Raw genomic sequence first — 220,871 nt, 5'->3', positions numbered from 1 at the left:
GTTTTCGCTCAGAAACGTTTTTCTTATGCAATGATATTATATCATTGAATTCAAATTTAACACCATCCATTACAGTGACCCACTTGTAACCTAATGTACAGCAGAGCGACATCCACTTACTCACCTTTTTCGTTTTTATTTCATTGAGTTATTATCTGTGAAAATGTTGGTTTTCTTTAAGCGTTAATTTAAATACAATACAAGGTTAACGTGGTTTTTTGTTTGTAATTATTTTGTTCTATTAAATTATTTAATTTATTATTTAATTATTATTTTTTTATTATTACACTTATAAGTAATAATGGTTATTTAATACTAAACGTATTATGTATTTACTTCATGTGTATGCACTTCTATGTAGATTTTAGGTATCTTATTGTAATCTTTTATAATATTATTAGTTTATTTAATATTACTCATTAATAACATCGTACATAAAATAAATTATGATTTTATTACCTAAACTCTTTATATTGTACATTATCTAAAAGTTTAATACAATTTTATAATTACCCATTGAAATTATTTATCCTATTTCTTAGTATTTTACGAGAACTATTGTTGGTTTTTCGTATTGTGTTTTTTTCTCTAGTTCGAGACAAAAACTTTCTTTTAGAAATCAAAAACCTTACAAACCTATTATTGTGTAAAAACATTTATAACAACTCTTAACATATTTTTTTATTTTTAATCCTTATAATACTATCTCAACAATTGCTAGATATATTGAGTTTTTCGTATTAAAACATTATTATATATATATTAAAGAACATTAAGTAACAAGCTAATACAATATATAGGTATTTGTTTTTATATGTTATTTCTTTCTAATAATTAATTGACTAGCCGCCAGGCTTTTCTGGGATAAATAATATTATCAAAATATATTATGTGGAACATCTGAACAATCATTAACAAAATATATTATTTTTCTTAAGAAACATTTTAAGATCCAATAAAAAAAAAAAAAAAAAATAGAACATCAATAAAATAATAAAACTAGATTGTTTAACATTAATAATAATAAGTACATGATATGTTATATTATATTTTCAATAATTCATTGAATAGCTAAATAATTTTTGCAAACACTACGGATGAATTTTAATTATAATTTTATTCAATTTTGAATGTTTTACACTTCATTCCGAAACGGACGTGATATTATTAATCAACTAAAACGTTTCAAACGAATTCGATTTTACGAACTGAACAAACCAAGTCAATATTATTCAAATTATATAGTATGGCAAATAATATTTCAATATTTGTGTTATCATTTTGAAACATACGAAATAATTATAAATGCGTCTATGATTAGAAAATGTACTTATCCTCACCATATTATATGGGTTGTGTAATAATTATTTAAAATTTAATGCCCATGATTTTCAAAAGTGTTTAACCTTTTACCCTATTATGACTTACCATAAGTATTCATCAGTCAGGGGACACTGACTGTTATTAAAACAATATATATTTTGAACAAATTATAATAAAATTGTTCTTGAATTTTTTTTTTGCGAGGTTTTTCCAATATTTTTAGAACATAATTACATTACTTTGAACGATCAAAAATGACATATTTATCAAACTGAATCTCACTCGTAACATATGGCACAAATCACTGCAAAGATGTTAAAGTATTTATATATTTTAAGAACCCTGCAGTGAATTTCGACTCTTTGAAGTGCGTTATTGAATCAGTGATTAAAACTACAAATTATGTTAAAACAAAATTTAAGTATTGTGCGGAACAGTGCCCCCAAATCTCTACAACACATCAGTCATTGGTCTTGACGACGTTTGAACGAGTATAGAAACCATCGTTGTAACAATGCATAGTTTTTGTAAACAACGTACAGCGTTTGACAAATAACAATAATACATTCACCAAATAAGACGCAGAATAAGCAAGATTATACCACCTCAGAACATATTGTACTATTAAACGTAATACAAACACAAACTGTAGTGTTTCATTATGATAAAAACGATGATAGTTTACTAATAATTAAGTGTATGTTTTAGATTGAAACTACTTTTGTAACATAAAATTATTACAATTGATATTGAGATTTATTTGACCATACTGAAATTGTAACGGATAGTGTAGATATGTATGATAATAGTTATAAAATATATTCGAATGCGACGAAATTTTCATATATATTATAATATAATAATATATTGGTCAACATTAAAATATGATGGTAGCTTATACAAATATGTGCGTATATTAATAATTATTATATTAGCATTATTAGTTAGACGTATCATAAATTAAATTGACATAACGTCTTCGAAATCAATTTCAACCACACTTTGTTATAATATTCTCTCCGTCCCCTATTCTGTTTCTCTTTCTGTCTATCTCCTTCTCTCTCTCTCTTTCAAATTTTCTCTCTCACTATCTCACTCTGTCTCTTTGTCTGTTTCTGTCTCTTTTTCCCTCTGTCTCCATTTAGGTAAAATTAATGTTCACACTATTTCTGTATAATATATTATAGACAGAAGGTGAGTATATATTGTAGTGTCCAACCTTTAAACCCATGTAATCACCATTCAGCTTAACCCGAATTCCTGAAAATTTGTGAAATGTTTGTTTATAATCTCGGATACTGACACAGAGAATATAATATTTAGTATATTAGAGATACCTACATCCAATGTTTTAGTTACTCATCTTATATTATATTAGTACTTATTTTTCTTAATTTTAAAACTATACTTTGTATACAATTTGATTTCTTATAATATAATATCATACGTCTTACAAGTTATTATAATAATCGGGAAATTATAAAACAACTCTGGGTTTAATAATTACAATGATTCTGGTGTAACTCCTATACATTTTTTTCATCGCTCATACACATAATTAATAATAATTATAATATCACGTGATTTAAATAAGACAGAGTATATATATTTAAGTTGTTGCGTGGGTCAAAAACCCTGATAAATAAACGACTCGTTAAATTTTGTAAAATAGTTTTGTCGATTGTGAAACTATTTCAACGAACTATTGGTATACAGCAACAATGTCCAGTAACGAATAAACGTATTTACATTTTTTTATAGTATAGAACTAAAAGTTATGCAGCAAATTTTATCAAAGTAATATTAGTATAATGTTTTTGGCGAAAAATATGAAAGGTCTTCGGGTAAAATGCTTCATAGATTTTATTAATTTATATTTTATTGATTATAGTGGAAGTAAATAAACGAGATTTTTTAATCTGCTTAAAACTAGCATCAAAGTTATTATTGCGTTTAAAAGTTTTTTGATCGATAAAAATGTTATGTCGGCATACTTCGTTGTATTTAATGAATACAATTATATCATACACGGAAAACATCGTGTACTTACCACTTTACCAGTATAATAGATCGTGTTACTTTGGAATGATTAACGTTGATATATTTTACATTAACAAAGAATATGACGTGTTTCTGCGTTAACCTATGTTATATTAATTTAGGTTCAATGCGTTTTAATTTTGATAACGCGTGTTTTTCTGCGTCCATACGGTAGTGTTACACAGTTTAATGAAAAATCACATTTGCAAATTATTGTTATGATTATTGTTTGTTTATTAACGCCTAAACATACAATGTTTACATATTAAGAATGTGTATTTACAAAAAATTTACAGATAACTTAAACGTAATAATAATATATAATACATATAAAATATAAAATACAATAAATATACAAAACGACAGTAAATTAGCTAATCAACAAATAGGAAAACAAATTATTATGTCATATTATATTGCATGGGTATCCCCTGAGACCTAAACAATTGTGAAATAAGGAGCATTTTTAGAATTTCTGTGCCTCCGCTCGTTAGATGAAAATTATTTTGAAGAATCGACAAATTATATTAATTTTGAACTCCTCATCTGGCATCTACAGGTTCAAAACTTATTGAATTTAATTTACTTTTTCAATTAATTGTAATCAAATAACGCGTGAATTTGAACACATTAATTACGAAGACGTACACGTACACCACATTGGCCATATACTGGGGAATTGTTGTTCGCAACTTATGTAAGTGGGACACGAATTTACTCGCTCATCTACGAGTAAATCAAATTCTTTCAAATTGAGTACGTGTGCACATGTCCACCAACTTTTTTATTTCTGTTGCAACGTTTCTTCAAACGTAATCGATAAAAGATAATCGATGATGTGGTGTCTTACGATAAATAAACATCGAATGTATTGGATTTAGTGATTATTTGCAGCTATTTTTTAGTAAAACTAATAGAATTTTCATAATTTTACCATATTGAAATATTCGTTTTAAATGTATTATTATTTAAACCAATCATATTTTCATAGATTTTGAAACGATGTATTAAAAAAATAATGATAATAAAACACAATAACCGTAACATCTTATATTTAACAAACTTTTATTTTTTTTTTGTTAAACAATTTATCATTTATCGAGAATTACACTTTTTTAAGAAGCATTTAACACAATATAATTTTAAAATGTTTCACCTATTTAATAAATATTTTGACGTCACATGTACTATCATTTTTCATTTACGTAATATCCATTTTGTACTTAGGATCATATTATACTATCGCTTTTAAATTATTTTAATACAATTTAAATTGCCTTTTAGAATATCATGGTAGGTGTAGATTACAAGTTAACCTCATTATGTAATTGATATCAATTTTAAGTTTAAAATGTATGAAATGCATAATAAATGTACAATGCATTGGATAATTTGTAAAATTTGTATGTTGTGTACACATTATACTCTTATAGGTATACCTCATAATAATATATTGTCATGTGAAAAATTAAAATGTATAAAACAATATTATTTGTATTATTATAATATTCATTATTAAAGAATAATGCACAAACAATAAATTCTATTCGTTATATGTTTTTGTTAGTTTTGTTTAAGACATTTTTTTGAAAATGGATTTATATAGCACGCATTGTATGATATTATGTTTTACGTACATTTTTTTTCATGTTTTTTGTTTTGAAAACGTAACCAAAGACCGTAATTTGCCTGCTGAGAATCACATTTGAAGTTAAACAGAAAAACTTAGCAACGATGGTCTTTTGAAATGTCATTTAATGGGACTTGAGAATCAAAAAAAGAACTCACAGCAGCTGACACGAAATCAGACTTCTGCTGCCATCGTATCTGATGCGTATAAAGTTTTGCCAGATGTATGCGACGTTATTGACATCTCTGTCATCAGTATTTGTTAGTAATACACAACTTTCACGTTATACTCTGGTTCATAATATTTAGTAAATATTTTAATAATATTATAACTATTGTAAACATTTGCATAATATTATTACCTTGATTTTCACCTTAATCTTTTATACACCTAACATTTTTATTTAATATGCATATGTGTTGTAGAATATGTATTTTTTTGTCTAATTTATAATCTAAAACGGTCTAATTTTTACTCTTGTGGAGGTATATTTATTTATTTATTTACTATAGCATTGATTTTTAATTTTTTTCACTAAGTAAAATGTATCATAATTGTAACCATAGAAAAGTTTTAAGTCCTCCCGTGATACTACCTAGTATGTATGCTAAAACGAAGCCACCTCAAGTGGTAATACAATTTGTTTATTGGACGAAATAATAATATTAATATGGTCTATGATTACGAAACTCGTCCATACAGTAGACAAAAAATCGTACAAAGTTATTATTTTCGTACATATTAAATACTATTTCAACAATATAGGTGTTGTCTCCTGTTTTTTCACTGATTACACATAACAAAACAAAATACACTGTATTATACTATCAGGAAAATTGCAATATAAAAAAAATCGTAGAAGTCGGTTTGTTGTATAGTACATTTTTTATCTATATTTTGACTTAATTTGATTCAATCATTGAGTAGGTCACTATAATAGTTTATGTGCTATATTTCAATTCAGTAATAAATCATCGCATATGAAAAACGGTTCTTATCGGAAAAAGTGTGTCAGCCAGTATTTCTAAGGATATTTTATAATTTATATATATATATTTACTAATAGTAATAACTTTAAAATAATTTAATATTATATCTTGATATGTAATTTTCATTTTTCCTTCTATTATTTAAATTTTTTAATCATTCACTTCCAATTAAAATCATTAAGTTCCAATAAGCTATACTTTTTAATTCATATAATATGGAGGGCACTTGGAGAAATAATGGCAAGCATTTTAGAATATAAATAATTTTGACTGTGTTTAGCTCAGGTTGGAAATATAATGGCCTAAATTTTTTATCACGACATTTGTCTTATTGTGTAATGCCATTGATTAAAATAACTCGTTTAATCTAGAAATTAGTGCTCGAGAATTATAATGTTGCAGTAGATATGCAGATAGCCCTCAGTATAATGTATTAATGTAATTAATTATCTGATGTCACTGTAAATGCGTACTATTACCGATTCACCTGATAAGAATATTCAATACATCATCATAAATATCATATTCATATATAGTGCATTTATAATCAGTGTATTTTACAAATTATAAGCTATCGAAAAAAAAAAACAATCATTTTTGAATATTTAATAATTATTAGACATCAGCAGGTGAAACGATTTATGATTAAATTTAGTAAAATTTCAAATTAAATGACAATTTAGACATAAAAAATATAAATGTTTATTATCGCCTTTGTGTTTGTTTTTCAAAAATTACATTCACTCATTAAATAACCCATATTAATGTACTATTATTAGGCACTTGGTAGTCTATATCTTATTCTGCGATTCAACAAAAATATATATTATTTATATGATATTATGGAAAACCAAATGAAGAATGAAGTGTAACCTATCCAAAACTCATTGTTATCAAAATCTAACAATTTTATAAAATGTATTGTATTATAATATTTTTGTGTAGTACTTATAAAGACTGTTGTAATGAGATACTGAATAAAATAATATTATACTCACGAAATTGGTGTAGCTAAATTGCCTACTCAAGACGCCGTGTTACTCAATACTGTGAAGTGTATAATATTATTAGTATAAAAAATACCTAATACTACGTCTCATGGGTCTCACTGAAGTGATTTTCCTATATTATAATATTATTCTCAACGTTAACACGAACGGGCGTGATGTTTGTATAATCGAATTAAATGAATTGAAACCGAACGGTATAGTGACCATAATATTATAATTTATTATTAACAGCACATTAATACTTAATATTAGTATTACATCGATTGTTTAGTAATTATATTGATACAATGCGTCGTATATAATTATACAAAAGATTTGTCCATTTTTTTTCCAATTAGAAGATATTCCTGTATTTTGCTTACAATATTATTATATTTATTTAGTGTTTTGTCGAGATTTGTGGTATTGTGATCGTGGTTTTTGTAAATTGTGATATACGATGACAGTTTCAGACCAATCGAGCACACGTCGTCGATACATTCATTAGTTATAACTATTATATTAAACAGATATTATATAGATTATAGACACACACACGTAACATTCATCGTGTTAAAACAATGATCTCACTGCAAGAATGTGTAGTGTGTGATGATATAAAAATTCGTAAGCAAAGATAAATAACTGTAATATTCGTTGTAGTACATGTTTTTGAGCTGAGAGCAATCAAACCCACGATTGCTGATGTTCCTTCGAAGATCAAATTGTACGCATTCCTTTAGATGTATTGGACACAACTGTCAGTAATTTTTAATATAAAGCAAGTAATTTATACATTTATTTCTAAATGCTTTATTCCGAATTTAATTTTAGTTCGAGGAAAACATCATAATATAATTATTAGGTTTCAATCCACAGGTATTTCTAAAAAATTGTTAATATGAAATATTATGGTTTTATAAATTATTATATTAATGCAAACTATATTCCTATAATATCATCAAAAATATACCTACATAATATAATATTAAATATACCCGAGTGCTCTGTATCATAATATACATATAATATAATATATTATTATTGTAACAATATACATTTAAAATATTTATAAGATTGTTCTCAAATCTCAATAAAACTATATACGACCAGAATGTGATCAGATCATAATAACATAAAGTATTATTTAATAAATATTTGGGCCGATCATATCAATTCTGTACGCGAAGTTAAAATGTTCACAAATACATTTATCAAACCCGTGTGTATGCCATTCGTAACAAGTACACAACCTACTAATGTTTACTTATTATTGAATATTATCATTATAGGTGATAGGCAATCATGAGCTTAAGACGTGTTTAATGGACGAATCGGGATTCCCTTACCACAGACCGAATTCGCGTCCCGCTATGAGACTAAACGTTTTTATGTAATATGTATAATAATATGCTAAAACCCATCTTAGGCTCTGCGCGTTCTGTATACGCGTATGTTTCACCTTTGAACTTTTAAAAAAATTGGCAGTTCCGGTGGTTGACTATGGCGTAACAGATAAGTAAGATCCATTTATCTTGTCTGTTTCAGTTTTTTTTCCATATTTTTGTTTGCCCCCTCGCCACCGCGAATACGTTTGTCTTTCATTTTACTTTTAACCGAATAATTTCGATTCCACGCAAAAACCAGCGGATTAAAGTGTAGTATCGGTGTAGTACAACTTACTGTGGCGTAGATATCTGTTATTTATCGTAACATATGCTCAACTGTCAGATTTCCCGGGCCTGTTGTCGCAAACATTTTAAATATCGAATTTCATAATATGGTAAATTCGATTTTATAACATAGTATAATATAAAGACGTATGATATTAAATTATATCACATAATCAATATTTCAATGAGCGGCGGTAACGTTCGATCCACGTTACGATATAAGTGACGTGATGATTTGTAATACATTTCCATCTACTATAGAAATAAAATTATATTATTATAGAAATTAAAAATATTCGTGAAAATTGAAATTTAATAATTTGAAAAAAAATCATCTCTCTATTGTCTTGATTTATATCTTGTTACGATACAACTTTGGTTATAGTTTCCCGAAATGTCGCAGTGAGCGTGCTAAATTCAAGTGAACCCAAACGGTCTGTGGCGATGGTGGTCGTATTATGGCTGCGCGGTGGTCGGACAACAACTTTCTTAATTAATGGCAATTTTGACGAAATCGGCAGTAGTGACATGCTAATCGAGCTTTGAATTTTGTTAGAAATACCATAACGTAAACTTTACAATATTTGTATAGGTTGCATTTCTATCATTTTCGGATTTCATCGGTCTATCACACATATGTACGTCGTTTTAAATGACTGTTTCATATTATTATATTATATCCAAACTTTTCGTGTCTTCTGTTTTGCCTTATTGCGTGTTCGATGTCAGCTCGTCTACAGGCTAGTTTTAATTATCTTATATCCCACATTGCTGCGAGAATGATTTTGAAAAAAAAACCAACTTTCCATATTCTCTGATATGACAACAATATGCACAGATATAGTGTATACGTATAATAGCTGTCAGGTTAGACTAATTAATAAATAATATGACATAACTATATCTGTACGGCCAGAATTCAACTGGGAGAAAAAATAACAAATATAAATTACGGCGCTAAATAGGTTGGTGTACCTATTTACGTGTTAATATATAGCTCAGTTCACGGGCAAATCGGCGAATCCCGATGTATCCCGCTTTGTGAACTATAATTAGACCAAGATGGGCAATCCGCCTGTGGCAGATTGGATATGTACTCGGTACAAATCTGAACGCGATTCAAATTACTCTTGAAACTTTCTTGATATCTTTAAAAACAATCTTGAAAACTTTTGTCAAAATTGGTTGAGTAGTTTTTGATTATACGAGCTACAGACATACTCATTGCTACACTCATTTATAAAATAATATGACGTGTGTAAATAGATTATATAAAAGCCTCTTTTATTCCTGTAACTAATAACAACCATATTATAATATATTATAAACAAAATATTATTTGAACCAAAATTAAATTTCTTTGTGTGCCAGCCTATACAGCAACCTACATGAGTGGAAAAATGAAGCCCTGAGTCTCAATTTGTCTTCAAAGTTTGGTGCTAATTGGTTCGATAGTTTCTAAGTCTATAAGCCTCTTCAAAACGTACATTCATTTTTATATTTATATGGATTAAGTTGCAATCAAACCATGGTCAGTCCATAGTTGGTTAGCTCGAGTTATAATAATACAACTATAAATTAACAAAAAAAATGAGTGCACTCGTTTCGTACAAAATTATATGAAATTTTATTCGATTTCCAATCACGAAGAATATTTTTGTGTTTTGTTGGCGGCTGACGAATAGTACATATATGTGTGTGTGTGCGTTTATTATCTGTAATGTTTCATGTGCACAATAAACACAACTAATTAGTCTGCGCTCGGGTTTACACCCAATAATATATGTACATTACACAATATGTGAGCTTGTAGATATTTGTGTATGCAATAAAATCCTTTACACACATGGACGTTTGACAATACAGTTTTGCCGAGTAAATATTTAATTTTAATTATTATACATGCAGTTCGATTGGCAATTATAAACAAAAATCATAGACAGTATTCATAATGTGAATTGTGAAGTCCAGATAAAGCTCTACGATAAAAAAAAAACAAACCAAATCGGTTCTCCATCTTTGGTATCACAAAAAAAAATTTTAAAGTTTCATCGCATAAATCTCGTATATAATACTTTCCATACCTATTCCTAGAGATTCACCGCCAGCAATTTACAAGATGAACCTCTAATTACTTTTTGTTGAATAGAAGTGACGAAATACTTCTATAAGTGTGTATAATATGAAGTACCTAACATAATTTCAGTTATATAACTGTTAAAAGTTAACTTTTCAGTTTGTCGTGTATATAAAAGTATTAAAATAATATAAATAAATATAATTATTTACTTTTTATTTTACTAAGATAGTAGTTTGTTTTATGTTCACAATGGTAGATCTATTGATATACATAGTTTTAAATTAATTATATTTATGAATAATCAGTATAGTCAATATAAATAAGTCTGACAGTTAACAAAAAAATATTTGACTATAAAAAACATGTTTGGCAGCGAGTGGTATTTGCAAATCCATTGAATGTCTTATTTTAAATATGTAATAAGATATTATTATACAACATTTCATAAAATGTTTAGATTTTTAGAAGGGATAACTTACTAATAAATGAATATACTTTATATTACAGAGAATCATCGTGTTATACTTTTGTGGAAACCATTAGCATTTACAACCTATACCCTGCCTATCTCAAATGTTCCATCGTGTTGAGTGAAATAAAAATAATAGTTAATCTGTACGTACATTCATGCACGCATGTATAATGCTATAAAAATGTTATTTAATATATTCAGTTCATTGCACGAAGTGAGAAAAATGCCAGCGATAAAACAACGAACATTTATGATTTATTGTATTTACCTGCATTAAAACAGAAAACTGTTGGCTTTCCACCCTCCAACCAGTTTTTTTTTTACCTTTGTACTTGGTTTAATACCTTTGTATTGTGTTAAAAACGGGATGATTGCTTGTAATTTTTTTTTGTATTGCTACGCTTTGCAAATGGAAAATAAAATCATTCCAAAGTGTATCAAATATGTGTTAAATGTCAAAACGATGTGTTTGTGTATTGTGTGAAGTACTACATGAACAATAATTTAGGGGACTAGTTTTATGAATAATAATAGGTCTCTGGCGTCTCTTACACCCACAAAATAATATAAGCACACGGCGTTATGAAACCAATTTATTTAACCCACATCGTGCACAAAATCCAAAACGTTCTTTTATTTGTTCAGACATATTTTTCTATAGAATATAGTATAATGTGCACAGGATCAAATTTAAAATATTATACAATATAATATGCGAACGTATACGCGTGTGATATTGATAACAATTTATATTTAAAAACATAAATAAATCTTTTTATATAGGTTTTTGAAAATTCACTTGGAACACATCATTTGAGATTACTGCTGCGAACCTAAATAATAGCTCGTTATTCACAAAAGAATAACAATATATTTAAATTCGACCATTTGAATATCAAAGAGCGTCGATGTGCATATACATTATTATTATCAATTTGAAAAAACGCAGTTTGGGAGTCACACAACAAATTGTATCAGTGTAATACAAATGACCTATATTTTCATGAATAGCATTCCCGATAGATATTATCATTATATTATCATTCTCTAATATCCAAAGAATAAAAAGTTACTGTTTTTATTGTATTATTGAGATTGCACCTGATGTGTATTATATTATTATAAGCTTTGTAAAGCCTACGTAAAACACATTAACTATCATATTATAGTACTATGGTCGTTGTGACTATTGTGATTCGTGGCTCTTGTGATAGTTTATGGATAAAAAAAAAACAGGGGGTGGGACGGGGTGGCCGAGTGGATTAAGGCGTCAGTTGCGACGCACACCTGCGCGGGTTCGATGCCGGCCGCGGGCGGCATTTTTCTTCGGGCAAGTCCGAAGAGAAGTGCTGCCATAAAAAAATCTACTAAAACCAAAACACACGTGTTTTAACTTACAGTACACTCCCCCACAGTAAAAACCACCCAATGGCCTAAGCTGCCGCGGGTTAATTAATAATGAAATAAATAAATAAACATGATATTAAACCATAATTTATTGTATTCTAGAATGCTTGTCGCTTGAGGCGCCAGTCCACCGTATATGGGTTTTTATATTTATGATAATTATACAAAAAAAGAAAAGTATACCTAGACGAAATTGTATAATAATATTATCATGTAAGTATTTTATTTTCATGGTTTACGATGACAATTTACATTTCAAAATAATGTCAACATTAACGTGTCTAAATCAAAACAAATCAATAAATATTCCCAATGTAGTGAAAATCACTTCTACAATAATTTATTATTAATGTTGTTCGTTACACGTGTGTTATGTGTACTGTGCGAGCCCGATTTTAATCTTCTAGCCTGATTAAATTAAATACTTCTTATTGTTGTCTAAATTAGATGTGTGATAATGTGAATATGTATCAATGTGATTTTATTTTTGAATTAATTCATATTATGATGTTTTTTTTTTATATAGGTATAATAATTTGTATAGGTACATCACACATTTTCATTCGCCTTACTTGATATAGTGAAAGCAATTCTAAGAATACTAGTGGTTGCTATAAAAAAGTAAAAGTAGAAAACAAAAAAGGGATCAAAATAAAGGAAACCAAAGTGTCGTTATACATCAGTAGGTATGTGTAAAAACGTTCTTTAAATTATAGATACGTATTGACATTTTTTTTTATTAAAATATAGATAAGCCAGATGAAAAAAAATAGGTCCTTGCGTTGACAAGCCGCGTACTTTATCACTAAGTGTTTATATATAGTAGCGTTACCGACGTAGGACTAGTGTTGTTCACGAATACAAAATCAATTGAAAAATAGAAGGGCTTATTAAGAACGGGACAAAAGTTATTATAGCACTTAACTAAACTGCCAGATGGCAGATGGCAAAATCGATTTTACAGTCGGGATGTGAATTAACTCTTTATCAGAGCAGTGAGCACATGCTACCGCCATGCTGTCATACACATCGATAGAGAAATTTGACGTCCAAAATTGGACCGTTATTGTATCTTAGCGCATATCATATTTTAACATATAATATCAGTGGTTTTTAACTATTTCTGGATCTTGAACAGCTTCAAGATTAAAGCATATCCCTGGATTTGAATCCCTCTTCACCACACTATTTTTATTTTGGTTAGGATTAATATTGTAATTGAATTTAGTTCTAATGCGACAAATTAACATTGCACTTTAGACACGCAGATATTCGACTTAGTGTCGAATGGAATCACAAATAAAAGAGCCTAGTGATAGAACAGCCATTATGATTGTCAACGTACACCACAGTCGATTAAACTTTTTGACCTAAACACTCGGTATGTCATATTATCATTATTATTTGATTTAAAATAAATTATCTATATCACCTTAAATGAGGTATAAATAAAAAGTTATGGTCGACAGAAGGATCACATGAGTAATGCGTATCCATTTTTCTGCTCTCATAAATGTATTAAATTAGTTAAATTTTAATTACAACAATTACAATAGGTAACCAGTCATTTAATCATTTAATAGCAATTGAATTGTTTCAAAAAATTATATTTGGGGGAGTTGAAACAAAAAGAGAGAAGTGTACGTTTATGTACATTTTTGAATCACAACATTAAGATAAGTTAGCATGATTAGATTTATTTTAATATCGATATAATATCATACTGTATGACAATTTATGTTTCTACAATTTACTGTACATGTTGAACCAAGTAGTTTTTTGTTTTGGAAAACTAATTAGTAAATTATAATACATTTGGTGTGATTTACTAATTTAATGGTTATTTATTATACGATTTTGTTTTTTGGGTTGTTTGTTGTTCATGAAAATCGATGAAACGAAATGAATAATATACAATAAAGAAGCTGAAAAAATTAGTAATACAAATATATTATATATTATTTATATAATATATATAAATAATTTTCGAGTGTGTGTGTGTGTGTAGTGTGTGCAATGTGCATAAACAATATTTAAGAAAAGTTTTTCTCTCAAAAGAAAATATGAAAAACTGTCTTTTTGATGACAAAAAGTTGTTAAAACATTTCTTTTTATATCTTGTGGAATATTCTTTCAGAGATTTACAAAAAAAAAAAAAATACTATGTGACACAAGTGCACAAGACTACAGGGAAAAAAAAATCAATAAGTTCAATACGTAGTTATTTAATCATTATATTATATTATACAATAGTTCAAAATTTCAAGCAAGACTTAACACATAACAAATCTGTTAGAATCACTCTAGTTCATTTTTGTCATAAGTGGGCTATAATTAATAATAAATATAGTAGTTAAAGTATACACATAATACATTATAATAAATTATACTTATTATATATATATTTTTTTTTTTAAGATATAATATATAGATTTTTGATATAATTTTGTACATGTATGTAACTATATATTTATTGTATATATAGGTAGTAAAAATGTATGTATAAATAAAGGATTAATAATCAATGCTACTTTTACAATTTTGTTTAGGACTTTCAGGTACAAAATGTGTCTGCATCTAATATTAAATATATTATATATAATAATTATTACTATATCGTAGTTCGTAAACAATATACATAATATATATTATATTATATCATATAGTATAATAATAGTATTACATGATCGTTTCGCTAGTAATTATTATTAATATAATGGTAATAACAAAACAATACATATATTTTTAAAATAAACATTAACATTGTGTACATTTAAATATTAGTATTATAACGTATTGCATACCTATTTGTATGTTATAATATTATGTTATTATTATTATGTTACAAGAAGGAACAGTAATTTCACTAGGTGTATAAACGATCATCGAAAACGATTAATATATTAATGTAAAATCCGTTTAAAAGCGTCGTCCATGCATAATAATTAATTTTGCCGAATGAAATACATCAGAATATATTTTATTTCGTAATTTCGATAAATACTTAAGCTTTTGGTTTTTTTATTTGTAGGTGAAGCATAGGGGGCGTTAACCCAAGGTCGGCTGCGGCGTATATAGATTAAATTATAATACACAATTTATCGTGTACATAATATAATATTTTGGTCCAAGTTCGCGTAGAGCGTAGTATAGAAACGATAATAATGATCGCTATAATTTACCAGCAACATTGCTGTAGTGTTGGAAACACAACGGGTAAAAAAAAGTAAAAATGTTTGACTGTTTTGGATTCGTGAGTTCGGGTAAAGCGTTGAAAGTTTATATATATTACAATAACGCCATAATAATAGGTACCAGCTATATTGCCATAATGGTGTTAACGTGTACCTTGCATATTATACGGTTTCTATATTGTAAATTGTGTTATATTTCTCCGTGCAGAAAAACGAATTGATTTCATTGAAGTGGTTACAAAATATCGTATAAAGTTTTTTTATTTTTTGTTGTTTTTCTTTTAGCTTTACAGCGAGTGTCTCGAAGAAAAGACAGGTCAAATATAAACGAATCAGTGCCTTACAGTATCTATACTTTTACTCGGAAAAACGCGCTCAGCTCAAAATATTTCATATTTACCATTGTTTTTCTCATCCGCGGATCACGACATTATTATTGATGTACCTGCAGTAAAGATTTCTTCGTAATTCGTGTCCGCTAAGTGATTTATTTTTTCCGTCTGAATGTTATGTTATACTTTTTATTTAGTAAATTGTAACATCTCAATATTGCTACTTGTAATGTTACCTAGGTATTTATACACAATTGTTATATTATATAAAAAAAAAAATTGATTATCAAAAACAAACGCAATTATTTACAATAGTTTATAGAACGAATCCAATAGTAAAAAAAAAAAAAAATAAAACAATGATAATTATAATAATAATTATTACAATATATATTTTCGACCAACGGTCCTTTCGCGTATTTACATTATGATAATAAATAATATTACATCATTATTTTTTCCTCCTTTTCGGAAGTAGTATTTATCATCTACATATTGTAAATTATTAATTTTAAATTTATCTCCTTTTTCGTGGAAATTTCAACTTACATTTTCTCTTATAATACGCTCGAAAGAAATTGTTGATCAAATTTTGCTATAAAATTCCTGCTACTGTATACTTATTTTAAACCCTAAAAAAAAAATCAACAAAAACAAATTAATCAATTAATTATCTTATAAAATTGTTCCGCCGAGACCCCGCATTCTAACCATACTCTTTGTTGTAATTTTATTATTATTATTATTATTATTATTGCTATAATTTTTGTGCACATTAATTTACCAAAAGGAAACTGTAAATTAACCCCCAAAACAATATACACCGTGGAAACGATACTAAATTAAAGTTAATTAAACTAGGCCCTTGGTGTGCAGTGGACAACACGAGTGAAACAATATATTACTAATCGTCGAGTTAACTGTTAACATATAATATCGTATAATACACGTCTACAGTTAACACAATAATAATTGGTATGTTGTACGCATATTACAATAGGAACACTGTGTATAGTTACGGTGTAGTCATATAAAGTGTAGACAGTGTAGTTCATCAGCTAGGTTATCGTGACGTTTTGTGAAAACGTATCACAGCGATTTTATTGATACACGACATTTCAAATCGTTATTACAAAATGTATAGGTATAACAATTACGGTCTAACCATAACTCTAGTCTCCACGAGATCTTATCAGACAAATGTTGCTGGATTAACACGTCATCCTATACAATATGTAGGTATTTAACTGAGAAGGTTTATCATATTTTCATTAACTTTTCGTGGTCCGTACCATATACATTGTTCATAAACGTGTCGATATATTAACGAGATTTATTTACTATTATTTTATTTTTTTTTTTTTTTTAATTTTCATTTGACGAGACTCGAAAAACGTTGAGAAAATACAATAATTCTTACCATACCACTCACTCATAGGCAACCACGGTTGCAAAAGACGTAACATCATAAGTTATGATTCATAACGTCTACGTATGCGTCAGGTGTAAATTGGGTGTACTTGCACCCAAAGTATTGGTGAAACTATATTTTAATAATAGCTACCAATCTCAAAAGAAAAAAAAAGCAGTAAAAAGTTAGCGATCATTTACATTATTACTAATTTGTTTTAAATATTGTACACCTTACAGTTATATTATTTTACAATGATTATAATAATATTTTTTTTATCACTAAGGCTATTTGGTAATTAAGACGAAAAAGAAATTATACAGTCTTGTTGGTTATTGTTCTTAACCGGGTTCGATAGAATATTATGGATTCAATGTTAACATACTATTAATTTTAAATTGACAAAATTCCAAGAGGAAGGTAAAATTAATTTTAAAAACACATCGCTTTAGTACATTATTCGTTATTTTCTACGGTTTGCCACACTATGGAATTTATTTTGATTAGAAATTAGAATTGTCATCAAATTTTTTCGTTGAAAACTCTGTGTCCCGCGGTATCCGTTTGATGATATTGGTTATACGATAGGTCCGTACGATTGATAATATGAGTGTAAACCCTCGCAATCACTGTTGTTTTCGTCGTATAGAAAATCATATTGCTATATTATATTATATTGTTATCTTTGAGATAAAAGCGAATATCAATAATAATAATTCATAACACTTAACTCTGCAGGTCGTATTGACATCGACGAGTACGCTATTTTTCAAATTATTATTATTTTCTAATTCAATTAAAAGTTAGAAAAACTTATAAAATCAGAATATGCGATTAATTAAATATGTTGTACTTTATATTAATAGTATTATTAGGTAGTTAATGCGCACGATCGACACGTGACTTGCAGTCATTGTCGCAAATGCGCGTCTATTATTTGTTTATAATATTATATTATCATAGCCAACTTGGCAGCTGCAAGGCGCTTGCCGGCGACTATATTAATATTATATAATATTATAATCGCAATAAAATGCAAAACGACTAGTCTGAAAACGATCACGATAGTTATAAGTTTAGTCTGGGTCAAAAGAGCGATCGCATCGTCTCACGAATAATATCATTGTTATGAAGTAACGCGTTATAATAATAATACGATATTGTTCATCCGTTCGAGTGGTTGTGGCAAGCCCACGCGGCGGTCGACGATGGGCGCAGTAATGACAGTTCGTCACCAAACCACCTGCCGGTTCGACGGAACACGAGCACACGGCACTGTGATAATGATATCACGACGACCCGCTACCGTTGGGTGAGCGTTGATCGACAACTACAGTTTACGGTCGGATTGTAGTAATTATTATTATTATAGTACTCTGTCGTGAGGTAATTGCAGTGGCGGAGGATGAGGAGGATGAAGAGCAGCTTGTCTGTATAATCGTACTAGAATCATGACGTCTGCACCTATATTATCATCGTCGTTCAAGTGCCGATGACGCGCGAATTTTGGACCGCGCGTGACCCACTCGAGTTATATTATTGTACCATATTATACACGCGAAGATTATTAATTTATCGCACGCAAACCGGGCGTAATATTACGTCTCGGAATATGCAAGGAATTTAATTTTAAGAACGAATACTGCTGATAGTCATAGAAAAATGTAAAATACTTAATATGTTTTTAGATATTAGATAAAACAAAAATAAATTCATCGTATTTTCTGAAAAGTTGCCAAGTCGACGACAGATAAAATCACACGGAATAATGTTATTATTATTATTACTGTCGTTGTTACTATCGCCAAGTCAAATAGGTAAATATACCATCTATCATATAAATATTACAACAATAATATTAGGTATCATCATACGATAACGCCGCGGTGGGTGAGATAAGACTAATAATAATCGTGGCGGCTGATTTTCGATTTCTTCTTTTTCGTTTCCCTCGGGGATGGCGGGTTTCTCTCCAGTGGCGATGGGGGCGGGGGGCGTCGGTGCAGGTTGCGGCGGTGGCGGCGAGGGATGTGCGGAAAAAGCTCTAGACTCGGGGCCGGGGTCTTGGCGGCGGGGTGGATCATAAGCTGCTGCCGAATTGGCTGGACCGGCGCCTGTCGCAGTGGTTCAGGTACGTTTCGGAGTAGACGCTGCGCGTGCGGTCATCGTACCGTAGGGACGGCCTCCGTGCGTCTAGCGCCTCCAAGTCTGACGGTGGGCTCCGGCACAGGTTGCAGAACGCGCACTGCAGCGTGTTCTTGAAGGCTTCCCGGAAGTCCCGGTTGAAGTACGCGTAGATAAGCGGGTTTAGCGTCGAGTTGAAGTAACCGATCCAGAAAAGCACGGCCACCACTGACGACGAAATGTTGCATGCCTCACCGCATAGCGTCGTGATGACGTACCTGTGAACACATAAATTGAAAAAATAAATTTTAAAAATATAACGTATGCAAATCCTATGCATATCCCGAAATACGCATTCAATATGACAACTATATTAGGTAGGTATTATTGTTTATTCGTTTTGAGACGAAATTTTTCTTTTTTTTTGGTTTGCCGGTCAAATACCAATAATATAATTATTATTGTTTAGACAGCACAGCTACCTATTTGGGTGTATTGCGAGATTATTTCGAGTCGATGATATCTACTTGTCGTGCACGCTTAACTTTTTTGTATTGGTTTACAATATATTATTTATCACCACTTATGTAACTCAATCCGACACAAATAAGACAAATATTTTCCTATTGAAACTTGTTAATTGTTTTCTACAGTAATCACTCGCTCTATATAGTCAATGTTTTCATATGTATAATATGAAGCTGTCAAAAAAAAAAATTTGATTATACAATCTATGCTTTATAATTTCAATTGAAAAATGTGGTAAAACTAATATCTTAATATTAGTTATATACAGAAAGTCTGTAAAATTTTCGTGATAGAAACCATTAATATTAACACACTAATTTAATCAAATCGTAAGTGATCGGGGTGTACTATAACAATAAGACACATTTCATCTCTTATAGACGTTTGGTACTTTGGTATATAACAGGGCAATAAGAAAAAAATAGAGTTATCACCAGAAAAAGATTTCAGTCTTACCGGGATCTGTTAAATCGACCGTTTACATTTTCCATTCGCACAAAATAAACTTTTATAGGTAGGTACTCCAAAATCACATTATCCCTCGCCGACACTTGAAATTTCAAGAGCGTCGTTAGGTGCCTAAATAAAGAAGCAGAACGCAACGGTAAATATTTATTATTATTGTTGTGCTCAACACAATGTACATAGATGTGTACGAGCAGGTAACATTTACGATCGTACAGCGCATAGATGCGATTCGTTTTAAAAAATAAATTAGAATAGGCGCCTTCAACGTGGCCATTCTACACAACTTATACGAAACCGGCCAACAATGTGTTGAGTTTTTTTTTTCTTTTTTATTTGAAATAAACAATCTGTACAATTTGCACAATAAGCTTATATGATATAAGTACATGATACGTGACAGGCGTGATTTAAGCAGCCACCCATTAGTGACTCTTGACTAATTGATTAATTATCTTAATTAATTTTTACTATAATTACATAATTTATATTATTTTTTTTTTTTTGAGAGTCGTTAGACATTAAAGTTTTGTAATAGGTTTAAGAAGCGCTTTGTAGATTGTAAGTTTGGTATTTAGAGTAAAGTACTTATTTTTAGTTAAAAGAGGTCTAAGCATACGCAAACGATTATTTAAGGTTATTCTTTTGGTTTGAAGGTGTTTCTTCCATGTCGATCTTTTATCAAGGATTAATCCTAAGTATTTGGCTGTGTCAGAAGTGGGAATTGGTACGTTGTTAAGGGTAATGTTTGGGCATGTTCCTTGTTTGAGTGTGAATGTTGTGTGCTGAGATTTATTTTGGTTAATTTTAACTCGCCATTTTGCATACCACTCAGATAAGAGATTGGTTCAGGGGGAGAAAACATTTTATATTTGTTTATATTAACCAGGTTGTAGAGTAGGTTGCCGCGAGGATTGGTTACACGGCATCCCCAGCTCTGGTGTTTGGAGTTGTAGTCACCGCCTATTATAAAATTTGTGGGCATAGTGTTAAAGTAGTTGGTTAGATCTGCATTGGATAAATTGTGTCTAGGAGGACTGTAGATAGCAGCGATAGCAAAAGGTATATTATTTAATGTAATTGAGATGGCACAAGATTGAATATAATCTTGAGAGAAATTAGTAAGTGGGTGGAATTTTAGTTTAGACTTTATAAGTATAGCTACACCACCATGAGCTGTACCATCTGGGTGGTTAGATTTAAGTAATATATAACCCGGAATAGAGATGTGTTGAGTTTAACCTATTTTTTTTAAAGAAACCCAATTATATAAACATAATGTATTGTTCTGAGTTTCTGACCGATTCATTTTGTCTAATATGACCTACAGTACTATAGGTATTATTGTAGCTTAGTTTAGTTTTAATAATATTTAAGTTAATTAATTGACGAGTTATTGCATAAATTCTTAAACGATTTTATTTAAGCAAATAATTATCTATAAATTGTTTCAATTATAATTCCACATCAATAATAGTTTAAAAAAACATTCATTAAAAAATCCATTTCAATTCATATAAATATTGATTTATTATACTATATTAGTATAATATATTATTGACTACTATTTTATACGACACGAGAGTCGAAGTATAATTTAAAAAAAACAAAACAAGCGTATTACGATGATATGTCCGAGTACGAAATACGAATATAAAACAGTACTGTAAAGTAAATGAATCCAATAATCGCCGAGTCACAGAGATTCGCAGACATATAAAAAAAAATAAATAATATCACAACGTTTTAAGTATATCATATAGTTTGTTATTGACAGAGCATAATATTTTAAGAGGGTGACATTTTAATCGGCAGATTTTAGTTTATAAGTTATGATATAATTGTACATGACTATCTATGAGCACAATGTGCAGGCGGTGCAACCTGCTTAAAAAAAAAAAACATTGCGTAACTAATTACGATGAAGTAGTGTTAAAAATTCCTCGGGAATCTTTGGAACGTCCAATAATTAGTCTTAAACGTATATATATATAAACAATACTTATCTTTATGATCTCCGGTGTCTAATATGATAAGAAAAATTTAAGACAGCTGCAGCTAGTCTATAATAATAATAATAATATAGTTTAACCTTATAGTCGTCGTTTTAGTTTTGAAATTATTTCGAGCAAGTGCCTGGCGCAAAATGTTACACAGAACAACAACATTATATTCATTCATCCACCCCTGCAAAATAATATTAAAATGTACCTACTTAATTCGTACTAGATGGACGGCAGCGTGCTACAATAATGTTGTTAATTTTCATTGTTACGGTTATGCACACACACAAGTCTGCGCGTGCGCAGAAAGCTGACGAGCGAATACGTTTGAGTTAATTTCCACTAAATCAACGACCCCACCGCCAGAGTGGCTATAATTTTATATACTTATATATAGGTACAAGTTGAATCACGTAAATGACTTTCTAACACGAGTGTCTACACTGAGCACACGATCAAACGCCCTAAGTTGTATAATATAATTATATAATACAATAATATATGAAGAGTGCACCTGCAGTGGTAGCGATATAAATGGAAATCGACATTGCCTGGGTGTTTGGTTTTTATATGATACCTTACAACACAACGAATACAAGACATCATCACTATTGCAAAAGTAATATATTATTTTTATTATTATTGATAGCAACGAGGTGGAAAATCAAAAAATCAAAATGGCCACTGGCCAACGCTAAACGTCCGTCTAGCGAACAAAAAACAACCCTTTTATTAAAGTCACCGTATTTTCTTATATTAATTGTGTTTAACGTCGCACTGTCGTAGTGGTTTTAAGCTGTTAAATCGAAACGCATCCACGGGTATCAACAAACTGGTTTTTTCGAAAGTCTTACAATCAGACGGATCCACATCACACGCGCGGCGGTAGGTACGCGATCATAGTTATTTGTTATTATTTATGGATTATTAGCTTACATCAATCGTTGACGGTCTGTATCAATATTATACTTATCACGAATACGTCGATAACGTTTTCAACAATTTGTTTTTACTTCCTGTAAATTATAGGTAATTATAGCTATCGTATTTTATGACTAAATGCGTTTGATATTAGTATGATACGATATTAATGAATGCGAAGCGCAGCGACCAATGTCAGAGAAATCATCCACACGTTTCCTATTGATGCTGGCCAACGATTTATCATCGAATTACTTTAATCGCGTCCCGCCAACCATGCAATATATATTTATTATAATCGCAATTAAATACCACATGTGCACGCATTTGCACGCTGGAACGGACCCGATTCCAAAACGTCAAAATCATAATATTATCTCTTTTCGGAACAGAATACTATACTGTTTGAACTCAAATCCGGCACACCAGCTATAGAGATGATCGCGATTAAATGTAATACACGTCCATCACGTTTAGGTATACGATTTAAATATCTGTGCTGTGTATAATGTGTAAAATCCTTACAAGTTGAACGCAGTCAGATACGTAGTGATAAGTGATAAGCGATACAATACTGTAAATAATAAATTATGAAATGATAATAACACAATAATAATATTATTATAATATTATCTATATCATATCGGGGCAACGGCACACTTTATAATAATACAATCATCATCATCAGATTATAACGATGACGTTATAGCTTAGAATACGATTAGACGACGACGACCGCATGCCTAATGATGATAATATTTTAAGGCAAATGGTCGCATATTAATAATATGATAAGTCGCGCAAATGGGTGCGTACGATCGCAAGCGTACTGCACAAGGGGCGTGTGGGTCGCCGCCAACAATTAAACCGGGAAAGCCGATTATTTCTTAGCGTGCGTGTCGGAGTATTTATTTATTTTTTGTTTTTTTTTTCTTGTTCCGTACCTATATCGATCTCTCGATCCCGCCTACGTAATTGAAATGGACGCGGGCCAACGAGCGCGCATGTTATAATATTACATAGCCGCACCCACCCTCCACCGAACGCTCACGGTCGGTCGCGGTCCACGCGCATTAAGAACATCAACCGCTCGGATAAAATAATAATAATAATAATTTCACGATGTTATTAATACCGCGATGGTATTATGATATGTTCACAATATGATTGTGTTTATATACGCATTTGCGGACGCGTACAACACGCGTGGTAGTCGCATACGAAGCCGTTCGACCGGGTATGCGGTTGGACAACGATGGCTGTATAATAATATTATAATAGCTGTCATTAAAAGTGTTCGATGGTACCGCAGACGAGGAGATCGTGATATAAAAGAATAACCCTTGTACCTACATTACAATATTATTACAATAATCGTCGGGTTTAACACGACTACAGTAAATTATCGATTGTATGAACGACCGCCGAAACGCGCGAAATGGACGCACGAGGTTCGCCAATAGAAATTCGTTCAGAAATGTCATATCGTTTGTGTCCGTCGGGCGCGCGTATTAGATATAGTAAACCGCGGCACAATACGGTAATAATTAATATATTTTAGTATTTTATTTGTTGGAAGGACGCTGCTAAACAATGAAGTATCTTTCTCAGTTTATGGCAGTATGGCGTCAACATAAATAATACGGATAAAAGAAAATGGCCGCTATTTGCAGCAGTGGTTTCTATATTATATAGGCTAAGATAAGAGAAAAATCCCGGGTCAGCTATTATCGAATTGAAAGCAGCGAGAACTCTCGACCCTCGTAAGTTTTTCATTTTGATTCAATGTTCAACTTTTGACGCGATTTTCGAGAATTCATAAAATATGACTTCTTTTTACGAATGTGGAGTAGGTGTTATACGCCTTATTGTGATTAAAAATGTACGTGGGACTTAAAATATTGAATACGAAATACCATTGTTCGAATTTTTCTCATTAGACAATTATTTAATTAAAACTCTAGCTTAAGACGTCTATGATATGGAGAATCATCCAACTATAAATATGTCGGTAATTTCTTTAATACACTATACACACCTTAGAGACAGAAATCTATAAGTTAACATCAGAGTAAAGTACTTCTAATGTCTAATTTTACTACAAAATCATCAAACGGCAACGTTTTATAGTAAATTATGACGACTTTTTTTTTAATTTTTTCTATGTGAATATAATTGCGTTTTATCTTAAAATTTATGATTTTATATCTAGTAGTAAAAGTTTATAAAGTAAAATTCATTCAGTAGAATCTTATTTGACAGTTCTATAAACAAAAATATAGTTAAATATCACCTCACGATATTAATTACGTTTTCTAAAAAAAAACCAAATGTCAAATAAATTTAAAACCTACGATTTTATTCATATTGCTCTTCTTTAAAATGTTCTTTTTTTTGTAATTGGCACCTATTTTTCACTTTTTAATTTAAAGTTTGAATTATACACTGGCTATATTTTTTGGGCCCCGTTCTAAAATATTTCTATTTCAGGATTATTATAGAATTAACTTTTTTTATCTTATTAGATTGTATTGCATGTAATTAACTTAAACGATTTTGTTAAGACTAAGCTAAATAGTAGGTAAATACAGTACAATTTACATTAATTATATTAATGATATTCAATATATCCTGTTAAAAGTCTCTTATGTACCTAGGTAGTTTTAAATCATATAAGGTGTACGGTATAATTTTTAACAAAACAATAATTTAAATATTTATAAAATTAAAATTAAACGTTAATAAAAAAATAATTGACACTGTATTTTCGATAATTTTTAACATTACATTTTGAAGGTTTTTTATGCACAAACAAAAATGTTATCTTACATGAATTCAAAATAAACTATAGAAGTTGAAAGTTTCAAATATCGAAAAATAGTACAAAAAGAACCACTATATTTTTAAAATTATTTTACATTTAGTTAATGTGGATATTAATATTTGGTGAATATTTCAAATCTCTACAGTTATTAATTTTGAAATTATGACAAAAACAAAATACATTTTGTCGAAACTGGTTTTGCGTAAATAGTTGTTTTCCTTTTGTCCAGAACCACCCTCAAAGATAAATATTAAACTATTAAAGCAATTATTCTACTATAAAACGCATAAACAGACAAAAAAAAAAATCATCGTAAAACCTGTACTCCGATCAGAATTAAAAAAATATTAAAATAAAATATAAGTAATAAGATAAATGAAATTTAAATATCATGGAAACAATAATTATATTATTTATATATTTTGTCTTAGCTTAAAAATTGGCAACGGTTCACTTCTAAGTTCTAATGCGTTGGTGGGCCATATGTGTCCGCGTGACACGGATCAGACGTCACTGCAGTAGTAACCGATGCGCAAACTTATACTTAAACTTATCATACAATCTGACGGACATTTGAAATTGACGTTCAATATCGAATCAAATGTTGAGTAACTATTCTTATTGTTTTTTATACTTACATAATATTTTTATTATTTATATTGTTGCGTAAAACTAATAATTAGTAAAAATATTGTACTAAATTAAATGCTATATTTAGTAAATAAAATAATTAGAATAATAAATAATAATTTATATAGATGGTGCACAATAATATGAGTGATAGTTATGACTTATTACAGTTTAGCAAAGTGGAAAAAAAGATAAATATCTAAAAAAAAACTAAAGAGAGTTAAAAAAAAATGTTTATAAAACTTATGATATTTATTATTTTGTAAAATCGTATTTTTTATGTATTTAAAAACGAAACAATTTTTATTTAATCTAAAGTAACATCATGCGGAGTTCTATATTTAAATTCCACAAAAAATAAATAAAAAAATAAAACGTGGAAGTATAATATTATTCAAAGCTTGGTTTTATTTGTATAGGATTACAGTTCCAAAAACCAAATGTTTTCACAAAATACTTGCTTACTTATTATGATTAATAATATATACTGCATTAATAAGAATTTACGCATAGATATATCAATCAGTGTTTTCCCAGCGACCATTTATATATCATGTTTATAATGCATTTTGTAATAAAAAAAAAAAGATGTTTACTGATTAGTTAAATATTATCAATATTAAATGGCTGACATAATAAATATTTCATATTAATTATTTCTTACGGTTCTAAGAGGATTACTAATTAATTCAATATTGTGTTAATGATAGTTAAATTAATAGTACATCAAATTGTTCTCGATTATTAAAAATTTACGATTTTATTTCCATTGTTTGTGATAAGTACAATAATTCTATGTTAGGATAATTCTTTAATTTTATAGCTGTATTGCATATCAACTATTTAAATTTACTAATAAAATACTATAATAAAATAAATTAAACATTTTTATGAAAACATAATTAAAAAAAAAGTGTTAAAAATAATCTATTTATTTAACTAACATTTGAACAATTAGGAAAACAAATTTAAATCATATTAATTAATGAAGGCAACTAAGATTAAGAATTAAATATAACGAAAAGACTGATGGAAAAACAACTAAATTTTGGTTTCCTATTGCTAACCATTGGGAGCTTTAAATAATTATGTTTACCTGTTGATTGAGTCTTGGGACCCATGGATAAATTTAAATATTTTAAAAATAACGTTTGAGAATTTCCCAAACTGTTGTATAATAATGAGAGGAAAAGGTCTCGCTTTTGTTATATTTGACAGACCAATTCAAGCGAAACCCTTGACATTTCTTTTGTACAACAACTGTTTTAGATGTTCCAATAACAATAATAATAAAAAAAACACCAATAATAATAAGGAGAAGAATAATTAAAATCATTTAGACGCTTAGAGGACATGTCGTAAATGTTTCTGGCGCAATGTCATGTATTCACATTAAAACAAACAATTAATACTTCCTTATTATTGTTAGTTTTACTTTTGTTTTTATAAACTACAACCATGGCGATTTTTAAAAACACATGTTCAGGAAAAAATGTATTTTCTTCTCATTTTGGTATGATATCATTGCAAAATGTCAACATAAATAAATTAATAAAAAAAAAAATTGAATATAAAATATGTAAATATTATACTAGTCTATAGATAATAAATAATATAATACTCATGTATGTGATAGGTAATCTGTAAATAATTTAACGTTAAAGTCAATGGAAATATAATATATTGATAAACTTAGTTTTGTCGCTCAGCCATAATAACATAATACCGTAATTATGACGTGTTTCCCCTGACTTTTGTAAATTTATAATGCATTTGTTGGATGATTATAATAGAGGTTATTTTAGTTTTATTGAAAATGGAATTTTAGAAAAGCCCCCAATGCCCTATGTCCAAATTGGTTTAAACATGTATTTATTTTTTGGAGTGTTAGTATAGATTTTGAGAGGAGAATTTCCTTGAGTAAGTGAAATTGATATTTTAGTTTAATTTATCTTTTGTTTTTTTGTATATACAACTATAATAATATGGTGTGTCCAAGATAGTTTTTCGTCAAAAGTTACTCTAAGATATTTTGTTGTGTCTGAAACGGGTATAATTAAAATGTTATTAAATGTTTTTTATTTCTTTTATTCAAGGTGCGGGGGTTTATTTTTGAGTTTGAACTTGATTTATTTTAATTAGGATTTGCTTTCCACTTTCGGTAATACGGTTCTAGATCGTTTTATTGTATTTTAAGATAAAATGAGCCATTCAGTGAATTTCGTGGATGGAGAGATTGGTTTTTGTCGTTGGCATAGTTAGAAACTGTAGCGTTGGGACCACGAATTAAGATATACATGATAAGAAACGATGTGCCTAATCAGTAATATTTTTTAAGCAAGCATCTTCTCACATTGCGGCAAGATAACTAGCGCTTAAATAGGATTACTCTGTGGGACCGGGATAATAAGGAACTATACGGATCTGTAGGACGTTGGGGTGATTTGTTCGGTTTGGGATTACTATTTGGACTAAATATTTTAATCGAAGTGAAAGATAAATAATTAATACATAATATGACTCATATGAGACACTTTGTATGGTATCACATAATAATACTTTATTTTAATTAAAGTTTTTCTCATTAGATGCTATGTGACCAAGCTTTTAGGTATTGCATTATAATATAATATTATTATCGAAGACAAGTGGTTTTTTTGGAGGAAATGTTGTGATGTTTAATTTCTGATGAGAAAAATTTTTACTTTTATTTGCTATGTAACTTTTAAATGGAGACATCGGGAAGTTATCTACATCATCAGATAGTCCTAAATATTGTCAATATGTTATTAAAGGGTTTTAAAATGTCAGTTAAATTATTTTAGATAAGTTTACCTTTTTTTGTTGTGTCTACTGTCTAAGAGCTTATGGGATTTTAGGGGGGAGCAAAAGCTTATCTTTAAGCATTTTTTTGTAGTTTCCAACCTAATCCATCACATGTGGCGAGAGATGAAATTTAGTTAGGGTATGATTTGCTTCTATATTTTGATAGAAGTCTTTTAAGGTAGTCAGAAAGTGTGTTCAGACTTTTTTTCAGACGGTTACCTAGTAATTTTCCTTAACTATCTAGTAAGACGTTTTTTGTTAATTAAATTGCGTATAAGAATAGGAAGATTATGGAATAAGGTACACTAGTGTATGGTTAGCCGAGGAAGATGGTAAACCATGCAGCAATTAATTAAATGTAAATCTAGTTTAAAATGATTCAAAAACAAAATGAGTAACATAGAATTTCTATAAAAATATGAAAGTGCATATTGAAATATTATATAAACACATTATTCATTTTTAGTGAACATGTAATCCACTTGTACATAAAAAATAAATACAACAAACTCATGTGCTTTAATTAATAGTTTCAAACGTAAATTCTGGATTATTGAATGGGCATAATAAAATAAACGATTGGAAAATAAGTATTGTACAAACACTAAATATAGGTTACTTCCTTACTATAAAATAGTCGATTTGATAGATTATTTAATTAACTACACAAATTATACAAATATAGATACGAAATAAAACTATTAATTCTATACCTAATGTTAACTTTTATTATCTGGACTCTTCAATTTATAAGTTACTACATAAACTCGAATTAATACATTATATCAATAAAGCATAGGAGTAAATTATTATTTTTATACGTTATACGCTTATATACAAATTATAGAACAATATACAAAATATGTAGAGCATCGTACAATCATTGACAATATATTAAAATAAGTACTTATAGCTAATGTGTTTTATGTCCCCCATATTATATGTATTTTGGTAAAAGTTTCTTATTTCTGTGCTATAACAGTATTAATTGCATTTTAGGTAAACACCTATACCTTAAATTTAATATAAAACATAATATTTACGACCATTATTTGATTTTTAAATCATTAATGTAAAATATATTTTTACTAGAACCTTAGTATTTGCAATAAATTACATTATACCTACTATAATATTATAATAATCCATTAAAATTACAATATTTTAAACTAATAGTAAAAACGAAAATGTAAATAACTACTACCCGTTAGATCTATGTTGAACAAAAAGTAATAAACATTAGAAAATATATATTTTATCATAAAAGAATAAGGTAACAAATTTAATATGAGACGGTGTTATACTAGACAGGTGTGGAATATGAGATAATATTATGATATTCGTTTATATTTAGTTCACTATTTTTTCTTAAATATTTAGCTATTTATTATCAGAACAAATGAATAAAAAAAAAAAAACAAAGAAAACAAATGTATATTTTAAAGTGTGTATTTTATAGATAATAAAAATTTTTCACGAAGGTTGCATCTTCGAAAAAATACCGGATAAATGAAAAAAAAATTCGTTCAGAATATTCATAATTTAATTTTTGTTATAAATAAACAAAAATGTACACTCAAGAAATGGACTAACCTTTGAACAAAAAATTTATTTGCATATAAACAGAAATAATTACGTTTAATCAAAATATTAATTAATGAATAAAAAAAAAATCAAGTAGGTACCTATCTAGTTTTCGTTTTTGTTGTTATATTCAATAAAAGAAAACCATTCCATCTGAGTTCACAGCATAGTTAATTTTTAATTGAGTTTCATTTATATATTTCGTCTTTTCATTCGGACGAAATTCTTTCAAGTAAATGAAGACAAATGAAGAAATACTTTTTCTCGTCAATTAAAAATCGTCATTTAATCGAGAAGTATGATGGAATGAGAGGAAAATGTATATTCTCGGAAAGTAATTATGCACTAAATCATTAATATAAATATTCACATTTTATAGAAAATGACAATGTCTGTGAAAAATGTCTACGCTCATTTGAAATACGAAATTACCAGTATGACCCACAGTTGAATACAAATTCTTTATAGCTGACTACCAATGCTTGATGTTAAAAATCGAGTTCTTCCGATAAAATGACTGATATAAATGCCATTTTTGTATAGTATTTTAATCTCATTGGTATAATAATATCATAATATTATATTGTTGCCATTATTTCCATTAATTGCTTTTATAGTATTTATAATTGCTTTGAAACATACTTGGAAAAAAAAAGGTCAACATAGTAGACGTTTCGAACGAAGAGATATAATATTGTAGTTTTCGTAGTTGAATATTGTTATCGAGACGACTTAGTGAGTAACGACAGACTGTTATATTGAGCATTTGAGCTGACATTATAATTTTGATACATGAATACCATAATCAGCGGTGTAAACAATACTAATTTTATTGTTAAAAGATTAAAAGTTTCAGAAATGTGATTTTTAGTGATAATAAAGCATGTAAATCTTTCAAGGAGATTATATTTCCAGAGGATACGTTTTAGCGTGACTTAAAATGAATAAATCAGTGTCATAAAACCCCATGAATGAACACTGTACGATAACGAAATCGGAAAACTAATCAGTATAGTAGCAATAGTAGCTACACGATGTATTCTAATCCAAAGTCGTAAGGCTGGCTTAAATGATACAATCATAACGAAAAATATACTTTCAGAATGAATAGTTAAATTCTAAGTTTTATCTATACTCTTAGCTCATAATATAATTTTATCATATCTTTAAGAACGGTCGTAGTCAGGATATTTTGTACCATTGTCAACATTATTACATATTAAAACATTGAATTTATCAAAAGCAAACAAAAGCATAAATATTACGCTGGTAGCCGATTACCATAAATACATATTGACAAATTCTTAAAAAAAAAAGCTGAGTGGTGGCTATCAGAATGTCTTATCAGAATTTGTCTGGAAAAAATGTAATATATTGTAAGTGGTGATATCAACAAAGATAAGTTGAGTATATAAAAATAATGTGATTAAATCGTTTAAAAACAGTTATTCTAAAATTTAGTGTGATGACTTAAAGTGTTGATTTGGTAAGATAATTAGAATTGCCGAGAGGCGCGTCTCTAAAATTGGACCCTCATCGCGACAAAAACGACATCCGTAGTCGGACAACAATATTATGCTATACTTAAATATAATAAGTACCTAACGTACGCAAAATGGCGTCGGAACACTCACCACAGGAAGAAGGGCAGCCAGCAGACGATAAAAGTGCCCATGATGATGCCCAGCGTCCTGGCCGCCTTGTGCTCCCGCTTCATCTTGATGATGTTCCTGTTGTCCCGGGAAGGGGTCGAGTGGTGATCGTTGGGCGCCAGTGTGGTCCTGGACGACGACCCGTTGGCGGCGCCGTTCGACGACCGCAGCTGGTTCTCGGCCAGCTCCCGGTTGTAGTTGATCTGCTGGCCACAACTGATCCTCGCGTGTATCTGCTTCTCCTGCCGGTTCGCCTCTTTGAATATCGCGTGGTACGTGAACAGCATGATCGTGCAGGGTATCCAAAACGATATCGACGACGACACGATCACGTACACTTTGTTCACCTGAAAAAATCAAACACCAACGACGTTTTTTATTGCGGACGTTCTTCGGTAAAAATCGATTATTGTGGACGCGACGTTATGGAGGAAGCGGGCCAAACGACGGCCGTGCTTGCTGCTGCAGTGCGTGCGGGGCGCGTCTTCGATAAACGAAAATTTGTTCAGAGACGTCGTCTCGAATAGTGCGTAAAAAAGTTAATGCCTGCGAGTCGTTCGTTTTAAAATTCCAAACGATCTGTAGGATCAGACTAGAAAATATTTCAAATGCATTTCGCGAGTCTGTGACGATATTGTTTTTGCTATATTTCTTTACTGTTTTTTTTTACCGCTCTTTTTTTAAATAATAAAGAAAATTACCCTAGTCACGAAATATCATTGATCAGTATACAGCTAAAATGGGCTACTCAATAATAATGAGTTCTTCGTACGAAAACATCAGTAAGTAACAAGTTGGTATTGCTGGAACTACTACTGGAATTCAAATATTTTCTAGTATTGTATGAATCAGAAATAGTCGTTTTTCTTATATCATATACCCTTTAGCACAGTTCAATTATTTTACATTTTGTGTAAGATATAAATAATACGATATGTCTTAGAAACGGTACAGCAATAGCAGATGAAATATAAACATTTCGTAATATTATTGTTGTGTGACACGAGTACAATAAGTCTGGGTTATAACAAAAGAACCAATCGCTGATCCAATGTGGGTAAACGTGATGTGATCGATCGATCAGAGACATGGACAGGTAACAGTGGTTTTTTTTAACATTTTAATTCATAATCAAACTTACTGAAATGATTTTTGCATTGCAGTGTTTGTCTGTAATAAAAACAATATTCGTAAAAATGTAAAAGATACTTATTCAATGATGAAACAAATTCCGTATTCTGAATAAACTAAAAAGTAATGAGGTATGTAGTTATTTTACAATACTTATCTCTATATTTTATTTTATATTTTTCGAATAATAATAGTGTTCATAAAAGTTCATGGTTTTTCTATTTACCGATTGGAAATCTAGTGTGTGTGGTACCTTGAATAATGTATATATCGATATTCTCAGTTATTTTCCAAATAGTAAATCGATTATATCGTATGAAGTAATAATTGTAGTTATAAGTTTGTAAAAGTCTACAATTGTAAGTAAATTATTAATGAATAAATATATGGTTAACTATAAGAATTAAGAACTAATCATTATTATTATTTACTAGTGACGAACAATTAAATTATTATAATATTTTAAATACAATGTGAAATATGACACGATACATTGTGTTATTGTATTAATTTCAATATTAATAAAATATCACCACCTTTTATTTCTTTAATAATGCAGTTATACAAAGTTCGATATTTTAATTATTAAATATACTTAACATTTTTTTTTCAAAATCTAGAGATTATTATTTATTTGTACTACTAAAAGATTACCCTGTTGAGATACACACTTGTGTTTCAATTGAAAACCTCTTCACTCTACTGTAAATTGTTTAGTGGATAATTTTTCAGCAAAAGTTTAAACTAGTAGTTTTTGAGTTATTTAACTTTATAAAGTATGTGTAGGTACTAAGAATATTAAGTTTGGAAGATATGAAGGCTATGGTGATTTGAAAACAATTTTAATTACCTATTATAAATCTATTAGCGTTTTTAAATAGTTGTAAGAATAATGCAAATAAAATAAATGCTCGATTCTTTCATTAGGTATAATATGTACGTATTTTATATTTTTGTAAAATCTTTTTTGAATACTATTTATATACTTTTAATAACCGAGAAACTACACGTTCTCATTTTTAACTAGCTATTATTTAGGTACTTAATACATTTAAGTAAAAAATCAGTTTTCATTTGAAAAACAGAAGTTCGTTATACAGAACATGCCTTAGTAGTTCAAAAAAATCTGAAGAATTATAAAATATAGTATTGAAATATTTTTTAAAATTCCAAAAATTATAATTTAAACAAATACAGTATTAAAAATAAAACATTGTGGTGAGCATACTTGGTGAATCGCCCTGAATATTTATTATATTATAGAAACTTAAAAATGAATAGAAATAAATATTGTAATGAAATGTAAAATATAAATTAATTTGTACCTCAAGTTGTGTTAAAATATAATATTATTCAAACTCTCTTGACAAAATTTGGCATCAGCTACAATCCAATTAAATCACATTATTTAAAACAAATGAATTGTTTCTGAGACACTTAAATTAAAATAAATTCGTTTTTCTTCTGAAATGGTATAAAGCGAAACAAATTAAATATTAATAAGTTAAAAGAAATATTATTTTTATACTACTCGACCAATCGCCAAAAGAGTGTACAGCTATATCATAATATTATAATTTATTACTTAATTATAATGGCAAATATTATATGAAATAAAATGCGAACGTACGAGTATCTGATGATGCATATAGTTGTAGGATTTTTAATTTTTCAGTTTCACTTAAGCAATTAATATATATTTTTTTTCATTTTTTACGTAAAACCACGTAATTAAAATACACAATAGAACAAAACAAACTGAAATTGCATGGAATTCAAAATGTCACAAAGCTATTTCACGAGACATTGTTTCCTATGCATTTATTTTAGCACTGTTCTATAGTGACACGAGTCTTTTGTCTGTTTTGTTTTCAGTTTTACTAATAACACTGTCTACGCGTAGATATCAGTTTTGAACAGTGTGGTGTGTTTATTTTGTTCTCCGCAATATACGGAACTTTGAATTTATCAAATATATTATTATATAAGCACTATCTCCGCGTTATCCATTGACATCGAAGGGGTTGACATGCGTGCCATTAATTTATTTAAGCTCCCTCTAATTTCGAAGAGTTTCGAAGAATGTCATCTATTGTTTGTGTATTGATTATCGAATCAGATTGTTCTAATCTCAAAACCGTGTTTCAAGTATTAAGAAGTATTAACAATAATTAATTGCAATAAACAATGACGCATGAAGTATTTATAATTAATTTAGTTTGTTTTTATTTGTTATAATCATTGAAACTATTAAAGTGACATAAATAAGGATTAGTTATTACTTATTCGTATGGTATTACTTAATACAAGAGATCATCGTTTTCTAAAAGCACTTTTTATACAAAAAAAAATAAACATATTTATTTAATTTTTGGTAAATTTAGTTGCCTAAAAAATATTATTATTTACGTAGATGGTATTAATATCGAACTAGAAGATGTACATTGAGTGTGAATTTATTGCGAGTTTGTGAAAACAATGTCGTACAATAATTGTCTCTCTGAGATATTGAGAGCAGAATTATGTATTTTAGGTTCTAACGGACTGATGGCTTTGAATAGGACTCTGCGGAGACATAACCAAAACATATTATATTGATTGTTCAATAAATTGTCCTCTTAAAATATAATAACCGACAAACAACTGATATATTATAAAAGTTATTCAGTCAATTCACAAGAAACTAAAATACATTAGAGTTTTGGTATTTTAAATGTTTAGTGTTATTTTATACTAATGAAAAACTAAAAAAAAATGGACAGCTATCTCGTTTTCTAGGTAAACCAAAAAAATAAAGAAAACTTTTCTGCTTTATTTTTACGTCATATTTAAATATTTTTATAATATTATCAGTATGGGTAGTTAGTTGGATTTTGTGCCATTTTCATAACAATTTTGTGTCTTGGGAATTTTGTAGAAGTTTTGAAAAACTTATGACAGTTATACATATTATATGGTTATACATTATTTTGTCTAAAAATATATCGTTTTATATGTGAAATTAAGAATGGTAGAGTAGATACAATACCTACGGTGTTGAATACGCAATCATCATTGTATTACTATATTATACTTTAGTGTACCTGACAAGGTAATTTGTTCTAAATTAAGAAATTTTGTTTTTCAGATAAATTCAACTTACATCAGTTGTTGTGTGTTAAACATTTTATTTTTTGCAAATGCAAGTTGTGTCCAAGTGAAAAAAATATATTTATTTGACAATAAGAAGTACTTAATAAAACGTTTAGAATAGTAATCGAAAAATGTATAAAAGTATGTATATAAAAATAACACACTTTGGATCTTTAAATGCATTGTAATTAAAATGTAGGCCATTTGCTATAATCAATTCACATTTTTAGATAATAACCAAATTATGGACCAACAATTATGTTTTATCGTAATAATATTATACTATAACAACAATAAAGTTACAGTGTATTAATGTGAAGTGTAAAATTGTCAGTTAAAATCATGAAATATATTTATTATACAAACGACCCCCACAAAAAAAAAAATTGCAGAACGCGTAGTTTAATATTATTTAGCGTATCAATTTATTATAATATTATAATGTAAAACGTCATATGCAGTGGAAAACACTTATAATGGAAACAATTTGTGTATAATTATTTTGAACTGCTATAGGTCTCAGAAAAATAAATAATTATCTTGTAAATATTTTTCTACAGTTAGGTATAGTTGAAACTGTCATAGTGGACAAAATATTATATTATGGTTATAATTATTAATCAATAATCACGTTTGAAACATTGTCTATAAAACATATAATAGCATACAACTATAAATATTAATTTGTACCATATGTTCATTTTATATGACCCATTGACTAGTATACGCGGTTAGGTATACTAATATAATAATATAATACACGAAGTATGGAGCAATAAGTTAATAAAAATAATTAACTTTTGTTAAATTAAGATTATTAAACGCAAAATCTTCAAGTTGGAAATAATCAGTTAACAGGGAATAAATTTTACTCACAAAGTTTTAAATTTATATAGGAATAAAATATTAGCTAAACTCAGATTGGAGAAATTAACATACTTTTTAAATTAGTTTGTGGATCACAATGATCACATAATATGTAGTTTGTGCTTATTTATTCATATAATATTATTTTATCAAGAAACATAACAGACATATTATTATTACTATTATCAAAGTGTTAGATTAATTTTATTTAAAACCGTGCATACGGAAATTGGTACTTAGTTAGAATAGTGTATATTATATAGGTACCTACTATGATTATCTTTTAAAAACATTTTCGTTATTAATTTGAAGGATTATTTTTTAATCAGCTGACTAAGTCGACCAAGCATATTAAGGCTCCGGTCAATTAAACTAGTCAAGTTGGTAAGTAGATTTAAAAAGTAAAAAAAAAAATTAACCTTTTAACTGTTTGATGCCCCCTCCTCCCTCCACCAATTACCATCTTTGATCACAAATAGATAAAAATATACATAATACTCACAACCCAATCGCAGTCGTCCGGGTGTGCCATCCGGTAGGCCAGATACTCGTCGGTGGTGTACCAGCCGTAGAAGATGGGCACGAACGCGATGATGCCCGGCGCCACCCACGTGACGAGTAGCAGGAACGCCACTAGCCGCTTGGTGACCAGCACCGGGTACTTGAGCGGCTTGACGATTGCGTAATACCGGTCCACGCTGATGCAGCACAGGTGCAGTATGGACGCGGTGGAGAAGTACACGTCGCTCGAGTTCCACACGTCGCACATGAAGTACCCGAATATCCACTTGCCGCTGATCAGCTTGCTGGCGTTGAACGTCATCGCCACGATGGCCACCAGCATGTCGGCGAACGCCAGCGACACGACGAAGTAGTTGGTGATCACCCGGAGCCGGGGGTGTCGAGCGACGGACACGATCACCAACAGGTTGCCGCCAATTGACGTCAGTATAATGATGGCCATGATCGACGTTTTCAGCGCCACCGACACGTAATCGGACCAGTCCATCATGTCGCCGGTCACCTGCACACGATCACGTGGTTATCATTATAATAATCATTATAAACTAAAATTGTTGCGGGTACACTGACAGCGGTAACGTGGCGGGGACGTATTACCGCGGTTAAGTAGTTCCGCAGACCCAAATTTACACCTATTTTGAACCGAAAATAACTCAAAAAATTGGTAAAATACAATCGAGACTACGACTTTGAACATTTTTATCACACATTTTGTTTATATGTATAATATGTACATTTATTATATATCTCTCTTTAACAATAATAAATATTATTATTGTTATTATTAATTGATACTCTTAAATTTTCAGTTTAAAAATATTTAACGTGCTGATTCGTTGCATAGTCAATTAAATGATATGGAAACTTTGCACGTAATTTCGTTCTCAATCATATTAATTGTATGGGTAAGTGATGTGTTCTTTGAGAATACATACTTAGAACTTTCAAATACATAACATGTAAACATATTATGGTTTGCGTGTTAAATACTAAAAATGAATATAATTCTAATTATAAATATAAGGGAAATATCGTATTTTATTGCAATTTAATTTATCTTTTTCATTACATTCATTATTGTCAAATATCCGCTACCGAGCACGACCGACGATCACTATACCACTGATTTGTATCTGTATGAAAATAATCATCTCATCCTACACTGTACTTATTTCATATTATTAGTATAACGAATGACGTAGATAAGAATATAACAATAGGAAAATCCAATATCAACTAGCTGTTTTATCGGACTCAATTAGGCGTATTATCGGACGGAATTCATCCATAAACATAATTTTAAATCTGGTATTGAACTGTATGTAACTCCCCGCGGAGGTATGACGGGTGGAGGTATTCAGCAAGTACACAGCGCACAGCAAAAATACCGAGAACTTTGGCGGTATTAATATGTTTAATCAAAATTGTTTTCCATCGTAATTTCTAGTCGATACGTTTTTAATTAGTTCCGTTAACCCAAGCGTTTAAAGCCGGTTAACCACTCTACTACTGTAGTGGATTAATGTTTTGAAAAAAAACTCGATCAAAAAATGTAAAAGTACAAACAATTCACAATGATATTATTATGGGTATGATTTGTATACCTTATAGTACACACGGCATTACGACAACAATTTTTATTTTGTCGAATGCAAATCACAATAAAATATATTCTATTTTATTTATTTAAATTTTTTTTAAGGCATCAACTGCCTGGTTATTAGCCTATTTTTACTGTGGGAGAAACGGTTGGTTCTGAACACGTGTATGTGTGGCGAGGATTTGTCACTAAAACCCGGGTGGTCACCCATCCGGGAACTAGTGTCACCGGCTGATGCTTGACCTCAGAACACGTGTAGTAATTGAAGCAACCACCGCGCCACATTAGGTCACATAAAAATAATATACTGTATTATCATATTATTGTTTTTAAATATGCCATAATAACATATCTAAAAATACATTTTCGGAACCGATTCTATAATATTATATCTTCTATCTACTTGTGATTTACGAGATGATAGTACTAAAAAATCTCATAATCGTTTCATAGAAATTCAGTGCCGAAAGACTTACCAGGGGGATCATAAGGTGTGGGTGGATCAAACGCTTAGGGTATAACGCAAACGACACTAGCTCGCGCTCATGTTATTCACTTTGTCAAGCTTTATGAAAATATACTACACAGAAATAGTATTATATTATTACATGTGTAATTTTTGTAAGCCTTAAAAAAACAATTGCATGCAAACGAGATAACCTATGCATAATATTGTATAGTAATATAATTTTATAATTATTTAGTAATTATTATTATAATATTCTCGTTAAATTGAACATCAAAATCCTTTCACATTCTCCCGTTTGGTATTTATCTACCACTTATATACCACTCCGGAGTTATATAGTTAAGAATACGTAACATAAAATTTAAAACTAACCATGGTTAAACCATAGATACACACGCCCACGTAGATAACCTAAAATTTCAATAATTATAAAAGTACACTTCAACAATGTACATTCCTTGACACCGCATTCATAATACGTAAACTTTGATAAACTGTCCTCCTACTCAAGTAGAATAGGTTTGGTGCAGTCAGACGTCATATTATATGTTAATCTTTCAGTCAGAAAGTTCGAATTTGTTTCGTTTGTAAACACCATGTTATATTGGAATAAATGAAATAATATTGTAATTCTAAACATTATACAGTAATGTATACCGTATAGTTACTTAGATATATTGTTTACGTAGTATTTAATTGATCGTTTAATGTATTAAAATATTAAATCCGCTGTACGAAATACTACAAGACGTCATTGCACAGTTTTCGTGAGAGGCTGTTGGAAAAACTTTAAAAACGTTTAGAAGCTTATTATTCATAATATATTTTAATGTAAATGGTTGTGTGCTATTTTATTATTGGTTTTTAGTATTCAAACGCTTCGCTTTCTCCGATGAAGGATCAAAGAGAGACTATAAATATCGAAATGTATTTATTGCATCGTAAATTAAAATTACATTTTAAAAGTTGAAATATATTTAGGTACAATAATAGAAATAAGTAAAATGAGGATATTATATTATGTACATATCATTATTTTAGGCAGTTTGGATAAAAATATTCACTATAATTTTTCATTTTAAATGGAAGAAATCGGAACGTTTTTATTTTTAATTTTCATGTCAATAAAAATACGGGAATTTTAGTTATGTACAAATTGAAAATTCGTGTACGCGCAAATAATATTATTCTCTCTCTTAAAGCGATATTACGTTTTTGGATAAACTCAAAATGTCATTATATTCAGATGGAACGTTCAAAACGTACTCAGCAGCTATATAGCGCAGGATTTTCTCTGTGTAAGTTAATCGAAAATCTTTCGTACACCTCTCAAACGCCACTCGAACCAATTAAGTCTTCGCGTTTGATCCATTTGAAAAGTCACAATAAAATACAATATAAATATACCTATTATATGTATAATAATATTGTACATAATATTAGAACAATAATAGATAATAATAATAACAACAAATAATATTATGCTATAACTATGTATTATATTATATTGTACTATACGACGCATACCTACCAGGATCGTGAATAATATTCTATACCTAACTGTTAAAATATTTTGTACCTACGCGTTGTCGGACCTGATTGTAGGTACGAGACATTACCCGGTTTAGTGTCGAACCGGAAATCGGTGTGCCAAAGGCTGACGTTTATAATGCCACGCCTTATCACTCAACTTCCGGGCGAATGAGCGCACGCGTAGCTTTCGGTCGAGAAGATTATCGCGACCGCTGTAAAATTATAATAATATGCGGCACAGTACCTAATGGGTTTTATTCATTTATTTTATTTAGACGCTTCGGGAACTCTGTAGCTTTTGATTTTTTTTTCTACCAATATCAGCGATTTTTCTCTCGATTATTCGGAGCGGTCGTTTAAGATAGATAAATCCGTGGAAACGATAATTATTATATCGTAACAGTATACCTATATAATTATATACGAGAGGGTTTTATGTTTAAATCGCTGCGCGACCGGCGGCGCTAAGTTATTATGTAATACCCGTGGGAGGTTTATTACGGTCGGGCTGGGTAACCACCGCCGTGGAAAGGATAAAATGACCGGGAAATATGGTTATTACACGGACGATGACGACGACGCGATATTAAATTATAAGCCCTTCAAACCACCCGGCGTTACCATTACTACAGCAGTTTTACCCGATCCAAGTATTTTTTTTATTTCGGAAAAAGGTTAAGTAGTCGTAGTGAATGGGGTCCAGAAATATTTTTAGTGGTTCCACCTAAATGGTATGTTATTATCTTAAAATTGTTCGAGTAAAGTCAACGTGTGTATTCTCAGTACTCAATGGATTCGTACCTTGCAATATTATTATTACTAATATTATTATTAGCGTTTATTTCAAATAATAATGGACCTCACTGAGCACGCTCGTGTAATATAATAAAATAATGTAAGATTATCAATAATATCTACATCCAAATATAAAGTAACATAAGATAAAGTACTTAGACCACTATAAACATATACACCAACTACCTACAGTATCTTGCATATTATATGCTATAGATATTAGATATACATTATGATTATAATAAATTACTGGTGAATGCCATATAACAATATACTATAAGCTGTATATTTTATTACACAATATATATTCTACTGTATAGGTTCATCAATTTTTACTGTGCCAAACAGATTTTCATACTCCATATGCATCGAACACAATAAAAACGCAGGGATGGTCTACCAAAGTGGTCAATCAAGCACTTAAAAAGGACCCGAAGAGCACAAAAATAGTCAGTCAGTTTTCTTGACATTCTCTGAAATAATTAAAAAATAAATCACAATCAACACTCTGCTACCACTTTTTCTATTCGCAGTTATACGATATTAGAAATTAAAACTCTACACATATTCATAAATCCCATCGCGATCTATGTAAGTGCAATTTACAAATCATCCATTCCACAACTGCCTTGCTAGTGACTTAAGGTATTATAAAAATAATAATTTTTATTATGAAAAAAAAATTTAATTTACATACTTCCATTTAATAACATAAACCTACAATACAATATGATGTATGTGTGTATTCATTCAATATTGTTGTTTGATTTATTAAAAAAAATATATACTGCCTTCTTACCTATATTCCAACAAACTATAATTATAATACTGAGCCCAAGGTATACTCTATCTACTGTCATTTGAGATTAGGTTGAACTATATAGGGGTTAGGCTCTGAGTTTATTCATTAGACCAAAATTTGTATTAAATTCAATCTCATATCCTTCGCGAAACAACCTACTGTATGGCAGTAGGTGAACATAAATGATAAGCCAGGATTTCTTTCAACAATAACTTATAAGTGTACACTAACTACCAATAAGTTATGACGTTCTGATTCAGTTGAACGATATCTTAGTACAAACGTATACAACTCGCGATGTCTTTTTTACTGTGGGTATCACTTAATTTATTGTATGCATCTCACAAGTCCGTGTAAATATTAATAATATTAAGCACCAACATAAATTTGATTTTCCAAAAAAAAACTATTACTGCAACTCAACTCGTCATATAGAAAAGTTGTTCTTTCGGACGTCCACTCAATATTCAGTATAGACTATAGAGTATAGACATCACTTAAATTGGGAACATTTATTTAATTATTTTTACGAATGAATTAATAATAGAAAATTATTTTAGATACATTATATTCTTCAATACGCGTATAATTACACCTTCAAATGCTTGTTCTCTTCTACTCATATAATAAAATACAGCACAAACATAATTGAAGACTGTCAGACTCCAAGTCGAATAAAAACGTCGTGTCAGATATAATCAGATGCCCGCATTTACACATAATAATCTTAAAGTCAAAAGAAATATTGTATAATATATTTAAGATACTATTACTATTTTTAATTTTTATGTTTTTCTTCTTTTATTTTTATTTTTATTCCATTACAATATAATATATTTCACAAAACAAAATATTTGAATTCTGATGTCATATTAAATAGCGATACAATTTCAAACGCTATTTTTCCATCAACCCTCTGCAGTCCTCGAATCTCGGGCACTAAGACCAATTATAGACTATAATTATAATTGTTTAATGCAGAATATTATGAATTCGAAAGGTACACAGTTCACACTATAATGCTATATTATCTGATATAAATACCTGTTGGACCGTGGGGTCGGTGCCGTTATCCATGACACTCAACCGGTAGAGTGAGTCCCGTGGATCGAGTGACGTGACGACGGACGTGGGGGTATGGTTGAACACGTCGTCACCATGTTCCATGACCGCTGTTGCGGTATACTAGGCGTCTGCGAAGTAACCGGAGTATTGTACTCGGTCACCGGCCGTTTCACCATACCGGCGAACAGTCACGGCGATCACGTACGGTTGAGGACGTCACCGTGGCCGTCCGCTGGCATACCGGACGCCACCGTTAAGTTACACAGCAGTGTAAGTTGTACCGTGATTATGGGCGTTGAATTTTTTACACTAGCCGTACGTTTTTGTGAAAATTTTTTCGGAAAGTTGTTACCACTGATTTCAGCGTCACAATTAAATCGGCCTAAGTACAACGCCAAATTCTGTAACAAAAGAAAAAAATATGTTTGATTATTATACGGTATATTTATTCATATTTATATATATTTTATTTATTGTGTTTTGGAAGATTAGTTAATAATATAGGTAGGTAGTACAAATTATACGATTCATCATTGACTAAAAATGTTTACCAATACTTCTGTTTCAGATTAGTATCTTCATCGACATTTTTTTTTAAAAAACCATTTCAAGAAAAATATAATTATATTATATATATATATAACACTGCCATTTTTAATATAACATAATATTGTGTATGTTGTATACTGATTTTCTGGAATTATTTAAAACTTTAAAAATATAGAATATCAGCTACTGTATTTTTATTGCAAAGTGATGTTGATACTGTTATCAGTTCATAATAAGTATGAAACAAACAAAAAATATACATACACGTATTATTTATTATACGAGTTTCGAACGGGCTTAAATAAGATAAATGTGAGTTCAACGTGGGTTTAGATTAGATAATATATGTGAAGTCTTACGTGGGTTTAGATGAGAAGTATATTTAGGTTTCATGTTGAGTATAAAAGTGAGATACATAAGTTTCTACATGTAATGTATATGGATAATACGTCCCGTCACTAACTCCGCGCGATTCTTCATAACAAGTCTAGAGATCTTACTGGTTTATAAAGCCCTCAGTCCATATTATGTATAATACTAAAAAGTTGAATAATTCTCTCCTGTTTTATACGGGCGTAATAGGAATATTACATCGCACTGACGTAGATGCACGTCGTACGTGCCTCATTTTTACTCAAAATCATTTCCTTTATTTTTTGTATTATTTAATTTAACAGAGCTGTTGACTGTTGTCGTTCAATCCCTTACTACACAATAACATGTTGTTAAAAATAAAAACGTATACACGCCCCGTAATAACTGTATATACGGAGACAATCGCAGTAGGTGACAATTTTTATTCTGTGTCATACATATTATAGGAATTTTTTTTTTGTACCAGCATAATATTATATTATGTACATAAATCAAAAGAAAGAAATTTTAAGTGTCACTAACAAACACGCAGTGTCTCGATAGTTGATGTTTTGCAGGGAATTGCAAGGTGTGTTTGAAATGATTAAACTTGTGTAATAGTAGTATTACTTAAGATAATGATTTAACACTTAAGTTATAAAATATATGGACCGCATCTAAATTATTTTGATATTTTATATTAGCCCATGTCAATAAGATATTTGCCCTATCGAGAGAATCGTTAAAAACCTCATCAATCCACTCAATATGTACATCTACTAAACAGTTTAATTAAACGAGAATCGTACACTTTTTTAAAAAATTACCCTCTAACTTTATATACCCGCGTGGAATTCCGACACTCGTCGTGGTCGTTTTTTTTTCTATCGACATTGGAAATAACGATAAAAAATCGTTGTTTATTTTTAGAATTTTATCAACAACGACGACAGAGTTATTGGTTTTTGCTATAGCCTGTGTTATTGTTTTGTTCTTGTTTTCCGCTGAAAACGCTTTTGACACACGTAAACCGATTGAAAATTTCTTGTACATACTTAAGTATAAATGTACAAATATTTTTCCAACAGAGTTCCACAAAATTCAGAAATGTCCAATATTTTTCAACAAAGACGTGAGCGGAAAATAACATTTTAAATAGTAAGTAAAATGTGAGATTATCAAACTATTTAAAGACATTTGGAGATTCGAATTTTCCCGTTGTATATGTATATTTTTATGTACAATATCTGTATGTAAATTTAAGTTGTATAAAAGATATGAAGCACAAATATGAAAATTGTTGTCTTATAAATTTAAATATATTTTTATACATATGACAAAATTTACTGATTTGTACTATAATATTTTATTACGCGAGGTGCAGCAAAGAATTAAGAAATCAAATACCAACTTAATACAAATTCTACTATTAATATCATTAGGAATGATTACGAAATTGACAATTTACATATCAAATCATTTCCTAAACTAGGACTTAAAAAATCCAGCAATCTCAGAAGTATAATATCCGCCTACAAACTCTTAATTCCACCCTGCGAACCACTAAACCTAACCCTAGACTCTAGCAACATCCCAGAAAATCTGCCAAAAAAGCTAAATGGGGAGTGATTTACTGGTATAGAAAAAAAAAAAATATTAATAATATTAATAATAACATTTATAGATTAACAAAATATAGAATAAATAAATATATTTAAGTATTATATTACATCGAAAGTATTACTGCTGATTGTTTGATACCTAATTGTTTTAATCATAAGTCATATTGTTTTAGTCATTATTCATGACTAACTACCCACATCAAATATCATATGGATATTGTAAATAAACATTTTTATGGATTGTATATTTCAAATAAACGATAAAAATTGTATATATTATTTTATTTTGTCGTTTATTCGCCACTGTGCTAAATTTTCAGTTAACTCTAAACAGGTAAATTCATTTTACACATTCGCACAGTCATACATTCTAACAAAAAACGAACAAAATAATATTATAAGACTTTGTTATGATATTTAATGGTTCAATAATCTGTCTGAAGAACGCGTAAATGACACTCCATCGCTGTATCACGTCGGATACGGTATATGATAATTAATTCGATGGATTTCCACAATAAATTGCAATGACAAGTGGTCAAATTGTCATGCTATCAAACATGCGTGTCGGTCTCACCGGAAAAACGCGACTTCCTCCACACCTCTCATCGCTTTGCCATCCTTTCACCCTCGACAGCGATGTGCAATGACTCGGAGAGATCAATTTCGACAATTCCGGACAGTGACAGTACAAAACGCGATGTTGTTATAAAAATATATATAAATCAAACTTTTTGCAAACACTCTTTTTTTCTCTCTGATTTACACATGACAGTGTCATATCAGTGCATAGCGAACTATACTCAAACGGCGATTAATTGCGTATTTGTGCGATGCGATTGAAACGTTAAATAGTCATATATTCAATAATAATCGAATTACCAGTATGGTGGGGTTTACCTTAAGACATCAGTTTGACATTTATTTTTTTCCTTTTTTTCTAACTATTAAAATATATTGATTATTTTCAACGCTGGAACATACTCAGCTGAAACATTTCCGGGTGAAAAGCTTTTATTTGTTGTAGTTTGTAAGGTTTCACAAAATATATAGGAAGAATATTTTTGCTATGTTATACGTCTTAAACAGTTATGTGAACTTTTGATCGTATGATAGTAAACGCAATAATAATATTTTATATTATTCCATCCAACCATAACGCAACAAATAATGAATAAAAATATGTATGCCTTTTTCCATTTTCATTAGTAGGTACATGCAATGGTGTAAATACATTTTATTAAAGCACACTAACCATCACAGTAGCAAAAAAAAATTTCAAATTAAAAGTTATGGAAATAATATCCACATCAGATTAGAGAAAGACATTTTAAAAAAAGTTTTATTTTCAGTCTTAAAATTATGATGTCAAATAAATATCACAAATATTATTTTTAATTTTAAAATAAAATAACCGCCTTTAAAAAAAAAACAGTTTTGGTATAATACGTACTTACTAAAGATCCGATTCATGCAGTATCGTTGATTTTAAATGTTTTAATTTATACAAACAATTTCTATACTACTTTTCTCGTAAATTGACTATTCTATGAAACTGAATTCATGGAAGAAATACCTTTCAATTGGTATACCTACCAACCATACAAATAGAATTATTATATTTAGAGTTATCATATATTCAGTAAATTATTTTCTGTAGTGATAAATAGGATAACGAGTTTTGAATGGTCGCCCTCTGAATGCTCTGAATACTTCAGTTGTGCAATACTAAAAACCATTGCCGTCGTATATTCTAACAGCTACTAATTTAAAGAGGGAAACGGTCGATCATATAGTACCAGTCAAAGTTAGATCAATAGTAAATACATGGATAAAAATCTGAACACATACATGAGTTAAATTAGCCTATTTGTAAAATTGAGGTCACGAAAATTTGTACAAAACACATTAATATAATGAAAAAATAATATTATAAATGTAAGACGGCGCGTCGGGTAGGCAATTTAGGGGCATATTTGTAGCCATTAGCCCATAAAATATCACAAATATAAAATAATATATTTATAGTATTTTGCGCTCATTTGTAGAACAAAAAAATAAATAAAAATAATGTAACATGATTTGTTGACGTATATTTTGATAGGTTTATTTTGAAGTACAATCTATTTCGTATTTTTTTTTTCAAAGGAAATCTAGGTTGGAATATATTATTCCATTTGTCTACATAATATACCTAGCATACGGGACATCACGTCTGATCAATACGCAACGCCACGCCGTTTCCCGTATGCATGACTATTAAATGTTGCACGACGTTTCATCTCAACGAAGATCAAACACACCCAATTAACTTTGTTTCATAAAACATGAAAAACTCGGTCTGCTCAAAACAGAAATTCGTTTGCGGAATGAATAATACAATCGATTCAACGGGGATCGCATGAGTCATGACAAGTAGGCAATGTCGTTTAGTCAAACTGCATTAGAATGCGTTAGAAAAATTATGTTCCCGTGTCGCGCCCTACATTACTTTTTTAATACAAATTTAGTGCACCTCGACGTTCTTTCAATAAAATTAACGGTTCGTCTAGTGATCGCATTTGCTACGATTTTCCACGGATCCGTGTACACTCGATTTTGCAGTCAATCACCTGCAGCAGACACGAATGCACACATTCCTGTAGTCTGGTGTGTGGCGCCGAAGTTGGCCCCAGTCACTGCAGATGGGTGACCACCCGGATTTTCGGCGACGAATCTTATTGTCCCACGTAAACACGTGTTCAGTTCCTCAACCACTCGTTGCCAAAGTTCAGAGATCAATCGAAAAAAATAAAATATCTGATTGTCACACGTGTACAATACTATATTCATGTTGACACAACAACATTTCGTTAGGACGATTTCTATACATAATAATATACATAGTTCCGTGTGTCATAATTTGAATTCGCGTGCACATGATATTGCATGATTTGCGTGTACGCCTATATCGTTTTAACCGTCACATAACGTTTAAACATAACTATTCAACACGGTCCATCATATCGATAACATACATAAATCATTTCACAACGAATCGTAATTTAACGTACTCCGTAGCCAAAGATAATATTATAAAACCGTCGGTGACGGTGTAGACGGACGCAGATACGACGATATTAATTCGTTTCACTGTATAATAATGACGGAGATAATAATAATAGTATTATGGCATAATATTCGGCGTGTTTGACCCCGACCAAGGAGGAATGAATTAGATCCCGCTGTGGTGACTAAAATACTATACCCCGCGTTGCACAGTTACATGTTATTATTATATTATAATATGTGTACGGTTGGCGTATATATGACGTTATTTAGGTATAATGTATATATTATGTGAAGGTTCCTGTTATAGCCGGATTACGTGACGTGATAATATTCACAAGCGTGTCGTGCGGGTGCGATAATCATGTAACAGAGAACGGATATCATTTTTTTCCATTTTTTTTTTCATTTTTATATGATATATAAAAAGGAGTTATGTAAAATAAAAAATGTGTGATACATATATTATTATTTTTTTGCACGCGGTATTGAACCGCGTCACTAGTGGAGTGCATTTCTCGCGTATTCGTAAAACGATCGTTATAGCTGCTAAGCCGTATACGTTACATAGTTTTTAATTATATTATATGTATACGCGTAGTTTCACCCGAAATCGGTCGAGGTTGCAGTTCCAGTGTTTACATCAGGCGAGCGTTTGCAAATAATTAACATTTTTTTGTTGAAATTTGTTAAAAAATAATAAACAGATTAATATCTGGGCTATTATACAATCTGTTTTCGATTGATGCAATTTTTCAACGTCATTACCGGAGAAAAAAATCACGTCACTATAAAAAGTCATTGCAGTATAATTGAATTCACTCAGAGTCTTAAATCATAATATTTTTTATAATTTAATTAATTTAAGTAGAATATTATGATCATAATTTATACTTGCCGTGTATTACTATATACAACACAAAACGAGCTATCGATTGTCAAACTCGTATAGAAATTTAGATAAATTATAAACAACTTTTATAACGAATGCAGATCGCGACATTCTATAAGGCGTTTTATAGGTTTAATAACCCACACATATTAAACAAATCTGGTAGTCCTGGGCGCGTTCCTCAACTGGAAGTTGTCCATCGTGTGCCTCAGTTGGTTTGTTTTAAATTATATTTTTTGTACCTCAAGAGTTACATACGCCAATAACATTAAATATAAACAAAATAGTAAAATACTGACAAGTTTTTACGATTTTAATATCAGTTGAATATTTGAAAATACATTATATATTGTACTGTTCATAAAATGGTCAGTTATTACAATAATAATAAATTAGGGGGACGGAGTGGCCGAGTGGACTAAGGCGTCGGTTGTGACGCACATCGGCGCCGGTTCAAACCTCGGTTCATAGGTGGCATTTTTCTTCGGGCAAGTCACGGTGTCCGGAGAGAAGTGCCACCATCCCCCACCCGGGCATGGCAGATACCCACGGGTGCTCACTATAAAATCTGCCAAAACTATACACATGTGTTTACACCCACAGTTGAAAAAACCACCCAATGGCCAAGTTTCCGTGGGTTAACTAATAATAAATTATAATAAAACAAAGAAAAATATAAAATAGGTATGTAAAAACTGATTCAGCATAGATCTTTGAGTGTATTTTTAATATTTATTATTAATAACGTTGAATCGTTTCATTTTCAACAATATTTTTATGAAATACTTCAGATTAACCAAAACCCTCGCCAAAACCCTTTTATGATTTCCAAAGGTTCTTCCATTACGTGGGGCTAAAACTTCTAAAAATGCCTTTTTTTGGTTTATTATGTGATCAATTATCAAACAATATACTTATACCTATAATACCATGGATAACTCTTAATGATTTAGTTTCAACCATAAACAAATTTGAATACAAATCACGAAAATACAAGTTTTTATCTATAAAAAAATATTATATTATTATTTTATGATACATACTTACAGTCAATGTTTGTATTATAAATAGTTGTTACAATTATAGTTAAATAAAAAAAAATAAATTCTTCAATATATACTACTAGCTATACGTCAATGTTTTTATTATTTTTTATCAACTACAGCTTATGACTCAAATCCGCAATAACGACGAGAAACCATAACTTACAGTATGATGGTTCTATTGAAAGTATATTTATTTTGCATTTTTCACACATTGCCACATAATATCATAAAAGTTTATCGTGAAGTTTTTAATTTTATTGCTACAGAACATATATATTACATAATATATATATATATATAATAGGAATAATACTAATAAAATAAACTTTTATGTTTTTAACGCCATTTGACACTTCGTTGCGTTTAGGAATCATAATAACAATGAAAACATTTAAAATATCAAGAATACACGCAGGCACAAGTTAAACGTTTCGTGAAAGGTTTCCTTCCCTTTAGTTTTTTATTTATGTCTTTTTACAGAAAATTTGAGTTAAAAAAAACTTGCTACTAATGCATCAAACTATTTTGCTTCGAGATCATAATAATATAATATTATTGTATCTAGCTAACGTTGCATCGGCAGAGTTACACGAGGAATGCAAAACAGTTGACCAATAGCTAATCACAATCAGAGTCACTCACTGAACATATACTCTGTTCAGCGAGAGAACTCAACGAGGCCTGACAAAAATCTGTTCTTCAACGGAACCCTCCCTTAGTTGAACCGGTCTCGATGGCAGGGTATCATGTGGGCATGTGCAGAATTACCGTTTTATCTCGCTGGACAGATACTATGAGATTTCAAAAAATCCTTCTTATTAAACATTAAAACATTTTAATAATTGATAGTTTTTTTTTTCTTTGGTACCGATGGAAACGAATTGGTACATGCATAATGCAAAAAGCTAATTAATATTTTTTGAATTAATAATGATTAATTAAAAGGAAATTCAGAAGATAAGTCGAGCTATTTAATATTAAAGTACTTATAATGTTCAATAAATATACTGTCTAAATAAGGATAATTTAAAATAAAAAAATTATTATTTTTATCATTAAAAGTTTAAATTTATTAAAATTGTATTATTTTCGTTGAAAATACCGTCTTCAATATTTCAATAACAAATCAGCAAAGTATAAAGAACATGTATGCGATTCAAATACGCATACCCTTGCGCTCCTAAAATGCCATTCGTACTTTACATTACTATTATAATTTGTTTTCATTTATACTGATCAAAATGTTATGGTTACTCACATAAATAAAAAAATATATGTAACTAATAAGTAATAGAACATTTTTAAATTAAAAAAAATCTAATTTTGATATTGTAGAATTGTTCTGTTTACAAAAACTACGTATTGGTAAATGATAATATTATTATTCACATTTCGAAGAAAGTTTTTTTTAATTTGAGAAAATACTAAGTTTACATTAAAGTATATAACAAATATTATAGAAGCAATGTATCTTTATTTTAGAGGTGCAGAATATTTTATGTCTTATAATAATTTATATAATATACCAAAATAATAATAACTCTTTATTCACGGGAAAAAAAATAAAATAAATACCTATTGTTAAAATGAATAATTGTTAAAATACGATTCCTTAGACAATATCGTATTGGTCTGTTGGGTACGGTGACTAAGTTGAATTTTATCGGTCTGTAATATTAATTGTTTCTTTTATTTTCAAATATTCTTTTTCGCCATTTCCATTTATTATTTTTCTTTTGGTTGAGCTCCAAAACTTCGAACGAGTATCGTGTTATGTATCTCCTTTTAGTTTCTGTCAGTTACGAAAATTGTGTAGCAAAAAACTTATATTGGATCACGAACATTTTGAGCCATAATTTCTATACAACTTTTCTGAAACGTCACCAATAAAAATTGTATATACGATACAAAAAATCCTATTAAATATATAAATTATATATTATATTGTTATACGAAAACTTCTGTGACAAATTGAAATGAATGCGTACCAAAATAATACATATATATAATAATATTATATTTTTAGGTCAGGCGTTAGAATTTATATGGAGTAAACTGTTAGTTTTTTGGTTTCCATCAGCCGCAGTGTTAAGCAACGGTGACAATGACTCATGGACCAGTATAATACTATAAATATAAGATATATATATATATTGTATTAATTGAGATGACCTCAACTTTTAGACTTTAAAATTACTAGCAAGATGAGAAATGTAATGAATATGTGTGGGTGTGTGCGTGGTACAATATACACCCATAACAAATTAGTTGTCACTTGGGTGGAAAAAAAACCGTCTTGGAATATTCTCGGTTGTTCGCTCGTTAGCTTAACTTTGGCGTTTGTCTAGTTAAAAGGAGCCAGTAGTTATTTAATTTGATAAAATTAGACGTCAGAAGAGAACACCGGGAGATTAACGATACGACACATCTTTTAATGTATACGGACCGATGGATGTCCGCATGTTCGAAAGTTGATGTTAAATTTGTGGTTGACTAAACATTATTACATATTATAAGTATAAAGTTTGATACGAAATTTAATGACTCTCGCGTTCCCAGTATTTAAACGGGAAAATTTCTCATCGACCACTTCGTGTATTGTAATTAATTGCAATAACTTACTAATAAAATTTCGATATTTTAAACCAAAACCGTTCAACACATTATGGCACAAAATTATTTCATCAATCGTTACTTTTTATTTTTACTACTACCGTACCACTCGTTGTATTCAAATCCCAGAGTAATGTATTTCAATGCTAAGTCTTATTTCATAAATAAAATAGGTATCGTAAACGGTAGTTATGTATAATACATATTTCATTTTGCAATAAACGTGCGAAACGCAACTGTTACAATTTTCTAAAATAAAAAAAAACAGAATATAAATACAAATTGTAAGATAAATGAGACATGAGTATTTTTTTTTTACTTTATAATAAAAATAACGATAGAACTGATGAAAAATAAAAAACAATCGAGAGAATTAAAACATAATAAAATGACAGTCTCATTGAAATGTATGACGCTATTTAAATTATTTTCGTACTTTTAAATTGGTTTAGGATTTAATTTACGACTCGAGCAGTCGCGCTATTAAATATATTTCATCCAACAATGCGGGTTTCTTTTTCTGTTTTCTAAGACGTGTAAAGAAGTATTCGCATGCTACTTTTACGATGCAACAAATGTCCGGAAAATGAATACGATAATATGACGCATTTTGTGAATAATATATACCAACACAATGTAGGTACACCATTATTATGGATTTATGTTGATTATTATTATTCGTTGTCGTAAAATCGTCGGCGTAAAATCCATGTTAATATACTATAAAACATACACCGTGGTACTGTTATCAAATAATATTACGATTTGTAATTTGAACCACGCGAAATCGTGAGTACAATTATCCGCAATGTTTAAATACAAATTCAATTATTTGAATATTACATGATGGTTTCCCGATTAAAACAATCCATTTTCAACGCATTTTTGTCACCTGTTATGTTGTTATGCTGTCGTCGATCATTGCAGTGTGCGTTATCAGCCTTTCGGCGTGGCGTGATCAGTGGCGTAGCCAGTGAGATGTTTTGGGTGTTTAAATCACCCCCTATCGACCGTATTTGTTCAAAAAAATTATGATATGTTTTTGCAGAGTATGTTGTTGTATGGTTCTAATTTATAATAATTCATATGATTAACATGAACGTGGATGATGAATGCTGCACTGGAGAGTGTGTGACGCATGATATACATTCATTTCAAATTCTTTTTTTAAATTTAAAGTTTGAACACCACAAAGGGGTAAAGAGTACAGTTATTTTTTTTTATATAGATTTAGAAAAGTTTATACATTGAACATATTGAATATTTAAACAAAGAATAGAAAAAAATTGCAACAGATATAATATAATATACAATAAATACAATATGTATGTTTAGGTTTAACTAACGTTCATGTTCGTTATCAAATGTATTAAATGTGAATCAAAGTTAGGTACATTGTTACAAGAATTTAAAATTCGATACTCTGGACTATGTTTAATTATATATGTCAATCATTGAGGTACTAAAAGAAGGCGATTATTTATAAAATTGAAAGTTGGAATTTTAAAGTGCATCTTCCCTTAGGAATTCTCCTTATTGTTTAAATATAAAATTAAGACACCCCCTAAAAATTTTTTTGGCCACACACCTTGGACTGATCAACGTTATCCTTATCACTTATCAGTGACAGTTACTTAATTTTTAATATCAAGATAAACGCAGGACTGCCTATACAGTAATGTTATGACGTGTGAATATCTTAATTTTTTCCTTCAACATTTTAAATGCGTTTTTCAGTTTTGTGAAATGATGTGTGGCCTGTTAAATCTAACAATGTAACGTAGTGGAAAGCGTAATTTCAATGGACCAATAGCGTAGTGCACTATATTATATATTCTTACACACATATACACATATACGATATTATATACTCGCACCGCCCAGAAGCCATTTTACGGGGGGTTAGGTTTTTGTTAAAATGTTATACTGTACAATACAATGCAGTATAGTTGCAAAAGTACTAGCCAATAAGGGCCACAGCACATGACCATAAGGTATCAAATTTCGGTACGATTATAAATCTTGCAAACATTTTTGTAATTTGTTTATTTTATTTTTTTTTGTAGTGACGTATTGAAAACAAGAGCCAAAAACCGTATCATATTTTATAATAATATTATGACCGTTTATACATTGTTTAAATCAATTTACGTATAAAATGGGTAGACGTTTACCATAACACAAATGTGTTAAAGGGATGCATGTGCTCATGCGTGTAAGAGAGAGAGAGTGATATAGAGTAAGAGAGCTAACCAGGGGAGTGGATTGTTAAAACTATAAGAATCATATAAATATTTTTTATTTATATATACAAATAAAGTCCACGCCTGTTTCAGAGTGTGGCTTATATATAATATTATAATGTTTAACAGCCGAATCGCGGATAATTTTGCCAATAATACATAACATTTATTTGCGTTTTGGTATATTATGTGATCGGCGATCATAATTCATATTTTCATAATGCGTACTGCACGCTAGCACGCCGCAATAGTGAAGCGCGCACATCCATTGAACAAAATATCGAAGAAAATATACAACCAGTAAACCTATAAAATAACTCTAATTTATCAAACGTCAATGGACCATAAATCATTGAACTATAATATATTATACGCGAGTAACTTTAACCTTCGCCAATTTTAGATATTATGTATAAGAGCTACCGTACATATTAGTATACACTATATCCATACAATATCTTCTTGGCAAACCCCCGCGAGTTATCCAACTCAGTTTCATCGTGCGAAATATCGTCAATGTGCAGCGTATTCGAAATATTATTATAATTATTATTATTGTGCTATTATGTGGCATACCAATAATAACTATAATCAATGGAGGTCAAGTGTAGCTTATACAGTTGTATAACGTAGGAAAAACAATTAAAATGTCTTTATGAAAATTACTAAAAAAAAAACACACACAGAATTAGCGATTCAAATATTCGGTTTAAACTTTAGACGATTAATAAAAGTGATATAATTTAAGATTTAAATATATTATTATATACGTATTATTTATATTATTGTTCGGCACTGCAAATTAGACGAGTGGTTATTCTATACACACAACGAAATAATAATACCTTATTATAGTTAATATTATATGTGTTGAAATTGATCGGAAAACGATTTCCATAAAATATTATTATTACTATTATAATCTTACCCACTCAAAAACATCGAATAAAGGGACGATGTTATTATTATCTCTGTAAACGGTAAAACGCTGCGCATAATTCGCAGGGATAAATACAATAAAATATCGTACGCCACTCACACGTATATTGAACGTGTTAAATTTAAGTGGGTACAAGTACATTTTTTTCGTACCATGCGTTTATAGTTTTTACAAACGTAGGTACATTCGCATACCTAAGGTGTCTCTCGAGGATTTACTAATTCACACACATGGATACTGCGCGCGTCTATATAATTAGTAAATCCTCCGGGGACATCTGTACATATACCATTCGTTTGTACATTTAAATATACATGAACTGCAGCGGTGTTCTCGCACACATATATTATACTATATAATACGGGAAAAAAACCGGTCAGCCCACTCGGTACTGAGTGTAATACTTGCAAATTAAGTGTTCCTAGAACACTATGTTGTATTTTCTCACTAGTTTATCGATACAAATATAGGTTTAATTCTCCGTTGATAACCGTGGAGTTTTTTTACGATAATTTCAGATCATAAAAATAGGTAGATACTATATTAGCAAACAGCTGTTTACAAAAATTATTATATCGAACAATATAGATATTATTATTACGGTCTGTAGGTGGCGCCTGTAAATTTACAGAACCACGATATTAACTGACGATGGCCAGATCTATTTATTTCATTTTAATGTTCTATTGAAACTTTTCGTTGTAATTTTTTGTTTTATTGGTATAGAACCCGGTTACTATGGTTTGTAACACGTGTATATTGTGTGGTAAGGTTTTTGCCACTATGGACCCGGCTGGTCACCCATCCGGGAACTAGTAGCAGTGGCCGTTGCTTACTCTTAATCACGTCGCGTGATTAATTTTAACCACTGCACCGAACCGAGCCACTGTTATAATATTATATAATTAGATTTTATTTGTAAATTATATTTTATAATTTTCTTAGTTCAGCACTATACTATTATATTATTATAATTAAGTATTTCAATATACTGTTGGAATTCACACCTTGTTTGGTTAGGTTATACTTGACACTTTTATGTATATTTTTTTATTTAATTAAAACTTTATTTGCGATCTATACAAAACATAGATAGGTACAATAAATAAATGTGATAACAGTGTATTTTTGTATAATTGGCTTGATGAGCGTGAGTCGGGAAACCATGGGGGCAGTGATAAATTATTTGCGATATATTTATATTTAAAATTATTATTGGGCATTGACCCGTTTAATTATATACAATACAACAAAATATTACGTTAACGTAGAAGTCATATTACTAGAATATTTTATTGTGTAATATAATGTTTCTTCAACTATTCAACTATGATTATTATTCGAACAGAACAAAAACGATGACAAACTCTCATAAAAAAATTGTACTCACAGTTATTATTTTACGTTTAGTGTTTTTAAAATTGTTAAAACTACCACGAAAATATTTAACGCTGATGACTACATTATTATTATCGATTAGTATAATAGACTATTATTAGAAGTAATGAAATTGGGTTTGTACATATTGTAATGAATCGTTTCTGTACAAGTTTACGCTACTTTAAAATGCATGTTTAAGAACAACGGGATTAATAAAAGGTTTATAGTTTTATTGAGTTGTTGCAATGTATTTATTAATTCGATAAAAACGACGAACAAGACGCACAAAACGGGTGGGAAAGTAAATAAAAAAGAAAAGAAGAAGCTCTTTAACTATATAGACGACATTCTACTATAATATAATAGTAGGTACGATTTCACTGACATTATAATACATTGCGAGTAAAATGAAAGTAAAAACTACACAATTATTATAGTTTAACGTTATTAGAACAATTTTGACGAGATTGCTTTGTTTTTGAAAACATTTAATTCACCGTATTTTTATTGTGCTCTACGATAAAATATCATTAAAACACGATGCTTGTATGATAAAATAATACTATATTAATATACTATATTTGTGATATGTAATACAAATTAAAGTTTATTTTTGTTATCAATATTAATAATCATCAATAGACATAAACATATTATATTATAATGTCAAAACAAATTCATTTCAATTATTGAATAAAGTTAAATGTAGGTATATGTATATTTCAATGTAATTAAAAATATACTGTGTAAAAATATAGTGAATACATTTACATAAACGTGTTATAATGGACCAACACTGTTCAAACGTATTCAATGTCCATGTCTTACCAAACACTATAAGCATAGCGACATTTCCATTTATATTAAATGTTCAATCGACCATTAACACTTAATATTATAACATATGATTATATTAAGCAGTACATAATAATTACAATTATATTAATATTCTTACGAGTCTCTTCTATTTTATTTCGTTTTTAAAATGTCTTTATTAGATTCTGCAAAGAAGAGCAATAAATGTTGTATTTTTAAAATGGTGTTTTTTTTTTTGCCTGACACTAACAATTATTCCATAAAAATTCTCTAATCATCAATTATAGTGTAGGTGGTTACTGGTTACTGGTGGAAAATTTGGTTATAGTCTGTATTATGGTGGTAAAAATAAAAATGACAAGTAAAATAATCGAAAATGACAGAAATATATTATGCAATGAATAAATAGAATCTTATTTTTGACAAAAACTATTTTTGGTATAATAAATCCTAATAATTAAAATACGAATAATCGGAGATATTTAAATTTTATAAAAATAACCTTATTTAAAAATCTCAAAAATAATACAAAGTACCTCATTTCAGAGTTGTACCTATGAAATTAAAAATATCATAAAATTTATATTTCTACGATTTTTTATTATAACCGTTTGAAGTAAGACAAGTTGTACACACTATTCGTCGAGTAATCGTGACTTCGTAAATTATTTTATAGTTCAAATTCATAACATTTTTAATTTGAATAACTAAGAATTGAAAATTCCATATACAAGATTCATAAGTTTATCTTACTGGTATCGAAACAATGTTTAGAGCGTTAAGCAATTTAATAAACGTTTGAAGTTCGAATTTTAACTAAATTGGATATTCAAGTGTATTATGCTGATTTTTCTAACACTATCAAATTTGTTGTAAATCAAAAAATACTACAAATATCGTAGCAGTTTGAACCATTCCACCATACATTTATAAAAAATATTTTAAAAAATAAATACTGTATTCTGACTGTTTTTAAACTATTTACAGACAGTAAAGATTTGCAATTTTTTTGGTTTTTTTTTTCTATAAATGTTAATAAAAATGTTTTTTAGTCAAAAAGTATGAAAACAAGTTCCTCATAAATTTTTCTAACAGCAAATTAAAAAACTAAAAATACACAAACACAGTTTTTAATTTTATGGACATTTGAATTTAATATTATATTCACAAAATTAAATATTCAAACAAAATTACTATGATTTTAAAAACATTATGTTGTAACTGAAACTTATATTATATTTAGACTAATTTTAAGCAATTTGTAATACTACCTATATTACTCACGCTATTCCAGGATCTGACTTGGTATTGACTTAATATATATCAATTTAATACATAGCTATAATAACATAATATGATATCAAAATATTTTAATATATACGATGTTTTTGTCAAAAATCAGTTTAACATATCGCATAACTAGCAGACAAATACATTGATATAATATATCTTTAGAACTATAGGCTGCGTGTTGACAAACATTTTCCACTCGGAATCGTTTTTGGAATGCAATTATTTATTGTTAAATTGAAATTAAACACAGGCATTACAGACATCAGTCTCTCAATGATCATATAGGTACACTCGAAACCTACTATAGAGCAAATTTACTTTCATTTTTTTTATTTGTTATTGAAAATTATCCCTGAAATTAATTCAACACTTGGTGAACACGGTAACACGAAATATACCTATGGAAAATGATTAGTTTTATTTTAAACACTCAATATGTATAGTTTAGGGTTAGGTATATTTTTATAAACGTAAATTCGAAAAATCATGAAACAATGAAGTTATAACCATTCAACTATAATATTACTGGACCGGGTTTATTTGCCGGGATCTTTCAATTTACAAGAACTATTGTTGTTGGGAGTGCACACTTCACTAAGTTTTGACCCAGTGGATAATTTGTTGGTCAAAAATACCTACCAACGTGTCAATATAATATAGGTAACATTTATTTATATTATACTGATCAATGATCGTATCATAATCTATTGGGTAGTATAATATTAATGACATAAATGATGGATATGTTTTTGTCTATTTAGATGGTCCATGTGATACTTGACCTACAAACAGTTTTTTTGTAAAAATCCTATCTAATAGATTAGAGAGTATTTTCTGAAAGCGTGCAATAATTTTCAAAGTTAAATTGAAAAAATTGATTGCATCTTTGTGCTCTGGGTTATGTAACCTATGTGTACGAATTAATGAAACAAAATAATAATTACTCTAGGGAAATCCATACTCAAGCTTAAAACATATTACTTTTGAATATTAAAGCGTGAATTCTCATATTATACGAATTTGCACAGGACTTATGACCGTTTTATAAGACAAAAATTAAGTAATCACATGTAAATAAATGATATAAGGTTAAATTATAATTTTAATTATTTTGTATTTATAATAATATTCGTTTATGATAACACTTTAATTTGTTTTATCAGTTGATGGTATTTCATAATATGTAAAATAACTATAAAATGTATAATTTACATAAGACCTCTTTAATTAAACTGTTAGTTGTTACCTCACGCACCTCTAAATTTAAAATGTAGAAAATAAAATGTATTATTCTTCAATTATATTTGCGAAATTCTGTTTGGACTTCATCAATCGGTAAACTATTTCTACTTCTGTTTATGGACTATATTTTCAAACTATTAGTTCTATTCTAAAATTGGTTTAAAATATTTGTATAGCATCTATTAATAAATAAAACATTTAGTTTATTTTGTGGATGATATTCATCATTGTGATACATATAATAGTCGACAATATAAAACTGTTTTCACAATCTCCCGAAGCAAGAACGACGAAATACAATTCAGTTTAATTTTTCCTATCATATTAAGATCTTTTTGTTTTATTTGTTATATTAATATTATGAAAATTCAAAAATCCACGAATTCACTGGTATGCTGCAATTTCCTTGGTTAATTTTGTCTCTAAATTAATTCCGCGAAATTGTTTTACAGGTCTGAACATTTTTGTTTCAGCTTTGAACTTTCTAGCACATGAAAAGTTTCTGTTGCTATAAAGATATTTGATAGTGGTATCGAAAAAGTTTCAATTTATTAACAATGTCTTTAATATTATTGGAATATATTATTAACAATATATCAACATACTTAATAAGCAAAATTAAATACCTACCTATATGTATTTTATATCAGGGAATAGAGTATATCCTATACCAAACTAAGCTGTATAAAATACTAGTATTATTTGAAATTAATTAAATTATAAAATATTTATTGATATAACCACAATTTGTATTATACTCGGAGTAAACAATTTCATATTAATGAAAAAAATTATTATTCTCAAAAGTTATTAACCCACCTAGGTTGCATAGGTGCTTATTAAACTGGACTTATTTTTCTAACTCTTGTTTATTTCTTTATTTAGTGCCGTTAATGAGAGTTGAAACGCAAAACAGAACTTTTCAAAAGGCAATTTCAATAAATAATAAACTATTCATTTTTTTTTTACCTAGTCATTTGATAATTAATATTTTTAACGAACTTGGTAAATATCGAAAATTTCTGCGTCTTCGTATAAAATTAATTAGTTTTTAATAATAATGATTAATTATAATTAAAACTTAGAATGCCCTTGCTGAACTGTATTTTGAAAAAATATTATGCAAAACTTTTTATTTTTATCACTTGAAACGTTCATCCGCATTATCTCTGCTCGCTACATTATTACTAAATTTATTCACATGTATATTATATAAATATATATTATAATAATTTAATATATTAATATGCATAGGTAGGTTTATTAATGAAAGCACGTTGTGACGGAAAAATGTGTATCTACTCGAGTGTGACCAAGTAGTCTGAATATTTAACATATAAAATATATGAATAGTATAGTAGGTAGGTATGCAAAAAATAATTAAACTCGAGTAAAATATCATCAACTACAGCAGTAGGTTAATGGCATTTTTTTTTATTTGCGTAGTAGTTGTTTTAAATATAATATATTATATCGTCTGACTAATTAGTCACATTTGATGTTGATGTACATAATATGAAAGTTCTGGATATATATTATATTATTATTATACTTTACAACTATCGTTTTGTATGTTATTTGAACGGTACAACAGAAATGTAAGAAATTTATATTGGATATTATTCACTGTTAAAATATCAAATAAATTATTTACAAAACAGGGAAACTACATATTATTGTCCCTTATTTACCTCTATCTGTTAGTAATTTATATGTTGATTTATTATTACGACCATATAATCGGGCAGCAGTTTACAACTGTTACTATTATGTAACACATACTATAAAGCAAAAAAAAAAAATAATAACAACAGCAACAAAATAGCAACTCTGTAAAATTCTAAACACACAAATGAACAAAAACTATTTAGTTTATGGTAATAGGGGTGAACACTATATTTTAAAATGTATGGTGCAACTATTTTAAACATGCACTTTTTTTTAACGTTTGTGTTTCCACAAAGTTAGACACATTATTACGGAGCAGTTACCACAACTACTACAATATACAACGACTCATGTGATTGGAAGACGTGTGAAGATGGATGGGCAAGAATGAACGACATGTATAGTATGCGGAACAATAAATCCCACGCACGCGTGTTATTCTTCGTCAGTACACCGTAGCCAATCACAGCTGAGACCAGGAATAATATGCCGCATACGAACAAACAACTTTGACTAAAACTTGTAAATAGAAGACCGGATCAAGCACTCCGGGTCAATCGTTTCCAACAAGAGGCCGTTTCGATGACGAAGATTCTTCAACTATATATAGGTACCGTCGAAGTGATTTGGCAGGTACTTTGGTGAAGTCACTCCCATCTGCAACAACAGCCAACTCTGTCTGTACCGAACCTTTAACTAGATACTAACAAGTATACCTACGTATTTTCTTTTGTATTAGTAGCAGCGAGGACAAAGTACAATATAACGCACTGATTGGTCTATCATAATTATTATTATTACTTATTGCAATATATTACACACAGAACTCACGTCGAATGTTATCTGTGAAATATAAGATTAACAAGTAAGTATAGGTAGTTTAATAGCTACTGCACTACATGGTCGCTATTGCGATCGTTTCTCGAGAAATATTGTGTTTTTCGGTGCATTATTATTTGGATACGTTTGATTAATTTTTAGTATAACTTTTTTAATCTAATATGAGAAATCAAAAAAAAAATGTCAACTATTGATTACAATACTCGTGGCGTATGCATTCGAGTTTTGTGGTAGATCACTTACATCGTTACATTTGTAGATATTAACCACCTACGTAGTAGTAGTAGTAGTAGTAGATCACCTGCTACACGGATATGCCAAAACGCTTTGGATTTATCTCGCCAGCAAACATAAAAATAATGCACTGCCGCAGCAGTGTTATCACATACTGTATACAGAGGTAAGTGTAGTATAAGTATTTCTTGGCTGCCGGTAGTGGTAGTAGTAGCTGTGCGCCTTACGGTATACTCAGTGGTAGCGGTGGCGGAGGAGGCGGTCATATATGTAGTCCATATTAATGGCGTGTCGTTTATCCAGTCGGTGCGACGAGCAAAAGCCTCCATTTTTCCCGGTCGGCATAAATTATCCCTCTATACGTCGCCCCGCGTACATCTGTTACATCAGTGTGTGTGTGTGTGTGTGAATATATATCACGAGACGAGGGATCTATACATAAAGCACGCCGTGGAAAATTTCCCTAGAAGCTTTTCTGCATTAACAATTCTAATCCACGGCGATGATTTCTCATTTTGAGCGCGCGGGCCGCGTACACGGCGTAATGAGGAGCGTGATGGCGAGGTGAGAGGGGGGGGGGGTTAGCTGCAGAAACGAATCGCGATCTTGACGGTGTGGAATTTATTTATTTTTTAGTAATTCGTTTATTTCCGGTCACCGCGCGTGGGTGGTCTGTAACTATACAGAGAATGGAAGTTATCTATAATATATATATATATATATGACGTATAATTATTATAATATACGTCATAAATGTCATATATTATTATATTGTTTCAACTGTTATCGTAAACAAAGGTCTACGCCAGAAATTTGAACTTAACTACGAGTTACGGCTGTATACTAGTTTATTATTAGTTCTATATAATATCTACATGTATTATACGCATTGTAGAATGTGAGTTTGATTTGCTAAAGTAAAATAAAATATTAAAAAAAAACAAATAATTACAAATATCTATAGTTATAATCAGTAGGCAACATATTATTATTATTATACGTTAATTGATATTGATAATTTAATTACTACTCTTTCGGTTTCTCATAACTCATAAATTGTCTCATCAACTTGAGAAGCGGACAGCGAGACAGTAAGTGTAAATCGAGTTCGTCTTTTAATTTATAATTCGTTTATCGTCACTATGCTGTACGCGTAGTATACGTTGTTGGAATATTATACCAATGTCATATTATCTTATAAAATACACAAAACGCTGATACGATTCCGTTTGAAGTTAATTGGGTTATAGTATAGCGCGTGTATTGCGCATATTACAATGCGTATTGAATTGTGATAAAACGATGTTAAAAAACTTAAAACCAGTGGAACGTCGTCGTAGTAACCGACACCTATCGATACGTCTCTCGTAATATTTTCTCGGTCCCCTCCCATACCCCCCCCCCCCACCGGGTGTGACTGTCGATACTTTCAAAGACATGTTTTGCCCGTCGAAAAGTGTATATTCTCATGATTTATGATGCAAACCATCAATATACCGTCTAAGATATTTCCTTTCACGTTCACTTTGCCCACCCTTTGAAAATTGTTCGCTAACTTTAATATATTATTATATTCTGGCTTGAATATAACCGAGTATTATCAATTAAAGCGACATTCAAAAATGTGGTAGAAATATCAAAAGTCTCAGTATTATATAATATAAGAGCACAAATACATCCAGCATTATATATTAGTTTTATTACTATTCTATATTTATACCTACTGTACTGCAGTGGTTAATGTGCAATACTTGTTGGGGACCTACTTATATACAATTTTGTTTCTATTTTTCATATCTTAATATTATATCGGTGCAAATGTTTAAATATTATACAATATACTATACATATTTATATAATATGTCGGCTGCTTATAAATAAACAACAATAAGTACAGTGTTTATAGCTATTTTTTTTTTAAATCAAAAATAATTCAGGTGCACGTTTGATTTGGAATAAAAACCGTAGTAAAAAAAAAATAGGTACTACTATTTTTATTCGCTCTCGAGTATTGTGTGTATAGCTTTCAAAACACTAATAACAACATTCAATTGAAATTAGATTATATTGAATAATTTAAAATACGCGGTAAAAAAAAAAAATTCAAAATGCATTTAAATATTTAATACCTATACCTACACGTCATGTGAACTACACAAAATCCAAATTCACTACATTCACATAGGACTACCGAGAAAAACGTATTATATTGCGCCTGCTGTGTCGGTAGGTCTGTCTAGATTTTTGTGATAACTTTTCATCGTCGATAAAATAGAATTGAAATACCAACGAACCCCAACACCAACGGACCTATATAATATATATATTATACGCCTAGGTGTATAAATGTACAGTCGTTCCATTTCGTTGCGTTCTAACGCGCAGTAAAATACACCATACGCATATGTGAATCGGGAAATAACACGTAGTCAGTTTCATGTTATAGGTAGCTGGTAATATATATACCGTTAAATTGCAGGTATATAAACTGGAATTTATCGCGTTACAATAGTCGTGATGGAGAAGATGGAAGTTATATATTATTTAGGTACATACACACACGTGTGACATATCGTACTGCAGATGTATCAATGAATCTTTGTTAACTAAAATAAAAAACTAGGCATGGGTATACGCGAGTGAAAACTATTAGAATAATTGGATAGGTACCAAACTTGATTTACGATTTTACAATAACGATAGCTGATTATTGTTTTTCCGCTAATGAAACGCTAAGAAATTGTTTTCTTCTTTCATACGCTATGCGAAAGAATCGATTTTAATATGCTTTAGAGTATTATAATTATACGCAATAAGTTTATCATCGTTGGGCGAGAACCACATCGGAACTTACTATACATTAGTGCCTTCATCACTTCCTACACAATTTGTCATCGTTTAATAATTATTTAGGTATACCGCGATAAGATGGAAAAATTAATTAAATTATAAATGATTTATATCTATCCCGAAAAGTAGATAGTTTTTTTACTCAAAGTAATAAATAAGACATTATTATTCAAAGTGGTTTTATGAGTTATGAGTACTGCTTATTAAGTGACATCTTTTATACGAACATATTATATTGTTATAATATATAATATTTAATATAATATTCGTCTATAATAATAGTTAATAAATTATTGTTATTATGGAAGTATAGTTAACAACAATTATATTGTGATCCGAGTTAGTATTTTAATAATGATTTGGAAAATTTATTTTTTATACAAGCTTTCATTGACTATTTAATTATTCTTAAGCTTTCTAAATTTCATATTATTGATTCTTACTGCTCATTGAAATGTATTGAATAACAGTTAAATTTATTTCATTGAATTTATTTTTCCTATTTAGTTACATAGCGTGTATACAATCTGTATAACAGATACTACTGTGGTTACTACGGGCATATGTGTTTTTTTTTTGTTAAGTACTCAATTTGTAGGTAAGTTGTATTACTGTTTCGTAAGGACCTTATCGAGCGTACGGTATCATACCCATTTTTAGGTGAACGATTGCGTTCGTATTTTTAACCTAAGATTTTCGTACAATAATATTACCGGATTTTCATAACATTACAACTTAAAATGTTTGACTTGTTATAGTATTTTTTGAATTTATAGGACTTTGCACTGTACAAAATGTAATCAATTATCTGTCAGCAATAATACAACTTAAATTATACGTTTGTTGGCCATGACGCATTATTTCAATAATAGTGGTAGCTCGTATAAGGGGCACTATTTTGAAAAGAGAGTCACTTGAATCAGAGTAATGCAGTTATGTCGGATCAGACAAGATGCAGATGGAAAATATAATATCGATTTTTTCAGGACAGCTAAACGCGTCGCCAGTTACTCTAGGGTTACGAGTCAAGGGCGGTGCGTCAAAACGAGACCCATTGGAATCCTATATTAAATATTATTCACAAATTTCTCATACTGGGATGCCTCTATTTGGACGATCTCTGTTTATAATCGATCGTAGTCACACGTTTTCTTTACAATTTACGAATAATTTGAAAGTATTAGTGATATAGGTATTACGCGATCACTTAGATATTAATTTGATTTAAATTTAAATAAATTCAAAACGATTGTGGGTCTACATATGGAACACATATGCGCTCAGTGCTCGTGTCACACATAAACTTAATGAATAGTGACTATACCTATACGTGTTATAAATTAAAACGTTTAATTACAATGGTTTTGGTATTATAAATAATATGTTTTGTATATATAGGTTATAGGTACACACACAAACTCACATTTTACAATCAGAAACTGCATGTAGAGACCAACGTATGTAAGAGTGTTTGCGTTACAACGAGCCTCAACGCAATTATTAATTTATTCTGTCGTCCGGACACGGGTTGGAACAGTATGTATAGGCAGTGTAAATACATTATAATATTATGCGTTTAACGAACACTTAAAATATTGTTATTCTTTGTAAGGTTGCATAATATCGGTATTAGCTCATAATAATATTATATCGTTATGCTTTAATGACATTGCATTCTTGAAAAAAGAAATATATACCATTTTTTTTTCATTATTACATCTGTTGATATATATTTTTATTTGTTCTATGTTTGTCGAGTTTATAATGTATTTAAGTAGTAGAAAATGTTAACATCAAAAATAAAATAAACCCTTGGGCAAAAGCGGGTAGTGGCTGAGAAAACATCATAAATGCAGGATAAAACCAAACAAAAAACAAACGAAGTAAATCGATTAAAAAATATCACTGTGTAGAAACATAATTCTATACGCGCGCGCATGTGTGTGTGTGTGTGTGTGGGAGCTAAGAGATTATAATATAACAGACGTATATTTACAGAGACGGTAATTTATAGTAAATATTTAAATGATAAAAAATAAAAAATAAAACTATACTAACAAAAAAAATACGTATAATAATATTATATGACCCGCGTTATTCGGTTACATTCATATATACACACAAATTTACGAGTTAATTTCTTTTCCCCGAAGACCGTAAAATCCCTTCGGTTGGTTTTTTACGGTTCGCGCGCACTGAGCACGGCCACAACCTATGCGCAACTGTAATTCAATGTTTGACGTGCGCGTGCAACGTGCACATATTATAGGTATACCTATATGTATACATATACCGACTCCACGCCTCCTCTGGTACAATACGTACGCAGTGGGTGGTACACGTACCGTGCTATAGGTACAGTCGAGCCTTAATTGAGTTTGTACGAAAAACACGTCTGCGGCGCAGCCCACCCGCTTGACCGCCACCGCGGTGATGTGGTGAGGGGAGGGCGCAGGGGTTGGAAAATGGTCGGACGAAACGGGATTGAAACTCGCGCGACTTGCGAGGAAAACCATTTTTCTATTTTATAAGTCACCGCGCACGCTGCAGGTCAGCCGGAGAAAATAGCACTCGGGGGCTTTCCACGGACGGCGAAAAGGTCATACTCGTTCGCGGCCGCACGAGAACAGTTGTGATTATAATGTAGATACAACTGGACGACCGTTTTCGTACTTTTGCGCACGAGAGTAATAGATTCTATTATTGGTGCGGCGTGCAGATCGCGATCTGTGTACTCGTAACTCAGCGTAAGACTAATAGGCCGCCAACCTAAGTAAATCGCACAGACTCCTGACATTAATTTCGTCGATTTGGGCTATCCACCGCATGCAGCAAGTGTTTGCGGGAGACATATTGTGCAGTGAACCGAGCGGGGTTGTTACGGTTGACGCAGAAGATTACAGTTTCGAATCAATTTATCACATAATATTATTTCATCGGGTCACGGCGGTAGAGTGATCAGCGGTGGTACGTCACCTCATCGAATAGTTTATATTAATATATTAAAACTCAATAAAAAATAACGATTATGGATGAATAAAAAATTATAAATCTCGAAACCTAACCAGCACTTTGATGAGTAGCTGTTGGTGAACACGTATTACTGTCCGCGGGCCCGTGAAATTGTGCCGACTCTCGATGACGTCGATAAGTTAAAGAAATAGGTACGAAAACGTGACGATGTCTTCGTGGCTCCATTTCCGATTATGGGAACTTTGATGTGAGACTGTAAATAGGAAATTTGTCGTATCACCCTCTAGGAACCACCATCAAATCGGGTACTTATACTTTTACTGCCCAGTAATATACTATTTTAAAGCACAGACTTTCCATGTTATTGACCTAATGCACTTGACGCTAGTGTCGCGTCGTAAATAATAGAATATATTGCACCGTCGATATAAAAAATTAAATTTTTTAAATTTTTTTTTTTTATGTAATAAGTACTTGTAATAATTAACAGGTATATTATGCAGTATAAAATTAGATTTAAATAATTTACAAATCGACTACAGTTAAAATGTAAAAAAATTAAAATGGCCAAGACGTATAAGCGGGTTGTATAAATACAATTTTTATACACACTCTAAAACTCAAAAATATTAAAAGCGTAGGTATCTTCTAGTCTATGTCTAGACGACGCATAAAGATGAATTAAATTACAACTTTTATTTTAATTAAAAATAAAAATAATATAGTGTGTACCCATTTCGTATAAATCGTAATTACAGTACATCGAAAGGTTTCTCGGGAATCGTAGTTAATATTTATTTTTATTTTCGATTGACGGCGGTATAATAATTGATACGTAACGTTAATTATTGTTTACAGTCTTGGAGCGTTTTTACCTCCCTCGAGATTAATTATAACTAACCACGGTTTACGAAACGATAACGATATTATGGCAGATTTGCTGATGACGGCAAAAAACTAAAATAATATACTTATATATTATAGTATGTAGTGATTCACTAAGCATACTCAGATCTTGCCCATATTTTTCCCATTAATAATCAATTAATTGAAAGTCTGATTTGTTGGTACTTATGCTTAAGGACCATAATATCTTCAAATTCTTAGACTGTTATTCCATTTAATGAGTATCCTATATAGCTATACTAGGGCGGATCCAATTTATTATTTAACGAAAATCACCCTTTTTCTTGTAAATTATTTATCAAATAACTCTTTTAAAATGTTGATGTATCTAAATCAAAATTCGAACGAGTATTTTTTGTCATTTAACTTTGTGTTCTTATATGTATCCAGGAACCCAATTCCTGACGAAGAGACTCGCGGACTTCGTGGACGGTCATGGAAAAAGAAACCAGACTCTGGAATTCAATGTCAAACAAACAAAAATCTACCAACATTCGAAAATAACCCTTTTCAGTGCTACGAAACGTTACCACTCCTAACGTGGATGCTCAAGCTTCACCCCCAGGCCGACGTCAAACGCCACTTGTTTAAGCGGACCTGTGAAAGACTCTCCCGCCCTAATGTAAATAGGATATTACTTATTTCTAATATAATGTTAATGTAGTATCATATCTTCATGGCATCGGCTAACCTGGAAAGCCACCCGATCTGTGAGTGCAACACCTGATGGATCAAGTCCATCTCAAAGTTAATTATTTATAAAAGATATAAAGTATAGATATAAAAGGTACGGGATAACAAGATAAAAAAAACCTAGAACACAAGTCATTTGAGGAGTAGGTACGCATCGTTTCAAAATTGATTCATCAAAATTTTATAATCTTGTGAAAATTGACCGAGTCTAATAATCACTCAATCATCCAAGATCACATAATATATTTTATGTATTTGTAAAACAATTTTTAAGGAGTAGTCCTTAGTACATTCATTATAATAACTCAGAAATTACTCACCCAAATTTTGATTTAGATGCATCGACCTCTTCAAAAAAATCACCCACTTAACAAATCATATTATTACAAAATGTTGGTTCTCATTTAAAAACAGAGAAGTTTAATATCGCTACGGGATACTATTTAAACAGTATAACAATTTAAATAATTGAATATTATGTCCTTAGAAGTATCTTTAAAAATGACAATTTTAATCAGAAATTGAATAAATTCGTTATTATATAAAAAAAAAATCGGGGTGAGCATGCTCGGCGAATCACCTTGTATAGTATCTAATAATATAATATATTATAATAGTTTTATGTGAAGGTAAATTCGATCAGGTTATTCAAATAAGGGAAGTCGAAGGAATAAGTACACGACGGCGCGGAAACCAATGACTCAGGCGATTCTGTAACAAACGATCGGTCCTTAAAGCGCATAAATACCTACGATTAGTTTTTATATCATACCTTCATTCGATATTTGTCACGATAATTATATTATACACGTGATGCTATGTATAATAAATACAGATAGGTATTAATTATACTAATACCTGATGTAACTTAGGTAATTCATAGTTGTAAAGAAATCTAATATGTCTGGCAATTGTCTGCAATAATATATTTCCAGAGTCTATATTATTTTGCTCTGTAATTCCGTAGGAAGTTGAATAAATTTTAATTTCCTCCTGCTGAAGTCGTACATTATTTCACGCTACAAACAAACCCACGAGTTTTCGAATACCCTCGACGTTCCGGATGTAACTACACCACAATAATTGCCGTGGGTTTTATTGTGGCTGTTGTTATTATTGTTATTTTTTGTTTTGTTTTTTTTTTTTATTCTTATACTTTTCTTTTGTGAAGACAAATATTGTAAATAGACCGGGAAGTTGTGGGTGGGGGTGAGGGTGCCAGATTACGTTTCGATTTGAAAGGTGTATTTTATGTGTTGCACATTATAATTAATATTAAAGTAAAAACGGAAATAAAACCGTTGTTGTATTGAATAATAAATTCGTGTTTTATTTAAAATGTATATTTTATCGTTTATTATTTTATTTATCTTTACGATACGCATTATTAATACACGAGCGAGACGTTTGCCTATACACAGGATTAACGGTTTCTATGACTATAGAGTAGATTTTTTCTCTTCATACACACACTTGTGTTCGTAAACTAAAACAAAAATACGAATATACAAACACTTGAAAATAGAGTAGACGCAAATTATTACATTGTTGAAAACGTTTGAAGTAACACTATTTATTCTAAAATAAAACATAATGTTAGTATTTTTTGGTTCGATCTCACACCATGCCTACCTTATTCTTATATTAGAAATAGTTATCAAACATTTGTAAAGTAATCCAAATTAGTATGATACATCTTTTGTGGTAATTAATTAATTTACGATGGAATTATTTTCATAAATATGACCCAAAATTCGAATACTATAAATTATAATTAGTTAACATAAATTAAAATGTTATGCAATTTAAAAACAATAAAAAATACTTACCTTCACGATTTCAAGACGTTTAGACGTTCAGACGTATATATTGGTACATTTTACTTAATATAATATCTAATTTGAGTAATTTCCAATAGTTTTTGATTGTAGGTACAAGCATTTCGCTGTTCTACCTACACGTTAATATAAAACGCCCTAAATTCAATACGTAATAAACTGTAATTTGTCATGGTTTTAATCAAACGACGATAGTTAGCTACACGAAAAAAAGGTTAGCAATCAAAATAATATAATATATATTAATCTACAGACATGTCTTACAAACATAAAAATTCGAAGAATACCAACTAGTTTTTTAATATTTACTGACAAATATCCAAATATCAATAGAAATTGTAATAATGTATTTCTATTGCATTGAACTGATTTTTGATCAATTATTTGGTTGTAACACGGCAGGTGATGACATGATGTTTCAAAAATTATAACTGTCTAACTCAACGCTAAAAACTTTTAATCTCGTATTCTTCGAGTGTATGTGCCAAAAAAAAAAAATGGACGATCGATACACTGCGATTATAGATATAATGGCGTATAGCAATTTTCGGCGTACTGCAGGTGCCTCAAGACGACCTGACACGATTTTAGACTTTGAGGCGTCGCATATAATATACCATCTATTTGCGATTCTCGTAAATGTTTACGGTCGACGGATGGACAGTGGTTTCGACTTTCGACCGTTGACGTGTCACGCATGACGACCAACAACAAACAAACGATTTGATCTTGTTTTACGTTGAAAACACGCCGACCGCACGAAAGTGATAATGTCATTATCTTCTCGGTTCTGACGACGGATATAATTAGATTTCATATTTTTAACGGATCCACTTCGTCATGTAATATGCGTGTAACATTCGTGGGTGAATTTGACAAATTTGCATTGCTTTGGGAGAAAATAATATGATAGGTACTCAATTTTTTTTTTTTATATGTGTCAACCTTTACGTATTTCACTAATCTTAACAAGAAAAAATTCTCCGACGCGATGACGTCTGCCATTCATGCAGTACCTATTTCCTACCCCACAACATTTGCTGGGTCATTCGATTGCCATAGAAAATACCAATTGTATTGAAATCGAGTTTCGACGAAAAATCGTCTGCGTGTGAACTTTATATTATTACATTATATTCATACCTCGTTATAATAGTAAAAATATGTACCTCACATTTTGGCTATATCATAATGAATGATTTCATTTACGTTTTATACATTTTAACACGCCACTCTGTTCTGCGAATTACAATATTACTTTAGATTTTATGAGATGTGTTTCGACCATAATATCAGTAAATACCTATGCAATAACAGTAATAATAATTTATTTAAATACCACGTGTCCCATTCTTATTATGTTGGCACATAGTTTTAAAATTTAAATTTTACTAAACTGTTGGAAAATCATTAATCCGATACAAAATATTAACTTTAAGGATAATATTACTATGATTTATAATATATTATTTCTGTAAAATAATTAAATAAATTAAAAAATGTGGAAATTATTATTTAAATCTACTTTTTTTAAATGTGTGAAATGCATTATTAATGTATTACGTAGGTGTACATGCAAAAAAAAAACATAATATAATTTTAAACAATTTTAAAAAATCCAATTAAAATGAACGACATATAAGTTAATAACTTTTTTCTTTCCACGAATAAACTAATATTAGACAGGTACAAGTGGTGGACAGTACTAAATACATGCAAAATGTGAGATATAAAAATATTAACACGAATTATAAACTGGAACAACGAATCATAATTTATCAGAGAAATAAATATGTATTCAGTAGGTACCGAATACTTTAAAGTTTTCAGTAAATGCCAATTACTAAATTTTATAATTTTGAATAATCATTAACTTACATATTATTAAACATTGTGATTAGCTAATACAACTATTAGGAAACGAGTACCAAATCTATACAAAGATCCCTTTTTACTAAGAAATTCTATGTGACGTAAATCAACGATGTTAATTAAATATATACCATTTGTAAATATCCTCATTTTTAATAAACATTTATATATTTTACACACGGACATTTCTCCAGCCCCCCCCCCCCCCCCAATTTCGAAAATTATATTACACACATATTATACACACTGCAGTACACGAGTTGTATTGATCCACGTAAATACTTTCTCAGGTATTAGAAAATAATATTATATTTATTCAAAAAAAAAAAAAAAGATTGCAAAACCTATACAATAATAATAATAAGAAATAAAAAAAATACTTACGGTAACTTAAGTGTAGGAATAAATTGTTTTCTATCTAATTCCATTATAATTTATTTATTCTAGAGTAAAATAATATTTCATTTTATGCCCCAAAGAATAATAAAGTTAACCATATTATTTATTTTAGAACTTTTTTTTTTAAATCAAAAGTTGTAGGTACACACAGGTTATAATTTATTTCTAATTTGTTTAATATACACGTTCTGTTTGAAGCTAATGAGAATTTTGCATGTTTTATTTTTAACTACCCACGGAATTTTGGTTGACAAAAGCGACGCAATGTTTGTTTGGTATATATATATCCGAAATTCTCGAATAATATGATTATAATATTAAATGAGTATGTATTTATGTAGCCTTGTAGAGACTGTACAATAAAATCTATAATACAGTGCCAAACTGACTAGCTGCTTGTCCATAATAATTTATTATTATAATATCATATTAACAACAAGTTACGTATATATATATATATATATTTGTTTATACATTTCTACTTTATTATGGTTTTTAGTTTTTTAAATATGAGGCTCGTTGAGATGGATTTTTTTTTTCACTGTAGTTCGGGAAATCTCTACTTTTCATTTAATTTTTTGCTTGTTTTTTAGAGGTTTTCTGCCAGACGTCCATTATTCCACGCTGTATTGTTAAGTATTTGCTGCCCAACAGTGCAACTGTGGCTAATGATCGACGAACATATTATCGATGAAACTACAGCAAAAATACCGTAATTGAGTCTATATAATATTATTCCCAAAGGGAGAGGAAATGAATTAAAATTTCATAAAACGCTTTATACGATTATTTAAACATTCAATAGCTTTCTTAAACCCGCAAAAATGTTGTCCATTTTTTTTTTCATACAATTACTTATCAATGAATTAAGATGTAACACATCTATTAAATGACTGACATAACGACAAAGTACACTCAAAACCTAATATACAGCAAAGATACTTCCACGGTTAATTTTCATTCTATGTAAACACGTATAATGAGATTAATTCATGGATTGAGATCAAAAATAAATTAAATGATTTAATTTTAACATGTAATTATTTAATTTAAAAATGTTGCTTATGACCTAGATATTTTACCTCCTGCTAAATTTATCCTAGGTCCATTTTACCTTCCAGAAAAATGTGTGGATAATCGAGAAGGGTCATAAAAACTAAATTAATTTGACCACCTCGGGGGTAAAAACATTTGAGAGGAATAGATGTTCGTGTCATCTGCATGCAGTCCACCGCTTGCACGAATGCTACAATATACATGTATTACGCTTATACGTTTTATTCAATAAGGTATTAGGTACTGATCCTTTTCAGCTCTGAATAGTTCTCTGGCAGTGGATATGTATACATTACATAATAATACCGAAAACGTCGACAACTCTAATACGAAATATAAAATTATTACGGCGTTGTCAAGCAGACTAGAAAAATGGGTACCAGCTCTATCATAATATAATATTATGTACTAGGATTTTGAGTATGCTTAACACTCGGGTTAATTTAGAAATTTGAATACATTTATTCGTCACTAGGACAGGTCAGGGTGAATTTAATTTTTTTTCGGATGAAAAACAAATTCGAAATCCGGTTACGCGTCGTACCCAACAAAGTCAAATTATTTAGCGATAAGGGTGATGACATATTTTACAACATTTTTTTTTTGTCGGCACTTCTTCTTCGTCTTCGGTTTGTTTTTGCATACAAGTTTGTTGCTGACGGTTCTCGTGTTATGACGGTTTTAGCCATAAATTGCATACTCGTACACACCTATATAATAATACGTAAATACGCGTCAACTAAAGGTACACATATTCTAAGTTATATTTAAACATATATTATTATAATTACTGCTTCTTAACGTTATGCGTATTTCCATAAAACGTACAATTATTTAAACTTTCGTTTCAAAGTTAACAATTTTTTCTCTCATGAATAATATTCACGAGCTCGCGTTGACTTTTTCAACTACATCATGAAAATTGTTTGATGGAAAAATTTTCACCCGTGGTTAATAATACGATATTCCCGTACGTTGGCATTAGAACAAATTGTATACAAATTCACGAGAGAAATTCGTGTAGGGTTTATCAGAACAATTCATCAAGTCGTTTAAGAGTCTCCAGCAAGTTTCACCTACCTACATTGTTACCATCCATCCATCTATCTGTCATCCCGTGGTAAATATTTTCTGTGAAATATTATTATAATACATAATTTTAAGTTTGAAACGGTTTTTTTTATGAAATGGAAATTATGTATACAAACGATTTAGGTGTTGATAATATAATACTTTGCATGTAGATTAAGGCCACTGTTTTAAGTAGGCCAATGCTTAAAGTGGGCGGATAAGCGTGTTATTATATTTAACTTAATAGCGATATTATAACAAAGCTTGGTGTACCATAATAAAATTGAATAATGTGTTTTAACATTTTAAATTTCAGAAAAGATAGCGAGAAAATGATTGAAATGTGTATGACAAATTTTGCATTTAAACAACTGCAACAGTGTATGTAATACATATTATGAAAAAAAAAAAAAAATATGTTGAATTAAATTGAAATGAAATAGTTGAAAAAAAATCGTAAACCAAATAGTCTATAAATAAAAACAAAATCTGTTAGGTAATATTGACGAACGTGAGCTCCGTGTTTGATATGGGAATGTTCAAAATATAAAGACTTTGACCGAAAATCAAGTTGTCGAGACTTTGCCATAATATATGCGCCAATCCAAAATATTACGTAGGTACTAGGTATACACTATTATGCTGCTGTACGGCGAACAACGATTTCTATTGGAAACGGAGTTTTCAAAATAAAATAAAAGTTTTTTTACAAGCCAGAACTTTTTCCAGAGCTGCAAAATTAAAACCACTACATATCTCATCGAATTATTATAATTTGTCTGCAATTATTGGGAAAACTTTATCCGTGCACTGACGTTTTAGGAAAATTGCACCATGATCGATGCTCATTATATTATAGCTGTTGAAATATTGTCCAAGTATATAACGCTCCGTCGCATTTTAATAATGATAGTACTGTATAGCGTTTATATAGTACCATACAATACGAAAGAGCAGAGACCTCCGGGTATTGTTGAGCCTTCGGCAGTTTCTCGAGATCGTATGGATTTTTATATCTGCAATATTCGGTTACAACTGTACGGACCATCGTAGATAACAAGGACTTGGTGTATTGTGACGAACGAGTTATATGCGCACATAGATCACAGAACAATGCGTGAAGGGTAATTTACCGAGAAATCGGATATCGTTAAGTTTCCGTTGAAATATTATAACAGTATATCAAAACATTAAAAGTTAATATTTTATGGTGAAGCTAATATTTCTCGCGTTCAAATACAAAAAAAAAATAAAAATAAAAATACGAGACTAGAAGAACGATAGCACTAAGAACAACAGATACACGTATTCATTTGAATATAACATAAAATTCGTTGGGTCGGTTGGATGGAACAGTGTTGGGAGTATCAACACTAAAATGTACCAATATCCTATAATACCAATGTAACGAGCTACTTTTGTTTTAAAAAAAAAAAATGAATATACTAGCAAACTGACAATTGCTGGACACAATATTGTATGAATTACAATGATACTGAGCGATTCACAAAGCGTGCTCACCTCAATTTTGTCTCTAATAACGCTGACATTTAGAGCCCGTTTTTTGGAATTTTAAATTTTTAAATATACTTATAGACCGTATTTTATAATAGTTAAGATTTTTTTTTACTGTTTAAGAAGTGTCCTGTGGCGATTCAAACTTCTGATTTTCAAATGAACCACCCTTGAAAAATTGTAATGTATATAAATCCACAATTTAAAGATTCGTTACTGAACGTTAAGTAGGTGCTAAGGATAATATATATAATATACACACAACCTACAATATATTATTATGACGCTTATGTAGGTATCTATTTGTTTAAATTTATGAAAAATATTTAGATAAGAGATTCGGAAAAACAAGAAACATAATATAAGAAGTATTGTTTGCTATTTTATTTATTGAAAAATTATAATAGGTTACCTATAATAATCTTGTTGAAATTATAAAATGTTTCAATGATTGTTTGAATAATAAAGAGCATGACAAAACAAAAATGTAATTTGCATATATTTTAATTCTTTGTTCAACCATCATTGCCTGGGTTAGAGATAAACGTCTTAGACTATTATTCTTATTGCGTATAAAGTCCGAAACACCTCGTTCGGTTTTAATTCAGATACATCAATAAAAATAATTAATATTAATATAATATCTTCTGAATAATTTAAAGAAAAAAGGTTGGCAAAAGTTTGCACATGTCTCCTTGAATGGTACAAAAAAATCTCAAGTATTCGAAATAATAATAATATGGTCTTTGAGTGGGAGGTAGGTACCTATATTATTTAAAAGTTTAAAAAATTCAATCTTATTTGAATAACCTGCATTATTAACTAAAAACAAAAAAAGGGTGAACAAGATTGGTGAATCACCCTGTATACTAAAATGAATATGAATGTACATTTGCATGGAAGCTGGTAGCCGGGTAAAGTGTCTCTGACTGAGAGACAGACATAGAGCGATGTTTAAAACGATAACTTTATCACTAAATACAATACACATTACACCTGGCTTCCATAAGGCTGTTTGGCAAGAAACTTTCTCGTAAATCACTTGTGTTGTATAACAGTGTCCATGCGATAAGAGATAGTATTTGAGATATACACGAGAAAGTTTCGTCCACTCGGCACGCGCTTGCGATACATATCGTCCGACAGGAGAGATGATCTGGTCGAAGAATATGAATAATGCGATGTCCTCGTCCAGGATTTGTTTGTGTTGAAACGACGACGACGTGGCGCAAAATAATACAGTTATTGTAATTGTTATTATTTTTTATTAATCTAAAATTCATCAGCTATATAACCATTATAGTTTTAAATTATTATCATTGTTATTACTACATTATGAGCGGGGTAAAACGGCATGATATCACTATGATATTTCATAATAAATTAATATACCTAATGTATTCGAATCCGGGATCGAATCGTATCGAACCGAATGATGGTATCTATAATATAATAATATTGGTTTACCATAAAATTGTCATACTGCCACATGTACTCAACCTATTGAGCGGAATATTTTTTTTCCACAATGAAGGTATGTAACGAGAAATGTCATTGCTTTTAAATACAATTTTACTGTAGCATATGATTATTGAATATTTGTCAAGCAACAGAAGTAGCTACTGTATAGGCACATCTCGGAAGTCATACAACATTACAGAAATCTGTGCATTTTACTACTGTTTTTAAACCATTACCGTTTAGGATAATATTTGCTTATTGTCGTCCGTTCTAGAAAGGAACGATCTGATATTCTAATGTAATTTTATGTTTTCTCGAAACCAATGTGGTCGCATCGTGTGTTCAATATACTAGCCGACTATAATCCCGTAAATAAAATTTATTTAAATACAATACATAATAGTTGGTATACCAATATACCATGATATTATTATTTTACGACCTCCGTAATAATTATGCGCTTTAGACATTGTGACTGTCCAATCATATCTGCCTCCTCAAATGGTTGGTACTCAAACAATACATTTATATTAATTCTGAAACGTTTGTCTCAAAGGTTCTGATGCCAATTATTAATTTGCTGATCGGCAGTAGCCGGTGGTATGCATCATCACGATATAATATTAAATTACGATATGATATTCTACTTAGTAGGTATTTGGTGTATATAACATTGGTTATAATTTTATTATTTTTTTTCTTCGATATTTTAATGGTATGCACTTATTTTTTGTTCAACATACCTATAGTTGATTTTTCATAGTTAAATAAATAGGTAATCACAATATTTTAATTTTTAATATTAAAAGCGAAACATAATATTCAAAAAAAACTTTGATAATATGTCATCAATTATTGTTACACATAAAAAACCTATTTTAGGTACTTCAAAAAGCCTAAGGCTTTAAACTTTCAACTAGAATATTAAGTATAAACGTGGCTTGATTTTAACAATAAATTATTTTTTATTGCTCCAAACTGCAATAAGTACCCCAAAAATAATTTTTTTCATCAACTTTTTCAAGTGTACCTATGGATAAACTCTCTAAATCAATATGATTTTTTCACTCTGCGTTAAAGAAATTTTGTTAATAACAAATATTTTATGTAATCATTCATTTAAACATTGTATGTACAACATAATATTCCATCGCATTTAACAAAAAATAAATGCAATAATCAGTGCATTTTTAAACTTATTTTAGGCGACAGGTTGAAGCATTTTTAATCATTGACGAAATTTATTTTGGCATATTTTTCGGTTGTCTGGAACTGTAAAACTTCAAAGATTGTGCATGTTGACAAAAGACAGCAGCTACATTTTTTTAAACTGTTAATCGAATCTTCGAAATTTGAATAACTTTAAATAATTATAAAAAAATCTAAAAAAATATACAATTTAAAATACCAAAAATAATTCCGTACTTTTTTAGTGTCATACTATATTAGCTGCCATTAGAAAAACATGATTATAAATTCCCTGTAAAGTACCAGCTTGTCGATACTGTTAAAAATTAAAATTTTCTATATTTCATACCGTGAAATATAACGAATTTGTCAAAGAGTATCTCTATAGTATTAGTAGCCGAAATGAACTTATAGTTTTGTATAACTAATATAATAAAATTGTTTTTATATTATAATTGTTTAAAACAAATATATTTTACTACCTTTTTATGTCGTCTGCACCTTATTAACGTTTTAAAAATTCGTTTCCTTTTTTTAACCTTGGAAGTCATTTAGCGTTTTCAAAAATATCTACTAAAATAGAATACGTTTTTGTTTAGTTTAAACAATTAGAAATTTCACAAATGTTAAATTCAACTTCGATAAAATAATTAGCAATTTAATATCGTTAACAAAGTAATAGTATGTTTTAGGTGAAAACGAAAATAGTTACGAGGTGTCTGCTTGAAAACTCTAAAGTATTCGACTGCACGCAGACATTATTTTATTATTGTTAACGACCAACACGGCATCGTCAACACAAAACGTTAATATATTATATTTTAGTATGTATAATAGGAAAATACCTATAATAATGATACACGACGATACGTGACGTTGATAATTTTATTTTGACATGATATTTAGATCCCACCGTCGTAATATGATTATTTTTCATTATATATTTATATTATATTAATAATATTATTATTGACGCCTACCAATAATAAAAAAAAAACTTCCTATTCCTTGTCATTGTCTGGTCGATCCAATTCGTATATTCTAATAACCATACACGATAACGACCATGTTTCGTCCACAACGTATTATAACGGTTTATTACGCGTGTATTATAGTGTGCCATTATTATCATCATTATTATTATGATTATATATTTTATAGCAGACGACGTGTCATTCGCATATTTTGTAAATAATATCGTAGTCCGTCTCGGGACGTTTTGCGCCGATAATGAGGGGGGAGGGCGTCGCTGCTCCAAATATCAGACCAATATAATGCCGTTGTTATCCGTTTGGCGCCCGCGTATTGTACCGATTAATAGTACTATAATAATTGTACATTTTAATAGCTATGAAACTCACTGCCGTTCTATGCCAGAATCGCATATAGTATGGTGTGTCGGGCGAGCGGATTTGAGTTAATATTATGGTAATTATTGTACAGGAAGTATCGATGTGTCTGTGTGTTCGTGTGTCACATTTTTAAACATAAATACTGACATAAATATAACATGGTATACTGATATATTTTAATATTTATATACCCATTTGTTTTTAAATGGCTAAATTTTAAAACAAACATCTATTTTAATTTATTGTAAATGGAAATTAATATTAATTGTTAGACATTTAAGACATTTTTAAAAATTGGATATCTTAGTTTAAGTAAACAATGCAATACTTGGTTGTAAAAAAATTATTTTTTTTTTTTTTAGCACAGTTAACATTTTTATATATTTTAATATCATACTTGGTAATATTATTTTGGTTTCCCAATTGAGAAACAATTTAAAAGTATTTCGTTTAAATCCAGACACTGGGGCGTAATTTCGAATACAGTTAAATGCACAAGTGCAAAAACTAACTCATTTAATATAATTTATAATTAAATCGAATATATGATATAAACATAATTTTTTATATTATTATTATTATTATTATTATTATAGACGATCAAAGTGGCAATAATTCGTCGGGTGCCTTTTGGACAGTAGGATTACGTTTGCACAAAATCTTGCGCGATCAGTGGATTGGACTCAGACAACGCGAAAAAAATAGCAGAAAAACTCCCCAACAGTGAATATGCCTATGTTATTTCACTGAAATTCTTTTCACTTCGTGCTCAGTAGAATATCATTCTTTATCTCCTCCTCCCTCCATCTCACTATTGCAATTTTTTTCTCTCTTCCCGTCACCAACTCTAGACGATATTCGTCCCCACGAGACTACCTTAATATAATTTAATATATTTACATAAATATATAATAAAATATACCTAAACCATTCTGGACAGTTACGCATTTCCAATTTACTTGTTCACTCCTTATACATGTATATTATATAAAATACTCTCTGATTACCGCCTATTTGGGGCGTCACAATTTGTGAGCCAAGCTTCCTCGCTTTCGCTGATAATATTCCGTTTTGTCCGGACCGTATTTAATATCGCAGCCACCGAATGGTATTTCCTCATGGCATGCCGGAATTCCCATTACTATTGCATCGTATGCGTGCATCCCTCCACTATCCATCATCCAGGCCAGGCCACAAGTCGCACCACCTCTCTCCACACCTTGCTAGGACTAGAAGAATACACACACACACACACACACACACACACACACATATTTATTGGATATCACGTAGACATAATATATAATATATTATTATGCACGCGTCGCCCAAACGATAACTGTGGGCTTATATTATTTGCGTTTTATTCATAGATGTTTGAGATAATAGTAATATTATTATAATTTATAACAAACAAAATATAATAATAATTAATAGGTATCATGTTGTATCGGATTCTGAAAAAAATAGTCACGCGCAGTACAGGTGTAGCTAGATTGCCTATTTAAGACGCCGTGTGATATTGTATAATATTATTATTATTATGTTTCTGAAGTAACTTGATAATACTATTATTATAAAAACATGTCCGACAAGATTCCAGAATATGGCGTACACTGGGTATACCAGCTATGACAGAAATAATATTAATAATATTATGATCATTATGAAATGAATATTTTTAATGTAGGTATATTATTATTAAACGATCTAAAACATAGTAAGTATTAAATTTCAATCAAATATAATGTTATAAACGCGTTATTATTTTTATTATATTCAACTCAATTTAAAAAGCAAATTAAATTAAATTTCTTGTCCTATATTATGTATAATAATATGTGTGTATGCAAAAGAATGTGTTATTCAGTTCGTGTACACCACGTAATGAATTTAATATAATTTATATAAGGGACTGTCTTGGATACAAGTATTGTTTATTATTCTATTATTCTTCTTCTAATTTTAAATTTAGAATATAAAGGATTAGGTATTCAAAATATTCTTTTGAATTTTTTTTCATAGTTTTTAATCATGTGGATATAAAACTTATTTCCCAACATTAATAGCTGTTAAAATCAAAATCAAAAACTATTCAAAACATTATAAGAAATAAATATTAGTCTTTACGAAATAGACAAAAGGTGTGTCAGAATTTGAACGGTGCAACGGTCACTAGTTCCATTCCAGCTCATTTTTTAACCACCCTCCACCCACTATAAGACAGATATTGCTTTTAGTAGATTATCAGCATGAAAATAAAAAAATAGATTATATTACTAAGTACGTTCACATAACTGTTTTGTTCAAAACTTGTTGTCCAAACGGGGTACTCTATTTGAACTAAAGTTTCCCCATGACACCCTTCCCAAAATCAAAGCATCCACTATATTCATAAAATAGTCATTGCCATCTTTTGAGGTTTGAATATTTTTTTTAATATTTGCCTTTATGAACAACTGGTCTAGTATTTGAATAATTTGACATATACAATCATTTAGAATGAAACAAACAATTTGTTTGTGTGATGATATTAGGTATGTGGTTAAAAAAAAACTATTTGATTTCCCCTTTGCGTGAACGAATTTACCAGTAGGATACATTCAAAAGGAAATTTTATTCTACAATTTCACGACCGTCTTAGTGTTCTATTTAAACAATATAATTGGACAAAAGTCATGTTAAAATACAAATAAAAAAAAAATGAAAGAAAAAGATTTTGATGTAGATATCATAAATTTAAAAAAGTACCTGCTGCTTCTCATGTTTGTTTATAGTAAAGAACAGTCGTAAAATATATAAGTCCTAAAATATAAGACAAGCTTTATATTTTATACTTACAAATTTTTTTTTATCACGATAAAATAGCGAATAATATAATATTATGTAAAATGTAAATGTTACAAAGGTTTAATATTTGTTATGGTTATGAAGTAATATAATTTTTATTATTTCACCGCAGAAGTTGTCCATGCGTACACCTCCTAATATATTATATATTTAATAAAACAAGCACATGTGTGTTTTATACGTTTTATTATAATATAGAATAAAATAAATATACGGCCAGCACTATATTATATAGACTGTAGAGTCTCGGTAATCCGGTCTCGAGATTTAAATCCTACATTTCCGGTAAACCGTCAATATTTGGTAAAAAAAAAATAAAAAAAAATAATAAAAATAAAAACATATTGATTAAGTCAACTGACATTTCTATAATACCAAAACAGATCATAATGTTCTGATTGGTACGCGGGTGTTAGCTACAGAAATAAGATTAGTAGCTTATTTATTATAATATAACAATAATAGAGATGATAAAAATAACTGACAAATTACTAGACTCAAGCAATACAAATGGGGAATTTCAACATATGTTCAAACTTTGATTTAAAGAGGTGTTACATGTAACTTTTTTTTGTCTCAGCAAAATGATTCTTCGAGAAAAGAAAACATTATAGACAATCATTGTATTTTGGTTACAGTACATATTGTATTATGATAAATTATGAAATGCAATTTACTTTTAACCATTATACGATCAACTAGCTATGTAGAAATAGAGAACGAGAGTTTAAATGGTTTTACAAATGTTTTAAAAATGTGTATACAAACATATAATTGAAAAGTTAATATTGACTTTATAAAAATATTATGATGTTACATATTGGTGTAACTTAGTAGGTCGATTTAAATTTCAAAACACAACCTTACTATACGATGAAACATACAAAGCCGATATTAAGGCTAAAACTATAAAGTTTCTATTTAAATTAGTCCAATCAACTAATGTTTGATCAAACGTAAATTTCACATACTTACTTAAAAATATATACATAGTCAATTCTTTTTTTACATACATTTTGTAATAATAATATTATAGTATTATTGTAATAATGTTATACTAATATTATTATCACGAATAATATTAGTATTATGTTATAATAATATTTTTAAACAAAAAATTGGTACCTGAGACTATTCAGAGACATTTTTATATCAACTGCTTATAATTTGTATACTGTGTTTATAGTTACAATACAAAATAATAATACTTTTGTTAGTTTGATCAATCAATTTAAATAATATTATGAAACCTACTTCTACATTATAATAATACAGTCAAACAAATGAATGTTCAGTGAAAATTATTTCCGTATTACAACATGATAACTGGGTTTCAATGAACGTATTATATAATATAATATAACTAAGAATAAAATATTAAAATTAGTTAAGGTCAGCTAGACACATTCATAATCTATATAACCCTTAATAAAATCAAAGTACTTGTTATTCAGTTGGAACGATTTTGAATGATAATTTGAACCATACAAATATTACTAGCTTTAACTCGTATTATTTAAAGTTATAGTTACTCTTATAGTTTCAACTATTGGCACTTATAAAGTTGTACAAACTATGAATGTCATTAGGTTTTTAGAATAGAATAAAACTTCGTCAAAATTAGTGTGTTTTTAATTAAGATAGAAATATGAGTAGAAAAACTTTGGAATAACTCAAAACTTCACTATCGTTTAATAACTATACACATAAAAAAATATATGTTGTATCAATGCAGTAAAATATAAGTTCATGCTATGAAAATAATTTGATTTAAGGAAGTTTATTACAAAATTGTATAAATTGATAGCGACAACATTTGGATTTAATTGCGAAACTATTGATATTATGTCAGAAATAGTTCAAACACAAAGCAATATAGTTATTAACTTATTAAACGTAACGCAATTTTGAGACTTCGAAAATATAAAAGATAAAAATAATATTTCGGATTTGTAATAAGTGAATTTGTTGTAGGTTATATTCCAGATTTGACCTTATATTTCTACACTTGTTGGGAAAACTTAATTTTGAACAACTTTAGTACGCGAATTAAAATGGATCGAACAATTCGATCAGATCGAATAATTGATGCGAAATTGTATTTCGGTTAACACAATGAACATTTAAAGAAAAAACAACTTCAAATCTTCATTTAAAAATGAAAAAAAATTATTCAGTTGCGTGTACCTATCATAATAAAATCATGTCTTACACTATAAATAGCCAACAATAACAAAAACATTACTAGTAATTGTTTCTAATAACGTTGGTAAGCTGTTTTCAACACGATGATTACTTAACAGCGAAAAGACAATATTATACCTATATATTATATATTATTATTAAATTGTTATATATGTATTATGCATGCGTCGTACGCGGCTGTGACGTCACGGCTTGTGTATAAATTCGTGAATGAATTCGTTGTGCTATACCGGCAGCCTTGATTGTTATACGTGAAGTTACTTTCGATCACGAAATGAGTGTGATCGAAATATTTCGTTATAATATTGTTAGGATAATTTATTGTTGTAAAAAAATATACGCTTTTAGATGCCGGGGAGTCGTTTTTTTTTTGAATGAATATTCATGTGCGACAGACAAGTAGACAACGAACACCTGTTCGTTTTCGATAAACATAATAATTAATATGGTAATAATATATTAATAATATAAAATGGTTTGTATCGTTTTTTAAACGTTATATTATTATTAATTCGCCGATCACCGTATATAACTACAATAATGATATCGAACAAGCAATATTATTTTTTATAAAAAAAAGGAGAAGATTTATGAAATTAAGCACTTCAAATCCCGTTTAAGTTCAAGGACTTTATCGTAAATTATATTATAGGTAGGTACCGGTTATTCAGACATCCTTCACTACAATACAATAACTTTTCACAGATACTAACTATAAAAAGAATAAAAATATTTTTAATTTATAATCGTTAAATTCAGAACGATGATAATGATTTGCCATAGAAATCAAACCATAAACTACGTATTCCTAAGTTGAGTATATATTACGAAATATGCAATGTACATAATATTATGTTCTTCGACGTGCGCGCGTGTATGGAATTTTACAGTTCCATCAATTCTATATTAATATGTTATAAAAATAATATATTATGTTTACGAGTTAAAAAATAACTCTGCCATTCAACGATTATACTTGCGTCTTTATAAAATACTGAAATGTTAAGAATTTGACATTTTTCGTGGAAATATTTGTCGGTTATATATACATAAAGTGCATAATATGAAAATACTATTTTTAAATTTTAAAGAGTCGCGTATAACTTAAAATACGACATGGCTGATATCGGATCAATATTTCAAGCAGTATGTACCTACTTATCCAATTTGAATTCATACTTTTGTTATCGAATCGGTGACCAGAAACCATTCTTTTGAAAATTATTTTCACAATGTATGCTTCACCTACCAAAAATATCATTATTGAGTATGACGTATTGTTCCTTCTATCGGGTTCCTATATTAACCGATATGTATATTTTGAATAATATTATGAGTGCCCAAACTACGCTGTACGTCATATAATGATGTAACGTAAATAACATAGTAATTTAATAATACAAAAATAAACCAATATAGTTCCAAGTTATAACGTGTTTTTGAATACCTAGTAATTATATATTATAAAATCATTATTTCATGGAATTATAAAATTGGCGTTTGGCGATTTATTTTTCGATTTAAATCAGAAATAGCGCACGCTTCATAAATATTTAATTTATTTGTTTGATTTTTGTACAAAAAAGTGTGTAAGTGTTTTTAAAGAATCATATATTTGTAACAATAGTCAATTTTAATTAGTTTTGCGCGTAGGAATATTCAGTACTACAGAGATATATTAATATATTGTCTAATAATGTGCGTAACCAAGGTATTTATTTGGAATTTGAACTGAAGGCTGGGCATTAACGAGTTATTTTAAAAATGAATTTAGTTTTAAATGTTTAACCTGCAGTTACTTTTGGATTTTCATTTACTTAACTACAACTTACCAAAATTATTTTTTAATGAACGTGAAATTAACAAATTTCTTTTTCATTTAAGGAAATAAGTTAAGTTAATTTATTTTGTTTTAATTCCATTACATTTCACTATTTCAGTCTATTTCGTTTTCATGTCAAAAACAATGTATTGTAAATTGTTTAAAGTTAAAATTTTTATATTTTTCAAATCTAACTTATATGAAAATACTGTATAAATTATAAACACTGGAGTCTATAATTCAGTTTCGGGTTGAAAAAAAAAATAATAACTTAATAAAAAGTCAGTAAAAAGTGTGTATTAACTTATAACTTCACTAAGTTCACCTATAATGAAATGCAACTTTTAACTTTTTATTATTGGTGCGTATTAACCTAACTTAACTGAGTTAGAAAAAATCATTAGCTTGCCCAGCCTTGTGGTAAACTAAGTCGTATTTTAAGATTGATTCTTTAAAATAACACGTCGGTTTAAGGTACTTGTGCTAATTATTTATTCTACCATTTCGGTACCTGACACTAATAAAGTCTTTTATTTCAGGAAAAGCATTTGACACGTCCTAACGGGGGACGATTGTTAATGTATTTTGTCACTGCCACGATTCTACTACCTACGTCATCTGCACGTACGATTTATCAATACACCCGACTAGGACATTGTCGTCTCCCGGGTTTATCCAATACGTTCAAAATGTTATCCGATAATAGCTTATGACATGTATTTTTAAATTCAAATGGAAACTACAGCGTCATATGTATCTATTTCGTGTAATTCGAAGATTTGTTTTCTTAAAACTTTAAGGCACTCTAATCGACTTGAATTTGAGTAAGTCAAATCGCGTTCCTTTGTTGTGATTTATTACCTCAAACAAGGCAAAACTTGCTGATGACTTATCCCGGAAAATACATTTAAAGTTTGTATATTGAACAATTTATTCGGTTATCAAGTCGGGTTCACGTTCACTCGGTGGTTCATTGACGGTAAATTAATCTTTTCCTCACTGATTGTTGTATAATTATACAAACTTGTCTCATCGAAAAAAAAAAAATACTAAAACACAAATAAAGAACTGAAAATTCTGTAACACATAAAATCTATTAATTTGTAAGTTAATAAAATTAACATTAATTGTTAATTTTTTATGTGGCGTAAATTTTAAATATTATTTATTTAGAATCTTAGTAATTATCGATTTAGAAGTAAACCTTTCAATAGTCATGATTATATTGAAAAACTGTAACATGGCATCCAATTATATTTGCAGTACAAAATAAAATCACGAATCGGACACTGAACAAAAACGGAAACCTGTCTATTACGGAAATACCTTATACAGCCTTGCTGAATGGATAAAAAAAATAGATATATGTTTGATTATAAAAAAAGACGGAAATCAGAATATGAAACGGATTCTTTTTTGTCCCCTGACATTCCGTTTTTGACAGATATTTTTGAATAACTTCCAAAATCTGTTTTCTAAGCAATTGAGTTCGTTTTTATATAATTGCCTATTAGTTGTATAATAGGTACACAGAAGTTCCAGCGATATTTCCACCTCGATATAACCAAAATGTCTAAACATTTACTTCAGACATACTCTGTCGCTAAAGTATGTACCTATATCTACACTTTGTATTATACGTAATGTACGTAGGTATATATAGTTTCTGAAATTCTGACGTACATGATTACATGCATTTTATCATTCGAATGTTCCGTATTCATTATTTACACTCTAAAACATTGCTCTATTACGCGCACAATTTAAGCCCATATATCATGTGACCTTTTAAGAAGCTACGAAAATCTCAAGTCTTACAAAGTAACCTACTGATAAGTCACCAACAATGAATACTCGTTATTGCACCAGTATAGCTCATAGATAGTTAATTTGACACCCAAAACTACCTTAAGTTGACACACATACAGTCAGATCGATAATTCATAATTTAAAAATATTATTATTAGATTGCATAAATAGTTTTAATGGTTGTGTTTTTATCTTTAATTTCCGATATACAATTTTATCAATGAATTATAATATTTGCAATGTTTTTAAGACAACAAATCAAATTGACACTTATTATACAACGTCGAAATGTTATAATTTAAACATCGTGAGTGGCCGTATAATAATTAATCAAATTTATATATATCTTTACATTTTTATTGTTGTACTGTATAATGTCTACATCACTGGTAACTTCATTGAATATTATATGAGAGAAAAATGGAAAGCTAAACCAGAATTTACACGGTACAGTAACACGAAACGGTGCTTATTGACGATGAAGAAATACTACAGCAGGTTTTTCCCGTTAACGTCAAGTTAAAACATCCTGGATGATACCGACAACAAAGTAATAGTGATTGCAGTTTAATTATTGGTATGGTTGCCATAAAGAGCCGAGTGCCGCTAGGCTTCAAATGGGTATTATTTATCTAGAGGTGGGATTTTGAAATCCTAATGAATATTCATTCCATCCACAACCTTCAACTAATGATTATCAACATAATTTTGGAGGAGTAGGAAAACTGAAAGCCCCCAGTATCACAGAATGACCGTGACCAGGCGACGCTCTGAATGAAGCATCAACTTGCTAACTGATAACGCGTGTCGATATTTTATAAAAATAGGTAACCATTTTTACGGCCATCACAGTACTTACTCAGATCTTGGTTGCACCGTTAATGCTGATACAACCGCCACGAACCGATCCCGAGGATCAGAAGCTGCTGCCATCCCATTTAAGAGAACCGTCAACTTCCGACTACTTCCCCTTGGGAATTATACATTAACTCGCTTCGCCTAAGGCCAGCGAGATCCACCGATTTGGTGGTGTCCACTGACTCTGCCACATAGTAATGCACGAATTTCACTTGGGAAACCCATTTAGTTGTTCACGATCTCTATCTCGGATTCATACTCGCTCGATTATTTGTAAATAATTATCCATAAATATAACCTATCATGTAACACATAAAATAAATACTTTGATATTATGATAAAATAAACAATTTTTTTTGTCCAAGGACTATTATTTCACGAGGTGGTGTGTGGAAACTCCCCGCTTCGTTGAGCACAAACATATTCAACAGACTGACCAGACACCAGAATATCAGTTTCTATGGGAAATTTAACAAGAATAAATTATCGATATGCTTGTTAATACAGTTTACGCCTAATGGATATACTTAAGTTGATGTTTTCCATATCAAAAAGTGAATAAAATAATTGATTAATAATAAATAATAATCGATCAATAGTAATAATGAATTGTATTCACAAGAAACAATATACCTCAACTTTGTGTTCTATAGACAATAAACATTTAAAGTTTTCAGCTAAAATAAGAGATGTATAGGTACCTAAATAATTGAACATCGAATAATATTTTTTCCGCCTGTATATTTATATAGCATGCTGATATTTAATCGCACACTGCACATAATATTGTGAAATATTTTCAATTTGAAGAGAACACTTTCATATTATAGTCTCGATTTATTATTATATTCGTATATTATATACCCGCTATATAGTATAGCCTTGAACTTCATTAATCATCATTGTGGCGGGTGAATGGAAACAACTTGGTATTTTTACTAAAATAATCCAATAGAAAAAATGTTACGCCTTGTACATTTTACTATATTATACATTATATGCATTACCGTTACAGTAAAACGAACTAAATCAAACCAAAAACCATTACGACCATGCAAACCTGGACACTAAAATAGCCCATCAACAGGTAGACATAATATATAGTATGTACACAGGCCAGAAGACTATAATATATATTCCCATTTCAGTAGGGCAGATTTAGCAGTAGCTTGGAATTTACGTCAAATCTAAATCATCTTACGTAGATATTCACCGTTTTCGACCAAAAACTTAAGCTGACAATTTATTTAAAAAAAAACCATAGATACCATGATTATTATTTTTAAATTTCACAAAATATTAAGAAAAAGTTATGCATTTAGATAATATTGTTTTTATTTATTTAGTTCTTCAAACCTATTCAGAAAACATTAAAACTGACAGAGCAAATTCGTGGAAAATCGGAAAATTGGTGAGGAGGTTTTAAACAACTACCAATGATTCTATAAATTAATAGAAGTCAGACTTAATCGCGCTGTTTATATTTCTCAACTATTGATTTAAGCTAGAATGTTCCGTCTAGTAAAAATGCATACACATATTATTGCAGTTATCAAGCATTTGTGTAGGCAACGATGACAGGTCAGGTTTGTCTCACACGGATATGACTCGTGACAAATTCTCCCAACACACACACACACAAATATATATATTGTACAACCGATCGATAAATAAGCAAGCAACGACTATTTCTGGCGAGTTTTGAATCGGAAAGACGTGCCGTTGAATTTAATTGTAATATTTACAGTTATGTTTTATTGAGTTAGGTGTAATAATAATAATTATTATTATTGATAACTTCAACTGTGCAAAACATTTTCTGGTTCGGTCGAAGAAAAATAAATATTGACTGTTTATTATCTTTTGAAGAAGGTCCTGAAAAGTTGAGTAAATCATAAAAATATGTACAAAAATACTAAATCTTTTTTTTTTTACAGATATTCAATTTATTACTTACAAATGTTTTGGCACAATTTTCCCGTCTTGAAAAGTGTTTTCCGAAACATAAAAACACGAAGTATTGAAAACCGATTGATTTATAATATCGCTGGCATCGCTGGCACACGGAAACTAAGATAATATTGTGTTTATTATGTGTATTTTATGATTCCGCGGATAATAAAAAGATTTTGATTATTATTTTATACGCACTTTTATTGTTTTTATGTTTTTTTTTATATACATACTTTAAACAGTGATTTAACAACAATTACCTGCGCTAAACGAATCACGTTTTTTATACACTCGTAAAACAACTAGCAATATTTTTCACGAAATAGGTACCTTATTGTCGGTAAGTTTATGTGAGATGTTTGAGAATTACCGACCCTTGATAAATAGACCTGATTAACGAGTTTAGGACAGAAACAAGAAAAAATGAAAACGTAGCAAATTTTATTTTTTATTTTTTTTTCATGCATCCCCATACATATTGACGAGCAAAAAAAAAACACTCTCTACACGTCAAGAAAAAGGGGTTAAGGGGTAAAAACAGAGTGAAAAAATTCTTTAGAACAAAAGCTGGGGCTATGGCGATGAAACAGCTACTACGAGACCTCAACTGCGGTTGAAAGGGTTTTATGTTATGTATAATTTTTTTTTACATCTCTCTCCACCTCTCTCTCTCTCACTACCATTTTTCGAGTGTGTCTAAGCTCTTCAACGTGTTCTGGATCGATATATTGTAAGACAAAGTGGTTTTTGTAATCCTGAATTTTCAAAATGCAGTTCCTTAAATATTATAATGATTGAGCCAGAGTAAAATAATTAAAAAAAAGAGAATAATAAAAATAATTATAATAATTAAAACATAACAATTATAATCATAATTATTATTACAATTACGCAATGAAATTAGTACAAACTTAAATTGCCCTTGCTTGTTTGAAATAAAAAGTAGTTCAGACTTATAATACAATGTGATACAAACATTATTTATATTTTTAAATTAAAAATTATCATCAGCAGCAGTGGCGATTGGTAGTGATTTATAGATATTTGTTTAGATGTGGATTATATGATACACCGTCAACAAATACACATAACACATCACATAAATGACATAATGATCAGAGATAGGTACTAAAGTTTGTTGTGTAGTAAATCGGCAGTGACAACGAATTTGATGGTGTCGTAGATAGAGTCGGGGTCCTGATTGAGCGATTTGAGACTACAAAATGGTTATGATATATTGTACATAGGTAGTTAGAGATAATATTATATTGATTATATGTTGGTACATTATTCATTTTATAACCAACACATTTGATGTGAAATCTCATAGATGCAATATAAGCAGCGAACAAAGTCCTACAATTTTGGTTTCAAATAACTATAGTTTATCATAATATACACATAGCCCATAGGATATTGTTGAAATTACCTGAGATAAACAAATAATAGGTAATATAACATCGTATCCACTGAAATATTTACTATCCATTTACCAAACATGAAACAGTTAAATTTTAAAAAACAACTTAAGGCACCTTTTTATTTTCAGGGTAGGTTAGTAGTTTTTGACATGACGTGAATGTTATCTTTTATAGATTTTCCATTTAAGAATATTACGGTTAAAAGTCGTCCAGCGGGACCGATTAATGGGTTATGGGATTCATCCACATAATATACTTTTCTGATTTTATCGATAACTCACAGATTCACTACTATTTTTTCTTACCCAGGCTGTTCATTGTGCACCTTACATATTATTTGTTTTTAAATAAGTTAAAATGACAAAGATTTTAATCGGCAGCAAAGTTAATTTTGATTATTATTAAAACTATATCAGCATTTGACAAGACAACCCACATATAGTACTATTATTGAACAAATAACTTTTCATATTAACTATAAACAACTGATTATTTCTTAAAATATTTTGTGAATGTATCCCTTTTTTGTTTTCTCTCAAGTTTAGTAATTACTCAAAGGTACATTTCTATATTTGATTCAAAATAATTGTTAATAAATAAATTGTATTGATATTTCGAGCACATTGCCATCACTAAAAATAATTTTCAAGCATCCTCTTGCAGAATATGTTTCAAATACTGTTTTGAATTATAACTACAATTAAAACTTTAAAAACGACTGCGTCTTATATTAATAATTAGGTCAAGTTCGATCGTATATATTAGTGCATTTAATTGGATTCAAAAACGTCATCAACGCATGGACGATTATTTATGCAAAATAAATCTGGTTTTTTGTTAACTCCGAATCGTCATACTGGAAATATAATAAAATAAACATTGTCTATAATGGGCAACTGCCACAGTTTTGAATCAATATTTACCATTTAAAACAAATTACCACTAGTCACCGGGGGACGAGAGGAGCAGATATCCGAATTGGAGTTTAGTTGTGTTGCCTCTACAGTTTATTCGGTTACATAATTTATTGGTATAAAATGAAATAGAACTGGTGTACCTATACTGTACGCAGTTGGTATATAGACACTAAAATACAAACCTACTCAAAATGGCCGATAAATTATTATTATGATATACATCCACGGTGGTAAGGGTGAAATATTGAAAAAAAAAAATAAGTTTGGTTTAATATATTGCGTATTATTGGACGGTATAGTTACAACACGAATGGCGTTACACGCATGGATAGATTTTCATTTCATTGTATTTTGTTTCGTCTGTTTTCGAGTATTTCGAAAATTAAGTATGTAGGTACCCTCGAAAAAAAAGTTATGATATTATAATCGCGTAGGAGTTTCTGTGACGTGTGCGTTAACAGCTCTTGACATCAGCTAGGATCTAAATATTTAAAATCGTTCACTGTGTTCAAAATAACTAAAATGTTTTTTTTTTTTATTTAAATCATCCGTCGGCAATTGTTATTATGATATGATATTTAAAAAAAACACAAACATTTTGATCTACTGGTCTTATATTATGAAGTATTGTTAACAATACATAGAAAGGTACGTTTTAATTGAGAATTTTTCAATTCGAACAAAAACGATGATCATTTAGTTTATTTTATTTAAGTATACTATAGTAGGTAACCCTTTCGTTGATAAACCAATTAATAATTTTATGTCGGTTGCAAAGATTACTTTAGTAGCTTCAATGCCCATTATTCAATATCGCATACATGTGTCTATATAGAATATAGCATTCATATAGTCAACAACAATAATTTAATGAACATAATATCTATTATATTATGACGTATTGTTCAGCGTGTATACTGTATATTATTATACACACAAAGTGTAGGTAATTTTTTGTAATTTTAACTGACAATAGTCGTCATTAATACACTCTTTAAGTGTTATATATCGAATAGTATATATTTAGAGAAAAATAATTACGATTTGATTACAATTTACAACAACGGTCTGACGTATTGTCTTACTCAGATTCACAATACGCGATAGTCAAGAAAATTGCATAATACGATCGTATATTTTATTACTTTATTTATACATATACAACATCTTATACAGTGACAACAACGGTATTATACAATATTATAATACGGTTATCCGATTGGATTTTCACGCTGAGAAAACTGACTCCGGAGGCAGGAATCTGTTATTTCTATACTTTTACAAAACAATACTCAATTTATTCGTTTATTGATCCGCGAGATGGTAATTTGTTTTATACTAGGATTTCTAGTACAATTTCGTATTAAAAATGTGTGTCGTTGAATTAATTATTTAAACATTTGCATAAGTATTATTATATTACATATTTTTTTAACGTTTTTTTGAGGAGTTTTAATGTTATTGTGAAGTTTTCCGAATTATTTTAATAACGTTTTAAAACTGCTATTTAGCCAAATTCAGATTATTCGGGGAAATGAGTGAGGCTATAATATAGTGATATACTATGTTTACTATCATAGAATTTCTTCTGTTGAAATTTTTGTAGCTAAGTAGTAAGGAAGATCTGACAATTGCGTGTAGCACTGATCTAAACTATAATCTTAGCGTAGTAATTTTACGAGGTTATATATAATTTGATGTTCTCTGTTGTAATATAGTATCCTTAAACGAGTAATGTTTTAACTAAATTTCTTACTCGTAAACCGTTTTTAAAATACCATTTAGTTTTAATTTGAAATAATTAAAATGACAATAATAATCAAGGCAACATCACTATCCCTTACCGCGAGGTGAGAGAAATGCAACGGATGCCTCCAATTATCGCCGCAGTATAATATTCTGTCGTGCGGCTGTTTTTGTTTTCGAAAAATAAAAATAATATTTCTTGAAATATTTTGTTTATTTACAATCAAATGTAAATAATATAATATCAAGAGGGTGTTAGCAGGTTACGCTATATTTTTTGAGAAGCTTGAAACTAGCTGGCAATATTTTAGCGAAACATATACCCATATCAAATTTTCTTTTTGTTTCGCGTGCGATAAAATCCCACGGTCGATTCCACCACACACACTACCCATCTGTAATAATAATTATTATATATTTAGTATGTTATGCGTATTTTTACGTGTAGGTAGTGTCAATGGTACACGGTCGGCCGATGACATTCACCGTGTTCGCGATATAATATGAGAGCTTTGCTCGGCCAGATTTAAAGGTCAAAACGGCGACGAATGTGGGAAAAATCAATAATTGAGACTCCTTCAAAATAACCCGTGAGAATTACTATAATACCGCGGTGATGTTGGAGTGAACTTAATATTATCACGACCAATCTCCGCATATATGTCGGTACCTATATATATCGATTGTATTTTATAATAAAACGATCATATATTTGTTAGAATAAGGGTACTAGGGTTAGGTACTAGGTAGGTAGGTATAGGTAGGTAAAGTCTGGCTGAGCGGCCGAGGATGTTATTTATCGTTACGAATATTATTCTTTATAATTATTACGTATTATATACTACACAATAATATTAATATATCGAGGATTGGTCGTTCATTAACGCGATTCGTTATCAGAGGTGATCAGACACAGTGCCCGATATAATAATAATAATAGCCGACACTACTGCAGCCTCCACCTGGGGGTTCACGAATGTCACGTCCACGCGTACGATGATGATGATAATAATAATAATCGCGAATCGCCCTCAGAGTCCAAAAACGCGCGTGATATTCGGTGTGGCCCGAGGCAGATGTCGTCGCAGGATATAATTATTATTATAATATTCGTACAGTGTTTCCCACCCCGTGGAAACCGGTCGCGAATAATAGATAGATTCACGTATAATATAATAATGACGTTCACGAGACAATAATACTGCACGTTAGGTACTATTATAGCTACCCACGCTACTGCTATGACTATATACAATACGTATTATAACATTGTTGTTGTTATTACTATTGTTATTACGTTTTCAAATTTTCCATTTTCTCTCCGAGATCACATATTTCAACGACGTTCTCGTATGTGCGTGCGTAACAGAATTACACTATATAATATATAATACATACATAATATTATATTATATGATGCATATAATATATAGGTACCTACGTGATGTCGGTAACTGGTATAAATACCTACGCGTTGTACGACGGTATCAAGAAAAACCAGGTCAAATATTGTGTGTTTTGATATTATACGGTTCCTTAGTTACACACCCGTGATGTGCGCATCGAGGTGTTCGAGCATAAAATGCGGTTTGTTCCAATGCAACTATCACATATTGTGTTACATAATGATATTAATAATATTAAAAGAAATATTATAGGTTAGGTGCAGGTGGGTGCAATGGGTACACCGCGATGAGGCAGAGATATAAGGTACCCACCATAGAGTACCCGCGTGGATTGATATTATTATTGTTATCACGATACAACTTCCGTACAATGCGAACTTTTATTGAACGACATTATTTCTGTTTAACGAAATATTTTCGAGAAGCGAATTAATCAAAGTAGAACAAACTTTATGTAATTTTGTTTAACGAATTTCTCTATCTTATATACGATTTTATTTGTCGGTAGCCGTTGATAGATAATTTAAAATACAATATGGACAATCTGTATTAATATTATTGTTATTGTTGTTGTTGTATCGTTGTGTGTGTAGAGTGATAAGCTGAAATAGTTGTTGTTTTTCCCTTTTGGACATTAGTCGTGCCGTTAATAGAAATTACAATCATTATTAATTAGACAGTTATTAATAATATTGTAGTCGAAATGTTTGAAAATTAATATTTAACGATCGCGCGTAGAAACAGACCACCTGTACAATGATAAAGTATTGTATGACTATCGAGTGTACATCACAAAAAAATAAAAATAAATAAATTTTCATTAAAATACGTCACATTGTATTGTTTGTTAAATTGTATCCGAAAACGTACGTAAATAATCATAAAAGTTGATTTATTGTTGAAAATGTCTATCCATATGGATAAATGTTTTTTTAATAACATGTTTTTACTTAATTTGCATTTTTGTATTGAATGAAAATATATCATAATATTTACGTATATTAAACATCAAATGTTCAAAAATAAAAAATAAATCACGACGCAAGCTAAGTTTCATTATAATATACTGTATAGAGTTTAATGCGTTTCATTGCGAATAGTATTCCACATTGTATCATTTTCACTGTCGATATTTTTCCCCTGAATATTTCTCATTTGAAATATAGTACAATAATACGACGCTAACCCCTCCACCCATGATATTTTCCATCTATATTTCATATTTATCACATATTATTTATAGAAATACCATTTTTTAATACTTCATCATTATTTTGTTTATTTACTTTTCAAAGAGCTATAATATAGTGGATTCAATTGTATTATAAAAAAATATTATTTATTCACTATAAAGAAATAAAAACTTATCCTCTATGTCTAAGTGTATTAATAAAATACGAGTTGTCATAAAATAAAATATTATATTTCACTACTAAAATATAGTAAATTAATGGAGCGGGAATGTTTTTAGATTTATAAATGATGCTTATTTATAAAGAAATTATTCTATGTAAATAAAGTAGGTAAATTAGAATATTATACAAATATTTCCACCTTGGCAAATTCTATGGATAAAAATAATTTAAGTGTAACTTGATGTTATTTGAACTATTTAGATTAAAAAAAAAACTCTTCAGTAATTTCAATTTACTTTGAAATTCAGATTTAAATTGCAATCAAATAAATTAATCTAAATAACAATTTAATAATATTACCAAGAACGCATTTAAAAAAATATTTAAAGAATTAACATGATAAAATCATTTTTAAGATCATCCGTAAGAAATATTTCACATTTAATCAAAAATATGAAATATAATCCAAAACTGTCGTATGAACGCACCTCGGTATCGCACGTTCTATAATATTTAATATACGAAGTTTATCTGAATCAGTCACCAATCAATACTACTCAATTGTAGTATCTAATGACCCGTTTAACTTTTATAAGGTTGCATGGTGTTGTAGACAATATAAAATCCATTAAAAGTACAATAAAGTATTACGTGCATTTTCGTATTTATTATACAAATAATGAGCGTTTAAAAATATGTTGCCAAAAGTTACAAAGAAAGCTCAATGATAAATGGTTTTCGAACAATTAAACGTATAATACTTTAGTAATTTATCAAATTTATGTATTTTGATTTAAGAATAGGTTGGCCAATATTGTATACAAAATTAATACGCATATCATATATGTAATGATATACCTCTGCTGAAGTATAATATAATCCATATATTATAACGACCTCAAGAGCGTATAGTGTTCACGTTAATAATTGTGAAATTTATATTGAAGAAAAGAAAATAGTATGACATACGAACTAATATGTGAAAAACCACAATTTTTTGACGAATACCTAGAAATGTTTAGCATATAATATGTGCATTGAATACAGATAATATTGTGGTCGACGACGTAAACATATTTGATCATTATTGATCAAATATTGTTTTGGTTCAGATGTTGTGAAAGAAGAAGCGTACAATAATACGGTTTAGGTAGTTGTATAGTAATAATACAAAATCGACGACAGAGTTCCGACGAGGGTCGTAAACGTCTATATCCTAATAAATCACATACAATAATAATAATAATATACCTACAATATGAGTGTGTGTGTGTGTGTGTGTGTGTATAAGTTTATGTAGAATCCATCTGGTAGACGGATGGACAAGTTTGACACCGGATGACCGAGTCGGTGGGAGGGGTGTGGTAAATATATATTTTAAGCTCCACGACCACAGGCCACAGCTCAGTGCACTTGTCTGTTCGCCCGCACCATCATCAACGCCTCCTCCGGCATCGTCACTACCACATAAGTACGCAATCCGATGGCGACAACGTTACAAAACTGTGTTTCGGAACGTAATAGGTTTGTGGTGTGTGTGTGTCTGTGTTTATATGTAAAAGATAGATGAGAAAACGCCAGTGGGCCACAAAGGTTTGGAATCAGGCGGTGGTGGGGAACGAGGGAAATAGTACCGGGCAATAAAAACATTTTAAGGGCGGCGATGGAAGTGGGGCTGTATATAATACGTTTGAGGCGTATTTAGGTATTGCAGTGGAGGTAAGACGAAGGGAACGATGCACACCACATACACACACACACACGTAATAAGTGTGCGACAAAAGTACTATAACGCACGTCAGCGACAGCAGCTTGAGGGATATACGTGTATATATTTATATGCATGTGTGTGTGACGGTGGTAGATTCCCCTTTAGGGCACCTGTGTAAGAAATTACACATTTTTTCCACGTTTCCCTGCGCACCGTACTCGAATATACCCAGCCACACTGCTAAATAAGAACGTTTCTCACCGATGACGAGCGAGCATGGTGTGCGGGAAGCAGGTAGACATTTTCTCGGGGTGGCCACGTCGAGTAGTTGCCGAAAACGTACACGTAGTATAGTAGTTTTACCGAAGAAAAAATAGCCTCACATAAGAAACAAAACGTGTAAACGATTGTTGACTGCAGCTGAGTACGAGTTCTCATATATACCTGCAATTGAATGGCTATAGTTGTAGTACTACGGTGATAGAGAAATGTGGAATTGGTGCTCGAGGCGAGAGAGGGCTGTGATACATTGAGATTGAGAGGGAGAGAGAGAGACCGGACGAGTGAGAGAGAAGGAAGATCGATAAATATAGATAGATAGTTGGGTAAAAGGATCCAGGGATAAATACATGTAGAGAAAAAAACCGTGAACAGTGATGGGTAGAGAAGTGTAATAGACGCGAGGACTGCTGCTGAGAGAAAATGGGCAATAGCATGACGTGGGGAAAGGGAAATGAAAGAAACAAAACAAAAACAAAAAAAAGAGTTACTGGATTTTAGACGTGTCTGCGTGTAGGTGGAACACATTTCAAACGTCTTTTTCGAGATTACATCTTTAAGTATTAATTAACCGAATACGACATGAAAAATACTGAAACGACGGCAAAATCGAAACAATAAAATATCGAATTAGAATATAAGCTATTGAACTCGAAAACGATTTGATACATTAACTGCGTCAAACTGAAAGTAATAATATATTAAATTCTTTTCCGTCTTATTATTTTCGGCGTAACATTTATAGCAATAAAATGGTTTACGTAAGTGCACTTCGAGAACTTACTGTAATGGGATCGATAACAGACAGAGTAATCGTTGAGAGACTTCAAATCACTCATTCTTATATTATACGAGTATTTCCATTTTATTAAACTCAATACTGATCCGATTTACAGCTTTTGAAAACATATTTCACAACGTAAGCGGGAATCAACTATATATTCATAATATGCGATTTTATTTAAATTATAAGTACTTAATATCGTTGCCTTTCGTTTCAATTTATTTCAATCATTCCTTGACAGAATTCCTTAATTAGTGTCAATTTTAATTATTTACATAATATTTTATATTTTATTGTTAGGTATTCGAATTTGAATACAAATTGTTTCTTTATTTTATTAAATATATCATAAATAAAAGTTATACTTGAACAATGTATGCAACAATTGTAATTTCGTATGGGTATCCAATCCATCTAGGAACATTAATTGAACTACCATTATCAGAACAATTATAAGGTACCTATACAAATTTAAAGAGTTACCTTACTGTCATATTATAGTAACTCTCATGTTGTAATCCAATATTTAAAGTAAAACTATTTAACTATCGAGTATTCACGGCGGAACAATGTATTTAACGAAATTCACTTGAAATACTGTAGGTATATGGAGTAGTAAGCCTATTAAGTGTAAACCTAATTTGAGATTATTTTAAAATACATGAAGTCTGCAGTTTCAAAAGAAATTATTTCACAATTATAACAAATAATTTTTATATTACAACATTTTCATTTTATCTACCTTATAAAGATATAACTATGAGAAAACAAATAAATAGGCCGAATAATTTTTTTGTTATCTAATTATTACTGTTTATACTATATAATTTAAGACAGATTTGACATTTGCATCATATTTATAATATGATGTATAATATGATAATATGTGTCTTAATAATGATTATAAGACGAGAAGATGTATGAGTTCCTAAGTATTTTAACAGTTAGTATTACAATTTTAGATGTATGTTACGGAAACAAAATCGCATGTAAGTGAAGTATTAAGTAATGATGGATAATACGGAACGATAGTTATACCTACAGTTCATACACTATCAGCTAAAGTATAATCAAACAAATATACTAGAGTGGATAAAAAAAAAAATATATATAATTTATTGTACCTACCTATATTATGAAATTCTTAAATAAAGGGAATATGAAATTATTTCGATCAAAACCTGAACGTCATAAACATTTTAATAAAAACGTATAAAATGTTACTGCACTTACATTAATTAAAAACCTTTTTTAATTAAATAACAATATTATGCTCCCAATCATTATATTTTATACAAGAATTTGATTTAAAATAATTTATAAATGTAGGTAGTACTGCTATAAACATCTGCTATTCATGAATAAAAGTGAAATTGTTTATTTATTGTCAATACTGAAAGCCGTAATACATTTTAATGAATTATTAAAACGGATTTTTTTATTTTACAATATAGGTACCTATAATAATCAAGTGCCTCTACAGCATTCGTATTACATTTACTTTTTTGTAAGTTACACACATTCACTGGCCCAATTAAAGGTAAAATATAATGGGTAAATCAAAAAATATCGTCCACAGTTTACAAAGAAAACACGATTTTCGTCTCTTCCTACAATATTGTAATAATAATCATATTGTAATTTGTAAGTATATTTTTATTATGTTTGAATTAATAAAGTTTTAATGCATGAAAAATATTCCAAATTTAGGTGTAATATGTTTAACAATAAAAGATACTTACACTTGTATAGTTGTATTCATATGTCGCTAAGTTATTCGTAGAATTAATTTTTATTAAAGTATTATAAATGTATTTTGAAAACTTTTTGTGCAAATTCAAGTTTGAGTATTTTAATACTTTTTTAAAAGAATTTTTTTCAAGACTGCTTTTGAAGCTCTTTTGTATATACACAAATTAAAATCAAGCCTTGAATTATTTTAATTGCCGAAGTTTTATTACTTTGCATTTCCTTATCGAGTTAATCAACACAAGAGAAAAAAAAAACAAAAGATTTATTTTTAATTATTAGCGCTTCACGCTTTACTCGAAAGTTAACACACAAGTAAAGGTATAGATGATAAAATATATATAAATATTAAATACATATGTAACTATGAAAAGTGCATATACATAACATTATTATATTAAAAAGTCGTAACTTTGTGAATAATGCAAGCTGAATGTTGACATCGCGTAGGCTACATTTGTATATTCAAAAACATTCATTAATCGCGTACTGTTTAATAAACCGACAACCAACCGAACAATTAACTTAACATTTTTTGTCATTGTTTTCGTATTGAATTCGTACACATCGATGTGTATACCATTGTCAACAAAATCTATGGTTAATTCATAAAACGGTTTTTACTGAAATAAAACATTATTTAGTTTATTTTATCATAGTCTATAATTGATTTTAATTTTGATGAATTTTCATCATTTTATAGAAGTCAATCCTTATTCAATTTTAAATCCACTTTAAATCACGAATTAGAATTTATTCTATATGAATCGATCTTCTTTCTATTGATAATTGTGTTATGGCTTCTACAAATAATACATTTTTATAATAAACGGAGTTTGTCGGAGTATTGAATCCAATGAATAAAATAATAATTAACTATAGCTGTTCTATTAACAATACTAGGCAATGATTTTATTTTTATGCATTTCAAATCAATGAAATTTAGACGAAAACAAAACAATTATAGAATATTAATTTTTATCCACATAAATTACATTATTGCAACATTTTAATTTCAAAATGTTTGAGTTTATTTTATTTTGTAGTTCATCCATATTATAAGTCTAAATCATAGCTTTTGGGTATTTTCGATTTAAATAGTTTTAAAGATATTTGCGTCTAGTGGTGTATTAACAATATATAGTCTACTACAATAAGTTATGTTGTAGACAAAAATGTATAAAACACCATCATTATTATCATTGATATCATTATTTACAATTACCTCGAAATAACAAAACCCATTTTTTTTTTTGCCTGAAATAAATATAACACAACCATCTAACCTTTTAACGAAAGACTTTTTCTCTCCAATCTATCTGCGATAAATTAAAAAGGGTTCCCTTTATACCTATCTGTATTTAATTGATTTTAAAATAATTGAAATTACAATTACACATTACAGTTTATCATAAATTGGTACTAATTATTCACGTAACTGCTAAATAGAAAACTGTGTGTATCTAGAGGTATGTAAATTATGAGGCCAATTGTCAATTCGACTAGGTAATTTATTTTATAATAATTTGCTAGCAATAAATATAAGAGATAAAAAAAAAACTAGCACTTTCAGTATAAAGATGATTTTCACACATAAACAATGATGCAGTTAAGGAATGTATAAGCCCTAAGAAATAAAAGAAAATAATTTTTAAATTACGACTACAAACAGTTTATTATAATTTTTGGTAAATGGTAAGTACTAATTATTCGTGTGTAATTACGTAAAAATAAGATAAAATCATAATTATACGACTATTGTCGATAAATTATATCAAAATCGGATCTTAAAATTAAGAACCTGTATGATTATTGGGGATGTCCAATTTCTACATGTGACAGTGTGGCCGTTCTTTATTAGTCTATTACATTTTAGTTTATTTGGTATAATGATATGTGTTCATAAACATTACACTGCTAAAGAAGATACTGTTTGTATCTAGAGGTTTGTAAATCATGAAGTCTTAAATAAATGTTTAACTCTATTACCTAGTTAATATTAAAATAGTTCGCAAATTAAATATTTAATAATAGCAGCTCACGTGTTTTTCATACGTTTTAGACCAATAAGCGGTGGTAAATTACACATACTTAAGAATTTATGATTTCAATGTTATATACATTTATGAACTCCAAAGACTTGACAAGATTCTCAATTTTAATCGACCTTAAAATTAAGTTTTTTTTCAAAAATCTCATAAGATAATTGCATTGTATTTATTTTTGGTACACGTAATTTTAAATCAAAATAGTGATTCCTAAAGAGCATAATCTAGAACTTTATAAATTCAACCGTTTTTTCGATATTACAATCAAACTTCAGGGTGTATGTTTAATTTACTACCGCTTTTAATAGTTTTTATAGTTATGCAAACCAGAGAGAATTTCATTTTCTACAAAGTATTGACATGTGCATGCGCAGCGTTACAGAAACTCTCGGAAACTCACACTAATGTTCATGTATTACTTACAAATAGACATAGCCCAAATGTTCATGTCATGTGAATTTCCTAAATATTACTCTATATAACATGATATTCTGGAGACCTGTGCCATTTACAACTTCATCTTTTTTAGTCGGACCAATATCTCGAAACGTGTTGGGTTAAAATTGTTTTAAATATATTAAAAAACAAGTTAAATGTAATATGTTGTATGCAATTATGTTATTATTACCTGACTCGCATTGTAAGTGTACCGATAACGTATTTCTCTATGGACTTTATGACACCCGTACTATTAATCTGAAAAAAAATGAAACAAAATATTATATTATTATGTCGATTATAATAATTATAGTACTTATCACCATAATTCATAGGATAATATAATACAACACAAATTGATTGTGTTATTGCACGACCCTACAATATTGTTATGCATAAATTATCTATTGATTTGCCATTACCCTTAACGTATCAATGTACTCTGATATTTATTAACTTAATTCGTTGAAAGTAAATGAGAAAAATTAGCGCAAAATAACATTTTTTAAACGTATCGATATCGAGTATACAATATTATACATATTGACATTTAATTATCATCTCTCTACTTTGACTTCAATACCTTAACATATAATAATAATCGAATAAAAAAAATAATTGTTTGTTGCGTGTTGGTTTTCTTTTTCTTTATTCTCTGTATCCATATTAACATTTAAGCACAATTTTATGGAATAAAAATACTTGGAAATTTAACTTATTATTAACATAATATTTCATACAATACAAACGAAAGGGTTCCAATGTAAAAAAGAAGTAAAAATCAAAATATATTATATTCAAACAAATTGACTTTTAAGAGTAGGAGGTATTGTTAATCATTATTAAGATTTATTTATTTAAATATAATGAAGAAAAAAATACTCAAGATAATCGTAGTAAACTCAACTTTGATAAATCCAATTTCATTTTCGTAACATTTCTATAGTTATTTTCTCTCCAGTGTTACAAGTATATTCCAATACATTTGACAGTTAAATCCAGTTAATATATATTTTGAACAAATCTAATTACAATGCGTTTAATATAAGTTGTATGAGAGCAGTATTTAATAGCCACTTAAAACGAAACTTGCCCGTTAATTATTTGACTTAATTAGAGTATTACAAGTTATATATATTTACATTGAATTAGATTTAAGTCCTAAGTGTTGGTGAATAAGCTTTTGTTTTAAAAACGGTGTGCACATATATGTATATTTTTAGGGTGTGGGGGAGTATTTAACTTCAAAAGTTTGATATTATAGCATTAAAGTTTATAATTAATACCATAACAAAATAAAATACACTTGACATAAGATTATTTGTTATAGTTATTTTAAACTAGCTATATACCCTTAAATGAAAAAAGAATATGTTAATGTATATAGGTAAATGTAACTATTTAGGAATATAAAATTAAATATATTTTCCTTAATATAGTAAGGATATCGTAGAAATCAGCTATAAAGCACAAAATTAAAATGAATATAATATTGCCTGTTAGCCATTTAGCCAGTGCAACTATTGTGAACACAAATACAGTTATTTACAAATAATTAAATTAAAAAAAATAGTAATTTTTCACAAATTAAATTGAAAAATATCATAATATTAATATGCAGTATGTGGTCAATACCGTAAATTTGACAAATGTTGAGTGGTGTATGCGACGCACCATAAATATATAGTGATTTACCTGGACTATAACAATAGTACTTTATACTATGTATACATTTCCAGTAATTATAAAAATATGATCGTACCATAATCGGTATTGTACAGTCGAAACTGGGCACAAAACAACATAATACGACTTCGTGAAATGGAATTAGGTACGAAATTATTATACACCACGCCGATGGGTGGGCAGGATACAACGGACTTGCGGCTTGTGGACCGTCAACCACAGCGAAAACTTCGTCGAATCTGAAATGGAGGTACACACACACAAAACAAGAAAGAATCTCTGTGAAGGCCCTTAAAGGTTTAATACCGTATAAACTATGTGTGGAACAAGTGAAAGACTCCAGAACTTCTTCCTAAGTTATATTACATAAAATTAGTTAAATAACTGGATTTGTTATGAGTAGGTACTATAAAATTACTAGGTAATGAATGTTCAGATGTATGTCACGGAAGTGTGGTGGAGAAGTTTAAACCAACATGATTCACTTTTTAATAATTTTTTTAGAACAATGGATATCATTTTACAATTTTTTTTTTTAATAAAATAACAATTTTTTTTTAAACTTAATTTTAGATTCTGAGTGAAACGATGAATGTATTGATTTTACAATGATGTGTGTTTTTTTTTTTTATTTTTTTTTTTATTTTTTTATTTTTGTGTCTGTGTACACGATAAGTAGTCGAAATAATGCTTCGATTTTCGACTTCAGTATCTTGTTCGATGGGAAAGTGAATATCGTTGGTGCATTGGGGAGGTCAAAATTTTAATTTCCCAGTAGTTTTCAAAAGCGATGTGAAAAACAAAAGAAAAATTAAGGAAAAACGGGAATTTTTACGCAAAATCGATTTTTTGTAACTCTAAAACAAATGACCGTAGATGCATGAAATTTTCACTGGTTGTTTATATTTGCATTTTCTATACACCATAAAATTTACAAAATATTTTGACTCTTTTTGAGCTGTTTACGGCCATTGTCAGTTTTCAATTTTCTTAGTTTTTTTTTCTATAAATATCAATAAAATTTTATCTGTTGAGTAAAAAAGCTTGAAAATTTAATAGAAGGCTCCTAGGTTATTGTTTCAAAGGCAGATGAAAAAAATTAAAAATCCTTAGTCACAGTTTTTAATTATAAGCATTTAAAGTTCAAATTTTGACAAAATACGGAAAAATCACGAAAAATAGCAAATTATTTTGATGAGAATTCATAAAAATTTTTCTTTTCAAATCTAAGATTTGAAAATGTAATATAAGATTACTCATAAGTTTGTCTACCTTTATCAAAAAAAAAATGTCTAGAAGAAACTTAAATTAAATTTTTATGAGCGTCTGAAATTTATATTTTTACAACATTTGATATTTACTCGATTTCTCATGTAACAATTTTCTTATTTTATTGTAATTAAAAAACGAATGACTGTAGATACTTGAAAATTTCACTGAATGTTTATATTAGCATTTTCTATACACCATAAAATGTTGAAAATATTTTGACTCTTTTTGAGCTGTTTACGGACATTGTCAGTTTTCAATTTTTTTAGTTTTTTTTTCTATAAATATCAATAAATTTTTATTTGTTGGGTAAAAAAACGTGAAAATTTAATATAAGGCTCCTGATATATCGTTCTAATAGCAGTTGAAAAATATTAAAAATACATAGGCACAATTTTTTTTTATAAGCATTTAAAGTTCAAATTTTGACAACATTTATCAAATTTATAATTTATTAATTATTTTGTAGTTAAAAATTTATAAATTTTTAACTTTTATGGCTAAGGATTGAAAATTTAAAACAAGGCTCCACGTAAATAGGTTATATTTAAATTACTTTATTCACAATAATATCATCAAATATACTTGGTAAAATCATAGGCTGACTGACCGTTTTCGCTCAGAATCGTTTTTCTTATACAATGATATTATATCATTGAATTCAAATTTAACACCATCCATTACAGCGACCCACTTGTAACCTACCGTACAGCAGAGCGACATCCACTTATCCACCTTTTTTTAATGTAATTTCAAAAATAAATATTTTGGGTACATAATGCAACATTGGCCTGTAAGGTAGAAACAATGAATTGTCCATGCTGTAGCGTAAACTATTTCTTAACATATTATATATATAGGTACAATAGGTACATTCTTGATAAATTTGAATCATTAGAATATAGAAATGATAAAAACGATAATTTTTTTTATAGGTAGGGAAATATTTAATCGTATTGCAGCGGCTAATCTTTTTAAAAATATTTTAGCGTACCGCTTCTAATAATTTATTATACCAATAAATCAATACATTTTCAATTTAAATATTTAGGTATATGCACATTTTTTTTACACTTGCATTACCTCTTTTATTTTTATTCAAACTCAAGCATTGAATAATATGACGTATGGTAGCAAATTTTTTTTTATCTCAGACCATGTTCAGTTTAGTTGGATTTAGTTTGTGTTTGATTACGATGGAACAAATCATGAAGAAAAATATAATGACGGAACCTTGTTTCAAGCTGAGGCAATTGACCGGAAAACTAGGAGGTTCTATAACAAAATTCGATATTTATTACGATAGTGAACTGCTCGGTCTTGATGAGGAACCAAGTCAATATTTTTCTATACGGCCAACATAACACGTTCGTAGTTGACACGATTGTTTTTTATAAATTGTGCACACCTGGCTGCAAATTTAACTGTAACGTTTAATATTTTCCATATTGGTGACTACTTGTCACTGGCACTAAAATGGCGTAAGACCAAAATATAGCTGTCTTATAGTTTTTATTTATTAATATTCTAAATGGTCGTGTTTGTACGTAAATTATTCATACTTTTTATAAGTTTTACCATTAGTTTATTTTAATTTTATTCTCATAATATTATGTTGTAGGTATATTGTATAAATATTTCCAAATAAAAAGTATATACATAATATTAATTATATGTGTATAAATGTATAATGTAATATAAATGTATAAATAAAAAAATGTGCTAAAAATAATATATTGAACAATACGTTTAACTGTGAAATAAATATCGGACCATCTCTTCGATGCGCTTAGGAGTTAAGGGAATTTCGACATAGTTTTCATTTATTTATATAAACAAAAAAAAACTTGTACGTACATAAGTTCCAAAACAGATTAACGTACATGTTAAAAATCCACAATCTTTTACGTATAAAACGTTAAACTTAATGTTCATTATATTATTTTTAGTACATATATAATGTATTGTAATTATTTATATGTTTTTTATTTAGATATTTACCTATACTATATACTAAATATTATTATAAGAATAAAATAAAAATAAGTCAACAAAAAAATCTGACAGTTAGACGCGTTTCAATATTATTAATTGAAATGCAAAATTAATTCTCAATAGTTAATTTTTATTATTTTTACTTTGTGATCAAATATAATAATACGATGGCTCATTATTATCAAAAGGGTAATAAAAAAATTATATTTTAGTTTAATTTAAGCTAGGTAGATACTATCGATACAGTTAATTTGTTAAATTGTCTTGAATGAAGAAATCATGGAATCTATACTTACTATTACAATATATTTGCAACAAAGCAATGCAAATTATTATGTATCTTCATAGTTCTATAATACTCGTGTAAGTTATGCTGTGGGGAAAAATGGAACCTTCCTACAAAGGTTTTAATCATAACGTCTCATTCAGTAAAACTTTTAATTATTTTTAGTGGCAGTATTCCATTATTATTTTCGAAATTCATTAACCAGTAATGAATGCTTTTTTATAAATTTGTTTTCTATAAAAGAAAAAATTATAAAACCTTTTCCATACAAATATGAAATAATGAAAAAAAAACATTTACTATAACTCTAATTAACTAAAAACATTATAATTAATTCCATAGGTGCCTAACAACTAACAACTCACATAGTCTCACCTTCTTAAAGTAACTAAAATTAGCAAAGTCACACACGTGTGTTACTATAAATAATTTCTACTGTTGACAATAAGCTAAAAAATTACTGAACTATTTGCTGAATGGTTCATATTTATTTAAGCACAAAAATAGACAGTAATGAACTACTGTGATGGTGTGAAAATTATAATTATAATATATTATCGTGCATGGTTAGCTTCCAAGTATGTATTACATTGCAGCTAGGCGCTAGTAAGTAATTATCTATCTATAGTCCATACTAATATTATAAAGAGGTAATTGTTTAAAATATAACAAGTTCATATTGTTTATTAATTAAGTAGGATTTAACATCTTGTGAACTTGTATCTTATTTATTTGTAGGTCCCGCTTAAGGTAAGAGTATTTTCAATACTTTCATACACTTTGGTGAATTCATTTTAACTAAACAAATAATATGACGATACGCAATACTTAATTTTTTTTTTCAAATGTGATCAAAATAATACACTTATAAAGTCATAAATTGAATAAATATTAAATAGTACGGTATATATTTGTATTGAAGTAAAAAAAAAGTTCACAATACTATGCCATAATAATTGCAGTACTAATTAGCAGTATTCAATTATTTCTTGAAAGTATTCTAAATTGACTTAGTAGATACTGAATAGTAAACAAAATACGAAAAGCAAAAAAAAAAAAAATAGTAGATAATTATTTTCTAAACGCATAAACACCCAATTAAAACTCACGGGACGTATACAAAACATAATATTATTTTATCCGTAGAAAAATAACAATATTGCACCACCTTATAAATGACAAAATAAAATAATATAATAATCCAAATGATTAATAATGTTTGTTGATAATTTCTATTCGGCTGAATGACCAATTTATACTGCAAATTAAAATCTGTTTTTTTTAAAATCTCTTTAAGTTTGAAACACAATGTTCATCCCCGTAATAAATTAAGCTTCAATTTTGTGCAAGGTTAATCGTATTATTTTTTTCTAACTATATACATTATACATATATATGTGTATATATATATATATATATAAATTTTAAAATTAACGTTCTTTATAATCGTTATAAGTTCAAAAAAACGTCCTATAACGCAAACCGAGTGCCACTTTCGAATGAGATGATTTATTAATTGTGTGTTAAATTAAAACAATAATAATAATAATCATATTATATATTATATAATGATTATTTTTCACAGTGGTGTGGAATTTTATACGATTGGGTTTTTATTTTTGTTATTTATAATATTATTGTATACAACTATTAATATCTAGAAAAACTACCCAAGTACCTTAGTAATTGCTATAATATTATGAAGACTTAATATATCTAAAATAACGAGTTTAATGTTAGGTATAAAAGAATTTGCTATACCTACATGACGTATGTAGGCGCACTTATAATTATTAGTTAAAATATATATATATATATATATATAATATTATATACGTTCGCATATTTGTTGTAAAATTGAGTGATGTAAGAAAATTTACTCTATTAATTATTATTGTTATAAACACTCGTCTATGTATAGATCGTAATAACATAATCGTGTGCGAATTATGGTAATTAATGATGAATTTGACGACCGTTGCCTTGAGCCTATATACCATATTATATTTGTATATACATATACCTATATTATATACCATAAAATGTGCACCTATGTATATGCATGTATGAATGTTGTTTCACGAAACTTCACGCATTATGTAACATAATATAACATTTTGTACTCGCACAGTTTTGTATCAGTGCACTATTTTACTATTCATGTTTCCACACCACGGTATAAAAATTGAAAATTTTAAATTTTGAGGTCACGATGTGTTTTTAAATTATGTAGGCAATATTAGGTTTGTATCGGTAATTAATCATATCAACGTAAAATGTATTTTGTTACCATTGTTTAATGTAATATCTGATTTTTAAGTAAGAAACGCGTATTTTTGATCATTATTCTCTCTCTGTCCGTGTCCCGACATTATTCTTCGTAGCGCTGCAATGGGAAATGTCAAAAATTAAATTACAAAGGACAGAAATAAAAATGTATATTCCACGTTGTCCAATATACGATCCGATGAACAATGAATCATCTCATTTTTATATCCTCCAAGACGGGTTCGTTGAGTGTCATCATGTATCCATCATAATAATATATATATATATATTAGTATCAGATGTATATTATATTATTGTATACCTAATTTACAAATCATTGTAAACAATTCGAAAATTCCAACGAAAAAAATAAAATATGTAAAATATTGTAGGTATAATATCAATATTATAGTAGATACATTTTAAAAGTGTGAATTTTTTTTTCATTCGTGGAACTTTGTATGCAATTTAAGCGAGAAAATATTTTCAGAAAATTGGCTACGTTTCATACTATTTCAGGTACTTTTAACTAAATGTAACACATAAAATAAATGAAATCATTTATTCTATGGCCTAAAATGCACAACGTAAAATTACACAGTCTACGCGATAAGGATTTTTAATGAAAATAATATAATTCAATAAGTCAGGTAAATAGATTTTTTATCATACCACACATAATGATTTAGTTTTATCTTAAACTGTGATTCAATTTCCTATTAATGACTACACCGATGACTGAACATTATTTTTAATGTACGCAATCGATTAAGATAAAAATGTATTATTATTATACTAATTCATTATATTATATGTATTATATTAAGTCGCAAGCCTGCTTAAGTGTAATCATTCAATTGTATTAATTTATTAGTTGTTGTATATTAATATTAAAATATTATTTTATTTAACATTACGGGGTAAGCCCAAATACGCGACAATAGAAGATAATAAATAATTAATAATTAATAATATTGTAATAGGTAGTAACAAATAAATTACAACAAAATAATAATAATAATAATAATAATAACATAATATCACATAGATTAAACTTCTAGGACAATATGATAAAGAATCTCGGTATTACAGAATCGTGAATGAAGTAAGTGTGAAGTTGATAGTTATACTATAGTTATAGTTACGACATAAATAATATGCCCGGGTGGCGTCACAATTTTAATACAACGGATCTGACTGAACATATATTGATAGCAATAATATGTAGATATATTATGTACCTACTCAAAAGTTACCTCAGAATAGTATCGTTAACTTCTATCTGTTTTTTAAAGAATACATTACCCATAATTCGAAAATACCTATATAATATCATAGAATAATTTTTTGTTTGATGAGGTACCTAACCTTACGTAATCCAACTTATGACGGCCTCGTAATAATATGGAAAATATATAAAATTAAGTAATTAAACTGGATTAGAACAGGTTAAGACAATATCTGGACGGGCAGTTGTAGTAATAAGGGATAGCGAATCTATGCCATAGATACCGTTGCAGACTCGTGCAACCATTAAGTTATTATAATTTTATATTAAAAGATAAAACATTGTACTCATATAATAAGCCAATCCTACGTAATAAAAATATACCTAAATAAAATATCAGCTCAATTAATTTTGTAAGTTGTATAGGTATATCGATTATTGGGCAAACACATTGATGTAGATGTCAATGAACTATGTTACAAAATATTATTATTGTTATGGAAATATAATCAATAGAAAACCGATCGAATGGAAATTGTATCTCCAATAATATATTATGGCAACACCTATGGATCCAAGGAACTTGTGTAATGTATAATATTATAACAATGATAATATAAACTTAGGTGCACTGCAATATCGATTGATTAATGCAAAATCTATAGATTTCTCTATGACAGGCAATTTATATAGGTATTTTATGTAACTGAGATACGAAACTTGTATCTTGCAGTATTTAAATGTATTCTCAAAGAGTAGATTGTAAATATTTTATCTCATTACAAAGTATTGAGTATTACATTTTACAGATTAATTCCTGATCACAATTTATTTCCGTCAAATAATTTCAAAAGCACTCGATGGATAGCTATCATGACTCAAGTGTATAATATCGAGGAAAGATTGTATGCGCCGAATACACCGCGTTTTGCAAGTTATTTATTATTTACACATACGTGCCGTATAATAGATAATTTATGAATATTTATACTTAGCGCGTTGCATTAAAATAGATATAATTATCCGCAGCACTCAAAGTAGAAAACAATAAACTAACCAACAACCTATATACTGCAGTATACGCAAGATTTATAAAACTATCGACAAACACTTAGTTGAAAATTAAATCTAATCCACATAGACCGACAAAATACACTAGAAACAAAAAAATAATATTTACCTATATACTAATATTTTTTTAACCTCCTCTATGACTATTTTAAATCAAATAAATATTGATTACAATATTCATACGTAATAACATGACATGGTCCCGAATTCCAAAATACAGTAAGACCTCCTTGTAACGGAATCGTTCGGTACCAAAATATTTCTCCTATAAGAAGGAGTTTCTGTTGAAAGGAGATACCTATAATATGCTGGATAAGGTATATATAGGTTACACAGGACTGTTGTTATTTTCTGTTGTATGGAGAGATTTTGGTCTTATAGAGGATCTGTTATAAGGAGGTTTTGCTGTATACGATATACCACAGCATCCTCCAATACCGACTCGGAACCCCACAACCACACGTGGCTTCCTTGGAGTGAGCAGGAGATCGCGGTGGAGTCGCGGCGAATCTGAGTGGGTTGTTTTTATTTTACTCGCCGTTCGACCAACTGAATAAAACAAGTAGCACGTGACTTATTATTCTGGACACGACATGGATATTTACATAATATCCATGAGCATAATAATGTATTGATTTTAGTGATTTTACTCTTTCCTGTTCCACGGATAATATTAACAATTACCAAGCCCATGTTTATCGCCCGTGTCACTATATTAAAATATATTATATATATATATATATATGCCTAACAATTATTAACCAGGGAGACACGATATTTCATATTTTATTAATTAATCAATAATGTGTCCAACCATGACTACCGTGACCCGGACGGACCGCATCACATAGCATGATATCCACTATGCAGAGCCGTCATTGGTATAATGTTTGGTTTTGCATAATGCCGGTTATAAGTTTTTGAGTTGTATATTTCTACTACTTACCTAACTAATTTTTAATCCGAAATCGACTTGATTTATTTGTCTATTCAACAACAACTGTAAAAACTATTTTATAATCATATAAATTATCTAGGTACCGTAACCTCGCCATTATGAAATGCGAGTTATTGTATTTTAATATGTTTAATTAATATACATCACGCATTTACGCGCGGGTACTAAGTATTAAAACCAAGAAAACATAATAAATACAGAAAAAAACCTTAAAAAATGCACATAAATGTCCTAGAAATGTTTATTGACATTTGATTAAATAAAATGTTTAATCAATATACAATACCCAGAAAATGTAAGAAATAATATAACTTTTCCTATGCGAACGATATTCAAGGTATAATAATACCAATTCTTCATAAATGTTATAACACAATCTATGATTTATTTTATTTTAAAACATTTTTTAATCGTTTATAAAAAAATTTAATATTTTTTTCACAATTTGAATCATTATTTTAATCAAAAAATAATTTTTTTTTTTATGAAATATAATTACCAAAAATTCCTTCATCAAAATTTTATTTTATCCTTTTTCTGCTTATGTCTTAAACAGTAAAACTTATAATCTGTTTACGATAACGTATACTTACCTATTATACCAAGATACACAGTTCTATACAGTGGCGTACCCAAGATTTTTCGATGGGGGGAGGGGGGGGGGGGTTGCTAAGCAAAGTAAATAAGAATTTGATATCCGTTACCTTATACTACGTCGTTATTACTATATCCCGTAACCGTAATAACCTATACAAATAATACGTAGGTATTGATAATACTCAAAATGTTTCTTCAAACTGTTTATAGATATATCATGGTTTGTACCTACTTTGCCTTAAATTATATAAGATGTATACCATAACACGGTAAAACCAGGGTACGCCACTGGTTACAAACATATTAATATTATTATTATAAATAAATATAATATTTATATTATTTTAAATAAATGATAGTAGGATTTATTTTAATATATCATTATAATATAATTAATATTTAAAATTCCTGGTTTTAAAATATAATATATGTACTGTTTTTTTTGTGAACATCGCTAGATTTTGAAACTGAAAAAATGTTTAATTTTCAATTGAAAATAGTTGGTATTTTAAGGGGTCAGTAAAAATGAACAATAATTCTCTAAATCATCCAGAAAAACCAAGCTTAACAAAAATAGAAATGACCAAATATTTTTATTCAAAACTAGTATTAAACAAAGCCAATTTTGATTTTTTGGTCATAATTCAAAAATGAATGTGGGAAAATGGTTGCAGTTGACTTGAATTTTTTACCAAATATTCAAATTAACATTTTCTACATGTCTTATTTATGTCATTTTTAAAATATTTAAGTTATATTTGTGTAATTTATGACAATTGAAATTTTTTTGATTTGTTTTTCATTAAAAACGTTTGTGAATTTAAATCAAGATTTCTAATAAATTGCTCATATCCTAATTAAAAATGATCAAAAATACATTTTAAGAAACTGTAATCGTTTAAAATTCTAATTTTCACAACATTCATCAAAATAACCAACAATTGGAAATTATTTTCTAGTTTAAAATGCATTTATTTATTAAATTATAACCTACAGATAATTTAATAGGTACATTATTCATACGTTTTGTACTGGAAATTAAAAAACAAGTTTAGTGTAGTAGAGCCACATACTTTTTTTTGTGAGCAATTGGAAGTTCAAATTTTAACGATATTGGATATTCAAAGTAGAGCCTATCTATGGTATCAAAATATATGATATTTATCCTGTTAAGATTTTTACATATTATATTAATAATAAAATGTTAATCGTAGAAACTTGAATCAAAAGAAATATATTAATTACTTAAATTTTCATACTCTATATATGTATACAAATATGTTTGAAATATTTTCATTAATTATATATAAATGTATAAGCTATTAATAGGCATTTAAAAGATAAGATTTTAATTTTTTTGAAAGTATTGATACAATTTTTAGCTCTGTCAAAAAGCCGTATACCTACTAACGGATTTAAAGGGACTGTCAGTTTGCTTTGTACCAGCAATTAATTAAAACATTTTTTTATTATAATAGTAATAATATGCAATATAATAACATAATATATAATTTTTTTTGATATAATTTTTTTTTCGTCGATTTAAGTGCATACTATCATTATTCTATATTGTATATAACTACCAATTTTAGTCAATATTCGTATATTACGTAATACTGGTATAATGTCTATTCAATGTCAACATTATCTAATCAAATCAACCATTGTCAATAATGACTAGTCATTACTGAAAATTACTGATTGCCGACATTGGCGGTTAGGTATATACGTCATATGCGTTACACACATATTACAATAATTGTCTTCTCTTGGAATAACTTTTTTATTTACTTTAACATAACCTAAAATTTATTCTGGATTATCCGTATAAGGTTTTCGTGTGACATAATCCACCTTTTAAGTATAAATAAAATATAAAATACATTTTTATTAGATTTTAGATAAAAACATATTATACGAGTATAGGTATTATGATCCAAAGTAGAATACTTTTGTGTGGAGTTTTATGTATAAATACTTATTTTCATACAAGTAAAGAATATTAGTCATAAGTTTTTAAAATTTAGATAAGCATAGTAGTGGGGTGTCCCTGTGCAACTCCACTCCGCTCATCTAAACTTCACATCCACTTCCTAATGAAAACACAATTGTACGTTGTTTTTTTTAATTAAACAATTAAAAATGTGGGTACATTATTCGATCGTATACAAATTTTGATTGTACCAGCTATAAATAAACCAGCGAGAAATATTCATCTCAACTTGGTGCGCAATAATGAAATTAATAGGTCATAGAAAAAATAAGTCAAAATAAATACGATCGATTGGTGCTCTATATTATTATTATTACGATATAAGATTTTTACCTGGAAAATATTTATTTATAATTTGTATGTTTTATACGCGCGGTACACAATATGTATACATTAATTTTTATGTTTTCCGTTCGTTATCGTTGTTTGCTTTTTTCCCCACCGCGTCTTATTATCATGACGATAAGACACGGTGATTTATCACTCACGTGTTAAAACTACTTCAGTCAGAGTGACAAGGAGAGTCGTATATAGTCGGTATATATGGATGGGGCTGCATAATAATATAAATACACTGACAGAGTTGCACACGCAATATTGACCTCGGAATATTGTAAAATATGTAATCGTTTCAATACAAACACACTGACGTGCAGGAATCATTACCATCGGAGGGTATAAACGATACGAACAGACAATTTATCAAAACCTCCACCAGAGGGGTTGTCATCCGGGAAAACCACCCAAAAGTTAATTTTCTCTTTTCAGCTGAAAGACATTTTATCAGTTTTTGTGCGGTCGTTTTCCGCTGAGGTACTGCGGGGGTATAGACTATATAATTACGAAACAGTTTGATTAATCGAAGGATTGCTGCAGCTCATTCCAATTTTATTTCGTTAAAATCAATTTTTATATTTTTATATGTATGTAATGTATATACATATATTACATTGTATGCCGTCATGTTTTTGCCATACGAACCATCGTTATGATTGACATTCACTTTAATTATATAACAATAATAACTTGTACAAGAAAATATAAATTATCATCTTGTAAACGTAATTTAATTAAACGTTTTAAAATACATAATGCGTTTTTAATTAATTATAATTGATTGAGAAAACAGCGTTTTAAGCAACATAAAAGGATAAAAATGTAGTGTTTGTATACTACAACGGTCATAATATGTTTTGTGATTAATAGCTGTCAACATGCAATATGGTTTAATATTACCTACATGGTGTTATTCCCAGACAGCATTTTGAAATGATAATATTATTATATTATTATAATAACATTACGCTAATATTATTCGTTATTATAATGTTATAATACAATTTTTAAATAAAAAATTGCTGTCTGGGTTCTAGTATTGTGTTATTTATTTAAAATTAATACCTAAAGTAAAAGAGATCTAAGGCAATGATAGTTTTTACTATGGACTTAAACAATTTACTCTAAATGTATTATTTCTAATTCCTGAATAATTAATTTCAAAAATCACTGTTTATTTTAAAATAAATATCAAAATATAATCTCTATTAGATTATAGACCGTAAAATTAATTTTCTCGATAATTTATTTTTGTGCACTGTCAAATATAAAAGTCAGAATAAAAATGTAATAGTACAAAAGCAATCACAGACATAATACCTACTATTATACTTAATTTTTACGATTTCAAAAACACAATTATAAAATTATAAATATTTTGTTACGATTTGAATTTATATGTAGCTGATCATAATATTCAGTGCGTCTTGTTGTCATGGCTCTGAACAGTTTTGCGTTTGTGACCTTCACTGGACGAGGTGTTTGGTAAATGGGTGGCAATCTATCTAGGCGCATAAAAAAGACTATAATTTATAATAATGTTATATTATAATATCATACTCGGCGTCTAGTAATTCATTTGACCGTTGTATACCATTTACGTCGCACATGTGTGAAAAAAAAAACGTTTGGTCAATCGCTGATGGAAATATATTATTTAGAATAATTTAAAAGTCCGAAAAGTGTCTGGTTTGTACGTCCTATTAAATCCCAACTGAAATGACCACTAGGCGCGCGACGGTCAACGTTCACTTTTCATGGCCACTGCAGCTTTATTGTGTACCAAGCGAGTTCAGGTCTCATATGTCATACAATGCTGTCCAGTGTCCATGCACAACCATATAACGCATCGATTAGAATTACGAACAATATTGCAGTCCCTCTCGTGCAGTGTTTGTGACGATAAAATATTATAGCATATAGGTACACACACGCATTATAGCAGCGTGTTACATTTGTAATTTATACACAATTTACTATAGTTATATAGTCGTAAAGAAAATACATTACCATGTCACCCCGCACCCATTATCTTGTTTCGGAATACGCGTGGAATTTCCCTACCCTCTTTTTAAAATATTTAATTGTAAATTTTTAATCACTATCCACATAATATTATTACGTATTAATTCCGAAATAATTTTTCCTTTTTCCATACAATATTATACGAATAATCACAAGACGATGTGCTATTATATTCACTAGGTACCTAATAATTAGCTCCTAAATCATACTCATTCCGAAGAGGATCGTCGACCGCATATACGTTTTGGTACACCGCTTTTTAAATCCGTTAAATAAATATAGTTGCACATAATATTACGTATTTAAAACTAATATATACACCCCGACGACTCCTGCAGGACTGTCAGCGTGGGGGGGGGGCAATGAAATCCGGATACCTATATATATATATAACCTTCGTTCATATTATTTCGTTTGGAAAACGGAATCTGCAGGACTTCCCGAATTATCGATAACCACTCCTGCTCGAGTCTGTATTTCTGCAGACTAAGCAAATGAGAAATATTATTACAGAGACCGAATGGGCGACTTCAAGGCGCATTGCAATTGCTTATATAGTAGTTACTAGTTTTCAAAGGGACGATTTGTCGCCGGTGAACGTATATAAAGTCGAGCACACGTATTGCATAACAAACTTTGCGGGCAACTTTGCCCGCGTATCATAAAACAATTTGATCAAGTTATTCCGCATATATTGTGTATACGGTTTTAGACGAGTGGCTGGTTAGTTTAAATTTATGATAACCAAAACATAACCCATTGCTCAGTTCTCCGGAAAACCGTTCAGTATTGTTGGAAGTCGTCATTATGCATCAGTCTGTTACTCGAGAAATATTGTCCTCTATATTATTATATTATCCAAAGACGTTACTGTGTAATATAATTGCATAAGATGTACTGTGAATACATAATTATTATAAATATAGATTTCACGTTTACTGTACAAATTGCACATATTATAATAAACATTAACGTATCAACGGATGCTGTTTTGACATTCGTGAATTCTAAAACAAGCAGAATTGAGTCTAACTGATAACTCGTGGTGCTGACAGGTTTGATTGCCATTATTCGTGGCGACCGCCCTTCTGCCGCATACTATGTCGAACTATCTACAACAGCTATATGAAAAAAACACATTTATTTTAAAAGAATTTCATCATTCGAGGAGATGATTTGATTATTTAATCGGCAGACGTGCTTTTAATCGGATACAGTATATGACATTATCACATAATATTATGGTAAATTAATCTTTTGAAGAGAAATAAATTTAAATATTTATGACTAATCTAACATTATATTTTAAATGTACCTACAGTATTTTAGCACAGAAATTTAAATTAATAATATAATACTTGTTGTGTATATAATATAATTATTACAGTTGCAGGTCTAAACATCTACCTGTTTAAAAATCAAGTTAAATATAAAAACAAAAGTAGGTATTAAAGAATATGTCTATGCGCTGATGAATTTTTATATAAGTGTTCATGTAAAATTAAGCCGATAAGCTTGCTCAATAACACTACTAGAGAAAACTCGCGAAAAGGTTCCAATGCAAAGCTGGTCTTGAGACTTTTAATAACCGTAAATCAAGTGTTTTGGTATTAAGTTTTATCCCGGATGTGGGATACCTACAATTAATACTGTACATACTTATGCGGTATAGTCGCAACTGATGTTTTAAAATTATTATTAAATTCATTTAAAAACAAAGAAAAACATTGTAATTTATCCGATAAACAATATTAACAATAATATACGTTTGAATATTCAATATATGCATCATCGATGAAAGTGAATAATACTGTTCAACCTTCGGGTATACTATACATTTGCAATGTGGAATTATGCACAGTTTTCCAAGCACCCGCGATAACGCGGATGCCGTGGAATACACGCGTGCAGAACAACGAAATATATTGTTTTATAGTTAAACGTGTAAAAAACGAAATAAAAAAGAAACACGGTGACGAAACCACACGGTTACCTTGTAGGCATTTTACAAACACACTGTATAGACTATATCACGAAGACCTTACAACACATGACCACCCATAATAAGTCTAATAATAATGACAGTGGAGCGAACGCACAATGGACACGTATACGGAAATATTATAATGTGTGCATGTATGGGATTACCGTCGATGTATCGTATCAAAAATTATCTTGCCGGTAACATAAGCAATAATATTATATTTTCTTACAGAGTTCATCGCGTGACGTCATAAATATCACGACTGCATGTTATCGGAAACGCGTACCTATTCCTTTTTCAGACATTTTTTACAATAAATAATTTTCAATAAAACAACGACAATGATAATATTTAATTCACATCATAATACGATAAAATAATATTATATCAATCGACGCATTGTTTAAAAAGTTTCGACTACTTTCTTTACTATATTCTATTAACTATTGTAATGGAAAACGTTACAAGCAATACGCACCTCGCGTGCATAATCGAACGTCAGACAATATTATTAATAAGCCCAAATGCCGTTTAAAATTTGAAATGAACGTATTTTAGCTGAAGCGACGCGCTGGTTAGGTTAAGCTATTATAATATATAAATATTTTAATATTTGCTTTGTTTTCCGGGAGTCTATATAGTGTGTACGACTTTTTATCTTTTATTCTCATACATCATTATTGTCGTAATTATAGATCGTTCTTAAAATATATCCAAGTTAAATTTCTTCCATTTTCAAAAGAAAGGAAAAAAAGGTCGATGTATAGCACTATAGCTACTGAATCATTAAAATAACTAAGTCATTCTAAAACCACCGAAAAATATCTTCATCTCGGAATTTGAAATCTAAAACGGGTGACAAATGTCGGAACGACCATTTATAGTCGTGCGTTTCATAGATATCCATTGTAATTTTAAGTGTTTAAAATATACAGTTATTTTTATTATCATTATTATTATTATTATTATTGCTGGTAGGTACCGCCAGTGTGTACTCGTTCGACATAGGTTCTATGCAAATGTATACGGTACACGGTTATCAGATGTTCAGTGTTTCGAACGCATTGTTATAGGATATTATGTAAATTTCATGCAATAAAGAAATTATTGGTGCGAGCAACTTCAACTGCATTCTTTGCGAAAAGCTTTTTCCCGAGATATGCAAAGTTAACGCGCCTTACCCAGGGTAAACACGCACGTCCGATATATATAGGTATATGACATATATATATATATGTGTGTGTGTGTGTGTGTGTGTGTGTATAATATATTATTATTATTATTATTATTATTATTGTTTATTACGCTATATAGTTGTTGTTATCGTTAACAAACGGCCAATGTTCGATTATAATATTCAAAGAACGGTTTCAATTGTCTTTGTGAAACGAACGTTGTGTAATGCGATAATATTACACACTGTACAATACTCATTATTCATAATATAACTATACACGATACGTCTATATTATAGTGAAAGAGAATGTTCATCGAACAAGATGGTTGTCGAGCTAGTTGTATGCTGCAGATGACCCAATAATTTCGTAGGGACATGCGACGGAAGAGATAGGATTTTTCAAATGCATGTATACCTACATAATATTATATTTTATGTACATAGACACTCGTATATATTATAACTGCGAAATGTTTCACTTATGCAAAGTACTGTGCAAGCCAGACAGATATTATCGGAGAGTAGTAGTAAAAATATACTATTGGTTTTATTTTTCTAAGACATAAAAACGTGAGTAGAATTCGATATTTTAATGTGAATATTTTTATAACTGTACAGCAGAAATACATTAAACTATGCAATAATTTATGTTTAGCTGATATATTGATCTACACTTATCATTTTTCATTTTATTTTGTATAATTAATATAAATATACATTACATTGAATGTTTGAGTTGTACGTAACATTAAATTCGATAAAAATACAATACGTACCTAATATATAGAAACAAAAAAATTATAAATATTACTTTAATGAATCAAAGAGTAGAACGCCATACTTGTAGGTACGTTTACAATAGACTCATTCAATGTTATTATTATTATTGTTCTGTATTGATAAGGTGTGAGACGTGGGTAGAAGGTATTAGCCGTAGTATGCCGATACCGAAGTTATGGATTTCAATGCACACAGCTTAATTCGAATGACCATTAAGTATAATTAGTGTCGGCCATTATAGTACATAATTAGTATATGTTTAATCTTTATTATTAATTATAAGTGAATTGTAACCAAATTGAATTGTTAGTTGACATATTATTTGCATTGGTAGTAATCACACATGATCAAAGCAATGATTGGTCCAAGCTTGATATTTGCTCAAGTGAAAGCAGATTTAATCTATATTATACAATACGATAGTTACAGTAGAGGATATATGGGACAACTTTGATTATTTAGAAGAAAAACGACGACATCTGAGTAAGTACATAAATATACTTAATATAATATATAACAATATGCACATTCAATCTCTGCGAGTTTTCTTTGCACAATCGTAAAGTTTTCGAATATATTGACCACGGACTGTGACATTTGAACTACATTAACCGGGTTTTTTACTGGTATTCCGTTAAAACTGTTTATTTTAAAAGTTACCAACAACTTTTCGATATTCTCTTCATTGATGGTTATTTCAACTCAAATATGCATTTCTATATGAACCACTGACGATTTCCGGAGGTGACATTTTCCATACCAATAGAATTACTGACATTGTGCATAAATATATTTAGATTTAAACTTGCATCAATCATTGAATAAGAAGTATGTTACGTATTTTTTTGTAGAACCATATTATGACTGTAACAAGATACGAATAACAAACGTTATTTAGTCGGAGAACATATTATATATTTTTTCATTTGTATGTTTTTGCATAAATTAAACATTTTTGTATTGTTTATCAATCAATATAGTCGTGTGTCTAAACAATAACGATTTTATAGGTTATACCGATGAGTTTCCCTAACAAATTCCTATGCATTAGGAGATAAATAAAATAAAAACGTCAAATGTTATGTCTGCTAAAATAAAATAAATGTATACATATATATTATATACTATAACTATTAGGTTGTAGTCATGTTACCTCACCCACATATTTTATTATGCACATAATTGTTTCAGATACCTCTCTTCCCCGTACATATATTTGCTGAAATCACACGTAAGTTCCATATTGAGAGATACTTGAGTGACGCTATCAATGGTAGCGCTATATTCGGATCTTTCGTTAAAGTGTTGTTTCTTTTTACAACTATCTATGTGTCTATCACAAGATACGAATAATGGATGTTATTCGTTTTTTTTAAGTCAGAGAACGTGAATTTTATTGTTTTGTATTATTTTGGCATAAATTACAAACATTTTTTTTTTATTGTTTATCAATCAATGTAACGTACATACTCAGTGGCGGGACTTTCCCGGCAGGACGACAGGAGATTTCCCGGTGGCTTGGCCTGATATTTATGTCCACGGCCTGACTGGCTATAAGAAAACTAATTCTTTTAGTTCATATCTTCCTGGCCTGCCTAAACAAGGCAGAGTACATTGTAAACAACAGTTTTATAAGATATAGCGACCGCGAGTTTCCCTGATACCAACGAATTCCTATCCATAAGGACGTAAATTATACAACACATCTGCTAAAATAAAATACATTTGTACACACATAATACATATGCCTACGTAGGTACTACACGCTATATAATATACTTTGGGTTGAAGTCATGTCACCTCACTTACATTTATTATGTACACACGTGTTATTCAAATACCTCTTCCCAATACATATTTGCTGGAATCACACGTAATATCCATATTGAGAGGTACTTGAGTGTGCATCAATGGTGGCGCTATATTATTCGGCTCTTACGTATAGTGTTTAAGACAAATCATATGTAAATGTACAACACCTCGATGCCGGAATATTATTGGCCCATTATGTTATGCTACTGTATTAAGCTTCTTAATCACTACTGCCATATTATTTCATGCTACCGTTAACGCGAAATATATATTATTATCAAACACTGACAGATGTCTAATCGTCTTAGATCGATGGAATTAAACACTCATTTTTAATGCCCAGCAATACATAATAATAAGCAATAATTGAAACACAGACGAGAAACAGTAAAAATCAATTATGTACTGGATTACTGGAATTACATATATTTTCCAGTATAAACCAACTGTATTTAGTCTTAGTGGGAACTTGTCAATATAAATATATATAAGGTAAACCTGTTTTTAAATATTTTATTTTGCATCCATAAAAAATAATATTATAGGGATAAACTACAATGAGGACTTTTCTAATTAACTGCGATCAAAGATTATTTGTTATGAGTTCCTATAGTATAACTTAATAATAATTTATTGGACATAATTTTATGGGTACTTAATTTAGTTGTAATGTGTAGTGTAATGTGTATTTTAATCTATATTCATAAATAAACTAAAATGGTTGAGCATTTAAAAAGTCTGTAAACACATTTAAAAAAGCCATAATATTTTTAAAACTTTATTATGTCTAGAAAATATAGCTATTATAAATATTTTTAATTATTTTTTGAATTACAACAAAACTTTAGGTACTTTTACATAAACCAGTGTTGCTTAAATATTTCTGTTTTTGATAGGTAATCGTTTATTCTGATAATTTTTACCTACCAAAGTATCAACTAGACCCAATTTTTCTTACCAGAAACCATCCTTGATGTTGAAAAAAACACACATCATGGACCGAAACTTTCATCGCTCCAAACTGAATATATATATATTATATAACTATTAATGTTGACTTATGATAATAGTAATATAGGTCGGTTTTGTATATATTATGATATATTATGTATAATATTATGTATATATATATATAGAAACAATTTAACACTATGTAGGTACTTAAGTTGGAAAGTAATTAAAAACTTTCAATGGCAGATTAGAATTATGTAGTTTTGAAGGTATTTTCTACGCTTCTCGAGTTTCTGCGGACTGCAGTATTTTTATGTTATGCACACACGTAGTTATACAGCAGCAGTTTAGTAATGATACAACAATAATAATTACTATTGTTCCGAGAATCACCAACAAACAGGAAACCACTTCTCCACTCGCTCTTAAAATCTTGGTTTGAGTATTGGTAAAATCCGCTTTACGAAGAGACGAAGAGGAGTGGAGGTAAAGATCGATACAAACAAAACCTTTTTACCTAAGACGGAAACTCAACGAACTTTAGTTTTTTTTACTACATGTCAAGATATTTGGTAAGCCAGGTTTGAGAAATAGAACAATAGAGCTTTTAAGAAAATACATGAGATTTTGCGATCACAGGCCGGCTACAGGACAATCGATTCAATCTGACGAATATGAAAGTATTAAACTAAGGTTACTTTATTTTCTTTTAGTATAGGCATACTTTACTGCGGAAAATGAATGTAGATTTTATTTAAATATAATAATATGTTTATTAAAAGTGAACAAACCAAAATAGGATAATACTTGATATTATAACGTATTTAAATGCATTGAAAGTCGTATAAATCCCTAAACATATTGTGTTTCAAAGTTTCAATTTTTCAAATAAATTATAGTTACATTATAAGTAACAGTTTTAAAAACATTGTGACAAATGGTTGACTATAAATTATTTAGTATGTTTAATATTTCTATGGATTGTATTTAAATGTGTAACAACATAGAAATCATTACAGTTAATTAATATTTTTAGAAGAACTATGCAAGCAAAGAGACGCTTGACAGCATCAGGTGTAGTATAGTTATTTCAAACTAAAAACCAAAAATAATATTCTTACGTAATATATTTACAAAACATAAAAGATTTCAGAATAACTCTGAGAGTTGAAACTATTTAAGTTACAATAGTAAAATAGTATCAATAGTAAAATATAGCTACTTAATACACTAAACATAATAATAATACATAAAGATAATATTATAGTTACTATAATTACTTCTTCAACTGTCCCAACTAAATTCCAATTGATAAAAATTAATCATAGTATTGTTATTATTTAAAAAAAAAAATGCATTTAAATACGAGTATAAATCTCTTAAGTCCATATTATAGTCATGTAACATCATATTATTATAATATTCATTATATATGTGAGTGTCCCAAGTGACTTTTGATATAATTTCTATCACGGTAGGAAAACTTTTGTGCATTGAATGGATATTGATTCATCTATAACGGCTTTGCGAGTAAAGTAACTAATATTATATTATTTGTATATATATATATATATATATATATATATACAATGTACGTTGTACATTGTTGAAAAATTATGATGGTTGGAAACGTCAGTTTTTGTTTCGCGGTGTTGACACTCGCCACCCATTCCACAGCGGCTAACCTAACCTAACCGTTATTCGAGAGCAAACCGATTTTGAACTAGGTGCACGGCGAAATCGTCAACGGACATACCTTTCAAACGATTATATCACCGTACAACCAATGTGTCAATTACCCATTTATCGTGTACATTATATAATTAATTTTTTTGTTAATGTATAATATACGTATTATTATAAAATCAACAGATCATATTTGGCCGATAACGATAACGTTCGATATATCACCATCAAAGTATAATTTCACGTCATGTGTAACACTATATATTTTTTTTTGGTGCTGTATCATTTTAAACACTCCTTATCACTGTATTATGTGATGGTAGTACCTACCTAATATGCATTTAGATGTTTATGTATTTGGTAACATGCACATACCAAGACATAACATTTAATTGCAAAATAATAATATAATTTCTTTAACTACGTCTTCAACTTAATAATTCCAATTGATAAACAAATTTAAGATATTTTTTAAAAACACGTGTATAAATCTCCTAAATCCATAATGCAGACATTTAACATCATATTATAATAATATGTGCCAAGCGACTTTTGATAATATAATTTTTTATCGCGATATGAAAACTCTCGTGCGTCGAATAGATATAACGGCTTTTCGAGTAAAGTAACTTAGGTATATTATATTATTATGTATTCATATAAACCGGGTGCACCGTTATTCGAAGGCAAACCAAGTTTGAACTTAGTGCACGGCAAAATCGTCAACGGATGTACGTTTCAAACGATATGTCACCGTACAACCAATGAGTCTATTACAGGCTTATCCCATGTATTATAGTAATTGTTAGGTATGTTAGTATATAATCATACAATATACGTATTATTATAAAACCTGACTGAACTGATTTGTCCGAGATATTTTCACCAAAGTATAATATTGTTCGCCATGTGTGTAACACGATATTTTTTTATGGATGTTGTATCGTTTTCAATACTCCTTATTACTGTACCATTTTTCATACCACTTAAGGAGTGTATTTTGGAGATACAAACTTCTAATTTACAAAAGACAGCTCCCTTTTTCGACTGGTGATCATGTAGTGGATAATTTTTCTGAATATTTTTACGTTATAAAGTTTGACATATTAAAATCAAAATTCAAACGATTAGTTTTAGAGTTAATTAACTTTGTGCACTAATGATAATAGGTCTATGATGATGGGTTTAGAAGATTATGGATATGGTAATTTAAAAATTATACTAATTTACATTAATATATCAATGTTTATATAACATAAATGGTCTGGGAAATAAATATTAGATCTGATATTACATCTAATTTATAGTTTTGTAAAACCATTTTGAAGGATCTAACCTTCGCATGAAAATAAAAACAATATATTAACCTTTACACGTAATACTACGCAATCGTTTTACTAAAATTAATACATTAGTTTAAATAATATTTTTTGGTTTGGTTAGAATTCAAACAAAATATTTTTATTTTACCTTTAATTATTTAGGGTAGAAAAGTTATAAATATTTGTATTACAATACCGATAAGTTTTGTTTAAGTAATACAGATTTTATCGAATATAATTTATTTTTTTATTTTTGGAGACCAATACTATTTAGTACTTTTTTACAGTGTATATACAGGTATATTTATGACTAATATTGACATTTAAATTTTTTTCTTTTAAGTTGTTCTCTGGATATTTTAAAATAAAGTATTTATAATATAAACTCAATGTATGCATTTTACTTCCTTGAATGAATTACATACCATAATATTATGATTGTAATAAAGTAATTTCTATTGGTGAAAATAATAAATAAGAATTTCTAGTATAATAATTATTATAATTATTGTTGTATACCTAGTTTTGATTTGAAACTATTTATACTGAATAAATACTTTATACAAATCTGTAATAGCATGTAATATAAACTATACATTGTAATTTATTCAGATCGAATCAACTTACATATTATAATATACTGTTTTAAGTATAATTATAATGGTAAAATAATATCAAATTCTCTGGGTTTCGTTAAAATGTATATTTTATTATACGATTATTTACATGAAGCATTATGTTTGTTCATAATATTTTCGTATAGATATTTACTAAATCGATCAAATAATCGAAATTAATGTAGTTATCTAAATAATATTCAAGAGATTTCATACGATAAACACTGAAAAATATTATATTCGTTATAACTTATAACAGTTTATGATCCGTGAAGTTTTTCAAACTCCAATTTAGATTAAAATAGCGGAGCGAAAGGAATAAACAAATACTTAAAATATTTGAATTGATATTTGAGAACTTTTGGTTGGTTAAAGTTTTCTATGAAGAATAATATTCAAATATTGGTAGAAATAAAAATAAAAGGTTTGAAGTATTATAAATTTGATAATTTTAAACTCTACCCTTTTTAAGCATTTATTAAAATTAAAAATAATAAAGACAATTGTACATTTATACACTTACTCAAAAATAAATAAATAAATAAATACTATACAAAAAAATCCAATTTAATTTTTTTGATAATAATTAGTTTTGAAAATTTAAAAAATATTCGTTTACACGATTAACAGTATTTTTTTCGAGAATATTATATCAATTTCACATTAACTTGTATGTTTTTGTATGAATTATATTTTTTGAAGCGGTCAAAACAAATATCAAAACTTTTCATGAATGACATTAGAAATTTGTTCTTCAAAACTTTAATTTTTGAAAAAAACTAGAAAATTTTAAAAATTTTGAAATGCATTAAGAATATAAATGATAGCATAATCTAATGGTTTAAGTGAAATTGTGATATAGCTGTGTTATATGGAAGGATTATTCGTTTTCGTTTTAGTAAAACTATTTGAATCACTTAACATTTCGTGTACTTTAAAATTAGAGACTAAAAATTTCAAAATTAGGTATGTTTGTAAAATAACAACTAAAAAATCGGACATAATAAACTGGCCTGCAGTTATTACGCAATATTATTACGCGTTATTATCGACCTAGCACAAGATAAAGAAATAATAAATCATCGCGTTCCAACACATAGTCCGGGCTGCAGAGCTCTGCTATTCACAACAGACTTATTAAAATCTCTCCAAAATATTTCTTCAGTTGATTGTGGTTGTAATTCTTCACTGAAATTAAAGTAATCGTTGAGAAAATCGAAAAAAGCTTCTATTTAAAAAAATATTTAAGTCGCTTAAAATGATACTTTACGAGCTATTATGTTCCACATGAAAAAGTTTTTTCAGAAAATGTAAGTAAAAATAAAAAACTATCATTGTAAAAGTAATTTATTCGTTGTACGACATATTACATTTCTATATAATAATTATTAACCATTGTGTAACATTTACAGAAATTTAGGTAATTACTCAACACGTGTTATTTTAAAACGTAGGTAGATAAAGTTTAATCATTTAAGTAATGTAACACCGTCCTGGCTATAAATAAATAGTAATACTATTAAAAGTGTACAAATGTATTGATAGTAAAAACTGGAGTCGTAATTAAAAATGAATATTGACATTTCAAATTCAAATAATTAGTGCGTAGATACGGGAAAATTCTTCAAAGACAATATATAATATGGTATCCCTCTTCATTGTATTTTATATTCTGAGCGGAGCGAAGAATATAGTATTGATTTTACAATGATGTATTTTTTTTTTTAATTTTTAATTTTGTTTTTTTGTGTGTCTGTCATCACCTTTTAGGACAGTAAAAGTCCTTAGATTTTCTTCAACAGTATCTTTTCTGATAGAAAAGGCTCCTAGTATATTGTTTCAAAAGCAGGTGAAAAAAATTAAAAATCCAGTCACAATTTTTTTTTATAACCATTTAAAGTTCAAATATTAACAAAATACGTAAAAATGACGAAAATTTGAAAATTATTTTGAGTTAGAAATTCATACAAAATTTTCTTTTTAAATCTAAAATTTGAAAATGTAATACAAGATTTCTCATACGTTTTACCACCATTATCAAAAAGAAAATGTCTACAAGAAAGTAGAGTGTTTTAATGAGTGTTTGAAATTCATATTTTTACAACATTTGATATTCACTCGATTTTCTTATTTTATTGTAATTAAAAAACTAATGAATGTAGATACTTGAAAATTTTACGGAATGTTTATATTAGCATTTTCTATACACTATACAATTTTGAAAATAATTTGACTCTTTTTGAGTTGTTTACAGACATTGTCAATTTTCAATTTTTTAAGTTTTTTTTTCTGTAAATATCACTAATTTTCTTTGTTGGGTAAAAAAGAGTGACAATGTAAGGCTCCTGATATATTGTTACAAAAGCAGTTGAAAAATATTAAAAATACATAAGCACAACTTTTTATTATAAGCATTTAAAGTTCAAATTTTGACAACATTTATCACATTTAAAATGTAATAATTATTTCGTAGTTAAAAATGTATAAAATGTTCAACTTTTATAGCTAAGGATTGAAAATTTAAAACAAGATTCCACGTAAATAGGTTGCTATTTATAAATTACTTTATTCACCTTAATATCATCAAATATACTTAGTAATATCATAGGCTAACTGACCATTTTCGGTTAGAATCGTTTCTCTTATACAATGATATTATATCATTGAATTCAAATTTAACACCATCCATTACAGTGACCTACTTGAAACCTACTGTACGCAGAGCGAAATCCACTTACCCACTTTATACATATAATATTATCATATTATAGGACTTTTCAGGACTAAGTTTTTCTTTTGGCATACTTTATTAGTAGGTACCTACTACTTAATTACGATTCACCGTATTTAACATTTTTATTCGTACAGGTATAATTATTTTGTCATAATACCGCCGATCGTTTTAATATATTAAAATAATAATAACATTCGGACAATTTTCTTAAACTCGACGTACTATCATGAATACTGATATCTATAATTGAAATCATATTGTAATGCATTGGTATTTCAGTTATAGTCTTATAGTCTCCTACATGTCTAACTTGTGTGTAGTGTAAAACAATGATTAACAACTTATATATTAACAGAATATCATCAATATCAAGTAAAAATAAAAGTAAAGAAAACATTTTATACTCAAATGAGTACAAAAGATCAGGGGACTACGACCCCAAGCAACAGACGAAATAGGTAATACTTTATTTAAAATAATCTAAATATTACGAACAAACGTAGCAAGAAAACATTTTGAAAAGTATCCACTATAAAAGTTTAAAAAAATTGTAATTATAACATCAAAGGCAATGTAACCACTGTGACTGATGTATGTTCTAATAAAAAAACAAAAATCACAGTATACACATTAAATAAATACTTATCAATAAAAACAGTTTAAATAGCTATTCAAAGTGTCATATTATTATTAAAATTGTTTCAATTATAGTTTTATTTTGTAATTCCTTTCAAATATCTATAAATTGCTTAAATAAATTTAGAATATTTTAAATATAATAAGTCTAGAAAACAATAATATAAATATTTGTTGAAAACTTCAAGTGTCTAGGGTTATTTATGACTGGATATACATATCTGAAATTCAGCTCAGTTTTGTGAGATAATCATACTACTTTTTATAATTAAAGAATCATTATTCATTGTATATATCTATGTATGTATCTATATCAAAAGTATAAAACAATTCGTTATTCGTTATTTAAATAGTGCCCATCAAAAAAATCACATATTTCTATAGGTACCTACCTCAAAAAGCGACAAAATATTTCGAGAACCAGAGAAACTATAATACTACGTGTAGAAAACGTCTGGTGAAATTTCAAATCTTTGAAGTTCAATTTCAACAAAAGATAATTTCGATTTAGTCAAAGCCAATGTACGTAATATTTCCATTTTCTCATTTTCTTTTTCTATTTTTTTCGATTATTTTAAAAAGAACCGTGTATATTTGACACCCCGTAGTGAAGAGAAAATCAGATTCTTTAAGTAGAAAATTAGTGCATTATTTGTTCTGTGAAACGTGAAAACCAATAAGAAATAAATTTAAGAATTTAAAATTTAAACACATAAAACATTATTGTAAAACCAATACAATCATACACGTTATTCATTGTATTTACATAAAAAACATACTAATATCAACGTCAATTTCCTCCTCCTAATTCAAAAACTTCACTATGTAATTTATATAATACATGTGTACTTTTTAATACATAATTGTTCAGTATGTGTAAATGTGTAATATTGTAGTGTATGCGGAGACTAGAATGCATTTATATTTAATTGTATTAATATTATGACATGTCGAATAGAAATATGATTAATTTAATTTTTTTTCCAATTTAACTATAACTAAAAGACATGAAAAACATTTTAACGAAATACTTTTGTTTTTGTAATTTAATACATGGACGAGTTTTTTCGCAAGAAAATTTTGCATTAACTATTCACTAAGTGTTTAAGAGCATACAACAACTATGGACAGAACACAAACTCCCTCAAGAAAGACAGTGATGTATTATTGTAAAATAGTTTGAAAGCAGTGATGAATAATAATAATTAATCATCACATTCGAAACGATTCTGAACGACGCTCAATTTACAAAGTTGTTTTGTCGGTTTTTAAAAGTATTGTAACAGCCGGTTATAAAAAAAAAGCGATGAGAAGATAATGCGTTCTAAGTCAGTTAAAGAAAGTGTCAGATTCGTAGGAGTTCATATTCTAAACAAATACCAAAATATGTTTCGAAAAATTGTAAAAAGAAAATGGTTATGAAAAATTTAATGAATAAGGGTAGGTACCAAAGTGCAATTATTTTAAACACAATATACTAGGTATTACAATGTTTATAATTTCTTGTTAATGATACAAATTTAAAAACCTAACTATACCTTAATAGTATAAGCGTATACAATTTTATAAGTTTAATTTATATCCATCAAATTAATCAAAAATTACAGTTTTCATTTTTAAGTTTGTTAATGTTTACGAAATATCCTTAAGTAAAAAATGACAACAATCTGTGGACAAAAAATACTTTAGGTTTAAAAAGTATATATACGTATGTATTTATATACAATTATTGTTTTGATCATACTTTATTATACAATAAATAAGAAATGTTCTGTACAGTTTTATTTTTTCTCGTATATTGTTGTTGTAAACTAATATATTTCTATATTTATACTCAACGGCTACATTTCGGTATTGAGAAATTTTAAATAATATTATGAAATTGTATAGTGTAATTTAATAATGAACTGTATGAAAAAAAAGTGAGTGCTGTCATGGGACACCCGGTAGAAACGAAGTTTTCCAACAAATATTATAGATTACAAATACATTTTGGTGGAACCATTCAAAATAAAATTAAATATCAATAAGTAATGGGAAAAATAAATGAAAATAAAAATGATTATTATTACTATTAATTATATTAATCATATTTAATAATCGAAATTACAGGCCTGTGATAACTGAAATATGATATAACGTACCTATGTTTAAAATCACCTGCAAATTGTTGTAATTTATAAATTATAATAATTATAAATGCATAATATGCAGATCTTATTACGCTGTTTCAAATCCTCGCGTTATACCCGTTTTCTATTACCTAGTCTATACCAAACGCGATGCACAAAAAAATGTTATCATGGCAAAGGTATTAGGTAAAGCACTATACAGGGATATATGCAAGAATTAGATTATTCTACGAAAACAATTTAATGAAATAAAAATGATTACGAGTCATGCAAGGAGATTATAATATGTAGGTATATAAGGTGTAACCAAAAGTTCATGTTTTGTAAGGACCGTGGACCGTGGTATAGATTTCAGTGTCTGGTTGTGCATGGAATACGCGTGATATATACGCGCCCAGCACTTTTGAAGATTTCCACTTTTTCACCCGGCACTGAAAGGTCACTTTCCAACGCTTTAACCGCGGTCGAAAACCAAACTTTCTGGTAGGCGTGACAAAAAATATATTACCTACGTACAATTCTATACTTATATATATTTTAATAATTTTATTAAATATAAATGTATAATATACGTAGTGTAGTGATGTATTATCAATAATTATATTATCAATATACGCAAGATATTTATAATCAATCTATCACGGACCGTCACTACAACTTACCGCTTCCGCTTTTTTTATTGTTCCATCCTATCGATCGATCTAATAATGCGATAATATTTCAGAAAACTGATCTGAATTCGTTATAATGTTTATATGAGATCGGTTAGTCTACATTTTAAGATTTCTGATTGGACTTCCGAATAAATCCCGAATAATCAACGTTTGAAAATTCCGAAATTTCAAAATATTCAAGCTAAGATTATAGATGTTTGGTTTGGGGGAGGGGGGAGGTGAAATTGAGAAAAGTGGACTGACCAATCTCAAGTAGACATAATAACGAATTCAAATCCATTTTATAAAGTATTATTGCATTACTAGATCAATCAGTATGATGGAATAAAAATTGGATGTTTTGGCTAAAATAACTGTTTAATATATTATAAATTATAGTATTTCGTCAGAAACGTTTTTTCCCGGCTAACCCCGCATCGTGCCATAAAAAACTTCGTTTCAATAAGGCATCACAAAAACCAGTCTTATATTATATTATATAGGTTTTGGGTCTCATCATAAATTGCACAGAGATAAAATACGAACTACCTACGAACTAAGACTGTTAATAAATTTACAATGAAACAATAGAACAAGGAAGAAAAACTCGTAAATATCAAGAAGTTTTTTTTTTCAGTGTGTTTTTCTTTATCCTTTTCTTTTTTTAAGGTAGTTACTGAATGTATCTATGTAGTACGTGGGTGTAATCGTTTTCCAACAAAAATATCTACTTCGACATAAATTCTTGTTATCGTCTTTGACAAAATAAATAAATAAAAAAAAATACTTAAAAATATAAACAATATGAGTTACCACATCTTTAATATTTGCAACTAACTCAAATAAAAACATTTTACTTGACTTTATAGTACGTGCTTGGTTATAAAACAAAGACATTTTTATCATAACGACTTTTATTTTTTTAATCCAAATTAATTATTTTCATTAGGCAATAGTAATTGTAATGTACATTTTTCATTTCAATAATATTTCATTTTGTTCTGTTTTAATAATATAAAAGGTACAGCACTTTGAAAAAAATCCTTTTTTTCTTCTTAAAATTAAAAAAATTTAGTATAATAACATTAATATATACATACTAATAATATACCATGATAATATTTAATAATTATTAAAAGGAAAACAAATGGACAATGGTATATCAATAGTTATCAGACCATTAAGGTTAGCTCATTTTTGTGTTTGTGAAATACCAATGCCAAACGTAAACCTAATAGTGTTATAATATTATTTTTAAGGTTTTAACATAACCAGACGCACTGAAAATATATTTCAAAGCTACGAGTATTCTTCGAGTTCGTCTCGCATTATCGTTCGTATATGGTTCAAGCGAAGGAAATCGAATCGTAAGCGTAATCCATTAATATCCGTAACGTTTGAGAGTTGTCAGCTGAACGGAGTTCAAATAAATTGTGTCTAATGGAGACGATTTAAATGTAATAAAAATTCACGAAAAACCACTTGTGAGAAAAATATATAAATTGAACGAACGACTAAAACGCAGTATGGTAGTATAACAGCATTTTTTTTATTCTTTTTCGTCTAACACTGCAGCATTTTATTTATACGTAGTTGCTTAAACGAATTGATAATAATAATAATAATAATATGGACATGACACCTATTCAACGCAGTATTTAACGTCTTAAGCGCGGTGGAAAATAAATACAAATTACGCTTCGATCGTTAAACCAGCAATTTAGATCGTGGTTACAAATTATACGATCCCAGGTATATCGTTAAACTTCAACAGACACAACTCGATGGTCCAATAAATATCCGTACTTCTTTTCGTCGCTCTAAGCTTCCAAGGGTTATCTAATTAAGGGGTCTAATTACAGGTTTCACGTGAAATGCTCTCAACTGTTTCAAATTTCCTTTTATCTTTGTCCTGTACAGTTCATTGTTCTAAAGACCGAACAAACATAACACATCCGTCAATGTACATTATGTAAATTTATTTTAACACTATGTACACACAGACTGGCATTTTCGTTAGTCATTAATAAAACTAGGTAAGAACGTAAATTGAAAAAGTAATAATAAATACCAGGTGTACCGTGTAGTAGATATTACTTGTTAAAAATCTTTTAACTAATAAGAATTAAGACAAAACAAAATATATTGAACTATTAATAAATATTGTAAATATAAGTACATAATATTGTTATTATTAAGTTACTGTTAGTACATATAGAAATATATAATCGGAATATTATATAATATATAAAATATTAATATATACCCTATTAGTTAGTACAATTATTATTCTAGTGATATTTTAAAATCCAAAGATGACTGATGAGGATAAATAGATTTGTTAATTATACAAATTTGAATTTAAATTTTAAAAATGTTCGCCAAAATCATGAGAGTTAAAAAAAAATTTTCTAGTAAAAAATATATACAGTTTTTAAGCAAATGTTGATGTAATTTAATATTTATACAAAAAATTAAAATTTTTAATTATACGTTACTATATTGTATGAATATATTACGATTTAGAGCGTTCTGCTTACCCCAATAATCTGAGGTGAAACCCGATATACCGTTCATGTGTATTCAGTCTAAACACTTTTCGTCTATTATAGTTATGCTGCACCTTCTTCCTTTCCATAATTTAGTCATTGAAATCAATATGTTTCGACCTCAATCTTTTATTTACCGTCTACATATAATTGCGTGTACTTATTTAATATATCTAATATCATTTCACATGTAACGTATAATATTATTTTATGGAATTTTTTTCCATTGAGTTTGAATAATAGTATACATGGCAGAATGCAGAGTGTGTTTGAAAATGTAATTACCTAGTTAATATTTCGTAAATTTTTATGGAACTATCGTGTGTTTTATGGACTATAATATTTTAAATTCAGCAACTTGAATATTCCACGTCGAATATTAGAAATATCATTAAACAGTAAAAATAAATAATCGACAAACGACAGAAGACGTGGTCGTCTCGCGGACGCAGACTTCTTATGACACTTATATTTTTTGAAGGGATCCCCGATGCGCGGGTCGTAGGACAGTATGCATTATATGACGTAAAAGCCAAACATAACGAAACAGCTCACGTGCGCGACTTTAATTGGTGATACAGTTTTATTAAATGTACAAAACGTCGCCGAGAGAGGGTCAAGAGTCGTTAATATACGTATACGTACACTCACACACACACACACACACACACACATACACATATCGTTGTGTAACTTAATATTGTATTCGGGCGTCAAGTTATTAAATGTAAAACAGAATTCGACCATACCGCAGAGACGTGATGGCGACGTTTCCGGTGCAATTTGTCCGCAATACGCGACGGCGACAACGACTCCACCGCCGCTCGAAATAATATCAACGTCGATTATTATTACTTATGATGACACACGTCATGTGACGAATTGTGTGCGCCTTTTTTCATCAAAATATTCCTTTTTACCTGTACGCGTAATGTCTTAAGCCGCGAGGTGCCTACTACGTATTTGTTTAGTCGACACGACGAAAATGCACAATTGTATAGGTACCAGTTTATATCCATAACGTAGGTCCAAATAGCCTTTGAGATTTAAACAACTCAATGAAGCATTTGTGGAAGTGTTAAACACCTAAAAAATTGTTCAGTTTTAATGTAGTTATTTTGTAGCATTTTGTTCATTCTCTATAAAAACTAATCACGGGTACCTCTAATCGTATTTAATACATACAGATATAATTTACTAGTGAATAAATTGAAAATTATATTATAATACGAGTATAGGTATTACCATATTTATGGACAATTTTAAATTGTGTAAAATTATCTATTTTGTATTTAGACAAAACTTAAATGTTTTTTTTTTTTTTTATCAAGACTGATTTAAGGTTATATTCGCACAACACTGTTCATAAGCAGTACAGTCGTGACTGTCACGTGCTCGCGAGCGGACGATATCCGTCCGACGAAATCCTCGGTCGACAGTAAGTCTCTTCAAAAACCCGGTTTTGGGATCCATCATTATGTAGTTTAAACAGCCGCCGTTTCGGTATGATAAGCAGGTTTTGATGTACGCGCATTGTTAAAATGACATGACGTCGTATCGTACACACATGCGTCGCGCATACTGATATACGATAATATTGTACTGCAGTCTTAATACGACCAAAACCACTCTTGTAACCACCATTTTGTAATATGTATTAAAATATGCGTTCGTAAAATTCTGACATAACTTTTGGAATATTTAAGCAAGATAAATAATCATAATAAAGTCCGTATTTTAAATAATAATTACAATAATATTTAAATGCTTATTAATCGGATAGTGTGCTGTGCCGATGCGGGATAACTTTTGTTACTTATTAAAAATCAGAATATCTTCAGTATTCTATTCTATTATCTTTCAGTAAACTTTTACTGTAAATCTTCGAGAGCCGACGATATCTCTCTCGAAAACATCGTCGTCGTTCAACGTAATAATTAATAGTATATTGTGTTGCAAGGGCGGGAAATGAGCTATTTCAGTTGCGGGCGAGGGCCGCATTTCGCCCAAGACTGAAATTGCTTTCCAGCACAAGCCACACATACTATTTTTGTCACGCATCTGTGTTCATCGACCACGGAAAATATGCAACTACCAGACTAAATAATTTCATGAAAGAAAAATGTTGACGCGTCATGGAAGGAGGTTATAATATGAGTACACGCTGTAACCTTAGATAATGCATACTGGATAGAGCAATGCTTTAAAATCTTGAAGCTGATTTGGTCGGCCCGCTCGGCATTATGGGAATTTCTACTTCACCACCAGCTGGACGGAATAATGTCGTTTTCCAATGCTTCAACAGTCATCAAAAACTAAATTTTCGGTGCAGGCGAGACAAAAACTATATACCAACTATCAGCTCAGCAAATCGTTGTGAATAGGCGGTTTTCGGGTAGGTACACGCGAAGCTCGTTTCGTTGTCTGTGTGCCCGTGTGTCGTCGTGGCCCGTAGGTACTCACGGCGAGCGCATGACAAAATAAACAGGGATGTCGGCAATAACCTGGTTTAAAACAGATTCCGCGCAAATAATATGGCTTCCGGCGTTCACCCCTTTGGACTAAAATATGTTATAGATAAAAATATATACGATAACGCGATAGTGTGATACTGATGCAATAACTATATTGATAACAGGTAAACGACGTACGCCATTCTGTGCGTATCACAAAGTTGCTGACATACCTATTTATTTTGTCAAGGGTGAAAGCGCGCGTGTGTTGCTCTCGGCTGTCGCTGAAGGGTCGTTGCCGCAGCAGCAGTCGTTTTACGCGCGGGTTTGAGGGTCGGGTCGAGGCGACGACGTTATGGCGATTAAACTATAATATTGGGAAAACATTTGAAATTAAGAATAAAGTGTATATTGTAATTGTATTAATGTTGTAAAATTCCCCCCCCCCCCCCTTGCAGAAATTTGCTCTGGATTCGTGCCCGACTGACATACCTATTTATTTTGTCAAGGGTGAACGCACGCGTGTGTTGCTCTCGGCTGTCGCTAAAGGGTCGTTGCAGCAGCAGCAGCAGCAGTCGTTTGTCACGTGGGATCTAGGGTCGGGTTGGGGTGACGACGTTATGACGCGTTTATGACAACGATCGCATGCACGCTGTCGTTCTCGGCGTGATTAAAACCACCGTTTCTACTGTTGCGAAACGTTCCAAAAACACGGAACGACGTTGCGATTTGCGTCATAATATTCTTTTTTTATATAAATATCGCGTGTGTGCGTATTAAACCCACATAGCGTGTGGCTGCAGTGACTATACCGTCCGTGGAGTATTTACGACACGATCGCAACCGGGTGTTCGGGGTGAGATGGTACGGGGGCGTTAAGGGGAGAACGCGGTTGGTGCCGCCGGGGGTGAAATTTAAATTCTTGCGATATGATTATATTTTCCGCAGTACCTATATACAATCGTAGCGGGAACGATCAGATTTAATTATTCTTATCGATCAGGTTCAGTTTTTCTGCGAGATTTTAAAGTAATCATTATCATCGTCGTGCCCTGTCCTGTTGCAGCGACGCATCACGCGAAATAAAATACAAATCTATCCTATACGTTACAAATATCATCGGCAATTATAATTATCTGATTATTATAATATAAACTCTGGGCCGAGCTTTGGGCTTAATTATTCAAAGTTATTAATCATCTCTTTATTTGCATAAAATAAAATATCTAGTCATTTTAACTAATTAGACTTTAAAAGAATAAGCTTGCACCAGACCCTAAAATATAATATTTTTGCCTGTGCACATAATAAGAATAATTATACCTACTACATATATTCATGTATATATTATTATTATTATGTACCTACCTTCAGCAATATAATAATTATAGTATACATTACAATATAAATGTTTCAAAAGGTCTGTAAAGCTTTGTTTTGATCTTATTTACATTTAAATTAGGTAGTAAAATAGTAAAAAAAAAGTTATAAGTAGCATAAACGTTGTCTAGACACACAGCACTATATACGATTTTAGTAAGCGAGTACTTAAATTTTAAAAATTAAACCATAGGTACAAAATATTTCATAAAAATGTTTTAAGTTTCGTGAACATGTTGGTATGTCGCGGGTACACCTATATTTCTTATGTCCTTTTCTTCGGTCTCCAATTATACTCGTGACTTTTGATGCAAATATATAGAAAAGAGTCAACCTTTTACACAAAAACCTCGTTTCATTACTCCCACGTTGGACAATAGCCAGTACTCAAAATAGATGACTAGGAGGGATAAAATCAAAAATGGTTTGTTTGTAAGCACAATAAAAAACTTGTAACTTGGGGTTTAATGTACGCATAATTTGAACTTATTATTTTCACTACACAGCTGCAGTTTGATTGTAGGTATTATTAGTATATTGACTAATTTGACGATATTGAATTTATACGTATGAATAACCAGTCAAAAATAATAGGTAGGTACTATTATCCAACTAGTAAGCTTAAAAGTAAAACCAATACATAAATATTACAATTACAAGCCACAAATAAAGTAAGTAATGGAACCTAAACGGAATTCAATTGAATAATTTTAATAATGCAATACATTTGTACATTTTATTTGTATTTAAGTGCTTGCGATATTTTTATATAAATGTTGTACGTGTCAAGGTTATTTTAATACTCATTTTAACGTAGAAAGTTGCTGAAATCGGTTTTAGTTAATAAAAGTTAGAAGTAAAGTGGTCGACAAACACGGTGGCCGGTGGGGATAACGCCATGTACATCACACAGTATTTGAATGTACCTATCCACATAAAATGTTAATGTTAAAATTCAAAATTCAAAAGTTTCAAAGCTAATTTTTTTGATACGTTTTATTTGATGGGGAGCACTAACTAGATAAACTACACTGTGTTGAGCTCGGTGCAGGGCGCTAAAAAGGTATTCTTTTTTATCTCGGAATGTTTGGAACACCACTCGCCGTGTCCATTAAAAGGATAGATAGGACGTGCCTATATCAACTACTACGCTAGTGGTCACGGACATTTCGGGGAAGAAATATGGACAATTTTTCCTATTTTGTTTTGAAGAGAAAGGTTTGTTAAGCCCCTACGGCTTTTTGAGGTTATAAAACTAATATGCGCCATATTCTTAAAATCTTATCACTAAATTATCGTGCGATAAGAATTTATGTCCTATACATTATTTTATTATCTATGACCACCACCCGTCCTAGGCCCCCGCCGTCAGCGACCAGTATCCACCAATGATGCTAATTACCTGACTCCGTCACCCACGGTTTTTTCCTGACCTTTAATTTATTGTTGTACCTTTTTTTTCTTTTATCTCGTTTTTTTCGTATGTAGTCATAAATATTTCTTTTTTGTTTTATTTTGTCGTAATATAATAAAATTATTTATTTTTGTTGATGTAATATACTAATATGTACATATTATATTAGCGCATTAATTAAAATATGTTACTGTACGCAGGCGTATTTTTATTATTGTCTACAATTATTACCTATTATTTTATTATTGACACTATTAGTAATAATTATATGATATTATAATCGTTTTGATGCGTCATATACCTACATTATACTTACGTATGATGATGAATGCATTTATAATACATGTATGTTAATATTATTTGATTTAATAATAAGTTCAATAATGACCTATTAGTTATTCGATACCGATTATTAAAATGTATAATATGCCTGCACATGGATTTATTTGGTTATTATTTAATTTATACCTCATTTTTCTAACAATCATCATCGTATATACTTAGACCAATTTGCTCCTAAACCAAAATACACTTCAACCGATTTTTATCTAATATAGGTAACATAAAGTATACTATATATGACTAAGTAACTAAGAAACTTGCATACAGCTTTCCAATTTCCATTTTCTTTACCTGCCAAAAAACACCAGAAAAGAATAACAGCATCATATCTGAAAATGTATTTCCCAGCCAAGTTCGATATACATTGGAGATAACTGAAGTAAACAGACACTCATACTTAGTTTTCAACTTTCAATATTTTTGCTTACAAAACCAATCCGCCAAGGGTGGTTAGTACTTTAACTATAGGTCCAAGTGTCTCTAAAACTTACAATATCCCATAAACCATTAAAACCTTTAATCTCATAAAAAGCTTATTTGGTTACGATACAACTCATAGATTACACGTGCTATACTCATCATTGTTTTTGACAAACCTGATTCAATCACCAAAGAGAAAAAATCGAATTTATGTGTTATATAACACTTATTGTTGGTCAATCATAATGCATTTATAGTGTATCTATGGGGGTATATCATTATTATTATTACAATATTTAATACATAATACAAATTAATAATTATCCAAATAAATTCTACGTGTAGATAGGTAATTCACAAAATAAATAAACTTACATGCATCAAAAATATGCTCAAGACTATTTTGACAAAAGCTTTTGAAATTAAATTAAGTTCTAGATTTTTAATAGAAAAACATATTATATTAAATTACAGTTTTATATATCTGAGCAAATTTCTGTGATGCAATTAAAAAACAAATTTAATTTCCAAAGTTTTGAATCCGGAAGAAATATTTTACAGAAGATAATTAAACAAGTGTATTAATAATTCAGAAAAATAAAAATTTTGATTTCGAATTTATATACGTCCCACTAAAAACTACACACATGAAAATATTATATTATTAAAAATAATTATCGTATAAACATAAACAGTAATATTTATTATTATCTTTTAATTATTAATTGTTTTAAAAATCATAACCATGATTAACTAAAAAAAAATATTATGACTATCAATACTTTATGTAATAATATTATGTAGGTAGGTACTATGGATAATCGATACTATTAATAATAATATATTATTATAACATTAAATAAATAATATAACAAATATTAAAGGCTTATAGATGCATAATAATAGTTTAGCCATGTAAGTATGTAAATATTACTAGTGGGGGACGGGGTGACCGAGCGAATTAAGACGTTGGTTGCGATGCACACCGGTTCGATGCCGGCCGCGGGTGGCATTTTTCTTCTGGCAAGTCATGGTGTCCGGAAAGAAGTACCACTATCCCCCACCCGGGCAAGGCAGATACCTACCGGTGCATAGTTAAAAACCACCCAAAGACCTAAGTTGCCGTGGGTTAATTATTAAAAAAAAATATATATATATTACTATAGATAATATTATGCAACATTGAGTTATAAAAATAAAAATATATATGCGATGGTAGGTACTATAAGTTAACTGAGTAGTGTTAAACAATCAAATTCAACTAAAATTATTTGCATAGTCGTCGTCCATAACAATTTAATTTAAGTTTGTTATTGAATAATTTTATTTTGACTGGGTGCATATTATAACTTGCAACAATTTACCAACATTTTATAATAGTATTAACAATTGTTATAAATTGTATACGTTTTAAATAATGAAAGAAGTATACCTAATATATTTATTAAGTTTATCATGCATGTTATTTTTTTCATACTTTTCTAACTTTCATATTTTTCAAGTGGTACTCAAACATTATAATGTATCACACAATAAAATATTTTTGAAAACATACCTATTATAATCGTATATAATATTACATATTATAATCATTATACTTATTATGATTGCATAAAATATAATACTTTGAAGAGATTATTTTTTAGTTCTTCCAAACATAGTGTAGTTATTGAACACGATAAATTATTATCGATTTCAAATTTAATATTACAACATGCCACTATATTATGTGCCAAGGTGTCCACAACTGCATGTTTTAGCAACTGTTTTGGAAAAAAAACTCAAAGAAAAAAATACAAACTTAGAAATAACTTGTAGATTAAATTTTAGAAAGTTCCAAATAATAGATAATACATCATGAGTACATATTATTATTTTAAATAGAAATACACATAAATTGTATATATAGAAGTGTTAAATTATGTTATTTGTATTGTTTATAATACATAGTAATGCACTAAAATCACACTCTCATAAACTTTAAACGTTTTTCGTTTATTCAATTTTGTTAAATTACACGTGTAAACGAGCTTACACTTTAGAGACGCGCGCAGTGTTTCCTCATACACTATAATATGTTCATGTACATAGTTTATATAGGTACGAGATTTATTGCAACAATTCGTATTAATGCTAAATATTCGAATTTAAGTTTAAATAATTAATAATACTTTGTAGATAACCAAACTAATTTAAATTTAAATTATAATTAAATTTAACTCTGTGCAATAATAAATGAATCAGAATATAAATTAAATATTTTTTATATATATTTAAATACACAAACAATACTTAATAGAAAATAAAATCAGTATAATATGAGTTTTACTTTTATCATAATTTTAAACATGTATATATTATATTATTTTTTTTTTTTTTTTTATTGAACTTAAGCCCGGCGACTATGGCCATTAGCTGTTGTAGGGGTTATGAACTGTGGTAGGGGTAAGGTTGATACGGTATGTTGATTTTACGATTATTTTAACGGTTGTTACGGTAGGTAGCAAACACGTGTATGTGTGGCAAGGTTTTTAACTACTATGAACCCGGGTGGTCACCTATCCGGGAGCTAGTAGCTGTGGCCGTTACTTACTCCCAGTCGCATTCTGCGACTGGTAGCAGCCAAGGCGCCACGCCAAGCCACTATATTATATTAAAATCAATGATAAATAATAAATTATAGGCCAACTTATTTAGTTTAATTCTCCATATAATTTTCTAGAGCAAAACAATTATTTAAAACGTTTATTTTGGTGAAATTGTTTTGTATTGTTTTGATAAAGATATGCATTTTTTAATAAGTTTACATAATAAGATTTTAATATTTTATCCTGTAGCTAAATTATATTTTTAAAATTAAAATTGTATTTAGAAGAAAATGTGTATGTATTCTTTAATATTTAAATGATAATGTCTAGAAAATTAATTTTTATTTATTTTTCAGTATTTTTTTATTCCCATAGTTAAGTCATTTTCCCCAGTCCTCCATAATATATAATAATATATACACCCTAGTTATGCAAGAGTAATCAATATCATAGTTGTAATTTGATAAATTGATTTTAAAATAATTATTATTATTATTTTAATAGACATTGCTTACACTTCATATATTCACCGTTAAATGTATATTTACTGACAACTAATTGTTTAAAGAGTATATTTGTATCAAATTTCAAAAAAGAAAGATTATAGTATACATTAAAGTTTCTGAGGAACGAGAGAAAGCAATCTGATTTTAATATAATTATTTTTTTAACACTTTTTAATGCAATAAAAAATCTAAAAACGATAAGCTATTTATTTTACAGGATGTACCTAGATTAAGCACAAATAGTAAACAGGTATAATATAAATAATAATTTTTTTAACTTCTCGATAATTTATTGATAGCATTACAAAAATCAACTTTTGATTTTGATTCATGATATTTTATTATAGTTTTTCAGTTCCAACAAAGCGTCTGCAATATTTTTCTCAACAGAATAGCTGCTAAATGTAGTATATTACATGTTGTAAAATTGAAAACAATTAGTACACAATCATAATAATATAATACTGTTAGATTTTTGTTCATTCTTTTAAACTTGATTATAGACAATAGTCATATCGATTACATTTTTTTTTGGATAATATTATTAAAAGTATAATATCAACAAAGTCAACAATAATAATGTATAAATTTACCAAATAATGTCATTGGGACGTACGTCTCCCTGATACGTATCATACGATGGTTATCGTATTAAAAAAATTTGTATAGTACTATAGTGTCTCAATGACAAAATTATTATTTAATTTTCTAATAATCATATTCAAACTTTCTGTTGTTTTTATGAAAATACTATTTCGTATTTAAGTATTGCATCGAAAATAAATTATAATATCGTTGTTTTATATATTTCTAAATATAAAATATAAAATATGTCAAATTGGAGGATTCAGAGGATAAGGACAATTCGAAGCTGCCAGGTACACGAATATTTGAAAATCAGTCAAAAATGTTCTTATGGTTTGATCGATAAATCATTTTCTATTTAGAAAACCTTGTGTAGATACAAAATTGCGTTCCATTTAATGTCACGACTCACAGGTATATGTATATTATTGAACGTCTACATACCTACGTGATATAAAATCCACAAAGAAACCATATAACTCAATTTTAAAGAAACCATATACATCGTGTCCCGAGTATCATATATAGATTTTAGGTATATATATTATGATTAAACTATAATATACCTATTAGGTACACATTTTATAATTTAGTTTGTAGCTCGAAAGCCGAACTGGTAAATAAATCTAAAAATAAAAATAAAAAGAATATATTAATACTTAAGGGACGATACTTTTTTTAAATTCATTTACCTATATCCGTGCAATAATAATTGTTGTTAAGAGGAGGATGTATGTGGTACCTTATAAATGCAAAAAAAAGGGAAACGAACAATATTTGTATATATATTATTATCATATTGTAATATGTATAGATGTATAATACCGCCGCCATACCACTTATTATATGGGAACGGTATAATCAAACATATGGATCGTATATAAAAAATGGGAAACAAGCCAGGAAGAAAATAAATATATTCACGTATCGGTTGTTTAGAAAATAAGTCACGTTATCACGTCTCCGTATTATGCCTTGTATACGGCTGGAGATTTTTTTTCATTCATTCATTCCTTTCACGCCCACTAAATTCCTGTCGATAACAATTCACTAGGTATTAAAACGGCGGAAAACCTCTTGCCCGCCGTTTGCCCTATATCGCCCATTTGTAAATACTCAAACGTGATATTATTTTTTTTTCGCATACAGTTTGAAAGACAGGGTGCCAATGGGTTACGTGCGGGGCATTATCAAAACAGGGCGTGTACACAAAAACCATCATCAACCGACGCTAACGATAATGTACCCAATTTGCCCGGGCAAAAACATATCCGCGGGTTGAAACATAACAACAAAAAAATACAAATTCGTTTTAATGGATGGGGTTCAGGACGTTGATGTAGCTTTTTATTTATAAATATATAATATATATATTTATTTTTTATTCTCGATTTTTTTTTCTCGCCCTTAACTGGTGGCACCGGAATGATTGGCGTATTGCACAGCTCCTCTAGTCCACCACCACGTTTTGTGCTAGCGAGCAGATACCGAAAAGAAAAATATTTAAATAATACAAACGAAAAATCACAGCAAAAGCTTCTTCAAGACATAATAATATTGTCATACCCACCTATAAGGACCAAAATATAATATACAGAAATAACATTATATAATATTATTATTTTTGTTTATCACGCAGTCTTATAATAATAATTATTTTCTTCAAAAAACAAATAATATATAATAATATTTGAAAATATGTGTGGGGAATTTATGAAACAATTAAATAATGAATAAAAATTATTAAAATCCTGCTTGAAACACTCGAACAATATTTTAATCAAGTTGTATATTATATAACTTTAATAATTCGAATATTGCACTGAGCATATAATGATAGTTTTAATAATCATAATGGCCTTTAACATAAAAAAAAAATCGGAAAAAAGTGTTATAACGCAGATAACATGCAATTTTACAATATTGTTCAATATTCTTATAAACATCAATAATTTAAATTTGCATTTGATTATTATTGTTGCAGAGTATTAAAATAATTATTGTGATCATACTTACTTCCATATCGATGTATAGTCTCTCAGACCCCAAAGAATATTTTCTGGTTTTATTTGAACGAATTTATTTAATAGTTATTTTAAAATAATTATAAGCTAACTTTTATTAAGTTCATGAAAAATTCTTAGCTTCCATTTTGTTTTCATTTTAAATATTAACTATGTTGAAATATTATTTGGTTTAATTTTACAACACGAGAGATTTATTCTACCTTTAGTAATAATATATTAGATAATAAATGAATATACATAATTTAGGTGTTCGAATTCAAAGCAGTTTAACTTCTAAGTTCGTTCAAATTTGAAATCTTTACTCATAAATTATTGCTCTGAATACTTAATGTTTTTATAACCTCACTATATTAAGTCAAGTTAAACTCAGAACCATTTTTCAAATGCGATGATTTATTATTGCTTTCAAATGTTTAATGTAATAAATAATAACATAACATTGTCCTACGCTGAAGTGAACAAAACGAAACGAGTGCTCAACATAATAAAATATCACTGATCCTGTCTGTACTTTTGTTGAGTTAAATATTAAGTAAAATTTAAAGCTATTCTTACATTATTGGAAATAATTATGAGAATACAATTACAAAAATGTTTTACCAACAATTGTATTATTTGGGAACCAATTATTCAGTTTTCTAAATAATTACTAAATAAGTTTCTAAACATCTAAGTATAATTGTATTTACATATTAATTAGTTGTATTTAGTATCTAATAAGGTAAGCTACACAACATATTGCTATCTACTGGTTTTAAATTTAAATTGATAATATAAAAGTAAAACTTTCAGTAGTTAGTGTGTTGTTTTTGTGGTCTATTCATACATAATAAGTTGTACACAACGATATACGAATATGCAATTATGTATAATACAACATAGTTGAATTCGTGTTAGATATAATGATTATATAATGTAAAAGACCTCTGAAATTGTTAACTGTTTTAAGAGTAAAAGAAATCCAAGGAAAAAAATATATTTTTGTTTCAAAGGAATATTGAAATAGGACTTGGGCAGTATTTTTATTCCATGTGCGAGGGCTACACCATAATAGGTATTATGACTACCGACAATATAATATTATATCATTGAAAATACTTTGATCGCAAATTCCCGCATGGTATATTCGTTTTCCCAACGTATTATATACGCTGTTCCTTGAATTTAAAAAACGAATGAATCAAGAAAAACGGCGTTCTTTAAAATTTGAAAATTATTATTACTACCATAGGTAGCCCGTTAGGTTGTCGTTAAATATATTCGGTTTAGTAATTTGATGCGACAGTAAAGATATGGTAATTTACAGTATTATACATGCACAAAACAAGCCATACTGCACGCAGGACACATGTATAGATAAATTCTCGGAACCGTGAAATTGGCGTGCTATTAAAATATGTCCTATAATATTATAATATTATACAAACAGGAATCTGCATTTTAGTATTTATGGATCGATGCTGATTGTTAAGAATTCGTGTTGTATTTTATTGCCATTATAATAGTATTATACAGTCTCTATAATAGTCATTTATCTAAAAGTATATTTTATCTAAATATCTAAAAGAAACTACAGACGAGTGCCCAATCACGCTGTCTCTACATCCTGTTTTTCCATCTACAATAAGGTTTCAAAAACAAAAACTTAACCCAAACTATTTTTTTGTGGTTATTGTAATTCACCAATTGTTTCAAATATTGTGCACAAGTTTTTATTTTTATATATATATACAAAACCGAGATAATGTCATTTGGTTGAAAACATTTTATGACATAGTTATTAAGTTATTATGACGGTTGATGAAATTGAATACTTCAGAATTCAACCGTATTTTATGTAACACTCGTGTTTGATATTACTTTGTTTTATGGTCGGACAAGTGAGTTGTTTTATTTTTAATTTAATTTCACACCAGGTTTAACATCTTAACATTACATTATATTTCAGGAAAACATTAATTTTCACGGTTCATTAATAAACGCGTTTGAATTCTAACTCACAGTTGCAGTTTGTATACAAGAAAAATAAAAAACTAATGATTCCTCTTATTTTTTAGATTTTTATAAACTTAAATAATACATTTCAATTGTATTAATAATGTGTGTACCGGAAATCATAATTATAATTTTATTTCTCGATTCACTCGTGAAAAAAAGCACAAATCCCGATATTCCGTTTAAGAAATTACATTCTACGACCCAATCACATTCCATTTTATTCTTTTTCACTTGAAAACTTGTACGTCCAAAAAATTACTCAGTCCCAAGTCTATATTTATGGACTGGTGGCATTTACTCGAACGTTGCCGTCCATAGTGTTTCAGAAGGTTCGACCTTTTCCCTGGTTTAATATATGTATACACATGAAATAAAAAAACCTTTTTGCAAGACCTTTAAACGACTGAATTGTTGCCAAAGGAAAAAAAATAGAGAATACGCGTAAACATTCGTTACGCATTCGAAATTACCAAAAAAGTGCCTAAATAAAATATCATACACTTTGTATTATTAAATGCAGCTAATAAAAATTTTGTAAGTAAGACTTTGATATTTGTTTACCGGACTTTATCGACAATTCTATATAATATTTATCTTGTAAATTTACATGAATATATTATTATCCACATATTGAATTATTTATGTTATTATTATGATTGATATGTTTACGTAATAAAAATTCTAGCGCACCACAATTTTCATAATTGTTTTCTAGACAAAATAATTGGTCCTTAAACTTTTCTTTTGCTAGGAACAGGGAAAAGTGTTTATTTTTTAACCGTCGAAAATTAACAAACTACTAACCAAAACGTAACCACTAACTGCACTAATAATTTAAATCGAAAACAATCAATCATAATTGTATAGATTACCTATTTGTAGGTAATATAAAAATATAGTGAATACGATCGTAAGAAAATATGCAAATAATAATCGTAAAATATTGAAATATAATTATATTATATCTATTGATTATGTTTGATTTAAATTAGTTTAAACAGCATTATGTAAATTACACAATACACACACCTATAATATAACTCCAATTTAATTAGGTTTTTATTCAAGTTCGTAAGACTAATATTTTTGAACAACATAATAAATATTAATTATACATACGTTTGGAACATTTTAAGGAAAGATTAAGCAACATTAACATATGTTTTCATGAATTAATACAATTTGAAAAACCACTCGAAAATATGACATTGTGGTTAATGTACATACCTGTATACCACTTCAATGTTACATAAATGTTTAGTCAAAGTTGAATAAATAATATGACTCGAATATTTATAGTCTTTAAAAAAAAAAAACAAAAAATATGGAAGCATTATGTTTTCGTAGGTGTATTCAATATTTAGCATTTACTTGGCTCGACATTTTCACCTGCATAACCTAAATATTTCTAAGTAATATACAAGTCAAAAGTACCCTGCAGTGACATAGCCAGGGTGGTGCTTTACGTTTTTGGATAATTTCCATCAGCTGCTTTTATATGTATCAAAAAAATAGGTTATTTTTCACATATATTTGGTTAACATGAGTAAAATAAAGAAAACATGTACCTTTATATAGAAACATTTTTTACGCGACTGACGTAAGTAAAAATATTCACTTTATTCCCTCAAAACTTATGACGAAGACGTTAAAATGTATGCCACTGTTTGATAATCGTCGCAGAAAGTCGTGTGTTGCTTGTTTATCACAATAATACGTATATAAACATTTTGATTAAAAAATATTTAAAAAAAGAAATTTAACAATCAGAGTTTAACAAAAAAATATTAAAATTTTTTTACGAAACACCTGCAGTATAGATTTGATTACGATGAATTTAAACGAATTAAGTATGTTAAAGCGTGTTGGCGATTATATGTTTCAACGTGTTTAACGAACTACACGAAAACCCAATAGGACTTCATGTAAATATGAGTATCAGATTTACGAAAGATAGACTCCTTACATTCGTACGGATAAAGAACTGGATTCTATTTCGTACTATATTTTATCTCAGGTTTTACCAGTTCTTGAAAAATGCACGATACTGTCCTATAAGTTATTTCAAATATATATATAAAGCACTTTATATTTGTTTTCAATTCTGTTTTCTCTGTAATGTCACTATTGGTTACACTACCCGGAAATAACAAATAGGCGTACATCCCGGACACTATCCACGTTACTCGAAAGGAAATAAGAGTAATGAATATGTACATGTAAATCGTTTTTGTTATTTTTTTTTATTAAGTATTATAGTTTACTGCCAGACTACAAAGTTTTCCTACAGTATGAAATAAATCTGGGTCAGTAACGGTCAAGGCTATTGCAGCTCATGCCCTGCCCGAATTTAGGTTGAGCAAAAACTTTGAAGTCAAACTTATACCAATACAATGCTAAATTACTACATCGTGTTCATTTTCGCATAACTTACATGAAAGCTGATATTTTAGCTTAAACTGTTTCGTGAAAAATGGGTAAGTTCTCCACCGATAAAAAAAGTTTCATAAAAAATTGTTTTACATTATTGAAAAATTATTTAAACGGTTTATGTGCTATTTAAAAACCTTTTGAGCTATTATTTTATATTCGCTGCAAATTAAAAATAATTTACATAAAAAAAACTTAATATTTGTTAAACATAATGTTTATGTATATTGTGTAATATGACTTAAAATATTCTAGTTTTATTTACTACTTAAAATCGTGTGTAAAGCTGTACTCCTCATTTTAAACTATTACAAGTAATTTGGTCAACTTTTTAATTTTTATGTATCTACTTAAAATACTATATTAAATATAAATGTTTATGCTTTTATAAAAAGTTACAAATCTGATGTAAAATAATCAGCAAACGTTCTCATAAATGTATTTATTTGATATTAGTTTCAATTAGTAATCATAACATAGATATAAACATACATATAAATATCAAACTAATATTATAAATTTTAAAATTTTCTTTAATAGGTTAATTTTAAATCATAATATTTACATAAAGAATATCGATTTATAATAAAAATAAAAATATTTTATAATTAATTGATATCATCGGAGTTAGTTTATAATGCGATTAGTTTTATTTGCAATTTAGACCAGCTTATAATATTATTATCATTGTCCGTGTCCGTTTCGCAAAGGGATTTGCAACTATGAGAGTACTGATTTTGGAAGGTGTTCGCAATTTATTATAAAGTTTCACTATAGTATATTGTATACGAGTCGAACTATCGCTTTTACTAATAGATAAAATATAGCAGTTTCTATTGTTTCTAATAGTTTAATACAAACTTCATAACAGCAATAACCGTGGAATTAATTGAAAACTTAAATGTGTGATTAAAATTATTTGTTGTGTTATTGCTTGGCCATGTGGAATTAAGGGTCCAACGAATTAATATTATACGAATATATTATAAAAAAGGTGGATAAGCGGATGTCACTCTGCTGTACAGTAGGTTACAAGTGGGTCACTGTAATGGATGGTGTTAAATTTGAATTCAATGATATAATATCATTGTATAAGAAAAACGATTCTGAGCGAAAACGTTCAGTCAGCCTATGGTATTACTAATATATTTGATGATATTATTGTGAATAAAGTAATTTATATATAACCTATTTACGTGGAGCCTTGTTTTAAATTTTCAATCCTTAGCCATAAAAGTTAAACATTTTATACATTTTTAACTACAAAATAATTAATAAATAATAAATTTGATAAATGTTGTCAAAATTTGAACTTTGAATGCTTATAAAAAAAAAATTGTGCCTATGTATTTTTAATATTTTTCAACTGCTATTAGAACGATATATCAGGATTGGCATATCAGGAGCCTTATATTAAATTTTCACGCTTTTTTACCCAACAAATTTCAGACGCTCATAAAAATTAAATTTAAGTTTCTTGTAGACATTTTTTTTTTGATAAAGGTAGACAAACTTATAAGTAATCTTATATTACATTTTCAAATCTTAGATTTAAAAAGAAAAATGATTATGAATTCTCAACTCAAAATAATTTGCTAATTTTCGTGATTTTTCTGTATTTTGTCAAAATTTGAACTTTAAATGCTTATAAATAAAAACTGTGACTAAGGATTTTTAATTTTTTTTCATCTACCTTTGAAACAATAACCTAGGAGCCTTCTATTAAATTTTCAAGCTTTTTTACTCAACAGTTAAAATTTTATTGATATTTATAGAAAAAAAAAACTAAAAAAATTGAAAACTGACAATGTCGGTAAACAGCTCAAAATGAGTCAAAATGTTATGTTGTATAGAAAATGCTAATATAAACATTCAGTCAAAATTTCATGTCCCTGCGGTCATTTGTTTTAAAGTTACACCAAAAACCAAAATCGATTTTCTCGAAAACAGATTTTGCGTAAAAATTCCCGTTTTTCCTTAATTTTTCTTTTGTTTTTGACGTCGCTTTTGAAAACTACTGGGAAATTTTTACTTTTGACCCCCCCCCCCCCCAAGTACCAACTAGATTTACTTTTCAATCAGAAAAGTTACTGTTGAAGAAAATCCAAGCATTTCTACTGTCTTAAAAGGTGATGACAGACACAAAAAAAATAAAACAAAAAACACACATCATTGTAAAATTAATACATTCATCGCTTCACTCAGAATCTAAAAATATTTTATAATAAGTTGATGGTATATAAGATATTTTTTTATTTTTTATTTACGAATTATTATTATTTAACATTTAATATAGTATGGACGAAAAATAATAAACTAAAATATTTTTCTAACAAATACAACTAATATTTATATATAATATTGATTTAATGTATTTAAGCTCTAAGTGTGCTAGGCCTCTACTACTATAGTACAATATTGAATATTGTATATAATATTATTGTAATATTATATAAATATTAATGTATTAACTATATCAAATTTAATGACTAAGTATTAGATCAATAATTTTTTTAATTTTTTAAAATTTTTAAAATTAATGGTTTTAAAGGACTTTGGTTGAACACTTATCGATTTATTTTATTTCTTAATTTTAGTTTACCAAATTGTATTCATGGCTTAAGAAAAGTTAATTTATATCATGTTAATTGACCGGTGTTGAAACATTCACGCGATTAAATAATTTCCATCCATATAGGTAAATCATGATTATTAACCTATTTATAGTTAATTTATTAATATAGACATATTATAATGTTTCAAGGGGAATAGTGGTTTGAAAATTCAGCGTCACAATAATATACTCAGAACTAATAAGACTATATTATAGGTTATAGAAGTCTATTTTGTGGATTAACTGTATAGGTACATACCAGAAATGGGGAGTGGCCAGGAGTGTAAATAGTTGTTTTGTTTGCAATCGTTTATGAAAAATAATTAGTACTTGTCACAAAATATGTGGTTGGTAAAAAATAATGATTTAAGGATATAAATGTTTACAAATTAAAACTATATATCTGCATACTATAGTTTATCTCTGAAAGACACTGTATGGAGTTTATAAATAAAAACACTAAAGCACCGATTCGAGTGTTGAAAACAAATTCCTATAATATCTTTATGACGTGACATATATACTATATGCACATAACATAATATTTTAAACGTTCAATATAGATATTAAAATATACGAATTCCTTGGAACAGTAAAAATAAAAAACGTTATAAATGCAGTTGAAACAATCTGTTTATACGTTCACAAATGACAATAATTTACGCTACTAATTCTTGTCGTGGTCTTCGAGTCAATCTCAATATTTCCATCCAAACGGATTATGTATAAGCAAAAATAATAATAATAATGATTTTTTACTGTTAATAATATTTGATGCACTGTAGTCGCTATGTCCAAATATAATACAAAGCTATAAGTAGTAAAAATAATATGGCATGAAAAATGTATACACATTTATTAAACTTACGAGGTCGAAACAGCGACTTTAGCTATTTTATCACCCTCAATATCGTGGTGTGCCACACACGTTAGGATTTATGATTCATAAAAATAATGTAATTATAATAATATATAGTTTACGTATTTTATAAAATAGTAATACACATATAATTTCATAATTTGTTTAAATAACTACTGGCTAGTGCCTAACTGATTGAAAACCAGTCCAAAATAGCATAATATTATTTTTTGTACGTTGAAATACACAGAAAAATACTCGCTGCTTCGTCATTGAAAATTTAAGTTGTCATATTTAAAAACGTAAAAACATAAAATAACGATAAAAAAATGTGTTTTAATGACTTCAAATTATGTGAAAAACATATTTTTAAAAACACTTGAATTCACCGGGTAAAATATGCAGTGACTGTGTGTAGCGATAAAAGAATCGCCTCATTGTATGTACCTATACACTAATAGCAGTGCGTCTGCCACCTACATACCGATATATTGTTTTCAAAAGGAGCTCGCGTAGTGTTCCATATATTCGTATATTCGTATATGTATAATTTCATACGATGAACTGACACGCGAGCGCATCGCACCTTATCCACACACAGCCGCTCGTCTTCATTATTTATTGTGAAAACAAATAGTGACGAACGCGCTGACAGTTTTTTTTCTCCTCGTCACCACAAACCGTGTGTTCGTGTCTGTGTATATTTGCGCCTATCTGGACGGTTACCACGGTCAACGCACGTGGACCGGAAAAATCTGCTAACCAACACCGCCGCCGCCGCCGGACACACGACATCTGGTCGCTGTCAGGCTCTGTACGCGGTCGCAACACATACAACTGCCGACATCTACGTTATATTGTAATATTTTTGTATAACGTTAGGTTAACCTACCGGGCTAGTGCATGAAAAGTACCCGATTTAAAAATGTTGAAACCCAGGATAATAGAAAAAAAATGGGCCTATATTTTTATAAATTCTAAATTAAAAAATATTTGAATGACATTTTTTTTCCAGCCTTTTTCTGAAAATGCATTAATAACTTTATCAAAATGAATGTTTGCAGTGGTATAATTTTCAATGGATAAGCTCATGGTTTGATTGTTTTTGTATGAGAGTGAAAAAATATAGTTTATATTTTAACAAGTATTTTTGATTGTGTATACCTTTTTTATGGTGTTATTCATATTTAAGAATTAATTAAAATTAAAATAATTGAATCTAGTAGTTGGGCCCCTGATCCACATGTGAATACCCATAATTTCCTTGCGTTAATAAAGCACTGATTAGTATATATCTAATTACCGCCAACTTTCCACGCCTAAACGTTGATAATATTACGTGTTAAACTAATAACATAGAGTATAATGTTATTTGAAACACTATTTAAGTGTATACCTACATACAACATCAGCTAAGATAAGGTACCATATATACTTAAGTATTGTTATTTCGATATCATAGACAAAAATATATGAAGCAATTCATAATATTATAGGGTTTTAAACACTAATACGTAATGGTCAAGCAACTGTTTGCTATTATAACGTAGGTTAGGTTAGGTTAGGTACCTAAGTAACTGCAATCTATATAATATTTTGATATAGCATCAAAACTATGGAAAAATAAAACATTATAACGCGGAACTCACAATTTTTTTTTTTTTTTTTTAATTTAATTAATTGTATTTTTTAGCATTTGGATGCTAATTTAAAATAGTGTTTAAATAAACTAATGTGTAAGTACATTTTGTCCTCTAACATAAATACTCAAAAAATGCTCATGATGATAATATCATGGTGGTATGTAGTAAATACTATATAATTTAGCACTAAAATTTAAATAACTTTGTGGTTATTAACTCAAAACTCAACTTTACAAAGTTATAATCATTATGAAAAATTACAACAATGTTTTACGCGGAAATACATTAAAGTACTATTAAATGCGATTTAATTTATTACATTGTAATGGACATTAGGTATAAGGCATTAGGTATTAACTATACTATCAGCATAACAAAGGTATCATTTTGTGATGAATCCAAAAAAACTAATTTATTGAATAATAAAAACGTCTGTAAATAAAACATAATAAAGTTATTTGATAGGTAAAATCCTAATAGCTAATTCTACATATCAATCATATGCATACACTTTAATGCATTACATTTATAGCTTGTATAAATAATTTAAAACAAATTAAAATGTTAAATCAATAAACATTTTAAAACATATTAAAGTAATCAGTAATTTATAAGCTTTGTAATATCGGTTGCATTAGAATTTTGTAAACAAAAAAGGATTTTCTGCAACTCCAGGAAAGTTTTAGTTTTTAATCTTTTATTGTTGAAAAATAGCCATTAGTTAAGAGTTTTTGTACATACTTAAAGAAGTTAAAAGTCAGTGATTTTAACTTTTTCTAACCAATAATAATAATAATAAAAAAAAAAAACCATTAAAAATACCTACTTTTACCAGAATAGAAACCTACTAAATTGTATAAACATAAATAACTTTAAATCATTGTCATTGGATAATTAAATATTAATTTGACATTTTAAATTGTAGGTATAATCTTTTGTAAGTACCTACCAAAACTAACTGAGATACTTAAGAGGATGTCAGTGCACTAATTGTTTTCTCTCTCCAACAAACAAATAGTGCGCTGACATCCTCTTAACATCTATCAACAAAATTTGGTCAAAATATTGTTTGTCTAAAACTAACTTATCACTTAACTATTTTACATTCACAGACAAGTATTAAAATTGCATATTTGTGTGTATTCTCCAAATTTAAAACAATTTAAAATTTTATGAGTTATAAATATTTGGTAAGTTCTTGAGTACATTTACATTGTACATATTGATTGTACCTATACATTAATTGTATACTATTATGTATTTATATTATATTAAAAATAGTTTGTTCTTGTCGAATTATAATTCTTAATTATTATAATATTCGAGAAAAAAGATAATGATGGTATATAATCATATTTAAATAGTAATACTATATTTTATTAAGGTACAAAGTACAAACAAATCAGAAACTATCAATAATAACTTAAATCTCATAACTTTAAGCTCATTATTTACGTATTTCAGTTTAACATAATATTCTATAGCTTAAAATAAACTTTTTTTTCACAATTTAATTTCTGAAAGTGTATAGAGTTAATAAAATTAAAATAATAATTGAAAAATGTGTTCCTTATTTATATTTTGACGCCTAACGTGTTGTTGAATGGTTTGTTTATAGGTGGATTAAAGTTAATCCAAGATCAGCACAAAGGCTTAAAATACGTACACAAAAAATATCTCAACGCGTATCTGACATAATTATAGTTATCTATATCTTAAAATTAATAGCCGTTTTGTATTGGTGAGGTATCATAGAATGATTGTTTATTATAATTATTTTATTTTAATTTTGCAATGAAACTAATTAAACAAGTCGTATTATTTTAACGCATACTCGTGTTATTATTTCTCACTAAAATCCTGTACTCGCGATTTCTTTTTTGATATTATGCAACATACATGATCATAAAATAATATTAAAATATGCAGTTGTTTTGTTAACAGAAATAAAATACCCTGTTAATAAAACGTGTTTACATAGAAAAAAGTTACAATTTCAGACAAAAAAAAAAGTTCAACCCAGAACAAATAGAAATATATAGGTAACATAGCACTATAATATATTAAAGCAATCAGCGTATTTTGTCCGTTTATTTATTGAGGTACTGCTGATAAGAGTATTATATTTAGAGCACTTGCCCGCATAAATATGACGACCGCTATCACGGATGCGACAAAAAGATTGTAAATTATAAATGAAGAACAACTCAGTCTTAAAATAAAAAATCTGTTCCAAATAGATAACAATTTTTATTACACTTGCCTATCATTAGACTAAATTTATGAGGTTTTTGTATATTATATATCAACAGTAGACAATCATTACAGCGTGACTGATGTTTGAGTCATGCGATGAGGAAAGGCATATTCTTATAGCCCAATCTTTGAAACTACCTAAAAGGTTTGAGATTGACAAGAGTGCACAAAAAACGTACTAGCATACAATGTAAAGTTAAATAACTCACGGTATTTATACTATGAAAGTAAGTTGTACTTTCCGGATTTGTCTAATGTTTAATGTTCTCATTAATATTAATTTAGAAATTTGTATAGATGTTCCTATTTAAATGGTTCTTATTTTTCATAATCAATGATCAGATGATTGGGGTATATACTATATTGTTGAAAATAAAATATATACTTTTTTTTTTTTTAATTTAGTTGGAATTGACCTGCTAAAAGCATAATAATATCAACTTAAATTTGTCAGGTGGCACCTCTGAGAGCCTTCCTATTCTAATCTTAAACGTCGTTGTCAAATTTGTCACTAGACTTACTTATTATACTATGTTTGTATACATTGTAAATAGGTATTTTGTTTTAAAGAAAAAAATTTTTAAAATTTAGTTGGAAGAAAAGTTTAAGTAAACAATACATCAATATTCAGTTGTCTTTGTCAAATTAATATATTTATTCATACAATAAATATTACTGTTGGTCAACTATGTAAATATGTGATACGATACTGGATTCACATTTAATAATATTTTATAAATAATTGTTTAAAATAAGACAATATATTATATAAAGGAAGTAGGTACTATTAACTTATACTAAATATATTTTCATATATGTTAAAATATATATACTATGTAAATTGAAATTGTAATAAACAAATCCAATTAACTGTAATTGTCTCATTAATTTAAATTTATAGAACTATAGGCATATATAATAATTGTAACTTACAGTGACAAACGGGTAGGTACCTACAATAATAGTTCATACCAATGTGTTGAATATTATAATCAACGTTTATTATTTAAGGTTTTCGACAGTTATTACTTATCATAATATTATAGGAATTAATATAGGTGCATTTAATTTAACAGTTCTTTGAAAATTTTGAAAGCATATAAAATAATGAAACATAATATAAACGTACAGTTAAAAAAAAATACCTACTAAACTCTTTTAAAAAAAATAATTGCTACAAAAATATTCGATTCTAAAGGTGGAATTGAGCTTTAAATATTACTCTACCGACTATATAGGTACTATAATGTACTATTGTAACAGACTTTTAATGATCGTTTAAGTGTAAAAAAAATTTTTTTTTAGCCAGGAAACCGATTCTTGCATTAGTTATCAATGACTTAAAAACACATTTATATTATTTTGTTTTCCAGTTTTATTTAAAACACTACCCATATATTATTGAATTTATATACTGCAGCTGAAACATAGCTATAGCACGTATTACATTTTAATAAAGTTTTTTGATGAACTTTAAGTGCACAAAAAGGATTACAAATACTACAGTTACGATAAATTGACTCTGAAACACTTGAACAAACACGACGGCTACAAATAAGGAGAGTTTTTAAGGGTGCCCTTTTCCATTTCTTTTTTCTGAGTGACCCAGTGTGATATACGGATATTAATGTGTGCCATTATAATATTGCTCAAAAACTGTAAAAGACCAAATGCTGAGGCCTGAAATGAGAAACATTCAGATAAGTGGTAGCAGCCTTTCAAATGACATAACGTATTAATTTTCAACTAGTAACTACTATAAACATTTATAGGAATAAATTAAAAATATATAGGTAAGTATAATGAAGTTCGTAACCATATTATATTGATATAATTGTATTACAATCTGGTTCAACTAAATTTTAGACTTTTAATGACTTCTGTATTATAATTACATTAAAGAGGCTAAACGATAAAATATATATTAAGCTTGATATAAGACTGAACAAATTTTTTCCAGTCGAGTTACATACAAATATATAAATTGTTTTACCTGTTGATATATAATAATATTCTGTAAAAAAAAAGTATTCATTTCAGTACTTAAAATGATTATAGTAAGTAATTTTAGTCGGTTGATATAAATTCTAAAGTGCATGATTGTTATTATATTTTTGAAATTTTGTTCTACAGTAAAGTTGTAAAATATGTAGGTACTTACAATAAATCAATATTTATTCAGTAACGTAACCAAACTCTCAGTACGTAGAAATTGTTGCGATGAATTCAAATTAAATAATTTGTTCATGGATAGGTACTATACACTACTACCAATCAAGAGAAATACATAAAAATGATTGAAGTGTATTTTTACGACGTTTTGTATCCTTTAAAATAATATACCTATATGTTACCTAAATACTGATGATTGAAAAAACATTTTTAAGCTAATTAAAAAAAAACATTATTGAAATTATGATTATTTTGATATCGAAATATTTTCAACTACCTATATCATAAACTTTATTGTCAAAAACAAATATCTAAAATGTGTTTATTTATTTTAATTTTATTTAATCATTGAATACCATAGGTTATGCTTATGCATAATAACTCAAAAACGTCCATTCAAACAATTATATTTGTTAATTTAACTGTACGATTTTAATTTTGCCGTTACGATATAATATACATTCATGAATTAATCATGTATATGGTTTTTAATAATTCTACTTTTAATTTTGTTTAATAATTATAATAGTATATACAATATTCCATGTATGTAACGTTATACACTAACATAATACTATATAAAAATAAATAAACACTACCATAAAAATAAAAAAATCTATTCACGGAAATAAATATCGTATATCCGAGTTAGAGGTAAAGTTAATTTGATCTTATTGTTGGAATCCATTATAATGAATTTCACCATGGAAGAAATATTATTTCAGCACATAGACTATTTTAATAAATTAATAAAATAAAAAAATAGCAGATAGTATGAAGTACATTAAAAATGTAAATAATACCATATCATCATAATATAATTAATTGTATCTGTTTATTTATTTAGAACCATACACTCACTAAGCTAATTATGTCATGGATATTTTAGAAAATACAGTTTACTAAATCCTGGATACTAGATCTTAACCACATTCACCGTAATTTAAATTTAACAAAAGGGGTCTAATTACAAAATACAAAACCATTAGTAATAATTATATACCATCATTCTGATCTAGAAAATTGTATAATGGTAAATTTACTATATCTACACATGCAAGAAAAGTAATCAAACATTTTATATTGATATTTTATTTATATAAGAATGTTTTTAGTTTTTTTCAAGAAAATATATAAGTATATTGAGTTTATTTTTAAAGTCAAGTAGAATTTATATTAAAGTTATTAAGTCTCCAACTTAACTTAAATAACGATAATACAGACAGAATACATTTATACATCTAAGAAAATATTGAATACATATTATTGGACTGTCCACAAATGTTGTGCTATTTATTCGAAAAAACCGTTAAAACCGACCACTTTTAAGGTTTTTTTTTTCATATTTTTCTAGTTTATTTCTCATCGAAAAACTACTAAGAACATCAAAACTGTTTGAGATGAACTCGATTTAAAATACCATTCCGGCGATCTTCACATATTTTAAAGATCGTCCTATCTAAAATGTATTGAGTGGTACTCTCTGTCCTTTTGTATACTGCATCATAAGTGTTCGCAGAAAAATAAGATAATAATGAAAAATCATAAATTCAACACCAATAACTGAAAATCTGAAATATATGATATGGTGAACTATTAAAGCATTGGACAAAGTCCATAGTTATTTTATGATAACAGTATTGAGTAAGGTTATTTGAATTCTTACTTCTTAGTCGTTTTGGCTCAGCATTACATATATAACTATATTATATCGGCTACTAGCCAGACGACACTATTCTACTTTTGTAAGCACATGTTTGCTAGTTAACTGATATTAGTCTTAAATTTAGATATATCGTATAAATTTACATATATTGATTTGATTTTCAACATAAATTGTATGTTTTACATAATAAAATTATAATATGAATTGTCATTTATACAACCGATTACCTATGTCATAAAATTGTTGTAAACGAATTTAGTCGATTTATATTTACCCGGAGGTGTTGTTTTAAAGGTGCTCGTTCTGTAGACAATGTAGATACGAGGGATTTGAAGTTTACTAAGCGAGATTAAAGCAGATATCTTTAGGAAGTTCAAAACTTTAGGCTGACATATCATTAGAGCTATTAACACTATATATTACACTCCTGTATTCCTGTTTTATCTGTACAACACCATTGGATATTATTACTTATTAGTTTCAACTAAAACCTGATATTTTTACTATCGTATCCCTTTTATGGCTCCTATATTCAATTTGAACTTTGAACTTTCTGTAATTTTGATTATAATATTAAGCATCTTATTGGAATACTAAACGATTATCATTATAATTAATCCTGAAAAAATTGGATTTTCATTAATTAAAATAGTTGAAACCATAACAATTGATTTATTATTTTTATTAAAAATAATCAAAACATTGTAAATATAATTTTAGTTTAAAGTAATATAGTTTAATAAATTACTACCTTTTACTATTATTTTATAGACCAGTATTATAAAATCTATTAAATTAAAATTGTAAGTCATGTCGAAGTCATAATATCTCGTGATTTTGTAGGTACACAGATACAGTACCTGTACTCAACTAAAATATTTAATAGGTATATTGAATTATCAGTTGTGTAAACAATGCGAATTATATATTGCTTCATATTAAGCATGATATTTCACAATGAATTAGTATTTAAACATATGAAAGTCCATATTGTAATGTTATAATATTATACGAGCGCGTGTTATCCGTGTTAAACTATAATTATTGATTGTCTAATTTCTACAACCATTAAAGGAATTTCGGAAAACAGTGTCAATATATGCGCAGATGAATGTAATAAATGTTATCAAAATAAATATACGTGTAATAATGTTTGATTATAGATTTTAAATTAGACTATCCAACGATGAAGTGAGTGGGCGTACAGTAAACACAGAAAAGAAACTGATTTTCGCAAATGTTTTGTTCGTGATCACTAGAAGTTCTATGCAAAAATATATACTAAATGTATCTTATGTCATTTTACGCGGGGTTTTTTAACGATTATGGATCGATAACATGAAATTGCGTTAAAACGAAAAAAGATGTGTTTCTTTATTTTTAACAGGCATTTTTTTTATAACAATTTCAAAATTTTTAAACACGCAGGTGTACTAATAGCAAAATTAACTTTATTTTTTCAAATGGCAACTACTATATTTTTTAATGGATTATGATAAAGCTTTTTTTTTGAAAATTTTGATAGTCAAATCATCAATTTTGGTTTGCTAGTTCATTAACAATGGTCCTCTAAAGTTAGGTTAGAGAGTAAGATCTGAATTAATACTTTTAATTAAAATAATTGGTATAAGTTTAATTTACAAGATCTAAATAATGTTTTCTTATAACTACCTTTTTTATATACTTAAGTAGTTTAATCGGTAATCCAATGGCACTAAAAAAAAAAAAAAACATTAACAAAATTGTTGGCAAACATAGTTCATTATTTGTATTTTAACATACAATCATCAAAATCAAAATCAATATTATTATTTTAATTTGTTACTATAGGTAATCGTAATGAATTACTTCACAGTTACTTTTCTTACAATATCATAAATTTGGATTCTTTATTAAGTGGCTAAAGTAATAATGGTAAATATGTAAATGGTATTCGATTGTTGACATTAATGTATTAGGTATGTATGGGGGTTAAAAAAAATTGAGTAATGAAAAAAGTGCAATGTTTTGTGGTGCTCTTCTCGTAGTGGGATAAACTTGAAATTTGAACCATATAGGTTATACTTATTGGTAGGCCTATATTGGTATAGGTATCGCATGCAATGTATGAATTTAGGAGTTGAAATTCATAGCCCTTCTTATTTTTTAGTTTTGAAAATTTAAAATTAAAATTTTATTTCGTACTTTTCCTGTCATAAATTCCTATCATACTTTTCTTACAATAGCATTAATTTGGATTCTTTATTAGGCAGCTAAGGACTAAGGTAATAGGTACCTAATGGTACTTGATTCTCGTTATAATAATATTAAAAATCTGTAATTACGTAGATTAAAAGTATGCCTAAGTTAGGTTACAAAATAGTTAGGTTACAAACCTATATTGAGATTGACTATTTATCTAAAAACCTTGCAAATAGTTTATTTTAAATCACGATTATTAAATAATTCTTAAAGAATTTCAACTGCTAAATTCATACTTTACATGAGGTACCTACCAATAAAGGGAACTTATGGTTCAAATTTCAAGTTATAAAAGTTAGTTATAAGAAAAAATTATTTAGATCTTGTAAATTAAACCTATACCAATTATTTTAATTAAAAGTATTAATGCAGATCTTACTCAACTTTAGAGGACTATAGTTAATAAACTAGCGAACCAAAATTGATGATTTGACTATAATAACTATAATAACTTCGATAACGTTTTGTGGGTGGAAACTAGAAGGCCCTTTTAGTTACTAATTCATATTTCACAGATGTCGAAGTAACGACCACCGTCCAAGGATGAATAAAAGTGTCATGAGGCATTGCCCGAAATGCATGTAAATACGGACAGGGAAATTCCCTGGAAAATTCCAGTTTCCCTGTAAACATATCCACTTGTGTTAGCGATTAATAATTATATTTTAGATAAATGCCTTATTCCTGTTCTTATAATATTATTTAACTATTCAATGATGGTATTAAAATGTGATTTTGGTTTTTTGTTTTACACATTAATGTCAAGTAAATATAACAATAAATGTAAGCAATGTGGCACATAGAAGGTAAAATATTTTCATATAGATAAATAACCTAAAAAAACGTGTCAGAAATTTTCCTTTGTTGTCTATTTTTTTTATTATTGTTATTATTTTTTTTTTTTTTGCTAACATCATACATTGGAAAATAAAAATCGTAAATTCCGTGTTAAAAATAGTAAGAACCTATATTATATTTCTTGAAAAAATAAAAATTACGTTCGAGGTTTTTGAAAAATTGTTGGCACAGGTTCAAAATGTCAAATACGTTCTGTAGACAAAATCGATATTGTTCTGCCCAGCTAAGGAAAAAAAATAAAAGTAAAAAACTTATACTTCATCTGACAACCCTATTGTTAAGATTTTCTAAAAAAAAATGTAACTCTTGATTTTTATTTTATTTTTATTATTTCTTTAATAATTCCTATAAATAATGTTTCTGTAAAGTTTCGACAATAATCGCTTTTGAAGTTTCCGTGTCGGTCCCTAGACAGTAACTCATCATTCCACCAACGGTTTCACCGATATTCCCATTAGACACCAACAATATAGATATATTTGGCTAATTACTTTTTAGTTTATTGCACTACCTTTACCCTACCTGATTCACAAAAAAAGTAAATAAATGTATATAATAATAAAGGTCACATTTAACCAAAACTTATAACAAATATTTTGTGCAAAAATATATATAAAATAATAATTAGTGATTATATTTTTTTTAACTATTCTAATAATAAGTTAGCCATACGAACTAACACATTCGAGGACATCCTAATACAATTTTTACTTCACGTTTAATGATACTGCCTAGTTATTAATTAAGTTCAATATTTTTAAATTCACTTTAATAAGAACGTGGAAAAATCAATAGGTACAATATCCTTCATATTTTTATGAAATAATAAACTATAGGAAATAGTTTTAAAAGATTTCAATGCCGAAAAAATAATTAATCAGACATTCTAGTCGCAATAACTATTTATGAATTCTATTGGTTAGAAATGCACCAAAAGTTATAACAGATAATCAAAGTTATTGGTGTTTTTTTTACATACTGTAGCATTAATTTAGAAATATGATAAATACATTTTGAATTTAAGTCTGAAGTATTATTATAATGACGGGTATTCCATACAACCATAATAATAATAAAAATATTTATATTTTACATATTAAAAATAAATAGGTATTTATAAATCTGCAACCTTACATAAAATACCTGAGTACAAACATTTATTTATGAAAAGTGTATATATAAACCACTTGTCGTCTTTTTGCCCGTCTTTTACATGCTTTTATGGCACATTATTGCAACACCCAACTCTCTCTCTCTCTCTCTCTCTCTCTCTCTCACACACACACTCTCTATTTATCTCTTACGATTCCCATTCAAAGTATTCCTTCCAATATATTAAGTATACATTTACTTCAAATTTTGTTTTGTTCTTCGCATAGGCCCCAAAGCAAATAGTACTATCAAAGATTATAATACATTAAATATAATATAACCATAGTATGTTGTTTTTCCTACAACTGTGTTTATAAAACCGTAAGATTATTTAAAAATTCAAAGCAAACTGAAACTAAGGATTATTTTTTTAAGAAAAAGGACATAATATGATACTGTAGTGACTGAGTGTAGGCACTTCAATCGTTTTGATAACATATGATACAAAAGTCAGTGTAGTAGAATAACTATTCATATTTTTGAAGTTATTTATTATTAAAATCATTCACTCGTCCTAAATTTATTATACGAAACATTTAATACGCATCGTATGTTAGAGTGTAACAATATGCATAGTAGTTGACCAATTTTTATCAAAAAATTTTAAATATATAATGAACTATTTGAGTTATTTCTATTTAAAAAAAAAAACAGTAAGATTCATGTAAGATACATCTATATTTTTTCATATAATCTGATATTTGAAGGAAATAGTAAATATGTATAAATGTTTGACGTGAAACTCTATTTAATATTCATAGCATATATTTAATAATAAAAAGATGTATGAATTAAATTCCATCCGTCACGAGAGACAAATCATCTGACAATCGTTTCTACAACAGAGGCACTTTCTTCACTACAATTAAATGCACTATATTTTTTTTTACTGCGTCTACATTCTAGTTTTGGGAGTAATAATATTATTTTTGGTTTCAAATAAATAAGCAATTGTGTCCAAAACTCAATATTATAATACGTAGGTAGGTAATAATCAATTTTGTAGTTTATTATGAATTACATGCAATACAATTACATTTGATGAATATCATTCAAAATATAAAAAATAAAATATTGTCAATAACACATTCGAATCAATCAAGTAACTGTGTATAGATGCGTAAGTAGTGTGTAAACTTCAAGATAGCGACAAATTATTAAGGTAAATTATTTTCCATAAAAAAAGTAAACCCACGTTATACATTTTACATAATATTATGTACTTACATCTTTAACAGTTATATTGGTTCTAATTTAAGTCAAATCACACAAATATGTACAATTTAAGCACGTTTTTGTAATTAAATAGGAAAATAAATTCACTATACACTTTCTTGTATACTATTGTACATCTATAATATAATACAATATACTATACATAGTTATTATCATAATATAAATAACCAATATACCATAATACCATATGTAGTTACGATATTGTAATTAATTATTATTATATGTTTTCTAAGTTAATTATTAATATCATTTCGCTTCGTCCTTAAAAAACTAGGTTCGCAACCCGCGTAGTAAGTTAATTTATAGATGACATAGAGTATAGATAGTCGTCGAATAATAATAAACTACTCGTATCATTCAATAAACTGAATGTCATACCCATGTTCTAGGAGAAATTAATTATTATAGACTTGAGTCTCCAAAAAACATTAAAATAAGCCACAGTTGATGAAAACGTTATATTCTCTAATATTATTATAATCGGTCTAAACTAACAAAAAATAATTTTATCCGTAAATTACGTGACCGATGGGCGAACGATTCATTATAAATAATAATATACCTTATACTAATTTATTTTATTGCCAATTTAGAAACAATCAGCTTATATATAGCACCGCGCATTTTGAAAACTGATAAGAGTCTATTTGCGATCTATACAGTATACATGTTTTGTATAATTGTATGATTGTTGTTTAATTTTACCGCAATAAGTTACCACACCATTTACTTTTCATTTCCAGGCATAGTTCTTCAGGCTAACACACATATAAATAAATGATTATGAGCAGCAAATGAATATTAATTTAGTGGTGTAAACAGTGGATTTATATACATTTTTGAAAAAAAGATTTATTAATTCGTGTTAAGAAAACCTGAGTATTTGATTATTAAGAAAAAATTATGACTTGATATTTAAAGTAACAAGTACTGACGTTCTATAATATAATTGTATATAAATACAGAATGTAAATATTTTCTATAAGATAAAAATAAAAAAATAAAATACTTATATAGGTATTATAGTTAAATAATTTTATTTTTAATTAGAATACGAATCAGTAACTATATACTTGATTATCTGTCCAATCTCTACTTCTTAGTCGTTTATATAAAATTATAATCACCATGCAAACTGAAACTCACTTATCGGTCGATATACTTTTATATTTTATAGTTTTACCTAATATTATTCAGTAAGTTTGTTAATTTTTACTGAGACTAGGTAATTGCTATGTTAAATAAAAAGTTATAAAAAACAACCAACATTTGTTTTTTTTTAATTTTTTAAGATAATTAATAACGTCTAATACATTTTTACAAATTGCAAACAATAAGTTAACTATTATTTTATTTTTATTTCTCTTAGCCGATTACAGTGCATAAATAAAGTTTATTTGCGATTAAAATCTTAAAGTGTATGTTAATTATTTACAATTTTTAAAATCGAGTTTTTGTATTTCGTGTATAACGAATTTCTCGTTATTAAAAACAAAATAAATAACTGGAAAACATTTTTTAATAGGTAGCTGTCACAAATGTTTAGTATACAATTTGTTGATGGAATAAAATATTTAATCTATTCTTTTATGTTTGAGATAGAAGATAAAATATTTAAAAATGTCTTGCTATAAAAAAAAGTATTCAAATGTATTAGTTTAACTATAATATTATTCGAAACACGAATTTAAAAATATACGAAAAAATATAAGTAATAATCATAATCTTATTCAAGAAGATTCTGTATTTTAATATATATATTATATATTTTTACTTTTTACTTTTTTTCAATAGATATTTTGATTCCTGATATGAATTGATTACATTTTACATTTAAGTTAAAATGCAAGTTTGTTATGTAAACAACTATACTTTGCCAATACTTATCAGTTTTTCACCCCGTTTACTTGTGTTGTATTACATATTTTAGAGATAAAAAAATAGATAATCTTATATTATACATACTACTTGTAAAACAATAAATTCTAATTATTTTCAGCATTTGTTTATTGTATTTTCCGATAACTCGAGAATAATATAAGCCTGCTGGTAGTGAAATAAATGGTATAGGATGATTTTTTTTTCGATTAAAGTAAGTGTTTTAAAATTCAATTGATAAAAATAACAACATTTTGAAATAAATGCACCTATGTAATATACTTATTATAGTTTTCGTTCCTGCGAACACCCTCGAGCCATTATTTTTGGTTTTCGAAAGTTAAACACATATCTATTTTAGATGTATTATTTGTACAATCAATTTTCGGCTCATGTTCACATTAAAACCAACTAGAAGTGTTCCACAGTATAGCTGTGTGGTTCACCGCCATCCATTGTCCGGACGGAGTGAGTAGTACTTCCGATTAAGTGTCTCGTTATATTACGAAGAAAAACGGTGCTCGAAAGTGTATGGCCACCAAACAACGTGAAATGGAATCACACACTACAATTACATTTCTCGGGGCACATGCACCAGACAATTCGTCGTCGCATCGTTGACTCTTATTGTTCAATCACTAAACTCTGGCTTTTCTTTTGGACAAATATCGAATATCACAATTTGAAGTTCCGTATGATATATAATATCGTTCAAACTATATCAATTGGCTCACTCAGTGTATAGTAAGACCAGTATATTTTAACGAGTCGGCGTCGAGAAAAAAAAGTAGTTGAACAAAGTTTTCGATGAAGTTCTATGCACACAAATGGCTTTATGGCGAGCAAGTTTAAAGTTGAATGGTTTTTCCAAACGTATTATTACGAATTGTTAGGTTGCCGTCACATAAACATAATATCATGGTACTATTGTATATTTTTCGGCTACTAATATACAAGTAGACATGAGAAAATATATTATAACGGAGAAAAAATCAAATCGGTGATCCCATTTAATTTAAATTCTTGTTTATGTGTGAATGACGTTTTCAGCTAGATCGCGGTTTATTTCCTCGGAATTTTTTGTCATACCTGCAGTTTCTTATCCATATTATATATTTATACACTATAGATAGGTATGACCGATTCAACAATATTACTACGGTCCATAAAAGATTTTATTTATATTTAGTTGTAATAATTTAAGTATGAAATAAGAATTTTAAGAATTTTTTACCGTCAATAATTATTATTAAGTTCAAAAACATTATTATCGACAATTTCACAAAACTGTTCTCCATAATAAATATTGCGATACTTTGTTACTGCTAAGTGTGTTATAATGACGACTGTTCGAATAGAAAGACACGTTCTTATATTATTATCTAGTGATACGTTTTAGTATCTTAAGATCATTCCTCGAACAATGCAAATCTCCTTGAAGTACTGTTTTAACTTGCAAACCATAAAACAAAATAATCAAACCTAATACTATTCTAGAGATGTACGTATAAATCGATGCAAATATACTTTATTGAATAATGCATTTTCATTTTGATAATTGAGTATTAATTCGGGTCATGTTCGGGTGAAATGTGTTTCTAAGTCAACGGCTTTAATAGGTTTGCGGCCACTAAGGCATAATTCAACACTGGATTATTACAACCAAAGACGCTTCGCCGTGGAATGGTGACAGTCCGTTTAATCTCGCCATTATTATGGTCTGTCAAATAACTCTATAAAATATGACGTTCCATATATTAGAGCTTGTTTTAAAAATTATGTTTTATTTATTTCATTTATGACTTATTTCTGCGCATTTAACTATCTATAAAATAGAAACACATGTGCATTTTTCATTTCTCAAATGGATACTCACGATGTCCAATACCCACACATCATATAATATCTTGAAACTCTATAAATTGAAATACACATAATTTATGAAGTTGAATAAAATGTAATAGTAATATAGCAATGATGTGAAATTGATGGAAAATGTCCTATCATGTATGTGCCAGAGTTAGTTTATTATAAGTTAAATGATCAGTCGAAAATGTTCTCAATGTTCTCAAATCATCCGGTATTTACTCTGTAAAAATATTTTGAAAACTCTGATATCCCTAAATAACCCTGACTATTTCCATTTGTATCCTTTATTGTTGTCAGCGACCCAATTGTTTCTTAACTTTGTTGCATTATAAGTCGCCTTAAATCTACATATCAACACTTTCCCAAGATTAATTATCTTTGGTTACAAAAATCTTACTAAAGTTGAAAGATGTATTTGCGTATTTTTTTTTTATTTCAACTTTAGAACATTCAAAAAACCTGTATTCGTTTACATATTATATTGTTGAAATCACTCGACAAAGGTTTCACTTAAATAAGCACATTTATATTCAAATATCTATAGTATAAAAGTAAAGTGAATCAGAAAAAACTACGAAATGAGTTCACGCTAAAAATAGTTGGTGATGAAATCTTTATTTTCAATTTCAAATACAATTTGAGGTTTTCAAGTAACAAAAATTCATTTCACGAGTATTTTTTTTTTTTATTTCATTTATTGTATCAAATTTTTAATAATAATTAAATAAACATTAAAGTCTAGTACTTAATTTTTTATTGAAGAATGTAAACACATATTATTTGTCTAGTGTTCATATACTTTAGTTTAATTTTAATATATTTTCTATCTTTTGCATAGCCATAATAGTAAATTATAATGTGAAGCTAAAAAATAATTTAATTAAAGCAGGTGGATCGAAAATGATTTATACCAACTACTTTATCACACCAGCTTAATCTCAATGTTAGTACGTCAAAAGTTGACTTTAACCAAATAACAAGAATGTATGGTATTAACTAGTGAAGAATAAAATAATATGTATACATAATAATAGTACTGAGTTACACTGTTACACTGTTATCATAATAATATTATTTTTTATTATTATTGATCATTATAAATGAAAATAAACAATAATATATTAATAGTAACACATAATGTACGATGACTGAAAATAATATAATTAAATAATAATTATTTTATTTTATACGTTTTCTCAAGATAAATCTATATATTTTTTAAATTGATTAAATTAATTTGGTAGTTAAATAAAATAATACTATTTGTATGTATTATATTAAAGGACTACAACCATTTGTTGTTTTGGTAACCTTCATCATTATGGATAGATAAAAGCATATAAGGAAGGTGCATTACCATCAAAAAGGGATGGGTGGAAAGCGGTTCCCAAGTACGTGGCCCTTTTAATAGCATTTGTGATAGGGGTGGCACTACCTGGCTTATACTGTTTAAACCCTACGATAGATGAACAGAGAGCGGAGGTAATAAAGATGAATTGTGCGTTACAAAACGTTGCATGGTGATGGCAGGGAAAGTGGACAATGATAGAAAGAGACTCGTTGGTATACCACACGCGGTAACGTGTCCCTGGCGTGCCGTTGTACTCGTACATGAATGCCAAGAATGTTAAATACCCCTCCTACCATACCAAACCCTTCTGCCGAAATGGGCTGTCAAGGGAATATAAAATTTAAAACAATTCCCATTATGACAATCAAAATGCAATTGATTATAGATTATTAATTTTAAAAACTAAAAATGTAATACGACGAATTTCAAAACAATATAAAATAATGCAATCATCTTAATTATTATTTCTATACTGCTCTAGTCTCAAGTCTCAAATCTCTAGTCTATATTATATTTAATCTTTTTGAAATATGATTGATATGATTAATGATTATCTATAAGTATACCTATTGTTGGTTGTAGTTTAAATATATATATATTTATTTGCTGTTCAGTAATTAAATGTAGGTACTACTCCACACATATTTTTTTATTAATAAGAATCAAAACAAATCTAGAATGAGGGATAGTCGATGAGTTTTTTTAATATTTCAGCAATTAATTATAACACAAAAACGCACTTTAAAATGGTTATGATATTATAATAAATAATATATTTTCACGTTAAACGTAAATCTTCTTTATTTATATTTTTAAACGTTCATATCGTCAAACATTAACGTTCTATACAATTTAAAATGTATAACGTATTGGTTTTATACATTTACATAGAGTTGATAGGTAATATAATAAAATTATATAAAATAAAAATTATTAATATTAACTATTATATTATTTCATCAGGTAGGTGAAATTATTAATTATACACTAGGAACATCGAGTGGATATTTCCAACGTTATACGGCTCATATTATTAAAACAATAATCGATTATAAATATTAATATACTAAACACTTATGCATTTATCACAATATATTTATTCGTAGGTAGCTTGTTGTTACAGAAACTAAATAATATAATAATTATTGTTGTTCAAAATAATGTATAGTTGTTTCAAGAATATATAGGTCATTGGGTAACCCGTATTAGACGTTGTTACTTGTTATTAAAGTTTTCTATTCGTGAATTCATTTTGGACCTATCGTATTTTTGTGTTACTCATAACGTATATAAGGGGTTATACACTACCCCCAATATTGGTGTATAGGTACCTAAATTATACCTCAGACTCTGCGTATTTATTGCGTATGTATTACGTGTCCAATAACTTAATTAAAGTAGTTATGCAGTTATATAATCTGGTATAAATTAAAAAAATTAGTATTCTGCAAAAGCTTAGGAGAAATAATAATACACCTAAGTACTTAATTATGTTTATAATACCCAAGAAAAATGTATCATCTTTTCGTTTTAAGTATTGTAGTTCTCAAAGAAATGTTATACCTTTGTGTTTGCACCTCAAAGTGTTTCTATAATAGAAGGTTGAGAATTGCATGTTTCGTGAAATCTTGTACAAAGGAAACGTGTTAAATTAATTCGATAATTATATTCATAGTTACAAGATGAGCTATTCTTCTATCAATTATTTACATTTCTTTATTGCCAACATATTGTGATCAAACTTTCAATACAATGTCAACCCTAACTTATAATTTTTTTTCACAATTTATTGTTTTGGATATTTAGATTTTTATACAACGCGTCTATAATTTTTAAGTACCTATATATTATATAAATATATAGGTACTTTGCTACTAAACTATAATATCTAACAAACATGCATAATATAATACAAAGTATTACCTGTATTTCTTAATTGACTGAATATCTGAAATATAAATAAATAAATAATTAATACAAAAATACAAACATACAAACATAATTAATTATGATCTAAAGATTGAATATATTATAATATATAAATAAATTAAACTACATTATTATTGTAGCGATCATGATTTAATAACTTTATTTCCCAAACTTGATATCCCTGTTTAATTAGAATTATCAACCCATATTATTGAAAATGTTCACATTTAATTTCATTGATATAATTATATGTAATATAAATTGTATGTACCTATGTAATGTATGATGCATACAAAAATACCAAAAAATACTATACTAAACTGGAAAAAAATAGTAAGATAAACAAGGGTGAGAACGTTTTTCATTTTGTTAAATTTAAGAATTCAAATTATGTGTTGTGTTATAAAATCATAAAATTGTAGTGGGTAAAGTTAAACACACAATATTTAATTAATCTTAAGTGTGATATAAAAACAATAATTAAATTTTACTTGAAATTATATTTACCTAAGTTAATGAAGTAATTAAAACTACTTATAGCAGTTATACTAGTCAGAGAGTGAATCTAAAACTTTTGTCGCTTCGGTCATTTTCATTGTACATTTATATTCAGAGAATAGCAAAAGGATAATGCAAGTATATAGTTTTACAGTCATATTTTCAATTACGAATTTTTTGGGTACTAAAAAAGTGTCCAAATATTTCATACAAAAATGTTTTATATTGAAATTGAATATGCATTGTACTTTAGTATCGATTATAATAATTTGAGCAAATCATAAAAACTGAAACTACTGCCGTGCTCCGTTCACTGCATAAATAGTGTTTAATACTATGGTGGTTAGTACAAAAAGTAGGGTTATAGTATACCTAGTATGTTTTGTTATTAAAGTTGAAAGCAATAATAAATCATCGCGTTTTAAAAACCTCTCTGACCGAAGTTTGATCGGTTAAAACCACAATGCTGACATTTTTAAAAAAAATAACTCGGTAGTTATCTATCGATATTTTTTCTTATACTTTAAGACTGCACTACTTTTTTTTATAAAATTAGGAAACTACCTTTTATATAAATAAAATTCTTTGATATTTTATGGTTGTATTGCGAAATTATTGAGCGGTTAGCCAACACTCAAAAGTGTTTATAGAAAAAGATAAAAATAATAAGACAAAACACTAATAGGCTACAAATTACAAGGATTACATTAAAGTGCATATTAGACGTATTAGTACATTAATAAATTCACAATGAATGCTAATATTACTAAGAAAAAAATGACATTTATTCACTATATTATTATAAAAAATAGTCTTCAAATGTTTAAATATTTAAGTTAAAATAAAACTTATAAAAATAAAATCAAAATAATACTAAAAATTATGTATGTGAATAAATTTTTTTTTTTTTTTGGGGGGGGGGGGGAGGTCACGTTTAAGATTATTAAAAACTACGAATTTTGATGCAGTCAAAATAAATGATTTAATAATTTCTTACATTTATTGAGTAAACATGACATAATATATTTATAATAAGTAAAACAATGAAAAACAATATTTGTCTGTAAAAATGTAGAACCTAGGTAGCTATCTACATATGTCGTACTGATAGCTATAATTTCACTTGATTACGAAACCCATCAGTAGGTACCTCAAATTTCACCTAGGGATTAGTAAAAAAAAAATATCCCTTTCAGAAATTTTAAACTTAGGAAATTTTGAACATCAAAGCACTCTTAACTTGCAATTTATATGTGGAAAACCTTTTATACATGTCCAATCTAATCCTACACTGAAGGACCTACAGTCTCACAAAATACTATACCTAGTGGACCGTTCCCATTTTCAAAGTTATAACAATGAAGGGTTTTTTAATTCTGTTGAATTAGGTTCTTTTAGCAAATTTTGACCTTTGAAAACCCTAGGGGGTCTGTTATCCCGTGGTTTTTAAACTTTTTGATTATGGTAAAGAAAAATGGTCAGTCATCATTACTCGGAAAAATGCACAGTAACGCAGTAAACTGTAAACTCATTGAGATATTTAATACTATTATGGACTGGCGTCCGCTATCTAATTAATAATAATAATAATAATAATAATAATAGAGTTCATATTAAAAGACGTGATCTTACAGAGCAAGCCATAACACCTTTGTGGCGGTCACACTATACAATTATTATTTTGGATTTAGAATAATTTTGATCAATAATATTTTTTTGTACTTAGCAAATAAAAGAGTCAAATTGATTTTTTCTAAACACTTGGAATTATTTACTAAATCCCAATATTCTAACACATTATAGCACATTAACTGTTTAATATACGTGTTTGTTATGACCATTTTTTAACAATTTTGATAAATATGCAGATTAAGAAAATTAATTACAAAATACATCTCATCCTATCCTATTAACGTTAACTGTACACGGGAGAAGACTACAATACATATAATAACATTATACCTATATATTCTAACAATAAAAATGACTTAATATAACCAATTTTTTGATTGCCTAAACATCATTAACAATATTGTATATTTAATATTCAATACCTACATTATATTAATGTCAATGATAAAAACAAATAGGTAGGTAATAATAATACATTTTATTTTTTAAATTAAAATTTCATTTTAACTTTGATACTATTATTATTATGATTAAAAATTATAAACATTATAATAACATTTTAAGATATTACGAGTACTATACAAACATAATAATAATAGGTACCTATATGTATATTAATCACCGTAATTCCTCAGTTGCGATATCATACGGAAAAAAAGGTATCTATATATTAAACTTCATTACACACCTAAGCAGTAAGATTTAAAGAAAAATATTAAAACAATATTAGCCAAGCTTATAATTATTTATACAAGCAGTGCTTCAACCCTATGGAACACAAACAAATATCTTCTTTAAAAGATTTTTTTAAAAAGATATTTGATCGACAAGCAACGACCAATCTCCACTCGATAAAAAAGTCTGACTAGTGATTACCTATATTTATTTTACACACGTGTACACGTCATGTGCACATCAACCTAAATTTAATAAATCTTTATTTTTTTTACTTTCATACTAAGTTCCTATTAAAAATTATTTTCGTATATTATAATATATAATATTTTTCTGTACATATTATTATAAGTTATAATGTATTAATGTAAATCAAATTGGTATTCAGGGATATTTATTATTTTTTCTTCCTTAAAATGTTAAGATCAAAAGATCAAAACCATAGTGATTTTAATGCCTTAGTGAACCCAATCATACCATGAAATAAAACATCCACACAGAACATAATATAAATTACATTTTACAGTTTATTTAAACCTTTAAATCAATAAAATGGTATATTTTTTATTCATAATATTAAAAAACCATTATGTCAGCAAACCTAATCCAATTTCTCTCAACATTATAAGATTACATTTATATTTACACCGGACTTACACTTAAGATAAGACTGAAAGATGAAAAAATAAATAAATACCAGCAATAATTAAAGCAAAAGGAGATTATGAATTATATGCTGAAGTTTTACATTAACTAATAGTCGTCACTCGTCAATAACGTTTAATTCATTTTTTTATATTCTATAATTTTTAAATATTTATAAATTTGGTTGGAAATAGCTGATATCATTGGTATATTTTTTAAAGTAGTATTCTTTCCAATTGTCCTCTTTATGGATCTTAATTTTTTGTTCGGCTTAAAATAAATCAGAACTGGACCTTTTCGGTCAACATACTGGATTTGAACAAGAATCGTATATACAAGATGAATACTATATAAATACCTATCATGATTATTAATTATTTATTTCTTATTGTTATCTATGTCTGTTTCAGTCTTAGATAATACATACTGGATAGAACTATGATTTAAAATCTTGAAGCCAATTTGGTCGGCCCGTTCGGTCCTGGCATCACCACTGAGCATGCGCAAAACCACTGCATATGCACAAAACATTATCACAATAAATTATGTTACCCCATCCCACGCTATGTTTTTCATTCCTGACGCATGCGCAATACATTTATCGGGGCCAAATGGGCCGACCAAATCGGCTTCAAGCGCGGACTACGCGTGATATACGCATAGCTCTATCCAGTATAATATATAATCTAAGGTTTCAGTATTGACTAACTTAAAACGTATCAACTGCCACGTGTTCCAAAATTATTGCCAAATATGACAGTTCAAAATGAATGACTCATAATCCATTATAACTAACTCTGTAAATAATCAATCATGTAAAAAATGCTTGTGATTTTAAATCAAAAAAACATTTATTCTCACTCGTCTTATTCATTCATCTATATAGTGTAAATTACACATAATAAGATATATGTTGCAACAGAAACTTCATATGCTCGTAAAATAATACCAAAATGTATTAAAATTTACCTGTTACCCTTTGGCTTCTGATAAGGTAACACAATATGAACCAACTTGTAAAAACTTATGTGTAGCGCTCCAAACGGTAATATTATACCTAAGAATATAGAATATACATACATGCATGCTGTTATTTTTTACAATTGTTTTCAATAATCATTTCATAAATACATTTGAAAGCTTTTTATCACAGAGCGATGGTTATCCGGTATTATATTATCTTAAGTCATGCATGATACTAATGCAAACCTCAGTATTTGAAATAAATAAACAATAAATACTGTTTGGTTCAAACTTGTATTTTATTGATATCAATTTATACCTAAATTCTAAAAATGTATTTGTCTTACGGTTTTATAAAATATATTGTAAGAATAATATGATGGAGAAATAATAATGAACTAATAACGGCGCATAGTGTAGGCAAGACACTGGCAGCATAATTTCAACCAGGGAACTCACTTTACTGAATAGTAGTTTTCGAGAGTACTTAGGAATTGAGTAGGTCACATTAGTCTGCAATAGAAGTGTTTAATTTTAATTCAACGATAAGTTATTATATATGAAAAACGATTATCTGGGAAGACAGTGCATGCATTATATTATTTTTTATGTGTTGATATATCTAAGACTACCTAGTTTAAAATATAATATATTTATATGTATTTCTATAGTTAATGCGGTATGTTTAACTAATTTCTTAAAAAATTTTCGTGTATTATATTATTAATTATCATGCCTAATGTTATATCATATTATTATATTTTTGTTGTTAAAAGTTAATACCGACGTACGTTGAATGCTTGGAATAACTTCGGAGTACATAAATAATATAAAAATCATCTAAAAATTTTGAAAATATTATTGTGCATAGAAAATAATAATATAATACGTGATGGACGATGGTGGTATGCTTAAATATTCTACGATTAATATTTTTTGAATTTCAACAAAATAACTAAAATTGTTAGATGAAAAGTCATTATTTTTTTGTTTAAACATTCAATATTAATTATTCCATATTTTGAAATATTGCTATAAAAATTTATTGGTATAAGATAAACGTATAAAGAACCTAGTATTAAATTTTCGAATTTGTAGACTGATAAACATATGTTTATCAAAATGCAAAAAACATTGAAAATTTGAATAGTTTATTTAAACTAAATAAAACGATATTGAAACTGATATAGGTACATAATATAATATTTGAATACACTCAAATGCTAATATTAATATTTGATAAGAAATTCAAGTCTATGGTAGTTCCTTTATAAATTATATCAAAATTAAATTATTCTAAAACTGGAGTAAGTAGCACAAATATATTCTCATTTTTTTTTTTATTTTTGTTGGATAATCAGTATATTACAATAATTAGGTACAAACATTTACTTACATGATATTATATCAAAATGTTTAATATTAATATTGATTTTTTGATTTATATCTATAGGAGGTTTTTTTTTTAAATTTTTTTTGTTATAGGTACTTATATTAGTATTAATGTTGCATTTATACCCGAAGTGCACGAAGAATATGATATAGTATTCACCTTTCAGACAGACGAGATGTATGGTTGTAAATTATTTAAACGTTTTTAACTATCATTAATGTTATCTTAGCTTACTAACATTAAAATAATAATTATACAGTGTACTCTCGGTAACTCGAAGCTCAAGAGGGCAAAAATAGTTTGACTTATTAAAAATTTCGAGTTATCACAATCTTAATGTTTGATTGTTATTTGAAGGAGAATTTTATTTGTTTGAGATGTCGAGAATTTCAAGTTATCGAGGTTCGAGTTACCGAGAGTACATTGTATATTCAATATATTTTGATCGTGTGAAACTATGTCATACGAGTATGGTAGGTAGGTACTAGTTACACGAGTAGGTATATTATTTTTATCACTACCTAAAATAGTATAAAGTGTTGTAAGTTATAATAATATTATAACTACATGTAACATAATATAGACAATATACATAATATATTATATTTTATTTGTCACCCACACAAATATTATATAACTCAAGTATTATCATTTAATAGTACTCTTATGTGTATTACAATAGGTACCTAATATCAAAATTCTACCGAGTACAAAATAATACAATATACTCATGCCCACCCGGGATAATTAAACACGCGTGAGTTTTTTAACTGTAAGTAAACTATTGGTTGAATATTAAAACCATACTTCGTCGATATGATATAGGTATTGTCTATTTCATAGTCATAATTAGCACAATATGAATATAAGATATCCAACTGTAGTTATGACACTCGTCTATAAAAATCGTGGCTAGTGGTCATTGTCTAATAATAACAATATTAAACTATAGGTAGGTTAGGTAATGTCAATTAAATATAAAATAGTAAGTGACTCATTTGTATTCACACAAATAAATATACATAAATATTCAACAGTATTAGTAAGTGTCTGAACTCATAAAAAGGAGTATATAACAATGCTAGGATGATACTATGATGATTAAAATTTACCAAATTATTGGGAAATATTTAACTTATTTTTAGACTTTTGGAGAAATTATAAATTTTAAATAATTTAATTATTTTATGAAATTAAATCTTTATTATAATATAACTATAATGAACAGTGTTGATTAAAAAATACTAAAGAGTGTTAGTATTACCTAGATTATATTAATGTGATAGATATTTTTTTTAAACATTTTAGACATACGTATTATAAATAGATTGTTTTTAGAAGCGGGACTAGTGCTCATTATCAAGTTTCAGTATACTGTCCGCTTTTTATATATATTACATAATACAATATTATGCATTTATAATAACAACACGATTCTATTTTATTATCCGATTATCTTATATAATATAATGTATATAGTTAATTAGAAATTGAGTTAAATTAATATTTTTAATCATTGAAAAATAGAGAAATTTAAAGCGAACCCATTTTGAATTAATACAATTTATTATAACTATAATAAATCAGATTGTACATATACTTGTCTAGGATAAATGAATATTATAATAAAAAAACATGTTATAGCCATAACAATTATTAAATCAAAAAATATTATGACTATAGCGAGAAAATAATATAATCACAACTCAATATTTACTTAATGTATGACTGTATGAGGAAAGGAATAACAATTTATTAATAAATACATTTTCAAATATTTTATCATAATAATATGTATCCTGCATAAGATAACTTGAAAAAAAACCTAAAAGATGTAGGTATCCGTATAAATAATAAATATAAAAAAAAAAAAATTAACTCCCAAAAAAACCGGTAAAATGATTAACTTTTTGTCACACGAATTAATTGCTTTGACCACTCATACTGCGCCAAATATATACATTTAACAGAATCTAAAAATAATGTTTATAAATAACAAGGTCAACTTGATTAGTGATTTCGTGCGTAAAAATTTAGCATTTGCTTGATAAATAAAATTACGATTGACCAAGATTAAAAATCATAACGTACACATTTAAGTTCTACAATCGTACAATATTTTCTAATAATATTTCTATGCTGTTAATGATTAGGAAAGGTACACTGTTTTAAAGCACTTCTTAAAACATATGAATACGTGCTTTAATATTATGATCTTGAATTTTTAAAAAAAATTACCAACAAATATTTATCTAGACAACGATAAAATAACAAATATCATCTGATGATTTAGTATTTACAAAATTACTGAAAAAAAAGATAAATTTATAAATTTATTAAGTTAGGTATCTAACATATCTAACATATCTACATCATATAAAATATTTGTTCGATATAATATATAGTTACGGCAAATGACAAAGTACGATGAAAATATATCAAATAAGATTGAAAAAGTCTAGTAAAAAATAAAATAAGTAGGTAGGTATAATAACTATTTAAAAATTTGTTACAACAAATACGCGAATGACTGAGTGACAATAACAATAAAAACAAAATTATATTCTTGTACCATAAACAAAAAACACAAATTTTCCTTGAATAATAATTTGAAATAGGTAAATTCATCATAATTTATATTTAATGCAACTCTATTATAGGTACCTACATTATATTATACAATATACATATTATTGTATTTCAATAGTCATTAAATTAATATTTAATAACTATATACTATTAAAAATTAATTTTATGTAATATTTTTTACTCAAACTAAATAATACTTTGTTAATTTAATTAGTTAAATATTATAATTATTAAAAGTTCATAGGTATCAGAGATATTGATGACGTATAAGTAACCTATAATATTTATAATGTATATTATATAGGTAACCTATTACATGCATAAACTAATCACTAATGTAAATAAGTACAATATAGTATAATTTAAAAAAAAACTTTTTAAGAGAAGTTTTTAAAAAAAACATGTTTCTGTGTAATTCAGAGTTTTGTTAACTTCTATAAGACCTGGTTCAAGGGTATCATTGATTTATGTAGTATGTTAAGAACTTCTTGTCATCAGTATTCAGGTTAACTTTGATATTGGCTGATATAACTAGAATTTATGGTAAAATTGTTATTTTTTTTCAAAGTATTACTAACAACAAAAAATGTGTACACATTCATCGGTATCAAAAGCTTAATTTAAAAATAATTATACATTTGTCCACGTGTTATAACTTCAAAGTAATATTTGTTTAATGTTTCATTTGATATATATATGTATAACTATACTTTAAATGAAAAATAATATATAATTTAGAAAAATATATATTATTATAGAAAAAGTTAAATACATTTTATAGGTAATAGCGCAGAATGAATTATGAATCATCAACAACATGGTTGTATCTATATGTGGTAAATATAACAGCTACTTTAAAACCGTGTGAAATCATTTTAATACACATAATAATATATAAGTATCTACACAAAAAATAGTTAAGATATTGACGCCTATAATATAAGTATATTATATCATAATATTATATAATATGAAATAAACTTACATTAATAAAAAAATACAAATTGTATAAGTATTTTTTACTTTTAATTTTTATGACAAATGTATGCCACGTGAAGACATAAAATTTGTTTTAGGTACGTATCAACAGTTAAATTGTTAATAATTTCTTGACACTCAATTATTTTCAGTTAACGATGTTGACATATTTCATTTTAAACAGTTAAATTATCTACTAATTTTAAAATGTTACGACTTTTTATATTTTTAATAGTGTACTAGAAAAGTACTTACAAACCTTAAAATGTTTGAAACTCAAAATCAAAGAGTATTAGATTAGACACGAACTCGTTGAATTATCTATAAGTAGTGTATGCAGACTATGAACATAAGAAATAAAATAGTTAATTATATGGGTATAGGTATCCAACTATAAAATGAAACGGTCAAAATTGTATCATAAAATACTGTAGTCGGAAGATTATAATTAAACAACAAACTGAACCTTCCTTTGAGTTCAAACTATACATTGGTTTTTGAGATCAACAATAGATAATCAAATTGAAAAATATTTTATAATATTGTTGTGATTTGCTGTGTAGAAACTCTGACTAAAACGTATAAGGTTAAAGATTATTATTTTCATATTAACCACGCATATTACAATATGCGTTAGTCGTTACTTATATTACTAAATACTGTTTGTTAATTGAGTAATTATAATTAATTATAAGTCTTCATTTATTATTTATGTCCCGATTACAAATACTATTAATTAATTAAATGCTATTATAGTTTAAAATTAATAGCATAATCGTAACATAAGAACATTTAAATAATTAATCAAAAGCTTATTAGGTATTAAACTACATCATTCATATCACTAACATATATTGTCAATTAATTCAATACTTATTTTTTTTTTTTTTTATAAGTACCTATTGCAATTTCATTGTGCTTATTTTTACTTTGGTAGTTTTATGGTTTTGTTATTAAACATTATAAATTATGCTACAATAATAATATTGTCATATCACGTAACTAAATAATGTCTATAATTTATAGCATAATTGATGTATTAGTAGCAATTAGATTAAATACCCACTTTCTTAAAACGTTATCAGATATCATAAATTACTAGCTGATATAAATATTTCATAAATACTAATTGTTTATAACTAATTTTAGGTACCTACACGATATAGGTACTTATAATTATGTTAAGTATAATATTATACAAGTAAGTACCTATAAATTTCACTGAAAACATTTTTTTGTACTGTAGTAGTGACTTTTATCTCCAAGAAAAAAAGTGTTTGGCCAATACAGAATTCGAAATAAAAATATAATAATATTATAATGTTCTTAAGAATGAGATAACTAAATTTCAGTCGAACCAGTCAAACCAGCGTAAAATTACTTACAAAACAAAACAAAATATTTTTATTTATAAAAATCGACTTATTCCCTTTTACTCGCGCACCGTCCATAATATTTACGTTGGACATAAATAATTGCGAGTATCATCCGATATCTGTATCACATGAGTTGAAAAACGTTCTATGTATCGGAATTTCAAATAAAATATGGTAAACATAATGATGACACTACGGGTGGTGTCTAACACTACAACCGCAGCAGTAAAAATAGTCTTGCTAACTACAAAGACCAGGGGAACCGCGTAGCACGTACGATATAGGTATAACTTTGGACGTGCGGCGTATATAATAGTTAACTTAATATTATTGTGTTCCATTAAACGAGATACCTACAACTGCACACCGACTGTTATATATTATACACATGCGATCGTTGCGATCTGCGTAGAGCTACACCGGCCGAATACGCTGTCACGGACAATGGACGAGGAATAAAAACGCACACACGCGCACACGGGAATCCAGCACGGAAGTAACCCATCACCTAACGTCAATTACCACCGAGTGAACTCCACCAGTGTTTCTCATTTTATTTTTTTGTTATTTTCGGACACTCGTCTAGCTGGTCGGTTTTGTCAACGTTTTTTTTTTTTTTCCAGAGTAATATTATTACGACAATACGATATGATAATGTTATAATATTATAATACTCATCAGGACGCGGTGAATTACTTATTTTTCAATTATTATTACGATTGGTGTATCGTAGTCGTAGTGTGTCGCAAACGTCGTAACACATCGTGCACGGAAATTTCGTCTAAACGTCAACGCCGCGACACTCGTCGGAGGTGCATATAATAATATACGAACTCGTGCCGTATTAAATCGGTAAACATCATATTATTATTATTATTATTTTAAGAAAATTCTTCGAAAATGATTACAACCAACTCTTCGGTTCCCGGTACTCGCGCGGGCATAATATTATGTAAGTCGTCGCACGTTCTCGGCCAATTTTGAACGTTGTTTACTATATAATAATATTGAAATTTAAAATAATAAACGGTAATATTAGCTGTAGATACTCCGCGAGGTCTGACGGGCGATGTTTCATTTCATAATATAAACCGTTCGGAGTTTTATTTCACATTCGATTTTTTAATTATCATGGGCACCAACGCACGACGCGTTTTAATATCTATTTATAATAGGTCGTGCCTATTAGTATATTATTATTATACATTTTATAATATATTATACGCGATAGAAAAAAAGAGTCGTCTCATAGGTACATTATTTTGTAATACATTTAGTGCCTTATTCCTTCTGGTACCACCTGCCTACCATATTATAATATTGGATGTTAACGTGTATCTAATAACCAGGTAAGTAGGTACCACCTACCTATTAACTGCGTTCGGGTTCTCGCCTGACTACCGGTGGCGGTGGTGGCGGCTTCGGCGGTTTGGTTCTATGGAAAACCCGTCGAGTATAATTATAATATTACAAACCGTTTGAAACTTTTTTTTTGAAAAATAAACAAACTCGACACGGCTATGAAATCGAAAATATTAAAACACGCGCACACACACAACCGACTCTGGCAATCGCAGAACGCCAAAAAAATTTATAATATTCCGAATCGCACTCGGACACCGCTGTGGATAGCGCACGGTGTATTTCATTCACGACGGCGCGTAAACCCGACGACACTGCCCCGACGGAAATCGAAGAAAATATTAAATCAAAAAATTAAATAAACAAACAAATAATTGAAAATAATAACAACGAGGACAACGACAACAACGACGATACTATTACAACCGGTGGAGGGATTTTTTTTATTCGAACAAAATCGCGCGAAATATCTCTCGTCGTCGTCCGTCGGCGCGAACGGTTGACGCGGTCGCAGGACTACGCGGGTCGGCGGCGCGCTTGGAGGGTAATCCGGAACTACTGCGCTACCGTGCGCGGCGGCGGCCGCCGCTCCGGTGCTTGGGCAACTTTGGCGCGGCCGTCGTACAGTGATCGCGAGCGCCGCAATAAAATATTACCGTAGGCCAACGCGCGCGCGATTTTACGACTAGTAATATTATTATTATTGTTTTTATTGTTATTTTCATTGTCATTATCATTGTTATTATTATTGTTATTAGTATTGCGTGACACGCTCGTCGCCGTACCTGCGATTTTTAATATTTAATTTAAATATCAATTATTTTTTCATAATATTATTTTACGTATAATATATTATGTTCATCCGAATGCATTTAAATAGTACCAATAGTACCCAGGTAATTCAGCTGACATAACGCGTATTTCCCAACACGCACTGCGATGTTATATTTTATATAATTATATATTATTAATATTATATTCTGAGCGTGTTTTCTCGCTCCACCTTACCGCAACGCAGTCACTCAATATTCAATACAATATTGTTATATTATTATTATATTTTTGTCGTAAGAAATCGTATGTTTAGCATACTGCGCGTACCTACCGCGGTTGAAACCGATAGGTACGAATGCGTTCGTCCGGAAGCGCAGGCTCTGCACTACACTCGTGCAAACTTACTTACCTACCTAGAAACGATCAACCGCGGCTGTATAGATCGACATTTACACTCAATATCAAAAATGTTTTATTTCAATGAATCCACTACGATCGTTACAAAACAGCTATTCTAAATCCGTAAGTACGATAATATTATTTAGTATAGAATAGTATACAAAAAAATATATAATTTCAATTTTGTTTTTCTCTCCGTAATATAATGCAATTTGTCTTATAATCCGTCATAATTATATGGTTATAACGTTTAACACGCACTCACACGCTAATAACCACCAGATCATAACCACCGACGTTTTAAAGTAATTATAAGTTAATTCTTTTTTTATGAATAATTGACCAATATTAAAGGCATAATATACAGTCGTGTGATTAACCCTGATCATCAGTCGGCAGTGGCAGCCACCACGGACTGACTGTTTACAAATACATGGCTACATCCTGTATGTATTATTCCTCTACGTCATAATGGTTTTACGAACTCGAAAATCGTTTAAATGTTAATAATAATATATTATTGACTAAGACATAAAATGTTTAAAAAAATAACATTGCTGTCATCGATGTGGCTTGTAATAATAATATAATACTCGTCGATGACATATTATTATTTTAATAAATATATCTTACGTTATGTTTATTATGATTATTATTGAATACGTGTGAGGCACCTGTACATTAACGAAACTCAAACTGTTAGTGCTCGATTACAGTCAACAGTCGACACATCTACAACCAATTTACAAGTCAGGTTATCGGGGACATGGCGTATATTATTTTAAGTGGTATCAATATTTCGTATTATTATAGTTTCATAGGTATTAGGTGATTTATTATTTTTTAATTAAACATTTTTCCGTCGATAAGTTAATTAATAATGCTTGGTAATAATAATCTACAGTATAATAATAACCATAGTTATTATAATATTATTACGACATAATATTTTATGTGCATGACGTGTCATATGCATACCTATGGCGTTTTAATATTATGGCGATAGTTTACTCGGTGCTAATGATTCTAAGCTTGACGTTTTCCTACAACAATCAGTATATAGCCCTACGTTCTAATCCTGCAATCTTAATGACAAAGATGTCTGTGACGTGATAAATAAAGTTCTTTCAACATGATATTATCCTATTATAATAATTTGACCTACATTAATACACAATTACACGAAAAAAATATAACAAAATGCATTAACTTGGATCATTTTCTAATTTTATGTTTTTATTATAATAAGATAGCTCAAAATTACAAAAAGTTTTAAATCAACTTCTTAAACTGCATATATTAAAGAACAAATATAATTAATTCGTTGAATAGAAAAATATTTCTTGCACATGTCAGTATTTTCAAGAAACATTGTTTTATGTTTATTATTTTTCTCTCGGAAATTCGTTTTAGAATTTTATTACTTAAATTATTTTCAGTAATAGTTCTAGAACAGTTTATTGAACAAAATTCATTTTGTCTAACCACAATACAATAAAATAAAATGAAAAAAAGCAGCCGGTGAGTTACTCTATACTTCAGTGGTATTTCAATACCAGAAATGGCAACTAAAGACGCCATCAATTACACGGGTGACAAAACAATTGGGCGAACATTTGAGAAAACACACAAAAATACAAACAAACTGAAAACATTAAAGCATCTGTGGGCAAATGGCATTTGGCCCTACACGATCGTGGCCCCCCTACACAGCTCATATTCATTATCTTTATAACCACTGAAAATTGTTCATAATCTATCAGTAACGCCTAACTCGTTGACAAGCAATCACAAAAATAAAAATAAAACATTCGTTAACGGCTGATTTTATTAACACACCACACAAATATTAAATAAAACTTTGGTATATTATACACCATGAACTCTTTACTCACAATATTATTATCTGTCATCTGACTTATATCTGACTGTAATAATTTTGTCTGCAAAAAATATATATTTTATATTTGGAAAGGAAAAATAAACTCTATATTTTTAATAGTTTAATCAAACTCTTGACAAGGGGACATATTATGTATAGATTTGAAAAGCAATACAATTAATGTACAATAAATTATTTATAATACTTGATACATTTAATTAACTACTTGGTTTAACTTTCATAAATAGTTAATTCTTATGTTTATTTCAAATGATGTTGGTTGTATTATACACAAGTATAGCAAATACAATGAAGAATATGAACGAATTGCGACCATTCCTAAAATTGTATTAAATTATTTTTTCTTTAGTGTGTGTAGTTTAATTTTGTTTAGTTTGTAACTTAACAAACTTTTTATTTTTTTAAATACATTTTTAGGCTTCAGTTACAATTTTTTTTCAATCCTCGTTAGCTTATTATGGTTTTAAGTAAAATTTGTATAAATGATAATGACATAAAAATAATAAAATTATATTATTTTAACATTTGTTTTTTGTTGTATAGTTGAATATTGGACATTTTCGAATTTTATTTTTATTTTTTTCCGTTATGGGCCAATTATTACTATTGAGTATATTATTATTTCATCGAGTACATTCCAATATCCCATTCTAAATATGTTTGATAACTTGAGCTAGTAAATAAATAGTAACCCTTGTAAATAAATTAAAAAGGTTTTACCGCTGTAATGATTGATATATGCTTGACATTATTCAGTACAATTGCCTTGTAATATTATTGTTGTAATCGTTAAATTGTAAGTTTGTTATTTACGAAAGCTATAAAATATATTTTTAAAAAAAGTTGTTTTTAGTAATGATGTAAACAGCCCTACCTAAGTGTTTATCTTTAAGGGCTCCCAAAGTTTTTTTATCCCATTATTAAATAATGAACAAATCTGGCGCTGAATATTTATTATTGTTGGATAAAATTTAATGTGCAGCATATAATATTATGCAAGGGTGTGCATAATGAACTCAGTAAAAACTGACGTCTCAGTGAAAAGCGTGTAAAGGAAAAACATCGTATGTACAAATAAACCTAATTTGTCTGCGCATAAAAATGTAAATATTAAATCTTGAAAGTCTTCTGCGTCCCGTTAAAGAACACCACACATTTTATTTATTTTTAAAATCAATAATTGTACAAAAAAAAAAAAGGAAAATGATTAAAACCGGAAATCCATATCTGAACGTAAAAAAGATGTTTTATAAGACAAATCGGCCATGGTCCATGTATAAAAGAAAATCATAAAATGGTTTAACACAACATTAATAATTACCTACAACGTTTTTACAAAGTAACAGAAGTATGAATACCTACATCTAAAGCATCTATAAATATCGAACTACCTAAGCAGTAAGCTTTTGACATATTTCGCATTACACATGATATTGTATTGGTTTGTTACAAAATGTATATCATTAAAATAGTTCAATATATTATGTAAACATTACATATTATGTATTATGTATAAAATACTATACTATATACATTATTATCATATTGTGTATAGATAACATTATAACAAACACAGGAGTTTAACTTAACTATAAATATTTTGATGGTTAAAACAATAATTTATGTTAAAAGTTTTTCATAATTTCTCACAACAGAAGTTTGAAATATGTATCTATATAATATATTATGGTATACAATATTATGCAGTTTTTCATATTTTATCATAACGAAAATATTAGGTGTATCATGACATGTGTGAGTGTTATTATTTTTTTAAAATGCTATTAAATATCACAGACTTGCGCCGAAGTGTTCCTTGTTCAGTTAAAATATTATAAAATAAATGCATCCAAAGTTTATGATTTATTAGCTCGTGGTACTACAGTTATTATTACAAAGTAATAAAAAGTAATATATATATATTTAAAATGTACTTAAAAAAATGTTTAATATAGTTTAATCGTTCAACATAAAATATGTTGTAGTTGACATGACCTTCATCCACGCACGGCGAGGACTACTGTTGGTATTTGTATTTTATATATGTTATATAAACGTTATATTATGACTTATAATATTATTATAATAGTCTGCTCGTCACCGTATAATATGTTTATAAGAGTCCGTTAGCTGGTTGTGAGTGCAGTATAGGTTTGCCTAGCTGAGTTTTCTGTACGGAATGAATATATTATTTTGAATGCGCAAGATCGAATATTTATTTGTTTCGTTTTCTTTGCACAAATAATGCGAACAACTCAAAATTATACCACGTGGTTGAACACGTCGCGATCGATCGACGAGTGCCACAGCAAGAAACGGCTATTATAGGTAGGTACCTACGCGCGACATAAGCCATCGCAGAGCGCAATCATAATAATTATTGCCGAGGCGTGCTCACCTACCATTAAGTTCCGCGCATTTCCGACCTATTTTAACAGTCGATTGTTGACGACGAACCTTAACCAAAGGGCACGGGTGTCAGTCGGTCCTTGCGCTCCACCGGATTTATATTATATGGGTACACGACTATACAGAGCGCACCTCTTCGCCGGTTCCACGGAAGTTTTTTCGTAAAATGGTCGCAAACCGCTCTCGTACGCGGATCGTTCGGCCGGCGTTTTCTGTTCTGTTTCAATAACGTTTAAGGAACGAATATTTATTATTATTTTATTATTGATTAATATTATTAATATACTATGGAATAATATTACCTAAATTAACGAACGTAATATGTTAGACATTGCAAAAATAATTTCTGAATATTCAGAATTATATTATACGGATGCTAGGTATATGTTTCTCCACGTATAATAGAAAATGTGAAATATATCCACTAAAATCGGGGACCACGTCCTCGGCCCGATCGTGGTACGGACCGTATCATAACCTATATTATATTATAAACTCGTTAATTTTCTCTCTGAATTTGCCGGCGATTTTAGTCGGCGTCCAAGCGGGAAGTTATTTCGGTCTGTACAAAGAAATCCGACCACGTAAGATAATTATTAATATCTTGGAGCACGTCGAGTTGAGGTTATAGCGTGTTCGTGAATAAGCAAAACATACCGTGGCTATATCTCGATGTGATATAAATTAGCGCATTTTGTTCGATGATAATTTTATATTAATTTTCACATCCAAACACTACGATCAATGTATTGATTGATAAACAGAATTTAATGATTTTCTGTAAACTTTCACCCGTCAAAGAACTTCGATTCATTCGACTTTGGATCTCCCTCGAACGGCACGAGGCGAATAATGCGAGAGGCATCCGAGGAAACCTGGCACGTCAAAGTGTAATGCTATAATAATTATAGTATATAGCAGATAATATTAGTATGGCACTCTGGTATAGTTCGGCGTATTTGTCCGGAACCGGAACCGCCACGCCGGGACTGCGAGATGGTGTTGCTACGCAAGTGGTCCTTCTTCAAACGGAAGTAGTGCACTCCTATCGGAGGGCAGGACAGCAGAAAGGTGGTTGCACATTTATTATAATTATCTTGGAGACTTTACTTCCTATAACTACAGTTGTAAACTTGCATGAAAAGGTCTCAAACGAGGTACCCGGAACCACATAATATGATAGCGACCACCGGGGTCTGATAATGATTTGACCAATAAACAATAATGAACTAATACATTGAATCAATTACCAAACATTTTTTTTTATTATTCAAATGTTACTGGAGAAGGTAATAAAAAAACTTATTAAAAAAACCTTGGGACTTGAGTCATATTATAGTCAATACAATATCCTATCTTGATATTTAAAGCCTTACAGGCAACAAAACTTCAGTAAATCATTTTTTTCACGAGAACGAAACGACATAGATTCACGCGCACATAATGTTCCATGTAAAAATAGACAATATCATCCGTAAACTCCGACCGTTATTCAGTTATTGGTATAATGTCGTGATTCAATAAATTATTTTTTTTATTTTTTTACTATCAATATTTATATAGTACCTAGTGGGTTTAATTCGCATGGTTTCCTGCAATGTGACACGGCATTTAAATGTTTGTTTTTCATCCAGCCGCGAGCCGTCATATTATATACAGCAGCATAATAATATTGTGTTCGATTTCGTTTCGATTAAACACTCATGTATCAATGGTATGGCGTAAAATACATAGGTAGATACTATGTGTTATTGTTATACCTGCGTATAATCTATATATGTACATAAATACAAGTGAAATGAGTTTTTTTACTAGCAGCTAATCTCAAAAACTACTGGGACCGATTTCAATAAAGTTATATCAATAGATTTCTTGAGACTTGGAGAGTGTTTTAAGCTTCTTTTTCAACCCCTATATAACTTATATCAAACTCCTATATGTTGCTATAGAGTGACACACACCAATTTCTTTTGGTTCATGAAATCGAATAATTTATTTGTTCATATACTAGGATATATTTTTCATATACTTGTTCATAGGATAGTCTTTGTTTACGGAAAAATAATTAAAACAATTGCATGGGCTATGCTTTGCTATACATTTTTTTTTCAAAACAAAATAAAATAATATCTGAGTAATTGTTTGTTATTCAAATGCAAAATGGAAGGCAACGTCCTTATATGTTTGTAGCTTAAAGACTGTTATAGAAATACTCGATCGATTTTAACGAAAGTTTCAGAGATAATTTTTATAGAGGAATTGGGAAAGTTTAGAGGGTTGTAGTTTGAATGACGTTAGAAAATATACCAAATGCTATATCAAATCTGCCATGGGCGTATTGCGCATCTCCATCGAATCAGTTCAGACTTCAGGTCGAACTAACCGATGACGATTTGTCCGTGATCTGAGGTAGACACACTAAAACCAAAATTCGGTAGGTAACTGATATAGCACCGTATTTTACGTTCATTTTTTATCCCGGGCGAAGTCAAGTCGTACAGCTAGTAATATTATACTGACAAACATCGCACGCCGGTGAGGTGGATGATTTTCTTTTTCATAGCATCGACGATTTAATACGATATGGGTGGTCGGTCGTCAAAATAATTTACAATCAAAATGTGTATAATATTGTGGCGTACAATACGCGAGAGTCGGCGGCGAGCTTCGGTTTCATGAGATTATGCTGAGCCACCGCCATAACGGGTCGTCGCAGAAATCTGTTACACGATATATGCTTCGCTCGCAGTCCTCGAGCGACGTGCAATATATATTAGGTGATTTTCCGCGGCCGATTTGTCCGTGAACTGAGATAGGTCCACTAAATCCGAAATACACGGAAGTACAGCGCCGAATTTTACGTTCATTTTTTCCATGGCGAAGTTGAGACGTACAACAGCTAGTAATATTATACTAACAAACACCGCACGCCGGCGGCGAGGTGTGGCTCGAGGATGAATTTTTACAGTAGGTACCGACAATTTCATACGATATGGGTGGTCGGTCGTCAAAAAAATATACAATCAAAACTCGTGTAAAATTATTATGATGGCGTACAATGCGCGATTCTGTGCTGAGATTTGGTTTCGTACGATTATGCTGTGCTGCCGCCAAAAAGGGCTGTCAGAAATCTGTTACACGATAAGCTTGGCTCACTGCAGTCCACGAACGACGTGAAATATATTTCTTCACAGTGGTACGACGGTTATCGCATTCCCCGTCACGCCGTCTTGTATTTTATTTTCGATTTCGTACAGCAGTTGCCATCGTTTGAAATGTATTTTACAATATTTCGGATACGCGTCGAGCCACATCTATGTATATAGCGATTGTGCCGAATTGCTATCGTCACTTCATTCGTCGTATCCAAATAACGAATTCAACAAAATACTATAAAAATGAATTAATGTTATTTACAAAGATTCAATGAGTAATTATAGAAATGTATAGCTTAGAAAGTATAGAAATAATTAAATTAGATATTCAATAGATATTATGTAGTAAAAATAATAAGTCATATTAAACAATACAATATTGTACTAAATGTATTAATGTTTATAATTATAATAATTTATAATACTAAAAAGTGCAGAACAAAGAGGTCCAGTTAAATAGCATCATTTAATATACGTTTCTGCAGTGTGGTGCAACCACTTATTCGCCTTTTGTAAAAACTTGAAAGTTTAAACGCATTTCACTGTTATTCCAATATTGTAGAAAGTACCTATACGCTTTTAGTTTTGCACGGTAAAACTTCATTACATTATTATTAATGTTGCACCTGTGAATTCGTATTATAACGATTTGTTTTTAGTTTTCGTAAATTTAGCAGTGGAGAGTTATGATAAAAAATAAAATAAAATAAAAAATGCTTTTAAATTGGTACCTAACAATAAAGAACCTCTATACTTATGAATGTCATTTGATCGCATAAATGATATATTAATTAAATGGGTCACGCGTTCTACATACTGTTTAATATTATCTCCCACACAAAAATGTTCAAGCCGAGTGATTGGTTCGTCTGAAAGGAATGCTCTGAAAGAAAATATTAATCTGTAGTCCCATAATGTTGACTCGGAAGTACTTTGTGTACACAACCAAAACTATTTTAGTACTTAATAAGTCTAAGATTTATATTTTTTATGATGATGATTAACGGTGTCAAATATTTTAAAGAATAAGTGTAATTCATTCTTGTAAAATACTTTATATAACCTTATCATTCTCTACTCAGACTCACAAATGTTTCATAAAAGCGAAGTCAATTTAGTTAATATGTGTATAGTAAGGTGCATATTATACAAATTACTTAGGTTTTTTCGTTTAGACAGTGCTCTAATGTTGCAAGGGCTCTTTCAAGGATTTAACTCATCATATAGGATCGTCAGCCTTGGCTAGAACGTTTTTCACTAATTCAAGGCTTAAAATATTTTTGAAATGTTATTATTAGTTGTTGTTTTACTAATTTTATAATTTAAAGTTTACGTGTAATAGCTCTCGTTACATCTTAACGACCCCCACTTCCTGCAAAAAAAAAATAAAGAAATAATGTTGAACTGTGGCACTACTACATACCGGCTAGTGGCTACTATAATATTGCATAAACGTTCCCAAAAATCGTTCCTTGAACTGTAAGCGTTCAATATTTTTCATTTTTATTGTGTCGAATTCCTTATAAAATCGACGCGTTCAATAACATACGTAGGTAATACTAAAAGAACAATAATAATAAAATGTATGGAGTGTTGTACTTATAGGAAACCGCATCTGAAAATGCTCAATAAAGATAATAATAATAACATCTTATAATTTTTTTACTTGTTTTTTCCAGCAAAAATATTGCATCATGCACGTCATATATATTTTATAACATATAAAATGTAAATTTTTTTTGAAATTACTTCACTCTTCGGACATTATAATATAGGTAAATCGTATAAAAAATAACAGTTGATCAACACTAATAAGAACAGACATATTATTCCAATTCATACAAAGTCTTATTTCTCATAGAAACAGCGTAAAATCGGAGTCTGATATGACGTCGTATTCTCTTGTGAAATAAAAATGTTTAACAGCACTATTAATTTATTGTATAGTATGATGTTTTCGTTCGTTTCATAATGTTTAAAGTTCTTTTCGAGCTTTTAATTTAAAATAAAATCGTGTTTTTTCTATAAAAACGAATGCAATTATTATAATGTTATCTTTACAGTTGTTAGACCATTATAATAACTGTTACACACGTTCATAATCGATCATGTTGAGTACAGACCATAATGCTTCTAGCATAGGTAGGTACTAAACAATATAGGCAAACAAATAGGTTCCTGTAATAATATAACATGTATACATGTTATGTTTTTTTTTTCTTTCTGATACGCGTTTGCATTAAAAGTTGAATACTAATATTCTTATGCCACACATTTATAATACAAATAGTAATTTATTAATCACAGCAATATTTTATATAGATATTTGTGAAAAGCCTTACTCTACAAACCATCTCTGAAAACCTTACTCTTTATATCAATGGTAATTTACTAATGTATATGCAACATAATAAATAATAACATAATATGTTGTGCACAAAATAGTTTCTGGCTTGCTGAAATATGGTTTTAGTGGCTAGTAAAGAATAATATAAATTAAATCAATACAATGATGATAAATAAATATACCAATATTATATCTCGTGTATTAATATTTATTATGCCATTATTAAATTGTAATTAATTTATGTTATTCTTCTGATAACTACTGTTATCGCGGTGCACTGCACTATTGTATAATATAGAATCAATAATTTATTAATAAGCATATGAATGTTTTTTATCCGATACTGCCATAATTATTGAAAATAAACTCAAACGGGTTTGACTTGTTTATTTCTTACGAATAATATTTTTAACATATTAGGTATCTATTATTATGTTATAATATTGTATTATCGAGTCACTGAACCCAGACCCACGCAACGTCAAAAGTATCCTAGAATTTATCTATAATTCAAAATTAATTAACAAAATTTAAAAATGTATTTATATTTAACATATAACCTTTTATTGTATAATTTATAAGAAATGTATAGTAGTATTTTATTTATTTTTTTTTTTTTAATTGATCTTGAGCCCGGCAGCTGAGGCCATTATTTATTTTGAGTTTTTTACTGTAGGTTATTAAGTCGGTAGGGGGAGAAACACGTGTGCGTTTTGTTTGGTATAATTTTTGATTGGGCACCCGTAGGTATTTGCCATGCCCGGGTAGGGGATGGCGACACTTGTTCTCCGGACACCGTGACTTTTCCGAAGAAAAATGCCGCCAATGGCCGAGGAATCGAACTCGGGTCGACTGCGTCACAGCCGACGTCTTAGTCCGCTCGGCCACTCCGTCCCCCATATAGTAGTATGTAGTATACGATAATGTAAAATAATGTCAGTCCAATGGCCACAGTTGCCACGGACTTTTTTTAATAATAAAAAAAAAAAATTGTATTATGGATGTGTTTCTTTTCTTGTAAACTAAGAATACATATAACTATAGTGTTTTACACTGTCAAGGAATTAATAGAAATGTGGCAACATATTATGTTATACTTAAATTTAAAAAAAAAAATGATTCTACTTTTAAGTCGTAATGGATCATAATAAACATAGGTAGGTAGGTATAGCCAATAGACACATGTTATTTACGATAAATACGAAATCCTTCGTAAAAATTGTACCTACTTATTATAGATTAATCCTAATAATAATAATATGTTTGGTCGTTACGCGTACATAATATCTACCGTACGTACGGATCAATCGAACAATAATTTTAAATTAAAAAAAAAACTACGAAGGTTATAATGAATAGACCATATTACGCGTGATCGTACCAATATTCGTTTACTCTATGAATTTATAATAATATCATTATTATTGGCTATATGTTTAACATAATTTAGGAAAACTATTTACAATTTGGAAATAATATTATCATTATCACTTTGTTTTTTTTTATTAGTCTTAAGACCTCCGTAGCTGGGCAATTGCAGGCTTGTGGTTTATTTAAATTTATTCTTTAAATTATCCCATGTTTTTATTTAAATAGTTATTAATTAAATTAAACTTGACTACCTAATCTTTACAGGTTAATATTATGTTTGATTAGGCATCTATATGGCTATATCGTATTATGCTTTATAGGTATATATTATTAAATGTTATTTTTCAAGTGAGATGACATTTTGTTTTGTATAATAAAATAGAATAAAAGATTAAGTAATAATAATAATAATAATAATAATAGTAATTACAATTCATTTAAAAGTTTATATTATACTATGTGTTATTAATATATACACAATCTTCAATAGCTACTAGAGGAATGAGAAAGCGTCTGGCATTGGAAATTCAACTGGTGAGGACTTTGAATACTTCGTCGCATAATTCGTTTTTGGTTCCTGTATTATTATTGTTGTTCTTGTTCTTGTTGTTATTATATTTATTATTACAATTTTACAAATTACATCAAATTAAACGGACATAAATCGCACTCGGTCGTAAAATCCTTGGGGCTGTGTGTAACAATTACCAAAGTTTCCACGGCGAAATGTCTGATAGCCACCGTGGGTGGGCGTGGGACATAATAATATTTTATTATAATCGACGAGCTTATGTACGATAATATAATATAATACTTATTACGTATTCGCGGGGATGAACGCCTCCGATGCGTGAGAATCGGTTCACAATATCAAGACCCGAACAATATGATATTTTAAATTGCACCTAAGTACGTACCTATATATTATAGTTTCGTCCGATGACGACTACAACGCATGTACTACATAACACAACTTTACAGTTAACGGCGTGGAATAATTTAAATTACAACAGACTGTAAAACTTTTCGCTTCTACCTCAGATTGTATTGTATGTCGGGCGTTAAGTAGGTATGTACATAATATATGAGGCGGGTGGAAATCCAAAACATACTACCTATTGCCACAATTGACAAAATCGAGTTAGATATTAATTATTCTTATGGAAAAAAAACATCGATATATCGATTGGCGTCGTCAGGATAGATCGAAACGCTCTATTTCAATGGTCAAATCCGCTATTCGAAATGACTGGTTAATCCAAAACGAACCATTTCCATACAAAAAAAATGATATTTAGAAAATCAAAACGTACTTTTTCCAGTTTTACGCCATAACATACTATTGCCCGTGTTATCAGTAACTTTACCAAAACAAACTATTTCCAAAATGTAATTTTTTTTATGTTATGCCAAAACGTACTATTATCCGTGTTGTAGGAATAGAGAAGTGAAATAGTTAATCCAAACCGTAATAAAATTTAATTTACAAAATATAATCCTAGAATATTGAACACATTTGAATCGTTTAAATATAAATGATATAAAATTATAAAACAGTTAAAAAAAAATACTTTATCTTCAAAATGATTTGTGTATATTTTATAGATAGTTTGTTTTTATTGGAAATGTTTGGATACAGAAAATCGCTCCTACTGAATAATCAGTATTTTGACAATAGTACGTTTTGAATTTTCACCCTTCATATACCAGTGGTTACCAGCAGCTATTATACCGCACAATATGTGATACCTACGTACGAGAGCTTTTTTTTTTGTTTTATAGAAATAATAATTATAATTATAATAAGCGTTTAATATTTACCGATGACGATTTTAAAATTGTTCACCGTTCACTTGTTCCACAGTCATCAGAACTAAAACTTCGTCCATCTACTTCAACCTGCCGACGAATTGCAGATAAAACAGATTAGTTTTTTTTTTATATAGGTATTTTTGATGACGACGTTGAGGGGTTATATTATTATGTCATGCAGTATACGTTTGTATTTTAATCTGTATCTCTGTATTTAAAGATGAAATATCACATACGTTTACGACCTGCAGGCTTTAAATATCACACGATAACGTTTTGCATTATACAGGGTGATTTATTTACGCTAATTATTTCAAAAACTATATCGACGTTGTTTAAACCATATTATGTTTACACTATTAATTAAAGTTATTACTAAACTGAAATTGTTGCAAAAAAAGTGATTTGGCTATTGGCAGTGGCGTATATAGAAATAATTTTTGGGGTGGGCTATAGTAGATATAAACTAGCAAGTGATCCATTACTTAGAGGCTACTGTCTACTATATATTTAACAGTTTCTAAAAATATATTCGTATTTGTTATTTTTCAACAGGCTATGAAATATTATAACATATAAGTACCTATTAATAGTACCTAATAAAATATATTGTTGTTCAGTTTAAAAAGACTGTAATTTCGGGGGGGGGGGGGGGGGACTGCAATCCACTAAACCCATCCCCTATATACGCCACTGGCTAATGGTATATAGCTATGAATCTTTGAGTTTTATAGTATCCACTTATTCGAAATAATGTTTTTTACGCTGGAATAATCACTCTGTATATATACATATAATAATATGGTTTCACGAGACGTGTTTAAACAAATGGTTTTTTTTTTTACTATTGAAAGGTCACCAGTGGGAAATGCCGAAGCAATAAAACATTGATGCTTCAATTTTTTCCGGGTGATAAAAAAATTAAATATGCAATATACCTTTACGCTATTCTCTGGTATGCATTATTCAATACATTTCTAATTTTAAATACTAATCAAACTGGTAATTCATTGTTTGAATTATACAGATAATACAGACCGATTTTATCTATATTTAAAATAGTTGAGAAGTGTTGTTCTCCACACTTTTAGCTTACAATACTTACTAAACTCTACCTAAAAAGGTAAAACTGCAGTTAGTATATAAGGTATTTATTTTGATTTTGATTCCAAAGCAAGACCAGCGTTTAAATTAAACAATAATATTATGTATTGTAAATTTGTAACAATATTATGTCAATGTAATATTATATCGGATATTTATTTTTATGCACTTTGTTGTTTATAAATAATTATGAGTTATGATATTATAGTAAGTATAGGTACTTACGTTGAAATAAAAATAAGCTCAAGCGCCGTATCCATTTCACACAGGTATTGTGCGGAGTATGGATAATATGTTGTCACGTTGAGCATATGTGATGGCCTCGGCTCGACATAGCTAGGATTTTCCGGACGACTTCCGGTCTTAGCTGGCTGTCTCTGTGAGCGATGTACGGCCGACGCCAAAAAGTTCCGGCAATGCGAATAACTCTGCGTTATAAATCCTTCTTTTCTTGACTAATGCGTCCTTGAAAATGTTTTAAAAAAACTTTACGCACCCTTAGGTTGCTTATATATTAAGCACACCTCTATATGTGCGTATATAGTTTTAAACCCGAGAGATTCACTAAAAATTCCAGAATTTTGGCCTCGACGTGCGCATTTCATATTAATGTTGTTATTATATAACAAAAAACAATAAACCGTGACTAACAAGTAACAATAGGTTTCCTATAATACGGATTCCGGAACTAATTTCGTTCACAGTGCGTCCACTATACCGTGGATGTAATGATATAATGCTAATAGGTACCTACATATATTATAATATGTTAAACGTTATTTGTGACGCACTACACAACATGAGCTATATAATAATGTATTGTAATGGATTTTCTTTTTTCGACGTATTCCATCATCGACTTTTATTATTATGATAATATTTACATATTATTAAACCTATATATATAAGTGAGAAACGCAAGTACACGGTAATAGTGCATTTTAATTCCACAGACTTCACAAAATGTAATATATTACACTTACGTAGATAAAAAATAAATTGTAGTTAAATTTTGTAAATGGCTAAAAAACGTCATCGTAACGATACATTTATATTTTGAATTTACGTTGTTAGTTATTGTTTCCTGCGTAATTTGAACATAAAACACATATAACATTATGATGAAAAAATTGTACAGTTCACAGGACTAACTAGTTTACAGGTCATATCACATAAATAATGTTACCTACCATTATATATATATCATAAACGTTACACAGGACTTTATTAAATAGAATAGACAGACGACGGTATAAGAATGCGTGACATGCTAAGGCTAAGCAGTAAAATGTTCAGTTATAAATCATACACAAATATTTAGCGCGTTTGAAGATAATAGTTTGTTTTTTAATTTGTTTCTATGTATAATAATGATATTAAGACTAAACTTTTGTTTTAATCTCTATATCTTCTTAATATTATTATTTATACAACTTATTTCGTAAACAATTATAATACGACGAAGGACGTGTGGGTAATATTGGTTGTATTTATTTTCGAGTTAACGTGCGTCTTAGAACGAAGCGTTAACTTTGAGGTTGATTCTTTTTTTGTTGTTCAACTTACATGTAATATACGTACATGAGCATTTTTTTTCGCCCACCATACAATATCTTATTCAGGCATTATATGATTGTATTTTTCTTTTATTGTTTTTTTCCCCTTAACTCATTTAAGGATAATATACTGTGCTATAGTTTTTCAGAATTCAACAACCTACTTTTACCATTAGAAGTTCTTTTTTTTTTTTTTTTAAAAATATAGTAAAATCCTATAATACTTGGATAATATATAGCCTAGCCGTTGAAAAAAAAAATCAACTTGTACATAATATATATTATTACACTCGTTAGGTGTTGGATGAAAATGAAAGAGAAAATCTCTGTCCGTTTGTCAAGCTTTAACGCAAGCTGCTTATTTAACCCTTTGGTATAATATATTTTTTAATCAGCTTAGACTCTAGTTGTTCAGTTTGATGGATTTAAAAGCTATAAGAATAAATTAACACTATTCAATTACTTGCTTTCAAAATTATAAATATAGTTTTAGTCTTTATATTTAATATTTCTATTATTTAAATATTTAATTTAATAAATTATGTATTATGTAATCATACATTTGAATAGTCATTTATAAAATAATACATTGAGATTTAACATTATTTTTTTTATACGAATATTTTTAAATGCATCTAAATGTATCTGTCATAGATATAGTTATTTCAAATATGAAGATAATTTCACGTTTAATTGGTGTATGTTTAGGATTCATTAAAATTAAATTATATTGTAAATGAATTATGTTCTTCAATGGAATAATTACATAATTATATCCACACAAATAATATATAAATTAATTATTTTAGATAACATACCTACTATATATGAAGTATTATGTTGTAAGTAAACGTTTTAAACTTCAGTTTAGTGTTTGTAAAATATAATTCACATTATTATTATACCCTGTTTATAATATTTATAATATGTAATTATTATCTATTTATTTAAGCATAAATAATTAAATCATTTATTAAACGATATTGCAAAGTGTATTTTAAAACCAATGTTTAACGTATATGTGAGTCAACAAATGAGTATAGTTACACATTGAGATGTCGATGTTATCTAATAATGCTTAAGCGAACTATATAAGACTTTTTTTTTTTTAGAATGACATAAATACATTGCCTAAACATATAATAAGACGTACATATTAAGTATAAATGTTGGGTCAAAAAATGTTATTTATTATTTACTAATTTTGAATCGCACTATAATAATATTGTAATATTACCTATACCTACATAAATGTTCAACATACAATTTCTTTAATTTATACAGTTATTGGCAATACCATATAGTATAATACATAATATTTTTTTGTACTGTATTAGTTATATCCACACCATAATATTAAATACGTATTTTAAATGAGCTTTTTAATAAGTTCACGCGAACTTATCATTCTCGTAAAAATAACATAATTTTATTCACAACATTATGTTCTGAACATATTGATATTTTTAAAAACTATTTAATTTTATCTTGGTAATGAAAAAAAAATAACTATAATAACGTGGAGAAAAATTCAAAGTGATTATATCTATTTCTTTAATACGCAGGAGGTTTATTTTTTTATGATACTAAATTTTAAAATTGAAAATGCTGACTTGGCGAAAATTGTCAACAAATCATCGTCAGACAAATTATAAAATGTTCTCATCACATGCCATTATTTCTGTCACAATTTATAAAATTTTACCTATGAATTCTGGTGAAAATTTATTTTGCTCGAAAAATATTATTTGCTAGCTAGGTACGTACTCTAAATTATGAGTTTGGAACGGATAATATACAGCCATGTATCATATCATAAGTTCCACGCAATTAAAATTAATTGATCATTGTCTTGACATAGAATTTACTTGATGTTTACCGGGTCATTATGTTTAAGTTTTTTTTTCCTCTGGAACAATGCAATTATTTAGTAGTGTTATTAAATTAACATTTAATACATTTGTTAAACAATTTGGGAATTAATTTCTTTTTCAATTGTACAAGGTCAATTCTAAACTATGTTGCGTATGGCCAGATGTCTAATAGCAACACATTCAAAGAATTCTACCATTGCTTTTAATATTTTAAACCAAGTGGTACTGTACAATATTCACAGGAGAAAACTAGTGAAACATAATATTATTACTGTTTGATATAACTTTTCTTCGTATAAAAATACTGCTTTGAAGTGTTCACGTTAATTTACTAACAACTAATAGACTCAGCGTAAATTGTATTTTGTATATCTTAACGAGCTGTTTGTACCTGCAATTCAACATAGAATTGAAGAAACTAGTTTAATTTAAAAATCTTAAACCGTATTCAAAGCTAACTAAATTCGAGTATAGAGAAAATGTTTAGGCGAAGATGTAAATAAAAAATGTATCAAAAATAAACGTTTGAGAATTATATGTAATTTACATTATTTCAACCTAATTTAATCTCTAGAAGAGGCAAATCAAAACAGTTCATTTAAAAACCAAACAAATAAGTAATAACACAGAATTTCAGTGGTATTTTTATTTCAATATTTAGCAAAATGTTGTGACTGTTTGGATAACATTATTTGAAAATGTACGTGAAGTTAGTCACTCCAAACGTTGGTCAATATTGTACCCAATATGTTGTTGGTAATTAAAAAAAACTGCAAACAAGTTTTTAGAATTTTAAATATCTTATTTTAGTTTTAAAATATTTTTTTAGTTCGAGAGCCAACTTCACTCAGCCTTCATGTATATAGTCTGATTTTCTCAAAACCTTCGCAAATTCTTTCCGAACATTTATTAGACTTAGTTTAGCCCCGGTATCTCGGTTACGGTTGGTCTTACAGGCTTAGTATAAAGAGGTTAAGTGATTGGAGGACTTATACGCATATATTATAGCTCTCATAAACAATACGAGGTGCCGGGCAAAATAAATACTTTATAACTGATGAAATTTTGCCAAGTTCAGACTTGATTTGAGATGTTGATCCTTTGAAAATTAATTAATTAACTTTTACTTGATTTACACCACAATATACATTAAGTTATAGAACAACGGTTATTGACAATATCGAAGTTAACCATAGTAAATAATTAACGGTGATAGTTTCTTTAATGATTTATAATTTATAACTAATGAAAATAGTCTTCATAGATCACCAAATCTTACTATGATGACCTGTTTCTAGCACTACCTAATTAATTTACACGACGACATTATACACTTTGTATGTAAAATAAAGTACAATGCAATTGGTGGTACTGACAATAAAATAATTATACCTTGTAGTACCTAAATATTACATTCCTGATACTCGTACGTCATATTATACCTAATTAGTAATAAGTGCTAAATTTATATCATATTTTTACGTGTTTACGTATCACGTTGTTTCCAAGTGCGTCTCCAGTGATTCATCATCAAAAGTCACAATGTTATTATATTCTCCACCAGACACATAATAATAATAATAATAATATGTTATTACTCATATTATGGCCATATAATCGTATGGCATAGCCGCATAGGTACTTTTATATATTATATTAACAGCCTAGGCTCGTCTTCGTCGACCACTGTAATTATAACCTGCACGGGAAGCAGCTAGTGCATTCATTTTCATTTTGGGTTTTTTTTTCTCGTACCTAACAATAATAATCATAATAATCATTATTATTATTTTCAACCATAGTCGCGAGTTTTCGTCAAATCTACCGTTGCCGCTTTACAAAAATATTATTAATTACTAATATAATATGATATAATTCATTATACTTAGTTGCGTATTTAGCTTTTTGGCGTTTCTATAGGTAAACTCGTAAACTTATCTGCCCCATTTCCGTTCGAAAAAAAAATCAAACTAATAACATACATTTTTACACATTATATATAAATATATATAATATTATTCACCGAAAATCCACGCGTATAGTTCGCTATGTAAATATATAAAATAATATGATTATCAAGTATCATTATATCAGGTATATATAATGAACTTGCAAAAATGAATAACAACAATATTATTATTAACAATCATGAACAGTATTAACAATAAAATATGATTGTGCATTGAAATATTACAATCAGATATTATTCAAATAATTCATAGTAAGGTTTGTATCATAATATTTGACAATGGACAATATGTTTTTCATTAGGTACAAATAATAACGATATCAACGACTATAAATATTGGTATTGACAATAATTTATTTTTTTTTTAAATTGCATATCCCGATATCAGTAAAGTTTTTATATAATTTTTGGGCAGTAAAATAATATGGTAACTGTACCAACAGGGATGTTTATTTTAATCTTACAGAACATACAATTTAAAATATTAAAAACCTGTGGAATTTTAGGAATTTTAATAAACTTCTTTTTTTTAGATTCTGAGCAAAGCGATGAATGTATTCATTTTACAATGATGTGTGTTTTTTTTATTTTTTATTTTTTTTTGTGTCTGTCATCACCTTTTAAATATAGTTAAATATAAAAATATAAATATAGTATTCCCAAGCTCAATATTGATAATGATATATAATGATATCATTACCAATGTAATATAAATATCGCAAAATAAACTTTTTAGATTCTGAGCGGAGCGATGAATGTATTGATTTTACAAAGATGTGTGTTTTTTATTTTAGATTCTGAGCGAAGCGATGAATGTATTGATTTTATAATGATGTGTGTTTTTTTTATGTTTTTTTTTTGTGTCTGTCATCACCTTTTAAGGCGAGTAAAAATGCTTGGATTTTCTGCAACAGTAACTTTCCTAATAGGAAATTGAATTTAGTTGGTACTTTTGGGGTTCAAAAGTAAACATTTCCCAGTAGTTTTCAAAAGCAGCGTGAAAAACAAAAGAAAAATTAAGGAAACACGGGAAATTTTACGCAAAATCTGTTTTCGATAAAATCGATTTTGGTTTTTGGTGTAACTCTAAAACAAATGACCGTAGTACATGAAATTTTGACTGAACGTTTATATTAGTATTTTCTATACACCATAACATTTTCCAAATATTTTGAGCTGTTTACGGACATTTTCAGTTTCCATTTTTTTTTTAGTTTTTTTTCTATAAATATCAATAAAATGTTATCTGTTGGGTAAAAAAGCTTGAAAATTTAATAGAAGGCTCCTAAGTTATTGTTTCAAATGCAGATGAAAAAAATTAAAAATCCTTAGTCACAGTTTTTATTTATAAGCATTTAAAGTTCAAATCTTGACAAAATACGACAAAAATCACAAAAATTAGCAAATTATTTTGAGTTGAGAATTCATAAAAATTTTTCTTTTTAAATCTAAGATTTGAAAATGTGATAGAAGATTATCCATAAGTTTGTCTACCTTTATGAAAAAAAAAAATTTCTACGAGAAAAACAAATTAAATTTTTATGAGCGTTTGAAATTCATAATTTTACAACATTTGATATTCACTCGATTTCTCACGTAACGATTTTGCTATTTTGTTGTAATTAAAAACGTATGACTATAGATACTTAAAAATTTCACTGAATGTTTATATTAACATTTTCTATACACGATCAAATTTTGAAAATATTTTGACTCTTTTTGAGCTGTTTACGGACGTTGTCAGTTTTCAATTTTTTTAGTTTTTTTTTCTATAAATATCAATAAAATTTTATTTGCTGGGTAAAAAAGCGTGAAAATTTAATATAAGGCTCCTGATATATCGTTCTAATATCAGTTGAAAAATATTAAAAATACATAGCCACAATTTTTTTTATAAGCATTTAAAGTTCAAATTTTGACAACATTTATCAAATTTATAATTTATTAATTATTTTGTGGTTTAAAATGTATAAAATGTTCAACTTTTATAGCTAAGGATTGAAAATTGAAAACAAGACTCCATGTAAATAGGTTATGTATAAATTACTTTATTCACAATAATATCATCAAATATACTTGGTAATATCATGGGCTGACTGACCGTTTTCGCTCAGAATCGTTTTTCTTATACAATGATATTATATCATTGAATTCAAATTTAACACCATCCATTACAGTGACCCACTTGTAACCTACTGTATAGCAGAGCAACATCCACTAACCCACCTTTTTTATATGTATATTTGAAATACTTTACAATTTATGCAACGTTAAGTACAATAAGCAAATTTGATATTTAATGGTAAGTGGCAGGAGAATTTAATATTTGTGGGCAGGCACTCAGCGGCACCACCCAGCCGGGTACATAATATTAAGTATCAAGGGTTTTTTCTATTTTTTTTAAATTTTAGTAGGTCTCTAAGCCACTGTCTTTTGAGTCTTCTACATACATTACCAGGAAGTGAGGTGGAAGATAGTTGTTTTATTAATGGGTTACTGTAAAAGGTTAAGTTGATGTGAAATTTAAAGTAATATAATTTTGCTAATTGATTGAGTGTAGGAATTTTTAGGTCTTTGTGAAGATTATTGTTTGTGAATTACCAAGGATAAATATTTAAGGTGTTATCACTCGTAGGCAGATGGATTGAAAAGCCTGAAGCGTTTTGGTAATAAACATCTTTATGGAATAGATATTATAATTTGGTTTACTGCGTATAATATTATGTGCTTATTACTTTTATGTTGTGTATGAAATGTACGTTTAATATTATAAATTATTGGTAAAACAGGTACATATGTTTATAATGTACCTATAATATTCAAATATCAACATAATACTAAAATCAATAGGTAATGTACAAGACGTGTATAACATAGTTAAATCATGTAGAATTAGTGGTAGATGGGAATACACTAAATATTTATGATACCCAAAATTAACGATAGAAATATTCAAACGTTGTTAAATGTACCATTTACCATTTATGAATCGTGTCCTACAGATGTTTTAAAATGGAAAAAAAAAATATTATTATGACCTATGAAATATCATTAGTAACTTATAGCTACTTATTTAGAAAGTCAGCTAGAAAATTTAATAGGAACATGATTTGTATTCAAGTATTCAATATTCTCATGCCTTATCGATTAATTGTAA

At 28.7% G+C, this 220,871-nt stretch overlaps 1 protein-coding gene across 1 annotated transcript; it reads right to left on the bottom strand.

Annotated features, from left to right (window-relative positions):
- Positions 1-14,807: 14,807 nt before the first annotated feature.
- Positions 14,808-197,586, bottom strand: LOC132951801 (octopamine receptor beta-2R-like). The gene is made up of 7 exons (XM_061023770.1): positions 197,048-197,586; positions 184,925-184,949; positions 110,509-110,576; positions 44,993-45,414; positions 38,730-39,251; positions 33,080-33,444; positions 14,808-19,942 (listed from the first exon to the last, which is right to left on the bottom strand). The coding sequence occupies exons 4-7, from the start codon at positions 45,113-45,115 to the stop codon at positions 19,621-19,623; spliced, it is 1,332 nt and encodes a 443-aa protein (XP_060879753.1). The 5' UTR covers positions 45,116-45,414; positions 110,509-110,576; positions 184,925-184,949; positions 197,048-197,586; the 3' UTR covers positions 14,808-19,620.
- Positions 197,587-220,871: the final 23,285 nt, after the last annotated feature.

This window comes from Metopolophium dirhodum, chromosome 9 (assembly GCF_019925205.1).
Source record: "Metopolophium dirhodum isolate CAU chromosome 9, ASM1992520v1, whole genome shotgun sequence".
Classification (NCBI taxonomy): Eukaryota; Metazoa; Arthropoda; class Insecta; order Hemiptera; family Aphididae; genus Metopolophium; species Metopolophium dirhodum.
The sequence above is the reverse complement of the archived record's forward strand: the minus strand, read 5'-3'. Positions and strand labels throughout refer to the sequence as shown.

What these genes read in the sequence shown, in the direction of transcription:
- LOC132951801 (XM_061023770.1), bottom strand. Translation starts at nt 45,115, where the DNA reads ATGGAACATGGTGACGACGTGTTCAACCATACCCCCACGTCCGTCGTC. An exon ending in CGGACGACTGCGATTGGGTT is followed by an intron (nt 33,445 to 38,729) that starts GTGAGTATTATG and finishes TGATTTTTTCAG; the next exon opens with GTGAACAAAGTGTACGTGAT. An exon ending in TGGCTGCCCTTCTTCCTGTG is followed by an intron (nt 19,943 to 33,079) that starts GTGAGTGTTCCG and finishes ATGTGTTCACAG; the next exon opens with GTACGTCATCACGACGCTAT.